At 40.1% G+C, this 209,472-nt stretch overlaps 1 protein-coding gene across 2 annotated transcripts; it reads left to right on the forward strand.

Moving 5' to 3' along the window:
- The first annotated feature begins 22,462 nt into the window (after positions 1 to 22,462).
- Positions 22,463 to 185,039, forward strand: VAV3 (vav guanine nucleotide exchange factor 3). Of its 2 annotated transcripts, none has more exons than XM_032192464.1 (27): positions 22,463 to 22,688; positions 49,197 to 49,313; positions 79,759 to 79,817; positions 80,741 to 80,806; positions 83,526 to 83,634; positions 87,695 to 87,787; positions 87,892 to 87,960; positions 91,185 to 91,288; positions 93,452 to 93,551; positions 94,938 to 95,033; positions 96,669 to 96,737; positions 98,867 to 98,953; positions 99,443 to 99,528; positions 99,909 to 100,041; positions 100,346 to 100,455; positions 117,580 to 117,681; positions 120,217 to 120,317; positions 127,836 to 127,858; positions 130,996 to 131,041; positions 152,379 to 152,515; positions 160,421 to 160,486; positions 164,493 to 164,527; positions 165,897 to 166,013; positions 166,682 to 166,769; positions 170,517 to 170,646; positions 180,306 to 180,457; positions 182,319 to 185,039. In XM_032192464.1, exons 1-27 carry the CDS (start codon positions 22,476 to 22,478, stop codon positions 182,358 to 182,360), a joined length of 2,550 nt encoding a protein of 849 aa, XP_032048355.1. In that variant the 5' UTR covers positions 22,463 to 22,475; the 3' UTR covers positions 182,361 to 185,039. The 2 variants fall into 2 exon arrangements, with proteins under 2 accessions (XP_032048355.1, XP_032048356.1); XM_032192465.1 differs by having other exon boundaries at positions 120,217 to 120,314.
- Positions 185,040 to 209,472: the final 24,433 nt, after the last annotated feature.

A 209,472-nucleotide genomic window follows, 5' to 3' on the forward strand; every position in this document is an offset into this window, starting at 1 on the left:
CAGCTGCTAAGAAGGAAGGGAAGCTGTGCTCACCCTGGATAAAGCTTTTGCTGTCCGCAGCCATCCCAGCTCCTTGCCAGCCTTTACGTGTGGGCCTCCTGAGCAGTGGATAGAGATATAAATGAGAAACATCAAAAGTATAAAAATATACATTTTGAATCCTTTTCCCTCCCTCTCTTCATTTATCCCATGGGTTCGTACATTAAAATTTTTGGTGCCAGGCTTTCTTGGGCTTCTCTGGAAAGAACGCTATTAGTTACATGCTTAGGCGTAATCATTTAACAGTTATGAATGTCATGTGGTTAAACCATTGCTAAATTCAACACTGGAGTGTTATGCATTAATTAGTTTTATATCAAACCCAGTGCAGTCACCCAGGTCTTCTTTCATCTTAGGAAGTAAATGAATGAATATGAATATATAATATACCATACAGGAATTAGATTGCTTCACCAGAAATGCTGTTTATCATTGAAAGTAGCTGCATAAAATAGCTGTGATAAAACTGACCTATTTTCCCTTTCTATCAGTGTGATTTCTTGTCCATTTACTTCAGACAAAAGGATTTTAATCACAGAGGAACTGGCTGGTTCCTTTTTCAGAAGTCCTCTCTCAGGGCCTCCTAAAAGCCGCAGCCATGTTTCAATAGTACATCTTCTGGGGAACTTAGCTATTTATTAACTCAATTGCTCTTCCTCCCCCATTTTTTTTTTTTTTTCTAGAGCTATGGTACATTTTACATAATTGTACCTACTCGGTTACTGGGTCATATCTGGCAGCCACATGTCACGGCACACTGAGCTACTCTTTCGGGGACAGATTCAGTGAGCCTGTGCTCCTGCAGCAAAATGATATATGTATATATTTTTTCCCCAAACCAACAGAGCTCTTGTTAGAATTTTATCTTTTTTGATGATTTACAAAGCAAGAATCTTAGCAATATTAGTATCTCTGTGAAACCTACAGGACTGGGAAAATTCCCTCCTTGTCCCATCTGGCCCTATTAAACATTGGTTAAGCTCCTTCCTTCTGTTGCATTAACAAATCTCCAGCATTTCAGACCATGGAAAGGAAAAATCCTTCTGAAGGAAAGGCTTTACAACACTGTTAGGAACAGACAATACACAGAAACCCTTGGACAGGTGCAGCAGTTCAGCACAGAGACATATATCTGCCCCTGTGAATAATTCTCTCCCAGCTGAAAGACTTTTTATGGAATTTGTATGGAAGAGCTGTTTTCTTTTCCTTGCATTGCTGACAGCTTTATCTGAGTTGTTCCATTGTTTCCATAACATTATATCCTTCTACTCATGCTCAGCCCTTGCTCCGATTGGCAGCACTCATAAATTCAGTTTTGAATTTGGCATCAGGAACCATTTTTCTGAGCAGCAGGATGAATAAAAATATGTTCACATGAAATAATCCAGTCTAACCTAAAATACAACAGACCTCTGTAGAACATATGACAAGAAAAGAAGCGGTAACTTCAAACATGAAGTGCTCTCCCGCAATTTTATTTCAATACCTGCATGTATCTCATTCTTCCCTCTGTCCCTCCACATAATAAGCTATTTCTCCTCTAATTTTACCCATTTTAAAACAGGATAATTTATAAGCTTATACATTGCCCTTTTTTGGTTAGGGGCAAATTGGGCCTGATGTATGCCTTTTTTTTTTTTTTTTTTTTTTTAAGAAGCAGTTAAATGTGCAAAGAAGAATACAAAACAGCAGGTTAGTTTTATGGTAACTAACATAAATTTACAGAGCACTGTCATACAGATAAGGACAGAAAATGAACAGCATGGGGCTGTAAGGCAAACAAATGAGAAAAAAAACTTGTCTGAAGCATGTAACTAGATTCACATTAATCCAGTCATGCAGACAGAAGAACCTGATGGTGCTGCTGTATTAACCTGCTCAGAAACGGCAAAAAAATACAAGATGAGAGTCTCCAGACACTTCATGGCTCCAGAAAACTACTGTCACAAATCTTTGGTCCATTGGGACTGGTTAATGTGAAATTCAAAGCTGAAGATCCTTCCGAGCCGAAAGAGACTTCTGTGATGAGGAAGCTCCAAATACAGTGAATAATTCTAGCAAGGGGTTGCAAAACGCCCTGTGATAACAAATAGGGAGTGGGAACATGTTTGTCTGTTTATTCTCACAAACGCTGGGATTCAAAACCTGCCACACTTCCTTCCACGGCTACGCACATAAGTCATCTCACTGATTTTAATGCAAGGCACAGTCATACTTAGCCTGGTTCAAGATGGCTAAGTAGCCCAGATTAAGAAACTTTAATGCATTTTTGCTTCAGGCCCAGCTGTGGTGGCAGTATCTAAATGATGCAAAGGCAGGTTGTGAGGACCTTATATAATCCATGGGTAGGTTTGCAGTAACACCTTTGTTTTTAATCAGTGACCTTAATGCTTTGTCTGTATTTCTCTTAATAGATTCAGGAATAGACATCTCCATTCTCTGGAAAAAAAAAAAAAAAAAAAAAATTCAGCAGGAAAGCCTAAATCCATCCATTTGCCTGTCATGTGTTAGGCAAATGGTGCTGACGTTAGGAAATGTGCAGCACTTGACACGTGCGCTCTGTAACAGCGTGGCCGTAGCCAGCAGCCATTGCGTGCAGTCAGCGCTTCGCAGTGCTGACAGGATCCTGACAGCAAGCCACAGTACACGGAAAGGAAGACAAACGAATATAAAGGGTGTGTAAATACATTTCTATATACCTATGTACGTTGGTACAGATTTCAGAAAAAAACACCGTCTATTCCAGACTTATGTATTATTTAAGCAACTTCTTGAGGTGTACAGACTTTTTAAATAGTTTAACAATCCAGCATTTTTTTAGGACGATTCTTGCTTTGATGGCACCATGTCAGGGCAGAGGGGCTGAGCAGCCCCCGTGTGGCAGGCTGTACCAGGGGGAGACCCCTGGAGCCCTGGAGAGATGGGTGGCTTAAGAGGGAAAGGAGGGCAGGCAGGCAGCTTGTGGCCATTTAAGACAGACCAGAGGCAGGTGAAGCCTGGGAGGGAGATGGTGGACACCTGTGTAAAAGAGCAAGCTCAGCCTTATTTAGGTTGAGTGTGGCTACACCAGAGGGATGTGCGGCTTGGGTACTCAGGTTATGGTGGTCGCAAGCAGGAGGCCTCCTGAGGTGGGCTGCTGGGCTCAGCTGCCCAGCCCATGCCTCACAGGCCCTGCCCCATCCTGAGGGGATGGGCTTCTGAGTGTCTGAAGAAAAATCTGAAGAAAACAGTCTCTGAGAAAAATCCTTGCACATTAATCCGTGCCCTGGGGAACGCTGAGTATTGTGTTTGAAGAGAAATCAGCTCCTGCCTGTGTGCTCCCACTCACGGCTCTCCTCTCACTTTTCTTCCCAGGCCCTTCAGGCTGTTCTCCACACTGCTCCACTAAGTGAGAAGAAAAATCCGTGTCCAAACCCCTTCACCAGCCATCCCAACACCTGCACCCTCCGAGGAAGCTGCCCTGTCTGTCACAGGCAGCCACGGCCAGCCCAGGAGTGAGCTGGGACCCTTCAGCTTTGCCTGCCCCACGACATCGGTGTCCTGCTGGGCCTTCACCTGTGGGGTGCTGGTTTAAAAAGGGTCCCGGCACATCACAGAGAGCACCATCAGAGCTTGAAAAGGAGTGTTAAAAGGTGGCTGGGACCTCGGCAGGGAGTGATATAGAACATTGATGTGCCCATGGGATCTACCTGCCCATTAGCAAAAGGACATGAAGAGACTTCAATGGCGGGGCGGTGTTCCTGGCATTATGCTGATGCGCTGCTGTGCGCATTGTACGACATCTGTGCAGAGCCTTGAGCAACAAATGACTAAGTATCATCTGATGTTCTGTTATTAAAAAGTAGGTGAATGTGTGTGCTTCACTGAAAGAAGGAAATGACAAAATGTGGGCGACACACTTGGAAAGAACTCCATTGCAAAACCCTTTTTTCCTCTTCAGGGCAAAGGATTCACTTCTAACAACTTGGTTGCAATAAGCCAAAAATGATAAGAAAGCACAGTCATTTGCTTTTGAGTCCTTTGGAGTTATGATAGTGAGATAGTGACAGAAATTTTATGGGGCATATTTCCAGAGTGAAGTTATGGAGCAGGCAGGAGATTCCCTGCTATCTCTAGTGACAATTGGGTCTCTGTATGCAGATATGTGCCCAGCTGCACTCTGAATTTAGAAATCAAGCATCACTCTCAGCAATGACTTTTTAAAACCTTGATTTTTATAACGTAAATCATCTCCTAACGTGACCTTGAGTGAGGCAGATCAATGCAGGACCACTGGAAGCAGCATTCGTTCTCAGCAGGAGCACTGAGTTGGGCAGCCCTGACTATGAACACAGCAGTTGACTTCCACTTCATCCTGGCACTGAGCTCATCCTTTTTCCTCAAGGCCCCTCTCCTCTGCTGCAGGTACCAGGTGAGCCACTGTGGAGGCAGAACTGGGTGCTGGAGGCCTGCAGGGATATTTTGTGTCCTTGGGGGTATTTTGGTTGTTCTTAAGCAGCAGGTTCTTGTGGAGATGCTGCAGACCACCTGGCTGTTTTGTGAGACAAGGTCACAGGGACCCCCTGAGCAGGAATAGGGGTTATGCTTAGATCAGTCCCTAGCATTGTTGGGGCCAAGAGGTTGCAGGCTGAGCTGGGGTGATGTGTCAAGCACAATGCCTGGTAATTGCTCACAAAAGGTTCTTGCTCCAAGAGCTAGTATTTTAAATATGTGCAGGGAGAGGAGAAGCTTTTACATTTTTAATGCTATTGTGATCATGTATTGTGATCACTTCTTTATGACTTCAAATATTCACATGAAAAGCACAGGAAATAACAGAAATGCAAAATAAGCTCGAGAAACTTGATAGCCTGTGCATCACCGTAATTTCCATTATTTCCTGGATTTGCTTAGATCACAAATAGTACAGGAAGTGCTTTTTCTTGTGGTATTTTTGCTTCCCCTCGCAGCAGACCCAGGGCATTACACAACAACATGAAAATGAGAAAGGGATCTATGCTGCTGATGGCCCAGCTGTGGCGCGCTGGCATTTGCTGCCTGTGGCAGCCCCCAGCGTGGCTGTTTTGGGCAAGGGCTGGCAGCCACGCGGGCTGGCAGCGTCCTGGGCACTGCTGGTGCCACAGGCAAGGGCTGCAGGGAGTAGGATGTGGCAGGGGGCAGGCACAGGGTGAGCACTGACATCACTTCTCCTCTCTCCCCATTATTTGAAGCCTGCAGAGAGGGCACCCAACCAGAGGCGTTGCTTTGAAGCTTTAGGCTAGTTTTACAGTATCTGAACGAATCTACCCGCCTCCCACACATGGCCTAGTGAACACCCAGAGGGGTTTAGCCCGTTCCTCAGGCGTCCATCATCATTTCAAGACATTTGAGGTCTCATTTAGAGAGGTGGATCTCCTGTAACCTTCTTGCAGCCAGCCTGCATGCTGACCAATCGACATTTTGTGGGGTGAGCCAGAGTGTATGCATTAAATCCTACATTAAAGCTCTGCTGATAGCATTATGCTTATTAAATAATACAAACATTTTTCCTGTTTGCCAAACAGTGGGGATCCCTAGTGCACACTGGGGAGGTATGAACTATAAAAGCCTCTATTCTTTTTTAATTAGGCCATATCTAATTAAAATGATTGCCTGCCATTACTAGCATTTATAAAGTATTTTCCAAATCAGCATGACTCATGGGTCTGTACGGAGACAGATTGCACCGCAGCCTATTTGGGACGTGTTTGCCTTTGCCATGCAATTGTCCTTTATCATCACAGGCAGGCAGTGTTTGTCTGAATTATCACGTAGCGTGCGTTGCTAGCCTTCCTGGCCTCCGTGGTTTCTCTTTTTAATGAACTGATTAGCATATTTTGCATACATATGAAATCTGGGTTTGAGATCCAGTCTGGGGCTCTGAACGGACAAGTTAAGGCACAAGTGGAAGAAGGACTGTCTTTAGAAGATGCTGGTGGGGAATTTAACAGATGGAGATGACAGAGTACTTCAGTAGTCAGCTACCGAAATCAATTTGGAGACATTTTCTGCCCTTCTATTACCGTGAGTGGGAACAGGAGCCATTGCCTGCCCTTCAAGCAGCCCACTCCAACTCAACCCTGGCTGAAGCAGAGACTGCTTCAGGGCGAAGAGAGGCCCCTGGCCATCACGTGGTTGCCATTGGCCACCTCGTCAGAGCCAAGGCTAGCCAGCACAACCTGCCATAGAGGAGCCGGGCGTTCCTGACAGGGAGAGAGCTGCAGAAAGCCAGCCTGGAGGGATGGGCCGAGGCCGTGGGCCGTGGTGGGCATCGCATCTCACGCAATTGGGAAATTAGGGAGGGGAACCAGCTGCTGGTGTCCGCAGGCAGCCGCTGCCTCCTGGCTCAGCTGGGCGAGGGATGTGGCACTGCTGGAGCTGGGACAGCCACCGGTGGCCATCATGAGGACATAGGGTTCAGAGCAGCACTTCCAAAGGGGTCAGACACCCTTCTGCCGGGAGGTACGCCTGCATCGAAGGATGGCGTGGGATGGAGCAGGATAAGGCCCGTGAGCGTCTCTGCTCCCCACAGGAGGCAGGCAGCAGAGCAGGGCTTCAGCTGGGGGTCGGGCAGCTGCTCCCCTTCCCTGCAGACCCTGTGCATTCCCTCCCGTGGGCCCCTTGTCTATCGGCTCCCGACACGTTGCTGCAGGGCTCTGGGTGCACAAGGTGGTGGGGGTCTGAGGGAAGAGGTGCAAGAGCAGGGTGCTGCATGGGGAGAAGGAACGGCAGTGGGAACTGCTCACTGAGCAAAGGGCTCAGCTCTGCAGGCGGGGAGTTGATGCTGGTGCTGGTGTCAGTGCAAGTTTTGCAATCACACTTGAGCTCCTGCTCTCTTTCGCTTTCACAGCTTGTAATTTTGGTGAGTTTTTCTTCCAAGGGTTATTACAGTATGTGAAACAGAGGTCTTTTGCTATTATTGCTTTTCCTTTAAGTCAATACAGCTGAAGTGATGCGTGAGAAGACAGAATTAGGTTAAAATTAAAATCTTACCATACAAATGTAAGTTTTTAATATAGGCTGCCCATTTGAGATTATTGCATCTTTATTCTGAATGCTGAACCTGATACAGAGTAAGATGTAATAGCTGCTCTGTGATCTGGTAATCTAAAAGGCGGTGTCTTAAAAAATAAGCAGTATTTTCAGCCTTATTTTGTAGGTGAGGAACTGGGACACAGAATCAAATTACTCCAATGTCATGCAGACTAGAAATTAAAATGTGTCTTGAATTTCCAGTTTCATCTTAACCACAAAAACAAATTTTCTCTCTGAGTGGGGTAGTTTGTTCTGGATTTTAGAACATTTCTCAAACAGTCCCAAAATATCTTAAAGCTCTTGCTGTGGGTGCTCAGACAGCTAGCTTTATGGCTGCAGCTTCTTCTTCTCCCATCGCAGATCACAATATAAATTCTCTTGCCTCATGCAGGACAGTCTTGGCAAAGAGTACTTATTTTCTTCACTGTACCTTGAATTGCATTTGCATGCATTATCCAAATACTATGGTACTATTTCTGGTGCTACAACAATAACAAAAACGCCCTGCTTTTTCTCCTGCCAGCAAACACCTTGGTAATTAATGTGAATGCAATTATTTGTCAACTGCCACTTACACGGGCTTTTATGGGTCACTCTTGTGCTCTTTTTCTTTCCCTTTAATTACACGGTAAGGAAAGGAGAAGCTGAGGTTGTACTTGGGACAGGGCTGGCAGCGCCAGCTAACAGGGATGAGCTCTGGAGTCATGTTTTCCTGTTGCAGAAAACAAAACCGGTCAGTGATCTCATCGCGAGGCTGGGTCTTGCTGCCGTGACTGACAGCGCGGTCATCTCGGATCTGCTGCTCGAGCCGAGACCTCGCCAGGACTGTCGTAATGAAGCTGTGGATGAGCCACCTGGGCTGGCATTTCTGCTGTCTCCCACTGGAAGTTAGATTTACCTTCAGATTTAGGAATGCATTAATTGCACCTCTAGAGCTGAACACAGCATCCTTGGCAGACTGGGGCATGGACAGCTCTTTTCACCCAGTTATTACAGCAGAAGGCAGGGGGTTAGATTGCCTGGGTTCTATTTCAATTTCAGTAATTTGTTTCTAATTTCTTAATACAACAGCATTACTCTGGGCACCCTAAGTTCTCACAGGGAAAGAAATGGGAGGAGAGTGTTAAAATGAAATGAGCAGATAACAAGTTTATACTCGTTTCTTGTGCTCTTTCCCTCGAGCAATTGCAAGAGACAGGAAATTGAGCTAGACGGCCCTTCGGTCTGATCTGAAAAGGTCATTCGCCTGCTTGCATTTCACAAAAGCGAGCTACCTCACACAGGAGGCAGGGGTAGCACAGCTTCGTCCTGAGCTGAGCATGTGAACCCGCAGAGAACTCACACACCAAAACACAAAAGCAAACGGAAAACCTGATTGTTTGGTGCAAGCTGGTCTCACCAGTTTTCAGGCTGCCTGAGCACCGTTTCCAGAACGAGCGTGCCCCTGATGGCAGAGGATTTACCTCTCTCTCGGTGCCTGGTGCCCAGGCAGGGCGGTGGGCGCAGCGCTTCCAAAGGCAGGCGGCTCGCCTGGCACCGCTCTGCTGCTTCCCAGCAGCGCTGCAAACATGGAGCTGCCCGAGATCGAGCGGGCTTTGGCAAAACTGAGCCGCATCTGAAAGGGAAACGCTGCCAGAGCAGTTAAATATAGCCATATTCATTATTTCTGGCAGCTCCTGCAGCGTCAATTAAACAAGGATTTACATTCCCCAACGATTTTAGCATAATTTTCACTTTCAATCTTCTTTAAGTCCTAACTATGCAATCTATTAGAAAATGGTTGCTTCCCCAAGTCATTTAAATTAATAGGTAGTAAAAATGAGTAAAAAAAAAAAAAAAGTTTTTGAAATATTTTTTTCCCTGTAAGAAATCACTTGTATATGTGCTTTTAGCAAGTTCTTTTTAACTGGAATTGCACGTGCTACGTTTAATTTGGTTGCTTTTATTTACTGGCTGTTGAATTCTAGAGCCGCTTTCACCCTAGCTCTTTATTGTTCAGAACTAAGGTAGGAAAAAATGTGCTTTTTTATTGTTTTTGTTTTCCCAAGCCAGGGGCACAGCTGGACCACGGGTGGGTGTTGCTGTGTGACCATCCATTGGCAGTGCCTGAGAAGCACAGCAGCAATTCAGTTTCCTGGAGGCAGACACGAGCTAGGCAGAGGTGCCTCGCTGCGCTCACTTGTTAGTGCCATGGGCACCACAGTGACAACTTTGCAGCAGTGGAGCTGGATTTTCACTTTTGTCCTCATGAATGCTGCAGCTCCCCAGTGTGTCATCGTCACTGCCCTGCACGGGCAGAAGTTGTACCGGTGTTACAGCCAAGCAGTGCCATTGTCTGTGCGTGAAAACCTTGTAAGCAACATTTCCATGGTGGAAAGAAATTGTGTCCAGCACCGGGACTGAAGGGATTTCCGTACTAGCATCCACCAGGGAATTCAGGATGGGGGAGCAAAGAAGGTATTGAAAGCAAAAGGGCTGCTATGTTGTAGCATCGTTACGTTATACCGACACTGGAAGGTGATGTGGTGATCAATAAACACAGCCGAGGCGGCTCATTCTCCTTCCTTCCACGCGCTGTCTGCACTGAGCTGGCATTAATAGCAGCGAGCTTCCGATCTGGTCGGTGAGGGAAGCACGTCTCTGCAAGCAGGTCCAGCCGTGCAAAGGGCAGAGTAACTGAGCCGATGAGCGAAAGGAGCCCTCGAGCTGGCAGCCCAGTGATAGTGTTTGAGACAGTCTGACAGAGGTCACGGGGCAGAGCAGCACTGCTCCTGCCCCTGACGTTCTGCACTCACAAACACTTGTGTCTGTCAGCGTGCCAGGGGAAGGACAGGGCAGCCTTCCTGTGAAAAGCACCGCATCCTATGTACAATTGTACAAAACTTACATCTCCTGTGACTATGCAAAGTGTGTGTCCACAGGTAAAAGCAGGTGTTTCACACTGGCTAATAAACACATTCCCAAGCTGTTACTTCATTGTCGTCTACACTGACCCCCCAAAATTCACACGGATAATAACATGCTTGTAAAAATGATCACGTTTGAGTCAGTAAAAGGAAAAGGATGCTGTGTGACATTGTAAAGTGCGCATTTGTGTGCTCTCATACCATAATAAACTAAATCTTCAAAGAATTTGTGCTACAAAAATAGTCACAATATCTTAGGAAGGGGCATCACGTGCCTCTCCCCTGCTCACTAAGCACCAACATGCTCCTGGGTTATTTCTTTGGGGAAAATCTACAAACGCAGCACTCGTTTCCTTTGCAGGTATGGCTGCCACCCTTTGTTCTTACACAGCTTCTGCCGGCATCTAATGTGCTGCTATCTCCTGAGGTGCACCTCCTTTATCTTTGTCAATAGATTCACTGAAATCTAGATGGCCATTTCTTTATGTGCACCACGGGCTTTGCTTCACCGGAGTAGCTCTTGAGGGTGAGAGGCGTGGGCAGCCCGGGAAGCCTGGCTGTGTGCTGGCGTGACGGCACTCAGTCCCTGCAGCCCCACAGCCAAAGGGCAGCTCCTGGGGACCGGGTACAGCCCCGGCTTGGTCCTGAGTGACAATTGTCCCGACCTTGTGTCCTGCACGTCTCCTCCTGCCGTGGGTTCAGTCCAGGCTGGCAAGCGGCAGCTTGTGCGCGTCCTGGGAAAGGTGTGGGAACCCGCGGGCAACGCGCAGGGGACACCCCGCCAAGGAGGATCTCACTGAGAAACACTGCCTGTCCACAGCGTGTCCTCCTTCTGTAGAGCTGGGGCATGGCGACGTTGGGAGATTGGCCTTCTGAGAAAGCTGAAGGCAGTCAGCCTGTAAGACAGACGCCAGCATTTCCCCAGGACCCATACAGCTACACGTTATGTGCCTGCGCTGTTCACTCACCTCTACCAGCTGTCTCTTGTTGATCTGGCCGTGCCTTTTTGGGAATGCTGATTGTCAGCGTGGGGATTTCTCTGGAGAAAATTTGCTGTGATTGTAGGACATCAGGAAACCTTTTTTTTTTTTTTTTTTTTTTTCCTGTGGAAAGATGAGGAAATTTGGCAAACACTGAATAGCATGCTCCGATCATTTGGAAGTGCGACTTTGGGTTTGTTTCCTTTCCCTAAGCTATTTATGCAGCACACGTTTGAAAGCAAGCTGTGAGCATTATGTAAAGAAATCTGCTAGCAGGCAATCTCCAGGAGGAGATCTAATATCTAATTTCAGGCAGGATCTGGCTGAAAGCAGATCACGGGAGGAATTGTTATACTACCCTGATTGACCCGAACCTGAAGCTTCCCAAGTCACAAAAAATTAGCGTTTAATGCTTGCATTTTCATGCTACATTTCTGCCGTGCTGAAAGGCATTTGCATGCATGGCACCAGACGAAACCCCCACTGTGTGATCTGAAATCATTTTTGTCATCAGCTGAGGAAACCCAGGTGAACATAAGGAGGGGCGAGGAGGCTGGCCGGAGCCTGCCAGCGCATTAATTGCCAGGAACTGGGCTGCCCCGTCCTGCTGCTGGGCTGTGGCGAGGCAGAGGGAGAGGAGAGGGAGAGGAGAGGGGTCTGGTCACGTCTGCCCACTGCGGGGAACAGCAGTGAGTTTAAGTTCTGTGTCTCTGGCTGCAAATGCTTCACGTAGCCAGAGGATGAGCTTAACGCGGGGGGTGGGCAGCACAGTGCCCCGATGTCCCCCCGTGTCCTTGGGCTCGCTGCACGCTGCTCAGCTCTCGTGTTCCAGCAAAGTCAAAAGAAGTGAATGGTGAGGGCTGCTACCACCTCCCTCATGTTCACGTTGGCTCTGACGCTGTGAATAATGCATCCCCGCAGGCTGCCGTAGCCATCTCTCACAGCTAATGAAAAGCAACAGTGTCTCGTTTCAAAGAAATCAATATTTTTGCATAAACACTTAATTGTGACCTCAGCTGCGGTAAAGAAATTGGTCGTCCTCACGAGGCGTCCCCTCTCCACCCGGCAGGCAGGACGATCTGTCCCCAGGCTGCAGTTACATCCCCTGAGCCCGGCGGCTGCAGCCGGTGGTGACAAAGCCTCCGATGGCCTGCGCCGTGCCGACAGCTCCACACTGGGAGCAGACCTGCAGGCTTCGCTGTCCTGCCCGTGGAGACGGGGGGACTTGTGCTGTCTCCAAATACGCAGAGAATTTGACAACTGCTCGGAGTTTGCCTCAGCACTGGGGCTGGACAAAATTCAGTACTTTGTGCTTTCTCTGAGTGGTTGCACTTTGGGAGATTTCTCACAAAGTCGCAGCTTTTATCTGCCCGACTCAGAGCTGGCCCCGAGCTCTTTTCTCTCTGTCCCCTGCTGCTCGCCGTGCGTTGTGCTCGCTCCCCTCCCTGCAGCCAGGAGCCGACCCACTGCTTTGGCATCCCCCTTCGCTTTGGCCTCAGGAGAGCCTTGCAGCGTGTGACAAGTCAGAGGGTAATCCCCCGTGCCTATCTCTGACACCAGCTTTTGCTTCTCAGTTTTTGGAAAGTCCTTTTTGCATCTCACTTACTTCTTTTTTTGCCCAGCTTCTTGGACTCCCAGGGCTCTGGAAGAGCTGCGATGCCCTGCCCTGGAGCTCTCCTGGCCGCGCGCCGCTGGGGCTGGGGACAGGCGGCAGGATCCTGTGGGACAGACATGGGGACGGGCGCCCTGAGCCCACATCCACCCGGCCTTACTGAGCAGAGGGTGGGCACACAGGTAGGGTGGCTGTAACCAGGAAGGAGGTTTTCATTCAGCAGCAGGGAGAGCTGGATTTTGCCTCAGACCGACACTTTTACCCATCTGCTTAAAACCTTGCTGTTTCCTAACAGCTGTTTCCAACATGTTTTTAGTTTTTTTCCCCCTTTCAGAGTACTTATTATGTCGATCTTCCAGATTGTTTAAGGTGTCAAATGCAAGCGTGCTGTTCCAATAGCTAACACTTGCTATACGTTTGTGTTTGTTGGGTTGCTGGCTGGTTAGTAAGTTTGTTTTTCTTAGCTGTAATTGCAATCCGTCAGTGGCTTTATAGTCTCACCACAGCGTTATATCCGAGCTTAACTGCATTCCTGTCACTAATCCCAAATGGCCAGTTCTAAAGGGATATAGTGACTTAAACTCACGCCTAGTGTAACTACACAAATTAGCACTTTTCACCAGGGCTGAATGTATCTCAGCATTCAGAGTGCCCCCAGCACACGCAGAGCAGGACAGGGACACAGTGGTTGCAGGGCTGAGCAGCCACGGAGCTGCCTGTCCTCGAAGGTGTTGTGGGGATGCGCTCCCCCACCGGCCTCCCACATCCCCTCCTCGGCAGGAAAAACCTCCAAGAAACCCAGAGGAGTCCAAGAAACCCAGAGCTGGGGGAGGTTGCTGAGGGGGAACCGAGATTTCAGTAAAATGCCATGAGTAGCTTATCCTGAAAACGGGGAGAAAGTTCAGACCCTTGCTTTCACAGGCGCTGAAATTCCAACACAAACTTAAACAAAGACACCTCTTGTACCCCAAGGAGTATTCTGGAGGTCTGGTTAATTCTAAATTAAACAGAAATGCGGGCCTCTTGCATGGGGAATGCTGCAACAGACTCACAGGCTCTACCAGCCTCTCCGGTCCTGCATTTTTGAGAGCTACCCATTGAAAAATGTGACATCCGAAAGGCCGCTGTGGCTCAGCAGTGGGCTAATCCGTTATCTCCTCAAATACCATCCAGCAGTTTGCAGTGAAGACAAGGAAGAGCCTTCAGACTATCACGCTGTGCAATTTCAGGCTGACATCTGCTTAACTCTTTCCCTAAGTGCTCGCAATGGCTGGCGGAGAGCAGCAGAGGGGAGCCGCTCCTGGGCACGGCTACTGGCCCCGGACCCGGCTGCTGCTGCAGGATTTGTATGCAGGGGCAGCAAGAGAAATGCTTTAAAGGGAAGTGAAAGGCTGTGCCAAACGTTTCCAGTGTTATTCCAATCCAGAAAGGGAGCTTTCTCACTTAGATCTGTGCAATCCAACTTTTCCACGCTCTAGTTTTGGAGAAAATTGTGTTAATGTGGTCATACTACTGGTTCTTTATTTTTAATTGCAGAAGAGAATGACACTGTAAGCATGGCATTGTACATGCCCATTTATTTTGTGCCCTTTCCTCTAAAATAAGTGAGTTTCTAAGTTCTTTCTCTTGCCTTTGGCCACCCAGAGGGGTTTCTCAGACTTGGGTTGGGATCTCAGAAACAGAAACTGCAGTCCAAGGCAGCCTTTGGGCAATTGAACAGCAGCCAAATAGGAGGTTATCCTTATCAGCTGTGCTAAAAGGACAACGCATTTCAGTGCCCTGTACTCCTGCCTTTTCAGATTCATGGCAGACTCTTTGCATACTCGCCACCTGCAAACAGCAACTGGTGAATGATCAGATGATCGCCAGCATCATTTGTGCTGTCTCCTACTGCAGGGAATGTCACAACCAGTGAAGGTAAGGGCACTGCTTATCAGTGTGCCACACACAGTGCAGAGTGATGCTGGATCAGTCAGTACAAATCATGTGTAGCAGCATTTGTAACACAAGAAGCATTTGGAGAAAAAACAAACAAAAAAACCCACTTTATTTTTCTATGAAGATGATGTGTTAAGCTAACACCTTTGCCTGCATCTGCCCTTTGGTGCCTCCCTGGGAAAAAGGGAAATAGGGAAAAGCCAACAACTCAAGTGCTGTAATCCTGCCTGTGTTTGTTTCTGAAACTTCATTGTAAATCCAAGGAAGCAGGTGATGTAGCTGCAGATACTTGTGAAAGCAATTAGCAGGTACAACTCTGCAGAATTTGGGCTTGGAGGGAAGGAGAACAGTATGTGATGGTAGCATTGGCTTCTGCTGCAGCTCTGGCAGCTTTTGCAGAGGACTGGTTCCTGCTGGCTGTACCTGTGTCCTTCTGTCGCTTGCTGGCACGTTGTTATTCCTTTGCTTTGTAATAGTTGGCATGGGTTCATCTAATTTGTATATGTAACCTTTTGATATCATATCATATATATTTTTTTATTGCAATTAAAATTGTGCCAAGGTCCTGAGCAACAGGCATCCACAGAGGCTGAGGGAAGTGCTGGTACCCGGGTGCTGCGAGCTTTCCCTGTCTGAGCATTGTGTGCAAGATGCGGTGTCAGAAGAAGGGCTGGCTGCAGGAAATGTGGAAGAACAGAAACAGGAGGAAGGCTCGGTGGTGTCTGGAGAGAGCATTTTCTCAATTTTGTCTACTAAATCAACTCTGCAGTAGACAGAGCTGTTACGCCCCTGCCACTGGGTGGCCATACCTTTGTCTTTGGCTGATTTTTTTACTACCTTGTCATGCTCTTTAAGGCAGCTTGTGTTTATATGTTATTCCCTATGCCTTCAGAATAACCTGTGTTGTGTCAGGGAGTATTGCCTCTTTTCCCCCTGCCAGAAACCAGTTCACTTCTGAGAGCTGTTCTCTGGCAATCCTCGCTCTTCTGTGGGTGAGGAATAGCCCACAGAGCACCTGGGTCTATACAGGTTTATTAGGAAGTGACAGGTAGCTGCTGCTCCTTTTGGGGACAGTAATGGACCTTCACTCCTGCCTGAGTCCTGGTACAGTGCTGAGGGCACTATAGTTTTATAGTGTAATAGTTTTACAGCTTGCCAGGCTTCAGTTGGACTTCAGGTGGGTAAATCCCAAATGCTTGATGTTGGCAGATGCCTGCCACTATTTCTAAGATGGTGAGAGCAGCACGTCGTGGTTCTGATGCTGTTCCACGTGGCAGTCCTGAACTGAAAGCTTTGTTTCTAAATCACCACTTCACATGGATAGCTTTATCTTGAGCAATATTTCTCAGCTGGGGTTGGGGAAGTTTTGATATCAGTGTAGTGGGTGGGACTCCATGGCCGTGAGATAAAAGCCACTTTTTGGCTGGTGTTGGCACCGTGGGAGCGGGGTTTAACACTGATCTTGCGGAAATGGAAGCTCAACCCATTCAGAGGCCAGTTTTCAAGATGTGTATCTTGTTCTTGTGGTGGCTTATTCTTCTGAACCATAGGCCAGGGTTAATGGCATCGATAAGGTGCAGGCCCTGGCCTCGTGCCCTTGTCCCCGGCAGTGCAAATGCAACTCCTAGGGACTGAACGAAGAGCCCCCAAATCCTTCAGCCTCTGCTGATCTGCAATCTAGCACTGGCCCAGCTTCATTAGACAAGCGATGCCCAAGTACACTCGTTATGAGAGACTAACAAAGTAGGTAGAAGCATGTCCTGAAATATTGATGCTCTTTATTCCTGAGGAGAGACAAGCACAGGAAACATTAGAGGTGAAGCTGCGCTGCCTACTGAAGTGTTTAGAAATACTGTGCCTGCTGACATCTCTAAAAATAAATTCTGCAGTTTTGCAGTTAAAAATCATTAATAATTTTGACTTGTGAGCATAAAAGGAAACTTTCATTTGCCAAACATAGATTAGTATGTAAATAAAGGTCTAACACGGTAGGTGGAATAACTGGAATAGTGTCTTTGAGATGATACGTGACTGCCCTATTTACTAGAGCTGTTAGCACAGCATGAGATTAGACTAGTGGTAAATTTTGACTGCAGGATATGAAAAATTCAATTGCCTAATACTGTTAACTTTGAAATAATATTCTATTAGCAATAGGGTTATAAACATTGCTTCAAATATTCTCTCGCTCTTTGAGTAGACATTTCATGTGTGGTGCTTTTCAGATTTTACCCAGCTTTAGGTAGAGATTTCTGTTTTCCTGGATCTTGTTGTATTCAGATGTCTTCCAGCAATTGATGCCTTCATCCAAAGCCGCAGGAAAATCTTTCTGGATTTGGGGTTCTGAATAAACTATGGAAACAAACAAAAACTATTTTTCCTTGCATTAGGGCTTACTTCCTGGCAATCTGTGCACTCATACCTCAGTTATATGTACCTGAACACCTTGACCTTTCATAAAAATATCACTTTGTTTTCATCTGGGACTGTGAAAAGTACATTTGTCTACATCTCCTGCTATCTTTAGTGAAAAGAGGTGTTTTCACCATCCAGTAACCCTGTCATCTGATCTGATTTTGCATTTAGAAACATCACCAGACTGTTGAGAACAACTTACGGAAGATGAGCAATGGAGGTAAAATAAGGGAAAGCGTAAGAAATGGGAATATTGCTTAGAGGCATCAGTGAAGTCAGAGGAGATTGAGATGGACCTACTAAGACATAGGGGAGGTGACAACTTTCTTTACTGCTTCAAGTTGTTTGGATACTTAAGACACCAGCCTTTTGATATTTTGGTTAAAAATGTTGTGAAGTATTACACAACATATTCTTTTTTTTTCCAACTTTGTTTTCCTTATAGAATTCATGACTGCATGTTGACAGTTACATTCCCCTTTTTTTCAGCTCAAACAGATGATGTATCATTGTTCCTTTTGTATGAATGGCTTTTAGAGAGGTGAAGTTTTGGTTTCTATAAATCAAATATTGTATATTAGGAATAGAACAACAGGTTCTGGGCCCATCGAAATCAAGCTTCTGTTGACTTCAGTGGAAAGCAGATCTCTGGCAGGGGAAGTAGAGTTGAAGGCAATGTCTCCAGATGATTGTTTGGTAGGTAGCTGTCAGGTCTAGGCAGCCCGTGTGACTCCTTTAACACTTCAACACCGACTGGTTTACATGGACCTTCCCTTGCATACTCATAGGTTTCTCAAACTTTCACATGCATTTAGAGTATCCAGGCAATTTTGTAATAAAAGCAGTATCTCGGTGTTCATCTGGTGTCAGATGGCACTGACAATTCCTCCTAGTTCATAACTATCTACACGTTTACACATGTTGACTGACTGCATCTTTCAGGTCTCTACTGAAAAGTGAATTCAATACCAGCTCTTGTTCTGCTCAGCTCCACGCATCTCAGCTTATTGTTTTATTTGTTATTGGCTTTTGTTTTCAGCATTTCATTTAGTTTTCAAGTCACTCCGATTCTTTCCATGCAAACTTGAAATGGTCTTTGTAAAGCAATGTGTAGTGCTTTGCTGAAATTCAGATATTGATTTAGAATGCTTGTTTTTCTGAACGTCTCTGATTACTGTAAGACTTCTCATGCTAACACAACTAATTAACAATCAATTAAAAGCAGCCCTGCTTTTCTTTCTGCCACAAAGTTTCCGCAGTAGTTCTGAGGCTGGAGCTGGTCACAGTTGGATACAGCCTGGTGCACCCGGGAGATCCTGATCCACATTCACATTCATTTAAGTGGCAGGCAAATTATTGAAGAGTGCTGGTCAGCGATCTTACCCTCGTTTACTTTTACTGCAAGATGAGCAGGCTACTTAAGAAATGCTGGACTCTGTCCACCTCCTGATTATTCACTTCCAGCCAAAAAGAGCATGGTTCAAGGGAAGCTCCTGGCCAGGAGCCACATTAGCCCAGCGCGTTTTCAAGCAGGATAACGATACAAGCGTCTGGGACAAAGGCTGTATATTTCTGTTCTCTTGCAAACTGCATGTAACTGAATTTTCTTACTAGTATAATTAAGTGGGTCTAATTGAGACATGCTGAGCATGAGCTCAGTGCTGGCTCAGCTGGCACACCAGCATTTAGTACCCACAAACGAGGGCAGTGCTTCACTTCAGCTTGCCCAGCTTGCTCTGGGTTATTTAAAAATGCACTTGAGCTATCGTCAGAGGACAGGAAAACTTTAAGAGCCAGAAATGATAAAGCTTATAAAACTAATTGAGTTTCTCTCAATAAAGTAACAAGAAAGGAGCTGGAAAGTCGCCACCTTCACCGGATGCAGCACAGGGTAAAGAGTAAAAGCAACAAATGTATGATGTCTCCAGCAAGGAGACAGTTGTCTCTTGGAAGGAGAGAAAAAACATGCATGAGTTCTTTCTGGGTGCATTTTGTTGTACAAATCTTCAGACTTGCTGCTCTTTTAATGGAGTTTTTTTTTTTATTATTATTTTTATGTAGTTGACTGGAAGTGTTTTGAATGCAGGAATGCAAGTCCTTAATGTTGCTGGTTTTAAGAATCTGAACATGAACTAATTCAGTGAATTGTTTCCTGATGTGTTAAGGTGAGGAGGAAGGTATGTAAAATAACTTGAGCTTTTTTGAGCAATCTGAACTGAGATCTCCATGATAGGTTTGAGCATCAGTCTGTTCTAGTAGAGGGAATGGGCTGAGGTGACTTTTAAACTGGCCCCTCTATCCATCTGGAGCACCCTCCACCTGGGCAATTTTTGGAGTATGAGGAGAAAAACAGGATGCAAATAAGTAAAATTTCCAGTATGTCTTCAGCAGGTGGTTCACCTGAAGTACTTGATATTTTAGCTATGGTGTTGTGGTTTTTGCATATGTTAACAGCAAAAATTGTCAATGTAAAAGTAGCTCTTGGACCCAAACAAATGCAGGATTAATTCAAAAATCAAACACTCTTCAATTGTGGGCAGTGTAGGATGGTGAGGAAGGTTGGGAGAAGTACTACAAAAGGAAAGGGAATGTGTGCCTATCCCTCCACCTAGGTAGAGTGAGCCTCTGTTCTATCAAGGCTGTGCTGACCATGAATTTCACCTGTTTGCCCCTTTGCTCCTTTCAACCATGTAACTTTTGCAGAGAGATGGTTTTCTGGAGTTTATATGGAGACATGGATTCTTCTCCATGTGAGTCTCCAGTAAGTTTCAAGGTGTCATTATGGGTAAGCTAATGCTCAGTGCAGGACAGCCAGACACTTCACACAAATGCGTTTCCTCTGCTTCCGCGCAGAAGTGGTTACCTGAGTGATGATTTTTATTATTCCCCTTTCAGTGCGTTCTTGTTGCCATTACTAAGCATGGCCAGCTACATAACCTTAATATATCTGGAGGAATGGCACTTGGTCAATATGTTTTTGTTCCTCTGCTGTGTTTTGTATTTTGAATGTAATTCAGTTCTTACGCTTCAGTATAACAGCCTATGACCTACAAACAATTTAAAACCCCAGAATAGGTTTATAAGGTGTCTGCTTCCACATACTGCTTTTAAAGCCTACAAACTCTAGCGATAGGAAGCTTGGATTAAGGAGTGGTGGATTGCTCCTAATAAACCATGTAAAATGATTTTATCAATTTGATAAACTTGCCTGAAGTGTGCTTTTTTTTTTTTTTTTTTTTTTTTTTTTTTTTTTTTCTTTTTTCTGTTTATAAATCAGGATGGTACTTGCTTTTCTGTATTTCTGCAAAAGCGTCCCAACAGCTTATGCTGCCTTGAGTGTGCTGCTGATCCTGGCTGCAGGCAGCTGATGTGGGGGTGTAGATAATGCAGATGTTTTTCTGTTTCTTTTATTTTTTTTACTTTGCTGCCTTTTGCGTTGGCTTCAGGATTACAAATGTCCTCAGACTGAGTGGGGATGGCTCCTGGGCACCACCAGATTTTTTTTATTCACGTGCCATTTTGTGTTTAACTTGTCGCGGATTTAAAAAAAAAAATAAATCTTACTACGAGACAGTGCTTTGCTGTATTCTTGACCAAACTGCTCTGATGTTCATTCAGTTGGGCAGTAATAACCAAGTGATCTCGGGTAGTTAACGTCAGTCCCTTTTGATGTCAGCAAGGAACCGAGTTGTCTCTAATTCTGCCTGGCTGTGGGCGGTGCGGCTCTGTGCCTCCTGTTGATGATTTGGGAGCTCACCCGCTGCCCAAGAGCTGCAGCACAGGCGGGCCTGGCCCAGGGAGCTGTGGGGATCGGGGCATGGGAACTGCAGACACCACCCAAACTGGGGTCACGCTTGGCAGGGTGTGGGTTACTCTGAAGGTTTGAAGCCCAGCTGCACTGCCACTGATACTTTGGATTAAGGATCCCTCTTCTTGCTCACACAAAATCCTCTTACTACTACATTGGGTTTGTGTTGTGCTAAAGGGGTTCCTGCTCTGACCGGCCTGTGTGGAGCAGCGGGGTGAGCACCCTGTGCCCTGTCAGAGCTAGGGACATCCTGGGGAGCAGGCTGATGGCTCTGTGCCTCCCTAGTGAGGAACCAAACACTCCAAACCAGCCGTTGTGCCTCCTAATTAGTGGCAAGTCACACCTAGCTGATGTGTTGTCTGCTGGGTGACTGCGCAGGTGTCGTGGGTGGGGGATCCCACTGGTTCCTGTGCTTCTGGGGGTGCCTATAGCGTGGTGGGCAGACCTCCATGCCTGATCCTGGGTTTACAGCATGTTCTACTGGGGAAAACCACAGGATCATTAAGGTCAGAAAAGACCTCCAAGACCATCTGGTCCAACCATCACCCTACCACCACTGTCCCTAAAAAGCATGTCCCTAAATACTACCTCTAACCTTTCCTTGAACACCCCCAGGGACAGTGACACCACCATCTCCCTGGGCAACCCGTCCCAATGCCTGACTGCTCTTTCTGAGAAGAAATGCCTCCTCATTTCCAACCTGAACCTCCCCTGGTGCAACTTGAGGCCATTCCCTCTAGTCCTGTCGCTAGTGACTTGTGAGATGAGGCCGACCCCCAGCTCCCACAGCTTCCTCTCAGGCAGTTGCAGAGAGCAATGAGGCCTCCCCTGAGCCTCCTCTTCTCCAGACGAAACACCCCCAGTTCCCTCAGCCACCTCTCACAGGATTTGTGTTCCAGAACCTTCCCCAGCTTCGTAGCCCTCCTCTGGACATACTCCAGGGCCTTGATTCTTGTAGTGAGGGGCCCAAAGCTGAAAAAAGTACTGGAGGTGCAGCCTCCCCAGAGCCGAGTACAGGGGGCTGATCCCCTCCCTGGCCCTGCTATTCCTGACACAAGCCAGGGTCCTGATGGAAACGCCTGAAGGACAGGGCTGTCGCTCGCAGGAATGGTGAAGCAGCGTTTTAAAACACTGGAAACATGTGGTTGGGCTGTTAGGCCTCAGCTTGTGAAATCCATTCCCAGAAATTGTGTATTAATTCTTGGAGAAATTAAGAGCTTTTTGTGGGGTTAGTTTTCTCAGAAAGCGCTGTCGGGCTCTTCAGGGAGGAAACACGAAAATGAGGGATAGCTGTGGATAATCACGGCTGTGTCGTGCTGTCGGAAGGTGTTCTCATACTGGATTGTTTTTTCCCTCAGAGCGGCACGTTAATAACACTTCAAGTGTTTCTGGTTACGAAAAACAGCCTTTTTAACAGAAAAGGGAAGGTGCTTTGTATCCTGCTGACAGGCTCCTTTCGCAGAAGCCGCCCCCGGCGCTGCTGGCGGGGGGCAGCGCTGCCTTTTCCCCCGGGGCTGTGGGGGGGACCTGACCCCGTTCGGGGCCGCTCCCGGCCGCGGCCGAGCCCCGGCGCTGCCCCAGCGCCTCCCGCAGCCCGTGGGGGCGGCGGGGACCGGGGCCGGGTGGGCTCCGCCCGGCGGGGGCGGCACCGGGGCGGAGCGGGGCGGCGGCAGCGGGCCGGCAGCGGGCCGGCAGCGGCGGGGTGGCCGCGGAGCGGCCGCAGCATGGCCGGGATGGAGCCGTGGAAGCAGTGCGGGCAGTGGCTGATCAGCTGCAAGGTGCTGCCGCCCAACCACCGGGTGACCTGGGACACGGCGCAGGTCTTCGACCTGGCGCAGACGCTGCGCGACGGCGTGCTGCTCTGCCAGCTGCTCAACAACCTGCGCGGCCACTCCATCAACCTCAAGGAGATCAACCTGCGCCCGCAGATGTCCCAGGTGCGGCCGGGGAGGGTTTTTTTTTGGGTGTGGGGGGAGCATCCCCGCTTCCTGTCCCCCCCCGATCCCTGGGGGCTGGCCCCGGGCTGTGCGCGCTGGGGGCGGCGGGGACGGGGCTCGGGGCTGCGGCACCGCGGGGGCGGCCTCGGGGCCTCCCCGGCACCGGCGGAGCGGATCCGAGCCGGGGGGCCCTGCCCTGGCTTTGGGCGCACGGAGAGCCCCCGGGGAGCCTCGGTGAGGCAGCAGCGGTGCTGGGTCTGGGTGTCAGGACGGGCATCCCGGCCCCACGGGGAGCTGCTGGGCTTGGGCACACGGGGCTGGTACCCGAGCAGGGCGCTGGGTGTGCAGGGGGTGAATCTGGGGAGTTCTCACATGCCGTGAGCTGCTCCAGCCCCGGGAGGGAACCAGCGCTCGCTGAACGGTGCCAGAGCCTTGGGTTGTGTCTCTGTTATGGTGAGGCTGCTGCCGAAGTGACCCTTCTTCACCTGAGCTTGCAGAGCTATAATTTCCATATGAACTCTTGGAGGTGGCTTCCTGCCCTGTTCCTAAGGGACAAAAGGTGGCCTCACGGTATTACCCAGCGTTATTTGGATAGCTGATTGAATCCACTGCAGTTAGAGCTTAATGCTCCTTGCCTGGGCCAACATCACTTAATTTTATTTTTGATGAATAAAAGCTGTGCCGGGCTGCTTCTGAGTATCAAAATGTTTTGTCTTCCTTGATTGGAGCAGGTTGAGAATTGTTAAGGTTCATATCTACTTCTCTGAGCTTGTAGTTGGAGATCTTGGATGATTTATGAGCTCGAACTTGGGCTCTGTATGTGCCCAGCGTGGACACTGACACTTCCCAGCCCCAACCACTGCTGCCTTGCCCGCTGAGTGCCCGAGGAACCTGCGGTGCTGCCGGCTGCTCTCAGTGGGGTGCGTTTCTGCCCTGTGCTGCTTCCACCCTTGCAAACAGGGAGCTGTTGCTGGGTCGAAACCTGTAGTGGCTAAACCTACCCTCCTGTTACCTTCATCTTCTGTGAGATTGAGGTTTGTTGGTCTTTGTGAGGTTCTGGGGGGTTTAATGGAAGTCTCTTGGAGGAGGTACTTCTTGCTGGAAAGGATCGTTCTGTGAGGATTTCAGATATTGTCATTAAAAATGCAGTAAGGCGAAATTCGGCAGGCTGCTTCTAGTTTGCTGCTGAGACTGTGAAGGCAGCTTAGCAATAACTTACTCTGACTCTCAGAGGCTTTCAGATGATTAGTCTTGAGCTAGTTGGGGTGCGCAGAGCTGAGCCTTAGTGACTTTTGTCAGAATAACACCTGCCAATAGACTGACGTGTATGGTGTATTGTAGGGTCTCAGGGGCACGTAGAAACACTAGGTGATGCTCCACTGCTTGTGAGGCAGTGATTTATGGGCATGGGGTGCCAGGGCAGACGTGGCATTGGGATGCCGGTGGTCCCAGCCCCTGTTTGGGTAGCCTGCTCCAATGTGCTGCTGTGTCTGTGCTGCCTAGCTGAGCTGTTTGAGCCTCGCGTGGCCCTTCCTTGCTGTCTTCTAAAATTGAGCTGTGGCTCCCCTCTGTCATGATCCGACGCTGTTTGTGCTGCGCAGCCTTCGAACGGTCAGGGGGTTCTTGCAGCAGTCCTTGGGCAATAAACCCAGAGAATGAGAGGTGGATGAGAGCTCCACGAATGGGTCTGGTGGCAGGTGGGCTGCCTGATGTGTGCCTCAGCTTGTGCTGCTGCTGCTGGTTATCAGGCCTGTCCCTGTGAACCAAGTTTTGGTGGCTCGGGGGCTGGTTCTGAGGCCGCCAGCACTGAAGGACAGGACGGCGCGGTGCTGCCCCGGGCAGGCCGGGGAGCAGGCGCCAGCTCTGCCGGGAGAGCCGAGTCTCCTCCATTTCGTTACACGTTTATTTTGTTCCGGAGTGAATGTGGCAGATCAGATGTCTGTAATGCTCATCCGTGCTGCCCTGTACATCCTGGTAACGCATTAAAAGCTACACCAGGAGTGTGGAGGGGTTGTGCTTGCTGTCACTTCTGCAGAGGCTGCTTCTCGCCAGGGGGGCCTCGTGCGCTGGACCAGGAGCCCTGCTCAGCTGCTGTCAGTGCTCGGGGCAGGGGCAGAAACAGACTCGTGGTGCCCAGTATTGCTGCACAGACTCATGCCTGACCTAAAGGCAGTGGGTACGGTCTGCTTTACGGGCTGGCCAACACAGGAACTGCATGTCTTGGTGCCACCACCAGCCATGCACTTTGTCACAGCTGTCCTCAGGGGTGGGCTGTTGGATGCACCTGAAAGCCGTGGATTCAGCCCCTCTGCCTGCCTGGAGATGATGCCTGGGTGACAGGAGTGTCTGTGCTTCTAGATGGCAAAACAAGGGATTCGTGTGCTATTTGGATGTTGGCTGTTGCTGCCTGCGTTTCTGTGCTTGTGACAGTACGTTCGGTTCCTGCAAGTTGTCCTCTGAAGAACAAAGCTGATGGAGTCAGTTGTGCAGAAAGCAAGCCCCAGATGCGAAAGCCTGACCCTTGCCTTCGTGAAGGACAGCAGGGTTGTTGCTGTGCTCATGAATCTCCCAGCGCTGGGTCTCCAGCTGAGCACTGCCTTCTGCCTGAGACGCTGCCGTGGCACAGTGCGAGGTCGTGTGTGAAAAATGCCACGTGGGCTGTGTGTGGGAATGGGAGCTGCTGCCTTCAGGGACTTTCTTGTCCAGGTTTTTCACCACGACTGCGAAGAACAGCAGTGTGTGGCCTCTGGCAAGAGCTCTTGTGTCAGGGCTGCAGAGCACTTCACTGCCTGACCTCTGAAGGGCTGTAGCGCCACGAGTTGTCATTTCCACCCAGTGTGCGCACAGTCAGCGAAGGGAATTCTGAAGACAGATCACAGAGTGTCTCCTGGGCTTGGAAACCAGTTACAGGGGAGTCTGACTGAGACCTGAGAGCTGGTAGTGGCATTGTGAAAGCCGTCTTACTGCAGGCATGCTCTTTACCATGTGAAGAGGGTTGAAACAGGTTGCTGAGATGTGAGCTGCTGCGTGTCGAAGCCCCGCACGAGTGCTGGGTGGTGGTGAGACGAGGATAGAGCTGTTCACTGCCGCCGGTCACTGTGCCCAGATGCCTCTTCGTGGGTAACGTGGGCTGGGGAAAACAGCAAAAATAGAAGTGATCCATAACAGAGAGCACTAATCCTAATGTTTCATCTTGATCATACAAGAACTTGAATAATTTATCAACAGAAATTTAAAACCTAAATCAGCGGATTACAGTGGATTTGCAGAAGATGTCATCTGTTCAATGCTTATCTACTATCTTTAATACTTTGTAAACTCGTTTTGAAATGGTTTTTGCAAGGCATTTAGTTAGCTTATGAGAGATTGCTCAACAGGAAAACTGCACTTAGTGCAATACTGGCAAGGGAGTTCGCTAAAGGAGATGTTGACATAGGTTAAATATTAAAAATAACTATTTCCTATTATTCTAATAAAAATAAACAGAACATCCCTCGGTTTGTATTACAAGTTCAAATGTCTTCTAATTTTAGGGAGTTATTTGGTGTGACCGTGTGGCGCAGGGAAGTTCGCGATCGTTGTATCCGTGTGATGTTTTTGGGTGGCATCTGAGCATCGAGAAAAAGCCACTTGCTTTTTATTCCAAATGTTGGCATAGGAGAGCATGTCAAGTGTCGGGTATCAAACGTCGCTTACCACGTGCGGAGGAGCAAACTGGAAGCATCTCTTGACTCTGTGCCACCGGTTTGGGAGTTGTTCTGAAACTGCCAAACCTCTTGGGCTTGAGCTGGTTCCGTTTTTATAGGCGTAATAAGAGTGTGAGTAAAACAAAATAAACACCTTGGAGCTATTTAAAGCTGAATGTTCAGTGCAATTGGTTTCATTTTTTGAACTTTTCAACCTTTTCAATCTGTTCGCTTCCTTGCTGGTACCTCAGCCCACGTAATGCCTCTAACAGTTGACCTTATGTCAGTGATTCATCTGAAGGAGAGCTGTTATCCGTGGGGGATGTATGTTACACACATGATACACACGTGTGTCTTCTGCAGGTTGGACTTGGGAAATAAGCTATTTTAAACAAATACCTCCTCAAAGCAAAACCTTAACACAACCTCTGCTTCGTGCTAAGAAAAGCGACTGACAGCAAGCGAGTGACCCAGTTTTGTAGGTGGTTCTGCTTACCTTGAGATGGAGAAAATAACATTGGAGAACTGCCACAGTATTTCTTGGTTCAGGTTGATTAGTTTTGGTTGCGGGGGGAAGGGAAGACTGCAGTTGTGCTATATTTGTGTTGTAAAGCTTATTTCGCATGCTATATTTATCGAAGAGGTATTACATGCAGAATATGCATCTCGCCAAGAGTTGCCTGAAATGTCACCTCCTGCACAAAGCTGTGGTGGGCTGGGAGCTGTGCAGTGCGTTCACAGGAACGATGTTAGTACTGGTTCCTTGGAGATGCCAGGGTGTTGGTTATCAGCAGGTAACGACTCAGTGTCTGTGGGGTGCTGCTCTGTCGGGGAGAAGCCAGGTTATTCCCTTGTGCGACAAAGGTGGGGTGCCTGTGGCAGTGGGAAGGGATGTGTCAGAGACAGAAAGAGGAGAGGGAAGGGGCCTGTAAGAAGTAGGGGGAAAAAAATCAGAAGAAACTAGTATGCACTGGAGAGAAGGGTCAGGAAAAGCTGGGAGGTGGATCTGAAGGGGCATCAGCCTGTGGGACGTGTTGGGATGTTGAGAGAGGACTGAAGATAGGATTTAAGTTTTCTGCCTCGTTAAATACAGCTCCTGTGTGCAGGGACAGGGGGCTCGTGGCCGCACGCAGGCAGGGAGGTCCTGGCTCGTGCCCTGCGTTGCGTGGGGACCTCTGAGTGCAGAGGAAGATGTGCTGGTTTGTTCGGTCACTGGCAGGCTTACCTTGAAGTGTATTTATTGCCTGATACTCCGCAAGGGGTCAGTTTTTGAACTGGCTCCTCCCAATGCTAAGTTTGTAGTTCTTTAAACAAAACACAACCAACACTTCCCCCCTGCACCAAAAACCTTTGATTTTTTTTCTTAAATTTCCCTTCCTATTGCTCCAAAGCAGCATCGTAGTACTTCCATATTATTCCATGATATTCCACAATAGTGTTTCCCATTACCCTATACTGTGTTATTTCAGCACTTCAGAAATTGTTTCACAAGGAAAAGTATGAATTGATGTATACTTTGGCAAAATGTCTAGTATTTTTTTGTGCTTTCCAGTTTACTCAGCGTCCTCTGGAGCTACCTTTCCTTTCCTCTTACTTGTCTTTGACAAGTTTAAGACTTCAGGCATTGTAAAATACCAGCTGTTTGTAACGGCTTGCAATATATGAAGTGTAATCTAAACTGTTATCTTTATCGTAATGTTCTGAATTTTTATGTTTCTGAGAAAGATGTTCCCTCAAAGCTCAGTGAATGCTGCCGACTCCGGTTCAGTATCAGGTGAGAACATGCACTGCAGGCAAATGGAAGGGAATGACCCTTTCTTTCATCCTGTATTAAATGACAGCAGTGAATGTGTTGGTGACATGAAACACAGAAGGATTATTAACAGGATATTTGATTCTCTGTGTTTTTAGAACATGAAGCCTTAGTCACAAATTGTGTAATAGAGCACTATCATCACAATTTGTATGAGAGCCACTCATTTAAAACGCTTGCAGACCTGCAAGTATGAACTAATGGAATTGGGAAAGTGACATTCAGCTGCCTTGTTTTATGACACAGGGATTTCAGACCTGGAAGTTACTGCTACTTCTAATCAGAATTTTGTTTTATATTTGGTTAGTAGGGATTTGGTTAGTCTGCCATTACCTATTTTTCTGCTACTTTTATCTTCTCTAAAGATCACTTGAAAGATATTTCAGGTGATAGAGGGAACATGGTTTGGTGTCTTGCAGAAACAAACAAAATGCGTATTTGAGGTAGGTGCTATAATAAGGTGTTATCTGAAAAACAAAACAAAAACCCAGCTCCACAACCAAAATGAAGTGTTTTTAAGGCGTGTTTTTAACTGATGAAGCTTAACAGGATAAGTTGACTTGTATTGCCAAAATCCTTAGATGTGCCATTTAATCCTTGATACGATCACATTTATTCATCCATTTCAGTTCTGCAAGGCCATGCATGGAGTAATCTGTGTGTAGGGCACCGTGTGCCACTGGTGGCTTTCACATTCACATCACTTCGAGGCGAGAAGCAGCCTTACAGCCAGCTACAGCAGTCGTTAGAGCTTGGCCCTGGCAACCTTTGGCTGTTGGAGCAGCCTGGCTTCGCTGTCAGGTAGGAAACCTGGTGCTAAAACACTGCCCACGCTCTAAATTAATACAGTAATAACGCACAGGCTGTGAGGACGCTGTCAGTTTCTTCTGTTTGCTTAGTCTAGAAGTAAATTACACTTAAATACTCCAGGGATTGGCAGTGAATCCCCCCAGCTACTGCTTCCCGTGGCGGTGGTGCCTTGTATCAGTGAAGGATGGCCGTGTTGCTTTTCCCCCTGAATTCCTCAGGGTGTGAGTGCCTCTGACTGTGGTGTGGGGTGGTTCAAGCAGGTAGAGGAGCACAGCGCTGCTGCACGGATGTGCCTGGCAGACTTCAGGCCTCTCTGGGTGGAGGTGCAGTGGTGACGTAGCCCTACTGTGAGCTGTAACTCGGGGTGAGCGCTGAGCATCCTACTCAGATCTGTAGGAATTAGCTCAAGCTTTGAATGCCTTCATCTGGGAGAACAAGGGGGAAGCAGAGAACACCAGTGGGAACATTGAAGCTGCTGCCTGCAGCTCCTTCAGCTCTCGGGCCAGCAGACAGGCTGGGAAGTGCCCCTGCACGCTGCTGCCTTTGGGCACCCGGTCAGTTGCTGTCTGCTTGGCTGAAGAAGAATTTCCTGCAGCCTTTGAGAACCTGATTTGTATTTAGGCAGCTATTTTGAAAACCGCTTGGTGCTTCTTTGAGGCTTAAGTTCTGCATTTTGGAGAGCAGTGTTGGTTTTGCTAAATTGCACCCAGTTGAGTGAGGGAACATTTAAGTTTCACTTTCTTTTAGTGGTTTACCCTCTGGACAGAGTGAGGTGGTATTTCAGGTTGCATAGTGTACTTCTGAACTGGCAATTGCTTATTTAAAAAAGTTTTTTTTGAACAATCCTGTTGAGCTTTGATTTCCCACCTATTTCTCCTCTTGTCTTGCTTGTTGTGGGTCACTCCCAGGTTTAGGGAAGCTTGGCATGAAGTTACAGTGCTGGGCCTTGCCCAGGGAGCTTGCTGGGGATGGATGTCCTCACAGGGCTGGCTGTTCCATGGTGTTCCTAGGGCATTTTAAGAAGTAGAGGCTACGTTCAGATATCAGGTGGGCTGACAGCTGTGTAGATGTCAGGAGATGTTACGGAAGCTGGGAGCCCTGAATGGGGCTCACCTGAGCCATTTTTGAGCACTGTCTGGTCCCCTTTATGACCTGCTGTGCTTTGTGTCCACCAGAAAGATGTGAACTGATGTCAGTTGCTGCAGGCAGCCATGAGCACGTTATTCAGGGCCTGTGCTCAGTCGCGTTGCTGCTGTGCCCGGCGGCACTGCCTACGGTGGCGTGTTTCCTGTGGGCTGTGCCGAGGCCACAAGACTTCACCATGAAGTACTCTGAGCAGGTGGCAGCCTTTGTGAAAGCTGAGGTTTGACTCCACACTTCTTCCCTGCAGCGTCTTTGGGTGGTACTGCTGGTGAGAAGGGCTCTGCCTTACGGCGTGCTGGCACCTACAGGCTGCAGGATTCACCAAAGCATTACAGAAGCGGCTCCAGTAATCCTGCTGTAATGCCTCTGCGCTTGTATCAGTCCTGTAGGTTCCCCTTCCTGCAGAAGAGCCTCCTAAGTTGATTGGCAGAGATGAAAGCCTTCAATGAGGACCTGAGCAGACGTAAGGGGAGAGGGCACGGGCAGAGGCAGGAGCAGCCGAGCCGTGCTCCTGTGCCAGGCATCACCCAGAGCAGCAGCCTGGAGAAAGCCTCGGATCCGGCCCTGCCGAGCCGTAATTGAGCAGCTTCGCAGACCCCTGGGAAATCTGGTTAATTTATATGATCTATGGCTGCTTCTCTGAGAATTTAGGCTTCTGTAGCTCATAAGCCCCATAGTGCATCATGTTGTTTCAAGGGCACAAAGCTTTAGCAATAGTAAATGGAACATGACTTGCTGCCTAGTGTTAGAAATATTTATTAAGGAATAAAAAAAGCGCTCTTGCAGTTCTGTGTGGGATTCCCAATTACAATGGCATAGGATTCCTGGATTTTTTTAAAGAAATGGTAAGTTGTTTGCCTTCTCCGAATGAGAGAAATATAAGAAAATAGCTGCTAAAAACAAAACAAACAAACCATCACACAACTGAAACGAGGAGTGCGTTTTGTACTGTTCTCCCTTAGCACCCCTTGATAGGCATGGGCTGGGAGGAGTAGGGCCTTTTTCTATCAGCAGCGTAATGATGGCCATGAAATCGTGTGGCCTGGGGTTAGCGGTGACCGAAGGGTGAAATGTTCCCCTTTAGGGCACAGCTGGTGTGTGGTAGGGTTTTTCTTGCACACCCACTGATGGTGGCTGCCGGTAGTTAAGGTCTTGGTCTTTCCATCTCAGACCTCGGTTGCCATTTCTGTGCTGTGGGAGTTCAGGCCTGGGGAATTGTTCCCAAAAATTTTTGTTTGGAAATCCAGCTCCTGGGTGATGCATCATCTTAATTCTAGCGAGGAGTCGTGGTTTCGTTTCATGTTGTCTGTGAAACCCGTAGTGGAGCAGTTCTGCAAGAAAATTAAACCTCAGAAGGTTTTGCAGGAATGTCATCCCTGAGAGATGTTCTCTAAGCTATTTGGAAAAGAAATGCAGTACTCAGTTTTTCCTGTTTCACGCTGAGTATCATTAGAGTTTGACCTTAAAATTCAGTGTTTCAGTGAAGTCACGTTGAAGTTTGCACTTGAACATGCCTTTCATCTTGATCTGAAATAGCAGCAGATTTTGAAGTGTTGGGATTACTGTAGGATATTTCATTTCCCTGTCAGCTCTGCTAGTGATAACCTCTCCTCAATTTGCCTTGCTTTTCACGTTTTTCTCCGTTGACTCAGGCGGCTTGATCTCACTTATTGGAACCGGGTGCCCTGGCTGCTCTGTGATTACTAAGAGGCATTGCTCCGACAGGTCTGGTTGCTTTAGGGGGGGGATTTTTCCTTTCCTCTTGTCTCTGCTTCTCCCTCGCTTTGAGTCATCTCAGTCCTGCAGCCTGTTCTGCTCCCTCCGCCCTTGTGCTGGGCTGGTGCCTTCACCTCCTTCATTTGCCTTGCCCCCACCCGCCTGGGTGTTTTCTCGTCTCTCCGGTGCATCTGTTTCCTCTTTAGCTTCTTTCCTGATGCTTTTTCTTCCTTTCAGCTGGTTTCCCTGCCCTGTTGTCCTGCTGGCCTCATCTCCTCGCAGATCCTCCAAAACCTGTTTCCTGCGTCCCCTCCGGATGCCGCTTCCCGCGTGGCTGCCGGCTGGGAGGGCTCGTGGCGGAGCCGAGCTCCTCTGTGAGCACAGGCGGGGTGTCCAACACACCAACACCAGGCCACACTTGAACAGAAGTCCCATGTTAGGCTGTTTGCAACGACTTTTCAGCAATTAGTTTTCATAAATGGTGATAACTGGTAAAAGGAGAGCTATTTTCAACATTGCTGCTTCCTTCCCGTTGCAGCCAGAGGCTCCACCACATCAGTGCATCCCCAAAATTGCTTTGTTCTTCCCACTTGCTCTGGACGATGGGGCAGAGCGCTCCAGTGGGGGGTGATGAGGATGGAAGCTGGGGCTGGGAGTCTGCAAGGTGAATCGGGCACTGCTGCTGGGAGCTGCTCCTTCTGAAGGCAGCACCACGTGGCTCCTGCCGTCCCACCACGCTCGGGAGGTTTGTGCCACTGCGGCAGTGCTTGGGTCTTTTTTTTTTTCTGGGTTTGTGTCCTGAGGGAGCAGTTGGGGCTGGGAACGATGGTTATTTTTAACCACTTTTCTTTTTTCAGATTGATTTTCTGTGTTGCTTGCAAGGCAGAAATTGCCAGTCCTGCTGGCCGGCATGCTTATCGTGCAGCTCTCGTGTTGGGCATCCATCTCCAGGGTTTCTTTTCCTTTCCCAGTAAGCTCTACTCACTCTTCAGGTGCTGGTAGAGGTGACAATTTTAGTTCTGCTTCCCAGGTTGGAGCTGGGAGCACTACTTGGAAAAATAAACAATAGAAAATAGTTTGAGAACTTTAATTGGCCTCCCTCTGGCTGAGGACTTTCTGAGCTGTCAAAGGATTTCCAACAGGGTGGTGTCCCTGAGGGATTACCTCGATGACTAATGGTAACTGTAAATCAGTAAACGGAGAAATCAGGTTAGATGGAAAGTTAAAAATAACTTCATTGGAGATCACTTAGAAGCTATATTCTGACCTCCGTTTGTTTCTTCAGGTTCGAAGCTTTTGTAGTAGTGATTTTTAACTGGGGAAGTTCCTTTAAAAATTGAAGTACTCTTTAATTTAATCCTGTTAGTTCCCAGCCATTATCGTGTCTCTGTAGTCACTTACCGATGTGTTTAGTCTCATAAGTTTCCGCCTGTGCATAAAGGCAGCGATGATGCTAATTGCCTTGTCTTGGGGGGATGCTATCGCGCGTGTCATCTACACTTTGACCTGTTCCACTGAATTCCTGATGCTGCTTCTGTGGGGTTTTCTCGGGTTTTCTGTCGAATACCCTTTTTCCTGTCTACAGACGTGTTAGGAGTGGGCTATGAATTCATGAAGGTGTTTCTGTGCTTTGGGAAGTAACGCTGCACCTCGGCCTGTGCCTGAGCCTTTTGTGAAATAACGTGGATTTCAAGGTTGCTTATGTTCGTAGGCAGAAGTAAACTGAAGAACTCGAGTGACTGCAGATGCGCTGTAGAGGTGCATCATTACCAGATACATGGTAGGTCTGCCCAGCAGGCAGACTGGGCAGTAACCTGACTTGGTGAAACAGAACTGGAGGTAGGACGATGCATTTGTTTACTGGTTCTCTGCAAGAGTCAAAAAGAAATCAGAAATCGGCCGCAGTGGCAAGGCATACAGGTGTTAACAGGGAACATCATTTGAATCAGAAGATGTAAGACTTGCTCTCTACTCTAGAGCTTGGATTGCCCTCAACTACTCACTTTCATAGCTCTGCTCTCAAGTAGCAGTCATGCTAATTGATCTCCCTATAAACGTGCTTTGAATGTTTCTCCAAGTCTTTAATAGGTTTAAAACTATTTCCTGCTACATAGGTCTTGTGATTCACAAAAAAGAAGTGCAATCATCTAGTGTTACATTTACTGTATTATTGCTTACATAGGCTCATAAATATTACCCCTACAATCCAATTGTTGTTTTAACTTGTGTTTTTGGTTTAAAAAAAAAAAAAAAAGTGTGAGAAGTTGCATGTCCTAGCTGTGGTAATGCTGCTGAAAATGGATGGGTGGATAAGAACTGCATGGACACTTTGTAAGCCCCCTGTTATCCTTAGAATAACTTTCCTGGTGAATTACAGAGAATGGACTTAGAGTAAATTCAGTTAGCTCATTGCTGGCAGCGTGTAACTTGACTGGGGTTCAGCATGTGAGGTGAACTTGTTTCCTTGAGCTGCAAAGGTTTTTAGAGCCTGCGGGAGAGCTTGTCGCGGAGACGTACTGAGATGCTGCGGCTTGTGACGGAGCCGCTAAGCCTGGGGTGTGCATCTCGAGCTGGGTTCTGGTAGACCCGTGAGTCACGTTCGGAGATCAGTCAGCACGGTCAGTTGTGTGTGGCACAGCACTGAGTCACAGCCTTGTGAGTTTCCAGTCCTTGGTGTAGAAAATACCCACGTGGCTGCCCCTATGGCTTCACTTAGAAATGAATGAGTGGTATAAATGTTCAATAACTAAGCTATATACTTCAGGTCCCTACCCTATTTTTGCCTTCTTAAAAAAAATAATAAAAAGAGAGCTGATGTGCTCTTTCTTAAACAGATGTTCAGGAGTAGCACGTAACTGTTACAAATGGAGAAAGGCTAGTTTCTGAAAAAACACACACACCACAATTGGGATTTCAATAAAAACTATGATACAGCCACAGAACTAGCTGCAAGGGTCTGTTCTAATTGTCTCGCCTCTTCACTGCCCGTGTTTCACATAGCCTCACTCCTGATTCATTCGAAACGATGTTACTAAATCACTTTTCTGTCTCCTTGTTCACACTGTTTTCTTCACCGAACAGACAGGTTTGTTGCTACAAGGACTCCTCGCTGCTGCCCTGCTTATCTGGCTTCAGAGGGGAGAATTGGCCTTGCAGTTTTATCATGTCCACAGGTCTGAAAATAACTCTTACTCTCTCCCCTGTGCTGAGAACTATCTCCATACAGAGGCAGAGGAAAATCTGTCCTTGTTATAAATTCCCAGTTCCAAACTACCAATGCATTGATTTTGGCATTCTTTCTAATCTCCACCTGCTTGGTTGGCTCACCAACCTATCGTGCCTTTCAGAGGACAGGAGCTGGTCCAGGACCGTGCTGTATTTTATTTACTTTTTCTTCTATTTTGCTGACTAGTCTGTAGAATAGAACAACACCAAACAATCAGTTGCAAGCTTAGGCTTTCTGGACATTGTTATAGCTTGGCTCCAATGCTTGTTTTTAGTGTTAGATAAAAAGCAAACATCCGAAGGAATCACTTGTGTTTAAGTGATGTTCTGGTAGGCATTTAGTGAAGTGGTGCTGTTCAGAGGTCTGAAAGTATGTTACAGCAGCTGCTTGTATTGGATTTGAATGTGTTCTTTTGTGTAATAGCTAAAGAAAAAAACACACAAAACTGCCTACAGCTTGCAGGCAGGCAAATGCTTTCACTGACTCTACAATATGTTGCTGTGTTTTCCTTTTTGTATGCATCAGTGCCAAAACTAGTTACAGATTACGACTCATGCAAACATTTTTTTAGCCATGACAAGAGTGATTGTTGGTTTTTGTGTGGTTCTGTGCAAATATGCAGTGTCTGCTCTGATTTTAGTGTGCTTTTTAAACTTAATTTTATTGATGTTATTAAGTTCAGGATGATGGGGATGCTTCTGGTTAAAAAAAAAAAAAAGTTGATTTCTGTATCCTCCAAGCATATGTTGCTGCTAAAATAGTAAGTGGATTTGTTCTATCCATATAAGTGCCTTATGATTTTAATAGGCTTAATTAACTGAGTGCAGTAGGCAGGGTTCAGCCCCTTCGCCAGGTTCCTCAGAGCAGCAGCACGCTGCAAAGCGATTTCCTACAGTAGCACTTCTCAGCTCCCCTCTGAGCGAGAAGGCTTCCAGCACCCATCTGTGTATTCTTTGTAAATTGGAGGGAGAAAAATATAGGCAGGAAACTAATGGCAAGCGTTTATGCAGGCCTTCATTCGGGGATGGAGAATACCTACTGCAGGTGTTCCTGAGGATGTCTCAGGAACTTGCTTTTTGGGAGGTCACCAGGACACCTGCAGCGACCGGGAGCCATTCAGCGGGAAGTCAGTAGCTTGGAGGCTGGGATGGGTTCTGCAAATTGCTTTGGGGTGATCCTTAGCACAGTTCACCATCCCGTGACCCTGCAAGTACTGCGGCAGAACTCAAAGTGTGCTGTACATCTATAACTGGGATTAGGGTTTGGGTGGAGTACTCTGTAGTTCTCCTGAGATGGCTGTGTGGCAGGAGTGAAGGCTGTCACTGCAGGCTGCCTGGGCCTACAAGGAGTTACTATTACGGTCACATTTGGCATGGAGCAGGGGCAGGTAAAGCAGGCTGCTCGCTGCCACTGATGTGCTCCACTTAAACTCCTGCTGTGGTGTAGCAAAGGGCTCGGGGTGACAGCGCAGGTAACCCTAGAGTGTACTCTGCTGCAGGGATTTTGCTATATTTGCCCTGTGTACCCTTTCATTGTTTTAGGTGATCTGACACCATTTTGCGCCCTCGAATTTTGATTTCAAATTTTTTGTTTTCATAAATATCCTTCGTCGTGACTCCACGCTTGTGGCTGTTTTACTTAGAGATGCTGGACTGCCATCCTTTGAAGAAGCCGTGGGCTGTTCATCAGTGGGTTTCAAAGGCTGCTGCCAGCGTGGTTCAGCCCTGAGATCAGATGGGCCGCATACGGAAGTGACGGTTGAATTTCCATGACCATTCACCCGTTTGCTGCTGCTGAGATTATCACAGTTGCTAATTCATCGTAGTGAAGTAGGTGTTTACGTGATCGATACATCTCCCACACAAGTTTGGGCTGCTTCAGTGATGCCTTTCACTTTGGCAGGCAGCTGGGGTAAGTTAAGCGGAGGCAGCCTGTTGGACAGCAGAGACCTCTGCCAGGACTTGGCTGAAGCATCTTATGCCAGGTTTACCTCTCGCTGCTTACCAGCATACTGAAGGAAGGAAACCTGCTGCTGGTTCGTAAGGGGTCAGCATATTTTAAGCTGATTTTGTGATTGAATGTTGCCAATGGTAGAATTTGATCTAAACTTTATCAGTTCTCGCATGATAACTACTTTATATATATATATATATATGTATGTGTATATATATATATATATATATATACATATATAAAAATTATATTTCACTTGGAATTCCTGAATTAAGAGGTTCGCGTGTCACTGAAGAAGCAGAGCACAGTTTACGTAACACTGGCTGGATTTGAGAGTGACTCCACATGAAGAACACGGGTATAAATGCATTAGTTTCTACACTGTTAACGTCATATTTTAATTGACTTCTCTCGTTTTCTGGAAGCAGAGAACTATGAATGTGTTTGTGTCCTGTTTATGTCAATATCACAAGAACTGCAGCTGTGGACCAAACCACTGTTTTGTCTCGCTTGGTATCTTGTGATCATCTGGACCTGATTCTTCAGAGCAATAATCTGTTTTGGTAGACATCTGTGGAGGATGTAGCACCCCAGGGTTTTTGCAAAATGCATTTGTAGCAGCTTGTTTTGTGCCCAAAACATTCATTATGCTATTATGCATCATGGCCCATTATGCCACTGCAGTCTCCTGCTTAACCCGCAGCGTGCCTGTGTTGTGCAGTTGTGGCCTCCTGCTTTAACAAGGGCATAACTCCACGGGAGCGGGGTGGAGAAGGGCAGCAGGGGTTTTGAAGGTATGAAATGCTTTCTGGTGAGGAACAGCTCAATAGAGAAGGAAGGTTTTTCTTCAGCTTTGAGAAGTATCAAGGTAAGAGGAGATCATGATGGATGTCTGAGGGAGGAAAGAGAAAACTGTTTGTTGTCCCTTCCAGTATGGAAGGGGGGATCCGGTGGAAGCAGTAGGTAGCAAGTTCAAAACAAGCACTGGGAGATGCTTCTTCAGCAAACGGAGGTAGAATGTGTGGTCTGCTGGATCTTTCCTTTTTAGACTTCGGGTTGTGTGGTCTATGTAATGGCTTTTAAGTATTTCGGAAAAGCTCTGTCATTAACACTGCAAGTGTCTCTTAATGCTTGTCGGAGGTAATGCAGTACTATAAATGATCAGATCGAATAAGTCAGAAATCGCCCAAATGCCTTCTGTCCTCTCGAAGACTTTCTGTGGTGTTTTAAGATAAAGTATCAGAGTTTTAGATCGCTGTAATTATTTATGGAATAGATGGTATTATACATTTTTCCTCAGCGTAGGTTGAAATAAATATGTAATTTACTTAAATATCTGCGTTTCTGTAGTTAGTGCAGGCCATGAAGGCCCTGGGGTGACAAGGCCTGCCTGAGAACGTGTTCTGGGAGGCAGAGTGTGCTGGTTAACCACATGGGCTGCGCGCAGGGTGTGCTGCAGTCGTGTTGATGAAGAAGAGGAATTGGTGTGCAGTATTTCTGCTTTTAAAACCACTTTACCTGTCTGTGATATCTCAAGACGTTCGATGTAGAGTCTTACTGCCTCAGGCTTCCCGCTTTCCTGGTGCGATCAATTCAGCCTCCTCAGGTGTACGCTGACCCTGGCAGCAAGTTCTGCATTTGCTTGAGCTGTTGGGATGTGGCAACCCCTAACGAGAGGGGACGGACAGTCCTGCACCTCCACTTGCTGGGGAAATGGCAGGGCAGGCTGCAAGTAAACGCAGGCTTGAGCTTGGTTCCCGTCTTGGTTCAAGGCTGGGTGTTGAGGCACTGGTACGGCACAGTGATGCTCAGTGTCCCTGCTGGGGGCAGAACCACAGCTGGAGCGTTTGATGAATGAAGGCCTCCTTTCTGCAGTCTTCTCATCTCACTAGAGAGTGGGAAGATTGGATGCATCTGGTACCCATTGCTCTACTTGAAAAGCGTGTGTGAATCTGGGAATAGGAAAGCAGACTGGATTTGCTTTTAATAGATAACGCATTGCTACTGGGAAATGCTCAACTGCAATGCACGAGGTAATAGAGATTGCAGAAGGATCAGAACCACTCAGCCTGCTAAGTACAATGGTCAATATGTTAAAGCTCCAGAGAACATCACACAGGTGTACAAATGCAGTCAGTTTACTCAGTGAACACAGAGTTTTCACCTCCAATCCTGGAAGTTCACTGCTGGAATTTGTTTTTCAGAGATGCCTATTCCCATGGGTTTGTGGTTTGGGCTTCTGGACGTAGCTGTTCCACTTACGGGGCTGGCAGTCCGTGAAGTGCTCCCTGAGTATGTCAGAAAAGCCTGTCCTTGCTACAGAGAGCAGTAATAGACTGCAGACCTGAAATGCCACACTAGCAAAAATAGAGCAGTGGATTCCTAAAATAGAGGACAGCCATGCTCGTTTTGGGGCATTTGTAGAGAGCTGTACTACACCTTTAAGGTCTGGCTAGGAGTTGATCCCGTTTCCACAAGAGCTTGGAAAAGCGTACTCAGGCAATTCAAGAAAACACCGTATTTCACAAATCTCATGCCTTAACATGATTGACAGTGAGAATGTTGTTCTGTATTGAAAATCATAGAATATGAGCTTATGGGATCCGCCAGTAAGAAATGGAAGAGGGTAGGAGTTCTTTGGATTAGGTTCACCTCAAATAGATGCGCTCTAATTTAGGGAAGGTTGTTCAGTTGGGTCAAATTTCCGTGACCGATTCAGTATTGACAGTTTGAGACCTTTCAAAATAAATGTTGAATCTGTCATGTATAAAGTTTGGAAACAGTACTTAAGAGAGCACAAGCAAGTACATGCTAATTTTAAAAATTACTTAAAAAAAACAAACAAACAAAAAAAAAACACCTATACCTTGAGCCTTTCCAAAGGAATTTTGGTGGCTGAGACCCAGGTCTGGCCTTGTAGGCATGTCCAGGACAGGGGGCCACAACTTAATCCCTAAAAGTAGACCCAATTCAGATGATGAGTTGAGTTGAACGAGGATGATTCTTAGGAGTGTGGAAAGGCATAGATAGGTAAAGGGATTATTTTTCTGTAATGAAGCTGAAGTTAAGTGTAGATCTTCTTTGTGAATTCTGGGTGGGGACTTCTATATGAAAATCTTTTGCCACACCTTCTCAGGGCTTCTCACACCCCAAATTAATTTCCCTTCCACAAATAGAGGCAAAAAACCTCTTCTTGTGTTGTTATACTAATGCCAGAGACTTGTAAAAACAAAACAGTCATGAATAAAAGATATGAAGATGCGACGGAAACAGTATCTCAGTGTGCCAGGCCAGCAGTATGAAATGTGTTGGGGGCTCTCTTTACCCTCAGTGTGAAGATCTGTACTTCATACTGAGCTGTAAGCTTTTTCATGGGTTGTGTGGATATTTTTTTTTATTTTTTTTTTTAAGTCATGAAAACATTGGTGGCAATTTGTTTGAGATGTTCCATCTGTTTTGCAGTTTTCCCATATCAGGTAGGCTGTAGGTGACATATGTTTCTTCAACTAAGCTGAAAAGTGAATGATCAGAAACCTCATGTTAGAACCCAAAAAAAGGCATCTTAGCAGAAAGTAAGCGCCCTTTGCAGTTCTGCCTCCACCAGAAGTGTTTTCCATGGCACGGTTTGAAATAAAATTCCCAGCACAGTGACCGCTATCTCACTGACAATGGCAGTTTTATAAATAGGTTTGCCTGAAGCATTTTAACACCAAAAAGTTAACATGCTGTTCCCTTATGTTAGGCTTTTATTTATTTTTTTCTCCCGTGGTTTAATTATTAGAGTCAAATCTCTTATACAGTGGGAACAACCAACCACTTCACTCTTTTTTTTTTTTTTTTTCAGTCTGTTTTGATTTCTTTTTTAACCTTTGTTTTCAGTGTGGCTCTTCCTTTCCTGTTCCTTTTCCTGTGGTACTCTCTTCATTTCCTTGCTGCTGTTTTTCTCCTATTCCTGTTCTTCTCAGGACAGTTCCGTGTTTCCTTTGTATTCCTGCCTTTTGGATTTGTTCATATAACACCGAGATACTTAGAGGAAGACATCTTAGGGATGCAGCTTCAGGACATTAGACGGATAGGGCTAGTCACTTGGAAAGGTAACTGAGCACAGAAAGCCCCTAGCTAACTGGTGTGCTTTGCATACTTAATACAGTATTCTAATTACTGCTCTTTTTGACAAGATACTGCGGGATAGACTTGTTAAGTCTTGCTAGCAGGGCGCAAAGGGCTCCCCCAAAACTGTTCTTTGCAACAGGATGCTGTCCTGAGCTCCCACCCCTGCCTCTCGCTAATTACACTGATTACTTGGGGAATTCCTGTATGTAGGGCTCTATGCTCAACAAATTGCTCTCTGCTTAGTGACTGTGTGCTTTCCCCAAGCTCTGTTATATTCCTCACCTTGCAACGGGCAAAAGAAAAGGCTTCTTTCTTCCCCCAGCCTGGTGATGCCTGTTCCAGTGTACATGGTGGGACGTGGAAACTGTTGGCTGAATGGGATTCCGTGACCGTTTACTAGAAGTTGCCAATTTCATGGCTTGTAGGAGAGCTTGATTTAAAAAGCACAGATAATTTAAATGCTTCTTTGGCCTTGCTTTCAATCGGTGCTGTAGTGCCAGCATAGCTGAGGAGAGAGTCAGGAGTACAAGTCCTGATTTTTTTTTTTTCCTGACCTCCCTTCACCCCATATCAGTACGAACAAAAGCTCAGCATCCTTTGTGCTTCCTCAGCTTTTTCAAGTTTCAATTTCCATTTTCCTTCTTTGAAGCACAGAGAAGAGCAAATGTACATTAAAAAAAAAAAAAATCCTCCATACTCAAGCCAAAATGCAATAGACACAATTGAATAGTAGTCAGTTAGGAATTTTAAGGAGAGCTTTGCCATGAATATTTAATTACTACATTAACTGGGCAAATAAAGAACATGCTATTAATATTCATACTGTGTTAGCAGTGGTTCAAAGGAATTTAATATGTTTTATAGTTCATACAGCATCCTGCGTGTTGTGTAGGCCTTCAAAGAAAGCCTGCATCCAGTAACGAGCAACTCTACAGATCTCCCTAGCTGCTCTGCCTGTAGGATTTCACACTGAAGCATCCTCTCCGAATTAAGGAATGCCTGCTGTTCTCTGCAAAGCACAACTCTAAGCAAAATTCTTCACCGTTACGTCGTGGCACCAGTCCTGCATGTTCTGCAACCCAGAAAATGATTCCTGCCTTAAGTGGCTGTGTGAGCAGCTAACGCACAGGCTGTAAGCAGCTGAGATGCTGCTAACGAGCCTGCCTCTTCCAGAACTCAGTGTGCTGATTCCTGCAGCCTTATTAGCGTGTCTGCTTTGTAACAGAAATAAAAATATTTCTGAACAGTCCCTTCTGGAGGATGAAGGTTAGGAGTATTTAACACTTGGCTCGTTTGCTCCTGTTTACAGCTTTAAAAATATCGAATATCTGAACGATGGAGATGGTTTGCAAATCAAGAGGCCAAATGCAGAACTTAAAATTGAATTCCTTTGGTGTGAGTTGTGTGTTCTTCCTGTGTTTGTTGTTTTTCTTTCTTTTTTTTTTTTTTTAAAGGTCATTTACAAGTTAATATTTTATCTAAGAGTCAGAGTAATACTCACTTGTGGTTTTGTCGCACTCAAACCCAAGAAGCTCATGAGATGACCTTTTAGTTTTCATTAGCGTACTGAAAGTAGGAGCACTCATCCTCTCCCATTGACATGGTCTTCACATTCCTTATGGCCCTGTGTATCACCTGCCTCAGCAGGACTTCAGCTCTAAAAGATCTGTGCAAGAAAAGTTGCACACAGACAATACAAATGTTAAACCTCTGTTCGTGACTTTAATATTGCTTTTCCTTCTTGCTGGCTCAGGAGAAGACATTAATAGATGCTGAATTAAGACTTCATCATTGGGTCCGTACTTCATTCACTGAGAATCCTTACAGCTATTTTTACTGCATATAGTGATAATTACCCCTGTTGGCAGAGCAGAACTAATCTAATCTGCTTTGGCTGCTGAAATCCGTGAAGGAGCCAGGAATGATTTCTGTGATGAATTGTTAACCCTGAGCATGCAGTTCTGCCAGTATCACAGCGGGCCACTGCTTTGTCTGAGTACCCAGTCATCGGATGGTGACAATGGTTTAAAAAAAAAAAAAAAAAAAGACATTTAATAGAGGTATAGCGTGCAGCTGTTTCGGTAACCCTGCTTTTGGGATGGGTCTGTCAGATGGCATCTGCTGGGAGACTGTCCAGCCTGGCTTGCAAAGAGCCTTTGCTATCAAAGATCAAATCTAGCTGTAAGTACCCAATTTTCTTCCTTTATTGGATACGGCTGAAAGAATTTTACTTTCTGTGTATATTCTCTGCAACAGGGTGGAAATAAAAATGAGATCTTTCTAGTTAATCTTTTCTCATCAGCATCCCCAAAAGTGGGCAGGAAAGGTGAGGAGCCTGTGCTCTGTGCTAAGCGCTGGGGTCTGGGAAGGGCATGGAGGTGTTCCAGCAGGGGTCTGGTCTGTTCCTCTGCTTTTCTGCTGCCTTCTCTTTTTGCTTAATTCTGCTTTCTCTAAGGCCATAAATAAGGACTGACAAAAAAAAGTCTCCTATCTTCACAAGCCTGTATGTGCTTTCTTGCACGCACCATTAGAATTGCACCAAATCAAAAACCAAAAGAAAAGACTGTTCCTTCTGAGGTGCAGGAGCTGAGGCCACATTTGCTCACCTGATTACTTCCCTTTTATATGCTTGCTTTGAATGTCTGGCCTTTCCTCAGCTGTTTTTGTAACTAATGGTTGCTGTTACCCAAGCTGTTGCCCTTTTGGGCTGCGTGGCTGATGTGGCTGTAATGGCACAGGCCAGTAGCTGCAGCCATGCAGTTCATCACGTAGTGCTGACGGGCTGGAGGGGAAGCGTTCAGAAGCCTCTCTCATTGACAGGCCCCGCTCTTCCCAAAGGAAGAGTGGTAAGGTGGTTTGAGAGGGCGACTGGCTACCCCAAAATCCTCTTTTCCTGTGCTTTTACTTCTTTCATAGCTCCTACAGGGCTGCTGCTGAGTGACTGTCCGCAGTGCTGGCGGTTACGGGGAGCCTCCTGCAGCCTGCATAGAGCTGGGACTGCGGCATCACAAGGCCTGCAAAGTGTGGTGATGGAGGGATAGCTGTGGGATGTCTGGAAGAGTAATGGTGCCTGTTTAAGAAGCAGTGGAATCTAGTTTGCCAGCTTATTTTTAAAAGGAGAGGAAAAAAAAACACCTTCCCCCTGACATAGAGTAACAGTGGGCTGCTTTGTATTCCTGGCCATTTGTAGCCGAGCGCCTCTTCAGGCTGTCTGAGGTGCTCGGACTCCTGTTGGGTCTGTGCTTAGTGTTTGGTCCTGGCTTGTCCTGCATGCTATGAATGGCTGTTGGTACAGGTACAAATATGAGGAAAGCTTGCTTCCTTGCTAATGGCAAAAGCCCTATAATAAAAGGAGAAATAAAGATGAATTTCTGTGTTTTTCACTCTTAGCAATTAAAAAAAGAAGTCGTAAGTGTGGATTAGAATTCTGCCCGCTCTAAATACTTGTTGTTTCTGGACCTGGATTTTCACTTGCCTGACTGGTGTTGCTATGTTGGAATTTCATATAAATGTCTAACGGCAGAATTTGATCTTCAGAGCTCTTTGTATTGGTCTCTGAACTCCCTTAGGAATACTTTTAGTACAAAAGGTACATCTGGGTATGAATATGGTCTCTACCAACAGATCTTACTTCCATTGAAGTACTTCATTGCTAAAACATATTTTCTGAGAAATACCTCTACCTCTATAGAAATAGAGGGAATAGGAAATTGATTTTTTTTCTTTTGCATTTCATGTTTCACTTCATTAGAGGACTGGCTAGAGAAATCAGTCTTCCCTCTGGGCAGCTATAGTCCTGCCTGTGCTTTTTGTGTCTAATAAGTCATTTCTATTCAATTCCCTTTGTAAAGTCTTTCTATACATTTCTGTCAGCACCCATAACCATGCGCTGTGTTGGAAAGCCTGAAATAAATGCTGCTTTTTGTGTCGAGTAGCAAGCGTTACAGTAGCAAACAGCATGCTTTTTCTGTGGAACTAAGTATAATTTGGTTTGCCCACTCTTATCCAATTTAAGTTCTTACAAATACAGTACCAATTACATAAATCATATCTGTTGCTTTTTTTTTTCTGGGTGGTAGATTTTTTTTGCAAACTTGTTCTTTGTTTCTTCAGTTCTATACATATTACCTTAATACCTCTTGCAAAATTAAATGCAGTGCAGAGCAGACCAGAGGCCGCTAAAACTCTGATCTGTTGCCTTAAATAACACAAGGGCTTATCAAAGGAGTGGTAACATCTCAGCAGCCCTGACAATGACAACATCACCCGTTTGTAGAAGTGTAAGTACCTGTGTGGTGGCGCACCCAGGGTGCTTTAGAAATATCTTGATAATCTGCACACATTTGGAAAGGAATTTTTTCCCCCTTGTCATATTAAACATATCTCGTGGCAATATTTCTCCAGCCTTGCTGCCAGATGAACATCCATTTCTGTGCAGGGGGTGATGGGGTTGGCTGGAGCTATCCCCCATTTCCACCTGTTTGCAGGGTCCTGGCCATCCCTATGGATGGTGATTTTTGATGGTGCGTCTCTGTGTGCACTCTTCTCTTGTGCTACACCTGAAGAAGAGACAGACAAGCTTTATTTTTCACTGGTGTACGTGTTTTGGGACTTGTGGCTTGAACCATCCTACTGCAATAATTTTGTTTAGCAATCCACATATTAAGATTCCTAGGTTGTGGTGTCCTAACATAGCAATGAACCCTTTGCAATGAACCCCTTTTTTAAAACAAACAAACAAACAAACAAAAAACCACTTTTTTTATAAGTATGTTTTTAAGTTACCTTCTACTGAAGAGGCACCAGTTCTTGAACTGAAAGACAACATTTCCTGTGGAGGAGACTTTCAGAGATGAGCGATGTCTAGCTCTCCTTGCATCTGTATGAGAACTGCTCGTCATGCCTTTGATCTCCCTGTGGTGTACCAAAGCATAATGTTTTTGTTTGAAAATGAAACACAAAAATGTAGTAGGTATCCAAATATCCTGAGGACTATACATATAAGTGAGAGACTGCAGACTGATGCTGCCTTTTATTGCCAGCGTGAAGGGTTGTATTCTGTAGAGCTTCCTCAGTTTTACGTGTGTGCACTTTTTTTTTTTTAATTTGGAGGTTTCTTTTACTAATTTGCACTTCTTCATACAATAACCACAGTGATAAAAATCTTTGTTTTCATTGAGAAAATTGTTTCTGTAGATGATTGCAATATAACATTCTGGAAAATTTTCTGAAAGCTTTCTGAACAGTATAATTAAGTGACTTTTGGAAAATATAAGTAGCATATAACATTATATAACATTTGTAAATATTTTATTTTCTCATATGCTTTATTCAAAAATATGTGCATATAATATGAACATAGCTTTACTAGTCTGAGGTGCATTCAGGTAGCTGCTGTGGTTAGCTTAATAGTTCAGAAATAAGCCTTTCATTTTCAGTTTTGCAAGAGCTAATTGATGGCTCATGAATCATGAGATGCTCAGCTAAACCCACTGAGGTTTCTTTGGACTAGCAGAGGTTGGTCTGTGTTGTCCGGAGGCCTGTTCTGGTGAAGGCACCGTTTGGCACGCTGTAATTGATGATGTGGTCCCATCCCAAGTGCAGGTAGATTTGACAAACGCGCAGTCTGTGGTTTCTGGATCCTACAAGAAATGCAATGTAACTGCTGTGTTGTCTTGGGGTTATTGAATATTAGATTAAAATTATGTCAAGCCTGTTTAACATATGATACATGATAAATGCAATTTGCCACCTAATGAATTGGTGAGTATTGAATACAAAACAAAATGGGGGGGTGGGAGGAGGACTGGAATCTTCTTTGGTTTTTCTGTTAGAACATACCTAAGGATTTCATTTCTTACTTGCAACATAGGTGCTTTAACATTGCCTAGCCCACTGTTTTTAAAGGAAAACTTTATTTCATGTAATTTGCTTTCCCATCTGTCTTCTGTTATAAGAAGCCTCTGTTAGGGAAACTTGGAGAAGTTTTGCAGGGTGGGAAGAGCATTTTGTTTGTGTGTACCTGCTGATGCGTTGAGCACTTCTTAGCTACAATAAAAGGCCAAATGCAGCTCCTGGAAATACCTGTGGTGAATCTAGGCCAGATTTCAGGCCCATGACAGCTCCCGTCTTTCCCTTAACTTTAGGTTTTCTTTAGAGGTAAACAACTTAATACAGCTGTGAGCTTTTTGTTGGGAAATGGCATTGCTAATGATCCTAAATTCAAAAATTTCTAGGTGCTAAAAAGGCAGCTGAGTGTTTTCAGTGAGGAGAGAAATTAGCAGCTGTGAGAATTTCACTGCAAGTAAATCAGTATTTAGGCTGAATCAGTACTCTGCATGGAGAAATCTCGTAGCCTTTGGCTTGTAAGAACAATAATAATAACAAAAAGAAAAGGATTGCTGTTCTGTACTCATCCTCCGGCGCTTTCTGACAGGGCTAGGGTGGAAGGAGTGCGATGTCTTGTATCTGTTAGCAGGCTGTATCTCCTAACTGTGTAATTGTGACTTGGAAACTGTAATTCGTGTGAAAGCAGAGACACTGGTGATACTGACTGAGCAATCTAGGCACGTTTCCTCAAATTTTGGCAGGTGTCACTCAGGCCAGTGTGACTGCAGTGTGCTGACTGGGCAGCCATGGCCGCAGCCCGGCACCAGCTGCCTGGAGCAGGTGTGGGCCTGTGGACGGCGCTGAGGGGAGCCCGGGCCGAGGTCCCAGCTCTGGTGGCCCTTTAGGCCCTGTGTGGATGTCATCAGTCTCACCAGGGCTCATCCTGCTTGCCTTCCTGTGAGCTCCAGCTTGTGTGGTGATAGCTTCTGTGGCGCTTTGTGGGGAGCTTGGCTGTCGCCTTGTCCTCAGCCCCTGGAGCTGTCCACTCTTTGGGTTTCTCCTGTTGATCGGTGCTTTTACATGTATAATTTCTGAATCGGTCTGATCCACCAGGTGCCCTGCTTTTCCTGTACCTGGTGGGTTAGCTCTGTCTCAGAGGTGAAGTCAGGCTCCCTGTTGCGTTGGTGTTTCGTTGTCTCAGGCTGAAGGCAAAGCAGTGACCCGTTTCGTATGACTGAGCAGTCTGGGTACTGCTTTGCACTCCGGATGTGTATGGTTGTGACACTTGTTCTGTATTAATTCCAAAAATACTGTTTTTATGTAAACAATGTGAAGTCACAACTTGCAGCAATGCTATGATCAGTCGTAATGTAAACAATCCACGTGTTACCAATCCACTACAATGTGGAGAGCTCCAGGATCTCCGCTGTAATAGTGAGCTGCTCTATAGGTACCTACCAAATGCATATTCACAGCACAGTGCTGTGTTATTTGAACTGCCATTGCTTATAAATACTGTGTTTTGCTTCGTACTCTACTGCATAGAGGATCTGAAGGACTTGGCAATGACAGCTTTGTGGTGCTAATGCCCTTGTAAACAGGCAAAGGGGGAAACAGCCCTTGGTTCAGTACAGAAATCCAGGTGGTTTGAGGATATTACATTTCCAATAAATAAATTGTAGAGTACTTTCAACTGCAAATTTCATCTCCTCTTGTGGTCCACATGGAGAGTGTGTATTCATAATGTCTTTACTGTACTAAATTTGTATGTGTGATCAGTAGACATTCAAACTAGACTTTCACCTTAACAACTGAAGATACTTGATGTGTATGTAGAATAACTTCTTTGTATGAATAGCTTTATTAAGGTATTCATATTTGAAACCCTGCAGTCTTACTTTCGTTCTATATTTTCTTGTCTGTCTAAAATTAAAAATAAGTCTGCTTTTAAAGTAACTTGTATCTAGTAGCATATTGCCATTTCTTTGTTTACGTAAAAAGAAAATTCTCCATTCAGAATTTGGTTAACACTTCTGAGTCTGAAGGGAATATTTGACTGAATTATGAAGTTCATAGCATAGTGGAAGTGCTGACTTAAAACAAACCAAACTAAAAATAATTGAGTTCATGCATTTTATAATATATTTGTGACCAAAGAGAGCATACACGTTTCTGATTGATTCACTTCATACTTAGCATTTTTATTTTCTTTCCCCTAGTTTCTTTGCTTGAAGAACATAAGGACCTTCCTTTCAGCATGTTGTGAAATATTTGGGATGAAGAAAAGTGAGCTTTTTGAAGCATTCGATTTGTTTGATGTAAGAGACTTTGGAAAGGTAAGCATTCTTTTATCATTATATCCTGAGTGGCACCCATGTTCTGCTGCTTGAGGATGGAAGACTTTTTTGGTAGATGTGGGGCAGAAATTGTAACTAAGGGATGGGCGTTCACTGGGGGAAGAACCACAGTGGGGAAGAATTAAGAAAGCAGAGGAATTAAATTGAAATTGGAGGTCTAATAAAGAGTAGAGGAAAATCCGTGGCGGAAATTTTTGAAGGTGTGAAAAGTAGAGAGAAATTAAACATGATTGAAAGATGCTGAGTTAAAAGTGGATGTGAAAAGTATGTGAAGATGGCAAAATGTGGGTGAGTACTACGTGGTGAAATCACTTCTGATTTAAAAAAAAAAAAAAAAGTGGAATCAAACCCTGGGCCTTTTCATTGTAAGACCATGTGATACACAGCATGTTTCTTCTGTCTCAAGCCCTTGAAATTTGTTCATGTATCTTCCCTTGCAATTTTGTTTGCTGCCAGTTGTTTTTTCAAGCTATTGGGTTTTCTAGCCGGCTGTAAAGCTCATGTACAGCTGTGGTAGGTTAATGTGACTATTCTAATTTACACAGCCATAAGTATAGTCTTCTCTAAACCTGTCACTAGTTATTCTATATATATATAAGATTTTTCCAGTATATTGTTCACAGCCTCCCACGTATCTGTTTGATCTGTCGTTGCCAGCATATGTTCAGTTCAACTTCGGTTTCTGCTTTTGAGTCATACAGTATCATTACCCTATTTCCACAGAAAAGGATCTAGAATTTACCTGAGGTAGTAGCAAAAATAGTTATGTATTCAAATTTGTTATATTTCAAGCATTATTTCATTTTTTTTAAGGTATGGTACTTTCACTAACTTTTATGTGCTGCCCTTTTTGTAAGTAGATGCAGAGGTAAATCTGATCTAAGAGTGCTGGCATGAATCAGGGCTGCAGTGTGACTGAGTGTTTGACAAGGCTCAGTGAATAGTATTAACCCAAATATCCTTTTCTGAATCTTTTGTCAGGTTTTTGGTCCTTGTTCATTTTTTTTTTTTAAACAGATAAATCTCACTTGTTACTTCTGGATGTTGAATGTCTTTTGTCATAAATTATATTTAAAATAAAACATTTGTTAAAACGGTCTTTTTACAAATTTAGTACGTTTCTTATTTTAGAAAAAAAAAGTCCTTTTGTGCAAGTAGCAGAGGAAATAGCTGGTTTTGACTGTCTTTGTGCAGTATCAATGCTTCATTCAGGTATTTAGTAAATCAGATATCTTAACGTTTGCATCAAATCTTTGATGTGTATGCCTAATGTCTTTTATTATTGTAGTTTCTAATTCATTGATTGTTTTCATGTTTCCTGCTACATGAATGTACCCAGCCTGTTTTTAAGCAGTCTGATTTTGAAGAAATATTTTGCAGTACAAATTATTGCTGTATAATTGAATACAAGTAAACAAGTTCTGAATTAAGGCTGAATTTAGCCCAGCACAAATGTTTCTGACACTCTTTACTTGTAGTTGTAACAGAGTTTATTTTAGAACATGTTTTTATGTAAGTAGAATAACTTGTTTAAAACAACAACAACAAAAAACAAGTCTTCCATCCAAAATATTTACCATTTCCAATCCCAAAGTAAAATTAGATCCAGAGACTTGAAGTTGTTCTGCTTCTGCTGCCACAATACAGCTTAAATGGACTTAGTATTCCTGGTACTGTTATTTTAGTATTATGGGCGGTGATGTGCTTGCTTGCAAGCAGTGTTTTTTGTAGTCTTGGCCTGTTCAGTGGCCATTGTCACCTTTCGTGCAGAGCTGCCAGGTAAAACTACAGCAACAAATTTGGAAGACATGGGTCTGTGGGATTCTTTAGCGAGATGAACTGTGTGTGAAGTAACAGCTGCTTGTGCAGAGGTGGAGATGACGAACTGAACAAGCCTGTGCAATCCTTCCAAAAGCTGTGCAGGGCACACCTCTGGGTGCATAATGGCTCTGCTGTTCAGCTGCTGGCATTATACGCTTGTGTGACTGCTTGCATGCAGGTGAAGGTTGCAGTGTGCAACAGGTCTGTTGATCTGTATTTTTTTTACTAGCCTCTGCAATAGCATTATGCTGAGTGAGTTCTATAATTTAAGTTACATGTTTGCACGGTTAGCTTGAGAGCATTTGAAGTGGCATGGGATTTCATTTCTCATAAAGTACCTCTTTGGAAATTCTGATTTGCCATTGCTAGCGTTGGGAATAAGCAAACTTAGTTTTCCAGTTGTTTTTTGCTTCTGAACTTTCCCCTTAATTATTATTTATTCCTGTGAATAACTGCTCAAATGTAGTCCTAGATCTCCAGCTTGCTTGAATTCGAGTTGAATATTGTACATATACAAAAGGCCAAAAAAGCAGCGCCCCAGATTCTTCCTGCTACTGCATGCAGCTAGCTAACTTTGCTGTTTCTAAAAATAATTCTTCAAACTGCTCTCCCTAAATATGCCCAAAATATGAATGATTACAGGCAAAAACAAACAACATAGGAAGGCTTAGAAAGCCTCTGAGACACGAGTTTCTCAGACTGTTGACCCAAATGGGTGTTGTTAGTGTGATTTCCACAGCCTCTGAAACATCTGAATACCCAGGGAGCCAGACAGGAGCTGTCTTGAGTTGTCAGAAGTTGGCAAGTACTTTTCGGTGCTGAGATGTAAATAAACTGTTGCTGAGGTGATGCGAAGCCTTACATAGTTGGTACTTTTAAAAGTTCCAGTTAAATTTAAGTAGTTTTTTTTAAAACCCAGACACCTGAGTTCGTGATCTTAGGATAAAATTCTGCTTTATGACAGATTTTAATGAGTAAGCACGCTAACGGGGGGAAGATGAGAAATGTGTCAACTGTAAATGAGCAATATGCTTTCAAGGAACTAAGATTGAAATGGAAAAAACATGCCCTAGTGATCAAAATCATCTGTTATTGAAATATATTTGTCAATTTTTTTTTTTAAAACAGTGGAGCAAAACCCTGTGCCATGGCGGTAGTAGCTGTATGCTGTCAATATAGTCATAGGCCTCTTACCAGCCTTGGGAAACGCTGGTTACAAAATGTTTGATTATAATGGTGAAACTTATATTTAATAGCTCAGGGTAAATGAATTGCTTTCAGATATTATGTCAAAACATACGAAAATTTGACTTGAACTTTGTGCTCTGCTTTGGAGAGACTTTGATCTCTATGATTAGAGTGAAAGAAGGGTGTATGCAGTTACTTTTATGGAAAGCAGGGCTGAAGCAGCAGCATGTACAGAGAGAGGGACAGGTGAAGAAAGAGGGAAGCAGGCAATCCCAGGACTATGACTTCAGTGCGTAAGTGCTGTGTAAGTATTGGCATCAGCTGTTTCAGCTGTTAAAGGATGAGGGTTTTCTTCTGTTTCAAATCTAGCACAGAATTTCTGGTTTGTAGACTGACAACTTGAAAAAAAGAGGGGATAAATCACATGGAAATGGAAAGGTTCTCAAACCATGCTTTCTGAGCATAAAACCCCCATGTTTTGCCTTCAGTTCTGCATTGTTCATCCGTTCCCACTCAGTCACCTTTCTTTCAGTAAATCTCATTGTTGCTGCATTAAGTTCCTGACGGAGCACGAAATGCCCTCCCACGCATGCGGGGTGCCAGACAGTGTTTTCATTGCAAATTCCATGCTGGAGAGTCATTTTTCACTAGTACAGGGCTGTCAGGTTCTTCCTTTCTACCTGTGTGCCAGAATCAACAACCAAGGTTGGTGCCTGTTCTTTGGGCTCTGAGCCCTGCACGCCCCTCGAACAGTGTCTGCGCTGTTGGGTGTGCCGCAACAAATTGTTGCTATCCCCAATGTCTGAAGGAAATTTCAGACTCATGAGTTGCAGAAATGGGAATTGGGATTAGATTCGGAGCTTGTTGATGTCAATAGGCGCTCGCTGGGCTCAGGAGCAGTGTTTGAAGTCCTGTGGGGAAAAGGCTGTCCGGATATTGTCAGAAAAACAACTTTGTTCACTCTGCTTTTAAATAATCGAAGCGGTGTGCCTGTGCATGGTGTTCTGTATGATACAAGTGATCTCATATGAACATAACTTTGTTTTTAATTTTTGAATCCTGTCAGTAAAGAATAAATACACCTCATTTCAAAATTGGTTAAATATCAGCAGTGGGGCACTGTAATAGATATCTAGAAATAATAGGCAATAATAATGATTTGAAAAAATCAACAGGATCAGGTATCAGCTCCCACCAATCAAACAAGTACCTAATTTTAAAAAAGCATGCTTAAAAAGGATTTAAGATAGTATCTAGTGTAGCCAGCTCTCCAGTAATGCTTGAAAAGCATGTTTATTTAAAAGAAGAAACTGCTGTGAAAACACTGAACACATATATTAAGGTCATGTAGTCTGTGATCATTTTCGTCACTCTGTTAGCGCAAAGGAAATCCGGGCAATGATGCAGCAGAAAGTCATGCTGAAGTTGAGGATCCTGGTGTGTTAGTATTCCCTCAGGTTTAACAGATTCCAGGAAGATCAGGCAGATGTGCATGAGATGCACACACCAAAATCAACACAACAAAGAGCAACAGTTGTTATAACAACTTATGTACCTTTCCTGGAAGACAGAAGAGGAAAAAAACACTTAGGAAATTTTCAGTAAAACTGAGATATTTGAGATCCACTACAGTTGTTTCGCATTTTAAGCTGTGAATTTACAGAGCAAGATAAAAGAGTAAAAATTTTCCAGAGTAAAATTTGAGCACTTCAACAAATAGTCAAAATAAAGCTGCAGAACGTTGGGAACGTGTCAAGGCATAGCGTATTTTTGTAAAGATACTAAAGCCTAGAGTGGGGAAGGAGAAAGGAGCTGGTAAAAATGCAATGGTCATTAAAACCAGAGGTTTGTATCTTCACTCTGAGATCCCAGTGGTAGAATTAAAAAAAAAAAAAAAAGAAAAAAGAAAAAAAAAAAAAGACTGTAGATGTTTGCCTAAGAAACCAGCTGTACAGTTGCTTTCAGGGGTAGCGTTTTAATGTGAGATGGATTGTTTTGGGATGAATGGCACTCGATAAACTCCTTCTTCGTTCTCCCACATTCTGAAGTACACCCTGAAACAGACAAAGATATAGCCAGGTTTCAGCTTTCTTCTCTACAGAATTGCCATGGACAAAACAAGTAAGAAAATACTACCTGTTTTGTAAAACTGATGAAATGTTTGGAATGTATGGAAAGCCTTAGCTGTTAGGTCCTATTCCTGTTTGTATAGATTTACGTAAAGGTCGAGCACTCAGTAGCCTCCCTAAAAGCCTCTCTTAAAATAACAAAAAAAACCTTTCAGCCCCAAAGAACATAAATCATACTTTTGGGATAAGTGGTGAGTGGAGAGAATCAATAGGATGAATGATGTTGTAGCTTGTCAATAACCTTATTGAAAAGTCCTTGAAAAATTTTAGAAAGGCATTGCCATGGTGTGACAATGCAAACAATTACAAACACTAGATAAATTCTGTGTTTTGGTCAGTAATAATGACTACTGCATTGGTCATCCCCACACGGCTCATACAACTTGCTAGGCATGAAATGTCAAGAACTCTAAAACTGTTAGCATGAGCTTATAGCTTCTATATGAGTGTATACATTTAAGTGTGAATATTTCAGGATTATGCTTTTGAATGTTCTTGTGGCAAAATACGAGTGGACAGCTGTCTTCCCAAACGAGCTTTTATAAGTTTCTTAGGTTTGTCATAACTTTTTCGAGCCGTAATATTTGCTTCCAGTTGATGAAAATGATAATGGTAATCTTTGTTTTTGACCACATCACAAAGTGTTAAAAGTACCACAAGTATGTGATTAATGAAAAATTCTCATCTAGGGAGTGCTCAAATTTTTTTGCAAGTATCAGAAGACATCAGGTCTTTATTTAGTGTAGACTTCATTATATTTTTCAGCAAACATGAGCGGGCTTGGGAAAGTCAAGATTAATGAGCAACTGCTGATGTGAAAAAATGAGTTTGTGAGCACATCTCCCTGTTGCTATGATGATCTTATCCGAACAATATGTGGATCCAAATGTTACGTGTAATGTTATTCACATATCCAGCAGATGTTGGACTTGCAGTGTTGAATTCTGGTACCATGCCTTCCTCTGAGGTGGAAGAAGACAATTGGAGCTTGAGTAGGTTTGATAGTGTTTAAGACGTGTGTGAGAAGACTTATTTATTCATAGAAATATTTTTAGACCTTACTTTTAAACAGGGAATTCATTCTCTGTGGTACTTGCAAAACAAACTTACCAGATAAGTAAATGGAAGTTGATGCTGGAAGAGACAACTAAAACCAACACTTAATTTATCAATGTTGGTCACACAAACACTATTATAAACCAAGTAAAAACAGAAGGCAAAGGAGTAGCTTCCAGATTTAGTCCAGATGGACTTGAAAGAGTCTTTTGTACATCTTGTTTTCTTAGAGAGTGACATTGTTCACCCTCTAAGAAGGATAGGAAACATTTTGTTTGTTTGCCTTTCCCTCTTTTGCAAAGCCTGGAAAGCGTGGCAGTTTTCTGCAACTAGAGCAAAGCAAATGGAAAAGGGATAGGAAAAGACAAGTTGAAGTACCGTTTGTATAAGCTGTTCCATCCTGTCTCATGTTTGAGTTTAGTTAATTTCTAGGAGAATCTCTCTCCCATTTTGACCTAGATTCTTCCATTTGTTGTCTAGGTTCTCCGCTTGTGCCTCTTACTGCTCTGGGATTTTGATATTCAAATTATGTAAATATAAAATTGTAACGACCCTAGAAACAGATAGAATAGGGTTATTGCGGTGACCTGGGAATGTTGATCATTCTGTTTTTTTCCAGTTACGCCACGAAATGGGCTTGACATCGAATTAAAAACCCTGTTGCAAATGTTTGAATTTCAGATCATGTTAAGATGGAAGAGGGATTTGCTGCTGAACATGAAAAGGCTTGAACCTTGACTTTGTGATTTTATATTTGTCATCAGTGGTGCAAATTAAATGTTCAAATTGGACACTGATGTAAGGCACTGTTTTAAACCTAAAGGATTTGCCATTTTTAATATTTTTAATCAATGATTCCCTGCCTCTTCTGATCTGTGGCATGTTTGCTTTCAGTTGATATTCCTTGTGTATGCTTGTAGGTGTTAATTTGGAGTCCAAGTGCCATCACTGTGTAATAAAGGAGATGTTCCATTTGATGTCCAAATTTTTCTTTTTTTTCTTCTTTAGTACGTTGTTCGTTCTGTTTATATTTTGGGAGTGATGAAAAGGAGAAAGAACTTGATATGGCTTCCTCAGTTCTGAGGGATTCTGTCTGTTGCACATCAGCCTTTTATTTCCCTACTCAGGAATTGGGAAAACCCGTTGTAGTCATTTATTCTAGTTTCCTAGGTAATTCCCCCCAGCCTCTGCAGGGAAGACTTGATCTGTCAGAACTATGAGATTTAAGACTTACAGCGAAGTCACATTAACATTTGTGGTAAAAATTAATGTTTTACCATTAACATTAATTACTACCAAAACTACCTGGATGTTTTTCTGTTTTAATTTCTTTTACCTTGTGGTAGTCTCAGGCTGGGCTTTGCATTGAGTTCAGGGTTTGTTTTCTGAGTGGGTATGTTTAAGGTGCTGTCTATTTCAGATCTAAATCTGTGTTCATTTATACACTTTTTTCCATCACACTAGGTTCTGACATGGTTTACTGCACACCCTTTTTAGATCTTGAGACAAGGCTTGTGCCATTGCACGTCATGTTCAGGCTTCATTTCACCTCCTCTTGAAATTTGCATTAATATTTCTAGACATCTTTGAGTGGCTTGGACTACGCTTTGCTTGCTTGTAACAGCCATGTAAAAGTCAAATGTTTCATTAGTCCACATGGACTCAAGTGTAGTCTATTTGCAGAGTTGGGTGGGTTGTTTGGAGCACTTGGTTGTTCTTGTATCTGAAGTAGTAAGCCACTATTACTATTAGATGCTGGTAAAAGATGAAGCAACCGAACAGTTTTGGGTATGGTATCTAAATAAGGTGGTTAGGGACAAGCATGTGTGCTTGCCTGCTGTACTCAAAGTATCTCCAGGATTTTAGGTAATGGCAGGCTGTATGAGGTGCCTTAGTGTTGATGCACTTCAGCAGGCTTAATCCTTATGTAAAAAGTTCTGTTATTCTTGTTGATATGTGCTGCTACTTTCTCTTGGCTTTAATGAATGTATATTCATGATTTACTTATGCTGTTTTTATTGTAGCAGTGCATTCAGCTCTTTAACGTATCATTTATCACTTCTCATGTTGTCTGGGCCTTATGTTCCCTCCTGGTGTTACTACACCTGTATCTACCCAATTTTCTTCTGCTAGTGTTTTCTAGCTGTGGATCTATCTGGATCAACCCATTTGATGTATTTTAGATGTACCTGACTTCTTGAGAAGATTTTAATACAGGTTGTAGAAGAGAATATGAGAGATTAAAAAGTCTGTTTAAATAAGCTTTGCAAGGTTAAGTTCAAGATACTGTAGGATGCATATTCAAAAGTAATACTAAATTGGGCATCTTCTTAAAGACGGGAAGTGATTTTGTGTAGGACTTGAATAAGAAAGCATTCAGTTTGTTACTGTTGCATCCTTGAAGAGTTCTGATTACAACACTTGGCTTAATTACTGTGATACTGGTCAACTGTTCTTCCTAATGTACTGTACCTTTGTGCCTAACCTTTTGTCTGAGCGAGAGATTGACGAGCAGCACTAGGGATTACCTAGGGCACCTTTTGCACTACTGTTGTCCTTTTTTTGTGTTTCTTACAGCTTAACTTGAATTTTAGCTGACTTCATCTCAATAAAAGTTAAAGCTTGAGGGAAAGCAGCAGAAACGAACAGAGGAGGTTATTCAGAAGTGAGCAACTTGGAGTAGTTACCAGTCCCTATACAGCTTGCCAAAATGTCCTGGTTGTATGCATAAATGATGACAACAGTTCAGTTAAACTGGTATGTTGTCTATGCGTGGATTTAAAAAAACAAAGATGATGCTTTTCTTGCTGCATTCCACTGTAAAAAACAAACAAAAAAGTGTAATAAAGTATATTTTTCTCCTATTATTTCTTTTTGGAATGATTTGAAATAGCTAAAGTTTTTCTTTTGCTGAAAGATGTCCTGGCCTCTGGATCTACATGTGTGTTTAAAAAATATTTTTGAAGAGCATCTGTGCTAAATCTTCACCAGAGATATTTGGGCCATGGTCTTGGTCACTACCTGAGTGGCAGAAATTACAAGCTAGAGTGAAAGTGAAATGCTGGCCTCGACCATCTGCAGTGCAGCGTTGGGGTTTCCTGTGAAGAGTTAGTCAAGCAAGTGCAAGCGTCCTACGAGCCTAAGTGCAGATGCCATGGTGAGACCAAACCCAGAGATGGCAGTGTGCTGTGGGGTAGCAGAGTGGGTTTCTGCTCCCTCTGTGGGAGCCCCCCTTTTCTGTAGGTGCTCATCTCCTCCCCTGCACTCTCTTCCGATAATTTGTAGTTGGTAGGTTTATTATCACAGAATCACAGAATTGAAGGGGTTGGATGTAAAGCAGAAGCGTATTCCAGTGTTAAGTCCCAAATGATAGCCTGTTTTCAAAGATGATAGTGTTTGTTTCTTTGTGAGTATTAAAACTTAAACGCTTGTTTGGCCCGAAGGATGCTTTGCTAGTCATATTGGTTGTAGTTTCATTCACTGCTTTTTCTGTACAGTTTCAAGAGAAAGTGAAACCTGTAGTGAATGGCTTGCAGCCGGAAACACTGTGTTTCATAAAAAGGAAATAGGTGTGAGTTAATGAGAAATGCTTACAAAATGCATCAGAGGGCTCTTACTTAATGTGTTGGTGACGGGACTAGGGAGGTGTGGGATTAAAAATTGTTCTGTTTTTCATTCTGACAGTAATGGTTGTGAATTAATGTCTGATGCGCAGTGTTCTGTGCCTTTGGAAAGCAGCACGAATACTTGAAGTAGTTTGGAAACAGAAATGTCCGAGCATACAAGTGTATTTATGAACTTAAAAGTACTTTATTTGCTGTAGTTGATTGGGATCATAAAGACTACCTTGCTGTGAAAAGCATTAAGTCTTCCTGTGCAAAACATGAGGTGTATTTAGGGAGATGGTGTGCCTGGCACGGTCTGTCCCTCCTTGGTGATCAGATCAGTGGAAGGGGCCTTGTGATTCTCGCAGAAGTTGATAGAGGTTTGAGAGGGAGATTTTTCAAAATGGATGATTTTGGAGCTGAGAAAATGAAGGATGTGGAATAGCTGCTGGGCCTGTGTTGGCCAGCAAGGTGCTGCCACTTGTTCTGCGCAGTCCTGCGAGGCCCTAACGCAGCTGGGTGGCAGAGGCAGGAGGAGGTGGCTCGGGAGGTGAGCCTTGGCTGCTCAGGAGGTGGTGAGCGCCTGGGAGCGGCCATGGCCTTGCTGCAGCAGGGCTCCTCTCCCTGTCAGCCCCAGGCCCAACAGCGATCCTGCTGCTGCCTTGGAAAGGCTCTGCTGGGCCCCTGCCCCTCCGGAGGCCCAGCCGTGTTGTGCCAGCACCCGAGGGGTGAGCTGTGGGCTGGGGAAGTGTCTGGCTCGTGGTGCTGCAGGGCTGGTGGGTTCGTTGTCACTGCCACCACCACAGGGTTTGTCTGCAGGCTGAGTGAGCTGGAGCTGTGGCTGCCTCTACTGTGGCGAGGAGGTGGTTTGGGACTTGGATTTTGGGTCCTAAGTGTTTGTAACCATATCCTGGTAGTACTTTAGCAATGAGGAACAGCAGGAGAGGGAAGGGGGCACCTCTGAGGGGGAGTGGAAAAAAGTAAAAGGCTGCTGAGACAGGGAGACCAGGGTGACAGTACCTTGGAGACGATAAAAGTTATTGAGTCTTATGCAGAAACTATGGTTGTGTGTTCAGACAGAAATGATAAATTTAAGTACTTGATATTCCAGCATGATTCACGAGGTTTATCTGGACAGGTTCCACTGAGCAGACTGCTTGCACTTTCAGGGCTTTCTGCGTGAGGTATCTAAGGTGAAACACAAGTGATTGAAAAATGGGCATGCCATTTCCAAAATAACCATTCGGTAGCAAATTATTCATCATAACGTTTTTGCACTGAGTGTATTTGTTGATCAACTTAAGAACCTGTTTAAAAACTGTTGTGGAAAGCAACAGCAGCTAAGTGGAAAGTGACATTACAGAAGAAATTAGAAGTACTGCTAACAAATTAAATGATTCACTGCAGCTCGTGCTAACTCTGCAAGTGAATCAGTTCCTGAATTTCACCTTATTGTTTAGAAGTGTAATTTGCTGACGTAAGTCTTAAGATCTGTCTTTAAAGAGCCTTTGATATGAAGTAGCAACATGGGCACGTTGTATAAATGCACTGCCATGCAGAGGTAGCTGACAGAAGCATATCTGAGTTTTTGGAATGTGCTATTCCAGGCATGTTTTATGTATAACTGTTAACCTTGGAAATAAAGTAAAATAAAATTCCTGAATTAAACAGAGTTACTTACAGGTCTGGATATATCTTTAACTGAAAGCCATTTTGTTCAATGGACACATCAAGGACACTTGGCAGAATTACACAGCAAAGCCAGCTGAGAGTTAGTGCTCATGAATATATCCCATTCTCCACAATTCTACTTCATGGTTAATTTAAAATGCTGAAAGGCGCAGAGTGCTTCTGAGTTTGAACTGATTTGTGCCAAAATACATCGGTGGTGTTGTGCAAGCAGCATGATGTGTGTTTCCTGCAGCTAATTGATAGGAGCTGAGTAATTCAGTGCACTCTGTAATCCACTTTTTTACCAAAATATGTAAATGGCTTTTGAGGGAGGATTTACTGCCTGTGCCCTTGCAGGGAGTAGAGGGAAAATGGGAATGTAGGTCAGCGGTGGCTGGGGGCAGGGAGTTTTCCCGTTTCCCATTCAGCCTTCGCTGGGGTAAGCTGTTGTCCAAAACTCACGGTGTGGTTTCAAGTGTGGAGCAGAGACGCTGCTGATTTCACAGTGACTCACTGGCCTTCTGTAGCTTTTTCCTCCGTGTTGCTAGGTCGATAGAGAATAGTCTTCCTGTGGCTGGTACGGGGTACCTCCACGTGATACTGCAAGTCGCAGTACCCACTGTGTTGGGCTGTGTTTGCCAGCTCCGGATGTGCTGTAAGGTGATGAGATATCATGGAACAAGCACACCAGGGTGCTTAGCTGACATGTCTAAAGCTGTATTTTGAGAAGGGCCCTTCTCTCCAGAGGAGAGGGAGGGGTGTTAAATGCCTGCTCCGTGCGGGGCAAGGGGGTGTCAGGGCGGGCAAGCAGGGATGATGCAGGGAAAGACCTCCCTAGTGTTTCTCTTCCGATGTGTCCCTTTACTCTGTGGACTAAACAAAGCCAACTGTGCCAGCAGAGCCTTGGGTACATGCTGGGAATAAGCATCCCCTGCAGCTGCTGCACTGGGGGTGCCTTGGGGCTGGCTCCTGGGTTGGGGAAGGCGGCCGGCAGGCAACATCACCAGCTCCTTGCACAACGTGGCTCCCAAGGATTAGCTGGGCGCAGTGTGGCATAAGGAAAGGAAATAATGCCACGCTTGTGGCAGTCACACTCGAAACAGCTGGCTCTATGTACTGTCTGAATATTAGTGCTGTCAAAGTCCTGGTTGTAGTTGGCATGTTGTGTAATGATCCCCTGGAATGAACTCCTGCCTTCAAAAGCTGTCCCTTCAAAAGCATCGAGTTAAGGAATTAGACCAACTTCTTCATGTTTATATATTTTATCTGCAGCTTTTCCTTGAAACTTGCCTGTCTTGGGTAGGTAATGATTACGAAATCCTGTAGCTGTTAGAAATGGCCAGCTTTGTGAAGGAATTAGCTGTGCATGTGCCTCTTGAGAGTGCTTTCTTTTGCATTTAAGATACTTACTTGGCTCTTGTGGCTTCTCATGATTTTAAATAATCTCCTCGTCACCACCAGTGAAAAATATATGCATGTGTACTTACATACCTATATATACACACTGTCTTTTGAGACTCAAGCACTTACCCTTTATTAAAATTTATACTAAATACTGTTGGCTGACAGAATTCTGAATTTATTTTTGAGGCTGTGTTTTAATGTGTTGTGACTTTTTTTTTTTTTTTTTTCCCAGGGGAAATACCCCTTAAAATCTTTCAGCTAGGAAAAAAAGGTTAGCTTGAGCACCCAACTTAGTGGATGGATGCAGCTGCTCTGCTTGATTTGTGGGGGAAACGAGTCAAGGAGGCAAGCTTCATTATGAGTCTTGAAGTATCAGCTTGGTAGAGTTAATGAAAGCTCTTAAACCACCTCATTAGAAATGTCAGCATGCTATTTTCCAAGTGGTGAGGTCTGTTTTTTGTTTATGCTAACTCGGAGGCTGAATGTAGTCTTGAAGACAGATGATGGTTTTGCTCAGTTGCATATTTTGTGGCAGAAAACGTTAAAATCATGATTGTGCCTTAAAAACAGGTTTTTACTGTCCAAATTAGTAGAAACTTTGCTTTGGTGGAGGAAGATGAAGCTTTGGCAGGGAGTCCAGGGTACCTCATCTGGTGAATGCAGAAGTGGGTGCCTGTGGTGCAGCACCTGCAGCTGGGTATTTTAAAGGAAATAGAAGATGATTTTTTTTTTTTTTTTTTTTTTTTTTTGGAATGCAGGAAAGACATACCTAGCAAGCATTAGGTAATATCCAAAACTCAGTGAAAGAGCTCAAATACTAGGAACATAAGCATAACATGCACTTTTATAAGGTAAGTTTTACAAAGTAATTCACATTTACATTTTTTTTTTTTTTGATGGAGATTTGCCACCCACAGGTGGGTGGCATAAATTCAGAATCTGTAGAAACCACAACCAGACTGCTTCTAATGCATACAAGGGCAAGATTTATTAATTAGATTAACTAGCAGTTCATCAGTGCAAGCATGCTGATGCTGGATGCCAAATTAAGTGGGAGTGCATGAGAACCTTTCTATTCAAATTGCAGAACTTCTGCAGATTTCCTTATGTCTATTTCAGCTGTGGAAGTGTTTTTTCTCTCTAGTCAGCATAGTCCACCTGTGCCTGTAGCAGTCTCCTAAACCTTAGGAAAACGTGCTGCTTACCAACTTCATGTTAACAAAGAAATAATGGTACCAAAATAGCAGTGCCCCCCACCGTGGCACTGGTTCAGAAATAAAGGATAAAATCTTTTGATGCTCTCCTGTTTATAGCTTCACTGTGGATATGCTGGGACTAGTTGGTTTTGAAGTCCTACAGACACTTTATCCCTCCAAATTAAGAGGAGGGGAGCTGGCCCGTCTCCTTCCTCCATGCGGGGCTCTTAGCACTGTCTTGTGTTCTTGTTGCCCTAGCCTTACCCCTAATGAGCACAGCCCGTGTGACTCTTTCTACTTAATTATACTCTCATCACATTTTTAAACTCATTTTCCCTGTTTAGTTACTGTTGGATCTTGATCATTGCCCTGTCTTCTTTGCCTTCATGCTTAGCCCCTCTCTCATCTCTTTTGCTTTGAAGTCTGCTGTAGTCCTTCTCCCTGAAGTGCTTTTTGGGCCTTTCTTGTTTCTGCATTTCAGGTTTGTTTCGGCAGTCTCATTTTGTCTCTTGCTTTTGGCCAGGAGACTGGTCCTGTTATGCCTGTGTTCATTTTAATACATCTCCAAATTTTTCTGCCTACCAGATAAGTCCTCACTACTCGTAAGAGAATCATATATAACTCTATTGGAAATCCTGCACTTCAGCTTTCTCTCCTGTTGGACATTTGCTAGAGCCTGTGTATCATGCTGTCTTCTCTCACTTCGCTCACGTAAAAAGGAATTTTCAAGTGTGGTTTTGCTTGCTTCCTCTCGCATCTGATTCAGAGTCGATTTAATATGTTGGCTGGCAGGTAAATGAAGACCCGTGGTCTTTGCTGTCTGACACCAGCAAGCCTCTGAAAAGGAAAGAATTCTTAGCACTGATGTTCTGATAAAGTTTTATTTCCTCCCTCTTAGCTGAGGGGGGGATGATGACACTAGCCCTCTCCAAGGTGAAGGAGTAACTTACAATTTGGAGACCAATACATCGTTTAAAAAAGTTCTTTAAAATTTGCAAGCAGTAAAATAAGCTTTCATTTATTTGGAGTGATTGATTCACAAGATGATTTGACTGAGTAAATCGTGTAAAAGTGATGTAAATCCTGTAAAACTGACTGAGAGAATATTGAATCTGAGAGGATGGCAGAGCTTTCTTTTTCTAGTCAGCTCACTGCTACAAACAGGACTGAAATCTGCTGCTGGGGCTCAGCGCAGAAAGCAAGGCGTGTGTCACAAGGCAGTACCCTGGGGTACCAGGGTAGCGGAGCTTCTTAGGAGCCCTGACTAGAAACGCCAGAAGCCGATTAAGATCTTTCCAGAGGAAATGCTGTGTAGAAACAGCATGTCTTGTGCCAGGGCACGGCTGCGGGCTGAAGGGAGAGCGCGGGGCGAGGCGGGAGGTGGAGGCCGGGCCTCTGTGGCGCTGCTGCTTGAGGGCCTGTTGGCGGGGCAGGCGCCATGGAGCCGGCGGCCTGTGCGGTGTGTGAGGGGAAAAAGGCACACAAAGGGGTGGGATAAAGGAGGCTGCCACGCAGTTACTGATGGCCCAACTTCCTTGCAGTCTGGTTGTGGTGGTGCCAGTTCTCCCTTTGCATGTGGGAGGCTGCAGCCTGGCTGTTCTGCCCCACTCAACCCCAAATCCTCCCACTGCCGCTTGGTGCACGGCTCCTGCTGCTGCTGGGGGATGCAGGGGGTGCACTGGGTCTGTGGGCCACTGACCAGGGACTGAGCAGTTACAAGTCTCTGCTTATCTCAGGGGGGGAAAAGGACTATCTAAGATGATGTTACTTGCTCGTTTGTGCAGAAGATGGTTTGGTTAGCTTCCAGGAGGATGCTGATACGTTGCTTTAATTCTTTTGTTGGGGCTTCTGTACATGATCTCATATACAGACACTGGGAGACACCTTCAGCTCCTACTGCTGAGGTAGACGTAGCACGTGGAAGTAAGCCAGCTGGGAATGCTCTGCATGTTCCTGGCTAAGAAGAAAAAAAAAAAGTGCATCCCATTTAGGAGAGTGAATAAAGTTAGTAAGCTTTCTTTCTCCTTAAAAGTACTTTATCCAAGCAGCGTAAAGCATCTTTCATGACTGCCAGAGTAATAACCTAAAACATTTTCATTTTCAAAGTGCTTTCCCTGAAATGGTAAGTGATGATGAATTCTGGAGCTGGTTTAGAGAAGGCAGGTGTTCCCATAAACATCTGAAAGTACTGCTTTCACCGCTTTGGAGTAATGTAAACCTCTGTGGAAGTCAAGCTGCTGGCTACACTAAATCACGAGATTCTTTTTGAAACACTTCCATTCCTCTAATGTTAAGAAAAAATTACACTGATTAATAGATAGATAGTAGACAAAGCCACTCAATTTACTGTAGTAACCCTAGGCCTTGCTCTGTTATTTGCACGCATGTTGAAAACAATTTGACACAGTGAAATTTGGTTGTTCCCATAGGTATAGTATCTGACTTGTTTTTCCTTTGATGCATGTTTACAAGTGCAGACCTCTGGACATCGAGGGGAATTGAGCTATAAATTTGGCTTGTTAGCTAAAATGTTAAAAGCAAGGTCTGCATTTCCCCAATGTTATGACTTGGTACAGTTGTATCAGAGCTGCCTGGCTGATACAAAAGAATTGGTCTGACAGTGTGCCACAGACCTCATGATGGCTTTAAATTGATCCATGTTAGTTCACTTGGCAGATGAAATCCTTACGGGAAAAATCTTGCTGTGAAGCTTGTAATATCCAGCAGAGCCTTGAGCTGGGCAGGCAGCAGATCCCACTGGCAGCCCCAGCCTCGCCTGCTCTGTTGGTGTGTCAGATGCGGTAGTCGAAGGCTGCCCGAGGAGTCTCCCTGGGACTGTCACAGGCAGTGGGCAAAGTAAGTGTCTCAGCGCCTAAACATCCACTGACAGATTTACCTTGCATTGCAGTAGCCTGGCCTACTGTGTGCGTAATACTCCATTTGACTGAGAACTGCCTACAGCAAGAAACGAACAATGTTAATACAGCTAACGAAGATTCATGGGATGTGCATGCATCCTGATAATTTTGTTCCTTTTTGTGGAAAACATGCAGCATCTTTTTTGAAACAAGTTACGGTTGAGGGAACTATGATTTTTTGTTCTCATTTTATATCGTTTGCTTTTCAGGTTTGGTTTCAGTTTTCTCATCCTGTTTTCTAGTTTTTGAGGTGACATTTTTGTCATCTTAAACCCTGTCAGAGGCTGGCAACACGACTTTTTCTAAAACGAGATTGCCACTTTTCCCTTGCCTCACCCTCCCTCCTTTGACTTTCTTACTTGCTGTTGTTGACATCTCTCATCTTTCCAAAAATCAAGCTCTTGCCAAGCTCTCTGACTTGACTGCTTTCTGAGGATTACTTTTCGCACATCTGCCTCAGTTGAATATTGCTCTATTTCACTGTTTTTGATGCTGTCTCATCCCTGAAGCTGTTATTTTTGGTCTATGTGTAACAAGGGAATTCGTGTTGTTGGAAATGGCTGTGAGTGGTATAATTAGTGCTTGCCAAGTAAAAAGGGAAATATATGGAAAGACATACTTTTAAGAAGCATATTGTGATCAACATGGGGTAAAGCTGTAAGTGCTAATGTTTAACAGCTTCTTTGAGATCTTGGCATTGAGGCTGTTTGTCTCTGGCATCCACGAGCCTGCGTACCTTTTGACTGATTGTTGTTTGTTCTCCAATTTTTTCATATGAAATCGAATAAGGGAGAAGCATAAGTCAAGTTAGGTTGCTGCTGGACGGACACAGACTATAACTTCAAAATGTTTGCTCCCAACCTGAGCTTGTAGTGAAGTCTGAAGAAAGGCTTAGATACTTGAAATTTTTCTTTCCCCAGGGCAGTTGTCCCATAAAAATCTAAGCTTTTTTCTGTGAACATTGCCTCTCAATGAGACCATTGTACATCTGACAATGCTGCTATTAGAACGTTAAATGCTTGTTAACACATAAGGTTTTTATTTCATATTACATGCTAGACAAATCCAGGGTGCTTAAATAAGGCTATTGATTGCAATATGTTTTCCAGCTCTATCTCCCAGAAATGACTTTGTGCAGTGACCACAGAAGATGTGGTACCTTTACATCCATAAGGCATGGCCACTTGCATTAGCTTATTCTTGTCTAGGACAGAACAGTTTCTAAAATTAGTCGTGGTGTGTTACCCGGGTGCACCTACTTGCCTTGCAGTTAATTTTGCATTGATTCCCTCTTAGACTTCCCTGCTGAGGTGGTGTTACTCAGTCCCCCTGCAGTCCCTGGGTACCGTGCTTGCTGTGGGTGCTTTGTATTGGACTGAAATTCCCAATTCATTTGAAGCATTTCCCTGAACTCCTGGGTGCTGCTCGTGGTTGCCATGCATGGGGGTAGGACTGAAGTTGACCTTAGATGAAGCTTTATAACCTGCTGCCAACCCAGGATATGTTCAGCCCTGTTCCCTTTCACAACAGCTCTTACATGTACGTGCAATTTCACATAAAATATTTGGAAGTGCCTATAAACACGAGAGTAGAAGTGAGCTATAGCCCTCTGTGCTCTAACAGGCAGGATTAATGGCAGCAGTCACTGCCTCTGCTTCGCTCCTTTCCCTTTGCCATGCTGGCATACCTGTCAGTGTGGCTGAGGTGGGAAACAAGCTAAGAGCTCATCTGCCCTTCAGAATTGGGTTTTAAGAAATCAGGCTTGCTCACTCTCTCCATATCCATTCTCTGATGTGATTTCTGCCCCAGTGCTACAAACAGCTGGGTTAGCCTGGCTAGGACAGCAGTCAACTGAGGCGCAGGGCAGAATCGAGGGGCAGAGGGCAGAAGTCTCCCAGGTCAGTAGTGCTACTGAAATCCCGTGATGCATCTTAGTGCTAAACACAACTACAAGGTTAGTGATAGACATCTGCGGCTTGCTGTTGTTTATCACAGTATCGGCATCTAAGATGCATGGTATGATCCCTATCGTGGACCTGAAAAACTTCTAAATATACAGCCAAGTGAAAACTGAAGAACAACTCCCTATCTGAAGGACATCGTGTGAGTGGCTTAACTTTTAGATACCTTATAAGCAAATCCGATTCCTCTGCAGGGTAACTCTGGTGCTGCAGTTCCGAGACGAGTATGAGACGGGGTGGCTGCTGTGTCTTCTGATACCGGGGTGGCACAATAAAGCATGCCTTGAAATAATACTCAAAACACTTTCTTCCTGTGCCTGAAACCCCACAGCTTTCCTGGAATTGTATTGCAGTGTCCATGAACAACAGTGCATCCCCCCTGCCATGTGAAAATGACAAGGAGACTTGAAGCAAGTATTGTTTTCCTTAACCAGAGATGGCACCACGTCCTAGCATAGTGCCCAAAGTAGTCCCAGTTCATACTGGGGGAATCAGGGATGTAGAGCTGGTTAGAGTTGTGGTTCTGACTGTTTGCTGATATGGGCACAGTGCCTAATGTGGTCCTATGCTTGGTACAGTGATGAGAAATTTTTGATCTTCTGCTATTGTTCTTGTCTTCAGATATTTTTGTTCTTTGTATTCTTGTGTTCAAACACTTTTGTGTTTTACAGTGTTAATATACAGGTGGCTTGGGAAAAATAACTGACCCAAATAGATGCATGTGGTACATGATTATTATTTGTTACATGTGCTGCCCTTCAATGTACTGTTTGTCTGAGAGTTGTGTCTTCTAGCTGATCTCACTGATGGGAAGCTCTTGGAGATCTCTCTGGCTTAATTCTGCTGCAGGCAGCAGAGGGACAGTGTCGGCGTAAATAAGGATACAATGTCATTCGGACACTGAAGGCACAGAAGTTGTATTTTGTAGGTTGTCATCGTTATGTGCAAATATATTCCAAATTTTTTAAGTAATGAAAATAGAGGAGTCCCCCTTTGCCTTGGCGGAGCTGTTCCACAGCAGCATTTTGGAAATGCAGTGCTCTTACTGCAGTGTGAGAGGGGGATGCGGGTGTACGTGAGTAACGCTACAACTGACAAGCTGCTGCCTGTTCAGGGGAACAAAATGAGAAATGAAGCCGTAGCAAATAAAATGAGTAACCTAGTTTCTCTCACTCAATTTGTAATTTTCAGAGTACAGATTGAGGTAAAGGAGAGTGAGGTACAAGCATGAGAATGTCAATCTTGGTTTGTATTTTCTTTCACTGTATGAAGTGCAGTTTTGTTCGTTATCTAAATGAACAGACAAATAGGGAGAAAAGCAAATCACACCTCTTTCCAAGTTTCTATAAAGGGGGTTGATAGGATTGCCATTCCCATTGCAGAATGTCTTTGGGTGTATCTTTTATTGTCCAGTACCCATGGTGATGATTTAAAGTGAGATGGGAAGAAGGTGAGAGTAAAAGTGAGTTGAATCTTTTTGTAGCGTTGAGGGCAGGTGCAATGCTTTTTCTATGGGCTGATTCAGACCCTCATCTCTTCTTGTTGAGAAGAGAGAGATCCAGAGCACAAGACTTGAAGACAACTGGGGGCTTTTGAAAAATTACAGTGCAGGTGTGTGATGATAATTGTATCAAAAAGAACAACTCACTTCCCTGTGCACTGCCCACCGTAGCAGGGGGATTTTTTTTCTAATAGAGAATGGAAGTGTATAGAACGTGCATTTACCCCAATAAATACTCTTACTGTCGATGACTGTGCACTGGCATATATTCAAGTGGGACTAGATACTGTTCAACAATCTCGGTTGAAATTGTAGTCAGCGGTTAAAGTGAATTTAGGAAAGGGAGAAGTGTGGCGGTGCGCGCTTCGCTCGAGACAGGAAGCGAAAGACCTTCCTCTGCTTTTAGCAGAAGAGAGGAAGAGACGCTCCTTCATGCAGCCTCCTCCTAATATCCTTCTTGCTGATACCAAGGTTGACAAGGAATAGGTTGAAATATAAAAAAAAAACACGGTGGGAGTGTAGAAACCGCATGCCAATTAAACTCTAGGATGCATACCTAAAGTAGCATTTGTTTGAGGTGCAATCAATACTGAATACGACAGCACTTGTTTCTTTCTAGAACATGTTAGTGCTAATATCGATCATCCAAGGTCAAGCAGACCCAAAATGTATACAAAGTGTGCAAATGCCACAGCCGGTGTTTCCAATTTAGACAAATTGCTTGTTGTTTTCAAATTAAAAAAAAAAAAAACAAAACAACAACAACAACAACAAAAGTCATTTGAAATTTGTTCAAGGACAGTAGCAAAAGAAATGTGTTTTTTTTTTTTTTTTTTCAAGACACGGCATTGATTTACATCCATTCATTAAAGAAAAATAAATCTGTGTTTCAAACTCTGAACACATCTGAAAATCCTACTTGATAAGGATTTAAAAAGGATGCTTGTATTTAGGAAGAAATTAGGACTATATTAAAAAGTGCAGTTCAATGTGTAGGGAAAAAACTATTTGGTCCTTTATTGTTTAGTGTTACCTTATTTTATAAGTTTAAAAAAAATGATATTGTCAATAAGAGTATTTAGAAAGCCCTGGGAGAGAACATTGGATCAAAGCCTGGATATAATTTGCTAATGCTGTTTGTAAGTATTGGTTACCCTAATAAAGATGATTGTGAAGGGAACTGGAATGATTCAACAGCAGACAGATGTTACAGAACTGTCCTGGGCATATCGTTTTCTATTCCTTTGCCTTTTATGCAAAACCTGAAACATAATAAATGCACCAGAAGGACAAAATCCTACTTTATTCTCTAGCTTTTACACGGCAGTCTGCCCTCATGCTATTAGCTGCAGTGTTTAAGTGCTCTGGCCCTTAAAGCAGTGCTTGAAGGAAGGAAGGCTGTCATTCTTCAGGCAACATCATCTTAGCAAACAAACAAAAAAACCCCACCAAAAACAAAACAAAACCCTCAACCCCTGGAGGCATGGGGAGGGCTCGAAGGTATTCATAGAACCAAAACCACAAGCTGCAGGCAGGAAGCAGCTGCTGGGGCTCCCTTCCCCCGCTGCTCTCTTGGGTTAGTGTCTGGGTCTGCTGGACAAACCCACCCGAGAGCTGAGGAGGAATATGCTGCTTGTGCAATTCGGATTTTCTCAGTTCCTCGTAAGAGCAGAACTGTCTAGGGAAGCTTTCATGCTTTTGGACTAGGAACTGTAGCTTCGTCATAGACTGAACTTGAAAATGGGCTTTTAAGCACAACTCTTGTTTAACGGCTATAGATTTGTCCATAATCGGATATTAGTTGTTAAAGACTTGCTCATTATATTCCTAATAATATGACCTTGTGTCTTATAAATTCCCGGAGAACACTCAGTTTTGCTTCTCCCTTTTATTTTAAGTGATGTTGAGGAGCTGTGTGTGCTGCATCCGTCTGCCAGTCCTGCTGCTCCCGCTCAGCAGTTGGGGTGGTCTGAGGTATTGCTCCCTGCAAAAGGGATAAATGTTAAAAATGTTCAGTGAGCCACAGGCATGTGAGAAGGGGTTGGTTAGCGTGGGATTTGACCTGTCCTTTGATATTTCTTGAAACTACATTTAGGTTCTATTTCCACTACTATCCGAGAGAGAAGTGCTATGGATACTTCACATCTGTGCTGTAAGTACATGAAATCAGGTGTTGCTTGGTGTAAGTTAGAGCTCTTAGGAGAGAGATCCCATATCATGGAATGAAATGCTTCTGTCTAGCCGTGAAACAAGATAAAAATGTTTGGAATACATACATAAATGTGTTAAAAAACAGCACAACAGAACTCTTCTGTTTTTTTTTTCTATGTATTTTTTTTTTTCTAAAAGTGGAAAATACACCCAGCCTTGGACTGTTCTTTTAGACATCAGGTTCTCTTTTCTCTCACATCTTTCAGAGTGTTTTTTTTTTTTTTTTTTAATATGATTCACTTCTCTCTTCGGCTCTGCTTGCCTTCCTTATGCCAAACTGCCTGCCTTACCTCTTCTTTTTACAAGGCTTTGGAGAAAATGTTGCATCTTTTGTTGATTCCCCAGAGTGTTTGAAGTCCCAGTAGTTTGCAACTCTGTACTTAGCTTATCTACAAACAGGAGGAGACAACACCCAGGAGGATTTATTTTTTCTCAGCTATTTCTTTTATGCAGTCTGGAGAAAGACTTTCCTGTTACTTTGTTATCTATGATGACACTGGAGACACACTGGAGAAAATTGATGCAAGATGAGACTTCCCCGAGGGGATGCATTGCACATAGCATCCCCTGCCTAGGAGGGAAGGAGGAGGTCTGCATGCCCTGACATCCCTGCCGAAGCCCACACGTCCCTGCCGAAGCCCACCATGCTTTCCCCACCCAGCACAGCAGCACTGTGGAGGTATCTTCTTGCAGCTGGAGCTGTTTTCAGAGGAAACGTGCGTGACTGCCAAGAACAGCTTTTACAGCAGTCGCTCTGCCCTTGCTCCCTGTGCAGAAAAGCATTTGGCACCTGGTTTCAAACTGTTTTTTCGAGTTGCTGGCGGGCTCCTGTCAGTCACAAAAAAAACTTGGCTTGCGGTTGTAAATTTCTCTACGGTGACTCACTGGAATGGTTGGGCTATTTACTACTGCTGTGCCGGTGCTAAGCCTGCATTGGAAAGAACGGTGGAGGATTCCTCAGGTATATTTCTAGAGGTTGTATTTCAGGGGAAATGGCAGAACGGACGGTGAGAGACACCAGGACTAGGATAGCTGAAGGTCATCTCGGTGAGGAAGCGGCATCCTGTGGCTGGTGGTCACCTTTGTGGAAATGAATAACTTCAATGTGCTCTTCCTTTAGATTGCACTTCGACACCTAAAGCTTATATTTCATTATTTGAATGAGAGGGAAATCAGTGTTTAGCTGTATGTGAAGCTTTGAATCAAAACCAGGCTGTTAGGTTTCTATGTGCTGGATGTCTGCAGGCCAAGATGTGCCTAATGAGATGTTGGTGAGGGTGCAAGGGCTGTACGTTTTCTTTGCTGTGTTTGTGTCTGTATAACTTCGACACCTCATTGTATGTCATGGCAGTATTTAGTAGAGGCATATTTGCAAAGCTGGAGATGAAAATTGACTATTTATTTTTAAGGGCCTGGTAGAGGTGCGAAGCTAAGGGTTTGCTTTTAGGGCATTTTTTAATGTTTTCATTCTGCCTTCTTTGAAAAGACTTCATTCTTTGCTAGAGGCTTGTGGTTTAATTAAAACTAATGTGAACCAATACAGAGTAATAACACTTTAAACACCAAGTCAGATGGAGAGAAAATGTTCAATTTTATTAACGCCCTTTACTTGGAATAATATGCTTGTTAGATGTGTTAGGTGTGTGATAGCCCTGGAGTTGTCTGGCTGCATGTCGTTTTTCACATCTGTCAGCCAGGTTAAATGAAAACGTCAATGTAGCAGTTCCTGGAGGTCTTTTGGTTCAAAAGTTAATGATGGATTACGGTAAAATAATACGATGTGCTCCCCTCTTCAGTGCCAAATGAAGTATTGATCCAGGATTGTCCAGGGGCCTGGTAAACTAAGGATGCTTTCCTCAGAGTAGCAAATAATAAAACTTCATTATTAATATAAGTCATTTGAGAACATGTTTTTGTATAGCAATTTCATCTTATCCATGAGTGACAGGTATGTGAAGTGAAGATTTCTTGCTATTTTTCTATCTCTACAATGTGATGCTTGTGTGAAAACAGCTTGGTGAAAACCCCCTCAGCCTGTGGCAGTATGGCTCTGAAGCGTGCTCAATACAATAGACTTGGAATTAGCCTTGTATGAATATTATCTATGTCCCAAGTAATTTGTAGTTGATTTAGCTTTTTATTTTGCATAATCTGCCCTTAACTGTGGTAAATGTGTGTGTGTATATATATATATATGCAGATAATTAATACTTAGATGCACAAGTCTCAAGAATCTGTACTTCAGAATACTCTTCCTTTATGCTACCAAAAGATTCTAATCCATTTCACATTCAACGTTACGTATTTCTGACCAATTTTGCTTGGAAACTGGTTGGAAGCTCATGTACGCTTTCAGAATGGAGTATTTTTCATGTTACCCTATCAAATGAGCAGGTGCCTTCATTGTCAACAGATATTTGAGTGTCCTTGAGATGGGCTTTGAATAGATTCTTGAAGGAACAAGGGGTCAGTATGCTGGTATTGCGTACAAAAGTGAAAGATGCTAAGACTTGGTCAAGTCTTGACAGAAACGGTCTGAATAACAAACTACAGGTATGCCTGCTTCTCTGAGGAAGTAAGTAGCAGCTCTGTAGTCTCTTTTGAGTTGGTGGTACCTAAGGTACATAAAGCTGTCTTATGCAGCTATGAGATTATCTTCATGATTAGACTTGAGCCTGAGAGTAGTTACAACTACTTGTAAAAGGGGCATTATTTCAAGTTAGTTGATAGTGGGCATGTTAGACACGTAGTTACTAACCTCTGAAGTTTTCTTAAAGTGAGATGGCTTGAGATCACTATTCCAACCCAGAGGCTGGAATTGGGGGCACATTGTATCCAGAGACGATTAACACTGAGCAATTAATTTTCCTGTATAACTGGGGATTTTTTTTTCTATCCCCAAAATTCGATGTCAGAAAATAAATCCTGGTTGGTAAGAAACCAACATGCATTTTTCAAAACAGCATGTAGAGAAGTATGTTGGTATTAGAAGTATTTTTCACTGGTAAATGTAACTGCTTTATTTCTTTTTATATGTATCTGCTAAATTTACTTTATGGGAGGGAATAAGGCTAAGTTGTCAACAAAGTGTGGCACTCTTATACTGAACTGGATGCCCAGATTTTGAAGAGAAAACAAAAGAACCAAAAAAACTTCAAATATGATATAGTTACATATTCTTAGTGACTTTTGCTGTATTAGAAGAACCTCTTGTAAGTGCATACATGGGAATTGAACTGCTTCAGTCGGCCCCATGTGTGAGTGCTCTTTGTAAGCTTCATTGGCACAAACTCTGAAGCTGTTGCCATCACCATTTGCTGATCACTTCATGTCTTCAGTTCAGCTAAATTCAGAAATTGAAATATGGGTCTAGTACTGAAAGCAGCTGTCAGCAGCGAAGAAATGTTGCCTGTCTGGGGCGACGGGAAGCTGCAAAATGATGTATTTTTGTTTATTCTAAAAGTAGAAAAGCACTTCTAAAAGGTATTTTGTCTGCTATTGAACTGCAGGATTTTTAAGCTGCTTTTTCAGAAACAAGATGGAAAACTCACCCCACCAAAATACTTAGGCCCATTCTAAATTCAGATTCATAGATGGCATGGCTACAGAAAGAAGTAAAATAGTCCCTCTAGTGTACTGCTGCGGTAGGTATGTGTAGGAACACCTGAGGTGATTTACTGAAGGGTATGGCTGCAGGGAATTGCAAAGTTACTGTGATAAGAGATATGCAAGCCCTTACATAAACTGGAGAGCCTGACCTCTGACAGCAAGTCAAGTGAAACAATATCAAGCCAAAAAAATTAGCTGTTGGAGTAATTCAAGAGGTAAAAAGCTAATGGTTTGCACAAGGCCGTGGCTGCTGCTGGCCGTGTGTGAGACAAGGCTGAGGAGCAGCGTCCCTCCCTGGTGAGCAGGCCGAGGTACGCTTCCTCTTGCAGGGCCGTAGTTTTGAATTTCACTTTGTTTTGCATAAACTGGCTGTACACTGAGAACCAGACTTGGATGTTCACATCATATTGAAGTGAACGTGGCTTTGATGTGACTTCTGAAGAGTCGCTCCACCTCTGTCTGACAGAATTAGTCAGTGGGAAGCGGCCATGTTGAGCCAAGCGCGGGGGGCATCTCCTCATGTGCCTCCTGCTAACGCTCCAAATTTATGTTTTGCTGTAGGAGAGTCAGAGTTAGTGAGCCTTCTATTTTGACTATGTGAATGGATGTAGTTGTTGCAGGATGTTTTGGAATATAAAGCTTTTATTTTTAATGCGTCATAGCTCGCAAAAGCATAAATGTGAATCCTTACTCAGCGTCTAATTTTCAGTGCCTATTCCTGGTCATGTTGTGTGTGGACAGGCCGCGCAGCCCTTTGTACAGTTATTTGTTGTAGAGCAGTCCCAGCCATAGAAACTTCGTTCTGGATTTTGTATGAGCAAGGAGTGCTAATTTTGTGCTTGAAGCTAGGATCCAGTTTAGCCTCATTCAGAGGTGCAGAAGCACCTGAGTGATGTGTTTGAGTCCTTGCTGTGGGAGAGAATGGGGAACACATCTAGGGTTAAATGGGTAAAATGGGTGAAGCTCCTCTGAGTGCAAAAGAGCAAGGCAAAAAATGCTGTTCTTGTGCCTTTTCAAATTGAATGTTATGGACATTCATATGCATGGGTACACTGTAATTTTGGAGCTCAGAATGGCTCTGTATTATAGGTTCCCGAGTTGTATTGGGCATGAAACTAGAGCTGTTAGGAAACTCCCATCTTTTTCTCGGTCATTTTGTTGAAAACCAGACATTTTACTGGGGATAGTTTGATTATTTTGATGAACTTGTTTCAAAATTTGGATCGTGTTTCTGACAACTCAGCCTGTCTATAACTCAGACCTTCCCTATGGAGTCAGAAATAAGCCACGTCTGAAGAATTTCTGCAGTGCATTAGAAACAAAGAACTGAGATTTCATATGGGAGAAGTAGAAAATCTTTCTCTGCCCCTACAAAACGTTGGGGCAAATAAATTTACACATTGATGGTAAATCAATTCTAGTGTGACCAGAAGTGTTAGTTTCATATATTTGTTTGCACAATTGTGGTGTGTATCCTGACATTTTCTAAGAATGCTTTTAAAACAAAACCCACACACAAACAAAACCCAGCAACAACAAAATCCTTGAGTAGAAACCATAATATTTACAGACAGTGAAGTTTTAAGTTGTGCTTTAATAGGGGTGTTCAATGAGCAAGCGTCACTTTGTATTTTGTAGAAGTTGCATCTGTTTTCAGGTATTTTAACCTTAAAAACATTGTGTGGTTAATGGTTTTTGGTTCTTAATTGTTTTCAGGTAGAAGAATAGCAGCCTCTGCCCAGTGTTTTCTTTTATGATGCTAGTGTGACCGCTCTTCATCACCTACTTCTGCACAACACAGTATTTCTGTTGAGATATTGACAGCTGTTGCAGTGATGCCCATTTCCTTGTTAATGGGTTATCTGTTTTTTGGATTTTGATAGAAATCTGCTTTTTGGCTTTCTGTCACATGAGTTTTCTCTTCCTGGAATGCCAGACCCTCTCTCTTCCCGGAGCAGTGAAAATGACTGGTTGCCTTCCGTTTTCTCTCGTTATGGTTCCTTTTCGGCATGTTCCTTTAAACACTTCTCTGGCTTCTTCAGCTTTGTGTTTTTTTCTTTAGGGAGATTTTACATTGGTTCTTGAAAATCTTTTCCTCACAATTTCTAACACTTGCTTTTGTTTCTGTTGTATCGATAGCTGCAAAATACAATTTGGCAGTAAATTTGGGAATACCATTTGCTAGTACCTTAATAAAATTCATATTTTTGTCCAGATTTTCATTCTATGTTCTTCAAACAACCATAACTAGTTATAAAGAGTAAGCCATACTTTGGAGTGATTACACTAGATAAGCAAGAATCCCTTTAAGGAAAAGGGTTTGCGTGGGTGTAGTAGTTTGATGTTGTGTGTGCTGAGAAATAACACGTTGAAACAGGAAAGGGATATTTAGTTCACCAGACTTGCCTCTCTCTTTTTTCAATAATCATTAAACCTCTTTTCCTGTTATTTTGCCAGTCAATATTCACCCATCTGTCAGGAGAGATCACCTTGTCAGCTATTGAATTTCCAGTGAACTTCCCGTAGAGCCTTGTCTCGTACAACTCAGCATTCCTTGCCCGGGTCAGTGCTGAGACAGTCAGATTTGTGGAGGCAGATCGTTCCTTTGTATATAAACCACAACTCACCTGCTTTAAATAAGCAATATATTTTAAAAATCTTTTTCCTTTCTGACCTTTTGGCTAATGTAAAATAATTTTAAGGTTTTTATTCTCTTGAATTTTGAAAACTTCTGTCTAGTTTATATTGCAATATTTATTTTTTAGGAGAATTACAATGCCTGAACCTTTAATTACGTACATGACAGATTTATTTGTATTCAATTTTTTTTGCCTTTTCTATTAAACAAAACCAGGTTTTCCACAGTGTAAACTTTTACAGTAACTTAAACGAACCCCAAACATGTCTTCAACTGGGGCAGTATAACCTATTTCACTTTTGAAATTGTTTTTTAACAAATGAAACTTGATTCACTTTGGAAGCATTTCTACTTCCATTTAGGCTCTGTAGTTTGCAATTCTTTTGTGTGGTTTTACTTTGTCATTTTCCTGTGTGAACATCTCATTGTCCTCCCTCTGAGAGATGTACTTTTAACTCTGTGAGCTTTATGATCAGTCTAGTCTTGTAATTAGAACTTCAAAAATAAATGATTTTAATTGTAAACTTTATTCACAATGTCCATGGCACAGTCATTGCTATACCTGAATTTTAATCCTACTGGTACAAACTTTCTCAGGAAATTTTACTTCAGTTTGAGAATTTGAAGTTGTAAAGACCCATCCTGAAACTCTTGGGAAGTTCCGGGGACGTTGTTGCTGCGGGTATGGAAATTGCTACTGGGTCTCATTTTGGCTTTTTTTTTTTTTTTCTCCCTTTCTCTTGCAAATAAGACTTGCCAATCTGAAAGTGCTCAAAAAAAAAAAAAAAAAAAAAAAAAAAAGAGGAAATCATTTGTGACATAGAGGATGTGCTAGGTAGGGTACTAGTTGGTTCTTGTACTGACAACAAAATCTCTACGTGTACGTGACCAAATGCTCTCCTCTACCCTCCCTAATGTTCTCCTTCTATTGTACATAACCTTGGGTCCTTATGTGAAGGATTATCTTAGAACGGGATCTCCTAGACTGATGCTATCGGCTAAAATTCAAAAAAGCTTATGAGTTCAAATTAGTAGCTTCTTTTCCTATTTGTCTAATAAAGATGACCTTTACTTCGCGAGCAAATCCTGAAAAGGGCGCTTTCATTTGTCATTTGGCTCCCTCTTCTGGTCAGCGTTTGGAAAAGTTGTAATGAAAACTAGATAAAAAAAAAAAAAACTTTCAGAGCAGTATGTAAGAAAATCTGATTACAATTGCATCCAGGTCCAACTTAAAACTACCACATGACCTTATTTTAAGTCTGATTTAATTGTTTTTAACTTGTGCTGAAACTTGTAAATAAGAAATTTACCTGTGCTTTCTTTTTGCTCCCATTACCTCCATCAATACACAAGAACCGAAGACCACATCATGGGAAATTTGTGCAAGTCAGCACTCAGTATGTGGCACGGCCAGAATTTGTGTCTACCTGTATCATTTGCTGTGATCAAAATAGGATTATTTTAATGCTTTCATTCTTAGAACTTATCACAGTTTTTCTTTCTTTTTTTTTTTCAGGTTATAGAAACACTCTCAAAACTTTCCCGCACACCTATTGCAATAGCAACAGGAATAAGGTATGTTTTTGGCCTAGTGAGTGGTGGGAATAATGCCTCTTGCATGGTGTTCCTTCGAGTAGCTGTTGGAGGCCATATAGGTAGACTAAGCATTTTAACAAGAGTTGGGATGTTCAGGCAAAAGAAGTAGAAATCTGTCTCCCAGTTTATCTGGAAGTGGATGATACATGAAAGCTCTGAAGGTTATCTTCTGTTTCTGGTACATTTACTGAAGTGCCTGAAGCCTTCTCGTGATGAAACATGGCGTAGACAAATAAGCAGTTACTATTACAGAACCTGTCCGATAATTGTGATGTGGGTTGTAAGTTGGACTCATAATCAGTGTGAAGGAGGAATGGACTTTTTCCCGTTTCTGCCTTATAGAAAACAGCAAAGCTGCCCAGTTGGTGCAATTGTTGTTTTCAAAACAAACAAGAACAAACACAACCAAACAACAACAACAAAAAAACAACAGACAAATGCAACTAAACCTAACCTCATGAATGTAAACACAGGCTGTGAGAGAAGGTGAAAGAATGCATGCTTTAACTTGGGGATTCTCCATCTTTTTTGAGTGCTTTGATTCAGCAATCTTATATGTGAATGGATGGTGTTTCTAAAACAAAACAGCTCCTCTTACTCCCAATTTCCAGCCAGTCCTGTAATCCACTTACTATGTTAAAAATTCAGAATTCACAGTAAAAACTGTCAATAATATGTGTTAGTGATGATATATAACCCCACTATGCAGTAAGGTTTTTATCAAGTATCAATACATACAACCAAGACTAAATATATATGTTTACTGCCCATCAGAGAAAGAAAACAATATATAACATGGTAACCTTAAAAGTAATCTGTGTGAAAATATTAGAAACCAGACCAAAAACACTTTGCCACTAGACTAATGCTGTCTATAACTTAGAATATTTTTCTTTCTATAGACCTTTCCCTACGGAAGAAAGTGTTGATGATGAAGATGTCTACAAAGGTCTTCCGGATTTAATAGAGTATGTCATAAATAATTTAGTTAAATGAAAGATTTTTTTTTCAGTTGCACACTGTTTTAATGGTGTTGTAGAACAGTTTTGATGAGAATGGGGAATTTATTTCTTTTAAAAACATTTGGTTAGTCATTATGATGACCAGGAAGAACTAATGATGAAGGCTTATCTGAATGATTGTGATAAATTTGTATATATAAAGAAGCATGTTTTATGGAGGGTTCTGGTAACAAAGTGAATCGTGACTTTGTGTTTCAATAATTTGTCTGAACTGTGAGAATGCTTTCATAGAATTCTCAGTTGTAAGGAACCCAAGGAGAAGGTCTTGATCTTGGAAAAAAAAAAAAAAAAAAAAGCAATGAAATTCTCTGTATAAATGCGTTTGACTTTTTGGGTAAGTGCTTGCAAGATTATTAATTGCCAATTTTTTTATTGGTTTTGAGGCACACATGAGATAGACGTGAACATTCTGTATAGCATTAGCTGGCACCTTTAAAGATCTGTTAGGAATCATGATGGATAAGCACACTGTTAGTGCATACTGTCCCAAAACTCAAAGTTCACTAGTGCTCAAATCACTGGTCTCTATCTCTTTCCACACAGTATGTTGCTTGCTGTGATGTTGTGAAGTAGCTGCTGGTCACACCATGGTTTCCTTTCTTTTCTGGGAAAGGGAAAACCCCACCACACTCTGTGTTAGTTGACCTACCACCTCTACAAAGAGCTCTCCTCTCTTGCAGCTGACTGGCTGTCTCAGCTGCTTTTCACTTGGTGTAGCTAAAAGTGTAGCATCTACCTTCCAGTGATGTCCTCAATTATTAGATGTGGTGGTGTTAGTATTATCAGCAAATATTTTTAACAGTTCTTAAATAGGTATACAAATTCGCTACTGAGGTGGTCTTTCATTTAAAAAAAAAAAAAAAAAAAAAAAAAAAGTCAACAGGTAATACCAAAGAAATTTAGATAGGTAGGTTATCTTTTTAATCAATACCAAGTATGTCTTGCCGAAGTTTGATACTTATAGGCTGTCACAATTGTGGAAGAGGTACCCTCTTCATAAAAAGAAATAAGTGCTAGTGAATGATGCAAGTGGTCTACATTTTTTTTTTTTTTTTTAGTTTCACTTAATTAGTGAAGCGTATTTGACGGAAATAGTTGTCTCTGAGTCTAAATGGTGTCTAAGGAATTTAGAATGGATCTAAGGCCTTCCATCAGGGCTGTAATAGTTAAATGTTTCTATCCCCTTTTGACCTTTTTACCAGCTTTTGTTCTCCAGAGCGTATGTGGTAAAATGGAGTATGTCTGTGCTGCATCTAAAACAGCTGCTGATGCTTAATGGGAAATGCTAGTGCACCTTCATCGCTGCTGTACGCTGCAATGCCAGGCTAACCTGGAGCACCTGGGTGCCAAGGGCATGGTATCCCTTGGAAAAGGAAGGGGTGTGTGCAGTATCTCTGTTGGATCCTGTCAGTATTTTTTATCATTCTGTTCATTGGAGCTTCCAATGCTATTTTATTATCCTCCAGATGTCCTTTATGGAAAAAAAGAAAACACATTCATGATGTATTTGATGAGAAATAAGGAACTTGCTTAGTTTGTGTTTATTACCCTGACCACAGACGTGATGATTTGGTCTAGAATTTTAGTTGTCTGAGTGGAAGCTGCGTTGGTACCAATTCTGATTTATGTTGACTCGTTCGAAATCACGGGTCTCTGCCAGCAGAGCTTCTGATGTACTTGAGCACCGACCATCCGCCAACAGAAATGGTCATCCTTCCTAATTCTAGCTTTGCATCTGAGTGATCCAATCCTGATTTTTTTTTTTTTTTCACTCTGAAGGATTTCAATGTTCTTTTAAAGCAACAAAAAAATCCCCAAATTAGCTGCACATCTGATCGATTTTCTGTATTACTATGACCAGACTACCTGGAGTATCTTTTTTTTGTAGAAATACTGTAAGAAATATGGGGACAGGACATTTTATGGAGTAGGTACAGTCTTAGTATGAAGTAGGCAAAACTCCTACAGGACTGACTCTAATGAAGCTGAATTAGCTGAGGGTAGAGTTGGGAATTGATTTTCATGCTGAGGTATTTCTGAAGTCTGTGTAATAGAAGAACACTGCTTCTGATTACCCTCTTTTGTTAAACTGATTTTTCAATTTGAAAGGTTGCTTTTAATTTTGGGTAGCTGAAGGCTGCTATGTGATGATAAAAAGCACTAGGTTATGGCACGGAGGTGCAGGCTCTCAGCTGCTTGCTCCACAGCGTGCATTTTAGCCCAGGTAATTTTTTCTCTAGGCAGGAGGGCTGCTGTGCCACTGTCCCACATTGTGGCAGGATGCCAGGCAGTCAGGAGAGGCTGCTCCTTGCCTCTGGATGTGGTGGGAAAAGGGATGAAGCTGAGAGTGTAGTTGGGTGGTACCTCCTGACAAAACTGTCCTGACAAACTGCTTTTCGTGCCTGGTTGAGCTTCTGTGCAGTTATAAATTGATTCAGTCTTCAGTGTTGTGTTGATTTCATACAATCATATTTTAAATGCATTGAGAAAAGACAATTAATGGACTTAATTTATTGTAATGGATTCTTTTCATTAGATAATTTTATTAATTAATCTGTTTACTGTAGAAATTTTCCTATAAGAAATGTTCCCTTGCAGAGCTGACATGGTAATTAGCCTGTGCTGCACAGCTGCTTTTCCTTTTTCAAATTATTTTCTTTTTCAGTGAAACGGGTGTTGATGAAGATGAGGAGCTGTACGACTGTGTCTATGGAGAAGATGAAGGCGGAGAGGTTTATGAAGACCTAATGAAAGATGAAGCAGCACAACAACCTGTATGTTTTCAAATTCCTAGCTATTTTGAACAACAGTAGTTTTATTTTTTTAAGTTTGACGTGTGAAATTACCTCTTCATAGCTAGTTTTACTGAAACTTTGCTCATGCTTAGCTGTATATGGAGCTGTAATGTGCAGTGCATTATCTCCTACATTGCAGTCTCTTTTTGCAAAGGCCTGAACAGTAACTATGGCAATTTTTTGAAAGAAATGTAACTTCTTACTGGAAGTGACTTATTGTAAGATTGCCGTTATGAATAGTAAGATTTACCAGATACTTCAATTAAGACCAGTTACATTAACTGCTTACTTCTTTAAGTGTCTTTAAAGTGTTTTACTTTAAAAAAAAAAAAAAAAAAAGATATGATGGCGTGAAACACTGTTGTTTCAGCCGTGATTCGGATGACTAATCTTAAAAAATGACAACTGGTAATTGTTTCATACCAGCATGAAATGTTTATTCAACCACATGCTTTTGTTGATAATCAGATTGGCTTTACTGGGAATGGTAGCTTCTTTGTTTTCCAGACTGTCATAAAAAAAAAATAATAAAAAAATCTAAACTTGAGCAATGAAATGTACGCCCTAATTGAGGGAAGCTCTAATGCTGTTGTCTGCCCTTCCTCAGAGATGTACTTTCTTCTTTCTGATCTGGGAAATGTTAGTCTGTGTCCATGGCAATATGTGCTTTTTACAGTACTTCAGATCTTTTTCTTTCTCCTTCATACTCTGCTTCATGTTTCCTTATATTGGAAGCTTGCTTTTGGTTTTCCAAATAGCTTTTCTTTAATATAGTTACCTGAAGAAGTGAAAAATTCTCAAGATCTTACTTTTTTTTTTTTTTTTCCTCTTTGTGTATCCTTTCAATACAAGTATAGAAGATGGCTAATGCAATTTGGATTTTGTGCTTTTACAGTTACTGCTATCTGTTTTAAAAACAAAACAAAAACAAGTTTGGGAAGAGCACTGGCTTGTTTTCATCTCTATTGTAATAATAGGATAGTTTTGAGTATAAAATGTTTTCAAGTCTGTTTTTGTGCTAATACAGTATCCTTCAACTACTGAACATAAATCAAGGATAAGGGAAACGTGTTAGTTTTTCACGTTTTGCTGAATTCTATTTAATTGCAAAATTTGAGGCTTTTCAATGAAAGCCAAATAAAAATAGAGCTGAAAAAAAATGGATCTAATGAAGTCGCATTCACTTGCAAGTACGATGTTTTAGAGAAGTGTTTGAATTGCAGGAAATGTTTACTATGATGTTGTTTTTATTTTATACTGAAGCTCGATGGCAGTAAGATTTGGATTTTGTGTAGTGGGTGTGGGTTTTTTCTACAGTTGGTCATGTCTGACAGTTGGCAGTTTGTACACTTGGATTCTTTCTCCCCTGTGACAAATGTTACTCTTGCCTATCTGTGTTTCTAGCAAATTGTTATATAGAAATCAGAACTTTCATGCTCTAATTGGGTTGCATCTTAGCCTAGATACTTCCGATTGAACAGACTTGTATTTGTTTCTAATAGGAAGTAGATAAAAAATGAAAACATGGTACAGCTAAATATTTTTGCACAACATATGAGGAATGGAGATGTTAAAATTGCTTTGCTCTGGCAGCTTTCTCGAGTGTGGTAATTATTTCTGGTCTGTGATAACTTCATCTCAGGTTTTTAAATGTACTGCATGCTAACATGATTTAGAGCAGTTCATTCATTTGAATCCTATACTAGAATTTCTTGCATATGAAAAAGATAAGCACAGGACAGTCTTCAAGTACATCTTTAGAATAACCCCAAACTTTTACAAGTCCATAATAGCAGCCAAAATGCTCTGCATCTCCCTCATCCTTGATTTATCACTGTTATCTTCCAAAGCAAACTGTTCCTTATATTTTCTTTAGCAGTAAATGACCTTCAAAGGCATTTTTTGCCTTTCACTTGTACTGCTGTTAGCACAATTTTTTCCTTTCACCTTTGATTTACTACATTCAAATTCGAGAAGTTTGTGGTGTGAATAGAAAATTGGTGTGTTAATTTCTGCCACAAGTACATATGGGGATGACCTGTTCAGGTTAGGTCTGAACCAAAGTCAGTCCTTTTAAGTGGAATCCTAGGATTTTGTTTGCATTTCTCATGTGAGTTGTTGAACAACAAATACCCACGTTTTGCAAATGGATGTATGCTCCTTTTGGGTATAATGAATTTTGTATTGATGCAAATACTGCAAGGGTGAAGGTGAGAAATAACTGGAAGCCTTGGTAGTGTCAAGTTCCAGAACTTGATTGAGATTGTGTAACTGGGACAATACCTCCCCCCTTGCCTTAACAAAGAATTTGGGAATAAACGATAGCTTTTGAGATGTGGTTAATCAGAGAATGCTCACAAAGTATGTTTCTGGTAGTAATGATGGACTGCTTTTTTATTTTGTACAAAATGGTTATTTCTATATCCATCCAATAAGGACAGCACTTGTTTGGTGTGGGAAAACTGATAACTGCAACAGTTCAGTTTCAAAGATTAATTTGAGAGAGAACACGGCACCTGGTAGAGCGAGGAGCATGTTCAAGTTGCAGGAGTTACTTGTAGAGTCACAGAGACAAACCCAGAAGGGTAAAGGAGACAAGTCAAAATAGCAAATGGAATAGCAAGAATTACCAGACGAAACTTCATGTGCCTGTATGACTCGATAATTGGTATGGAGCTAACATATATTTCCTTCTCTTCATTGGTAGCCAAATATCAGGCGAGCTGTGTGGGGTTGATGGGCAGTTTAATAGTGTTTAGCTATTTGCCATGATGTGCTCAAATTGGCTGACAGTGCAGAGAGGGAGTGAAAGGACTATAGCTCTTGGCCATTTTAAGAGATAATTTTTATTATTTCATAGTCCAGAAGTTTTGCCATTGCTGGAAGAGAAAGTCATTTGCTCAAATGTTGAAAGTCTTCTTTTGGAGTGGAAAGGACTGTAATATTAAATTGTTAAATTCTTTCTGACTTCCTTTGTGCGTGAGTAATAGCAGGTCTTCAGGTCTCTTCTATGTAGGGTGTGGATTCCCCTCCCTACACAGGGTGAGAAAAGGTAAGAAAGGCACCTGCTTTCTTGCAGCTTGGAAGGATGTTGTAACTGGTAGTTAGGCTTCAGGAAGGATGTCACATTGCTATTACTTGTTATGCCATTGCTTTTTCTTTTCTTTTTTTTTTTGAGAAAACATTTTGGTTCAATTATTACTTCTGAGACAGGTCAGGTCTGTGCTGTGTCAGGTCTCGAGGCAGACCTGTTTGTCTCCAGGTATTTTTAAGGCTTGCGTGACATGAATGCTTCCATACCTGCTTCAAGATATCTAATTTTTTTACTGGAAATGAGATTTACAAGTTACTGAAGCTGTATTGCTGTAAATCTGAACTTCAGTAAGAATGCTTGTAAACTACTTTTATGGTATCCTGTGCTGGTAATTACTTGAATTTCCTATCAGTCTGATTTACACAGAAAAATCCCAGTCTCATTCAAGACAAGCACATAGACATGCAAGAGCTGGACTTAGAGGTCTCTATTTCCTGGTTTGAAGGCACGCTCACATTGTGTCTGAAGAGAAAGCTCCCCTTGAAAACTAAAAGGGAAAAACTGTAAATGAGCGCAGGGATTACCCTGAACATTTCTATAATGTAAAGTTACTTACAGGAGTTAGTCCCATTAAGTTTAAAAGAACTACTAACTGCTCAATATTTTAAATAAGATTTCTTAGTCTGGATGTAAGTTAAATGCGACCTTACGTTTCAATTTCTGAAGTATATGCAGACAGCTGAGCTCTCTGTCTAAACATTAACTTTTCATAATATTCCTTTGATGTGGAATTTTAGTAAAACTCTTCAAGTCATCAGCTAATTGAACATTAAAATATTCTTGGTTATTACTATCATCTTTGGAGGCTGCAGTACTCAGAAAATTTCAGGAAGCAGTTATCCTAATTGCTTAATTTTAAACAAATAAATACATTTGTTATCCATTAGGTGCCTGTTAATGTATTCGACTTGTATTTGTAAGTATTTGACTTCATTGTAATTGCAGAAATACACTGAAAATGATATAAGAAGCTGTTGTCTCGCTGAAATAAAACAAACTGAAGAGAAATACACGGAAACTCTGGAATCAATAGAGAAAGTAAGATACTACTAACTTGCGGTATCGTTGCATATGTGTTTCTATAGCATTCTAGAATATGTAACAACATAGCCAATGTGTGTATGTATGTTTTTCCCTTGCAGTTTTTCATGGTGCCATTGAAAAGGTTTCTGTCAGCATCAGAGTTTGATACTGTTTTCATCAACATTCCTGTGAGTAATTACACATTTAAAGAAGAGTTATAAGATGCTTATCTGATCACGTTAGTGTTACATGTTACGGCATAAACTGATTATTTGAAACAGTGCAAAATACATTTTGTAGCTATTAGGTTACTTAAAAAAGCATATGCAAAATATTTTTCCCTGTTTCACAGAATAGGCCAAGAGAACAGTAATATAGTACCCGATAGCGAGTGGTTAAAAGTTGCAGTATTTTTGTCTTGTAGAGGATAATTTATAGAAGATGGGTTGACTTCTAAAACATGCCAGTATTTTTGTGACTGTACGAAGCTTTGACTATTAGATTGCCTACCACCGGATGTTGCAGAGTACTTTCAATAGGATTTCTGTAGGTACTCTGCAAATCCTTGTACCTAGCCTGGATCTGTCATCATTGAAGCTGTTTTAAAGTTAAGATAACTTAATTCTGGATTCTGAATCTGGAACTGGACAGGATAAGCAAATCCTCTGTGAAGTATATAGGAGATATCTTGACTGAAATCTGAAAGGTTTCCTGTGATTATTACTTTGTCCCACTTATTTCTGGCCTACTCACAATAGTGTGACAATTTTTACATACCTTTTTTATAGTTCATATAAGTATCCAGCAGATATCTTTCCTTTATCTGACTTGAAAGGAAGACATCAGACACGGTCTGAAGCTTCTCTTAACACAGACAAATGAAAGGACTGTTCTTTTATGAGGCAGACTGTAAAGGAAGGATCCCCAAAGTGAGGCCCACAGACCACATCAAACCTTTATCGCCTGTAAAAGATCATCTTTGTGTTGGCTGTCTCTGGCATATCCTGCAGCCTCGCTGGGATGTGGGAGGGGGTGCTGGGGATTTTTATTCAGTGGAATCCGGACTGCAAAAATGTTTTTAATTGCTGTGCTAACATCAACCTGACAGCAGCTAAATTATGACAGTTGTTAAACTGATGAATTACAGGATGGTAGCTGACATCTTGCTGTATTTGTTCCTGTGTTAAAGTTTCTGCCACAAACCTGAACTGCTAAAAATTCCTCCTCTTTTAATGCTAGTCCAAAATACTGCCATGGCTATTAGTAACCTACTTGTTTTCTTGGAGTATGTCAGTCAGCTGCCTTTAGAGAACCCTTTGCTTTCAAAACCAAATTGACATTCCATCCTACGCTAATGTTTTTTCCTATTTATTGTAAATGAAGCCCTGTTGCAGCCTACCTAACTTCTTGTAAATCTCTTTGCTAAGGCTTCAGAAAGCCACAAAGCTAGCCAATGTGATATGCTGCAACGCACTGGGATGTAAAAAAAAAAAAAAAAAAAAAGGGGGCTTATGCATTGCACACACACACCGAAAGGTCAGCCTACTCGCTGCTCCTTAAAGAAGTGTCAGGGAATCAGATGAGAGGAGGAAAAAGGTCAAAAGCTGTTCATATGAAATTAGGAAGATGTAAATGGCTGTATTCAGGTTGTTTTACTTTTCATTATCATGATTAAGTATTCTGCTCTTACAAGACCGTGGTTATTTCTAACTCCAGTAACATTTCATAGGCACCTAACAACCTTAAATGTAGGGCTTGCCTAAGCCAAAACCACGTGCGAGTGCTTTCTGTGCTCAGACCTTATCTCTGCAGCAGTTCCTCAGCAGGAAGGCTGGAGGGCAGTGGAAGCTTGTTTTAGAGTAAAAATAGCTGTTACAGAGCTCTACAGCAAACTGTGATGTGGAGAGCAGAGGTGGTGGTCTCAGAACAGGACGGATTTGCTTCTGTTTAAAGGTTGCACCTTACAACCTTCAAATTAAGGATTGGTACTTTAGCGTGGTGCTGTGTTCCTTATATAGACTGTGAGAGATGCTTGCTGGATAAAATTATCTGCTGGTGTCAAAAGGTACTTTATTTTTAAGGATAAAAACAAAACCACCAAAACTCACTGCTCTAAAGTGAGTGCCTTTCATCAGGGCTCAGAATTGGAAGATTTGTCCTATAAAACGTGTGTACAGCTCTGTACTTGTGCGTTACCTGTGCATATCCATCTCTCTGTAATAGAAGCATTTATATATATGTCTCTGCATGAATTTGAATTGAGACATATGCAGACTTACCGAGGGAGAGAGAGGGAAGTATTTATAACATACTGAAGTACTGATGCTTTCATTAACTTCTAATGATGTTAACATTGGTTTAATTTTAAAAGTTAAATATTTTCAGTGTAGATATAGGAACAAAACGTCTTTGAGCTTCTAACATTTATATTTCATGGCCATTGCTTAGCTGAGTCCCTGTGCACTCCTGAAAAAATGTGCTGTTGTAATATATTCGTCTGGAAGCGTTTCTGTGATAACATTTTTGTATGCTGCAACGTAAGGTTATGAGGGATACGGCTGTACAATTGCTGGCAACTGAATGTGATTGGTTTTTAGTTTCTGCTACCTCAACTGTGATGTTGTGATTGACCTTATACGTACTCACAGTTGACATCAGTGTGAAGTGAAATGCTTTCACTTTATTCAGAACTCACTGTTGTGTGTTCTTGTTATGTATCATTTACTGCATTAACTGTTTTTAGTTTTTTTTTAATCCTCCTTTATTTTTAATTGCATTGGCTTTCATGCCACTTAATTATTCTGATTTCAGAACTTCTTAACCTGTTTTGACTTTCTTTCTTGTGACTTCTCTGACAGTATCCACATAGTATTAAGGATGATGTAATCTACAGTAGCATACAGATTTTTATGATAGTGAACTCTTCTACCGTGCTTAGGGAGAAAATTTTTTGCAGTGTTCTTGCCTTTCTCTCAGCCATTAGTTACTTGCTGTATTGGGAAACTCATTATGATTGCAGTTAACTTAGCATTAGAACATCACTAATTGACCAATGTAATGTACAAAACTAATTTTTCACAGCTCAGGGACATGAATCATTACTTTATCTTGTCACTAAAGCATTTACTTGACTTGCTTAATTTTAAAATTATCATTATAAAATGAAGATGAATTAACAGTGCATGTTCCAAGCTAGAATAAATTAGTCTTTAATAGGTAGTTCTTGGAGTTGAGTTTTTCTAGTTTCCCTATATGGAAGATGTGGCAAACCTTGAAATTAGGTTCTAATCTCAAATGATCTGTTTACCAATTTATTCAATTAATGGATCTAACACAAAGCCATTTATTTTTATATTCAAAGCTTTAGTTGTTCTATTTTTTAAAATACATTTTTCTCCTCGTTGTTTTTAAGGATTTGGTGAAAATTCACAGGAGTCTAACACAGGACATCAATGATGCTATTATTAACAAAAATGACCAGAACCTGTATCAAATTTTTATTAACTACAAGGAAAGGTAAGGATTATGCACTAATCTTACTAACTGTGATAATCAGTGTCTAATCCATTAAAGCATTTTACTATATTTTTATTTGAATGTTTCTAAAACAGAATTGAATTAAATATCTGGGATACTTACCAAGCTAGTATTTTGTGTTAGTCCTGAAGTCAAAATGTAACTTATTGCTCAATGAGCTTTCCTTTTTTTCTTTTTACACGCAGTTTTGACCATTATGTCAAATGACATACTTACCCTCTCAAGTTGTGCCAGCGGAGATTTAGATTGAACATGAAGAATTTATTGATGGAGAAGGGTGGTCAGGCATTGGAATGGGCTGCCCAGGGAAGTGGGGGAGTTCCCATCCCTGGAGATATTAGAGACGTGTGGATGTGGCACTAAATGATGTTGTTCAGTGGTGGGACTCGGTAGGTCAGATTGATGGTCGGGTTGACTTGTTGCACAGTGCTTTTTTCCCCATGCAAATAACCCTAGATATTTTATAGCATGCACCTGTATTGTTTAACAGGTAAAATGTTATAAAATGGGCAAAATAAAATGAAAATGTATATTAAAGCCATTTCAGGTTAAAGAAAACAGAAGAGGTGGTAACTTGAAAGAAGATGAGGCAGGTGTGAAAGGAGAGAAGAGACTAGGGTCTTACTGTGACCTGCAGTCAAATGTGTGATGGTAAAGTAGATGTGCTTTACCTTAAAACTGTGAAAAACAGTCAGACTGATAAGATAGCCGTGGGAGCGTGCCGTGCCCTGTAGGGTAGTTATCATTTTTTTTACCCACTTTTTCAATTCTTTTTTTTGCCAGTGCTGAACAGCTGTTGGGCTGTATGATGAAGTGGTATGCCTGTAATACTTAGCTGAAAAGCTGTACTGCGAGCTATAGTGCTGGTTTACTGTGAAGTAACCCTTGGGTTATGGTTAAAAATGAGTTTCTTCTGGGACCAGAGTGCAAAAGACCAGTGGGAGCTAATTGGACTTGCTTGAGGGTGATGGGGAAGAAGAGCTGTTGGAATAATAATGAGCTTGTGAAGAACTGGGCAGCATCATCTGGAAAACGCTAGACAGGAGAGTTGTTTTCTGAGGAAGGAGGGTGTCCTAGGCTGCACATAAACAATCTGGCCTTTGGAGGCTCTGTATCTCAGCTTTTGTGTCAGAGCAGGACATACATGTAGTTATTTCCCAGGCTGTTAGACTTTCAGCTGCAGTAGGAGGGTATTAGGGAACAAGGAGTTGTTCTGGAAAATGCTTATTTTTGAAAAGCAGCTGTGAGATGTGTGCTAAAAGGGGAACAAAGGACACCAAGAAGAAACCTCAAGCTCATATTTATTTTGCAAAAGGGAAGCAGTTGGAGGTAGGCCTGGTGTCTTACCACATAGTTACTAAAAGTAACCAGAAGTGGTGTTACATCAGTGTCGTTGTTCTAGTTCTGTAGCAAGAACAAAAGATGAATGGTAAAGATTACATCGGGGAAAAAGAAATTTAGGAGATGCCAGTGGAAAGTCATGGGAATCCCCCAAAAATGAAGTATACAGGAACAACCACCTGAAGAAACATGGAAAAAGTGAAAGGAAATAGCAGTCTGCGGGGAGACTAGCAGAAACACTTCAAGCAGGGGCAAGAAACTTCTGTAATAAAAACAGGCTCTTTTGAGAAGTACAAGTGCTGTTGACAACTACTGAATATGTCTTGAACTTACATGAACTGTTACTTGGATCAGAAGGTTCACAGGATGTGTTACCTGGTGGAAACTGTTGGAGATGGTGCAGTTTGAGTAACCTTTAGATTCTTTTAAGGGAAGATTCAATTAATCCTGTTGAGCCTCTAACAAAATTTGTTAGCTACAGTCTTGGAAATCTACAGTTTTGTACATACAGACTGTTGGTCCTGTAATGAGTCCTGCGTTTATCACAACAGCCACTTGTGAAAGTTAAAGGAAATTGCTATGATTTTACAGTATTTTGAAGTTAGCTTAAAATTTTATTTTTTTCTGCGTATTTGTCCTTATGTTCAAGTTGCCCATTGAAATCTAGCTAAACCTGATTCTTGCATATTTAGGCACTGTTTCCATTGAAAGGTGGTTTGTTACCAATTTGTGAAAAATGGTCAAGGCTTGTCCTTAAATAACAAACGTTCCCTTTATTCTTTATCTCCTGCTTTGGTTTAGATTGGTTATTTATGGACAGTACTGCAGTCAAGTGGAGATAGCCATATCATGCTTAGACAACATCTCGAAGACAAAAGAAGATGTTAAACTGAAGTTAGAGGTATCAGTATTTTCTTGTGTGTATGTATTACACATGTTTTGATGAATATGCTCTGCTTTCATCCAAGTCAAAAACCGTGTTAATTAAAACTGGCTAGACTGATACGTGAGTGTGTGCTTTTCTCTTCTCTTTTCATTTCCTGGAGTCTCTGATCAAATGAATGCGTTAGCTATGCAGAGTCTGGCATCCTGAAAAGAAGAAGTGAACGTGTTTTGCCCCGACAGCAGTAGGGTTAGGATGCTTTTCAGGAAACAGTAACCTTCTGTTTGTGATATCTCTGCTGAGAACATAGAATCACAGGAAGGCTCAAGGTGGGAGGGACCTCCAGGCCAAATAAGCCCCAGTCCCACAGCATCGCAGGGCTTGCTACCTACCAAGAACATCACGTCCTTGCCAGCAGGGCTACTGGCCAGCCCTTAGGGTTGATGTGTCCTTGGCTGGTGTGTCCCAGGTGCAGGACACTACTTTTTTCTTGTTGGCATCATGAGATTCCTGTTGGGCGTGTCCTGAGGAGCATCACCTGCACCTCCAATCTGGTGTTATCTGTGGACGTGTTGTGGATATCCTCCCTGTCCTCTTTCACATCATTGCTAAAGATATTAACTGGGAGCGATTCCAGGACAGAGGCTCAAGGAGCTGTACTTGCAGCTGTCCCCCAGGTTGTGTGGGCTCGTCGAGCCTCATAATCTTGCTAGTTTTTCCATGCATGTAGTAGTTGGTTCATCCGAACCATAACACACCAGCTTGGATATATTAGGGTGCTTTGGGAGATGATGCTAAAAGCCTTGGAAAAGTTGAGGTAGACTCTCCCCATCCACTCACAGCTGTAGCCATTTCATCACAGAAAGCTATGAGGTAGATCAAGTGTTGACTTACCTGTAGCAGGTTGGTGCTGGATGTTCCCAGGTACTTTCTTCTTTGTGTGCCTAGAAATGGCTTCCAAGAGCACTTGATCCATAACTTTTTGAGGCCTGAAGGGAGGCTGGCTGGCCTGTAGCTTCTAAAATTCTCTTTTGCTTTTTTGAAGATGGATGCAGTGCTTGCCTGCTTTGCTGTGCTGATAAGCAATGTCTTTTTTTAGTTCAATTGAATGCTTAATTTCTGTCACGATGTTTATTCCATAGCCTTTCTCATGTTCTTGAAATACCTAAGAACAAATGCATAGACACAGTATTTCTTAGTTTAGCTTTTATTGCCATATCAACTATTCCAGTATGTTGATGTTCTTTATTTCAAGTTTACTACAGTTGGTTGGCCAGTGTATCACTTGGAATTACTATATATGTCATTTGAATACATGTTATTTATCATCTATATACATATAAATAAATGTATATGGAGTTGATATAACTCAAATCTTTAATCTGTTAATGTGCTTTGAACTAGGAATGTTCCAAGAGGGCCAATAATGGGAAATTTACGTTGCGGGATCTTTTAGTGGTTCCAATGCAAAGAGTACTGAAATATCACCTACTGCTCCAGGTATGTGTATGTAAACATATGTATATATATTTTTTTGAGTTTTAAGGGACTGAGAACAAAACAGTGATTTGTTTATGATCAGTGGTTTATAAGAATGAGAGCTAAAAACCTTTATCCAGGGGAGGTGGCTGACATTTCCGTAGATCCGAGGCTTATTTGCTATGAAATAAAATCCAGTCAAGTGCAGATTTCCTTATGGAGATTGTTCTTCAGAGCTGAAGCACATCTGGGAAAGATGAATACACCAGAATTGTTTCCCTAGTATCTGAACCTTTCATTCTTGGTATGTTTAAAATGGTTAGTAGCACCAAACTATAATCATTGTGCTTTTAAATGTGGACCATTATCCCTAAAAAGGAAGCTGAAACCATACTTACAGCATACTTTTAAGATGCTTCTTTGCTGTCATAAATTACAATAAAGCCATATTTATTTTGAAATGCTTGTTGTTATAACCCACAAAGCGTTAGCTTTCACAGTTAGTCCTGTAATAAGGGTGGAGAGTCTTATAAATTTAATTTGATAGCTGTGCCAGGAGACTCATTAGTTCAGCTGCAAAGAAATATATTACTATATTAGACTGTCAACCCTGCTGATGCTTGTAAAATGTCCTTTTAAAAAGATCTACTACTTGCATGTGAAGCATAATTTTGACTCTGTGGAGCAACATACATTTTGTATATTAAATTTTTGAAATATTTCTAAGTCATCAATGTTTAGATCAACAGCAAGTTGGAACAAAATGAATGGTAAAACTGCTTTTTAAAAAACTTAGCTCTGTGTCATAAATTTATCAGCCTGTATATTATGAAATGATGATGTACAATATGTCACTATGTCCTAATGTTTGAGATAACACAAAATAAGTTTGCATTGTACAAGAAATATTTTATAGACTTTGAAAGAAAAAAAAACCAGTAATTCTGTTGGAAATGTAATACGACGTATAAATACATATTCCTTTTTTTCTAGGATTTTAGCAAGTTATTTTGTTACCTAGAATGTAAAATTTTCTTAAATTATAACGAAAAAAAATCTGTTTCCCTAAGAGGTTACCTTTTCACTTCAGAAAAAAAAAATCCAAATGGTAGGCAGCTAAAAAAATCTTTAAACATTTGCATGTGATGTAAATGTGTCTTTTGAGTCAGCTTTATCTGAGTTACAATGAAACAGTAGCTTCTTTTAAGTAGCTGCATAGTTTCTCTGAGATCTTAATGCCAGCATACATCTTTGTCTGCAGACAGGTGTGTGCACTGGAAAGGGATTATGTGCTGTATGGCAGTCAGCAGATGAACTTGCGTGTTTACATGTGCTTTCAGCATGCACATGCTTTAATGATCCGATTGGCAAGTTCTAAGTGACACACAGACCAAATTAACTTCAAAAGATTGTTCATTAACACCACAATCAGTGTTTAGGCTATGCCATTCTTAAACCTTGCTAGTTATCTCTGCAGCAGTCTCCACTCAGTTATAGGTGGTCAGTATGGAGAAGAAAATGTGAATTCTTGGGCTGTGTTTCCTGTTTCTTGGTTTCTTTGGGTGGTTAGGAGGGATGGGGCAAGCAGTAATAGCTTCAGTTGTTGTTCAAACTGTCAGACAGCAGGCAAAAAGCTGTAATTACTCTTGTCAACAGGAGCTGGTAAAGCACACTACTGATCCCATGGAGAAGGCAAATCTCAAACTGGCACTTGATGCAATGAAGGTAAGCATTCCTGTCAATGAAGTATTTATGTCCGTGTTGGCAGTTAAAATGCTAGTTCACAACTGATTTCCTGGAAGAGATGATCTTCACAGCAGGTCAAATAGATGTTTTCTCAAGTCGCTGTGAACTTCGTGAGTACGTTCGGGCAAGTATACAGTTGAAAGCTTTGCTGAAGTCTTTGAACAAATTCAGTAACTTTCTGAAGTAGAGTGTTTATGAATGGAGCTTCCTCATTTGAAAGTTTGGCACAAACAAATGGTTTCTAGAATAGTGGTGCTGCCTTAATATTACCTTGTGTTCCTCTGCACAGTGTAATTTCTGCTTCATTTAACTTTACTACATGAATTGTGAAATTCATGTGGTGAAATTGAGTTTTTCTTCCCTCCCTTGGAGGGGGAAGCTAACACAGCAAAGGGTATGCCTCCTGTTGTAATCTGTATGGTTCATAGAAGATGCTGAAGTCAGAATAAGTTAGTTTTGGGTTCCACATTTTTGGGTCTTATTATGTCAATGTGTGAATGCCCGGAATACAGACTAGCTCACAAAAGAGGTTTTTGGCTCCCCTTTTTGTCATTCAGTTCTGTGGAGTGAATGCAGAGAGAGCCACCAAGATAATCTCCCAGGTAGATGCTTGAAATGGGGGTGGTATAACATTGCTTCCATCTAGTGGCGACCCATGCATGCATCTTGATTACTGGTAATTGGTTAGGAGGAAAAAAACAAACAAACAAACTTGTTTTTTTCCCTCTCTTTTCTTTCCCTTTTGTGTGTGTGATTGTTTTTGGCGATTGGACTCAAAATAAGATTAAGAAACCTCATTTCAGAGTGGTTGTGGCAGTTGTGTCCTGGCTGGCAGAAGATAACCAGCCAATAATAGTAAATAACAGTACAGGAATTAGCATCTCTCATTAAGGTCACAACATTGTTTCCCTTCTCATTTTACTGTATTGTCTCTTAGTAAACTGTCAGAGCAGTAACTGTGCAGTGTAGGTGTGTTGCTTCTAAACGCCCTGGTGTGTCTGCTTGAAAGTAATCTTTGGAAAAAATATCCTGCTAACAAGGTGTTACTGCCACCCTGGAAAGAAAATTCTGGGAGGAAATCTGGCTCTCGGTTTCTTTTTAGCAGCAAGAAGGAGGTTACTTAATTCCTGTACCAACTCTTTTAAGACTGATGTGCTGTATCCTGTCTGGTGTCATTTGGGAAAGCAGCATAATGATTGCAGCTATTCTTGGATTCTGATTAAAAATGTCTTCGCAAGATGCAGCATTTTTCCACCTTCCAAATTTGTGACCATATTGAAGGATACTGTAAAAGCACGTTGTGAAGATCAGAATACCTTTTCTAACTGCTGCTCTCGGCATCCCTGACCTCACCAATTACCACTGCTGCTTGTTCCTTATCTCTAGCAGTAAACAGAGAAACCCCAGTAAATTGTCACCATTACTCAAGCATGTTCAGAGCTTTTTAAAGGCTTTAGTGAAATGTGTACAACATATGTTCTGGTAAGGGGGACCATAATGATCTCAACCTGTGACTTCAGGTAGTATATCCGATTAAAACCCTCCTAAAATGTGTGTAATACCTTCCCTCTGCTGTACAGCACTATTACTGTACAGTAGCTTCTTTTCTCCATCCTAATAAGCACACAGACACGTGTTTATACCTTACATGCTGCTTTTGAGCAGCATTACATATGTTTTCTACTATATGCTATTTTTTACCTTCTGTCTTATTCTCAGGTATTGGATGTTGTTGATTGCTTTTTCAGACCATAAGTGTGCTGCGTAAATTACATTTCTATCTTTAGTTTTGAAAACAGGACGTTAACAAAATACAGAAAATTGGCCCTTTTCTAATACTCAGTATGTCTTCCTCTCTCTTGCTACAAGATTTGGGTTTGAACAGATACAATGAAGAAAGTCGTAAATATGATTTAAGATAAGCAGAGGCTTTTTGCCTTCTATATCTAGGCATACAGATCAGTAACTCTTGAACATGGAAGATGTGTATATTTTAAAATAACTAAATGTGCATATTAATACGCTTTGGCAAATTTATTTTTAATTCTGCCTTTGGCTTAAGTGGACTGTTTTGGATTTTTTCTTCCCTTTTCCTGTTGATGCTCTAGGACTTGGCTCAATATGTAAATGAAGTGAAGAGAGATAATGAAACACTCCGTGAAATTAGACAATTTCAACTATCAATAGAGAATTTGGTATGTGATAGTTTGCATTTATACAATTTTTAATAACTTCTGATCAAATACAATGAAGTACTTAATTTTTTTTTCCAATTTCATATGAGATTATAGTACTCTTGGTGAAATTCAAATGCAAGTATGATTTCCTTGGCCTAGAATGATATATTCACAGAAATACCTGCAGGGATTCTGTAAAATTCCAGTGAATCCAAGCTGGAGGCCTATATGTGTTTAAATGTATTTGTGTAGTTAAATGTTTGTATTTGTACAGTGATTCAGGTGTTTTTGTAATGCAGAGAACGTATCTGTTTGAAGAAATATAGAATGAACTGATGCTTACAGTAATTAGTTCTGATGATAATGAAGAAAAGATGCTTTTTTTTTTTTTTTTTTAAATGGACCTTAAAAGCCCTTTTGTGGGGTGAAAGGAGGGAGTGGTCTAAGATTGGAATGTGCTGTTTTACTGCTGTTGCTCTACTGAATCATACATTCTCTTTGTTTCAGAATCACTCCCTCTTACAGTATGGAAGGCCTCAAGGTGATGGGGAAATAAGGATCACTACATTAGACAAACGTGCAAGGCAAGACAGGTGATGGCATGGCTTCTGGTGTTTGTTATTAAAATACTTGTAAAGTGATGCTCTCGTTTCAGTCTGGAGGTCAGCTTAGTGATCCGTGAGAGCACTCTCATTTCAGTGTGCAATCTTAGAGCATTAGACTGTTTAGCAAGTGAATTTGCAAGGTGATTCATGGGAAGCTAGCTATTACGTTATCATGTAAGATCATCTAAGTCCCTTACAAGTAGTAAGTCTGTAGCAAGAGTACTTCTAGTGTTTCTTCTTTTGGTATTCAGTAGTTTAATTGTTCACCTTGAAAATTTTAAGTGCAACACGAAAAGGTTTATAAGATAAGACATAGGGTGTTGTCTGTCAATAGTGTTTTTAACCCTTTTCATGTTGTATTTTTGTAGGCATATCTTTTTGTTTGATCTAGCTGTAATTGTTTGCAAACGGAGAGGTGATAATTATGAGATGAAGGAAATAATAGATCTTCAGAAATACAAAATTACGAATAATCCCACTACTGATAAAGAAAATAAAAAGGTAAATATTTAATAGTAATTCATGCAAAATGCATATCTTCAGCAGCAGTTCAAACCTTTTAATAAGAGTTAAGAATGTATATATATATAATTAATTTCCAAACTTTTATGTATTAATTGCAAGCAAAAATGAATATTTAAGAATTTTAACTTTGCTTGTTCTGATGTTACTAAAACATTTGAGTAAGCCATTCTCAAGTGAACAGAACAGTATGGTGTTTCCAAAATCAGGATTTTTATTACAAAATGTAGAGATGATTTTTTTCTCCATAATTGACCCATTTATTGCTATTGTTTTCATGCAGTGGTCTTATGGCTTCTACCTCATTCATATCCAAGGTCAAAATGGTTTAGAAGTTTATTGCAAAACTAAAGATTTGAAGAAAAAGTGGCTTGAACAATTTCAGATGGCTCTGTAAGTATATATATATACATATATTTTAAGTAAACTTGTGTTCCTCTCAAGTCTAAGGACGTCACTTAAATTAAGCTGAGCTACTTACATATTTTACTTTTTTTATACAGGCTAGTTGCCGGTTTTATTTGACTTTTTTGAGATCAGTAGTGCTGACTGACATCTTCATGAACAGAGTATTTCCCTGAAACTCCTCTTGGAAAAGAAAGAGGGCACTCTAGCCTACATATTACTTCACAAATTTGCTGCGAAGACTGTTTCAGGAATACTGTCTTAAGCAACCAGGGAAAAACATTAATTATTTTAGCAATAAATATCTAACGTAGTGGTGACTCTTTTCCCCTTACGTTAGTGTTTTGATTAATTGAAATATATTTTTAAGAAGTGATGCTGATGATTTAAGGGAGAGGATTCTGCCATTTTTCCTAGTGGCTTTTAACTAATCTATTCTTTAGTATTTGGAATAAGTCGCTCAGCTTATTACATCTTGTTTCAAAAGGCTGATTTTCTTTGTATATTTTGAACTGAAAGAAGCAGTCTGCTTTAGACTTCTTGAGAAGTTGCTCACGTGTAGCGCTGCAGATTGTATTATTGTTATGCAGCATGAGCTTCATTTCCATTTCTGATTCTTGTTGGAAAGACAAATGTGATTATTGACACCTCAGGTATTCTGATTAAATTTAAAACATATAAACAAGGGATGACAAGGTGATGCTTGCCTTACTAAAAAAAAAAAAAAAAAAGTGCGAGGGGGGAGTGAGATATACTGAGTGAAAACAACAGAATTAATAAAGACTGTTTCGGATGTGATTGCAATGGTATGTGGAGTGGGGTCAAAAAGCTGCTATGAACTGACACAACTGAAACTTGCTTACAAGCTAAATGTATTTATTTAAAACCTTAGTAGGATGACTGTTAATGATGTAAATGTGAATAGAAGGGGGGAGAGCCCAGGCTGGACAGATATGATGAGGCCCTCTAACCGAAGTTCCCATCTTGCTGATTTTAGCAAAGACAAAAATGGCATATTTTGGCAAAAAAAAAAAAAAAAAAAAAAAAAAAAAGGATAGCATAGTGGGGAATGGGAAGAGGCTTTATTTGTATGTGTGCAGAAAGCCAAGTACTTCAGCTTTTCCTGTCTTTCTGACTGCTCTCTCTGCTGCACTTTTTAAAATGTCGTTATTGATATTTACTTAAACACAGATAGAACATGTATGAAAGGCATGGGGAACTTAGGTTTAGCAGCTTTAGCATTGCAGCTATTGATCACTCTTCAGGCTTCCCGTTTCTGACCTGTGTGCAAAAAATCCCACCCAATACAGCAACAAAAGTCAGTTACGGAGAGCAGTAAGAGTGATGTTTTTTCCCCATGAGTATGTCCTCAGATATTCCCAAATATCATTATGGTTGTGTGCAGGTTGCGTGTCTATTTTCACGCCCTCTGCTCTTTGCTCTCTGGTCTCCAGTGCTCTCAGGTGCTCTCCATCACTCTGCATGCAGGGGATGTGCAGCTCCTCCACCACTCCTGGCTGGAGACTCTGAGTCTCCCTCGCATGTGCCTCATCCACCTTCCCTCAGTGCTGGTTGCAGCCGGTGGTTTGGGACCTGCAGGGCTGACAAGTTGATGTCCTACTCTTTCTTCTTGGGCAGGTGGAGTTTCTCACTGAAAAAGAGCATCGTGGTGCCAGCCTTGTGCTGTGTGGATGTTTGTCCCTCTCGTAAACCCATGCCTCTGGGTTAGCGTCTTCCCGTGGGATTCAAGGCTGTAACACAGAGGCAAGGGAACTGGAGCAGCAGGGTTGTTGTGGGTCAGGGCTGAGGTATAACGTGATATAGGGCCGTGATTTGCTTTAGCCAATTCTTCTGTTCCATTTTATTTTACAACCACCTGGATTAAAAAGAATTTGGAGCTTCGGTCCTTCCTGAAGGTTTTATACGTTCCCCCAGTCTGTTATGGGTTTTTCTTTGACGTGATAGCGTATTTCCCACTGCAGCTCTCCCAAAACATACCTGGGTGTACATAGCAATAATTATATTCCTATATGTACCGAGGCACAGGAGTTTGTATGTGGGAATAAACAACACGAAGTATTTTGTTTTGCAGGTTGCTTTGATCTGTTGTTTTCAGGGCTCTCATGGCCTAGTGTGTAGGACAACTGTTCCAATGGGAATCTGTTCTGAAAAGTAGCCATGGTTAGAACCATGCTATTATTCATCATACTCAATTAGCATTGGTACTTTTATAGGCAAGATACTTCTTGTTACTTGAAAATTTTACTGAGACTGCAGAAATGGCACAGTTGAGAGGGGATGGATTGTTAGATACTTGCTTGATTATTAAAAATGATGTTGTTTACTGAGCTCCAGACAGAAATCTCAACGCAGTTTTGTTGCCTTCTTGATAGCATTCTGTAGGATATCAGGTCTCTGTAAGTGTTGATTCAAGAACATAATAAGAGAACAAATTGGGATCTCGTTTTTAAATTAAGAATGAGCCTTGTTTCCACTAGAATGCTTTTTTTTTTTTTTTTGCATAACTGTTAAATAGTATGCCATTTTACTTTTTTTGTAGGTTAGATGTTTGTATCAGTGTACGAGCAACTGTGATTATAGTTATATTGCTGAAAAGGCACTTACTGTACAGATACCTTACTTCAGTTCCTGAACCTGTAAATGTATTTCAAGAAAAGCACTGTTTAAAAATCTTTTCAGTGTAGACGAGCCCTAAATCCAGTGAAATGTGTTGAATTATTCTTTTGCTGCTCTGGTGTAACTGAGATGAGAATTCGTCTCTGGGTACGGAAAGCCTCTGTTATTGATGAAGTATGAAATAGAGGAGAACACCGCTTTGCAGCCTGGGCTTAGTTTCAGCGAGGAGGGCAGGAATACATTAGGCACATTTGATATGGAAAATCTTTTGAAGGAAAGATGAAATCCCTGTGCAATTTTTGAGTGCTATTTTTCAGACAAGCTAACTACTAACTTTATAAGAAAACTATTTTCACAAACCTATGGAAAATACTCTACCTCTTGGCTTGCTTTGTTGTTACTGTGGTATGTGGTGAGGTGTTCCTCACGGGGGAGGTTGGGTGTACAGCTGGTTACTGCCTGTAAGAAACTGAGTGAGTTTTTATTAATATGGCAGTTCTACTGTATGCATATATTGGCTGTTTTCCTGAGACTTCATTGCTTTATTTAGAAAATACATAAGACCACAAACCCATAATTATTATTTTTCCTAAGACTTTCATAAAGACGATTAATGGAGCCACTACTTACACTACATTCTCAGCAGCAGTGGCACTGTAACACAGCAGCACTGGTGCTGTTGGCCTAAGGTGAGGCTGGGTCTCCTCCCCCCCACTTTTTTTTGATGTATATATAATTTGTACAACCTTCAAAATTGCCAGTTAGCTGGAAGCACTAGATCATTGTGAAGTGAAGCAGGATATTGAGGCAGCACAGTCAACATTGTAGTGGAGCTCCTGAAGCTAAAGCTTTGGATTCTGAATTTGAGAGGTTTTCATAAAGTTAGCAGAGACCAGTGGAGTGATTTGTAGCAGTAGCCTGGGTACTGCGAATGGATTAGCTCGCTCCTGGTGTGTCTGTGCCCTCTCATTTGTGTGAGTGGAAGTTCGGCGTGCACAGCGAGAGTGTAACTGCTCATTGCCTCAGAGCAGCTGCTTGGCAGCAGCAGTGGTTAATTCAAGCAGTAGCTACTTTGTTCTTGGAGCTCTATTAATAATAATAGATGAGCTTATAGCTGTATGGGTAAATAAGCACCTTTTTATAGATAGTACTGCAAAGACTTGTTGCACAAGATGTGGAGCCTTTGTTTAATCTAGCATGTCAAATAGCATTGGTTTAAATGCAGAGTCTTTCCATATTCAAGATAATAATAATAGAAGTGTACAGCTAAATTACTGCACCAAATTACTGAGCCACACTAGAGATGACATGTATTAAGAGAAAGTTTGTCAGCAGTGTGATAGTGCATGGTTTATTTGCTGTAGCCAAGCCACTGAAACCTCAGAAAGAGGGTGCAACTATCAGGCACAACTTTGATAGATTGTTCTAGTAACATGTCCCATCTAATCTGTTCTTTTCTCCTGAGTTAAAAAAAAATAAACAAAACGCACACAAAACCCAGAAGAATCAGTACGAATGTGTCTCATAAATAAAAATTACATACAGTATTTGACATTTCAGTGTTACTCAGCTGATAGGAAAAGATAGGAGCACTGGTTGGTATTGCTTTTTCCTAGGAAGTTCTCCTATAGATGCTTTTTTTTTTTTTTTAAAGAGACTAATATCTTTACTAACGAATTTCATGCTAATTATTCTTTATTAAAATAAACATTTGCAAGTTGAAGTTCTCTTCCTGTATTGTATGAGAATACGTACCTCAGCTCTACTACTTTGTCTTTGGAACTACTTGCCAGGCTAATTATCAGGGTTAATTCCTTATGTGGCAACTGCTTTTCTTGTCATTGCTGTGATGAGATTCATTCTTTTTTATTTCATTATAAGATGAAAGAAAATACTGAAACGAGAGATGTGAATTATGTCTCATGGGGACACTGAACATTTTCTTCAACCCACTGAAATTTCCTTGTGCCTATTTGGTTAACGCTTCTTGATCACCATAGAGCACGGAGCCAGGTGGATGAGGTCGTCCTCACAATGGCATTAGAGACCTTTTTCTTGAAAGGCCATGTATTAAATTTTCTCACTGACTTCATATCTGAATCCATTAGTGTAATACAGCATGCCGTATCTTATGCTGGTTTGTACTGAATTCAGTTTGTAATCATGATGTCTAGTTTCCTAATTTAATTAAGTCTTTCTCTGGTTTCTCGTGCTTTGTAATCCGCTCTAAAAATGGCCATCAGCATATTTGGCTTGAGTATATTTTACTAGATAGGAACATCTTATGCAGAAATGCACTTTAAAATGAAACCAAAGAAGAACTTAGGTTGGAAGGGGTGTGTGGAGATGGGCTACTTCAGTCTCTAGCCCGTAGCAGGGCTTAGGTTGCTTGGGGCCTTCTCTACTTGAGTTTAGTACTGCTGGATTTCAAGATGCACTGAACCAATATTGCAAAGCCTCATGCAACAGTGTTGCAACATGCCTTTTAATTAGGCTTTACTCAACATCTTTCACAAACTAAAAAGTGTGTGAAACATCTTGCAGGCAAACAGGCCCTTTAAAAAGTAACTAGTTCAAATTTCACCTTCAGAAGTACCATGATTGTAGCTTCTGCTTTGACATTGTTAGTGAAATCACAATATTAACATCATCCCTGAAACATCAGTGGGAAACCCAACATCATTATAGTGATTAGTGGACACGTTAATTGCATGGAGTTAATGAATCTGATTTTTTTCAGTTTTACATTCCTATAGAAGCTTTTTCACGTTTGACAGCTGTATGGTCTTAAAAAAACAAAACAAACAGAAAACACAGAACCTCCACAAAAAAAGTGGTTTTTAATTTTAACTGTTATATTAAATTTTTACATCGCGTAGAGTTTGTGCAGCAGGTCAGGTAACATCTAATATATTCTTGAAAAATTGTTTCAATTAGACATCAATTCACCCTGTTTAACTCAAGGGAAGCAGAACAGATCATCTGATTGAAAGGAAATAATCCTGAGATGCAGTGATTCTCAAACCCGATAGGTGTGTGTGCAACATTTTAGATTAGGCAAGCTACATAAATTGTAGATAGAGCTCATTGGTTTTCTAGATTTTATAGAAAAGTAATATAAAACACAGAGTAGGTGAAAATTGTTCTCTTACCTATTATTTCCAAATTTGCTTTGCACTCTGTGACTAATGACATTGGTCAGATTCAGCTCAAACAGATCTGTTCCCTCAGATAGAGCATTAATAATGCATATGCATTAAGACTCCTTCTGAGAGAATATTTGAGCTCTGACATATTGAACACTGACACATTAAATTAAAGCTTTCTTATCAGGGTACTTCAAAAACCTAAGATACCAGTTGCATTTTCCAAATAGCCTGGAAAGGTGTTTCACTTACACCAACCTCGCATAGGTGGCTACCAAAGCAATAAACAAACATTTGCCATTCTTCTCCATCAGTATAAATATTTCAGTACTGCAAAAATGAATACAAAGTTCTTGTCTGCCGAAGAAGAAGGGCTGCCTGTTCATTGCTGAGATTCCAGTTGTTTGTGATCAAATGTTTTTCAGGGTTACAAGCAACCATTCACAATATATTTATAGCTATGTGATTTGTTTAGATTATTCTGGGCACAGCAAAAACCGTGTGAAGATTCTGCATATGATTAAGAGTGCAGTGTAAGGATAGCACAGAATGTGAAAGCAAAACAATTTATGAAAACAGTGTGTAAACACTTGGAGATAAATATACTTTGATACTGTGTCTTCTGGTTCAAAAAAAAATAGATTTTCTTGTCCTTATGTTTCCACAAATTACCTTATAACATGTGAGTTATACTACTATGAAAATTAGTAAGCATTTCATAAACTTGAATATCAGCATGAGTTAAGACTGCAGTGATACCACATGATAAAATTTAAGTACCACTGTCTAAATACTGCTTTTGTGCAAGGTGTTATTTTTTTTCAGTCTCTCAACATGTAATGCTGATTTTGTCCTGATACTTTGACCATGTGAACAAATGTGCTAGTTCCTCCCTGCAAACCCATGCTACACTTTTTGCCTACTTAGCAGATTTAGGTGTTTGTCCAGCAATTCACAGATTTATGGTCCCATACAGCTTGTAGTTTTACGCTTTCTATGCCAAAACAGAAGCTTGTATTCATTAAACGTGAATTTGTGATAGAACATTTGACGTTTATCACAGTGAGCAACTAAAGTTTACAAATCCAAATTTACATAATGCTCTCGTAAGGCTCAGCCAGTGAACATTTAAAGTATACGAAGTACTTACACTTTTGATTACAAATAGTCAAGTGTGACAGAGTTCTTATCAGGTGGTGGTGTCCATGCACGTTACATGAGAATGGATTAGCTCAAAGCAGTCCATCTCCCATACTTTTCAGGGAAGAAGCTTGATAAGGACAAAGGAGAGCCATTATCTTGTTTGAAACAATGCATTACAGTTCTAAAAAGTTAACATGATGATTCCTTTGATCTCAGAAAAGCCACTCATCATATGATCAAATAAGTAAATTTCCTTGCAAAGTCTTAGAAGTTGTACGTTCTTGATCAAAAGCACAATTTACTTGTGATATGGTTAATTTAATTATATAACATGTATTCTCGATGGAGACTCTTTGATGTGACAAACCAGAATGTCTGAGTATTAACATACAGAGAATTGATTGATTGATTAATTCAGTAAATATCTTCTTCAAAGATGGTTCTGAAATATAACAGCCTATCTGGAACAGGGAAAATGAATTAGCTGTAAATAATCAGTGCTGCTCCTTGCGGAGAGAAGGTGGAAAAGAAGCTGAAAATAATCCTTTGGAAAAAGGCTGTCTCACCCTTGTCTAGTGAGAACACCTTTTAAGAACACTATTTCCTCTCTTCATCTTTTTACAGTTAATTATAAAATCCTTGTAAATACCCAAATGATTTATTTGTATTTGTGTCTCTGCCCTTTTGCTTGGTTACTTGATTACACAGGTGCCTTTCTGTTAGATGCTAGCAGCTTGTATGAAGTGGTCAGTTGAAATGGTGATAATAGCTCAGCCACCAAGTTTCACGTGGAAAGAGAGGATGTGAAGTGGCTGTGCTGTTTGTGGGCAATGGGATGCTTAGGGAAGTCTGGAAGTCTGTGTGACAGAGTAGAAACTTTTAATGAAATTGTTCACAGGAGGTTTTGCTGAAAGCTCTGTTTTCTTTGACAGTAACATACATGGTTTTCTGATTCATAAAAAATAACATGGATAGAAATTAAAACACTTGGAAAAAGTAGCTAACATCTGCCATATTTATTGGCTTACTAAATTTTCTAAAATTTTCTAAGATGCATCCAGTTGACGTGGCTAACTTGTAAGGTGCATAAAATTTTGAAAGTTGGTCATTTGAGCAACTAAGCAGGAATTTTAGGCTGAGTCCTTCAGATGAGTAACTTCAGATGGCAGTTAATAACTTTGATCTAGTTTTGATGCATTTTCTGTGGCGATGTCAACTATTAGTTTAAGTGAAAACAGAACGAAAACTTTAAGCATCTGTAGCTGTTAATCTGTGCCACTGTCTTGGTAGGCTATATTGCATGATTACAGCATCAGATTTCTTGTCACATATGCTTGAAAATGTTCTTTAGCAGTTTGTGCTCAGGGTGTCCATAATCCTGAACTGTTCTGTTTGGAGCATTTTAAATTCTTATAAGCATAACATGGAGTGCAGAATAATAACAGCTCCAAAATGCAAAGGTCTGAATCAGGGTTGAGAGTCCAAGAGAGTTCAAGGTATTGAGTTTTATCTGAGCTCCCTGTAGTATTTCTTCTTTTAATACTTAAAACAGTTTTGATTCAGTGCAGACTCTTTACCTGATACTTGATGCACCTGCTTATTTGTTATGCCTCAGGGCTCACGGATGGGCATACAGACATTTATTGATTTTTCTAAAGCCACATTTTAATTGAATGGAAGGGCTACTCGTTTTCAAATATAATACACTTTTGAATGATGGGATATTCTGCAAACATTGCATACAGTCAAATCCTGTGTAACTTCTGATAAGACTGCATTTCTTGAAGTGACCGATATGGGAAAAGGAGCTTCACAACCTGACCTAAATAGCATTAATGTTTAAAAACAAAATACAACAAAAACCTGGCCCCTCTCCCCCTGATTAAGATGTACCATTTTTTTCCCTTTTGGAGGAAAACTGAAAGTTGTTAGTCTGAGAACCTGTGGCTCTGCTGGACAGCGTGTTCCCAAACCAAGAGCACCCATAGAGGTGTGTTTGCTGCTTTTCTCCGTCACACAGAGACATGCTTGTGGGATTGCTGCTCTGGGAGGAGAAGGTGCCTCTTCTATCCAGGTTGTCTGTCCCACTTAGTTATGATCATCTGGAGCAACATATTTGGACTTGAATCGAATCCATGGAATGGCTTTGGTTGGAACGGACCTTAAAAATCATCTCTTTTCCCTGCTCTGCCTTGGGCAGGGATGCCACCCACTAGATCAGGTTACCCAGGGCCTCGTCCAGCCTGGCCTTGAACACCTCCAGGGATGGGGCATCCACAACCTCTCTGGGCAACTTGTTCCAGTGCCTCACCAACCCGAGAGTGAAGAATTTCCCCCTGACATCCTCCTGAGAGAAGTGGCTCCATTCAGGCAGTGTTTACAATGCTTTCGCTTTCTCTGTGTCTTGTAACAGAAGAAATGATCTACTCGGCAGCGTCTAGGTCAGCACCTGCTCTTGTTGTTACCCTGTCTTGTTTTGCTGCTAATTCACTTTTGAAAGGATCTTGCTCCATCCATTTGCAAAGGGGCACTTACTCGTTTGTCTGAGTTTGATGTATTTTTCTTTTTTACTCTTCTATATATGCTGCAATTCTTGCAATGAATCATATCTATGCTTTGCATGGTAGAAAGGTGATGTGGAAAAATCTGAGGAATATCAAATTTCTCTATTTTTTTCTGTAATAGTTATTTTTTGCTTTCCAATTTAAGAAAAATAAATTTAGATTAAAATTACTTGGAGTCTGGAAGGGGAAGTTGAGTTGTTAATTAAGTACTCCAGAGAAGCAATTTTTCAACTTTAATTGAAATGTTTGTAATGAGTATAAGCAACACCTTCCTAGAGGCCTTGACCCAGGGAAGAAGGGGGGAGGATCTGTACAGGTCTTAATTGCCGAAATCTAGCTAGTATTGAAAAGCTGCCAAGGAAGCAATTAGAAGAAACGGCCCTCAAAATGCAGTGAAAGAGACAGAAGAACCAGTCACTGGTGGAGAACAGCAGCGGACCTCGCAGCCAGATGGCTTAAACCACCATTTTCAGCTGGTAGTGTTAGAGGTAATAGTGAATACATTTAGAATAAAAGAGATTTGCTTTATGTTGTTCCTAGATGGCTTCGTTTAACTCCCTGTGCCTGCAGAATATGCTCCACGATGCTAGACTTGGCGCTTGCTCTGCTGCCGTGTGACTTCTGGTCACGAGTGCTGCATGAAGACTGTGGTACCCATAACCAAGAGGCCAAAGACCCCAAATCCTAGTTGCTTCTGCTCTTTACATTTTATAATATCTGTCTCTTGTATGCTCTTTTTCAGAAGAAGTCATGTTATTTGCATTTCATTAATTTCTTATTTAAAATTTAAACCTTCTATAAGAATTTAATTAGTCTAATCAACGTAATACTTCAAATTATTCCTTTCCTATATTTCTGTTAATTTGTTGGCAGCCAATTTGTTGGCTTTCAGAATTATGCTCATGAAAAATAAACTTCAGACAATAGTTCTTAAAGTCTCTGAGGTTAAAACTGAAATATCCGAAGGCCAGATCTTCCTTGAAGGATCTCCAACAGAAGTAAAACATCCAAGGGAAGATCCAGTCAGTATGTCAGAATTGGTGAAGTAAGGATTTTTCATGGTGTGTCTTCAGAAATGTCAGCTTGTCAGGGACAAGCTACACCAAGCTGTTTTAGCCTTCCTTTATTTAATCTCTTGGGTTATGTTGTCCATTGCAATTATATATTTAATAATTGCATACATTTAATTTTAGGGAGTGATATAAGAGAGTTTGGGGGGCTGAAATTTTAGTACTTTTCTTGGTGTATTTTATTTTATAAGCCTTAACTGGGTAGAGAAAATTAAATTGATGGTAAAAAGAAAGCATATTTGTGCCTAACCCACTGAAGAAATCAGCTTGTTTGTTTAGCCTGACCTCCTGTTGTGAAAGGTATTTTTGTATAGTTCTTGTTGAAAACAAACAAATGTCAGAAGGCTGATAAAAATTAAACTGTTGCTACATATTAGCCAAATGCCTGCTGTATGCTGTTGGTATTCAGGCACATTCTGATCTTTCTTTTCTCAACAGAAAATGATTCTTATTAAGGAAGGAAATACCAGCAAAACATCCCGTCTAACTTGCTTGGTATTGATGTTGTACTCTTTCCACTGTGTTGTGCATCTTGGAAACACATCAGAGCCAAGATGGTCAAAATTCAGTTTTGTAAAATGAGGCAGAGTTGATGTTGTTAGCTATTTCAAGATTGCCAAAGTTCATTGCTTTACTTGGACTTCAGTATCAGTGCTTTGTTCATGACGTGTTTGTCATGAAGGTTTGGAGTTACTTCGGGTTTTTGAGCTGATATCCCAACTGCTGTAGGAAAGTAATAAAAACATGGTTTCAACTGTTGCATTTTATTCATGTGCGCAATATTATAGTAATTTGAGATAGGATAGCACAGAATTTATTCCTTATCCTTTAGGTATGGGTATGGGCACATAGATACCTGTACGTGTGGCAAGATAGTCTTGGACTGTCAATGACAGTATTCTGTGTCCAGTTGTGCCACTAAATCAGGTGGAGGTGATTCCCAGAACGAATTCCCTCTGCAAAAGCTTGGGGGGACTGTTAATAACGTGACGCTTTCTGACGCTGTTTATAAAGGTGTTGTGTTATGTGGGTGGCTGAAGGAAGGGCGGTCTGTGCATCGATTTACTTCCCTGAGAAGTAAGAGTCAACTGCATCACTGCAAATTTGGGGCCTTTTAAAAAGGGGAATATTTCATAGGCACGAGGTCAGCAAAAATGGAGTGCTTACAAGTCTGATATCGGGTGTGATTGTGTAAGACCCATGGTAACTCTTTTCTGCCCTGCGCTCTCCAAACTTTGCAGCTGAGATCTGCCCAGAGCTGCGGGGCTGGCTGAAGCAGATGGTCAGTCCTTTCCTTCAGTGGTGGCTCTGATGGCTTGTGCAGGGATAAGAATCGAGTGCCCAAATGACGAAGGGGACTAGCAAGACAAGCATCTGCAGGTCTCTGGGTTGGTGCTGTAGCAGTGAATTGGTCCCAGTGGGACTAATATTCTGCAGGTTACGTGAAAAGAGAAAGCTTTACTAAAAAGGGTCAGGGGCAGCCCAAGGACGTTGCTGTAGTGACTGGAGTAAATCTGGATATAGTGCTGTACAGGAGAGGGCACTCATGGTTGTCCCTTGCAAAAATTCTGCTGCCGAATTAAAGAGAGAATTGGTAAAAATTTCTTAATTACAGATTGACTCTGTTTCTGTATTCTGACATTTTGTCCCTGCTAGAGTGTAGGAGTTATAACAGCTGGGGGAAAAAGTAGAAGAGAAACAGGGAAGCCACTTTTGACTCCCTGTAATGTTTGTAAGAAAAAGAGGCAGTTTTACAATGAAATAAGGGACGAATTCTCTGTCACTACTTACCTCAGATTAAGTATTGCTGGTGTAGGGGTGACTTCCTGCTCCAGATGCTTATCAAGATTTTTCAAAAGCAGTGCTGGAGGATATGTTCACTGGGATGAGTACAGGGCACCCCGTGATAGAAGTTGAGAAGGCTGGACTGGTGACTCCAGCCCACCCTGCCTAATGGGGAAGGGACCAAGCTTAAGTCCTAAATCAGATTTTTATAATACTGGCCACAGAAATTGTTTCAAGTCTATGAGTGAATTTTTGTAACAGTTGTGTGTGAGTTCCTCTTCATTTTCCTGGCAAGAAATACTACTTTGCAAGACAATATTCTTAGTTCTGAGTTTAAAATTAATACTGGCTTAATATTAATTTTCTTCTGTATCGTGGAACATGCCTGCATATTGGGAAGTAAGTTTTTTTTGGTACCGTGTCGTAACAGCTCTCATCTGTGCTCTCAGAGTATCGGTGTAGGGCTTGAATGCTAAGTCCTCCTTTATGGTTGGAGGTGACTATGAAAAGTTGTGTGCTGTGCCATGGCTGATGTTTTCCCTTTGAAGTTGCCAGATTTATTTGCTATTTTTTAAAACTGAAAAAATAGTATATGCTGTTCAGAGTGAACGGCTGTATGGAAAAAAATATCCCGTGGTTCTTGTGGTATGGGCCATGGACAAAAGATGAGTTGGTTTTGATCTCTAGTTTGTAACTTTTGTGTGGTATCACAGAAGAGGTATTAGATTTATAACATAAAAACATATGTTGATATGTAGGTACGCTACATGTATATAATGTTTAAAAGTAAGATACTAAAAATGAAAATACCAAACCCCCAGATTTCTTAAGCTTCAGACTTGATGTTAAGAGACATGTAACTTGATATATCCTGCTACAGTGCATCATTGCAGGCTACGTCAGACTTGGCTGGTGTGACAGAGTGTGACTACAGAGCTGGGTTTGCCATAATGCAGCATGACTGAAAGGTGCTAAATATGAAAGTCTTCCTGTCTACAGTTAGCAGGGAAATATATGTATTTAGATAAACCTTTCCTTATTCTACCTCCACATTTACAGTTGTTCAATCTTTCTTAATGTCAGTATTAATCTCACTGTATTTTCATTCGCTTTACGTTACTCTGCATTCAGAGGAAACAGTTCTGGTTCTGCACTGTTCTTTTCTACTGCTTTTGTCAGAATATTGACAACTGGAAACTGCTTTCATATAAATGTAATGTTTTTTTTTTTGAGGGGTAAGGAAACGCGTTCTTGTCTAACGTGAAAAAACGATGCATCTAAGTACTTAATATTTTTAATAGACTTATCTCTTTAAATAGAGAATCCTAAGAAATGATGTGTATAAAACCAAAGTTTTTGAAATGCGACATTCTCAAATTCAAGAATACATTTTGCTGATATGTGCCCATTCCCATTTTACCTCAAATTGTAGACTACTAGGAGGAATAATCACAAAGAAAACAGGAATGATGCTCTTCTCAGTGAATATAATGGCATGGTTTGTTTTGAGACTACTGTTTGGAAGTATATTTAAATCTAATCCTCTGCCCAATCTTGCTTTTTGTGCAGACTTTTGATTCCTGCTCTTTCTTGCACAGGATCCTCTGCGATATTGTGAGGCTTCAGTCCCTTCAAGATTCATTTAATGTGTGACTGACGTACTTCAGTGGCATCTCTTTTGCTTTTTTGTTTGTTGTTGCTTTTCTTTCTGGCTTTGGGGTGAGAGGGGGAATGATATGTTCTGAGTGGTGGAAGGGACAGCGAAATTTAAAAGGCTCTTCGGTTTATGAAGACTTGTTGCATACCCCTAAAAGAGCTGCTCAGATGTAGGTCTTTTAAAAACAGCAGTTCTAAAGGATCTTTGTGCAAGTTTGGCTTTAGCCAGCAAGTAAATACGTGAAGCTCAACGGCAGTGAATTTACAGGGAGTATGAAAGGCTTGTAGGTGGTGGAGAAAATGGGTGTTTAGAAAGAAAATTTATTGAAGCAGTCTTCAGAGTAGAATCACTCAACTAAAACCTGGTGGGATTTACAGAACCTTTGAGAAATGATGCACTTACATAATCCTTAAGAACTGCGGAGTATTTGGGTCTGAGCTATGCCCTCCTGTAGGCCATGATGGACAAGGTAAACTTAAGTTCGAATTGCATTCTGAACTTTGTATTGTATTACACCTTTCCAGTTTATATTTTTCTATTTATACAAACAGGACACACGTACAAATTTTGGCATACAGTAGAAAGCTGAAGGACTAAGTCTGTTCATCGGGATAAACCTTGTCTTGGTTAGGACCTGGTAAGCTGGTAGTTTAGTCCATGGGTGAAATAAAAACAACTTACTACGTTATTGGAAGGCCTTGTGGCAGCTCCTCTGTGAAGGGACAGCTTCATTCTTTGCCATTTTAGGACTATGCTTCATTTTTTCTCTCAGTAATTTTTTCTAATAGGAGTTGTAGAATAAAACTGAATGGCTTTACAAAAGATGAAGAAACTCAAATGTTCCTTTTAGTAAAAGTATGAACCCAGTGCATCGCTATTGTTGTGTTAATAGGAGGGATATTTTCAGTAGTTTACATGTATTTCGGTCTTTGTGGAAGAGTCCTAGGGAAGAGTGCAAGAGAACTTTTACGTACGACAGAAGCTTAGTCACAGAGTTGCGTTAAGCAATGGCATGCAATTCTTTGGTTCGTACTTGAAAAATGGTCACGATGTTAGGATTAATTTTATATGCTTTGAAACGTGATGAGTCTCTGCACGAGGTGGGTGCTTGTGACATGGTTTTGCAAGCTATGCTGGTCTGAATCAAAGGTTTGAAGACAAAACTGGTTTAAAAACAGCTTTTGTTGCAAGTATAAGTATTGTGACTCATTCTAGAGTTTTCAGCATTGTCTGTAGTGAACTGTGTGGCCTCAGAGGTTTTATCAGACCCTTGGCAAATGTGTTGTACAACACAAGCCTTGCTCTGCAGAGTTAAGAACCCTAAAATAGTGCATTGTTTTTCTGGTTTTAAAAGTTCTTCTGTTTTGAAGATTAATTGAGCCTGATACCTGTACCTTCCTGCTCTGAATAGGTAGTATCTGTGCCTTTTTGAGTAGGTCTTGTAGTGTTGACATCTTGCGTAGCACAGCAAGAAGAGACACCAGTGAGCGAGTTAAAACAGTACTGTGTGAAAGGCTATTCTCGAGCATAAAAGCAAAATCCCATTTGCTTTCTGAGTATGGTTTCATTTTCAGCACGTTCATTTTCAGCAGGCAGATTAGAAGTCTGACCTTTCTGACACTGGGTACTTAAACAGATTCTCTGAATGTTTTTTTCATAAGCCTTTTCATTCAGTCCTGGAGAGATTGATGCTTGCATGCTTACTTATATTTGTTTCGTTGCAATTTGTGGCTGTTCTGTGTTATAGTCCAAAAGTTATTTATAATACATAAAAATGAAACTTGCCCAATAAGTACCTCCAACTTTAATGCCTGAATTTATAATTATGTGTGTCAGGAAAGCTTCTTATCTTTCCTTTTGAGTATTGTAGATTATTCCATTCTTATCCTCTGTTGTTTCCCTGTTTTAATTCCTATGCATCCCGCGTTCCTTTGTTTTTGCAAGAAATACCAGAATTCTATGGAGTCCTAAACGTTCCAAGATAAATAATCTTTAAAAATACATTAATGCGTCCTACATATATTCTTTTTGTCTAGGATAGTCTAGCTTAATGTCATCGAGTATTAAATTATGCACCTAGCACTTCAGTGGTTCTGTTTTTGTTAGTGTAAGGTAGTTGCATTTTTGTAATTTAAGCGTATCATTGAATTAAAGGAAAAGACATGACAAATCACTTAAAACTTCCTGTCCTTTCTTTCCTCACGGAAATGTGGAAAATGACAGAAAAAAATGGATTACTTAATAAAATTTAAGTAAGCCTGCAAACAGTCACCAGTGCAACAAAATGAGTGGGTCATATTTAACTTAAACTCCTGCTTTTAAATGGGATCAGTAGGGAGGATAAACAAGAGACAGCAATGGATTAGTGCTTAGGCAAATTAGATGTATGGAAATAAGTCTGCAACTACTGTGTTGTGGTGTTTTAGCAGTATAAATAGTGATCTTCTGCTTCTTTGTTAAATCAAGGCTGTGTAGCAACAGCTGTAGGCATTGAAGAAGCTCATTTAAGAAACACTAACAGAACCCCCAAATATTTTCTAACTGCTTTTGAATTCGCTCTTGTTATCCAGTGTATTGTTGCATACTTGTGACCTAATTGTCCCAGATTTGCTGCTTACGTTTTTCTAGTGGCGTGGTTCTGAAACTGTGAGCTGCTCTTCTTTGTAGATACACATAACAAAGTATTTGAGAATGAAGAAGCGAGTGTTCGTTGGGTCTGTAAAATGAACCTACTCAACGAGGATTAAAAAGCAGACTTGTATTTTCATAGAATCGCAGAATATCCTGAGGTAGAAGGGACCCACAAGGATCCAACTCCTGCTCCATACAGGACCAACCAAAGTTTTTTGATGTATAGTAACTGTTTTCTAGTTACTGTGATAGCTAAAACAGTTTGGATGTATTTTAAGGATCGTTTATACAAGATACAATGACTCAGACTTCATTTAAAGGTGTGTGATAAAGTCCATGTTTTGAGTTCACCTCAGTGATAATCATTGAAGTGTAAATAGAATTAGTTGTTCATGGATTCAGATTTCCTGCTGTGAATAGTGTATTATGTTCTAAATCTCCTTGGTTTAAAACAGATTTTCAAATAATTTTTATTTTAGGTCAAATATACGACCAGACTATGCGGATACAAGCTTTCATGAGTTCAAAATGCATACTTTCAGTCGTGTGACGTCTTGCAAGGTCTGTCAAATGCTTCTGAGGTAAGAATTTTAAGCCCCCCCCCCAGTAATATTTGAGTGAAAGTGTGATGAAATACATGGCTAGCTGGTTACCTCTACAGGATGGACAAGCCATAAAGCCAGTCATACACAGCATGAGTGAGATTTTATAATTAAGTACCAAATATTAGCAGCAGTGCTGTTCAAAGATCAAAACCTGAAGGTGCTACCCCATTTCCCATTTGTCAGAAGGCTGCTTTGTCATAATTACCTTCTTTAAGAATTCCCTTATTAAGGAAAGTCATGCTCGTAAGAGTAAACGATGGCCATTTTATACAGTGTTGACCAGCATGGCTGGTCCACGGGCCCCATAGCTGTAGGCCATCGGTCCCAAGAACAGATGGAATATTTTTTCAGAAAGGCAGATCATGACGATGCTTATAAACGTTTGATATGGGGAGATTGCTTTGTGAAACAGAAAATAATTGTCTCACAAAAGCTCTGCTGAACTAGAAATAAGTCGGCAAATTAAAGACAGATGTTACAAAGCTAAATAAATGCTAGTAGACCACAAATTCTTCCATGAGCGAGGATTTGTAAGACTAACTTGAGCTGAAAAAACCTTGTTTTCTTTCTTTCCTATGAAGTACGTGCATGTACATGCACATCTGTGGTTTCACATGGATTACTTGAGCTATCTTTAAGCTACCTGTATTTCTGTAAACACAGAATGTCTAATGCTCCAGATGTATATATTGAACCTAAGTTTCATAGTGGAAGCTGAAGTTGCAAAAGCTCTGTAAACTTGGCCGGTTCAGGTGCTTATGTTGCATATTGTTGATGCTAAAAAATAAAATGTAGCCGTAGCCTTTTATAAAGGGTGTTCAGAGCATAGGTTGTGTTTTTGTTAAGCACAGGTGTGGAGGAATACAATAACCTCATGTATGTTCCTTCTTGCCTTTTTTCCCTTCAGCAACCTTTGTTCTGAACAGTTTTATTGACTTGGATTCTGAGATTTTTTTTTAGATGATGCTTTGCTCAATGCAATAAGGTTTAAGTGACTATGAAGACTGCTGCGGACATCCTGAACTGAGAGATGGCATGCCTAATTTTTGAATTTGAAGCAGAATAGTTGAGTCATTGTCTCTGTTCCTGCACTGGCTGCTGTTGCTGAGAAACGGTTGTCTTGCTTTCAGGACACAGTCTGCATGATCCTGCACGGTTCTGCACAGGCATGCCAATTTGCTCCAAGATAGCTTAGGTACCCCTAGGTGCTATTTAGTGATATGTAGACATGTTCCTGCGTACCAACGTAGTATTGAAAGCGTACTGGGTTTGTGGTCCTAAAATGGCTAAATATTTTTGAAAGGAGATTGTCATTTTAACCTTCAAAATGCTAAACAGAATGGCATGTAAATACTTGAAGTGAGGTTTGAACCTTCGTGCCTGATCTTTCTGAAGTGGGGATAAAATGTCGGCCTTAAAAGCATCTATAGGGATGGATGATTTTGTCCTATGCTCTTATGTAGAGTCTTGTATTCCTGTGTAGCAATAAGAAAAAACAAAAATGGAACAAAGTGGATTAAAATATTTTTATATTTGTCTCTAAGCTTCTGTATTCTGATACTTAAAATATTAATGTGATTCTGAGTTTAATAAAATAAAGGCAATTAATTGAAGTCTAATACCTGTTGTAGTAAATAGCAGTTGCTGTATGTTGCGTTCAGGTTAAACCTGTCCAGTCCTGTGTTCCATACATGAAACTTGATTTTCCTTTGAAGCTGAAGGTGTCATGTTAGACTAGGGTGTGTAATCACTCCAAACTGGTCAGGATAATCTTGGAGACAGCCAAGTCTAGTGTAAAGATTAAGCAGACACATCAATAGATGGAACTCATGTAATTGCTCAGAGTTACATGTAAAAGACTGTTAGCCCTTTTGTGGATTGTACCTGGGAGAAAAGCAACGCACAAATCTGAAAATAAATGTGTTCTCAGACTCAAATTCGGATTTTAATTCATTAAGGGGAATTGGAGAACATTTAGAGTAAGGAAAGTTACTCCTTAGCAGGTCTGAATGTTAACCGAAGTGTACCCAAACAGCTTATTTTTGTATTTATTTAATGGACATTTTTAAAGTTGAGAATATTTGCGTTAGAGCCTATAAAATCCTTAGTACTTAAACATATATTCGTACTTAGGGCTTTCCCAAAATGGATCTATTCTTCATGTTGTCTGAGCGAATTCCCATTGCAATGAAGCAGTGTAGCTGTATGGTAGGATAGATAATGCTACAATTTCAATTGTGCTGTGTCAGGGTTGCTTTGGGCTAAATAGGAATGAAGATTGTTATTCTATCAGTAGTTCAGAGGAACTATCTGGTTGTTATTTTGAAATGGCTAGCAGTGACGAAAAGCTGATGAGCTGCTTGTCAGTTGTTGTCGCTGGTTCTTGGGTCTTTAAGGACTATCATTATGCAACAAGGCAAATGGCATCTAATGCCTTCTGCCATGTCTCTTACTTCTTTATGCATGGAATTTATCACTTCTAATGTATCACTACCTAATTTTATTTTACAGGGGAACATTTTATCAAGGCTATTTATGCTCTAAGTGTGGAGCTGGAGCACACAAAGAATGCTTAGGAAGATTAGACAATTGTGGCAGAGCTAATTCAGGTGGTAAGTCATTTTTATTGTTAGAATACCATTTTTAATTAGGACATAAAACTTGCTAGATATAATTAAGGTTTAATTTACCCCTAATTTGTGTTTATTGTAACATACATGCTTGTGAAACTACCATTTATAAGTACAATTAGAATTGCATTTAGAATTCATGGGGACTTTTATTTGTACTAAACTGAGTTGTTAAAAAGCGCAAGAGAGTGAACTGTTATAGGTCAAACACAATTTCTTTGTTGGTGTCCTATATATACAACAAGAAGTAGATCTGGTTTTAATCATAGACGGCTCACAGGTGACACTTAGTGTATGGCATATTGTCTAGCATCCCTTGTTCTCCCTTGATGTGTGTATAAGTTTTGATATTTTACCCTTAGCTCCTGAAAGTGTGTTGCCTCAGCATCCTTTTTAATCTCGTTGCTTTCCAACATTTCTGGCCACTCACAATATTCAGAAAAAAGGTGATTGGCTTCTTACTGCCAGCATCTAAGGACCTTTTTTTTTTTTTTTTTTTTTTTTTCTCCTCTTTTAGTAAGCTGCCATTCTCATTCTGCCCTTCAAGAGAATCCTTAAAGTCCCAATTTCAGCTACTGTTCAGTCTCCCTGTTAGGGTGCTTTCTCCAAATTTGACCCCTTCCTCCTCTGCTCAGTAGTGTTTCTGTAATTCTCCAGCACCTCCCGCTTATAATGCCAAGTGTTAGTGCTCATCATTTGCACATTTTCCTTTCCCTGTACCTGTTCAGTCAGTGGCAGTGAGTCTGTGACTCCAGACACCTTGTCACATAACAGTACCATTTTTGACTCTTACCTCTGTCCAGGTTGTCCTATTCTTTCTAGAGCTGATGGGTTGGTGGAGCAGGAAGAACATGTGTCCTCCAAATATGATCTTGCCCCACCATTAATACATTTGGATTTCTTTTGCTTGTGTTTGAAAGAGAAAAAGCATTGGAACACATTGGGATTACTGCGAAGTGTAGCTGTATCTTTTGGGGAAGCTTTTTCAGAAATTGTCCTACTTGCTTCACTAAAACCTGTATGTTCTTTTTTTCAGGAACATTTTATAACTGTGTGAAATTGCTTGCATATCTCACACGGGCTTCTGCAACCTCTTAATTTTTTTTGATATTGTCATCTATAATCTTTGAAAAATGCTTTGAGATAATCTCTCTCCCGCTGTTTGAATTACATCATTACCTCATCTTCTCCCTTTCACTAAGCTTCTGCTTCAAGTTTTTGGTTCTAGCTTTTTGTTCCTTTCAAAGCTATATGAGCTTGCTTCTGTCTTTGCCTCTGTTTGTGTTACTTCCTGACTTTTGCTTGGTTTTTGACTGTGTGTTATTTGCCTGCTTCCTCCTTTCACAAAACCATTAGGATGTCAGATGCTGACTTCTGCTGCAGCCAATGAACTTTGATCTTAGTTGTTTTCCTGCCTGTACTGGAACTCTACTATGTTATTATCCTAGTCTGTTTTTTTTTTTTTTTTTTTTTTTTTAAATCACCTCTTGTAGATCCAAAAACCATACAAGCAACCAGAGTATTGTTCATTCAATTTTTTTTTCTATTTTTCTTCTTTTCTGGAGGATAGGTTTTTCACAGAATCTCCTAAGAATATATGGGAGAAAAATAAACTTAGATAAAATATTTTAAAGCAATCACATTTGAATTAATAGAGTGTAAAAGCAAAGGCATACTGTCCTTCACAAGAAAGATATCTTCTCCAGTATAAACCACCCCTACTACTTTTTTCTTTATTTCCCGCCTTCTGTTCCAATCACTTCTGTAGTTTTTATTTTAATTGGATATCTGGCATCCTGGAAGGCAGCAACTTACCTTTCAATTTTTCTCTAAAGATCTGTGGACACATATGGTGCAGCATGAATCGGTAAGAATGACCATAAATCCCAAGATAACACAAGGTCTGATATCTTGCAGTTTTCCTGCCATATATATTTCAGTAATACTGTACATTTGCTTGGGGCAAAATAAAACCAAACAACAACAAAAAAAACCACCCCCCTTCCCACCCAAACAAAGCAAATGAAACATTTAGGGTATCTCACGACTATAAGAAACTATTTCACAACTTCAAAGGAGCAGAATTTTTCTTTAGATTTTATTTAAAATACATATATATTTGGTAAAATAATGCTGTATGAATCTGAAGTGAAGTTGGAAGCAAATGAGTTGTTTTTTGTTGCATGTTCAACTTACATCTAGGTGTACACTACTTGGTCCTCTCTGTAAACTTCTTTCTCTTTCCAGTCTATTTTTCCTCTATGCAAAGGCTCCCAGATTTCCTAGTACTAGTTCTCTAGTACAAGACACGAGCAAAATTGCAAATCCTCTTTGGAGTTAGACGGTGCCCAGGAACGATGCTACTTTCTAATCTTGTTTTATTTTCTTTTACCTTTTTGGTGTTCTAAGGGCTTTTACATCTTGGTGATGTTTTCGGGTAGCTTCCCTATTCATAGAAAATAGGGAAAATGTTCATAGAAATATCTGTTTGTGGTTCAGTTTTTGAAACATTTTGCTCTGTAAAGCTTTTCCCTCTGCCTCACCTAGGTTACATACCTTATCCTGGTTATGTTTGGCCTTGTTAACTTTTTAATTTAACTTGTGGCTTTTTTTATGAAAAGTGTAAATGGAAGTTTTTACCGACTGCTTCTAGATAAGTTAGGTTCTCATAATCTGTGTTAGTATCCTCTCTGAACTGAATAGTCTTAATTTATCATCTCTTCATAAGTGGAACTTTTTCCATACTGCAAACCATTTTCATTATTATTCCTCTTATTACTAGACCTTTATTTGCAAAGAGATGATTAGAATTAAAAAAAAAAAAAAAAAAAAAAAAAAAGCCCAAAACAGAAAATATCGGTGGGCTTCATAAAGGCATTTGCAGAGCATTTTCTTCTGTACTGTTTTTCCTTTTTTAATACAGTTGAACATTGCTCTTTTTAGACCACTGAGCAGATGTTTCTGCTAAGCTTTCTGAAATTATACTTAGAACACCCCATGAGTAGATTAAAACTTTTTGTATTTTATTCCAAGTCAGTTTTTGAAAATTCAAAAGGCAGACATGCAAAGACAGATGAAGCCTTTAGAATGACAAATCTAATAAGTGTCAGATTAGGATGATAAATTTACGAGAGAAACACTGACAAAATCTGAAGATAAATTGCTGTATTTCATGCTATACCATATTCAAAAACATATGCCAGTTCTTCAGATGTTTTGCTTCAAAGAAGGCTAGTTCATCAGACTAAGAAGTTGCAGTGATAAAAGATACAGACTTAATCAGTTGAATTAATAAATAGAATGAGATGTCTGCATTTAGTCCTTGTTTTTTATTGTTATTGTTCCTGTCTATGTTGTGCTAAACGTTCAGTGGTGATTGAAGTTTTCTGTGCTCACTTCTGTCTTTTGTTTCGCTTCAAATATTTTCATATATTTATGCATTATCACTTCATTTTTCTGTGACTTGAAATTCTCCATTATTCCTCTGTGTTGCTGATGTTCAGGTGAACTCCTTCAGGCTGCACAGACTTGGATAGAAGGCTCTATGAAGCCATTATCCTTAAACATAAGGATTAGGAAATGGATGCATGTATTTCTTTTACAAGGTCATTTATATAGGCACATGTGCTATGTTTTATCTCCAGTGGCTGACATAGAGATCTCCTGGTTTCTCAATGGCACTCCTATGCCTTATTTCAAGGCAGAGTACAATTCGTACATGGTGATGCTCCCCCCCCAGTTGGAAGGGTTTATATTTGGTAATCGTTAAGAGTGGGACCACTGTTAACTAAGCATCAGTAAAGGCACACATTTATCAGTTCATAGGCACACTATAAAAGGCACACTTTATATCACATATCCCAGAAAATAGTGCAGAACTTCAGTCCATTTCCTAGTCTAAAACAGCAGAATTAACAGTCCACATCCATTGCCAGACTGGAATTTTACCAACTTCATCCAATTATATTGAATTAAGTATTCTCAAGCAAATGTTTGCTGGTTACACAGGCTATTGAATATTTCAATTAGATGAACCTCCAGTGATGGATCTAGAATCTGAAAGTATTTGAATATTTTAAATACAGTGCCAAACCATGAAATTCTCATTCTACCTCTGTTCCTAGGGAATGCTAGAAGCATCTGTCATCAGGGCATAAATCGATCAGAAAAACATTAACTGGGCATTTTTATATTAACTTTTAGTTATTGCATGCATGATTTTTTTTTTTTCTCCTTCGGACTATTCCATTTGAAACCCCCCTGCTTTTCCCTAGGTGGAGAAGTATTTCTTCAAACGTATGAAGAAAGTTTAAGAAAATATTACCATACGAATGGGTTAATTGTGGGGCTGCTTTCATATGCTAATGTGCATGCCCAATAATACAGTCCATATTGTTGATGTAACAATTTCTTGCTACAGCATGTTAGAGAGTATTTATAAAAAACATGCATTTTTGACATCTAAAAGGAAAACAGCAGCTTTCCCTGTTTACCTTGTTGCTGGCTTGATCAACAGTTGCAAAATTGCTGGCTATTCTCCAAACCTACCATGTCAACAGCATTGATGAGTAAATGTTCAAGTCCCAGAATGTTCACTGGAGTTATGCCACTTGTTTAACTGCAACAAAGGTTGAGCTGTATTATTTAACTAACCGTCTGACTGAACAAAAGTCGCTTATGGGGCTTGGTATGTTGTGCAGAGGCCAACACCATGGTATTTCTATGTTACTATTTGCTTTTCTTCTGATTATTCAATGTCTGGCTAAGTGACTGGAAAGCTGCAGGTAGTCCCACAGCTCTTTTAAGGTGGTTTACTTTATAGTTCCTACTTATAAAATATTTTTTAGAAAAAATATTTAGAATAGTAAGTTGAATAATTTACTACATTTTATATTTAATGTGATTAATTTGTTTACTCTCCATTGCGTTATCATGCAAATCCAGCAGCTCCGTTGCATCCCGGAGGAGAGTGGCCTAAACCTGTTTTCTGATCTGAGTTTTCTTACTTATTGAGGCCAGCTGTTGTTCCTGTTGTTTTTGAACTAAAATGCGATTACCAAATTTGACCCAGTAGTATCATGGCTTCACTGAATAAACAAAACCCAAAAATTGTGATGAACCGTGGTAGTAGAAGTACCTTGCTGTCGTAACTAAGAACTCGCTTGCTCCTTAACTTCATAGGTATGTTGGTGATGAGCAGAAACTTGAATTCAAGTTGTCACATGTAAAATATCTACTGGTGGATATCCTCAAACATTTATTTTCCACCTTCAGTATTGAAGTAGATAGAAATTTATTTTTATTTTTTTGCTCTTGTGCTAATGGAACGTTGTGGAAAAAAAAATTGAACTCCTGATGAAGCAATTGACATAATTCAGTACAAAATGCCCTGAACTACAGGAATATTGAAATAAGACAAGCATAAACCTTAATTTTTAATAGGTCTTTATATGGAAATAGATACATATATTTTTTGCATGTTAATAGTGAAATAACTAATCACATTGCAGTCTGTCAGTGTTGGCTACGTTTTGGGCTTTTTAAGGGTTAATGTGAAGTGGAGACGGCTTAAAGAAAGTGCTCTTCTTGGAGTTGCTATTGTTTTTTTCTGAGTTTGAATTTGTCCATTAGGCTTTAATGACAAATGCCCTCCTGGCCTTGGTTAATGGAGCAGTTTACTTTTTTAACCTGTGTACCAAAACAAAAACCCCATACACTTCTCATGAAACTCATTTTATGCAAATTATTGGGTTTATTTATAACCTTCCTATGTAGTGATTCCTTGAATATTGATACTGGAAGTTAATGAGTTTCTTAATTATTCATTGTGAAGAGTGTTTGGATGCTGAAATCGTCAAATGGAGCTCATTCATGTAGTTGTTTGGGATATTTGCTAGAGTGGGAGAAAACCCACAACTCAACAGCAACTATTAAGAGTCAGATTGATTGATTCCTGTTGGAGGATAGAAAGACATGTCCGTTTCTGCCTTGTGATAAGAGATCTTCAGACCTAAATAAGGTCATTCTTAACAAAACAGACCCCTTGAGTCTGGGTTTGAAGTTCGTTTTTTTCCCCTCTGAAACTACTTACCAAAATCACTTTACTTTGAAGTCATACATAACACTGAGATGAAACATTAAAAAGGGTGATTTTATTTAGATTTTGGCAAAATTTCTGAAAGGCATATGAAACTGTGAAAGTAAACACCAAAATTGAATTGATTTCAGCAGCACTTAGGCAACTAATTCCCTCAGGCTCCTTTGAAAACCTCCATACCTGCATTTCCTCCTTTGGGACTGGCTTATATTTCTTCTGTTTGCTTGCTGCTCAAATGCAAATTAACACTTTTGGAAAGGGTATAATGATGATAATATTTTCTGAGAATGATGGGAAGATGCATCTTTGGCATATGGTATGAGAAGAAACAATGACTAAAATGATACGTGAGAAGTTCTGTTGGTGGTAAATAGGCTGGGCCTCGCGTGCCTGGCCCTGAGTCCCCAGCCAGCATGCTGGGTCTTGGCATGCCTGCTTATCTTTGCATAAAATGCTAGAAAGCCAAAAGTTTTTTTTCCCACACTTTACTGGTTCATGTAATTTTTTTTTTTTTTTTTTTGGTGGAACAAAATCAGCCTGTAGTTAAACCTTTTTATTTGATTTATTGCAAATGTTGGCTCACTGAGTACAAAAAATTACAGTAAAAGTGTTCAAATGTGACAAACTAAAAACTGGGCATGGGTAGTTTGTACTCTTCCTCAGCAGCATGTGTAGTCCTAGAGAACACGCACAGGTAAATACAGTTGTCCTTTGATAAGGCACTTGAACCATAGCCATCTAGTGTACACGGAAGTATTGGTTATCAGATTAGACACAAAGACAAAATACATATAAAAACTTTTATTGTCTCTGTAGTTACGTCTGGTGTTCTGTGTGTGCAAGTATTACTGTCTTGATGCCATCTGATCACCCACAAGACTATGTTTTTTAATATCATTTTTAAGCAGTATAAGAAATGCATAGCAAAAAAGCACATAAAAACCCACAGGCTTTAAATTCCACTGCATACTAATGCAAGGGTAAACCGAAGTACGAGAAATGTAGAAAATGTTTCAGCTGAAGATACATATCTTATCTTGCTACAACTCTGCATACTCTGAAAAGACAGGTGAGAAGAGGTGCAAACGCTATGTGCAATGAAGAGCAGTACCTTTCAATTCCCAACAAGCTGATACTTAGCAAGTGCGCTCGGGAGGTTGGAAAAGTTTGTGCAGGGTGTTGGATCAGGCTGTCCTGTACCTGCGGGCAGCTGGCGGGTGCGAGCCCTGTGCAATGAGCCAATGAGCGAGGCGAGCACGGCGCTGCCCGGGCGTGCTGCAGGTCTCAGGTAGCGCAGGGCGCAGCGGTGCTTCTCGGCATGCAGCACAGCACGGGCTGAGGAAGCTACATAAGCAGCATAAACTCACAGTTGACAATAATGCCAATTTTTACTTACCTTTCAGAGCACGGGAACCTGAAACATGAGGTAAGGATTTGTTTTCGTGTGATTTTTTGCATTGTTGATGACATTTACTTTGTGCATGTGCTGTTGGAACATATATGCTTTCTTCTGCATTTACTAACATATTTCTTTAGAATGGTGGAAAGTACTTATTAAATACAAATGTACTGTGCTCCAAGTGTGTGTCAAGTTTCAGTTGATATTGCTTAATGCTGAGAACTGGAAGGGGTGGAGATATGGTTTTTTTTTTTTTGTTTTGTTTTTTTTTAAAGTTCCAGAAAAACAAAACAAAACACACAAAAAAACAACTTTTACCTCACAACTGATGTCTAGTTTTTCAGTGTTGCTAGACCAAACTTGGCAGTGGAATTAAGTCTATTTTTTTTTTTTAAACAGTAGCCAGTCCTGCGGCAGTGAAGTGCTAGTGTCCAAGTCTGCTTCTCCACAGACCTCTGGGCAGTGAAGAACAGGCAGGGCAATTTTTGCCTCTTTATTTAAACGTGTTTGTCAGAGTTATTCAGTGGCTGTGGAATTTATGTCATCTTGAGAGAACATTAAAATGGACACAGTGGTATATGTAGCGTACCTCAACTTAAATTCAAGAACGCTGCTAGTTTTACTGGGTTATGTTCTTGCCGGTACTTGTACCTCTCCACTGAAGCACAGAAGGGTGTAGCAGTTACTTTGTGTCAGCCAATTCTGACAAAAGAAAGGCAGCACTGTAAGTCTTAGGGTATAAGAGTTCCTAGCATCTATTTTACATCAGAAGTTTATGGTAATTTAACTGCTTAAGTGACACACTGGTTATGAACAATGTATGAGGATGCGTGTTCTTTTTCTCCATTAACGCTGGTGTTTTGGTGCTATCTCTAAGATCAGTAACGGAATTGAAAGGATGTTATGGCTGACGTGACTGGCGCAGAAGGGTTCATGGTTGGTCACACACAGGGCTGACTCCCCTCATGCCCGCCTACGCTCGAGCTGCTGCAGCGTTGCTGGGGAGGGGAGCCCCGGCACCTGGCACATTTAGGGGCTGGGGGGCTGCAGCAGGCCAGGGGCTGCAGCGAGCACCAGCCTTTACAGCTGGACTTGCTGGGGTTCCTGGGGTCTGTCAGGGTGAGGACAGCATGGCCAGGAGGAGCCCGGAGTGAGGAGAGCTGGGGCTGTGTTACCACAAGAGCCAGTGCTTGCGGCCCTGCAGCCTGCCTGCATGCCCCGAAATGGCTGCCGCCTGCCTCACGGTTCCCTCAGCCGGTGTCTTGCCAGCTGTACTTCCAGCCACCTGCTGCCATGTCTTTAATGTTGCTGTCTAGAGATGCCTGCTAAGTAAGGACACTTTTAAATATGAAAATTACGGCATGGTCTGTTAGCTTAAGTCTCCTGGTACTGCAGCTGACAGACAGCACTGGGAAGCCATGAACAGATTGCTTACTGCACCTTGTGGGCCATGTTGCCAAGTATGTAAAGCTAAATAAGGTGAACACAGGTGGCCAGATGAAGAAAATATGTATACTAATTGTAGCCAAGCCCCCGAGGCCCAAAGCTTCTCACCCCCAGCATGATTCTGAAATCTCTTCTTTTGTGAAAAGAGACAGCTTCCTTTCGAGAGCTATTGATTTGGTATTGGCTATTGATTTGAGCCAAAATGTTTGAATTACTTTCATTCTTAAATAAGAATGTTTAATTTTTCAACAAGAGGTAATTTAAGTATAAGTTAGAATTCATGATTCTGGGACAGATGGATTTTTTTCCTACCAGTAATTAAGTTTGTTGGTACTGCAACTTATTTAAGGGTATAGAGCATCATTTTCTATCTGGTGCTTTGGTATGTTTGACTTGTGTTGTCACATAATTACTGTATTTTTTCAGTTCAGTTAAATACATCTTCCTTTGCATTTGCTTTTTCTCTTTACCTCTCAGGTGCAAATCTGCATTTATCCTGAAAAATAATGCTGCCTCAATTTCTAAAAAGTGGAGTCAGATGACTGAGCCATTTATTTATTTATTTTTTTTAACTTTACCTTCACTTCTTGTAGCAGCAATTCACAATTTTCTTCTTTCTACTGCAGCTGAAAAAAAAAGTGCATCCTTTCTTTGATTAGAATGTAAGGTATAGGCCAAAAGACCAAATAAGTCCCAAGACTCAAGAGTCTGAAAGCTGTTTTTAAATCAAGCTTTTCCTTTTTACCAGCTTGCTATAGGGCTTAGTAATTTGGTTGTGCCTCAGGTTACTGCTTTCTGGCTCACCTTGGTTGTGCATCCTGCATCAGCTTATATCAACTGCAAGTAAATCGGAGCAACCTAATTGTTCCCTTTGTTATGCAATGTGCTTTCCCCTGCTTGGTTTGATTAAAAAAATAAATAAAAATGCATGAACCTCCATGCAAGCTAGCAGTTAAAACAAGGTTGCAAAAGCAGATAGTAGTTCATAGATGTGTCTTATTTCACAGTGATGTTTTCAGGGACCCATATTATATGTCCTGGAGAATAAATTATATAGAAAAACAAAACACACAAAAACAAAACAACAGCAATAACAACATCAAAAAATCAACCTCATCATTAAAAAAAAAAGTCTTATTCTTGTTAGTGTTTCTGCTTTTATGCAGCTCTACTTAACCAAATTTAAAAGAAAGAGGGAGTGGAGTTACTAAACACGTTTAAGTACTTGCCCAGAAAATTAAGAATTTTCTAGGAAATTCCACATACCTGAAGTACAGAGTAGAAATGGTGAAAGTTTCTACCTTATTAAAGCAAGACAAGAGGAGAAGCAGCCTCACGACTACTGTGTTTGTGGACGTTATCTGGGTCAGATGTTACCAAACTGTGTATTTTTCTATTATCATATTTGTAAATGATTTTTTTTTAAAGTGCTTAGTATCCAAGAAATTGATATATGAATAAACCCTCTGTGGACTAAGAATCTTCTGAGCATCGTGTCAGGAAAAAATAGGATGTATGAATAAACTTTCTGTATTGCTAAGAATAATTTTCAAAGTATGATATTTCTACCAGATAAAGATAATTGTGGTGATGGTGGTGGGGGGAAATAACTTAAGATAACCATCTTTGCCTAGTAGATTGTGGGAATGAAAGGAGTTTAATATGCCTTCATGAAAACAAGTTTATTCATATCCTTAATTTGTGTTTTTGCTATTTAGAAACGAACAAATGGAATTAGAAGAAACTCCAGACACGTGGACCCAGGTTTGTGTCATGGCTTTTTAATAGTTAAACATTAAATAAAAAGAGCAAGAAAACTGTAACTCACTTCATCAAGTTGCATTATGATTGCTATTGTAGTGTATGCAATGTTGACAACCTGCTTCATTGCTAAAGTGAAGGTATAAAGCAATTTCTGGGTTAGCGATTTCAAAGATCTGGCCTATTTTTTTCTTGTTTTCTTGAAGCAGTGCTGCACTTCTGCCTGAACAATGAAATGCCTCTGGGCTTTTGGTTAACTTGACACACCTACTGTACTCTGCAATTAAAAGAAGTGATGAAAAGGAGACAGTTGCTTACAAAGCTTGGGTTCTGATCTGCAGAGTTGTGGGTATTCTCAGCTCTTTACTGTATTGGTGCTCAGTGTTTAGCTCTATTGAATATGAGTTGCTCTTCTAAAAGACATAAACCAATTGTAGTTTAATGTAGAATTTAAGTGATTTTAGTTTTTGTTAGTATAGAATAGATATTTTTGTGTAATCATGGCAGCAGCAACCCTTAAGAAAATTAAATGCTTGCTTATAGATTGTGTACTCAAGCGGGTGAATGTTTCCTCTGGAGACCCATTATGTGCCTGAATGAAATACGCAATGTTTTTTGGTGTAACTGTGTGATGTTTTCAGTATCATTTTTTTTACAGTAATTACATTTTTGTCCTTTATAGGTTTCTTGTATAGTGTAATTACAGGAGATTTGTTATGCAGATACTATTTGGAAAGAACCTAAGCTGTAGATTATTAAAGATTTCTGGGTCTGGACACTTGAGAATAGTTGAGTCAAATATTAAACAGAACGGCAACTTGATAACACATTATAGCCTGGCAGAGCTAAGCAGTTTTGAAAAAGTAAGAATGCTACTTGTGCCACCAGCATTGCAGCTGCCTTGGCTTGGGAAGTCTAAATGTTCTAACTAGCTGAATCAGACCACACCTTTCTTACGCATGTACCTTTGAGGTGTTTTGGACTGTGTATTGTCACTTTGTTCCCTCTAGTTTAAAAAAAAAAGCAAAAAACCAAAAACTTCATGATGCCCCTAAATTGTTCTTCGTGTTATTGGGTGCTCACTTTTTCTTCTTTAAGAATTTCAACAAACAGCTCTAAAACTTAGTGTTTCCTCTGCTGGCTATACTAACAATATCATGAAATCAACAAAATAATTTGGAAGAAGATGAAAACACTTGTTCCAAATGGGACTGAGTTCTTTAATTCAGTCATATATAGTGCTGTCAACTACAGTGTATGCTTGCAGAATCGTCCGTACAGGTCTAGATCTTTAAACATGTCTAATATTAGGCTTTGAAAAGGTTAGGTAATTTTGTCTTTGAGAAGTTTTCAAATATACTGGCGGTTTTACTTCTTGTTGAAGTCTGGTAGAAATATTTACATGATCTTTATATACAAAGATACTTTTTAATTAGCTTTTATTGAAGACTAAGTACCATTCAAATCACTGGGGTCATTGAATTAAACAGATTCTTAAGAGCTTTATGAAACTAATGTCTAAATAATGCCTCCCTGTCCCTTTACCTGTACAGAATAGTACTGTGAGTTCCTGAGGGTAGTCTTAATGAGTAAAGTTCTTGGTCCCGAGTTTATTTCTGAAAGCCCATAGAAATGCAGAACATGTGCATTGTTTACTTCATTTAGAGATACTATTGCAGAAGACTATTACAGAATTGCTTCTGACATTATTAATTTTTAATGAAAAAAATTACATACTAACACTCCATATGTATACTTTGACAGTTTTCAAATTAAGTGAACTTTTTAATTTGTATTCTGTCAGCATATGTGTTCTGAGTCCTGCTGTAACTTGGTAGAGATAACAGACATTAATGTCTTGGGTAATCTCTTGGCAACTCCTTTGAATATTCTAAATAATACTGCTCATCAGATATCATGTTGTCTTGAGAGACAGAAGGTGCCATCCAGAGAGCAGCACTCTTAAAAGATCAGTTATTTTGGGCATACATTGCTGCATAGACCCTAAGATCTTTTCAAGACAACTGTCACATAAATCTCTGGAAATCATAGCACCATGGTGATCTTCTTGCTGAGAGCAGTAGTCAGTTATAGATACTGTTTAAGGTCTTAATGTACTGCCTTATTGTTGTTGTTACCGTTTCATATATATTTAAAGAGAAAAGTTTGTTGCCTGGACTGGTGTCTGTGTAAGAGGTCTAACATGCTGCTGCTAACCATATTTCATGTCAATGCTATTGAAGCATCGGTACTAATTTAGGAAAGCAGACATTTGCTGTGAATCAATTGCAGGCACCTGCAGTGCCTTAATATGATGGAGTTTATCAGCAGTAAATAAAATTACTGTGGGCAGCAAGTATTTAATACAATCTTTTCAGCATCGTGTTCTTGCCTAGTGTCTTTGACTAGTTTAGTAATGAATAATGAATGCAAGGAGGCTTGGCATAGTCAAGTGTGTGTGTTATGGTTGTCTTTTTAGCTTTGTTACAGACAAATTCAACTTCTACTGACACCATTTAGCCCTGAATGGAGGGGAAAAAAATTGAGAAGTACTGTGAGTGAAGATAGTCTAAAAGAAGCAGTTGTTAATATGAGGGTAGTGGGTTAAAATAGCTTCTGCTGATAGTTTCAACTAACTAGCTGAAGTACCCTAAAAGCAGTAAATTGTTCATGGCTGTATCATTTTTTTTTGATGTTTGGTTATAAGTGGCAGTTTCCTCTTTGAGATTTGCTTTTTCTTCTTCTTTGTGTTGGGTAATAAGGAAACATAGAAAGAAAAGTGATTAATAATGAGAAAGCACAGAATTTCCTGGGAAATGAAAAAGGTGTGAGAAAAGAAATAAGTGCAGAAACAGTGCTGATAGATATTTTCTTTTGCTTTCTAATTTGTTCTCTGTCTCTTCTGTATGGCATGTGTTGTGACTTCACCATGTGGTCCATTTGTACATGCCCATCTGAACAGGTCCATCTACATTTTAGGGGAGCCAGATTTTGGAGAGACTTCCTTTGGATTAATTGGCAGATAATAAAAGCCAATGAGTGAATGAACCTGTAAATGCATCTGCATCTCTAAAACTAGGAAGAACTTAGTCCTGCATTTGCATTTTACTGTGGAACTACACAATTCTGCATAAATACGTTTGAGAAGTGATTAGATTGATGTCAGATTTTGCCTGGAATAGGCGTGTGGAATGATAATTATATATAAGGTTTTCCTAATGTAAGGGGTCTCATGAAAGCTTCTGTATATGTTTAATTTTAAGCATGTGATTTGCACTGCTGACCTGAATGACAAATGGACCATTCATATGTATATTCATAAGCATAAATCTAAGGTTTTGTGTGTTTTTCTTGAGAAGGATGATGCAACCTGGCATGTTTTTAATAGCAATCATTTTGTATGCATTTTAATAAGAGCAGATTTTTTTCTCAGCTATTGAAATAATATACTGTATGTTTGCTGTCTTTTTATTTTTAAGGGTGTAAAGAGTCTAAATATAATAGGTTCACAGTTTGTTGATTTTAAAACTAGTTTTACCCTAAACACTTGTGCTAATATAAACATTGGAACTTTAATCTCTAAAAGTGTGAAAGCATATTTCATATCAGAAGGATAAACGTGGTAAAAATAGAACGCTATAGAAGCCTTGTACTCAAGATTCAGTGCAGATTAAACTCAAAATCTGATCTGTGCAAGAATGTCATTGAGCATGTTCTGACATCCTAAATAGCTAATTTCTTTGTAAGCATGGATTAAAACGTAGAAAACCTCAGTTCTGAACTAAGGGACAGAAGCAGCAGGCCTCTTGACTTGAAATAAGCTGAAATACTGACTGAATCTTGTGGGGTGGAGACTGTGTTAACAAGTAATATATGCAAGGACATGTATATTGCTGTTGGGTGAAGCTGGTGTTCAGTCTGAGAGTTCAAAGTTCAAGCAGTAATTTTAAAAAGGGGTATTTATATTTCTGGTTGGTGTCTGGTCTGTACTTGCTTTGTGAAGCAATCCTTTATTATTGATTTTACACAGATCATAATGAAAAGAATCTGAAGGGAATAGCTGGGTTTATGGCCTAGAGCATATATATTATACAAACAAAAAAAATACAGCAAGCAGTACAGCAGTGGAGATTTTAATTAGCTGTGGTGGGAAGTGAGCTACTGTGTGCCTCGTACTTGGTTGCAGTTGGGTTGTGAAACCTTCTACCTAGGTTGTATCACTGTTATGTGTTTGATTACTAAACAGTGAAACAACATTCAGACATTTGTGTGTTGTGATAATGATTATATCTAGTCTTCATTGTAAAAAGCTAGTAGTAGAATACAGGTGGGTTAAATTTACTTCCTAGCTAAGAATATTGGATCATGAGATATTTCAACAAATTGTGATGCTGCGTGCTCTGTGACAGTCAAGTTTAACTCTGATTTTGGTTTCGGTGCCAGTCCAAGCATATGTCCAGCCTAAAGCAAAATCTGGTCCAAATTCAAGTGCCAGAATATCCCAACCTGCGGGTAATTCCTTGCCAAGCATGTAGCTGTTGCATACAAACCTACCCTTTTCAACTGATAATTTGAAGCAGATCTCTGATTTTCTGAAGAGCTATCCAGACAAGGCTTTGGTAGTCCTGATCGATTGTTGCCTTTCCTTTTTCAGCCCAAACACACAGAGAATATCCAGCTTCATAAATAAGAAAAATAGCCTTCTGCAACATTAAGCTCAGTGCTGAAAAATTAGTGCTCAGGAATTTATTTATTCTTCTCAGCAACGAGGGTAGTTCCCTGTGATCCTGGCCAGATCTCTCGTGGCCTGTTGCTGACTGACCATTAATATCATTTTTGAGGAGAGCAATTTATGCTGGTTTTAAGCCACAGAAAAAGGGCTCCCCAAACCACAAGCCAGCATTAAACAAGCCCCCAGTGTTGAGCTTTCTCATGAGCAAGTGAGGAGCTGACTGTAGTCACTAAAAGTATCACTGTATTACCGCTGTCTTCATCAAGATAGATTACACCAAGGCCGTGTTTGTCTTTACTACAGGAGTTCCTATGTATAGAGTCAAGAAATATATTGATAGGTACGAGGTGTTTGATAATGAAGGTTAACAATTATTCTCCCATCAATAGAATGTGGGCGTGGATACCAGCCCCCTTCTTAACAGTTCTTGCCTCTCCTTTCAGACTGAGCAGAGCAACCCATTACAGGCGATATGTTTCTGCATCTTCCTTCAGGACCTTACTCAGTCCTGCAGGCTTCTTTCTTTCTGTATTACACGTCTTCAAAAAGGTTGTGGGACGGTCTTCCTGACAGCGTAGGCTGAAGTGCTCCAGTGTACGTGAGACATTCTTTTCAGCTTTAGATATTGTGTACATTGAACATAAACGTGAGTTGTGATGGCTAGTTCAAGTACAGGTGTGTATGAAGGAGCAGCTGACTGTAAATGAACTCGGGGGAAGCCTGAAGGAATACTGAAGGAAAGATGTTTGAAAAAACTTGCTTTGGTGATGGAGTTGGTGGTTTGACAAGTCTGAGGTCTTTTGTACTGCTTACTGTTAAGAGAAACTGTAAGGTTCACGATACAGAAACATTTATTGCATCCTGTAACTGAGGAGGAGACTTGGACATTGCTGCATGCAGACCAGCCATGAGGACCTGTTTGCTAGGTCCTTTTGATTTAGCTTTGGAATTTCCATATTGTAGGTGAAAACATAGCTTAGATGGCTTATAAAAATAAAGGAAAAACAAGCAGCACACCAATAACTAGTTTAGACTTGAAGGAACTCAAACTTTTACTTCTCTGGGAGCTAGTGTCCAGTAACTAACAATTACGTCCAAGTATGTAGAGTTCTGCACGATTTCCCTAGAGATAATTCTGCAGTGTTTGCGGAGTGTCATATTGCCTGAGTTGCTAAAGACTTCTCTGAAATGCTCTATTGTAATGTAAGCTATAAAACCTAAAATGAACTTTGATTATATATATGTAAGATATGCTTAACTATTACGGGTGTTTTATTGGGTTTTGGATGCTTCTCCTTTCCATACGCAGCACCCAAACGTTTTGTTCAAGGTGCATTAAAGTGCACAGTGTGTGTCTCTAGGAATCTGTGTGAACCAGAGCCTCAGGTAAGGACGGGTTAAGCAGGGCAGCCAGGAGCTCTCTTGCTGCAGAAGAAGGGCTCCATGCTCCAGGAAGGCAGGCAGGCAGTGTTTCTTGCCAACACAAGTGTAATTCTGCAAGTTCTGGAGTGGTTCAAGGAGTTGGGTTGCAGCTGTAATTTGAGCAACTCTTAGTGTTGACGGCTGTGTTTTGACATGTTCTGCATCATGCGGCTGGGACAGCATGGGGGGTTCAACACCAGATTGAGCTCATTTCCTTGAGGTCACCAGATTCGTAGGAGCAGTTGAGGGGACAGCCCCCTGCAGGTGCATCTCAGCAGCAGTGAATGCAGAGGTTCCCTGAACTCTGACTTCATTTGTGAGATCGAATTAAGTCTTTATGCCACATCTTAAAGAAGGTATCTTACGTTTGGGTGCTCTGCCTTCGTGCTGCAGCACTAATGCCATTTGCTGAGCTATTGTTGTTTCCCAAGATAATGTATTCATCTCTGTTGTGATACAAGAAAGAACACGTCTAATGTTTTGCACCAAGAAATTTTCCACTAATGCATTTCTGGGAGGTGAAGTAGAGTTTTGTCTTCCAATGAAGCATTTCAAATGCAGTTTAATGAATTTTATTTGGGTTGTTATATTTTAAATTGAAATGATTTTTACATTCCTGTTGGGGCAAGGTATTTTGAAAGGTGCCTGTCCCTTTGGCATCTCAGCAGTGTGCTAACATTCAGAGAAGAACATAGCCTTTAGCCTTTTCTTTTAATTAAACATCAGAAGACCCAGATGCCAAAGGGTGAAATATATTTATTTTTTGAACTCTTTCATCCTTGCCCAGTTGGATTGCAAGATGAGTATGTAGTTGAGTAATTTAGGCTCTTTTGTCTTATTGGATGTGTTTTGGGGACAGTCTCTAGATCTTGAGCAACTAACACTTTATTTTTCTCTTGAGTAATATGGTGCTTCGTACATGCTGAGCATGTATAAATATAACTTTTAAAGTGAGGTCAGTTAACAACTCTATAGCATCGTTTTTTCTACATAAGGAACTATCAGCTTGGAGCGTTCTGGGAAAAATGTCACTGTGTGGAGGGAGCTGGCAGGCCCAGAAGATAAGATTGGGATGAAAGTGGACAAAACAGGCATTGTATGATCAGTAAAACCAAAATGATACTGTTTTGCATTTTAATAAACAATACAGCAGAATTTTAAAAAAGTAAAAATAAGAGGGGAAAAGACGTGTGCAGACCTGAAGTTGCCTTTAGTTACCATGGCAAGTAGAAAGGAATTGCACAGTATTTTGCTAATGTTTATTGGGACTTGTAAATCTCTTATTCATCCTCAAGAGAAATACTGCGTTTACCCATGTATTTCCATATCTGATTTTAATCTTCAGGGTACTGTTGTTCTCAGAAGGCAAAACAAAGTAAGGCAATGATTGATTAAAAATAGTCAAAAGTTACTGAATTTTAACATACTCTAAAGCATATGGTTTCTTTTTTTGTGGCTCGCTCATTTAACTAAATCAGTATTTGATCGCTACTTCAAAGTAATTCTCACACAAAGAATTTGGGAAACAGTGTAAAACTAAAAGCATCCATCCCATGGGAGAAAAAAGATTGCTGAAAATTCACAGAAGAGAGGCTCACAGAACTGCCTCAGCCTTCTGCCTAAGGAAGATTTTGCAGCTTGGTAGAAGGGGCCAGAGGCAAGACCCTGAGAAACTGATGTAGCTCTTCAGAAGAGTTTTTAATCTGCTCACCTCTTTGAGCTTCCAAGAGAAGAGAACAATGAGGCCGAGCTGGGCTGCGGGCCAAGCTTGCCCAGGTTCGATTCTTGAATGGTAACCAATTAAATGGATGCTTAGGGATAGAATATGGAGTGAGATGTTGTGGTAGTTTCCCCTTGGTAGCTTTTGGTTTTGTTTCTTAGCTCTTAAGAAAAATATGTAGAAACTCTTGTTTTTCTCTTTTTGAGCCAATCTAAAGTCTTGATATTCACAGCATCCTTTCACTATTAGTATCGTAATTAGTCGTGTGAATAAAGTAGTTGTTTTAAAGCTGCTGACTGTTACTACTATTACTGACTTGGTTTAAAAAAAAAAAAAAGAGAAAGTGAATAGTAATTGGATATTTTCTCTTTTCACGCTGTGCCACTCTTGAGTTATGTCTGTCATATCCCTTCTAGTCATCTCTTCCATCCCTTATCTGCTTAATTATTCTGATACAGAAACTTTTTGGTTTCTGACCATACTTTTTGCTTGTCTGCATGCTCATAGATCCAAGAATGATCTTTGTCACCAAAACTGCATGCATCCTATTGTACAGACACTTCAGTTCATGAAATCTCCATTTCTTTCTAAGTAGCGTTCTTCTCGAAGAAACAATTTTGCATCTTCTGCAAGCCTTATTAACCCACTATTTACTCAATTTCAATAATGCTTATCGATTTTTTGAACAATAAAAACCAAGTATTCATAAGGGGAAGACCTTCTTGGAAACGTATTTCAGAAAAAAAAAACACTACAATCTTCTACATCCTATGCTTTTGGTGCTTCTTTTTCTGTGGGAGCTGTCTCATGATGAAAACTGGAGGAGAGTCTGATAGTGAATCCTGTTAAAAGTGCTTTGCTGATCTTTTAGCATATCTATCACCTTGATGCTCATGTTTGTTGTCTGCTTCTAAAGTATGTGCCCCATTTTTCTTCATTGTTTTATTTGTTGCGTTAGTTATCTACGCTTATCTATATATTTGCAAATTGTGGTTTAGTAGTAGACTTTACCAGGTTGCCTGGTACAAACATGAGATATTCATATGAGGGCATCTACTGATATCAACTGAATTGCTGTAAAGCACTGCTTTCACACTCAAAGTCATTTATTTCTCTGGTACTGAGGCTGTTTTAAGAAATAGGTTACAGATCGTGATTAACAATTCAGCAATTTCATATTTGAATTCATTTAGCACTGAAGAGTCATTCCTAGTAGTGACAGTAGAAAAGTGATCTGATTTTTTTTTTTAGTGGAATCAATTAGTTCAACTCTCTTGTTTTAATTCTTTGATGTTGTTCATCCAGGAAAAAAAAGGTAAAGTAACTTTATAAGGAATTCGAAGAAAGTACTTGAGTTCAGCTCTCTTTACTGCTCTTGCTGACCTGCAAATAAACAGAAGACTTGTTCAGTCTTGCACTATTCATAGCTTGCATTTCTTAATCTATAGTGCGTAACAAGGAATTAAATAGTAACTTTATTATCTGGTACCTTGAAAACTGCCCTGGTTCATAACCTTAGAGGTTATTCTTTAACCAACTCACTTGGAGTGGCAGATGTGGGGAGAGGAGAGAACATGAAGCTCTGTCTTTTAGTTCACATGGTAAGCAGCATGTTTACTCTTCTTGGATTTTTTTTCCCCTTAATTGATTTTGACAGCAGCAAATCGTATGAATTATGAAACAGTAACAAAAGATGCAGATGTGGATCCCAGCTTTTCTTCCAGAGTAACGGGTCATCTCTGGCAATAGCAGTTGTCTTGCAAGTATCACTGGTAATTTTAGTAGAGTGAAATTTGCATAATGCCACTAAATCTTCTACAGTTTATTTTTTTCTCCTGTAAGATCCTACAATTTGCCTTAGAGTTTTCACCTTTTTTTTTTTTTTTTTTTTTTTTTTTTTTTCTTTATCACGGAGAGAAGAGGATAAATGGGGAGAGACTCAAAAGGATGAGTAAAAGAATTACGGAGATTTAAATCTGACTGCTCTTGGGTGTTTTACGCTGCTTTTGTTAGCTCTCTGTTTCTGATGCATTGACATACGTAGCTGTACGTAGCTCTGCACATGGCTCAGGCATCTGAGAAATACTGAGTGAGCAACTAAGCTCAAAGTGCTGATGCTGGGATTTAAATGCATAAAGGGCATTCATTGTCAGAGCATGATTATTGGGAGGAAGAACCAACTCCATGAGCTCTGCTGATGTCAGTTTGATCTCTGGTGGTTCTTCGATGTAACTACAGGCTGCTGCCACAAGGTGTGGTCTTCCTTCCCCACCTGGGTATTCCCTCACTCTATTTTTTTTTTAAATTATGATGGTTGTCTGGTTATAGGACTAAGTAGCTTCAGAAAGTTGTTGAAAACCTGGTCATGAGAGGAGGTGCTGGTGACGAGGGCATGATAAGTGATTTCCTCTGAGATTGGGTTGCTGAAGCAGTGCAGTCCTGTGGCTGCACATTTCGGGAGGGGGGTACAGCAGAAACGGTTCACACTGGCTTCTGTGGAACATTAACTCTCGTCCTTTGCTGCTTTGTGACACGATTTGTGTCCTAACAAATTTCCCAGCATTTGCTGGAGCACACAATCCATGTTCACGCTGCAAATAGAGCACAGGAGGTCTCTCACTCATGGCAAGATGTAGATGAGGGGTATACATGTGTTTTATTTTATATTCTTAAGTAGGAATTGGGAAGGAAAGAGGCCAAAAAGTCTTAAGATGTAGCCTGATTATTATGGCAAGACTGACATCTAGACAGAGGACTAGATGTGATTCCGATCTCTGCCTGTGATAATTTAGCAATAACAATTTATTTCAACAAAAAAGTGACCGTTGATCACTTTTGTGACTTTATTGTACACTTGGGTTTATATCTTTATGGGGAACACCCTTTTACTGCTTGTTTATTTATCGTGTGATCCATGTTCAAGTTAAGTACGTAAATGATAACAGAAAATCAAGCTATTTTTTAAACAATTTTTTCATTTGTACTGAAATTGCAAATAGTTTTCTTTGTTAAAAAGGGAGGGAGTTGGCAGAAATTAGGGCATCAGAGTTGGGTGTAGACTGTGATATGCCAGTCATGCCAGAAGAGAGAGGGTACTTTATAAACGAAGAGAGTGAGATGAAATAATATGTAGGACATGCATGTATGTACAGAGTTTGTTACATTCATTGGATACTTGAAACAAGGCCTGAGTTTGTGTACAGGTATGTCGACTGAATGAGGCCAGGGATACTACAAACGCACGGAGAAGCTGGGCATATCACAAAACACCATGCCCTTTGCACTTCTTCCAAGTTACTTGCACAGGCTGCTGGTGCTTCAAATGTGCAAAGTATGCAGGATAAAAATGAAATCACAAGTACGTACTGGGGATAAACAATTTCATCTACAGTGTGGTAACAGTGAAATCGTAATTCTTGACAGTGCTCGTCTATATAGAAGTTTCCATGCAAAGAATCTTTATTCTGTGCTGAGGTTTTTTTTGTATGTAGGGTAAGAGCTGCCGATTAAGAAGTGAAAGATACCTGCCACAAGAAGGGTAGAGGCTAACAAGAATAAATATTGCTTGAGGAGGAAGACCACAAGAGTGTTTAACTTGGAATGCTGAAGGATTACGCAGCATTATGAAGAGGGTGCGTGCAAGCGAGCTTAATCCGTCATTTGCTGGAACCTGCCTGCTTTGTCAGGCATCTGCCACTTCCTGCTCGTCTTATGTAATCAGTTAAAGCAACTCTTTTGCCAGAGAGTTTGTTTCTTGTAATTAGCAGAAACGGAGAGGAAGGTCTTTTATCTTAGAGTCAGATGCTATTAGTCAATACAGAGCACAAAAGAAATGTGGAAGATAATTTCTGTTTTTGCAGCGTCTGATGAATAAAATCTCAGCACATTTCCTGTAATGCATATTTTTAAGTTCTATTCGAGACCTGCGAAAGATGCTAGCTGGCTCAAGTCTGCCTTTTTATGGATTATAATATGTACAGTTACCACCTTGCTGTCCACTGATTACTTAAGTGTACAGATAGCACAGTCAGCAGGATGACTAATTCCATTTGTGCTGATTAGACTTGTTGAGAGGTAGGGTTGCCTCCCGTCATGCTGTGCTTTCAGGTACACTGCAAGAGAGATTGGACTATCGTACTGTTACTGCAGTGCATATATTTTTTAGAAAGCACAATTTTCTGTTGTTACTAAGCTCACCAACTTTTGTTCAAAATTAGTCGCTGAACGTGCTACAGCTTACTCAACAGAAAATGCTGAGGTCCTGTTCAAGGTTCAGGACATTTCACTGTATTAAATTTAGCTTACAAAGTTGGCTCTTGTTCTCCAGCCTTTTTCTTCTGACTCCTTGCCACAGGATTATCTGTGGGCCTGCAGAAGACAGTATGAAAAATCAGCTTGAGGTAATTATTTCTCCAAAGTCATGGATTATTACTATTTTTTTTTTTCCAAGATTTGTCCCTTTTTTTCAGAGGCTTTTGCTGCACACAGTCTCCTTCTGTCCGGGCACACCTTCATAGCTCGTCTATAGTATCTGCCCAGTGAAAGTTGTTCGCTCCTCAGGGCATAAACTTGTTGGAACAAATACACCTTTTAGAATGCCCTACCTGTCTTTGGGACCACATTAAAAGACATGGTAGTTAACTATGGCTAATCTTCATACCTTGTACCTTTATATAAAGCAGCACCTTACTTACCACTATTTTAAATTCATATGATAAAACTCTGGTTTGCTCAGTTTTTAAGAAAATAATGAGGATTCTTAATTTTGAAGCAATATTATTTTTAAAATTCATATTCCCGATTCACTCAGTAAATTACACTAAAATAAAATGTCATTTATTTGTCAACAGAAGCAAAACCAGTGTATTTTTGAAACCTGGTTGTTATTTGTTGATTCACATAACAATATTTTAGCACTAGGGCATTTCTAATGCTTGTTCAGAGTGCTGGGATAAGTTTCAATCTAGACAATTCCAAAATCCCTTACTCTGCCAAAGATACCTGCTTACATCACTGAAAGTAAGGACCAGTTGCCTGCAGAAGTTTTTGAAAAAAACAGGAGAGATTATACAAAACATTTGTTTGAAAGAAGACATGCCATGAAACAGAAAAGAAGTGTTCCAGTGAAAGAAAAGTAGTTTTCAGTCCAGTTTATCACAAAATAAATGTGATTATGACCCTTGTAAAGTTAGTGACCTTCCTAGCTCTCTGCCCCTTTCTTTCAGTGCAATCTTTTCAAAACTGTCTTTTTGGAAAGGATAAACTGCAGGCATCAAAGTTTTAAATAGTAAATGCAAATTTCTGGGTATAAATAATAAGCTGTGAAGGGCACAACCAGGTCTTCCAGAGCAGTGCACTGAAGTTTTCAGTGTCAGGCTTGAAGTACAACTGGAGTTTAGTGGAGAGGTCTCGTGTACTGGAGATGTTTGAAAATGGGATTCTTCATTGCTGCAGTTACACAGGGATGTACAAGACCTACGTGTGCGTGTCTGTCAAGGAATAAGGCAAAGCAAAGCATTAAGTTCAGCCTGGACTTGGCAGCCCCTACTGAGGGAGGAGTATCCATTGCAGTGAATGTCAATGCACCCGTGCTGCTGATGTTCCTAATGCTGCTCTCAGTGTCAGCATTAAAAAGAGCTATCCTCAAATATCTTTGCTGAAAAAAAACCACTACCAAAACCACTAGCTAACTAGCGCTGTTGTTCAGAGCGAGGGAAGATGTCTCTGTGCATTGTTCTTAAACCAAACTACTTCAATCTTAAATACTTCTACACAGATTTTTTTTTTTTTTTTTTTTTTACAAGTTGCACAGTTTCAATAATTCAATCATGTAACTTGAATAACACAGCTAGCCTCATTCCTTTTCCATGGAGGAAAATCTTGCTATGATCTGCAGTGTAACTCCAAGTTTTGTGTGGGTTTTCTCTGGAAATGGAGCTACAGCTGCTTACCGGGAGAATTCTTGCTGCTGCTCAGGTCTACAAAACCCGAAGAAGCAAAAGGACTTCCTAAGCTGTAGTGTTTTTCTGTTTCTGATCACAAGTTGTTGATCAGACTGTTAGCAGACAGATTTTTTCCTCCCACACAGCATCATTTTAATTGATGGTTGACCATTTTTGCAGAGGTCTTTGCCAAGAATACAGCTTACATACACAGCGTTAAAGAGGAATGGTGGAAAAAGTCTTTGAATAATTACAGGAAAGGAGATTTGATGAGCAGTAAAGGACTGGAGAGAAATCTTGAGTTGAGGAAGAAAATTTGTTGAGAACAGGTTAGAGAGCTTTGATCTCTTCGGTAGTTCTGTTTGTCCTGTGGGATGGCAGTCCTATCTCCTAAATCTCCTGTCTTGAAGTGAAAGAGAAATATGAACGTGGTTTGGAGTGTGTTACAAATTCGTCATCTGAATCATGAGGCAGTGAAGATTTCCTCCATCTCTGCTAGGGAGTTCTCTGTGGAAGGGAGTTCTGGCTGGGCTGCATAAGCAGAAATTTAAACAGTTGAGCAAGGCTCATGGCAACCATGAATTTTTTAAGAATCAGCCTTCTGAAGTCTTCTGACTTAAATTTGAGTGAAACAGCAAAACCATTGTTTGTGGTTAGTCATGTAAAAAACACGGAGTCTGTACTGAATGTTACTCAAAGACAAACTTGTACTCAGAAGACAAGCAGAAGTGAAACATTAAAAGCTGTCTTGGGTACCCCCAACGTTTCAGTCATCTTGCCTGGATGTAAGATTTATGTGCAACATCTAAAATTAGAACTTTAATTATGATGACATTCAAAAATAATGACTTAAGATGGGGAGAATAATAAGTTCAATTAAATTATCTTTTGAGGTATGTCTGTGTACTTATTCATTGAATTAATTTTGTCCAATAGTAATTATTTAAATTATTGCCTCTCTGAAAAGGGCACTTTAAAGACTGCGCTGGCATGTTCCATGTTCCACCAGTTCTGTAACTGGTCAGAAGTCACTCAGCCTAAAAGTAAAAAAGCAAACAAACAAACAAAAAAAACAACTGCAGCTATTGTCTTTCATGTCTTCAGCAGACAGCCCCGCAAGCTGCGTGGTGGTGTTGCTGTACTTGGGTCTTCTCCCCAGCTACGAAGTCTTTCTGGAAAGCTTTTCCCTTTGGCAGTAGCTGTATAATGCTGTTGACTTCCCCGGTTGCAGAAGTAGATGCCACTGATAAGGAATTAAGAAGCAATTCTCTCGATAAAATGCAAGAGAAAAATGCTTTTAATTCTGCAAGGCAGTCATTAGGAACAGGGATTTGAAGCAATGATTGACCTAAAGCTAGAGGGGCTGATTTGGAGGACGTACAGAGGACTTTGTTTTTATGTACTCCATGCTCAGAGTAGAACATCTCTCTAATTAGCTTTTCATAATAGTAGTGTTGAACCAAGATGTTGCCAAGAAAGATAGTAAAGGTTTGGTTTTTTGTATGTGTATAAAATCAACAAATTGTCATGGATGCTCAGTGTGTAAGTCTAACTCTGTCCACCTGCTCTTCACACTCCTGTCCCTAAGAACCCATCTATTTTCCTCTCTAAGTGATTTTTTAAGCTCCTTATTACTTTATTATCTGCAGTTATGCTTGATCTGAAATCTTCACAGCCTAACTTGACTGACTGCAGTATAAATGCTAATTTTGGATTCCTTTGCTTTTACTTAAATGTGGGGTTTACTTTGCCTGTCAGTCTTCGGTTTGTGCTGTTAATACATTTGCTACACTGTGGGTCACTGTTCAGATATTTAATCTGATGACACAACGAGGTGCTGCCATGAGTTGCTTTGCCCTTATTTCCTTGTTGAAGGGTGAAGGTGGCTGGAGATGTGTCTGCTCTGAGAACTGAGACAGTATTTCTTCTTGTCTTTGCTATGGGAGGCTTATCAATCACAGGATGTCAGTCTGCTCCTTGTCCTTGATGCACTGCCTGTTTTTTTTTTTTTTTTTCCAGCTATAAAAATAAGTAACAAAGGTTTGGAACAAGTTCCGAGTTTCCAAATAGACACCTAGCATGCTCTTTTGGGGAAAGAAAGAACAGAATCAGTGAGTCTTCACGTCGTTTCCTGTAAGAAAGGCAGCTCTCTTTGTGTTGAGGTTCTGCAGACATCAAGACGTGGCCCTGGCAGATGGTCCGAAATTCTTTCAAATTCAAAGCTTCTTGAAGTCAGGAGGCTTCCTTCAATTATGTTAGTGGCTTTTGGATCAGCTTATAAATACTTGGGAACTGGGATGCATTTTTCCTAGAGAAAAACCAAGTCTTTCTTCCTTCAAGACTCATGTTAACTCGGAGTGCATGTTCGGTGCAGATAAAGCTGCTTTATGCCTTTATGCTTCCAGTACATAGTGTATCCACCAATTCACCCTTGTATCCTGGTCTCCCATCCTCTGTCATTATTCTGTATATTAAAATGATTCCTGCCCAAAGTAGAAACCACGTTCTGCATTGTTTGGAAATAACAGATGCTGGCATCAATTCTGACAGATAGAGGTTATTGTAGGGCATACATTATGCATGTTGTTGGCGAAAAAAAAAAAAAAAAAAAGTCAGCATTTTGAAATCTGCACGAAACTGAGGGTCATTCAGTGCCTTTCATAAATGGAGAGCTGCTGTAAGGGATGTAAGTAGTTTATATGAAACGATGAGCACATACATAATGGGTATCCTAACTTACTCTGTGCTGCTCCAGTTCTGAAATGTAACCTTCCGTGACTCTGGATGCCATCCAGAGGGACCTGCACAGGCGTGAGAGGTGGGCCTGTGCCAACCTCCTGAACTTCAACAAGGCCAAATGCAAGTCCTCCACTTGGGGCAATCCCAAACACAAATCCAGGCTGGGAGGAGCATGGACTGAGCAGCTCTGAGGGGGGGTCTCGGAGGTGCTGGTTGATGAGAAGCGCACCGTGAGCTGGCCATGGGCGCTTGCAGCCCAGAAAGCCACCTGCATCCTGGGCTGCATCCAGAGCAGCGTGGCCAGCAGGGTGAGGGCAGGGAGTGTCTCGCTCTGCTCTGCTCTCGTGAGACCCCACCTGGAGCCCGGTGTTCAGCTCTGGGGTCCCCAGCACAAGGATGTGGGCCCGTTACAGTGAGCTCATCCAGCGGAGGCTGTGAGGATGATGAGAGGGCTGGGGCACCTCTCCTCTGAGGTCCCTTCCAACCCTGACCCGTAGCTATAAGATTAAAGCTCTCAAAGGTGTGGTGTGTTTTATGAAAGCTATTCTTTTTCTATAATGCAGCTAAACTAGTACTTATTTAACTCCTACTCTAGCATGCTTTCTGCTTTTCTCAAAGTTTGCTTCAGAAAATCAATTTGCTTAGATCTGTGACCCACAGCTTGGCTATGAAGACATTTCTAGAAATCTTGATGTTTTTCTGCTTTTCAAGTGAAGCAAGATTTAGGAATTTATTTATAGAATAACTGGGCCAGTTTGCTCCTTGATTTGAAGGTCAGAAACTGCAAAGCTGGTTTAGCATCTTAAAATTAGGCAGGAAGCTTCCTGACAGAAGCTTTCAGTTATGTGGAAATGTGACGTTGTGGAAATCAATGAGATTTTGGTTGGAATGTTATCTGCTTTTAAACATAATCGTGAAAAAAAATAACTTTTTGCCAGATATTTTTCCAGAAGTTTTCTGGAGTTGTCAGATACACTTGATAGTGCAGCTATGTACATGGTGATGGCAGTCTCTAATGTTAATTGCATTTTACATTCTAGTCTTCGTTTATTTGTGATATTTGTGATAAATTTGTGGTTACACTCAAAACAGTTCTGTAACATGCCACTTTTTCCTGTCTGTGTTGTTTTCCAGCAGGTACTCAGGTTTGTTAACAAGTGTATTTGTGATGAATCCATGTGCAAATTAAGAAAATAACCTCCAGAATATTTTTCTTGTCTATCTTGATTTTGTCTGAGCTTCAGTCAAACACTTGATATAGAGGCTCAGAGGAATTGATCTATTACGAGAGGAGGCTAGAAACCTGGCTCATTTAGCTAGCAGAATGAAAGTTAGCAGGGGTGTGATTGCTGTCTGTAACAAATGCAGGCAGGGAGAAGAAGTATTCAGCCTGTACCCACTAGGTGAAATGGATCTAAGTTGGCCATGAACTGATTTATGTCGGACGGCAGAAAGTGCTGAAATGGAAGTTTTGAAATGAACAGCAGCAACAAACAAATTAGTTTTAGGATAAGCTTGCTAAACAGATAAAATTGAATGAGCTGGTTGCTCTGGTAAGAATGGATGGGATTAGATCCATCACACCTCTCTGTACTGTAATTAACATTGCTGTAGGATTTCACAGAATTAAGCATATTGAATTATATGCAAGTATTCTAGGCATAGTATATTCCAACATGATTAATTCTTCATTATATCTTAAATACTTCTGCTAGTTCACACCTTGCATTTTTCCAAATTCTATTGGCCTGGTTTTCAGAGATGCCAAAAATCATAATTACCAGCGAAATACCGGTAAATAAAAATTACAAGTAATTTTACGCATTTATGATTAACTTAATTTCAGAAATGTATTGTCTTAAAGGAAAATAAACCACTGCAAACAACAGGATTTGCACTGAAAAATGTATGAGAATTTCTTCATTCTCACCTGAGATTAATACAAAGGTGGCGTTTTACGTATGCTGTTTCTGTACATTAGGAATGTGATAAACTAAATCACCTGATACAGCGTTTCATAAAGCAAATAATGCTTTGGTAGGTTTGGGTAGACTTCCGTGTCTGTCTGTAAGATGAGGGCATGCTCGCAGCTAATCATGTATGCAGAGCTACCATCTGTATTGTGATGAGGGAGTTTGCTTGCATTAGGATGAAGTTGTCAGCTTTGAGTCGCTGCTTGCATGCAGCGTTGCGTTCGTTTGCCACACAATAGGTGCAGTGTTCCTTGATGCTCGGTCAGAATTGCAAAGCGTGACAGCGTTAAGCTGAGAAATAAAGCAAGGCCTGGTATTTACCTAAGTAGAATAATGACCTGGTAGTAATTAGGTGCCCATTTTGGGTATACCAGTAACCTGAAGAAATAGTAAAAGTTATGATGTAATTTGGGTTGAGTAATGTAGGAACTGGTATTATTTCGCTTAGTGTTTCATCAGCACTTGGGAGTATTATTTATTCTTAACTACAGAGTAGTAATTATTGAACGTGATTTCTTTCATGTTTCATACAATTTAGAGGAGATCACGCAAGAGATGACAAATAATTGTGCTTCTTGCCACCTGAATTGCAGCAATGATCTTGCAGCACAATTAGGTCTTTTCCAGACGGACCAATCCTTTCTGTTAGCAGTTAGTCACTAACCTGGTCTCCTACGACAGGACGACCTGCTTCGTAGATGAGGGAAAGGGAGGTTGTTTAAATGGGTTTTAATAGAGCATTTCATGCTTTTCCACGGTATTTTTTCTGGGGAAACTGTCTGCTTGTGGCTTGCACAGGTGACCAGTTTGCTGGGTGAAGAACTGGCTGGATCTCTGGAGTGGGCCCTCGGTGTGTTTGTGGGCAGCACCACGTGGGGTGGGATTGTCCATCTGCTCGAGGCTTTGCGGAGGGATCTGGATAGGTGGGATCAGTGGGCTGAGTCCAACCACATCACACTCGAGAAGGTGAAGTGCCAGTTCTGCTTTTGGGTCGTAACCCCATGCAGTGGTACAGGCTTGGGGAAGAGTGGCTGGAAAGTTGCCCAGCAGAAAAGGACCTGGGGGAGCTGGTTGACAGCCAACTGAGCGTAAGCCAGCAGTGTGCCCAGGTGGCCAACACACCTATGGCATCCTGGCCTGCATCAGGAATAGCGTGGCCAACAGGCCCTTGGGAGGTGGTGATCCTCTTGATTGCAGCACTGGTGAGACCACAGGTGGAGATTGTGTTCTGTTTTGGGTCTCAAGTTGCAACAGGAGAGGTTTAGACTGAACACGAGGAAGAAATCCTCTTGGAGAAGGGTGGTCATGGCTGGGATGGGCTGCCCAGAGAAGTGAGGGAGTCACTGTCCACGGAGGTATTTTAGAGATAGATGTGTGTGTGGCACTAAGGGACATGGTTTAGTGATGGGACTTGGTAGGTCAGGTTGTTGGCTGGACTTGATGTTGAAAGTCAAACCCAGGTGACCCTGATTGCATTACTTTACAATAAGAAACTGTTTAAACAGGGCTGCCCAGTGACCTTGACTTTGTGTGCCTTCACTCTTATTTGTACTATTAGTATACATTCTTACACAATCTTACTTAACCAAGAAAGCTTGAGGTTAAGATTATAAATGGATATGCCCACTTAATTATAGTAATCTTGAAAATTCAATTTGGAGGGAAATTATTACACAAAGTATAATTTAAAGGTAGAGGGAGAGTGATCAACAGTAGACCTGTTCAACTGAAATGATGCTTTCCTTGGTAATATAAAGACTGGAAAAAATGTTATCATAACATCTTTTAAGTCTTCGCTATGTTTCTTATGGAGCTGGCACTTCTTCACTTGATTTCAAGTATTCGTGTAATATCACAGGACAGTGTTTCACTGCAATACACTAGCTGTCCATAATGCTTTAAGTATTTTTGTAAAAGTGCAGTTATAGTTATAAGAACATGGAGTTAGAGTACCCACAATATTCTCTTCCTGCTGAATTCTCCCTCCCCCTTATTTCATATATACTGGGGAGGGCTCTTGAACTAAGTCAGAAACAATGACTTAATTATAGAGGTAGTGAGAATAATCTTTGAGTGAAATATTTTGTTTCTCTAGGGGTGGATATGTAACCTTTGTTATGGATGTGCACCCTTTAAATACAGAAATAAATGTGGTTCAGCTGTCTAAATGCAGCTGGTATTCATTTAGAAGTAGTAGTGTGCAACCAGAGTTCTTGTCTTGAAAATGAAACATGAAATTGATCTAAGCTTCACTACATGTAACCCAAAATATTGTCAAAAAATGAAGGAATGTCAGCCTTATTCTCTTGAACATGTTCACTAGAGCAGTGGGCTCTTCGGTAATATTGATCTAAAAGCTATGAAATTGTCCATATTGGTGTTTTTAATACCTGTTCATCACAATTCTTTGCTGAAAATTACAGAGATAACATTGAGATTTGAACCTTACGTAGATCCAGGGATCTCTGCACTTATAAAAGGAAGAGGAGGGAAAGCAATGAAGGAGGAGGCTCTTCTAGGAAGAGTCTTCGTGAAAATGAAACAAACTTTGCCCTAAGAAGAAGGAAGGACAAATTACTTTTTTTCTTGCCCTTTTTTTTTTTTTTTTTTTTTTTAACAATTTTTAAATAAAAAAGTGAGGTGGTATGTGATCGTATGCTTTCATGAGGTAATAATCAGGTGAAAGAAATAGTCTGCCTTTGTGCCATAGTCAGATACCTATTATCTTTTGGATGCTTTTATGATCTTCGTACTTCATAAATTGTTGCTAACTAAAATATATTTGTTTTTTGTTTGTTTATTTTTGTTTCAGGTTTACCAAAAATGCAAGTAATTCGAAACTACAATGGAATACCACAACCAGCGCCACAAGATGGTCCACCGTTGCATATCCAGATTGGGGACACTATTGAACTTATTACTGGCGATGCACATAGCTTATTTTGGCAGGTACTGTATGGTTTACCAAATAGTCATTAGTCCCAGATAACAAATGTGTTGATATTTTGCTTTTGTAACTTCCTTTTTTTCTTGAACAAGGAAAATCTGATTTGTTTTAACCAAAATAAATATCTAATACAGCTGTTCTTACTTTTGAAGTACCAACAGTACCTATATTGTGTAAAGCTTGAATGTTGCAGCTTAGAGTAAAACTTGTAGTGAGTAAATCTGCAAGACCAGGACATAGGTAGCAATCCTTCTATTGAAATTATTGGAGATAAGGAGAGTGTTTGACACATAAATGGCAAAGTCCTATGTATTTTCACTCATTGCTTCTCTGGCATGGCAGAACTCGAATTTGTATTGGCAAAACTCAGTTACAGGTAGTAGATTTATAGGGGAGAGAAATTGCTCTGCAAAACAGAACCACACCTAAGCATCCTGATTACCTCTCAAGTCATTTGAGGGTAGTTTTTATGTACAGAGGACAAGTATAATCTATTGACGGCAACATCAGTTACCCTGATAGAAATTGAGTATCACATAATACATATCACTACTGTTAATTAAATTTATTTTTAGTTGAGCACTATAAAGGAGAATTAAAAATGCTGGAAGGTTTACTTACTTTAAAGATAGATGTACGAAAATGTCTCATTTTCTTTTTTTTTTTTTTTTTTTTTTTTTTTTTTTATACTGGAATCCTGCATACTACTGATGTTATTGGATTATAGATTATTGGATTGAAAATAGAGCAAAATAGAAGAACATTCAGGGTATTAATAGAACAATAACAGGGAAGCATCAGCTGTCTTCAATTGTTGTAGATGTTTGATTTTTTTTTGTTTGATTTTATTTTTTCTTTATGGCTATATTAAATTAATAAATGTAGTTGTAACAGCTTGGTCTGTAACATGAATTAAGACACAATTGTTTTTTCCTGGCTTCAGTGAGGATGATCTTCTCCAAACTACTCAGGACAGAACCAGTGAACTCTGTTCCTATACTTCTGGGTGATTCTGAATAACTTTTAACCTGGGGAGGTCATAACCAATAGAATTGCCTTATCTATTAAATGATATGTAAACAATAGTAAAAGAAAAAAAAAAGTTTGCTATATAGTAGACCATTGATATTTCACATTGTGAAAAATAACTTTTGTCAAATGTTGGTAGTCAGATTTCTGCCTATATGGATTTATATTTAGGGCTTTGTTCTTCAATTCTGATTTAGAGAAGTTCTTAAGCATGCTCTTGATTTGGGATCAATTGACCAAGTAGATTATCAGACTAATACACTTCATACAACCAAAATTATTGTGACCTTGTGGGACCATTTCTATTGTTATGTCCATATCCCTCCATACGTCAACTCAATCTACTGGAATTATCGTCAATGTTATTTGTCCCTATCATGTTAAATAATTTAGCTAGAATCAAATTGTGTTCAGCTAGCAGAAACTGGAAAGTGGGTGAGGCTTTTTCCTCAGAAGCCTTAGTAACAGGTTTGAATCTTAGTAAAAATTCTCCTGTTCAGTAGAATCACTCAGGAAATCTTTTCCTTAACAAGCGGTCTCGTCACAGGCTGCTCAATAAGGGTTTTCATAAGACTTGTGACAACATCTGTATTTTAAAATGCATGTTAAGAAAACTTCAAAACATATTTTTATGCAAATCTAAATTTTATTCAAGAGGTGTTTTAGAATAACTTGTAGCTGACCTGCAAAACAGTAATATAGGAATGGATTTTTAAGCGCACCATTGCTCATTTTAGAAATTCAAATTCTTGTAATAGAGAAGTATTTGTGGTTTAATTTTTTCATTCTTTACAGTATATCAAACACCCCAAGTTATTAAGCAATACTTACCTTAAACTGCAGCTGGAAAGCAATACTATCAAATGTGTTTTGACAGATATCAAAATTCTGTGAAGTTAATGTTTGCATGAATGATTGTATAGCAGTTACTGTGGTAATTCTGCAGTCAGTCAAGGCCATACACAAACATGAATCTTCCTGTTGCACAGCCTGGAAAACAGAAGCAGGATTTTTTTCCATGATGGCCTTCTCAGAGACCATCTGACCGATCAAAGAGACAATAAGATGGTTGGGGGGTATATTTCTGTATTCTGTGCATTTGCTTTCTGCCTCCCCACTAGTATCATTCAAACCTGAGCTTTCTTTGAAGACAAGGTGCAAGGGGATTGCTGCTATCACAAGTAATCTTACTGTTCTCAGTAAACACTTGTGTAGAAAAAGGATGGTCCTGTGCTGATCCTCTTGTATCCCATTTTGCATGACTGCTTTTCTTTCCTGTCAAGGTGCAGAACTGGAAGAGCCATGCTCTTTGCCTAGGTGTTGCTTGTTTATCCTCACTTACAGAATGAAATTAAAAATAAAAAAGGGGTGGGGGAGATCGAGAGTGGGTGGGTGGAGAGAAATTTTGATATTTTAAAAGGAAATTTCAGACCCTTAACCAGAGCACTACTAGTTGCTTCAGCTGCAATAGTGTACCTTTTGAAGTAGTCTTGTTTTTATTGTGGACGTGAGCATTTCTCTCCTCTCCAGAGTTTGCTCTGAGTAAACTGGTAGCTGCTTAACCTGAGGGCAGGCTTTTAGGGATGCCCCGATGCCTGCCGTAAGATATAACGTAATTCTAGCTTTGCTGGTTTCCACTGTAATTACCCACCATCCTCAGGCAGTCATTTTTCTGAAGTATGCCAAAAGAGTACAGGTAATTCCTGAGCTGATTCTTGCCATTCTCAAAACCAGCTTTTCTTTAATGCAAATTAAACCCATATCAAGTAATTGCTAATACAGATGTCCTTCCTAATGCTTCAGTAGTTAGTAGTCCTGCTGTAAACATCCAGAAGACATTAAGTATGTTGTAAATACACTTATGATATAAAACTGGAAATTGTGTTTGAGAGAGAATTAATTTTTCTATGTTGCAATGTAATGACAACCCACTGGGACAATGGAAAATGATGCTACTATGTGAAAAAAGTCAGAATGTGGAGAGGAACTAGCATGAGCTCTTTATCTTTTCCATATGAATATGGAGCATAATTCTCATTTGGGAAGATATTTGCAGAAAACTAGGAGTTACTGTGTGATTGCTGCTAAAAGAGTGAAATATGAATCTGATGTCTTTGCTCAAAGTAGTTTTCTCAAGCTAAACTGACAATATTCATTTTAAGGCTTTTCAGATAGTCAGTTGATGTACCCCAAAACACGATGGGTGTTGGCTTCGATAAAGTATTTTAAAGGCTCAATGTGTAGCAGGTAGAAGGAGGTAAGCTTTCTGATCCTGAAAGGGCATGCTTTGAGACGGAGCAGCTTAGAGCTAGCTAACAGCAACTGTTCTGCCCAGAGAGCATGCAGAAGAAAACTTGGTTTTGCTGGGAAAGGAGCAGATCTGGAATATGGTTCCTACTCAAACATGTTAAAATGTTGCATTTGTGTATATTTTTTTTGGGGGGGGGGAAGAGCAAAACAAACAAACAAGGGAAGTAAGGACTGGAAGTTGAGAGAGAACATAGACTTCAGCTTCTTCAATCTGAGGTGGGAGCTAAGTAGGAGGGAAAGAGGAAGAGCTTGAAGCACTTCTTTGCTCAGATGAAACGATGATAGAATATAAGGGCCTTAATTTATACATCAGAAAACTTCTCTTAAATTGTTCCTAAGTCTTCCCTGAGCTCCTGAGTAGATGCGCTGTGTGTCTGGTTTTTCCTTTATTTGCAATTTTTGTCTGTTCAGGGAATTTCTCATAAATGAGCCAAACTTGGATGGATGTTTTTAAGCATCCTCTAGAATTGTGCTGCTTTGCCTTGAATTTAAATGAAAGGAATTCAATAGAGGGCTACCCTGAATTAGGTCTGAAAACTGCTTTTATCCTGGTTTTGTGTTTCCCATGTAATGCTGATGCTGGTTCAAAAATGTTTTTAAAGGGATAGATTTTTAATTACTTTCATTTAAAATACCAATAATTTTTGAGTTCCTAATATATATATAGAATCTGTATATTGCTAGACTATATTGGAAAAGTGAGTGATTTTACTGTGCAGCTTTGTAGGCTGTAGCAGTTCATTAATAGGAGATGATGTTAATAATTTCACATTGTGGTATCATAGCTGTATATTGGGTAAAGATTTTCAGTGTATGTTACAATGCCCCTTGTTTGGTAGGCAGTTTAAAACCCTTATCTTGAAGGGTCTCTTTGAAAAGTCTCTTTCTCATATTAATGGTAGTTTGTATTTCTTACTGAACATACTTCTCTGCCTGTTGCATGTATAGCATGTAATCTGAATACAGACAGCATTCATGTGGTTCTTACAACATGCTTACCTGTAGCCATGATATTTACGATACACACAAATGAACTGGTATTGAACTCACAGGTACCCAATGTCTTCTGAAATGCTGGGGAGGCAGCACTGTATAAGTGCTCTCTGAAAGTGAAAACTGGGCTCTTTTCTTTCAGTTTGTGATTTTTCCATCCAACTCATGTCTTTCTTCACCAGATTCTTTGCAGTAACCAAAAAAAAAAAAAAAGGGAGGGGGCTAAGGACACAATAATTAATAATTTTTTAGGTGTCCTGGAATGCTAGCTCTGTGCAAGCCCACTGAAGTTGCTGCACGTTGCATAGCTAAATAGCAGGGAGGAGTCTGCAAATAGCAGAAGTGTCATTTGACTTGGGAATGTCTCTGCCATTAACACAGGCACAAGAGCAGCGAGGCAGCCTCTAGTCATGCTGAGAGTGTCATTGGAAGAAATGGACTGAAGGGCTTCATTGGCCCTTATATATATAAATATATATGAATACAAGTATCCACATGCACACATATACTGTTACATTGTATTTATGTTTTAATATATATATATATATTAAAAACAGTTCTGTCCAGTCAGTTGCTTTTGCTTTTATGATGACCCTAAGTCTTTACAGTGAGTGTTCAAAGGAAATGAAATGCTTACTCATCAAACAGTAAGCAATTAGCAAGCAGGAAACGTAAACTAGAAAGAAGTGATTAGTAGAAGTGAAGCATGGTGGCATGATGCTGTTAATCATGAGCAGTTGATGGATAGATCTTAAATTTTAAAACCATCATCTGACAAGTCAGTTTCTTGTCTGAATGACACCAAGCCTTGATGAGTTTAGCTAGGATTTCTGAAGGTAAATAAATTAACCTACTATCCGAAGAACATTACCAAATGACTTATATCAGTTCATTATCTGCAGAACATTTTCTAGTGAGCACTTTCCTTGAGCAATGTGTGATAAATCAAAGCCTGTTCTGTTTTAGGGGTTGGTTTTGTTTAACTAGCAAAGACATCTGAAGTTATCCAATGTAAAGCTTTTCCTCAGAAGGCAAAGCCTTTCTTGGGGTTCTCTGTTCAAAATGTAAAGGCAGAGTTTTGTACCAGTCATAGTACTTGGGGAATTGGTGTCCCAGTGGTGGTAGTTTTGTATGAGGAGAGAGTCTGTCCACGTGATGACTGCTGCTTTCACTTTGGGTTTGGTATACGTCCATGGAATGCATGCTACACTTACAGCCTCTCCCTGCCCAACAAAATGACACATTTAGACACAAAATGTCCCACAGCATCTTCTGACAAGTGGGAGTATTCCTTAATGCTCTACCTTTCAAGTTAGTTTGTCCACTGATGATAGTTTCTTGCCACTTTTCATTTCAATGAATGCTCTCTTAGGTGTGTCAAGTGAATCTTCACGATTCATTTTCTGCTGCAAGTGTGGTTGACTTGCTACCTGCAGGATACTTAATGAAAGTGTGCATACGTGTTAAAATGTTCTCCAGCCTATGGATTACAGCTCAGTTCCTTTATTCTGAGTGTGTCTATATTGTAACATCTGCATTGTGATGATAATGATTTAATGTGTGGAGCACAGCTGATCTCATGATTTTTGCAGCTTTGCTGGATTTTTTAAGCTGTGATTCATGGCACTGTGTGCTCATAACAGCAGCTAAACCAGGTAGTATAATGCTGGCTCTGCATCTTAACTGTCTCGTGGTTGGGTCTTTATGTGCTGCAGTTCATTTAGTGGCTGCAATGTGGCTTTTCTGTTCCCCCCCAACCTTCTACCTGAGGGCACGAAACAGCTATGTTCTTGTTGCAGTGTGGTGCAGATTGAAGCATTTAAGTGCCTGCAAGCTAAAACGAGCTTTCATTCTAGACTTGTGGGTGGACAAAAAAAAAAAAAAAATCTGGAGGAGAAAGTATCCAGACTGTATTTCTGATTTGAAGGATGTGGCACTTCGATCATGTCCATGGTGTTGCAAACACTATTGAACATCTGAAAAGATGTCCCTTCTTGCACTGTCAGAACATAGTGGAGATCTCTGTCCCTGAGCTCATCAGATTTTGATCTTTGGCTGTTTTCTAGATGTGGACATACATTGCAAGACGTCATCTATTTCAGCTTCTTTCACCTTATATAAATGATTCATATATTTAACAATGGTGTGTGGGCACATACAAACTTATTGTTTAATTGTGCTGCTTAGAATGCCTTTTCTCATTAATACATTTTTTCTAGTGGCTGGCTGTGTTGACTTTGATGTCACTGTTCAGATGAGATTAGTATGGTAAATAGGGATCATTAAGATGGGAGACTGTCGGAGGTATGTAAGTCAAACCTGTAATTCAGAGGTATTCACACCGGGGGGTAAATACAGTATAAGGATGCCAATTCAGGCAGACAGAAGGAAAGTGTTTCTGAAGCATTTTTCCCCTGAAACTTTGTGGTGCAGGTATGTGGTCAAAATAATAAATGTTGCTTTCAAGATTACATTGCTAACAAAATACTTGCTCTTATTGCAAAGTGCTGATAGTACGTTACATCAGCATATTAAACTTAATGGAGCTTAAGCATTTATGTGCTCTCTAAAATCTGTTAAATGACAACATTTATTTGCCAAAATGCAACTTTTGATGCCTTCATTTTAGATACCTGTTTGGAAACTTTAGCCATGTGTTCTATGCTGCTCTGAGTGATCTGGTTGGCATGGTCAGAGCTGAATGTTTGCTAGCACTAGAAAGGTGTGGTTTCCTTTTTTTTTTTTTTTTTTTTTCCTCTTTTTCTTTTCTGTTCTGACTGGCTGAGAAATTTCTTCAGGAAGGCTTGGTGATGAATTTAGAGCTGCATGGGCATGGCTCTGTAATGATCAGGTCACATTTGGCACTGAGTAGCCCAGAGGAAATTGGTGGTCCTGCAACTTTGATGGAACCCAAGGGGTACCCCAAGGGCTCAGTTCAGGCCTTGGTGAATTGAACACACTGCTGCAGCTCGTCTCCCAGCTGCGTGCCCACATCAACAATGTTTCTGTGGCTATGGCACAGACAGTAAATCCTGACTTCTGTTGGTGTTCTTGTGCCCACACAATTTCCAGTGATTTGTATAATTTAGGGAAAATCTTAACTGTAGACTTTGGTGATTAATTATTAGCTCTAAGTTCCTATTGGAGTTGGCATGATTTCCTGGGTGCTGCAACCGTTACTGCATGGTGGTGCTGGCTGGGGGTTCTGTGGTGTTGTAGTGTGTCAGCTCTTGCTAGAGTGAGGCCAGCTCAGGTGGAAGTGATTTGAAAGGAGGTAATTGGAATCACCTTTAGTGAAGACTTCAGATACTGCAGACATTAACAGGACTGGGAATTACAACATAGACTTGGGGTACACCTTGTGTTTTATTTCCCAGAACTCTCATCTATGTCATCTATAATTACTACTTAATTGCATATTTTTTAAAAAATACCATTGAGTAACTCTTTATTAGAGTAGCATTTTTATTCTGAGGGCTCTCTTTGGTAAACTCTTACGGTCCTAAACTGCTGTGCATGTATTATTTATTATTAATTGCCATAATGTCTCAAAAATGGGATTTTTTTTTTTCTAGGGCAGAAATCTAACAACAGGAGAGCTTGGCTTCTTCCCAAGTGATGCAGTAAAGCCTAGCCCATGTGTAAGTACAGTTGTTCATTTCCGTTTGTCAATTTATAGGAAATTTTCCTAGTTGATACCAGCACTTTATTAGTCTTACCTTACCAAAATCCTATTATTTCTAGTTCCTTTGTGTTTTTGTGGCATTCTATATTGCTTAAAATATAGCATTGTAGTACTTTAATTTACTGGATTTAAGTTGCACATGTTAAGAAAACATGTTTCAGAGGTAGGTTTAACTTTTGGGATTATTAATAAATTGAATTGTCTGAAGAGTTTCCAGAATATAGAACATTTTATGTGCAAGTATACTTTCTTCCTTCCCCCACAGCAAGGTGAGAATGCTATGGTTCTAATCTATTACCCAGTCACTTTGGGTTAGAGAGAGAGATTACACTGAGTAGTGAGCTTAAAAACACATGGAACTAAAATAAAACTTTGAATTCAGAGTATGTGATAAATCTCATCTCTGCACATTCTTACCTGCCTTTATTTAACTCAATGATTTTCTTAAGAAAAATGCAAGATAAAAAAAAAATAAATTAACAATGTGTGCTCATGATTTTTGTGTACAGATATGATGACTGCATTAAAAGGCTGCGTGCTTGGTCCTTCGTTCTGTCCTCTGTGATGATGTGCATCAGATCACTGTTTGTCCTTTTATTGAGATAGTTCATGTAAACCCATAACAACAGTGACAAATTATATTCCTCACTTTGCTGTGACAGCTTTAACTTTTTAACTTGATTCACAACAGTTTGACTTATTAATGGAATTACTTTCATTACAGCAGTCAAGATGCCACTTAATCATTTATAAGTAGATGGAACCAGCTGTTACTGACTACATTTTGATATGCCTTTAAGGCTTACATTATCCTGTAGTTTCTCAAACAAATACATGATCCTAAAGAATAAACACGTTGTTATATCTTGAGACATCTCGACTGTATATTTTGAGAGTTTTGTTTGAAGGATGGCACAGAATTTCTGTAAGCACAAGGTATGCTAGATTGAGTGACAGAACAGCTCTGTGATGATGATGAAAATGTTACGAGCTTAGCTTCCTTCTCCAGATACCTTGCTTATTATAAAATTGTGGATTTCTTGTGCCCTGGTGTCATCACAAGTGCTGCTGGACACAGGCAATACATGCTGTGGATTGGCTTTGGGTTCCTGAAGCCACACAGTCAGTCATACCTTAGCATTGCTGACAGCAACTGCAGCAACATTTCAGGAACCAGCACTATACTTTAAAGCAGAGGAAGTGGGATATCCAGACGTATGAAAAATGCTGTTTGGGGGTGTTGTGAAGGTTGTGTTCCAGTGATAAAACTTGCTGCGAAGTTGAGAAATAAACTATTAAAAGGAGTGTTGAAAATAATACAATTTTACAGAGTGAATAAATATTATTCATGAAATGTTACCAACCGATGTCGTGATCAGACCAAAAAGAAAAATTGATGCTTCACCACTGTTAACCTGGAAGGATGAAATATAAACATGTTGTTATGACAAATGACGCAGTTAAAGATACTGAAACATCGATCAGGTTTTTTAACATGCTATAACTTTTACTATTATTATTAAGTCTAACAGTCTTTACAACCAGCTGATATAAAAATGCCCAGAAACAGCATAAAATACATATTTCAAAATACTTTAGGAATGAATATTGAATGAAAAACTGCTGAGCTCCAGAATATCTATATTCCAGACTTTTCACAGATGTACCTATAAACAATTTCTTCCTGTTTGCCGTAAATAGTATATGTCATTAGATATTTTCTACACTAAAAGAGTAATGTCTGGTCCTTCCTAGCTTTCCTACAGTTTCCTCATTTCTCTTGAGGCATTGTGTACATATAGCACAATGTGAGCCAAGAGCTTCAGGAATAATATTTGATTTTAGTCTATTTCTTGACAGTGAACAAGGGTTGTTGTATATCTTGGTCTATTGAAAATAAATGAAAAGGACTAATCATCTATGGTTTAACTGCTCTGAAGCATGGCCTTAAAACCATCTTCAAATTTGTATGTTCTTTCCAACATAGCAGGGATACTTGACACATGAAGGATGTTTGTTTTTAAACTATTTTTTTCTGCTGCTGTTGATAATGTGTTAATTCATCTTACGGGGGATAATGCAAATCATTCGTAGTGCATTTTTTCTGTAGATGAAATTTATTATTTGAGATATCTTGCAACATGTAAAGAGTCTGTAAATGCCCCCTTGGCTTTGAAATATCCCATTTGATTGCTTCATTAAAACATTTCTCATGGAAATTCTTTCTCAGGATGTTTGTAGGGTGTTACTTTTTTACTGAAGTCTCACCATTAGAGGCAGAAATGCTTTAGTAACCCCATCAGTAGTTGTGGCAATACCTAGTGCCATTGCTGCTGGCAGTGGTAGGACCTAGCTGTGTTAGGCCCTCACATGTCCGAGGGGTTTGCATACCACCAGCACTACAGCACTGCTGGTTGAGGGCCCTTTGCCTGTGCTGGTAGGGAGTAATGTATTTTTGTCTCTTGTTCCCCTTTTCTCCCAAGAACTAGACTAATGTAGGAACTGTTTTAACACCTGGATAGATGTACTGCTGTGCAAACTTGAGCATGTGGCCATGCTTTTTTATCGCAAAGAACTTCAGTCTGTTCCATATTAGTACCTGTCTTCTTATTTAAATAAAATGTACATTTGGGACTGTCCTGTGTAATTGACAATTTTATCATAGACATCTTGGATGGAGAGGCATTCGAGTAAGTGGCTATATCTTCGTTTGCTTGCTGCCTTTGGACAGTTGCTGCTGTAACTGCAGAATAGTGCTTAAACATGCAGTGGTATGTAGGGTTTGTTTTTTTTTCACTTTAAGGTCAGGTCTAGTGACCTCATGGAAAAGACTTGGTTGATACCCAAGGTCATCTGTATATAGGTACATGTTATTCAGCATACAAGCTAGTGGGAGTTATAATTAATTTAAACTTCAAGTATTTTGTATTATTGGGCCTGTGTAGTACTGTCTTCCTGAGTTAATCTGTATTTGGAAGTCTCTGATGAATACAGTCTGTATATCATTAAAAATTGTAAGAAGAATGATACTGTAATTTTTACCTTCTTAGGTTCCAGAAAATAATAGAACGTTGATTGGTTTTACTGGGGGGAAAAAAAGCACAACTACTTATTTCAGAATACATGACAGTAGGTTATACGTCTGCAAAATGTGTGCTAAGCTTCCACTAAAATAAATTTTTCAGCACCTTGCAAGTTTCTCACAAATTATTTTAGAGAAGGATAATGCTGATGTATCAGGCAACAGTGGGGAGATGGTCAAGATAAGATAAAATGCTGAGTTTTGTGAGGACTGCTATATTGTGCTTTTTGCATGTATTAAAATTATCTAAACATTCTTATATATGTATATAACATCCATTTTACAAACTGATTATAGTTCACTTCATTTTAAACATTTAATTCCATAGTGCAAGAGTAAAACAAAGTACAAAGGTATGAATGAAGTCACAGAATACACTCCATGTATTAGTGTTACCTCTCTGAGATTATGTACTATGTTTCCTAGTAGACAGTCTTTCTAGGGCTCACGTAATCTTGGAAACACGGAGTGAAATCTGTATATGTTAATGTATATTTGTTGCAAATTTTAAAGTATTTTTCGACAATGTACCATGAGGCTATTGTAAGTACTAATTTTAATATAGGCTTTGTCAAAAGAAAAAGTATGACAGTTCTGTTAACAAATGAACATAAAAACAGTAAAAAAAAAAAAAAAAAAAAAAAAAAAGAATCTGTCACAGCAGCAAAAGGTTAAAATATTCTGTGGTATTCCAGAGGAGTACAGAATATTTAATTTTTAAGTTTCTTAAAATGAAAATAGAATTCCAGACTAATTAGATTGTCCATTTCTGTTCTCTTGTTTTATGTGAATAAAGTATTAGATCAATACTGTTTAATTTATGTGCTGAATAGAAAAAAAACATCTTGATCTCCATTCTCTTGTATTTCCTCTGTCTTAGGTTCCTAAACCAGTAGACTATTCGTCACAGCTGTGGTGAGTCGTTGTCTAATCTTATAAGAAGCATCTCTTTGACAAAGGTGGTCATAGAAAGATAATTGCTTATTACAAATTAATTTACGAAAGCAGCACCATGCATTGCCTAAAAGTGTTTCTGATGTAATAATGTGCTTAATGATTTTGATATTGTGTTTACAAGTTTGTAGCCTTAGTCCCAGAGGACTGAAATGGAATTGTAAGAGATGGTTTTAATATGAAGCATGCAAGTACATCTTACATGCTAAGGAACTAAAGAGAAGGATTAACGTTAAATACATTTGGTCTTGTGAATAATTCTGCTTTTCCTTAAAAACAAACACACATGTCTAAGCAGTGTAAGAGGACAGTGTATCAGATCTACAATTACTGCTGGTCTGGGGTATATGTAGTGTTGTGAATGATCTCTTTACTGGAATTGAGGCCACCTCCAGAATAGATACATGTACATGCTGATTCTGAGAGAACAGATTAATCATCACTTGTGTTCTTTGACTGGTTTTATAGTTGATCATTTAGAGATGAATTCTGAGTTCCTCTAGCTTGCCTAAAGTGAAATCAGAATCAGATGAAAACATTGATTTTTCACAACAAGCCAAATAGAATGTTTAACATCTCAAATTTTGTATTTGTAATTCAATTCGAACACTTGCTGTGTTTCTAATTGGGTATCACCGTGATCAATCTTGGTTTTCTAAGATTTTGTAAAACTTGGCTGAAAAATTACTTCAGGCTGCAAAAGTCCTGTATTGTGTGATAAACTTCAAAATGCATTCTTCCTGATGTGTTTGATAAAATAACTTCAAGATCTTTTTTAACTGATACCGATATATTAGCAGGAAATTTTTCAGAGAAGTGGTCTCTGACATTGTCTGCTTTTAGATTATTTTCTAAAATGGTAAAATCAGCATTGTTTTCCTGTAAGGTAGGTCATTTTCCCCCTCTTCAGTTACCAGCTTAGCCTCTAGTTTTGCAGTGTCTACAGACAGCCTCTTATGAAGTCTCTCCCAAACTGGCAAGGCGTGGAGCAAGGGCACAAATCTACTTATGTAGTCAGACTGCAGAATCGGTGACTTATTTGTCTTACCTTCTGTGGTGATTTTACCCTGCTGGACAGCTGAACTCCACCACACTGCTCTGTCACTCCCTCTCCTCAAAGAAAAAGACCTTTTCTAACTAAGGATTTCCCTACCCCCATTGCATAGCTTCTTTGCACTTCATTGGAAGTCCTGGAATTAGCATTCAATCCCAATTGATGTGTTTGTAGATCACCATCTCGTGCAGAATATCGTGACTCTGCACTGCATGTTTGGTAGCTATCTTTGTACCTTCAGGAGGACTCAGACAATTTTACTTTTCTGTGTTGCAGGTTTGCAGGAGCAATGGAAAGGTTACAAGCAGAGAGTGAACTTATTAACAGAGTAAACAGCACTTACCTGGTGCGGCACAGAACCAAAGAGTCGGGAGAATATGCGATTAGTATTAAGTAAGTGGGATAAGGTCTACAGAAAGTTTTTCTGTTTTCATTTATGTTTAAATAACTCAATATTTGAAATTGATAAGGAAAGAAATAAAGTTTTTCAATTTATATGACCATACACTATCTTTAAGAGTCAATTTAGGAAAACTGAATTTGCTGACAAATGCATGGACTTAAAGTAAGAAGTAGAAGTTTTATAATGTTAGTATAGCAAACAGGTATACAAAAATGATGGTATAATATGTTGGGTAAAACTAAGCTAGTGTTTGAAGTGTGATAAGATCTGCTTCTTTTAAGCAATTGTCTTCAGTAGGAATTTGTTAAAACTCTGCATTTCAGAAAAACATGTTCATAAAAGTCTATGGACAGAAGTTATCACGAAGGTCTTGTTTGCTTCTATATTGATTATCAGCATGAATTTAAAAGCAAGCAAAATGTGGGAATTCCAGATTAGAACAATTAGTTGCAACTTCTTTTCTGAATATAGATTACCTCTTCAGCTGTACTTTAATAAATATATTTGGTTAATTAGATGTCAACTTTGTTTTGGCACGGATATACATTTTGTCCCAAGAATTTATTTGTATAGTGTTACTGGGATAGGCCCTCAGGTAACTATTGATTGCCTCTGATTAAAAACACATTTATATTCATAAGTTATTCATTGCCCACAGGTACAATAACGAAGTGAAACACATCAAGATTTTAACAAGAGATGGCTTTTTCCACATTGCAGAAAATAGAAAATTTAAAAATTTAATGGTAAGCATTGATTAGGTTTTTAACAAGGTGTGATTTCTGTGTAACTTGATGTTAAAGTGTCTGCTGCTTTGGTCTGTAGAATTGCAGAAGGTTGTGAGAGTGAGAGATTTGAATCATGTCCTGCAAATAGGATTTTTTTAGATGTTTATGTTTTAAACTTTAAGTGATGGTGACAAGTGCTTAATGTTATGTATTTAGGGCTGGCTTGTGTACCTTGCAGTGGTGTATGGATGAGAGGAGGAATTTGAATCCCATACATCAGCACACTATAGCATTATGATAAATATTGAAAGCAGAATTTGATATTTTTCAGTATGTTTATATAACAATGATCCTCAGAAGTAGTTAGGTGAAGTTTCCTTGCCCCCACCCCCCATGTGTCCTGAGGAGCAGAACGATGCCTACTGATGTGTGAGTTCAGAGGGAGAAGGACAGAAGTTGGAGCTGTGTCAGAGAGCCCAGAAAAACTCTTGAGAGCTAATCTTCCTGGTCATGGTACACCAGAGAGAGAGTAAAGAAGCGTATCTGGAGAATGAGGCTGTCTAAACTGCTGATAGCTTAGAAATCCATTTTGGAATAGTCATCTGGGGTCAGTACCAACTAGTCTAAATTCCAGCAATGTGTGGCTGCTTATTCACTATATTATGTTTAGTCCAATCAGTTAGTTTGCACTTACACTTCAGCCTTTCTGCTTGTATATCCAAATTCTCTAAAGCAGTAAAGTAAAATGAAAGACAGTGCAACCTAAGAGCAGGGAGATGAGCTTTAAAACTAGGAGGTCTTAGAAATTATTTTGTTTGAATCACTGACACTCTGTAAAACAAGAACAGTCTACAAGTGGTTTATAAAAAGAGGGCAAATCTATGTTTTGCGTGACCCCGATTCAAATAAGTGCCCATTAGAATGAAAAGAATATAAAATTCCTGATGAAAAATGCACCAACCTGTTTCCACAATCTGATATCATTTGGCACTTAAAATCCAGGAAGTGTTTAGTGTTAGGGCTGTGGATGCTAGGGGCCTACCACTGGTTACAACAAAGAAGTGGTGGCATTTCTCAAATGCATGAAGGAGGTAGCTACTTTGTCTACGAACACTGTAAATAATTGCCTGGAAACTGATGAAAACATACGACCACACTAAGATCTTGACAAAGCATGTGAGCTGGAGTTGTCCTCCTGGATAACTACTTCTGATGACGCTGTTTTATGCAGTGATGGAAATTTCAAAATAGAACTGAAGGATCAGAAATAAGTACAGTACGCAACCCCCTGGTAAAAAGGCAAAAAAAGAACGTGCATTCCATCAGAGATCTGAGAGGACAAAGTAAACTTGTAGTGTTTACACTGGAGGCCTTAAGGCCTCATTGCTACCTGTTCAGCCTTACTAACATTCAATTAGGAAAAAGTAATTTCATAACTCAGTTTTAGGATATTATAAAGGATGCCCTTGAGAGTTAAATTGACAAGTGATAGTGTAAGTACTGTTTGTGTATGCTGTGGAACCATCTACTTTGTCCTGGATAGATGCAAGAGGAAAAAGTAATCATGGCTGGAAATAGAGAGGAACAAAAGTAGTTTGAGTAGAATTGGGAGCGGAAGAGACACAAGCCAGCAGGCATGGAAACCATGGAAAGCCATGGAAGCCATGGATTTGCAGTGACAGAATTCTGTATTGCTTTGGAAAAAATGAAGCAGAACAGCTCTTGCTTGTAGTTTTCATAGTACATTTGAAAAACTTTCATGGGAGTAATTAAAATATGCCGAGAGTGTAAAGCACACCTAAGGACATACAGTGAAAAGTCAGCTCAGAGGCTGGTGTGTGGATTACAGGGGTGACAAACTTCTTAGAAGCTTGTCCACAAAGGTAGGGGCTGTGGCTACTTACCTGTTTGTAAGTTTGCTACTTTAATTTGTGTAATGAGCGTGTAAGACACCAGTTGTTTCTTGACTGTTGCTAGTGTTAAAAGGAAAGGTTTTAAAAGCAACTGAATCATCAAGACCCAAATTTATTCTCAATTTTAAATTATTTTATGTACTTTGCCAATTAATAGAATCTGTCTAGTTGATATTCTTGCTATCTTTCCCAGTCCACATAATTCTCAAACTTGTGGTGCAAAAAAGGTAATAAAATAAGTTTCATACGAACTGTTTTTCCATTTATCTGGAAACCTTAATGTAAGTGCTGCTTCTTACAAATCACCCTCTTCGTTGCCTTGGTAATTTCAATGTCTTTCGTACCTGGTGTTAAGTGAAAGAAAATTTGGTTGCTGACATTGTGGCTTGCCTGCTATGCTAATGTCAAAGTAACAAAGCGCAAACCGTTCTTATTCTCCTGGCCTTCCTGCTTGCTTGTAGTGTCTGGCAGTCTGTGATTATGAACTGTTTAAAGCAGTTGTAGATTTTACTTAGCTTTAGACTGTTTTAGAAGCATTTCCAGAGACATACAACAGCTCACAGCATGGGAAGCAAAATGTTCCAGAGTTCAGTTCAGAAGATAAGCCTCAGTCTGTTATCACAAACATATGATTTAGGCAGTAATCTTGGACTAAATCATTTGGGAGTAATTTTGTTTGCTGCAATTAATATATTGCTGAACTGATGTGGGTTATTTATTTAGTTGTTTTTTTTTTTTTTTTTGAACTATAAGGAGTTGATTGAATACAGTACAATTTCCTTATTTTGACCCAAGTTTGGCTTGGTCAACTCTTGATTTTAGAAATCTAAACGTAAGAATGGAATGATTGAGGGAGTTAGTGGTAGGAGTGAAGGATTTGCAGTAAATACACGGCTTTGCGATTGCATTTCTGAAGAGTGAAATCTCACAGTTGAAGTAACATTAATCAAATTAAATATGTTTGCTTATAATTGTCTGGTACTTCTAATCTTATTCCAGGCTCCTAGTACAAACTGTATGATATTGTCATTATTAGAACTGATTCAAATCTAAGCCAGTGACAGGGGTTGAAGGTTGCAAAGAAAGAACATGAGTTGTCAGTATTTTGATGTGTGCTGCCTTCTTTAGAATTGAAACTTAAGTAATTTATCTCCTTGGTTACATAAACTATGTGATCCAATTCAATGTGTATATGAAGAAATGTGGAAGTTTTTGGATTGGGCCCAAGGAAAATGTGAAATGCTGTGTTTTTTTATTATTTTTTTTAATGCAATGTGCACTATGAGAGAAAAATAATAATGACAGAGCCTTGAAACTTTCATATGGGCCATGTATCTGCACATCAAGTTGTTGCCTTATAGGCAAGCCTTACATGCCTGTTTGGGGTCTTTGTGCTTATAAATTCATTTGTGGATGAGTACCACATATTGCAAAATAAATTTGGGAAAACAGACAATTGCCATTATATACTTAACGAACATTGCCTTCAGCCTGACTGCAGAGTAGCAAATACATGCTCAGCATGGCTCAAAGGAGCAGTAAGTGTTGACTCGACTATAAAGTTCTATTAAAAAAAAAAAAAAGCATATGTGTATCATTTTAGTGAAAAATAAGTGTTCACTGTATAAATGTGTTCCTTACTCCAGGGTAAGGATCAAATGACACGGTATTGAATGAGTTGAAGTATAAAATGAACCAACATTTAGGATACTTGATTTTTTAATATATGTGCTCTGTGGGATGTTGTATATACAAGTAACCTTATTTTATAAAACTGACATTGACTGTGCACCAGAATCTTGAAAAGGATGTGATTTCAGTTTCCAATGATGTTGTTTTTCCTTTCTGGAAGGAACTTGTAGAGTACTATAAGCACCACTCTCTCAAAGAAGGCTTTCGAAGTCTGGATACTACTCTTCAGTTTCCATATAAAGAACCTGAAAACTCATCGGGTCAAAGGAGTAGCAGAACAGGTGGCAACTGTAAGTATTTTAAATTTAAGTACTATTTTCTGTCATAAATATTACAAGGGAAAGGTACCCTAAATATCTTCATTTTCCATTTTTGACATATAACCAATTAATATGGTAATGCCTTTAGTTAGGATTTTTTTAAGCTAAGCAGATTCAGATCTGTCAAGAGGTTTATAAACATGTCTAGCAAGTTTGTCTTGCTGCCAAACATTAAATCTCCTTGATATTCAAAAATCTATTAGGAATTCTGGTGAGAGAATAAATCACATCCTGCCTATTTTTTTCAGATATTTGCTGAAATGTTAATAAGTATCTGTGACAATTTCTAATCCTTACAAAAGGATTTAAATAAATCAGTCTTGTAGTGCAGCTGTATGAACTAGGATCTCAATAACACCACAAATTTTGTAGATAAACCCACCCCTATTAGATTTACCGTATCATAATTACTTTTATGCTTTCCCTTTAACATTAGATGTTTATTTACAGGCCTGTGTGCTTCTAAAAGTAAATGAACTACTGTACAACGTAAATAGCAATTAAAAAGTTTTGAAATTTAGAAGTAAATTTAAGAGATTTACAATGCACATGGTATCCTTTTTTCTAACACGTTACATCTTAAGTGGAAGCTGGCTTGATTCCTAGAATACATGCAAGTTCAGTGTTAATGATAAGAATTACCACATGGCCCACCTCTGGAAAATATATACCATTTCTGTCGAAGAGCAAATATTGCAGTTCTGCAGACAGTGGCTGTAGCTTTGTACCATACTACATAATACCAGGGAAATAAGAATTGATGGTGATTTTAACAATACGAAGACTCTTGTGAAAGACCATAGAGTCCAGTCTAGTCTTAGTGATGATGAAGCTGGTGGAATTATTTTCATCTGCTGCGTTTGTAAGCTTTTGTTTACTTGCTTGCTTCTCTCTGTTCTATAACATTTCTGTAGCTTCAGAGATTTTCTTCCTCCCCTAATTAAAGTGAAGATAATTTAGGATAGGTAATTGTAAGAAACCATTGTGTCTCTGTGCATTTCATTTACTCTGTCTCTGTATCCTAATTCCTCTTTATTCCTTTTGTTTCTGTTTTCTTTCACTGCTTCCTAGGAGTTCTGTCTGTTTTCTCCCTGCTGTGCTGTGTCTCAGTATATATCTGTTCTTGGTGGATTTCTGTCCCATTTTTTTCTCCCTTTACCTTGCGATCTCTGTTTGCTTTTCTCTTCCTCTTGCCATCCCCTGTGCTTTCTTCATCCATTGCTGGCTCATAGCATTGAGGCTTTAAATGTTGAGACAATAAGCCTTGTCTGTTTTTTGTTTGCATTTGGTTGGTTGTTACTGAATGTGAGCAAAAACAGTTTTTTTTCCCTTTCTTAGACCAGTTAGCGTATATCTATATTGTCCACCAACTTACTACTCTGTAGAAGCATTAGCTCAATTGTTTCATGCTTCACAGGATTCAGTGGAATTGAACGTGGGATGCTCTCATTTTAGTCAAGGGGATGAAAAAGTGCATCTTTGCTACAGTAAATTTCAGCCATTTAATACTACAAAGCGTACTGATGAGGAAAGGCAGGTTTTCTCTTAAGCCAAACTGACCAAAAACCTCTCAGTTCTCAGACTTGTGTAAAACCTAATAGATGTCCACGGTTCTCTAGCCTACCTAGATTTACTCTGGATGACACTTCAATTAATGGATTTGACAGTTTTCTTTTAAGTGTCAGTGTGTCCCTGTAAATTTTTCTTAAAGCCAAATTTCCCTGATTAGCAGCCCATCTGTGAGTCATGTTGCTCAGTTTTACAACCATCCTGTTAGTTTTTACGAAGCTGATATTAAAATAACCATGTATTGAGGCGGTGTGAACCCTGCAGGACTGAAGTTGAAAAGGTGTTGATAAACTTCGGGATGCAGTTTTGTTTAAGGAAGGAAACAAGTCATAGGGCAGCAGTTGGACATTAGGGTTCACTTTGTTTTGGCCCTGAGTGTCAACCTCCACATGGATGTTTTCTTTGACCTCTTCCCATCTAATTGCAATGCAAAAAAAAACCCTAGCTGTTGAAAGTGAGAGGGGCACTTCCACATTTTTCGGATGGGTAATTACTCAATATTATACTTAACACATTTTAACAAGCATGAAGTTGAAGCTAATGAATGCCACGGGCTTCCTTGGCTTGAAGCTGAATTCAAGTGGGTTTTGGACTACACTATTCACGAGACAGTGTATCTGGATGTTTTAATGAGGACATGTTTTGAAAAGGCATCAGCTTATTCAAAGCAGCTGGTCTTTAGCATGTATAATTGACAGAATAAGTGGGAAAGTATTTCTGAAAAATATCAGATAAAGTACTGTAGGCTTTGGAGGAGTTGTATCATTTTCTGCAGATAAAGTCTTTGAGCTGTCCTGAAGCTGAATGGCCATAACAAATTAACTTCGCTTTCCAGAACAATGTGAGAAAGGATTTAATTTATTTTTGGCAATTGTCAAGTTTTTACTTGCTCACTGAAGGAAAGAATCAAGTGGCATTTCAGTTTATTTGTAATTTCTGATATGAATCCTAACAAATAACTTTGTAACATCATATATTTTCAAGGAATTTGCTTTTCCTTTTAGAATCTTTTTTAGAATCTTTGTTCTTAGAAAAAAAAAAAAAGTTTTCATTTTGTGGAAACAGCTAATTCTGCTTCCCATTTTAATTAGAAGTTCTTCTGGTCTTAGATAAGTCATCCACTCTATTCTGATACTTAATGCACACTTTTAATGTGGTTGTAAATGCTGTTAGACATTTCCTTTTCTCAATATAGAAATTCAAGTTAATTAAGATGACTTTTAATTTTTCAGTTCCAGGCTTTTCTAGGTGTACTATGATCTTTTTTTTTTTGTTTTTTTTTCTACACAGAAATGTTAATTCTTGCATTAGGTTTGAGGAGTGATTGACCTTTTAATGAAACGAAGGCAAACATGGAAAAGAACAGTTGACATTCCTTCTGCTAAAAGAGTTCTTGGCATTTTATTCTAATCTGCTGATGCAGAGCACAACTGAGAAATCTGCATCTTTGTGAAACTTAGTTTTAAATGTACCTAAATTATGATGCCAAATATTGAATGACTGTTTTTTATCAGCTGTAGACTAGGAAGGAGGTACATTAATTACATCATTCTATGTGTATTAAATGTGTAAATGTGACATCTGTTGAAAAAGTAAAGTAAAACAAATGTCACCTTAGACCATACACGGAGGCCAACACCAAAACTTTTACCAGTGACATAGGAAAAGGCTGGTTATCTGTAGAAGTCTTAAAGGAGTTCCTTGCCCACACAGGTTTAGTGGACTAGAATTTTGCAGAAAATCAAACTGTCAGTTATATCACAGAGAGAAGGTCTGAAAAATGAAGATGTGTATGGACAGGAAAGGACCAGCTACCCCCCCCCCGTGTAGTATCTAGCATGTAGTAATGTGATAGTTTTGCTCAGTGTCATCACGCTACTGTAGCAATAAGGCAGTTATCCTGAAGAATGGATGCACTGCTTGAGCAAAGGTGTCTTTTTGGTTTGCATAATGCATTTCCACACAGAGTTGTCACCTGGGGTTACTGGGTCCAGTATAAAGATGTTCCTCAGATAACCTCATGCGTTCTCAGATAATCCATTTAGTTTTAGAGGCAGAGAAAGGTTTGTTACTGTAAATGATCAGAAGGCAGTTTTTTAGTGTGCAAGAGGCCCTGAGGTATGTTTCTTTTGTATTTATTGCTTTCAGGTACTAACCCGTAGATTATGTACATGAAAATATATTTTAAATATTGGGTGTTATTTAAAGGCTAGACTATTTATCCAGTTGAGGACAGACTTTCCAAGTGCACAGCTGGGAGCAAATATCCCAACGTATTTAGGTTTTGCATGTTATACGATGATACGGATCTGCATTGCTTCTTCAAAGGAATGACAAAATGAGAGAACAGGGCAACAAAATATAGTTCCACTTGTGGCCATTTAACTCCATTTCAACTAGTTCTGCATTTAAAAATGTGGTGACAGGTCATCCTGGGTTTGTTGGCATTAGTGCACATACATCTCTAACGTTCACCCGTGGAAGCTGTTACAGTAGGGATGGTTTGCTGGCTCTGCCTGGTTCAAACTCAGGCCTGTTTCGTTTGCTTGAGGTTTTTCACCCAAGTATGGGAGAACTGCAAAAATGAGAAACCCTGTTTGGTCCTTAGACAGTACCATTGAGGAATTGCTATTGATCTTAATTGTTATTAGGGCAAAAGGCTTATTTTTTTTTCCACATGCATATTATTTAGACCCCATTTCAACTGTTGCATTGACTATATTCCTACTTACTTAAGGGCATGTGACTCCAGTCTTTTTGGGCTCAAGAGGAATTCTTTTATATGCATGAGTGTCTGCTTTTGTACTCTTACGAAGTGGGGCACAAAAAATTAAAAAGAAAAAAGTTATATTTGCAAGAGTCTGCAGTTTTAATTTGCTTCTCTGAAACCCTGAATGAGTGTCTTCTTTCTACCTTATTCTTTGAAAAATGCAATTGTTAAAAATTAAATCATAGATCCAAATTTTCTAGTTATTATAGTCAATTTCCTTCCAGACATCCTTAGTAGGGAACCTTAGTTTCCTTATTATCAATGAATTATATAGTTAAAAAGCTATTATTTAAATCTTGTGCCGATATTTCAATGTTCTTTTGCTTGTCTCTTTTTCTCTTTCTTTCTCTAAGCCCCCTCTTTGTTCTGTGGGTTTTCTTTTGTAACTCCTCCAGACTACAGCTTTGTTCCCCCTTCCTCCACTCCTTTCTGGTCAGGTACTGCTTTACTGCTTTTATATTCTGAATTTGTTTCTGTTTATTTCTGTGTGTCATGCGAGGGAAGGGACGAATTTAATATTTTAGTTCTTCCGAGTCCAAAACCACTGTTATTGCATGTCACTCCTGAAGTGAAACAAAAATCAAACTCTAAAACTTCTGAAAAAGTCTATGCTACAGTAAAGGAGTTTGAATAGCTGTTGCAAAGCTCACTAGTTGCGCCAGATTCAATCAGTGATCAATTAATTGACTATTAATTTGCTGTGTAACTGTGGCATTTATAAATTTTGTATTTTAATGTGTTGGTTCAGTTGCACAAATTTAAAAATTTCAGTGCTTGTAGGTAAATATTTTCGTCCCATCCCTGCAGCAAATCGTACTGCAGAACTGTTTTAGAGCATAGTAGTCTTTTTTTGTAGAAAGTGTTTTCTTTAAATTCTGCGTTAACACGGCTATTAATTTTATCCATCTGTTTCCAAATATTGTTTTCTTGATTCTTATTTAACCTTCTTTGGCTTTAAGAAATGCAAACATTTTAAAATGGGAGTGCATAGAAATGCTTGAATTAGTAGCAGTAGCAGCACTAGTCTCAATTAATGTACCAGAGCAATTATGACCTGTTCTGGTCTCTAAGACACAGTCTTCAAAGATGTGAACTGAACTGCTGGACAATTTGAATGGGATTTTGCTAGTGGGAAGGTAAATGCCTTTGAGGAACATCCAGCAGGAGGTACTTATATAATGTAGCAGCATTCACTCCCATTCCATGTCCTGCCTTCCATGTGCACAGGACAGAGGGACTGTGAGCTCTCCAAACCAGGACTGAGGCCAGCTCTTGCACTGGGAAAGGGAGGTGGCTGCCATGCACGAATCCAGATGCAGTTGTAATCAAAGTCTGGCTAGAAGATGTGAATTGGTGTGTTTTATTTCTGTCCCACCAAGGTGGTCTAAATTGCTTAGGGCTCTGAGGAGGATTCTCAAGGTGCTCTGTAGTTTCTAGAGGGAAGCCCATGTAGGTGGCAGCTCAGGAGTAGAGTGGTTAGTGTGTTTAGTTGTGTTGGCAGTGCCTCTAGCGAGCCCTCCGTTGATTCATGCCAGGCTCTTCAGTCACAGTGTCCTTTGCTGCTTTGAATGTTTTGGCTCTCAGGCTCACTGTTCTTTGAGTTCGTTTCTTCAGTTCCTATCTGTAAGGATGTGTCCTTATATTATAGTTCTTTCTGGAGGACAGATACTTACTCCCTTGCAGTAGTCACAGCATTGACTGAGAATTCAGGCTGTAAGGCACTCTTCCAGTTAACATTTATTTACGTAAAGGGACACATCTGGAGAAAAGATGAATGGAAAGCTGTTTTGGCAGAGCTCTTTATCCTATGGTCATAATATTCAGCTAGAATGTCTGAAGCTCTTGAGTCCTATTTTAGTCACAAAGGAGTTAAGTTTTGGTACTTTATTGCAGGTGAGTACTGCGAGCATGTGGCAATCACCTTCAGGGCCAGGATAAAAGATGACCTGTCTCTCCTTCAGTTGCATGATGCTTAATCACAAAGGCACTCTTACTGGGTCTGTGTTCCATGGAGTGGGGGGGAAGTCGTGAATTGGCCCACAATGACAGACCAGCAATCAAGAAATCAAGGCTCGGGGTTACTTTGAGCCTATCACACAATCCTGTATATTCCCACATATGATTTCAACAAATACTAATATTTCTTTTTTCCCCTATGAAAAACGACTTGTTTGGAAAATTCATAAATAACTAAAAATAAGTCAGGATTCCATGTCTTGTATATCACAATGTGCTTCATGAAGTATTTCTTTACACAAGTGCAGAGTAATAAGGGAAAACACTAAGCAGTAATTCTTAATTTAAGCTTACATGTATATACCTGTTTGAGTGGTATTTCATGTTTTGATAGGCTACAATACTTTGTGTGTTCTTAGTAATGCTCTTAAAATACGCAAAAAAAAATGCTTACATTAAATAAATACTTTTTTTTATAATATATTTTTTTTCCCAAAAATGTATCTTCAGAACTGTCCTACTTCTGCTGAGATGTGGAAGTTGGTAGCACACAAGAAGAGTTTAGCTGGCTGTTGAGCAGTACTGGAGGTGCTGCCCATGCCTGCATAATAGAGCTGAGGTTTGGTTAAACAGTTCAAGAAAATGTACGTGGCTTCAAGGTGCATGGAAGCTAATAAAAAGAGCAACCCGTGGGTGCTATGGCAGTGACCCTTGTGGAATTTAAGCACAGGCAGAAATGTGAGCTAATCCCATGGAGCCTCTTCTGTTTGCATCTTAGTGGCTTCAACGTTGGACCAAGCTAGTATTAAAATTTGTTGGCAGCCCATCTATCTCATTGTCAGTGTGAAACTTGTCCAGAATGCTCCAGTGTGAGGCAAAGCTGACTGCATTTCCCTGTCTTCTCTTTCTGTTGTCTGAAGGGAAGGCTGGATTAAGCAAAACTGTATTTTTCCCATTACCTTTTATTCACTTCCCTTGGATTTCTCCCGTCTGTTTTCTATTCATTCTCCCAGTATCTCCCTCCTAATATACCAGGTCTTTTTTTTATTCCTCCTTCCTTGATAGTTTTTTTTTTTTTTCTTGGTATTTCTTTTTTTTTTTTCTTCACATTCTCCTGTTGGGTCCTTTCTTTCCATCAATTTCTGCTGCTAGTCCTTTCTCTCCTTCCTTATTCTCCCTGTACCCCCTTCCTGTACCTACTTCTGTACTTGACTCAGTGTTTCTACTCTTTCCAATCCATACGGGAGTCCTTTCTGCATGCTGTCTTCTCTCAAGATTTACCTAGGGACAGCTTGGATTGGGATTTCAGGACTTTCAAGTTTTTTTGTGCCTGTCACCAGAGAGATAGGGTTAATAGTTTTCCAAAAGAAACACTGGGACTTCTCCTGTATTCCCTAATTGACTGGCTTCCCTTCATATATTTCCTGTAACAAACATCTGTTATTTGAAATTCTAGATATTGGATTCTAAATTAATCTAAATTCTGCTACTTCCTGTCTGAAGGCTTTATGCTTTTGATTTTTCTTGCTTTTGTCATGTTTTCCTCGCTGGAGTCACAACTTGAAAAAGAGTTCTCCTCCTCCTTCTCCCCAGATCTGCCCTACTTTATCTTTCTACCCTAGTTCTCCTTGGTATTTTCCCTCTTCATTATTTGTCCACGCATTTCTTCCATCTGTCGTTTTTTCCTTCTGTGTTTTCCCAAATTTGTTCATCTTTGCCTCGTGTTACCTTCGTTCTTGCCCATTTTCCTCCTTTCTAGCACAAGTAGTGATACGCTGTTGCCCAGAATCACTCCCTGCTTCTGCAAATCTGACAGTGATGTTGCTGCGCTTGTAAATGGTTACCGACACTACAACCAGTAGCTCCTTTCTTATTTTCCTTTTCAAAACAATTTCTGCCTGTGCTGTGCCCTTTCCCTGCAAAATTGATTATTGAAATCCTGATAAGATATAGGACATAATATTGATGTCAGGATCTAAACAAATAATGTCTACAGCTGATTGCGTAGAGGGGAAAAAGTATGTTTGAACTTTAACACACCTAATACATGGCCTAGATTTTTACGATAGCTTCATGCTGTAAACATGAGCACTGTGAGAACTAGTTTCTTACTGGTATTTCCTGAGGACAACTGGGAAATTTTAAGAAATTGGAAAAGGTTCTGAGGGGGAAAAACCATGATTTTACGTATAGTATAATGAAGTTGTCCCTCGTGACTATACAAAAAATTATTTTGAAATCTTTTCAGATGGAAGCTGGCTTGTGCATATAAATTTCTACCTACAAAGGTGTGCAGTGGAAAACTGCAAAATAAAAGGCATTAATATATGTGTGTGTGTGTTTTTTATATATCAATCCTTTGGCCAAATATTCAAATGTTAAAGTGTGAGAGTAGTAGGTGTTTTTTCTAGGCTGATCATTATCTCCTAGCTGCCTCTGAGGAGGTTGAGGGGTTATTAGGACATTCTACAAGAGGGTAAAGATTTTGGCGGAGGATGTCTTCAGATGAGATTTTTTCTTCCCCTACGTTTGTTACTTTAAAATATTCTACAACTCTTTGTTGCTTAAAATATCTGTGCTTGACATTGGCAAAATCCTTACATACTGATGTAGGCTGAATAATGTTGGTAATAATTTCACTGAAACTTTGGAAAATTTTTACAAGCGTTGTTTTGTTCTTGAGAAATTTGTAGAGCAGATTCACTGGTGATTTACAGAATAAAGTCCTGAAAAGAGTGAGATTATATTAGCTGGTGTTCATGCAGGTTGTAACGAATGATCTATACAAATTCGCTGTGGACACTTTAATTTTTTTTTCTCATGCTGATGTTAACTTCCAATTTGATGTGCATTAATATTTAACTGGGGAATTGTTTCTGAAGGAACAGCACCTTATTCTGTTTTGCTTCATTAGAGGGGTGAATGTAAACCAACAGTAGCTGCTAATAATTCGTTTGGAAAGAAACTAGTGACAAGTAAAATATGTTGATGCATGTAACTGGCAGCACGTTTTATTATGAAACACAAAAATACAATAATTTCAAATGTATTTAGCAATTTGGGGGATGAAAGTTATTTTCTTACTGTTTATTAAATTTGATTTTTTTCTAATAATAGCAAACTATAACAAATCATTAATCCCTTCAACTTTTACCATTCACCGACAATGAAACCTTCTTGATATCTTTAGTGCAGATGCTTTCATATTTCCGTAAAGTTAATGTCAGTGTATGTTGTCATGAAATCATGGTCTTATATTTTACAGTAATGTTATTTACCTTATTTAGCTGTCAATTAACAAACCCTAATAATACCAACTTCTGTTTTGTTTCAGTGTTAAGCCCAAAGGTGATAGGCATTGCCATAGCCAGGTATGACTTCTGTGCACGAGACATGAGAGAGCTGTCCTTATTGAAAGGGGACGTTGTAAAAATTTATACAAAGATGAGTGCGAATGGCTGGTGGAGAGGTGAAGTAAATGGAAGGGTATGTTGTTTTTGTCTTATTTGTCTTATTTGTATTGCCTTCACTGGGGGTGATTTTGTAAAAAGGTGTGTTCCTATATTGTTGCACCTTGTGTATTTAAGAGACAAAAAAGGTTTGCATGTTCTCATCTGCTTCATAGTAGCCAGGCAGCACTCCTGCTAGCTAGCTTTCCCAGCATCTAAATTAATTGGTTATTTAATGTAACCTGCCAGGCTGAATATTTGGACAAGATTATATGGTTGGAAAATAACAAGGATTAATAGTACAGCTACTGCTGATTTTTCTTGAAATGTTGCACATGGATTTGGGGGAGGGGAGGTCAGAACCTCAGGATCTCTTTGAGTTCCTGGTGCTGGGAGTCTGGTTTGCAGTTTCGTGCAGGAGGATTGCCACCTCTTTACTAGACTATAATGCTGTGGAATCAGCCATGGATTTTTAAGAGGCTTCTGCTTTTGATCTCTTAAAAAGAAAAAAGAAAAAAGAAAGAAAAAAAAAAAGGTTCAGATTAAAAAAAGGTTCTGATTAAGTGGTGTATACATTCTAGTAGTGTTTTTTACAAAGTCACTTCATGCTGCACTCTGAGACTTACCTGGCTTTGAATGTATGGAAATAAGGTTTCAGTTCTGACCTACAAAGACTATATTGTTTCAATCTTATTGGATTGCTCCTTAATGCATATTAGTCAGGAGAATTCAGGGCTGCTGTTTACTTGTCTAAAGAGCTGAGAGGCAAGGTCAAGGAATGCCTTTTTTCTCTCCTGCTTTATAAGTGGACTGGAGGAAAGCGAACTGTATGGACACTGGAAATGAAAGTTGCAAGTTCAGTAGGAGAAGATGAGGGAGCATACGTCCAGATGTAGTGCTTTAAGCAATTTAGAGATTTTTTTTAAATGTCCGTGGAACTGGTTATGATCTTAAAGTGAAAACAGGCAAAAAGAAATAAGGAAGAGGAAGTGATCACCCCATATCCTTAATGTGTCAAAGAAAATGGAGCATCCTATTCCAATGTGGCTACCTGCTTCCTAAAATACACCCTGTTGTACACTAGAATTCCTTCTGATGGCTTTCACAGCCCGGCCTTGAGATTATAAGATGTAAGATCACTGCTGTAGATAGTTCAGTAATGTAGTCTCAAAAAATGCTTATGCAATCACTTGTTCCAGTTGTGTTCTAGGTTTGGTTTTGAGGTCTTTCACCAGTGTTAAATTAACTTAAGAATAAAGTCTGAATGAAAAAATGAAGTGAATAGATAAGACAATAATACGACATTGCTTCTCTGTATGTCTAATATAATCCTTATTTGACACATCATTAATTTCAGAATAGAGATAACTTTGTAAGTTATGAAGTGTAAAACAGTGATCTCTGCCTTCCGGTTCTGTTTAATCTAAAAGTCCCATTGTCAGCAGCGGGACCCAACTCCATGTAACGCAATGGAATCGGTCGCTATTTCCTTTGTAAGGTGATTCTCTGGACCTGGCCAAAGCCTGTGAAATACTTAACTTCCCATCTGCATGTTCTAATGGTAGCAGCATCCTGTCTATAGTAAAAGCTACTTCTGCTCTTGACTTTTCTAGCTGTTTTTTTCCTAAATGCATAGACCTACAATTTGGGCAAAGGTGTTTTTTTTCTTTTCTTTTTTTTTTTTTTTTTTTTTTTTTTCAAGTGAGGAGGCATTTAGTCTTGAAATCATCATATCTATAAGTTATTCTTTTAAAATGATTTTAGAATAATCAATCTAACTGTGGCAGGTCAGTCATGTTTAACTTAGTAATGTTATTCTTATGTTTACTGAACAGATCCATTCTTTTGCCTAGTTTGGCTATTAAAAAATGTATTTTGTTGTGCTTTTTTCTTTTTAGGTGGGCTGGTTTCCATCTACTTATGTTGAAGAGGACGAATGAATTAAATTTTCCTCTGCTGACCAGCAATTTCAGGGATTGTAAAATTTAATAACTTTAAAGTGTTACTGGTCTTGTTAAGTATTTAAGCAGCAGCGTTTTTGTCTGTCTGAACCTTCCAGTCTTAATGTTGGGATTTATAATGAAATTTGTGCTGACAGAACATTACCTTGCCCAGAGCTGTGCAAGAAACAACCTGACACTTTGCCATCACTGGGGATCAGTACAAAGTCCAACCTTCGCCTTCCCAGAAGATCTCTGGAAAACAAATTTCTTTATTCTTATTTCTCCCTGTAGTACACCATGAATACTAGCTGTGGCTGAATACTAGGTCTTTAGACCTTTAGAATAATAGACTTTAATAAGTCTATTTTCTTCTAGCTAACATCTGTGATGGTACAAGGAGACGAAGGCTTACTATTCCTTATCGCTGCATGCAGAAAACAGAGTTCAGTCATTCCAGTAGGCATAGACTTGTCTTGAAACATCAAACTACCTTACTTATCACCTTCTAAACAGTTTTACACTCAAAAACAAAAAACACCTGAAGGAAACAAATGTAGTGAATATGAATAGCATTCATGCATATATAATTATAACTGAATTCTTTGAGGCCCTGCCTAAATGTTCTAACAATTTGTTTAAAGAGAGCATTTTAAAAAGGAGTATCTACAAGGTGTTGCCTGAAAAATCAATGAAGCTGGAATTCTGGAATCTTTGTCTTATTCCAGCTGTTTTGTGTGTTTTTCATTTAAGCAGCTTACCGTAAAAGTGCAACCGACAAGATTCATTTTAAAGTTCTGAGCATTAGCATTAAATATTGTAGTGCAAGATCCTGTAGCAGGATATAATGATGCAAGATGATTTTACTATTCAAGAACAAAATTGTTTATTTTAATATCATGGTTGATTCAGTTAAACTTTTTGATGCTTCCAACTATAAATGTTGTTTTCATGGTTAGACAGGAGCTTCTGTTCCTAATTAGGAGATGGAGATGGACACCTTTTGTGCTCGTCCATGGTAACGCAGAGGGGACTCGCAGAGTAGTGTGCCTGTTCCTCTCTTGTCCCCTAGGATGTTAATGGCAATGCAGCGAGTGGTCTTGTTGCGGTATTGTGAATATCCCCCATGTATACAGAGCAGTTAGCTCGAAACATCAGGCCTCAAAGTGGTGTCTACCCCTTGGGTGAGGCAGTCATTTGAGGTATTTGTAGTGTTAGAAGGGCTGTAAATTAAAAGAAGTGTGAATGATGCCTTCAGATGTGCAATTTCTAATGTTTACGTAATTTCTAACCCAGTTTGAAAACTTCCGAGTAAGTAAAGCTCTTAAATATGTTTTTCTTCTAAGATGACATTGTCTAATCAAGGAAGTTAATTCATTCTGTTCCACATTCTCTTCATTTTTCCCTCTCCCCTTCTCACACAGGCATCGTGCAATTAGTGTGCACTGCACAATTGAACACTGCAAGTTTTCCCACTGTACAAGCAGCATTGTGTCCACTGTCCATCCACAGAACAGAATCCGTGCTAGTATGTGTTTTAGATTCCTGGGCTGCCCCCAGTGTTCCCTGCTTCTTTCTGGCCTCCTTCTGGCCATCACGAAGAACCAAGCACAGCACAAAGGATGACAGAAATCCCCTCCTCTCTGCAACCATCTAATCCATGTGCTACACCTAGCATACACTGCTGTGACCAGGTGTAAGTGAGGATCTGCAAATTAGAAATCTTCCACTTGTGAGATTCAGCCTTGCCGGTGAAACTCTGCTCTTAACTTTTCAAGGATTTACCTCAAAATTATGTAAACTGTGATTATGATAATTACTTGATGGAACAATTCAGAGCATTTGTAAATATGTACATTGTGCACAAAACATTTTGTAAATTATCTGTACAGCAGTGTAGTCTAGGGTATACTCTTTGATCATGTTTTGCCATACAGTTTTATTGTCTGTTGTGAGCCTGATCCTATATTCCTTAAGTAGACAAAACTGATCTTTCACAGTTTTGTCTGCTCAAAGGGTAGAGGAATAGGCTCTAGATCTGTGAAGTGTTCAGTGCTTTGCTGTTGTATAGTCCTGAGAAGAGGCAGTTTAATTCAGTGAGTTAAAAAATACATCAGTCATTTTTGACAGCTTGATTTTAGAATTATTTTGAGTAGTCTCTTCATCCTAAAGTTGCTGTAAAGCTTCTAAGCAATTTGTGAATCCAGTAATCGGCCTAGGAGAAGAATGAAAGCCATAGCTCAACTTACTTTTGTGGCATAAATCTACACATTGTCTGTGTTTAATGCCCTGTGTTAATTGAGTTAATGCTGCAACTTAAACTGTATTTTGAGTACCAAAGACTTCCTAAATACTCTGGAGTGTCTCTTTCATGTGCTGCTTTTGCTTGTATGGAGGTTTTGTTGTCATGCAACGATGGAGTTACAGTACTTTGTAATATTTTGTAAATATGTTAAATATAATAAACTGGTTAATTTTTTGTTTAATGTTATGTGTCAAAATATGAAGTTGGCTAGTATGAAGGTTGCTCTTGGTTTGTCAAACTTCTTCCTTATTGTGAGTGAAGGCTGATAATGTTTTGGTTTCTCAGATCTGTATAATCCCTGTTTGACTATAAGACTGAGGTTTTTGGGAGCTTTTTGTAGTTGGAATAATTTGTCTTTTGCCACATCCAGGCAAGTGGTGGTTTTTGTTTGTGTGTTAGTTCTAGAGAACACCATGCAATCAGTCATATACTATTGATCTTATCTGTCGAAGATGGTAACTTGTAGTCGTTGAGGAAAAAAATGGTTGTAAAAAGTTTTCTTTTTCTGTCGTGTTTCATAGGAGTGTCCTTCCTCATCCACCTTCTGCTTCGTCTCTTTGTCATATGTAAATTATCGTACAAATTCAGGTTGAATTGAGCTAAAATCTCAAAATACAGTATGTCTAATTTCATGGGCTACCTGATAGTATTTTCATGGCGTAACCCATTCATACATTTTTTACAATGTAGAATTCATTATTAATATGTTTATAAAAATATTTCTGGACAGGTGAATTAATTCAGCAAGGTCAGTGATGATACAGTTGCAGTGTTGTTTCATTATGTCACTTCTGTTTTCCAGTGGCAAAGTTTTTCTTGTGGAACTACCCTTCTAACAGATAATTATTAAACTTAATGAGGCATTTACACGTCTGTACAGATGTAAGGCATAATTTTCCTGTCAGCCGTGAACATACCAGATAACGAAGAGACACACCTAATGTGAGATGCAAAAATGTTTCTCAATTAAATTCTGTTGTTAACAGTATCACACTCAGTCACAGATGTTCTCCTTCCCCTTTTATGTGAGAAGAGATATGTGTCCTCTGATGGGTGAGAAATTGAGAAAGCAGTGAGTACTGTAATTAGGGCATAAGAACCACCTGTGACTGGGTTTCTGAATAATTTCTTCAGTTTTAAGGCTTGGAGACCTATTTGAAAATCTCAGCTTGAAAAGCAACAACAAAGAAATAACGCACACACAAAAGACTTGAACAATGAAAATTATGCCTACCAGAACACCTTTCTCCTCTGCCTCATAGGCAAACTCTAGATACTCTGTGAAGGAGAAGATAAGGTTGATTCTAAAGGTTTTAATAGCTCATAGAAGTAAGAAAGATATGCTATCTATAAAGAGATGGGCTTGTTTATACAGAATATCCAGCTGTGCACCCAGGCTTTGTTCTGTTGACTTTGATGTTCAGTACAAAAATGCTTGTTTCTAATTCGCAATCAATATTTCCAACACTTTAGGAAAAGAAGCTGCAACTACAAGTACAATTTACACAGTAATGCTGTCATGCAGATTCACCAAGTGTACTGACACTGCTAGAATCATAGAATATCCAGAGGTAGAAGGGACCCGCAAGGATCGTGGAGTCCAACTCCTGGCTCTGCTTCAAACTGAGCTGCTGAGAGCTTCACGTTGCCACTTTCTTTGGAATTCAGATTCTTCTGTTCATAGAGCACTGCTGCTTCTACTTGAGCAAAAGAGTAAACACTGAAAGCTGATTTGTAATACAGGATTCAAACAGTCTTACTTTCATCTCTAACATGGTGGTGATCATCATGAAACAGGTAAAATCTTGTCAGCCAGGTTACACCAGTTGTAGCACCCTAGGAGCTGCTATGAAAATGTCAGCTCTGTCTAAGCCAGACCCAGTGTAGCAGGTATAAAAGTAAATTAATAGGTAAAACAGGAGATGCTGTGTATACGTAGAATCCATGGTACTTCAGCAAGCCACAAGAGTATCTTTACATCAGATTCAGTGAGGGCCATCGCTGATGCACAGTGTTGAATCTTTGAATCTATACGTTTCAGAGAAAGAAGTTAATACATGTCCTAGCCTTTCCTCAAACAAGTAATAGAATTTTAGCCTTTACCTATGTGGGGGAAGGGTAATTTTGAGTAATTTTGACTTCATAAAACTGTGGGATGAGATGTTAATGGTACGTACTTCTTCACAAAGTGCTGAAGTGTATGATGCATATATAATTAGATAATAGAAGGTATAGAAAGGATTAAGCATCAGAAATTGACTGCAGAAGGGTGATTCATTGCATTAGCTTAGCGACTTCCTTTTCAAGAACAAAGAATCATTTGTTTTCATAGCAAATGAGATTTGAGTTTCTAATTTAGTTTTATAATTTCTGATCTGCAGTAGTTTATTCTGTCCATTCATTATAAGGATCTCTACTGCTTTACATGACAGTGAAGTTAGATTTTAATTAGTCACCTGTAACATCAGTGCTATTGGTGACTTTTTCTGTGTTACAGTTTATCTGGTAATGTGCTTTTCAGAAAATATGCAAGTTCATTTAAAAATGTTGCAATCTGACCTGAAGCATGTAGTTACAACAAATGGCAGGTTTGGAGGTGGCTGTTGGCCAAGGGGCGTGAGGCTGTTTTGTTTCTTTCAAAACTCTTTTTTTTTTTTTTTTTTTTTTTTTAATAGGGTAAAATGTGTGGCTTTAGGAAGAACAGAAATAGAGAAGATCAGAGAACAAGAAGTAGAAAGTTGATACCGTACCATATGTGCTAGAAACAGCCTGCTACTAAATTCTTATAAACGATTGCTCAAAATATTAAATATTTAATGTTAGCATTGGATTGAAAAGAAATTCATCAATGCTTTTGTATTGAAAAACTTTGCTAATGCAGTAGAGGGATCGAGCACACTTGGACTTGGTCCCAGTCATACTAGAGAACTCTATAAATTTGTCTTCAATTAGTTTTATTTTTTCCCAAAGCAATTAAAAGGCTTCCTCAAGGAGATGCAATATTGTTCCTAGGATTCAAGTTCTTACTCATGCATAAGGCTAATGGAGATATGTATAATTGAAGGAACATTTTCTTTAGTAATTTTACAATCTGTATCCTGGTAGCTTGTCAGCTGTTTGTAAAGGGTAATGTGGCAGGAAGCCCCACTAAGTTGCTAGATAATGTAAAAACAGCTTCCTTACCTGTTCTCCTAGAAATTTGTCTTTTTGAATCTTGAATTTACTTTTCCCCTTCCTGTCAAGTGTTATTTAAAGCAGGTGACATAGAAAGCCATTTAGCTGAACACAGTTTGAATACGGGGCTGGGAGCTTTCTCTCCTTCCGGTTCCTTTGGTTCCCTACTGCTTAAGATGGACTTCAGGTGGCTGTAAGGAAGGTATAGAAAACCTTTTGTTTTAGTGCAAGAGAAGGGAATACCAGACCCAGAGGAATCTGTAGGCCTGTTTTATTCACTTGATTTGGTGTTTCTGAATATAGCTTCATTAAACTTGAGTTGTGATGGATGAGAGATTGGCCTCCTTGGAACTGTGCCTACTGTCATGTTCTGGGTGTGGCTCTTTGGTGTCATCAAATTTGGGTGGCTTGGCTGAAAGAACGCTTGGATGTGCTTCTGCACTCTGAAAGGAAGGTACCAGTTCACGTGCGATATGTTGTTTGTCATCAGGAATATTAATGTGGAGAGAGGAAAAATATAGGTAGATCAGAAAAACAATCATGCCTTATTTTTTTGTGTAACATTTTTATTGCTGAGGGTGTGTGGGATATTCATTACTTAATATATCAACTGTTAATATTCCCAAGGATAATTCCAACTGGAGGATGTAGTAGCAGGTTTTCTATTCTTTAAAAAGAAGTATTGATTGTTTTTAAAATTGCTTAGCAAAGAAAGCATATCCAGTTGGATCAGGTAGACACGGGAACCTACTGCTCTCTGAATCAGTACATCATCATGACCTTTTCCAGATAGTGAGTGTGGAAAATCAAGCTCCAGAACAAAACCTAGATAGTTTTTCAGTCTTTGCAACTTTCATTCACACTGAAGGGGAAGGTTCACTTTTTTTCCAAACGTTGTCCTGAATGTGGGAACACAGGCTTAGTCTTCCTGTCACTGGGAAGAAACAGAATTTGATTTACAATTTCTCAGATTATACAGGACTTAAAAAGACCAGCTGCACAAAAGCCTTTTTATATTGGATCTTTGGGGGGATGCCAGTAAGCATACGTACAAGTACACAAAGGATTTATATGGAAAATATTTCCAATCACATTATCTCTTTTGCCTCTTACCCCAAAGAGTTGTACAGCTTTAGGAAAAACAAACAGCTTCCAGTGGTAACGGTTCCCTGCTTGCACATTCTTGAGTCTCTGAGGGTCGCAGTCTATTTTTACTGCATTAGGATTTATCTTGTGCTCAGGGATGTCTATTTGAAAGGTGACCTTCCCCCAGCAAACAAATTCTTCACAAACAAATGCTGCCTTTTCTTGTCTAGAGCATAAAAATATTTGCAGGTGATGTCATGCAAGCATAGGTTGCGAATGGGCTGGAGGATAGGGTTGTAACACACATACTGATAAATTGGTTATATATTGGTTATATATAAAAAAAAAAAAAGCAATTAAATTAACATCTACAAAGTTACATTTACAGGTGGACTGAATTTTGTACAGCAGTTCAGGCTGGGGAACTTCTGGTTAAGCTGCAGTAGTGCATTAATGGGTTGAGGGAGAAAAGAAAAAGTGAATGATGGAGAGAACAAAAGTTACAGGATTGTACTGTGAAGAAGGTAAATGCTGTCTTGGTCTATAATAATGAGAATATCTTCTATAAAATGCTGATTTCTGGAAAGGCTTGTGCTGGAGTACTCGGTCCAGTTTTGGGCACTAAACTTGATGTAAGGTAAGGCTCACAGAAAACATTCCTGAAGAGACCAACAAGGAAGGGTGAAGAAATGAGCTATTTGATGGAGTTACAGAAGAGCAGGCTAAGGGTGGTGGCGGAAATAGTGTTCAAATAAGTGAAAGGCTTTGCTTACCGTAATGAGACTAAGCACGGTCAGTGTAAATAGTACCGGGGGAAAACAAACAAACAAAAATGAACAAACAAACAAACTTGAACTGCAGCAAGGAGATGTAGACTTCAGCGAAGTTTCCCAAATACCAAGCTGCCTGGATTTGAAATTTTCCAGGGAAATTGTGGAACCTCCATCATTAGAAGTTTTTGAAGTATGGTTAGCTAAGCAATATATTGGGGATAATTTATAGATATCTAGACATAAACATGGAAGTGGTGTTGGAACTAGGTGAACTTTAAGGTCGCTTCCAACCCAAACTGTTCTGTGGTTCTGTTTGTAGTTAAAGATGCTAAAGATACTGACCACATGTTTCCTTGGAGCTCCTGCTGTACTACCTTTCTGTAATTGCCTTTCAGCTGTACAATGCTTCAATCAACTTGGTGTTTGCCAAAAAAACCTGCAGAGATGTTAAGCCAGCATAGAGAGGAAAAGATCTATGACAGGTAATAAGCTGAACATCCAATTTAGAGCTAGCAGGTCGCTCAATATACACAGAGTTTGAATCTTCACAAATTGAAACAATTTCTCAAGAGGTGCAACTGGATCATATTTAGCTCAAGTAGCAGTATAAAACTGGTGTAAAAAAAAAAAAAAAGTCTTTGGTTAACAGTAGGAAGGCAGAGCTTAAACAACATTATTTCCATTTATAAGTTTATTTTTGAATGTACTGTTCCTGCAGTGTATGCAGTGTTGTCAAAATCGAAACTTTTTTCTTAGATATGCATTTATTTCAGGGATGGTTAATAGTGAAGGCTTCTCAGGTACCATGTCTTTCTACTCAATTCCAAACAAAAAATACAAGATTTGAGAAGAAGGTAATTTTGCTTGAAACATCTTCACCTCAAATCAACAGAAAATGTGCTTTTATAAAACAAAAAGGTGAGTCTGTTCTTGTGCTGAATTTGTATAAGTACCGTAATACTACAGCTTGTCCATAAGAGAGCAATAAACCAGCTATCAGCATGATTGGAATCTTTTAAAATGTCAAAAGATTGAATACTAGAGCTAAAATTAATTCTACCTGGTGACTGAACACATCATCTTTTTTGACTTTATAGATTAATTACAACTAAGTGTTAGCTTTTGGCATGGCATCTTTTCTCTGTGTTTTAGCTATGCATACACAGGTACAATGGTTTATCTCCTAAACACATTTGAATTGAGTCTCAGTTTTTGGATTGTCGTAAATATTTGGTAGTTATCAATGAAATAAATCAACAAGCACAGAAAAGAAATATGGTCCAAAAAGAATGCATCTATTCAGTAAGATTAAAACAGAAAAGAAATATGGTCCAAAAAGAATGCATCTATTCAGTAAGATTAAAACAGAAAAGAAATATGGTCCAAAAAGAATGCATCTATTCAGTAAGATTAAAACAAGGCATCTTCTCTTTCTGTTTCTTCATCAGGAGTGCCCTGTGAAGAGCAAGAAGCTTTATTTGAATGTCACTGCGTGTACAGTTCTAATTACTATTAGAATTCAGGAAAAAAGAAGTAGTAAATTATTGTTAACTAATCATTAAAGACCATGTGATGTATGGCTGGATGAAATGACAATGATTAACCTGTGATATAAGTGAAGGTGCATGTGGAGTAACTGGCACGTGATGTGTGTTCGTATTTCCCAGTGTCACTGGAGTTTGAGCTGTGTCTGTTCTCCAAATCCACAGCGTGTTCTTGGCTTGTGCTTAGAGTGTGCACAATGGCTGTTGTGTAGCGAGCCATGTAGTGGCTGAAACCAAATAAGTGGCTGCTTATTTTGGAGAAGGTGTTGATGGGTCCTTGTGTAGCTTTATCCTGCCTTCAGAGAGTTGGCAAAATGTCAGCATTTGCTCTACTGATGTTTTAACTTAGCAGAGTTTTTAGAAGTTATTAAAAATTATCTAGACACTGATTACAGCGGTATCTGTTTGATAAGACCACCTTCAGATTCAAATATACATACAGGATGTTCTTTTCTTTCTGTTCCTTGTACTTAGCCACGCTTTGGAACCTTGCTTCTCTTAGGAGAACAAAAAGGAGTAAAAAATAGTGTAAAAAATTTCCTTAGTGCAGCCACTAAAATTACAAAAGGTATACAGAGCTGTCTGTTTGCCAGTCCAAGCATTTATCTCCAGAATCTGAGGTTTTTGGTGAATACTTGGTTAAAAAAATCCACCCTTTTAAATCTCATTTGTGACTTTCTTCTCTGCTTGCATTCCTTCCCTGTTTTTTACACCTTCTTTGTTTCCTTTCTATCGCTCCCTCTCCTCTGTGCACATGAGCAGAAGAGACCACTCAGCTCCTCATACCTGTTTCAGGAGGCACTAACTGGAGGAGAGAGGTCTTTGCCAGCCTGTATTAAGTTTTCACAAGGAGTTACCTTGCCTTTGGGTAGTGGTTTCTTATTATACTTACTTAGTGGTGCAAGGAACATTTAACTGCTTTTTTTTTTCTTTTTTTTTTTTTTTTTCTTGTATAGCTAGGGTGAAAAGTGCTTAGTAGAGCATTAACTTCAACTTGCTGGAGTATACATATTAAAGCAGCTACAAACACTTCCCAGCATAGTAACACAGCAGTGTGTGAGTGCATGTATATATAAAAACTAAAAGAAGCCCTATGGAACACAGGTAGGATTGAATTCAGTGGCAAAATGCACACTTGATCAGGTATGGTCAAAATTCCATCTTTTTTTCTTATTTTAAAATTGAGCATTTCCTGTAGACATGTATTTTAATTAACTCTTTTTTTTTTTTTTTTTTTTTTGGAAATCATGTTCTATTCTGAATATTTTGATGAGAACAGAACCCTAAAGAGGATCACCATATCACCTAGTCAATAGGAGCATTTTGTTACAAAGGAGCTTACAGAGCCATCTCTTTTATTTTATTTTTATTTTTGTGGGGTTTGGAGGGAGTTTTCTACAAGAGGGAACTGAATGCTCATTTTAACAATATTCTATTAAGTAACGGAACTTTCCAGAGATTTTATATTATTTCAAAATATTTTGTACAGTTCTGCTTAGGTAATCAATTGTGCCTCTGTTTACAACAGCTTGTTATGAAAAGGGGGAAAACTCAAACTGAGATACCCTTTAAATTTTATCAGGTTACTTTCAAGGTAAGAATTCGCCAATATACTTTGTAGCACATAAAGCTAGGATCCTGTAATATTTGCCTTAACCTTCTGTGATGGAAAACATGTCTTAAGCACAGGCCATGGTGATGTAGAATATAGTCAACTTCCTCTGAATCAGCTCAAGTTTGACCAGAACTGAGAAGTTCTGTTTTACCATGGACCTTTCATTGTCAAAAGGACACAGAGAAGTACAAACTGAAGCCAGATGGATCAGCTGAGATGCAAGCTCTTGAGAATTACTCAGCTGCTTGAGTTTTAGCCGTGGCGGTGCCTGCAGATGTGTCTTAGTGTAAGTCAGTTATCTGGTAATCACATATAAATAATCGTCCAGAAAGTTACATTACATCTTTAGCAAACTGATCTTCAGTGCACAGGGATGAACACGTTAGCATCACATATTTGAAAGTTGAGGTTAAAGATAAACCAAAATTTGCACAAAAGCCTCAACCTAAATTACTTCTGTGGGAGTTAAGCATTCCTGTGCTTGGGCCTAAAAGCTATGGTAATCCTAGAGCATCAGAAATAAAGTAGAACAAAAAAAAACCCAAGATCTATTGCTTGTACCCAGTTCTTTCTTCCATTAAGGGAAGTGTTTGAGAACAACTTTTTTGAAATTTGAATGGCTGATATTTTGAGAAAACTCTTTATGTTGAAGAATCTGCTGAAAACAGTTTGAGAGGCATCGTTTGCTTCCTCCCTGCTTAGTTTGACTTTGCTGGGATTTGTGATTCCAACAGTAAATGCAGAGAAAGCCCAGGCATTTTTACATTTGCTGGGTTCGGCTACAAATTAGCCACAGGGCAGGAAATATGTTAGCTGAAAGTGGACTGCTCTGTCTCACTGTTCTTAAGACTGAGAAACTAATGTCATGCTTACTAAATATGTTAATATTATGATTTTTAAAATCCTCCTTCTATCTGCTTTTGAAATAATAAAAGATAGTCAAAAACTGTCTTACATGACAAAACTGACAAAGCCAGGAGTTTCAAATTAAGTTCACACCTCAGTCTAGACATAGTAAGATGAAAAAACATTCAGTGGCCAGTACTAAAGAGCTGTAAGTCCATTCATAGGAAAGTTAGGCAGTAACCAGGTGAACAGAAGTATAAAACTTGATGATTGATATCTACAGAAGTTGTTTGCCGACTTGAATAGAAGCAGGAATTCATTACGATACTACAGTTACTGTAGTCTGAGACTTGATGATGTTCATTTTTAAAGATAATAAACATTGTGGGGTACTTATAATTTATGGATTTTACAGAAATGGTGAACAGGGACTGTCTAAATCCCATGGATAAGAAAGAAAATTGTAAATTCAGAGCTGTTCAACTTTTGGCTAGCGTGAGTGCGACTGTTGAAGGGCAGATTACTTTTGCTGTAGTGGCAAAACCCTTTTGACCAGGGAATGCTGCTCATTGCAGTGCTTTGGACCAGCGGGTGCTCACTGGTTAGTAGTTAGTCATTATGAGCTAGATAAGCTTTCATATTTTTTAAATTCTGTATATATTTATATATATCAAGTAGGTATAAAGAAAGGGAAAAATAGTGGAAAGCTGCCTGAATAGTAAATAGTCATATTTTTCACGTTTTATCCTACCATTATCTTCCCCTTTGGAGCTGTTGAAAAGCATGAGTTCTTTTGTGCTGTTCATATCATCAGACTTGGAAAGTTTCTTACCTGACAAAGAAGGCGGCGTAGTGGCTCCTTACGTGATGTGAACTGCTGATTTGTTAAGCTTGCTTGCTTTGAGGCATGCTGGTGTGTTGCACTGGAGTTGGGTGACTTTACAGACACTGCTCACAGCAGCTCTGAGTCGCTGTAAACAGCCAGTATTTTTTGCCTGACTTTACATACAAATCAATAATCTTTTTTGCAGCTGAAGAGATAGTGTAATTTCTAATATAACCAAGCAAGCAGTAGCATGAAGATATTATTGCCTAAAAACAGGTGCTAGAACTAAACAAATGGTTTTATTGATTCTCCCAGGGTTAATTAAAATTTCAAAGAATCCCCACCCAGCCTCTTTCTGTGGCCTTGTGAATTATCAATACTGTGTAGGAATGATTTCCTTATTAGTTGTTGATATTTTAAGAGCAAGGAACATCAGACTTACGGATATATTCTGCAATATTTATACGGGGAAAACAAATATACTTGTAAGAAGGAGATTACTATCCCAAGGGATCTTTCCTTTTTTCCTTTCCTTCCTTTTCTCAAGCAAAAAATGTTTGTGAAGGGTAGGTGAGGGTTGTGTGTGCGAGAAAAATGTTATGTGTGCATAACCATGACAAAGCAGTGGACCTGAATGACAGAATATTTTGGAGCCTTGGTACATAGCAAAGTGATACTTTAAATTCACTTCAAGGAAAGAAAAAAACAAAACAAAACAAAAACACAAACGCTTAAGATTCCACCTCCTGCAATACAAGTTCTAGTTGATCAATAAGTGCTTAGGTTTAGTGAGTTGTGAGGAGCTGCTGTAGTATTGGCTAGTGCAAGGATCTTCTGACTTGGTTACCCACAGGGTTGGCAATGATTAGTGGCCAGTATAAGAAGAATAATCCCAAAGTCTGGACTGCCTGGCAGCACAGATACGTGGGCAAAACCCACTCTGATTTGCCTCTGTTATTCCTCAGAGGGAGACAAGGACTGCAACCAGTGCATTTGAAGGTAGGAAATCAAACACTGCTATGTTATAAATGTATGCTGGAAGACGTTTTAAGTCTGTTAGCTTGTTAGTGCAGTCCTATAGAGACAGGATTCAGGGGAAGCTTTTAATCAATATTCTAATTGTTGTGGTGGGAAAAGCTGCTAGCCAGAGAAGCAGAGATCCCTGCAAGGACTGAGGAGAGAAGAGATTAGTTCAGGGGCACCCTACAGGGTACAGCCTAAACTTGCACTGGAAGGAAAGAAGACATTTTTAAAAGAATGACGTTCTTTGCCATATAATTCTAGCACATGACGTCCCCTTAGGAAATGCAAGTCAAGTGTACCAATAAATGAAAGAGGAAAATGCCATGGAAGGCAGTAAATCAAAAAGTAATTGATTGGAATATTTAGTGAGCTTAATTTATAATGCGGAAAGTGTGACAATAGCATACTGCAGAAGGCTGAGGTCTGGAAGGAGAGATGTGCAGTACGTACTCTTCAGCCCTCTATGTCACCTTCCAGAAAGGGTGTGCTGGAGCAGCAGAGCAGCTGATGCTGGAGGATGTGGCCTTCATCCTCATTTAAGTACACTGTATAGCTTCAGTGTTTTCAGTAGCTTGAGAGTTGAAAATTAGTGTAAAACTGAAGAATTTGGTCATTAAACCTTAGGTTAGGTGGAAACGGGAATCAGAATCACAGAATCCTCTAGGTTGGAAGAGACCTCCAAGATCACCCAGTCCAACTCTGACCTAACACTAACCAGTCCTCCACTAAACCATGTCACTAAGCTCTACATCTAAACGTCTTTTGAAGTCCTCCAGGGATGGTGACTCCACCACTTCCCTGGGCAGCCCATTCCAATGCCTCACAACTCTCTGTAAAGAAGTTTTTCCTAAAATCCAACCTAACTCCCTAGAAGCACTCCTCTCCTCTGGTTGGTGCTGAAGCTCCTTGGGCACTGAGGGCACCCTAATCTCGAAGTGCTACAGCTACCATTTTCATTTACTTTTTTTAGCTTGTACTGCATTGAATGCTTATTAATGGTAAATTAAGGTCAATCTGTATTTGCCTAAATTAAGCTGCTGCTGATTCCAGCCAAGTTACACAGTTCTGTCTGCTCCCTTACATTTTTCACTAATAATTTCATTTTTGATTTTGGTTATATTTTAACGTTTTTCAATTGAGATGACAATTATTCTTTGTCAGAACCCAGCCATTCCTCTTGTCAAAAAGACATATGATGCATTAGCTTAAGGGCAATTGCTAATAACTATGTAGGTGACATTTGGTTATAGAGGATGGGCAAGTCTACATACATCTTAGTCAAGTGATCAGGGTTTGCATACCCTGCAGTTTACACTATTTGGAAGTGCTGCTGAACTAATCATGCAAAACCAAACCAAAACAAATTTTTGTTTGGCTTCGATACCATTTTGCTATAATTAACATCTGCTGTCTCCTGGGTTCATTGAAGAAATCTTTGTGTTTATAACTGCAGCTGAAATGAGCTTGCTGAAGGGGGCGAGGGAAGCATTTGGTTGCCATATAGTCTGCCTAAGTATTTGTGATGACAAAGCTTTCTGACTCTGGGGAGGAAGGGTCCAAATGGTATTTTTTGTGTACTCCTTCAGCTTGTGCAAGATGTCCTTTACTAGGCCATGCTATCTTGCTCTATTACATTTGCTTTTCTTTGTCACCTCTCAAGGTTGTATTGGAAAATGATAAAAACATCCTGTGCCTTGTTTCAATGTCAGTGGACCTGGGGGACAGATTTTAGGGTGTTGAGATGCATTTGAAAATCCCTTGTCATATCTTCATCTTTAGGGTTTTAAAAATTAGGTTCTGATAATGCAGCCGAAACAGGCCTGGGTGCTTTCTCTGTTATAATAAAAACAGTGGGAGTTTGCATCAGCTGTGTGTGTGGGAGGGGAACACGGCCACTATGCTGGTAGGATAAAATTATGCAAGTATATCCTATTTCCCTATGAACAGAAACAGTCTTACAGCAAAGTGCCCCCCACTCCCTCAGGCAGGTATGCAATGTCCTCACGTCTTGATACACTGGTAGGCCTCCATTTTCTCTCAGAGTTTGACTCAAGACATTTTCAGGATAAAATTGTGGCTACGTTGCAGTCAGCAGCACAACTCCAGCAAAGGTCAGGAAGCAAAGTTCCACATACTAGATCCTGATGTCTGTTAATATTACTTTCAATGATCAGAATCATATAAGCCATGTAATTTGCCTCTAATTCTGTGCTGCTTTTGCCTTCACCTCATTCAACACGAAGGAAAACAGTGAATTCTCTTACTTTACTTTGTGGCCCCTTTTTTATTTTCTCCCTGGGATTACACAGGTCTGTGCTAGAGTAGCAGCCACCACAAGAGTGTTTAAATTTAGTGACATCTCAAGTCCAAAAACAACGAACACTGATCATTTACATCTAATTTTCTGTGCAAGGTATCAGTACAACTTCAAATCTTTAGGAGACCCAAATGATGTCCACTGCCCTCTTTCTTCTGAAGAGATCCTCTGCTTATTAGCCTGGCCCTTTCAGAGTACGACTGGCTTTTTTATCCTTGAGTCCTTTTGTATGTGCTGTGCCACTAGCAGTGATGCTTGCCTGTGCCATGCTGTCCTTTGCCAATCTTCTGTCAGTGTTCACCCAGTCTTGCTGTATTGGCATAACGCAGTGCCACGTTGTCTCTTTACAGGGACTTCAGTGCTGGGTACTGTCCATTCTTTCTTCCCAAATCACATCTTACTGACCAGTTCCTGCAGTCCCTTGCCTCCTGGAAGCTGCATGAGTTTATGCTTTTAGATAGCTAAGGTCATCTAGCTAACCTGGCACATCTAAACATTTAAAATGCCCCTTTTGGAGAGTAGCGGCTTTTAGCTGATAACCAACTTTCATCATCTTTAATGTTATCTCTCAAGTCATCATCCACACGGACAAGACTTGTTGTCAGATGCATGCACGGAGAACCTACTGGTAAAACATCCTCATGGACATGACTGTTGGTATGCAGGATGACTTCTTCCCAGTTGTTGTTGCAGTGCTTTCACCAGCATGTTTCTGCCTCAGATCACCGTCAGTTCGCATCAAGAAAGCATAAATCCTTCATGAAAGAATCCCATGTGTTTGTCTTCTGCAACAAGATGCAGCAGTTATGAAGACAAACTGACTGCAGCATTTGCACTGATACCGAGTTCCTAGAAATGAAAAGGTGCATAACCCTAGTTCCTTCTGCATCAGCAGGAAACCTCCCACCTGCATCCAGAGCAATTTGAACCAAACCCAAAGCTCCAAGGCTATAGAAGCATTCCTGTCAGTATTAAGTAAAAAACTTTTTTTTTTTTTTTTTTTTTTTTTTTATAAAGAATTTAAAACTTCACGTAATGTGGCCAATTTCTTCGTAATGGATTTCCAGCCAGTACTTGCTCTAGCGGAGTTTGCCAGAAACTGTGAATATCTTCATCTGGTAGTACTTGTACCATTTTTTAAGGTTTATTCAGTCACCACTATGTTCATGAGATGCAACTTTGTAGTTGCTGTTTCTTTAAATCCATGGACGTTAAAACTTAAAATTAACAAACAAGCACAAGTTCTTATGCTTTGTGATTCTTTTAAAAATAGTTTGTCATTGGAACCCACTTGACAAAGAATGGAAACCTAGAGCTGGTCAGCAGAACAGCTGCAGTGCTTTGTGGCGCCAGCAAGAAAGCTGAGGGAGTGAGAGTGAGATGGAAATCAGGCTGGAGGAGTTGAAAGTGCAGGTGCATATCAGCAGCAAAAGTTTTTTCCAACAACCTTTTCTGGCACTCCCTGAAGACAATGAGCACAATGATGCCTTAATTTCACTGGAAACGGGAGCAGGCCCCCAGAGAAGTGGTGGGATCCGTAATGTAACCCCCCTGCTAACAGCTCTGTGAAATAGCTTTGGTGTTGACTATAGAGGCAGCAGCTGCGCACACTCTTGGCTAGAGAGAGAGTTGGGGAGATGTGAATATATGTGGGAACATCTGGTGTGGAAACTAATCAAACTGCACAAATTATTTTCTCTGCTCGATTGTTTTTCTCTGTGCCAAAAAGGAGAACAGGAGGTGAGTGTCAGGCCTCTTCAGACAGTGCAGCAAATGCTCCTAAAAGAAATCTTCTTTTCCTTCCCCTGAGAGTCCAGTTATTTTTCTTTAACAGGAATCAATAAGACACCTTTTTAGGAAAAGCAAAAGCAGCTACCCTTTGTAGGTTGGTTGATTTCCCCCCCTTTCCCCTGTCACTCACACACCCTTGCTAATCCCAAGCGTGTAAGCAGAACCACTTTCCTTTTTAGTCATTCATCTTCCTGCCTGGGAAGCCTTTTCTCTTGTAGGCTGCTGCGTGGAAGTGCTGGTCCTGCAGCAGGGATGGTGGTGGCCCAGTGGCAAAAATCAAACTAATAGTGAACATGAAAATTCCAGAAAAACAACTACAGAAATCCTTGCACTTCTGATGTCAGATTAGATAGATAGATAGTTTTGAGTAAAATATTATCTATTGTAGCCTGGTCTCTTTTAACCAAAGCTCTGCATTTTTTGTAACAGTAGTTGGCCTTTACCGTGCTATAGCAGCTTGTCTCATCAGCATCCAACACGGAGATCCCACTGTATCTAATTTAGTGAAGTAATCGTCTTGCATCGCTCAAGAGCTGTTTAGTATTTGCCTAGGTTGTAATACAGGCAGCATGCCTGTGCGCATGAGGTTGGTATTTAGGTGCTGGGTTAAATGGGGTGTTATGTTCCCTGCAGACACAAGATGGCAGGCTAATCTGAATATGGAGGAGCACACAGGGGTGACGAGTACTGTTCGTCTAAGTGTGCGTGTATATTTATGCTTATGCATATATACGTGTACACAGAAATAAAAGTGACAAAGAGTGTAATGATTAAACCGTAGATTTTCAAAGACGTCTAAAGAAGCCCAACAATCACTTCATTCTAAAGCCCGAAGATTTTTGCACTCAGTTGCTTAAAATGATTTGAAACTCTCAGCCCTTGCTGTTTTGTTGTAAGATACAATTAGGTAGAAAGTCTTCATACAATCAAGTTCTGTGCACTGTAAGTTCAAGGTTTCTGAGTTTGGCCTCTTGTCTAATGAGTCATTGGCCTCAGTGACTTCAGTGGGAATGGAGTTACGCGAATAATGACTCTGAAAACCCAACCAACACATGGCTTTAAGCAGGTTTTATAAACGCTACTTCCTTACTTGCTCATCATTGTTAGAAACAGAGAAAGTTGTGGTGTGCGTTAGAAACAAGATGTGTTTTTCGAGATTGTGCTGTGGGGAGCTTTTCTTTTTAATACCCGCTCCACATATCCTCCAATTTAGTGGAGAAACATTAGGCAGGTGAGACTCAATCAGCAACCTGACCTCCTTGAAGTAGTGGTGTGCAGCAAAAAAAAAAAAAAAAAAAAAAAAATATATATATATATATATATGTATATATAAAAATAGGGACTAAGCTAAAATGTTTCTACATTAGTCAATGTTCTGATGTTTTTGAAAAATACACCAGTTCCTCCCCTTGACCTGCCAGTAACCATTATTTCTGCTGTCCATGTTACTGACCCTTTCACTTGCCCTCTGTCTGCATGATCACTCTCTGTGCTGTGTTCTCTGCCTCACGGCTGGTGGCAATCCCCCCTGTGGTCCCTGGCTGAAAGGTGACGTGATGGGTGTTTTGCACTATACAATCCCATACAAGGGATTCCAGAAGGTCTATAAATCTTCTGTGCTAATAAGCCAATAATGGGCTGAGAAATATCCTTTAGTTGAGAGTACAGAGAAAAAGGATGATGTAACTTAGAAAGTGAATTGCAAATGAGCAGGTGGGTAGGTGATCAAACACAGTTATTATTTGTGTATGTTCACATAACATGGAGATGCTTCCCTACATAACAAAATTGACATATTTGATAAGCCCTATAAAATCTTCAGGTAGAAAATAAAACTAAAATAAGAATATTTATGTATATCTATATAATATAAGTAATATTGCCTATATAATTTCAGTGCATCTAAGCTTATATAAATAATATTCATAGAGGTTAGTTCATCTTTGTTACCTTTGCCCTGCTGTCAATAGTCAATGCATTCTATCTCTTCCAGTTGCCTCTTTGCTCCTGCTCCCTTTGATTTGTACCTTTTTGCAGAAACCATTACTTGTCTGAGCTCAGTGTTAGAAGATTCAAGAATGCCAGTTAATAATAATTGAGGATAAGTGCTATGTCTTCAGCTGTGTCACACAGTGTGTAGACATGGATGTGCTAAAGAAACCTGCACTTTGAGACAAAGATCATAAAGAACCAAGAGTGGGGAACCTAAAGTTAGGCACACTAAAATCTTTACATGTGGATAAAAGTACCGATCCTGGATGGACCAGGATCTTCACGGATGCAGGAAATTGCTAGTGTCAATCTGGGGCAGAGCTGTGATTCAAATTGATGACCAATTTCCATGGCATTCATGAGAAAGATGTAGAACTTACTGTTCTTTTGTAAACGGATATGCATTTCTGTCATCCCAAATCCAACGTGTGGTACCAGTTGTTGAAGTGAGAGCGAATTTACTTGAGGGGATTTGCTTCTCAGGCACTTTAGAAATTTTGAATTATGCTATCTCTTCCTCCTTAATTCAGTCTCAGTCATGAAGCAGCCTGGGGGGCACTGTGACCTCAAACACAAATTATTTGGTGTTAGCTCACTTTGTTTGCTGGGCACTGGTTCCCTAATAATGCGGTAGTTAGTTCCTGCATTGGCAAAGATACAGAGAATGTGAATGAAAGCAGCTTTTGATTTGAGTCATTTTAAATTGGGCCCATTTAGTTCATTTAGTCATAGTCATGACAAATTGGGCCAGAAGGGAGAAAGTTTCATCTATCAACCTAACAACCTGAGATGTCATTATTTTTCTCCTGTTCTCCTGAACTCTTGCTGATTTTGTATTGCTGCATGTGTCGGTGTCTGTTCCTTGTTCTCAGTGGATACCAAAGACATGCTAGGAAGCCTTTTAACAAGTTTTAGATGTTTCTGTAAGAAAAATGATGCAGGTTTAACAGCATGTGCAGGTATTTGTAGAAAAGCAAATGTGTTTCCCTCTTGTCTGTTTAGTTGTCTGTAACAATAATGTCATAAATAAATAATGTTTCCGTGAGGGAAAAGAAGAGATGTTTATCAGATAGAATACATGCCAGTTAGGATAACTCTGAACAAAATGTTAACACGGATTAAACAGGAAAACATGCTGCTGGCAAACAAATTGTTGGTGAAAACAGCTTCAGCTAGGGAGTTCCTTTCTCAGTTGGATAGAAATAGTGCCTGCCATGCAGACCAGCTTTTAAAATTAAGATGTTTGCCGTGAATTGCTGGGTCTGCGGAAACATTCAAATGAGAATAACTTAAGTGCTGCAATAGAATAATGCACAACAAATAGTGCAAGGAATTGTACGAATGTTGCAGATTATGCTGGGATCACAGAGATAATGCCTGAGGGATTACCTTTTCCTTTACTGAAATTGTTTTTCAAGGTGATTTAAAACCTGCCTCTGTTTTGCTGAAATCAAGTTAAGGCTTTCCTTCGCATTTAGTGGCTCTGGACTAGGTCATTAATGAATGCAGATGGTCAGTCTATAGAGAATGAATCTGAATTGTCCACAGAACAGGTGCATCGTGTCCACTGAAGTTCTGCGTGGTCTGATGCTATTTCCTCAGCCTGTTTCCTTATTCGAGGCCTGGTTAAGGATGCAAGGTTAGCTTGTCTTCATTCCAGTTCCATTAGGCTTCTTTTGCAAAGATTGACAGGTAGTGAGAGAGCATTGATAGCTTTTGCTGTACATCTCCATTAGTCAATGTACTAATTGCCTCACAAGAGTTAGCATTTAGAAGCTTAAGTCAGCAGAAATAATGACAAAGCCATGTCTCTTTTGCTGTTTTTTTTTTTTTTTTTTTTTTTTTTTTTTAAAACTTTACAGTTGTGGAGAGCTGAATGTCTACTTCCTCAGAACTACCTACGTTGTCTTAGCCATTAAAAGCCATTTAAAAAATAAAATAGGCATATATATTAGGAAGAAAAAAGAGCTTCAATGCTATTGAAATAGATGCTTCAAGTTCAGCAAATGCTTAGTTTTTTTCTTAAATTTTTTTGAATGTTTGCTATCCTGAATTGAGTTCTAAATTAGTCTTTGACATCTGTTACAGGAATTTTACATTTGTAGTTTTCCTCTTTACTCTTAGAGGCATGTTTATGCTTGAGAGTTGGCACATTTTTAATATCAATAAATGGCCTTAATAAATAATGTGAAGATGGAAAGCGTGTAAGAATTCCTACTACAGAATCACAGTGATTAATCTGTGATTATCTGGTTATTGTTTATTTATGTACTATGTCAACCTGCTGCACTTGGTACAAAACACAGGAAAAATCTGGTGGTTAATAGAAAGTGTGCGTATTGGTTAAGCTGGTGTTTATATTTGAAGAATGGGAAGAGGAAAAAAAGACAATGTTTGAAAGCAGCAGAAGAAAATGCAGAGACATTAGAGATAGATGAGTTATGAAGAAGGTAAGTATATTCAATCAGTTGCTCTCTATTGGCTTGAGGGTAATCTCTGTCATATTACAATGTACTGATTTATGGACTAATTAGTTGTACAAAACAAAAATATTTATAGAAAATATTTCTCTCAAGCAGCCACCAAACCAGCCAAACAAAAGGAAAATGGATTTTGTGTATTAAAAAATTAAATTCAATATATATTTATGAGCCCATTCAAAATGTAGAGTCGTTTTGCTACCAGATTTCCAGTAAGCAGAAATACCCATGCATCATAACCTAATTGTGTCAGTATCTAGGCATTTATGGAGGAAATTAAATGCCTAAGTTATAGGCATTTCCAGCTATTAAAAATATTGTATAATAATTTATAAAGTCATAATAGAATTATTATATGTGCCTTAATAAATCCAATAAAGTAAAATTCAGACAAGGAGGGGGGAAAAACAGATAGCCAATGTCTTCCTTTTGGAAGAGGATTTTAGTGTTTTACTGTTTTTTTGTTTATGCGTGTCTTCTAATTTCTCAAACTGCTTTGATGCCTCCAACTGTTTTGACTCATATATAACATCCCTTCAAAAAACTGTGGCTGTTCCTTCTAGCCTTAGACTGGAGTGCAAAAGAGAAAAACCCAACACAGCGCAATCGAATGTGTAAGGTATGTAGCACAATATTCAAACTCCAAGCATGGATGGCAAAGACAATGTTTTGGGAGGTGTAATGTAAAATAGACTTAGATAAGATAATTTGAAGTAAGTGGGTGGCAAATACATGCAGATGGAAGACTATTTAACTTCAGGCTTGTATAATTTGGATGGAGTAGGAAATTGTAGGTCTTAGTACTTAATGCGGTGGACGAGGTGTCAGAATTAATCTCTCTCGCTTTAATTGACTTTGCAAGGCTCTCAACATCTTCAAGCTTCAGTCTGCATGAACAAAATGGAAAGACTATGCCTCCCTGCTTTGCAGTAGTGTCATGAGGCTAACCTCAGTGAAGTCTGAGAGATACTCAGATGCTAGAAATCATCAGTAAGCGAGAAACCTGTCAAAAATTGTTCACCAGTAAATCTACATAGTTTAGTCATCATTCCTTACATCCTACTCAATGAGAGGATTGTAAAAGTAGTTGTGACTCGGTACCAGATCTAGAGAGGCAAAAGAGCACTGCCAAGACTAATTCATAAGTACCAATCCACCTACTTTTTGCCTGTGGGAGATCTCTAGAGCAAAGTCATAAATATATTTTATGAGGGCATAGAAAAAAACTCTGAAATTAAGGAGGAAAGCAAGCTGTAGGATGGCAAAAGAAAGCAGTATAATAAATGTAATTACTGGAGTGTTCTACCTGCCAGTTCTCTCATCCTACCAACCAACAGTAATTAGAGGCAAGAGATGTTAACGAGAAATGTATTGAATGAGTCAGTGTAGCCGTTCAGAGCCTAGTTCAGTCCAGTGTTGAACGTGGTGACAGCAGATGCCAAAAGAAGGCCTGGAGGGAACATGTTCTCTTTTGAACACATTTCATTTTCTGTATACTTCTGAGAATTACATTCCATGGTTTTGGAGGTGCCTGACAAAAAGCAGATGTAACCACTGCTGTGCTTTGCCCGCAGGGAGGCTTGTGACTTGGTTTCTTGAAAGGTGCTGAAAGCCAGCTGCTTTGTGAACATCTGCACTAGATGACCAGACTAGAGCTGCTAAATTCACGGCTGGTGCCAGCAAAGAGTCAGACAGAGTGGTGCGGATGGGCCTAGAGTCTGCCAGCAGATAAGTCGGCAGTATTTCACCTAGACCAGGAGGTGAAAGCCTTACCTGGAGAGCATCTTGTGTAAGCGAGGATCAAGTCCTGCAGTATCCAAATGAGGGATTAGAATGACAAATGCTGTGTCTGTGGAACTATTAAGTCTGTATAGTATCTAAATCTGTGCTTTTCCTGAGATCCTAGCATACTTCTCTTCTGGGGGCAACTTAAATTCTCTTTCTTTTTACTCTGCAAGTGCTGTGCTTTCTCCAAATATTGTAACTCTTGAAAACAGTGGACTTTTTGGCCTTTTTCCCTCCTTTGAATTTAAGCTTTGCATAACTCAACTACGTATTAAAAATTGCAATGATATATAAATCATTGTGTATGTGGCTTTGCAAATTACAGTTGAATGATGTTGAAAGACTTTTATTTCCTGTTCCACAAGAATTGAGAAAAGTTCACTTCGCTGTACATTTATTGTAATAAACACTTAGTAAGGGACAGACTCTAGGGATTGTGAATGTGGAGTACTCGTGAAAATCAGGCAGTTTCTGTTTAGAATACAAAGCCATCCAAATTATTGAGGTTTTGTCTTCCGTGTTACATATTTTTCTTAAACTTTAAACACGTACATGTAGGAATACACAAGTTCCTTTCACCCTAATCAATGCCTCTCTTTCTTCTTTTTGCGGAATAGTACTCTGGTACTCCGTCTTGAGCCTCTCTTGCAGACTTGAGCTGTAAAGGCTGTCAGTATACAGTATTGCAGCGACATCATCATTCTTGGAAGGCCTTGTTCAGACATACAAATGTCAGAATTAAATTCTTAGTAATGGACTTCTTGGATGTCACAAAGACCTGCACTGAGAACTCAAGTGAAAATGTGAGAAGCAGTACTCATCTGAATTTGGTTTTGTGTTCACAAAACAAACATACCTCAAAACACACTCATCATCCTCTTTCCTCAGAATAACTGTTATTACTTCAGTTTCTCAACAAGGGTTTATCTAGTGTAGGAATTGTATTACCAGTGCTAACAGTAAGCTTGAGCACGTGCATAGCAACTCCATTCAGCAGCATAGTGCAGGGAATTTAGGAAATGTAACGGGCACGTGCACACATGGGCTTGCACGTACAAAGGTTTTGACAGGGGAATGATGACCTTGGGTGAGATGTAGCTGTCTCCAGGTGGATGCAGGGCTGATGTCATCCTGTTGTGCTTTCTGTAGCTAGACTGTTGCTTAGTTCAACTGACTGCTGTGAACTCTGATTCAGTGCGCTTCCATGATGTGATCTTTATTCCGGTCCTTCTCAGAAATGGCAGCAACACATGCACAAATTCAATCCCGAAGCCCTTAGAGTCTGTTAGTTCTGCTGATTGCATAATATTAGTCTTTGCTGTATTCTCTGAGACCGTACAATTTCTCAAGTGCTATTTCATCATGTATATGTTTGGTTCTGCACACATAAAAATGGTCAGAAAAACCAAGAAGGGAAACATATGCTTTGTACTGGAATTTTGTCTGTTGCACATTGTGGCAAAAATGGTGCGTCTTAGTGAACATGCTGTACTGGTGATGAACCTTCATTTCATTAACTGAAATGCACCATATGGTGCAAAATGCTGCTGTTCTGCTTGTCTGTTTTGCATACACTTTTTACATTTTTCTTTTTCTGATATTGGATGATGGTAGGAAAGGTATTAAGTCGGTTAATATAAACATTTCTGTTTTATCATGTCAGATTTGGGTTTTGGTGGATAAATATTTGCATTCATAAATAATTAAACATACGATTTTTCTTAGCAATAAATTGATTGCCCGTGTCTTAATATTTACGTCTGTAACTTTGCATTTCTAAGGACAAACATGAAGGCAGGGCTGGAGGCTGGCTGAAAATCTGGTCTTGCATATTTTATGAAAAATATTACTCAAATATCTCACAGGTGAATAAACTGCATGCATGAATGAATCTAGTTAATTCAATAGTTTAATAAACCTAGAATCCCAATGAGGCTATAACAAATCCCCCTGGTGTCTTGGAGTTATGAAAAAGATGTATAAAATTATATGGAAGCAGAAGAGCTCTTTCTAAATATGAGGAGTCTTTTGCACATTACTTTTTTCTTCTATTCACAACATGAAATAACTTCTTATCTGTGGCTAAGTCATGATAAAATATTACATCAATTACTGTTTGAGGGCAATATCTCAGTTTAATGTGAGTCCAACTAGATTTTCTTTCTTTGAATAGTTTTTGAAACAGTTACGCAGCACTGTGATAGATGTCTTCATCTTAAAGTCCTTTCGAGAAAGATGGCTATAGCTTCATGTGGACGTTTCTGTTGCTCCCTCATCAGGGAGCAAGACCTTGTCTTAAGCTGCACTGTCGTCAGATGTTAAACATGGGGATCCCAGATCAGAACGAATTCTGCGGCTAGAAACACAGCAATTGCAAGTGGACCAGGACTGACAGATTTATCAAAATAACTGAAACCAATTTAACTGCCTAAGTTTAATTATGAATGTTAGGATTAAGGTCATTGTACTCTGAACCATGATCTAGACAACTAAATGATGTGGAGTTCTTGGATGGTAAGTCTTCTAGGACTGAGAATTATAACTTTACAGTAGGGTCCTTTTGCTACTGTCTGACACAGAACCAAAAAAACAAAATCCCAGGTTAGTGATCAAGTTTTTTTTTTTTTTTTTTTTTTTTTTTTTTTTTTGTGTGTGTGTGTTGTGTATGTGTTTGCTATTTTACAGGCTGTCACAGGGACAAGATTACCCCCCTTCCAAGAAACCCATAATATGTTTGAAAGGGCATATGTTGTCAGGTGAAAAATAAAGCAACATTCCACATTATCATAGGAAGATCCCACTATATCTTCAGCAACAGGAATCTTGTTTCTTTTACAGTTTTTCTGAAATGGGAAACAGGTTCTGTCTTCATTTTCCACTGAATTCAATGAAGAAGCAGGTAAAGCAATGCCATGCAGTGTAAATCTCCTCTCTCTCAAGACGTACGAATTTTTGCAACTGTATTTGGCATAAAATAGCAGAAGCTTGCATTCAAAAATTTCACTTAGTGAAGTTTTGTGATGTTCAGAGGAAAAAATAATGAAGCTGAAGAAAATGATTGATAAGAAAACTTACCAGTGAATGTACTCCTAAAATCATGATTTTATTAATTAGGTGAGGGAGGATAAAACACACAAAAAGAAAGACATATTCCCTGCACTGGTTTAGAAGATCATAACCACATGAAATTGGAATGCAGCTGAATTGATTATGATCTGATATTCATTATACTTCAGTACTGCTGGCAGAATGTCTTCTAACCAAATGTGCATAACATGCTTTCTTAGCACTTTCACAAAGCCTTAAGTTTATGACAGCTTAAGTGCATCTTTTCCAATAATTGCACAATCTGAGTTTAGTCTGTGCTAATAAGCATTAAGGAAACTTAAATTCCACATCTTAATATCAGAAATCCACTTAATTATAAGTGTCTGGCTTTGCATGTCACCTATACTAGCGTTTATATTCCTCATTAAGTCTGCAGTATAAGTTTCTGCTTATTGTCATGAATGTCCTTTCAATGTATACCTGCAATCTAATGCTTACCAGCATTGG

The sequence above is a fragment of the Aythya fuligula genome, chromosome 8 (assembly GCF_009819795.1).
Source record: "Aythya fuligula isolate bAytFul2 chromosome 8, bAytFul2.pri, whole genome shotgun sequence".
Classification (NCBI taxonomy): Eukaryota; Metazoa; Chordata; class Aves; order Anseriformes; family Anatidae; genus Aythya; species Aythya fuligula.

Excerpts from the sequence above, each read along its gene's own strand:
- VAV3 (XM_032192464.1), top strand. The coding sequence starts at position 22,476 with ATGGCCGGGATGGAGCCGTGGAAGCAGTGCGGGCAGTGGCTGATCAGC. Across the intron at positions 131,042-152,378 it reads CTCCAGACACGTGGACCCAG|GTTTACCAAAAATGCAAGTA; the intron begins GTTTGTGTCATG and ends TTTTTGTTTCAG. Across the intron at positions 152,516-160,420 it reads CACATAGCTTATTTTGGCAG|GGCAGAAATCTAACAACAGG; the intron begins GTACTGTATGGT and ends TTTTTTTTCTAG.